Source organism: Mya arenaria, chromosome 17 (genome assembly GCF_026914265.1).
Source record: "Mya arenaria isolate MELC-2E11 chromosome 17, ASM2691426v1".
In the NCBI taxonomy this organism is placed as follows: Eukaryota; Metazoa; Mollusca; class Bivalvia; order Myida; family Myidae; genus Mya; species Mya arenaria.
This window is the reverse complement of record NC_069138.1, coordinates 47,653,321-47,872,029: the sequence shown is the minus strand read 5'-3', so window position 1 is coordinate 47,872,029 and position 218,709 is coordinate 47,653,321. Positions and strand designations below refer to the sequence as shown.

The 218,709-nt window shown below is 35.5% G+C and overlaps 12 protein-coding genes and 1 long non-coding RNA gene across 22 annotated transcripts; 8 read left to right on the top strand and 5 right to left on the bottom strand.

Moving 5' to 3' along the window:
• Positions 1–3,195: 3,195 nt before the first annotated feature.
• LOC128224473 (uncharacterized) lies at positions 3,196–37,644 on the top strand. 2 transcript variants are annotated; one of them, XM_052934318.1, is made up of 21 exons: positions 3,196–3,661; positions 23,573–23,695; positions 23,878–24,270; positions 24,470–24,602; positions 24,723–25,887; positions 25,991–26,219; positions 26,341–27,321; positions 27,519–28,870; positions 29,002–29,190; positions 29,304–29,814; positions 30,053–30,169; positions 30,432–30,739; positions 30,875–30,982; positions 31,205–31,361; positions 31,469–31,652; positions 31,779–33,415; positions 33,556–34,487; positions 34,815–35,157; positions 35,328–35,555; positions 35,685–35,873; positions 36,873–37,644. In XM_052934318.1, the coding sequence occupies exons 1-21, from the start codon at positions 3,280–3,282 to the stop codon at positions 37,154–37,156; spliced, it is 9,945 nt and encodes a 3,314-aa protein (XP_052790278.1). In that variant the 5' UTR covers positions 3,196–3,279; the 3' UTR covers positions 37,157–37,644. The 2 variants fall into 2 exon arrangements, with proteins under 2 accessions (XP_052790278.1, XP_052790277.1); XM_052934317.1 differs by having other exon boundaries at positions 35,328–35,873.
• LOC128224475 (uncharacterized) lies at positions 13,581–17,030 on the top strand. 2 transcript variants are annotated; one of them, XR_008259485.1, is made up of 4 exons: positions 13,581–13,763; positions 14,209–14,348; positions 14,612–14,743; positions 15,189–17,030. It is a non-coding gene; the product is annotated as an uncharacterized LOC128224475 (long non-coding RNA). The 2 variants fall into 2 exon arrangements; XR_008259484.1 differs by having other exon boundaries at positions 13,582–13,763; positions 14,209–14,367.
• Positions 37,645–51,348: 13,704 nt separating the features above from the next.
• Positions 51,349–74,150, top strand: LOC128223559 (uncharacterized). Its single transcript, XM_052932836.1, has 10 exons — positions 51,349–51,546; positions 61,188–61,272; positions 63,345–63,473; positions 70,805–70,927; positions 71,147–71,539; positions 71,842–71,965; positions 72,078–73,248; positions 73,352–73,574; positions 73,718–73,879; positions 74,122–74,150. The coding sequence occupies exons 1-10, from the start codon at positions 51,349–51,351 to the stop codon at positions 74,148–74,150; spliced, it is 2,637 nt and encodes an 878-aa protein (XP_052788796.1).
• A 1,588-nt stretch (positions 74,151–75,738) lies between these two features.
• Positions 75,739–84,487, top strand: LOC128223558 (uncharacterized). Its single transcript, XM_052932835.1, has 13 exons — positions 75,739–76,247; positions 76,379–76,567; positions 76,681–77,191; positions 77,431–77,547; positions 77,795–78,102; positions 78,237–78,344; positions 78,561–78,717; positions 78,825–79,008; positions 79,135–80,771; positions 80,905–81,836; positions 82,163–82,505; positions 82,680–83,225; positions 83,973–84,487. The coding sequence occupies exons 1-13, from the start codon at positions 75,834–75,836 to the stop codon at positions 84,254–84,256; spliced, it is 5,730 nt and encodes a 1,909-aa protein (XP_052788795.1). The 5' UTR covers positions 75,739–75,833; the 3' UTR covers positions 84,257–84,487.
• Positions 84,488–87,591: 3,104 nt separating this feature from the next.
• Positions 87,592–95,123, bottom strand: LOC128224075 (spliceosome RNA helicase DDX39B). The gene is made up of 10 exons (XM_052933720.1): positions 95,066–95,123; positions 94,497–94,724; positions 93,612–93,739; positions 93,120–93,396; positions 92,609–92,727; positions 91,085–91,216; positions 90,621–90,730; positions 89,242–89,386; positions 88,611–88,758; positions 87,592–88,202 (listed from the first exon to the last, which is right to left on the bottom strand). Exons 2-10 carry the CDS (start codon positions 94,702–94,704, stop codon positions 88,189–88,191), a joined length of 1,281 nt encoding a protein of 426 aa, XP_052789680.1. The 5' UTR covers positions 94,705–94,724; positions 95,066–95,123; the 3' UTR covers positions 87,592–88,188.
• A 6,577-nt stretch (positions 95,124–101,700) lies between these two features.
• LOC128224470 (uncharacterized) lies at positions 101,701–105,852 on the top strand. The gene is made up of 3 exons (XM_052934313.1): positions 101,701–101,849; positions 104,103–104,218; positions 104,703–105,852. Exons 1-3 carry the CDS (start codon positions 101,720–101,722, stop codon positions 104,967–104,969), a joined length of 513 nt encoding a protein of 170 aa, XP_052790273.1. The 5' UTR covers positions 101,701–101,719; the 3' UTR covers positions 104,970–105,852.
• Positions 105,853–108,767: 2,915 nt separating this feature from the next.
• LOC128223035 (uncharacterized) lies at positions 108,768–123,341 on the bottom strand. The gene is made up of 6 exons (XM_052932276.1): positions 122,210–123,341; positions 116,352–116,488; positions 115,606–115,749; positions 115,280–115,381; positions 113,381–113,479; positions 108,768–112,623 (listed from the first exon to the last, which is right to left on the bottom strand). The coding sequence occupies exons 1-6, from the start codon at positions 123,309–123,311 to the stop codon at positions 112,501–112,503; spliced, it is 1,707 nt and encodes a 568-aa protein (XP_052788236.1). The 5' UTR covers positions 123,312–123,341; the 3' UTR covers positions 108,768–112,500.
• Positions 123,342–126,299: 2,958 nt separating this feature from the next.
• Positions 126,300–153,653, top strand: LOC128224095 (zinc finger CCCH domain-containing protein 13-like). Of its 2 annotated transcripts, XM_052933753.1 has the most exons (18): positions 126,300–126,357; positions 127,299–127,474; positions 127,772–128,843; positions 129,215–129,746; positions 132,905–133,064; positions 135,423–135,524; positions 135,855–136,015; positions 137,414–137,662; positions 139,075–139,149; positions 147,476–147,627; positions 147,959–148,049; positions 148,400–148,504; positions 149,239–149,340; positions 150,169–150,258; positions 150,893–151,115; positions 151,680–151,801; positions 152,231–152,596; positions 152,836–153,653. In XM_052933753.1, the coding sequence occupies exons 2-18, from the start codon at positions 127,306–127,308 to the stop codon at positions 153,076–153,078; spliced, it is 4,014 nt and encodes a 1,337-aa protein (XP_052789713.1). In that variant the 5' UTR covers positions 126,300–126,357; positions 127,299–127,305; the 3' UTR covers positions 153,079–153,653. The 2 variants fall into 2 exon arrangements, with proteins under 2 accessions (XP_052789713.1, XP_052789714.1); XM_052933754.1 differs by lacking the exon at positions 149,239–149,340.
• A 1,622-nt stretch (positions 153,654–155,275) lies between these two features.
• LOC128223958 (uncharacterized) lies at positions 155,276–156,376 on the bottom strand. Its single transcript, XM_052933485.1, has 2 exons — positions 156,194–156,376; positions 155,276–155,976 (listed from the first exon to the last, which is right to left on the bottom strand). The coding sequence occupies exons 1-2, from the start codon at positions 156,374–156,376 to the stop codon at positions 155,506–155,508; spliced, it is 654 nt and encodes a 217-aa protein (XP_052789445.1). The 3' UTR covers positions 155,276–155,505.
• Positions 156,377–156,566: 190 nt separating this feature from the next.
• Positions 156,567–178,710, top strand: LOC128223956 (WD repeat-containing protein 47-like). Of its 5 annotated transcripts, none has more exons than XM_052933482.1 (14): positions 156,567–156,672; positions 158,568–159,966; positions 160,220–160,316; positions 165,686–165,807; positions 166,918–167,024; positions 167,753–167,935; positions 168,254–168,580; positions 172,221–172,315; positions 172,790–172,950; positions 173,366–173,535; positions 174,006–174,176; positions 174,477–174,599; positions 175,028–175,246; positions 176,040–178,710. In XM_052933482.1, the coding sequence occupies exons 2-14, from the start codon at positions 158,576–158,578 to the stop codon at positions 176,183–176,185; spliced, it is 3,312 nt and encodes a 1,103-aa protein (XP_052789442.1). In that variant the 5' UTR covers positions 156,567–156,672; positions 158,568–158,575; the 3' UTR covers positions 176,186–178,710. The 5 variants fall into 5 exon arrangements, with proteins under 5 accessions (XP_052789442.1, XP_052789441.1, XP_052789440.1 ...); XM_052933481.1 differs by having other exon boundaries at positions 167,750–167,935; XM_052933480.1 differs by having other exon boundaries at positions 167,564–167,935.
• Positions 178,711–180,018: 1,308 nt separating this feature from the next.
• On the top strand, positions 180,019–204,881 carry LOC128223027 (eukaryotic translation initiation factor 3 subunit G-like). Of its 2 annotated transcripts, none has more exons than XM_052932267.1 (10): positions 180,019–180,070; positions 180,166–180,212; positions 181,266–181,360; positions 183,605–183,664; positions 183,923–184,030; positions 184,429–184,563; positions 185,086–185,248; positions 185,470–185,603; positions 186,154–186,260; positions 186,946–187,118. In XM_052932267.1, exons 1-10 carry the CDS (start codon positions 180,054–180,056, stop codon positions 186,965–186,967), a joined length of 888 nt encoding a protein of 295 aa, XP_052788227.1. In that variant the 5' UTR covers positions 180,019–180,053; the 3' UTR covers positions 186,968–187,118. The 2 variants fall into 2 exon arrangements, with proteins under 2 accessions (XP_052788227.1, XP_052788228.1); XM_052932268.1 differs by lacking the exon at positions 186,946–187,118 and adding an exon at positions 204,791–204,881 and having other exon boundaries at positions 180,023–180,070.
• On the bottom strand, positions 187,115–205,465 carry LOC128223029 (uncharacterized oxidoreductase MexAM1_META1p0182-like). 2 transcript variants are annotated; one of them, XM_052932271.1, is made up of 9 exons: positions 205,345–205,465; positions 195,257–195,402; positions 193,595–193,687; positions 192,443–192,581; positions 191,519–191,559; positions 189,437–189,506; positions 189,228–189,264; positions 188,929–188,992; positions 187,115–187,748 (listed from the first exon to the last, which is right to left on the bottom strand). In XM_052932271.1, the coding sequence occupies exons 2-9, from the start codon at positions 195,356–195,358 to the stop codon at positions 187,590–187,592; spliced, it is 705 nt and encodes a 234-aa protein (XP_052788231.1). In that variant the 5' UTR covers positions 195,359–195,402; positions 205,345–205,465; the 3' UTR covers positions 187,115–187,589. The 2 variants fall into 2 exon arrangements, with proteins under 2 accessions (XP_052788231.1, XP_052788230.1); XM_052932270.1 differs by lacking the exon at positions 205,345–205,465 and adding an exon at positions 200,067–200,987.
• Positions 204,742–217,482, bottom strand: LOC128223028 (3-oxoacyl-[acyl-carrier-protein] reductase FabG-like). The gene is made up of 9 exons (XM_052932269.1): positions 217,357–217,482; positions 214,292–214,437; positions 213,696–213,788; positions 212,418–212,556; positions 211,711–211,751; positions 207,299–207,368; positions 207,135–207,171; positions 206,914–206,977; positions 204,742–205,571 (listed from the first exon to the last, which is right to left on the bottom strand). The coding sequence occupies exons 1-9, from the start codon at positions 217,391–217,393 to the stop codon at positions 205,413–205,415; spliced, it is 786 nt and encodes a 261-aa protein (XP_052788229.1). The 5' UTR covers positions 217,394–217,482; the 3' UTR covers positions 204,742–205,412.
• Positions 217,483–218,709: the final 1,227 nt, after the last annotated feature.

The following is a 218,709-nucleotide window of genomic DNA, read 5'->3' as shown; positions in this document are numbered from 1 at the left end:
AATGGTAAAGAAATAGTGAAGTTATCTTTGTATAAAGTCTTCATTGGAAGCAAAACATTGCAACACGTAGCATTTGTGACGCAATTTATCACGTGGTATACACACACTTATGTATATAAGATCAATACAAATATCTGAGAGCGCAGCTTTAAACACCAAATAACCTAAAGTAAAATCTAAATGACTGAGAAGGGCTCTCCGCCTATTTTTAATCATTAATGTTTTACTTCATGTCATTTTACTTAAACATAAATGGAATATTAACGCTCGAATATATAGTTTTGTTTTCAATTATTTCGGTACTACGTTTTAGCAATTCGTGTAGCGTGTCAAATTCTTGGCTTTGTCCAGCTAAATGAGAACAGACCTCCTGTGTCTACCTCTTGGCATTGTCTAGTCACACTTCTTTCCGTCCGTCTCTATCTTTACTTTACCAACCTTTCTCACTTCCACGTCCATAAAACTGTTTTAAATAATTTTCATTGCATTTTAGTTTTGTTTCCACAAACTACCATATATCAAAAGCAGCTTGGATTAATCATTCAATTTTAACAAATGATCGTCCTTGGTAAGGGTCAAAATAAACTGTTCAAATTAAACCCTGTACTGTTATATCAATTACATTACTCTATGTAAATACTGCATCAGCTGAATGCTCTGATGGTAAAGGTAGGTGTGAATGGACTTACTGGGATCCTTGGAGTGAATGTTCTAGGACGTGTGGGGGTGGATACAGAGAAAGGTCGAGACAACTTCGCTGCAAGTCTTCAGGGTCCTTTGATTAATACTTGTGGACTCGAAAATAACGCCTATGACTCGGAAACTTGTTATGGTATATGCTATAATGGGGGTGGGGGTGTTCAGCTCACATTGTTCTTGTACAGACACGTTCTATGGGTTTTGTTGCCAAACAGGTAAATGATATAGTCCACATAATATCTTAATACATATATATCTGTATTTGGACAATTGGCAGTTACATTAACCCATCAGAGATTAAAATGTATGTATTTAATGTCATAAATTGCTTTCTGATATCGTTAAGAACACTTTATTCAAGCAAGACAGTCGTAATCGTCTCTAAAACTACCGTAACCTTGCCACCACGGACACTTCCTTGAAAATACATGACGTTTAGTTCAGCCGCAGGTATTGATCAGAAGGCGATTATCTCTGGTTTGAAATTTGACATTCAGGTTTAACATATTGTAAGGAGTAGCTGTTGATAACAAACGCAATGGAGACTCTTTATCATAGGATAAATAATGTTGAATGGAATGTTCACGCGTTTACGCGATTATTTAAACGTTGCCTATGTAGAAACATTCTGTTTTTGTTTTTTTTTTCATTGTACTAAAACTGGGAACAAATAAAGAAAACATTATTAAAAATAAAAGCGACATGTATTAGCTAATCTTTCCTTCCAAATGATTTGAAAATGTAAAATATTTGAAAAAAATGAAGTCACATGCCAAAACAAAAGCAAATTTTAGCCCTAAAGGATGCATTTATAACTTGTTGCCGTAAATCTTCATCAGTGCATTGTTGGCAAAGCAAACTTTTTTTCAGCCTTTAGCTCATCAATTTGAAACTCGCTTTTACGCGTTGCTAATAATGTATATTAACATTTTAATGTTTTACAACTAAGCGGCAATTTGATGCGTTTAGTTTCTTAAAGATATACTACTATAGTATGACTTTATTAATATTTTGTTAAATTGTTTAAAACATTTTTTTCTCTGGTCTTGGTATTTTTTCTTCAATGTATTTCAATACTGTTTATTGAGAAGCATCTCTCTCGAAAACTTTATAAAAACTTTATAAAACGTTTAAATTTATGTTCATTATATTGGCAATGCTTAACCTTAAAATACAAAAAAGTAAACACTTCCTTATACATTTTACATTTGATCGCTTCTGCTTGTTCAATATGATATGTCCGATTCAAACTTTTGTATGGGGAACAACGGGAGATCAATGATTTGGATGATTTGTATATACAATTATGGCTTTGTTGAATGTTACCTATACACTATTAAATTATTTTTTTGTAAACTGATTGTCGTCTCCATTGTCGAACATGATTGATCTTGGCCAATATTTGAAGTTGTTGAATAGTATCACATTGAATACTAAAGAATGTTTAAGAATTAAATATGAGGAGATATATTAAATACTTTAAAAATTGTAAGATAATCAGTCTGTTATTGTACTTTATTTAAAATATTCAACATTATAATTCTTGTTTTTATCAAACCTGTTTACTTTCTTATTAAAAATAGAATTCATACTCACTAATTGATTGGAATAAAAGATCGTAATTGGTCAATTTATAATTAAGCATGACAAATAATTATAACTCTCTCAAAATATGGTATGAGGTAGTTAGTGCATCGTCAGCGTTTTAAATCACTAAGATATTGTGCTTGCTTGCTTTGTCTCAAAATGTTATCAAACTGAAAGCTGATGTACACTGTTAACCTCCGGGTTATAACTTTAAAGTTATAAAACTATGACAAACAGTGTAAATTAGACAAAAATTCACTTGACGAAAGTTTACAGAATAGTGCCCCGCCTTTTTGGTAAGCCAGATTGCCGCTTGACATTCTATTGATGGTTTTTCAGTTTGGACTGACAGTGTTTTTTCTGAATATTAATGATATCAATTTGCTTTCAATTGTCTGAATTAAATTTACCAACAAATAAAGTAATGTTTACCATGATGTGGAACTGTGAAATCTATTTCATAATTCTTAGATACAAATCATGCTCTTTTTTTGTCACTTTATATATTGGGAAAGTGGAAATCTGGATATTTTTTTCTTTTTTCCAACGTATATTTTTACGAATTGTTCAATGTTTACCGGAACTATAGTCCCTGAAACCCATATTAAGGTAAAGCTGATTACCCCTCAGCCATTGGTTCAAGCCCAACTCATCGTGTATATAAAACAAAGGAAATGTTAAATCCTTGACGACGTCAATAAATCCTTATTGAAGTTCGACACCTTTTTTCAAAATGTTATACGCCGTACATTGTTGTCTATCAACAAAACAAGCAAGTTGTTTTCAAGATCTTAAGTTTTATATTGGTTTGGGAATAGCCCAATAAAATAACCCTTTGTCATAGTTTACAATCACGTCCTACCAAAATCATTTTAAACGTGCATTGATTCTCAAAGGAAATACCTCTTATGTACCTTTGATGATAGTCTTGCGAACGACTTCAGTGTATTATGTTTAAGTATGCATTGAGTTGGTCATAATTTATTTGTTTAAATGTTTCTTATGCCAGTTAAAATGGCCCGTGGTTTTGTGAAAACAACTTTGGCGTTAGCTGGAATGGTACTACTTTCAAACCTTTCTTCTGTTAGCACGGGCTGCACAGGAGGTCTGAGCTTTTGTGAATTTGCCCCATGGAATTCATGGGATGCTTGCAGCCGATCATGCGGTGGTGGAACTAAAAGTCGCGATCGAAGTTTGTGCTGCAATGGAATGGACATATCATATTCAGACTGCGCATTAGATTATTGTGGTCATGACCGGAGCACTTGGGATGACTATGCCGATTGTAACACGCATTGTTATAATGGAGGGCATTATGCTTCAGGGGCCGGATGCGTTTGTCCAGACGTCTTTTACGATAAATGCTGCTTGTCCGGTAATCTTTACAGTTTATTTTTAAGAACACAAATAAGCAGCAAGATGGAATTTGCACGATTTAGATACACTTTTATACGTTTCATGTCAATGATGACGAATTCGTTATATTAAGGTCTAATACACAGATTGGCGGATCTCAAAATTCCAACGTGTACATTATCACATTTGGTGACGACGTTTGTCTATTTATATTTCCGTTATCTTTCCTTAGATCAATAAAATAACTACGTCGTTTTTAAACAGCATACCATTATACATTAAACAGTTCCCTTCTTAGATGCATTTTTTGGTACACAATAATATCATTTACCAATGGACTTCAGAGTCGAGATGAGATATAATTTTAAGCTCCAGCTAGAGTTAAGTCACACTCTCGGCATTGGTCAATTAATTAAAGGGTTAGTCGCTCTTGGTGGGAAAATAATTTTTCAGAAATAAATATGTCTCAAACTGAATTTTTGTTGGTTTCTGTTTGATATTATTGTTATATATTTGGTGTACATATATATTATTCATTTCTCAGTTAGCACTAAATATTTTGACATTGAAAAACATGCTGCAAATGAAAAGTTCTTAAGCAAACAGAGACAAATGAAATTTCATTGCTCTGTTTTCTGCCTTGTTGGTAACTCCAGAATTTTGACCAATCATAGCCACACCTTTGTCAATTGTTAAAGAATTCAATGAGTTTATTATAATCATTGAATATTTCGGTCAAGTAACCGTTCTTGTTTGCAAATTAGCGTTTATTTCGATGCAAAGCGTGGGTTAGGGCATGATTGCTTTTAAACATCCCTGTTAGATTTTTGTAACTAATTGATGTATTATATCAATTGGATTCATTGACACTATATATTGTATATATTGTATTATTTTCAAAGGTATTTATCAACCAATTATTCCATTTTACCATGTCATTGTTATAAACTATTGATAAAACCATGCCAAAAATGATTCTTTATCTAAAAGCCTGTTCCATTATATTGATAAATAGTGTGTCAATAATACAAACATATCTACATTCTATTCCATTATATACTGATATTTCTTTCGTCCTTATTACACGACTTTACCCGCTACAAAGTTCTCATTCACCATTGTTCAATAATGAGCGGTATCTATACCTGAATATAGTATTGGTTTATATAAAGTATGTGTTCAATAGCTGTTTTGCTGCTTTTGTCATCATCGCAATGTGTGCAGGTGTCCAACCATTTTAGTGTTTTAGTGCATAGAGGGTTCCAATATTTGTTTTGCGGAGTATTTTCATACCTGCATGATTCAACCTGCATTTGCAACAGCTGTCTGGTGCGCATTTTTGTGCGTGAAGGTTTCCAATCGCTGTTTTCCTGAGCTTCTTGAGCTTCTTCGTGCGTGCAGGATACCAATAATTGTCTTGCTGAGCATTTTCGTGCGTGCAGGACTCCAATAAGTGCTACTTTTCTGAGCATTTTTTATGCGTGCAAGGTTTCAATAGCTGTTTCGCTGAGCATTTTCGTGCATTCATTATTCCAATAGCTGTTTTGTTGAGCATTTTCTTGCATGCATGTTTACAATAGCTTCTTTGCTGAGCATTGTCATAAGCACAAGCTTCCAATAGCTGTTTTGCTGGGCATTTGCTTACATGCAAGATTCCAATAGCTGTTTTAATGAGCATGTCCATACGTGCCGAATTTCAATTGCTGCTTTGCTGAGCATTTTCGTGCTTGCATGATATCAAAAGCTGTATTGCGGAGCATTTTCGTTACATGATTCTAATAGCTGTTTTTCTGGGCAATTGCATACTTGCAGGTTTTCAATAGCTGTTTTGCTGAGCTTTAACGTGCGTGCATGATTCCACTAGGCTAAGCTGTTTTACTGGCATATTTCATTCGTGGAGGTTTCCAATAGATGTTTTCTTGTGCATTTTCATGAAAGCAGGATTCCAGTTGCTGTTTTGCTGACAATAAATCGTGTGCCTCGTTTAATGTTTTTCGTAATGCACTGAAACAAAACGCAATCATATAAAAGTATTTATGTTTATATATGAATTGGGATATTGGCAAACATAACGTATCTATTATATTGTAATAATGACCTTTCTATGTACGTTTTTATGTCTTTTTCATAAATGCTTTTGTAAGTTTTTTCTCGTAATTGCCTTTACGAATTACTCATTTAAGGCAGAGTATATCTCATTAATATATATAATTCATCTAATGAAAAGTGTCTTAGTCAATAACTTACTTTAATGGGTGATCTGGTATTATATTTAACTAACTATCGTTCCGGATATCTTACAATAAGTGTCTATTTCAAACGAGTAAACTTTTAAGAGTTTTGTACGTATATATATATAATAATGCTTTTATATTAAGATAACATACCTCTCGAGGACCTTGAGAGGGTATACTTCCTTTAACATACTTATAGGGAGAAGAAAGTTATACTTTCTGTGCATTTTCATGCTATATAATTCGTATTTTGTCAAATTCAGTCGAAGGAAAAATTAAACTTTTGAAACATTTAGGATTTTTATCTCGTTGTTGTTGCCACCACCGCGTCTGTGTTTCCAGCTCATATACCGTTCATACTCAATGTCGCTCTAACCATATGAGCTGCCTTTGTGTACAGCTCTAATGCATTGGTTACCACATCTTAATTTCGTTGTCACTAATGATGCCGTTGTTAACAGCTCCAATGCCGTTGGTATTCTCTTTTTTTGTTATCATCTCTTCTAATATCGTTCTGGTTTTTGTTATCATCTCTTAATTTGCCTTTGTAAATAGGTATGATACCATAGTTACTCACCCAGTGTCGTTATCACAATATCAGATGCAATACAAATGGCATACTAATATTTTATTGATATCAATTGATGGTCTTGTGGTTTTTGCTTCCTTTGCTATACTGTGTTTAAGTTGATGCTGGATACTACATGGCGTAATGTTTAATTATTCTCTTATACATAAATGGTAAGACAAATGTAAGGTTGAATATTAATATGCCATATCACCATCTCGTTTGTCTTTGTGTCCAGATCTTATGCCGTAGTTACTTAATGTCGCTATCACCATTTGAGTTACCTTTGTGTACAGCTCTAATGCACTGGTTACCACATCTTAATGCCGTTGTCATTTATGATGCCGTTGTTTACATCTCCGATGCCGTAGTAACCTTTGTGTTTTAGTATCATCTCTTGTGTTGCCTTTGTTAACAGATTTGATGCCGTAATTCCCCTCCCAGTGTCGCAACTGTTGCCGTTCTAACACCCCTTTCACAGTCTTGTCTAAACTTCTGTTACCGTTGTTAACCTGCTCATTGTAGTTTCTATGTCTTCTGTTTCCGTCTTTCAGTTATTGAATAAAACAACTTGGGAAATGCCTGGTAGCTAAATCTATAAGCTTTAACAATAATAATGACGAGCTCTTTTAATGTTCCCGTTTGATCCCGGATGTATGAAATCAGTTATAATTTGTTTTATTTGTAGCGAAATGAAGGTGCGTTTTTAAAACCTTGGAGAAACAGCGCAAATTATTATTCTCATATGTGTTGAACATATAAAATAAACAACACCGCCTGTACACGTGCTTACGGAAATGCGAAAAATGTTAAGACGTATTAGTTGAACTTTTTGTTATTGAATTTTAACTTTTTTTTAAAAAAATGATAATATTGTATACACTCATTTTGTGTTCCTTAATATAACAAGGTAATAAGTGTTTATCTTTGATTACCTCGAATATTGTGTAGGAGATATCAAAATACCTGTACCCCTGACCTAGTTGCCGACAAATTATTATTTTGTGAGCTTTTTGTTTCAAGTTTATTCTTATATTGTCTTACTCTTATTTTCACAATACAATACTTCCTAGTTGTATTGGTATTTCATGGCGGGTAATCATTGGAGCCATTACATTTTGTTGTGTGTTGAAAATGCTCCAACGCGTCTTCCGTTATAGTGCCAATGAGTGGAATATGGATGTAAACAGTGAGTATGGTTTCTTATTTTTCATTTTTAGAGGTTTATACGAGTAAATTTAAATAATGGAGAATGTAGTTCCACATAGGAATGGCCATGGGTTGTTCTAAATGTAAAAGTTCTGAATAAAATTTAATATCTGATCGTCTAGAACTTGCATAACTTGCTAGACGTTAGTGTTGACAACGTAAAAATATGGATTTTCGTGAGAATTGTTCTCGTACCTTAGGTTTAAGCATTTTTTTACAAATGCTTTTTGGTGGTTTATAGACATTAATCAGTGAAATAAGAAAGATAATTCACAATGATAGTTGACTGTTTTGATAGTCCGAAACCCACTCTCAATTTCAAATTAATCGTCAGCCCGCACGGGGCTGGAACACAAATTCAACAACGTCATTTCCGAAATGACAATACGTTAGCATAATCGGGTGTACATTTCTGAAAAAGATAACAAATAACTGGCATTTAAAATCCTTTTTAGGCTAATAATAAAAAGACAAAATGTTTGTTTCAGTGTAATGCAAGATCGCAAATGTCCACCTCATGAACATCAATAATAAATATTTCATTCGTGCCTATGCAAAATGTGGCCTTTGGTGCTCACTCGATGAAATATATAACTATTTTTAACCAAAACAAACTATTACCTGCTATATTTACTCCTTTTAAGATCGTCAATCAAAGTACACATTAAATAATAACCTTATAATTAAAAAATGTAATCGAGATGTTTCTGTGTTCCAAATCAATGAAATAACATAAAATAATGATATATGATATAACTATAAAATTAACATATCACAACAAAAGACAGTGTACAACTTTTTGAGCATGATAAGATGTGGTTTGCTTTTTTATTTTTAAAACAATGACGTTTAAATAAACTAGTGGTAACATGCAGGTGGACGTTAAAGCAACTGTGCACCAAATGATCAATTTGCAAGAAAAAAAAGAAAAGTGTTGAAAACTATTGACGTAAACTTGGTATTTATGTGTACAATACATTGAAACTTACTAACTGTAGTACCACATATTTTACAATTCATATAAGTTTAGCAGTTATTTCGTATTTTTCCATACAGAAAGATTGCTGGGTATGTCTACCTAGTAGAATTCCTTCCTAATGCGTGATTGGCTAGTCAATACCACCAAGCTCGGTATATAGCTTAAATATACAACTCATTTGGCGTAAGCCGTCGTAGCGCAGTGGTTACAACACTGTACTGCAATTTCGGCGACACGGGTTCGATCCCGGTCTCCGACACAATTTTTTTTTACATTTTGTTACTTTTTTTACAATTATAATATCAAAGCGTAACACATTCTATTTAATAATTGTCCTGAGATTCGTTACAGAAAAAAACTTTTTTGGTGCCAATCTGGTTTTAGTTGCTGGTTTATTTGACCGTGCGTGTTCTAAAGTAAGCATATAATAAGTAATACGATTATTAGATTATGAGCATAATCATACATTTAATTTGCAGACGGTCTTAGATGATTCCAATATGACAGGCCAATTTCCTGGAATATGTTTTTTATATGACCATTATTGCCCGAATTATCTCTATATTATATAATGTTTTAATAAGCTTTTTGCAGTGTTAAGTATCTGTTACCAAAACAAATTATAGATTAAAGCATACACATGTATGAACAAAAGTCGAAAAGGGTAACCTTTAAGGCTTTTATCATAATTTACAAGCACGTCGCCTTAATGGTATTTTTACCACTGATATATAATCATCTTTACCATTATCGCTTCCTGACATGAACATGATAAAAACCTTACTATAAAAGGCTTCGTTTTGTCCGTTGTAGTTAATATATCCGTGATATAATTGAGTTTAAATACACAATATCTTACTTTTGCTAAAATCATAATCCGTAAAAAAAAGTTTTGAGGAGGGCACATATGACTTATATTTTCGGTTCATTCGTTGCCCTATCTCGATATGTTACAATATTAGATCTTGAATCTCGCATTTGTTTTGCTATTTTGATTTCATTGAATTAATAAATGGTGTGTTTTTTCATTCAATAATAGTAACTCAAAGCCCTAAATACTGATATCATAATTTAGACCCGTCTCTCTCAAACTGCTTCTGTTGGGATCGAAAATAAGCACGAACCAGTCAAACTCTACATTTCAGGAATAGACCAAACCAAAATTACTTATTCCAACACATTCTGGGCTTGTATAATAATAATAAATAATAATTTGCTCTATAAGAATATACCTCATGTGTCTATCTCTAGGCATTGACTTGTCATACTTCTTTCCTTTCGTCTCTTTCTTCACTTTACCAACATTTCGTACGGGCACGTGCATCAAACCCTTTAAATTTATATTATATTTATATACTCAATAAAGCGCGAGATTTCGCATTCCTATTTTATCAATATATCAAAATCAGCTAAAAGAATGATTGAAGCGAGACCTTGAATAAGTTTATTAATTTCTTTGCATAACTTTCTTAATTCTAATTGCAAGTTAACTTCCTCTTCCTCATTCTCTTCCTCTTTCACTACCTGTATATATACAACTGCAGAAATTCCATTATGGTATAGTATAAAAGCCGTCCCCGGGTATGAATCAAAATAAAATGTTTAAATTAAAGTATACCTTTACTACTTTATCATTTACATTAATATGTGTAAACACTGTCTCAGCTGGGTGTCCTGGTGGTAAACATAGGTGTGAATGAATTAACTGGAAACCCTGGAGTGAATGTTCTAGGACATGTGGGGGTGGATACAGATATAGGTCGATAAACCTTTGCTGTAAATCGTCGTGGTCCTATAATAAGTGCTTAAATAATTGTGGACTCGAAAATTACGCCCATGACTCGGAAACCTGTAATGCCAGGGTTTCCGCCAGCCTTTATGGCTTGTCTGGCCCGACGTGCCTTCCGCTGGCAAGGCTTATTACCGACACGCGTTAATTATGCCGACATGCTTTAAACCTCGCAGCGACAGTCCTTATCAACACAATCATCAGTTTTGTATCAAGTCAAGTCAATATTTTATTGGCAAATACATTAAATACATTGTCACAACACTGAATAAACAAGCATGGTGGTGAAATTTACAATAAATCAGCATAATTTTAGTATAATATTATGGAGAAAAGTATACAAACTATATGGGTTGATAAGATCATCTTCATAATTAAGCATATCATTATTTAAGTCATGTATTAACATGAAAAGGTATTAACCTCGTCGTTTAAAAGCCTGATATAAATAAGTTGCGGTTTTGTTGATAATATTTACATTAGTTGTTGACAATAATGTTACAAATTTGGACAAACATGGCCAACGTGTATAATACTTAGGCAAGTGGGATGTTCTAAGATCACGATAAAATGGACATATAAGTAAGAAGTGGTATTCATTTTCAACACAGTTCATATTACATTTAGTACATATTCTATTTTCCCTTTCAATATTTCTATATCTGCATTCTTCTATCAATAAAGTATGTGCTGAACATCTTAACCTCGTCATCATCATTCTATTATTATCATTTTTAATACATAAAAGATACTGTTCTAATACAAATTCTGATTTGATAATTCTGTAGCTATCTAACTTTGGTGATGAATTAATACTATCACCCCAATCTTGTAAATATACATCATATACTCGTCTTACAACACTATCAACTTGGGCTTGTGATACAACATCAAGTGCAAATAAGAACGAGTACCCGAGTTCATTAAACAATTTTTGTACAGATAAAGACCATGTATTAATATACTGACCGCGGTCATTTTTCATATTATAAACTATGTATTCAAGTGAATCAGGTTTACTCTTTAATTTAAACCAGAATTTCACAATACGTATTTTTCGCAAAACATTCATTGGAAATCTTGCTAATTTGCCGTATACAGCGACATTACTAGTTTGTTGTCTTAAACATAGGATATGTTTTAAAAATTTAAGATGAACACGTTCTATATCGGACGATTTATGAAATCCCAAAATCTCCGAGCCATAATTAAGTATTGGACTAATTAATGCATCAAACAATTTCAGCTTATCTCTTATAGTTGATAGGCATAGTGAAGATAGTATTATAAATTCATCAGGTATAAAATTGCTTGATATATGTAAAAGTACAGACCTAAGAATTGCCAATGGCAGAATTGGTGATGATAAAAGTATTGGTCAATATACATTTATGTCAACGATTGGTAAAAGTGTAATTGACTATGCGGTTATATCTGCTGTGTTGTTTAACATTATAAGTAATTTTATAGTACATGATCTTTACACTTTTTCTAGCCATGTACCTATACAAATTAATATTCGTTGTGTATACGAAAATACAAAGAATGAAGACGCCCCTGTTACTGAAAAATTAGCATGGAATAATAGTAGTATCAATATGTACAAACACGCTGTTGCAAGTGAGTTAAATAATCTTAACAATATTGTTAATAATGTATTATGTTCTAATGATACTATTGACAATGGTATAATTACTTTTGGAAACACCCTGTATAAATGTGCACATGCAGTGTTTGGTTTACAAAAACAAACATATAGTCATGATAATCGGAGAAATTGTAAAAACCCGTGGTTTAACAATGATTGCGATACAGCTCGGCGTGAATTCAATAAAGCGAATAAAATGTATAGGTTAAATAGGTCACCTCATTTGTCAGCTGTTGTTATAAACAAAAGACGTTGTAATAGGCGAGTTAAACGAGTATCGAAACAGAAATTTAATTTAAGAAAAAAATCACAATTACATGATTTGTCTAAGCAAAATCCAAAGCAGTTTTGGAAGGAAATTAAGAAAATCAAAAAGAAAACTGTTAATAAGCATTCTGTGTCTGCTGAAGATTTTTATTTACATTTTAATCAACTTTTTTCGAGCGATGAAGTGTATAAAGACGAGTATATAGAAACTGTCTTAAACGATAATATCGTATATGACAACATTGTTAATACGTTGGATTGTGATTTAAGTGAAAGTGAAGTTATAAAAGCTATAAATAGATTGAAACGTCAAAAGAGTCCTGGAGAAGATATGCTCATTCCTGAATTATTTATAGATAGTAAAGATTCTTTAGCTCCATTGTTATGTAAACTGTTTAATTATATTTACACTAAAGGTGTTTACCCTATATCATGGACTAACGGAATTATTATTCCAGTGCCAAAAAAGGGGGACTTAAATAATGTTGATAACTACAGAGGAATTATGTTGACAAGTGTGTTTTCTAAAATATTTTCATTGTTGTTGGACTCGGTCTTTTGTGGAAAATAATAATTCTTTGTCCGATTTGCAATTCGGGTTTAGGAATAAACGTAGTACTGTAGATTGCATATTTGTATTACAAAATATAATTAACAAGATAATAGAACGTGACAAGGGTAAGCTTTATTGTGCATTTGTTGACTTTAAAAAAGCTTTTGATATGGTGTATAGAAATGGTATTTGGTTCAAGCTCTTATTTCAACAAAAAAATTCGTCAAAATATGTAAATATGTTATAATCTAAGTATGAGTCCGTTAAAATTTGTGTTAGAGTGAACGGAAAGTTGTCAGATTCGTTTGAAAGTTATATGGGTGTGAAACAAGGGGAAACAGTATCCCCATTGCTATTTATTATGTTCATTAATGATATGGAGTCACAGTTAAAAAGTGTTAGAGATGACTTTGTAAATTTAGAAGAATTACAGATATTTATGCTTCTTTTTGCTGATGATACTGTTTTGTTCTCTAAATCTGTGGAAGGCCTTCAATTGTTATTAAATAAATTACATGATTATTGGTGACGACCCCTGTAGAAAGGGGTACAAAGTCGGCAATTTCAATTTCGAGAAAAACGTGTTTAAAGTTTTGTTGATTTATTTCACTGACTTTAATTGGTATAAGTCACCATTTCTTTGTTAGATTTCTAAATTTTCACGTACAACAATTGTTAAAATTGCATCCATAAAATATACATATTCTCCGACAACGATGTTACCGATAGCGACGAGTATAATAACAACAAGGTTATCTCCCTTATGCATATACGTAATTTCCGGTTAGTAATTGACAAACAAGAAATTTTCAAACATTTACGTTTTTGTCTTCATTTGCTGCTTTTCGAGGATGCTTCTGTCGAGTTTTGACAGGTAAATATCATTGCAGTTGTATAAATTTAATATTAAATTTTATTATGTTAAAATGATATAGAAAAATGCGAAAATATTCGTCAATTGTCATACACCCGGAAGTAAACAAATGGCTTGAACTGGCGGTTTTATTTAATTTCCATACCACATTGTCCATAATAATGAATGAACTTGTATACTTATATAAATTTCTCATCATACCGATTCCTATGTTTTTGTAGTCATGGGAGTAAAGTGTTCCCGATGTACATGTCAATGACACTGATGACATTTTAATAAGGATTTGTGTAACTTATGAATGACCTTCATTTACTAGACAAACTCAATCTGTCCACGATAACATTGTAGATAATTGAAATCTGTTTATGAGTTTTGATAACAACAATAATGAATTGACAAGAGCTCACACTGCACTACATAACATCATATTGCTATCTTATTTCAGGACAGTTTCCATGTTACCTGCCCGGCCCCCTCCATTACAGTTGGGACATTGCCTGCCAGTCTTCTTCCCCAATCATGCCCAACCGATTGGTCCAATATTGTTCAAAACTTGATGGAAATGCAGTGTCATCGTAGTTTGGAGTATGTGCAGAGCACTCGGGTATATTTTAGTTATTTATAACTTAAGTTCACAAATTAATAAACGGTTGTTAATTGACAGCTTTTTCCAAGCAAGGAGAAGATTTTTGGTTGCACACATGACAACCTTGTTATACGTAATCAGAAGACATATTGTGTAATACCGAATAATTAACTGGTTTCCGTATTTTATTTTGAAATCATGCAATATTTTAGATAAACAAAAATAGCACGTATAAAATAAAGATGTGTTTCAAATGTTGCAGGACAACAAGCAGTTTATTTCTTCGATGAGACTGAATTAAAAGGGAGCAGGCACTGTTGTGAGCATGATGATCACTACTTCAAGTACCATGGCTTGGAGAAGAAAAGCCGAAATTGGCACTTTGTCTTAGCAGGTAGATAATAAATTTTTCACATTAAGCCCTAAAGTAAAATGCTTTAATTTTGAAAATACTAACCTAACAGAATTGAGCACTAGATTTTAAGAGTATTCATCTCAGCGTTAGCCTTTTAATTGTTGTCAATTACATGTAAACAAATTAACCTTGACCATAACTCAATAACTGTTGAAATTGATAAAATACATCTTTGCATACCTGTTGCCAGAGGAAGAATGTATATGTGAAATTTCATAAGTATGTTATTTTTATATTACATTTTAAATTTTCAACAATGTTAAACAAAAATAAACACTGTTTTAACTAGCCAAGTAACTCCTCCCATTGTCAAAACACTGGCATGATATCTTGATCTCTATATAAGCTTGTTTTTTGGTGTGTTTTTTTGTGATGTCAAAATATGACTGAACTAGACATAATTTCTATCAATCCATACTTTCAGCAAACATGCCTGGCTTTGTGCAGTGCAGGTTTGCTGCATCGGTGAGGGTGTAGTTTACCTTGATGAAAACCAGAGCAGTTGTGTACCCTGAACTCCTTTCCAAAATCTGCATCAAGGGGATGGATCTTGAATGGCAGTGGTATTAACATGACAAGATCAGAGAATACAGCAGATTTGACATTGATAAAGACAGTGCGCCCTAGACAGTCTCAACCAAAGCATTAAACTGTACAACCTGTTAATTAACTTTTTAGAGTTGTTTGTTTGGACTAGTGTTTGACATTCAGAAATAAGTAATAACATTATTTCTCAGTACAAGAAATCTGTAGGAATTAGAAGCTGACATTTACTGCTACTATATAAACAAACCTCTTAGAGGTTTAGCCAGGTTAAAGAAAGACAGGGAGCCACAGAAAAGATACAGGTTTCCATGTGTCAATAGGACACCCTTCATTTAGCTGTGAAGAATTTTAACATTTTGAATGTTACAGAAAATGTTAGGAATATTGTATAATGCTTAATTGAAGTACTAATAGGTTTCAAGTGCCAAATATTTAAAGCCTGTGTGTATTTATAATCTTATGAATATAAAGTTGTTATCAAAACAAAATCAATATTTGACTGTCTTAAGCTTTTAATTCTAAGGCAGGAGGTTGCCAATCTTACTCTTCATGACGGGTGCTTCCAAAAAAGAACAGGGGGCAGAAACCTTCCATAACTCTTGCTAGAACCCTAATATCCTTTTTTCATCAAATTACAGTAACATTGACAATTAACAAATGATGCAGTGATATTTTTTTATGCTAATATCATCAATTTTTATTGTCATTAAGTTTTCTTCTAGAATTGATTTGTACATGTAATGTATTGAAAATTGATACTTGTGGTTGCCATGGTTACAACTTGTTTCTTAGTGTAGTAATATGTTTTATACATATAAATACAATATTGCATTATGTAAACTTATAATATTTTAAGAAATAATGATTCAAACACATGTACAGACACAATAAATACACTACTTTGTATTTTTGTTGCCATGGCAATGATTCTGTGTATATTTGTTACATTTATTGTTTTTTATTACAGGATTGTCCATTAGTGAAATTATAATGTGTATAATAAGCATAGCTACAAAATGCATAGATACATGAAAATACCTATTTATGGATGTACATTTTCTTCATATTTCGATAATAGAATATGTTTTGTACACTGACCCCCCTTGGACTTAAATCACCGTAGCAACAAAGTCTTAAACATTTTGAATATTTTTTTTTAAATATATTTGTAAAGTGTCTGCCAATGCTTAGGTTATTTGAGTACTTTTTAAGAGCGGCGTGTGTGATCCCTTTTACCTTTAAAGTGACACTCTTATTCAAAATCAATACATACACATGTATAACAAACATAAATTTTGACTGATATACATTTAACTACTTACCAAATAATGCATTTATGGAAAATATTATTTACTGATAACAAGGTTGTAACCGTGTATTAAATAGCAGAAACCGCAAAAATATTAAATGATTGGTGAATGCTAAAAGATTTACCGTGGTCTTCTATAGTCTTATAAGGTAGGAATACCGTGTTTTATGCTCATTTCTTTCAAATTAAACTCAGTATCCTTCATAAGAACCATTGTTTTCGACACTTATATCTTTTTTTGGAATATAAAAAAACAATATTATTTATTGCTTTAAATCTTTTTTGGGAGTAAGAGTGCATCTTTAATATTCAATTGCATCGTATTGTGGTTGTCATGGTAACATTTTGATTGCCATTTAAAACTTCAATCATAATTTTACAAGAATTTTGTCACTAGTTCAATAATATGTTATTTTGTGTAAGATATATGACTACAAATTATATAAAGACATTAAAAAAACATGTGTTGTTTCATTTCTTTATCTAAAAAATATGCCACTTTTTGACACTTTCATCGATAAATTGATCGACTCCTGTGCTTCTTTCAATCGTCATAACAACAAAAGTACTTAAGATTTTGACCTCAAATTTTCGCCAAATTGTTTCTAATGATGTACTCTATAAATAACTACCAAAAAGAGCAAATGTCATTTTTGCACCTTTGTACCCCTTTTTACAGGCATTGACACATTGTTTAAAATGGAATATCACTGTAAATACTAACAAAACTGTTGCTATGATATGCAAGAAAGGGACACGGAAAGAAAATGTCAGTCTATTTTATAACAAAGTTAAACTGGATATTGTTAATAAATTTTGCTATTTGGGAGTAATGTTATCATCCAATGGAAAATTTTCAGTGGCCCAGAAAGCTTTATCTGAACAAGCACTACGTGCAATGTTTTCGTTAAATTCATTGTTTGAAAAGATACCCTTAAATGTACATGAAAAACTTAAATTATTTGATTTAATTGTTTTACCAATATTAACACATGGTTGTGAAATATGGGGATTTCATTCTGCTCCCGATATAGAAAGGGTTTATTTGAAATTTTTAAAACAATTACTAAATGTTAGATGTCAAACAATTAATGCTACTGTTTATGGTGAACTTGGCAAAGTGCCATTATATGTTATACGCCAAGAGAGGATATTGCAAATTGGTATAAGCTTGTAAATTCAAATGATAAACTGTTGTCTAGATGTTTTAAATATTGTAGTTCACTAAATATAAGCAGCTCATGGTATTCTGATGTTAAAAAATTGTTAAATGATTTAGGATTTAACTAACTATGGGATAATATGTCAGTCACTAAATTACAGTTGTCAAAAGTTATTGAAAGATTATATGATCAGCACATGCAGAAATGGTATGCGACTTTAAATGATTCGTCCAAACTTTGTACTTATAAAGATATAAAAACAAGATTTTGTTATGAAAAATATCTCGATAGTATCACTAATGTTAACCATAGAGTATCTCTAAGTAGAGTGCGATGTTCAGCACACAAGTTAGCTATAGAAGAAGGCAGATATCCCAAAAATATACCAAGACATGATAGAAAATGCATATTTTGCAATATGAATATGATTGAAGATGAATATCATTTTATTCTTGTATGTCCATTTTATAAAGATAGTAGACAAATGTGCTTACCACGATATTATTGTCATTGGCCAACCAAGAAAAAACTATGTAATTTGTTAAGTTCTGAAAATGCAGCATTATTAAGGAAACTTGCTAAATTTGTTTATATTGCCACTGAAAAGCGCAAAAGTGCTTTAATTTAATTTAATTATTGCTTATTAGTATTTGAATAGCTATATTTATATTTGTTCTTGAATTTATGCTCTTCTCATACAACATTAATGTCAATACTGTTTTATATTACCGCCGTGAATGTATATATATGCATTTGGCTACGAACATGTTAATGTTTATGCCTAATAAAAGTTCTGTTCTGTTCTTATATCAAGCACAACAAGCTCAAATAATTTAGAAAGAGAAAAAAGTGCTTTTAAGGCTTGTTGAGATAAATGCTTTTGAGCCTGCAAAAAAGTACCGTTGCGAGAAAGCGTTACTCCAAGATAAGCAAATTTATCAACGACATTTAATTTCTTGCCGTCGTAATATAAATCTACGTTTTCTAAATGGTTGCCTTTTTTACATACCATAACACAAGTTTTCTCAATATTGACAGATATACCCCATGTCTTACAATAATTATACAGATTATTTAACAATGTTTGCAGACTATCGGCAGAATATGAAAATAACACAGTATCATCTGCAAATAACAACATAAATATACGAATATCATCAATAGTAACAGCATCTACGTCATCGCTATCCAAATGATGTTGCATATCGTTAATGAAAAACAGAAATAAAAGTGGAGAGAGTGGTTCCCCTTGTTTTACACCCATATGACTTTCAAAGAAATTCGTATACTCTGAATTTACTCTGACACATGAAGCAACGACATCATATATTTTCCTAAGCATTGATACCATCCTTCTAGAAACCCCGTAGCGAATAAGCTTAAGCCAAATACCATTCCGATAAACAACATCAAACGCCTTACGGAAATCAACAAATGCACAATACAACTTTCGTTTATCATTGTTAATTACTTTGTTAATAATAGACCATAAAACAAATATGCAATCAGAAGTACTTCGTTTACTTCTAAAGCCATATTGATAGTCTGACAGTAAGTTATTATTGTCCGCCCACAGCCGCAGCCTATTATCTAGAATAATTGAATATAATTTCGAAAAAATACTTGTGAGGGTAATGCCTCTGTAGTTGTTTACATCGTTTAGATTACCTTTCTTAGGTACAGGGACAATAATACCTTTTGTCCAGCTAGTCGGATACAGAGAGTTGAAATACATATAATTAAATAATTTGCTTAACATCGGAGCAAATATGTCTTTACATTCGATAAACATTTCCGCAGTTAACTTGTCTGTACCACTACTTTTACCTCGCTTAAGAATTGCAATAACTTTACCTACTTCTTCAATATCAAACTCTTTGTCTAATTGCTCAACATTAACAACATCATTACTATCTAAAATAGATCTTTCAACTTCAACATTGCTGAACATCGTGCTATCACAAAACAAATTCTTAAAATGGTAAAAAAAATCGTCTTTTGACAACTTTGAAATGCCTGATTTGCTACTGCGAAGTTTTTTAATTTCTGACCAGAATTTCTGCGGCTGTGATTTAGCTAAATTATGTAAAACATCTTTCCTATTAGCATTATAAATGTTCTTTGATTTGCGTGTTACATATCTATAGTGTTTCCGCTTTAACAGTAAGATTCTACAGTTATCATCACATTTGAAATTTCAAAAATTTCTATTAGCCAAACGAAATTCCCGTCTAGACTTTTCACATTCCTGATTAAACCATGGATTTTTAAATTTACGCTTAGGTTCTTTATGTTCAACGTTTAAGGTTCTACCACAAGCTTTAAAAGCTTTATCATATAATAACTTAGCGAAATCATCGATTCCTGAATCAATATTGCAATTATTTTCAACAATATTGTCTATAATATTACAAAATTCAATGGAATTTGAAACTATTGCATTTTTATAACATTCTATATTGTCACGATTCCACGACAGTATATTTTACGTTTTATGTCAACTGAGAGTACAAGTTCAACAGCTACATGTCTTGAAAAACGTTTCCCTATTCGGCCATTTACAATTTTCACATCACAGCTTAAACATAAATCCAAAAGTTTATTTCCGTGTGTATTAATAGTTTTATCCATAGAACATCTAGCTGGTAAATTAGGCAATATATTAGTGTCATTTCTATCAATAGAATTAATAAATTTGTCAAACTCATGTGTATTCGATAAAACATCCGACCGTACGCCTGTTCTGCAGTTCAGATCCCCGATAATTGCAGTTAAGAGTATATTGTTAATGTACAATTTGTCTCTGACTAGCGTAGCTTTTTACCCCTCATCTCTAGCTTTCCGAAGTGCCGGGAACAGGTGGCGTCGACGCTCGTTTACTTCCGGCGGATATTGATCGCTGACATTAGGGCCCCTGTTTGTAAGTTTAACCCTCTTTAGTGCATCCTTAACTAACATCTTGGAGTTAGTGTCCGAAAACTTCGCTACAATTGGGCGAGTTTTGCCAAATGAAAAGTTACCGACACGGTAAGCTCTGTCAATATGGACGGACGTTTCCACTTGCTTCATGTGTAAAATAGATTTACAAAAGTCATACACCTTTGCCTCACAGTTTTCCCCGAATTTGTTGCTGCCCCCGATGAATTGCGATGGTTGACCTGATGCATTTCCGCCTGCGTTGTCCCCGGAAATTACGTCATGTTGGACAGGCTGCTGGTAGATTGAGTCTCCAGGACCCTCAGGTATCCCCCAGATTAAGCAATTATCTCGCATAGATCGGCATTTAAGATCAATCACAGTTTCATTGGTTAAATCCACATGCTCTCTCAGTTTCTGGTTTTCAAATATTACACTTTTTAACTCCGTTTTCAACACATCTATTTTATTTGAGTTTTCTAATGTTGTAGTGCATATTTCATCGTATTGATCGCTCACAAATTGATTGCTTTTCTCGATGTCCGCGATTTTGCACTCCATGTTGGTCAAACGGTCATTAATACCTTGAACACTAATCTTTAAATTGTGTAACTCGCCTACTATTTTTGTGTCCATGATCTTTTGTGTACAAGAGTCCGAGTTCAAATTCTGTGACAATACTGGCGATGCCCCCGTGGGTACATTCATATAATATGGGGGGGTGCTGAGAATACATCTGGGCAACAGGAGTCATTTGAGTCATTTGGTTATATGGAGTTGAATAAGTGAACGTTTGGTTTGACTGATTTGGTGACAAATGCAATACTGACGAATTTTGTTGATTTCCCTGACCTGTCGCCATTTTACGTTTCGCGTCGTAATCCTCCACAGGCGGGCTCCTGTTCTCCTGTTTCCTCTTTTTAGATGACTTGGTCATCCGTAATCACAAAGGGAGTACGTCCAATTTAAGACACAATATAACACCGTATATCCAGATCAAAATCAGGGGGATTATTGAAATATATCCAATAGAAAACTAAAAAAAAGCAATTTTTTAGCAGATTTTAAAATTTGCGACCACCATGTTTACGCATGCGCACTAACAGATGCCATTCAGGATCGACAATAGCATGAATGCGTGTCGGTGAGGATTTACAGTGCAATTAACCAAACTCCTATTCATTATCAAAATGGGAATGTGTGAAAAACACCACTGTCGTAATTGCGACCTTCATCCCTATAATCACCTATGAATGCAAAGTAAACAATAAGTGATAATTGATTTCGGTAACATAAATTTTGTGTCGTTTTATTTTGTTTATTGATCCCGAGTCCGTTTGTTAATTGTCCTTTTGTTTACCAATTATTAAATTGTAATTGAGAACCGTGTTACGATATCTGTGTTAACAAGGATTATGCTATGTCGTTGTATGTTATTGAGTCGCGTTCCCGTCTTTAGTTTTGTGTAAAGTTATATTTTGTGGTGCTTATTATTAAACTTTGATTATTTTATCGTTCTTTTAATTTATTTAGAAAAAATATAAATAATTTTCTGAAAATACACATAACATTCCTTTTAATTATTATTTAGCCTACCCGGCTTTAAAATTATTAGCTGTTGCAGCTTTAAATACACCCTGCTTTGCTCCGGGTACTTTTGACAGCGTGTTTTACACATTTTTCTGTGACGTCAAAGGTGTCAATATAAATAATACCCGCTCTAAACGAAACATGAGTCGATCAATACCGTCGATATTGTATTGTCGGAATACTTGAGAAATACCAATAATAAATGAAGAGAAACAATTAAACCTTTTCGCAAATATTTCTAATGTAAATCGGACTTGAGTTGGTAATTCTAAATCATAGGAACATAACTGTAAACTTGTTTATAATGCAGGAAATTGCACCATTTTGATTACGAGAATAAAAACAAATCGGCGTCGGGCGGGGACACCCCTCCCAAACCCTCCCCTCCCGACATGCCTTATGAATTTCCTGGCGGAAACCCTGAATGGAATATGCTATAATGGGGGTATATTCAGCTCACGTTGTTATTGTACAGACGCCTTCTATGGGTCTTGTTGTCAAACAGGTAAATGATATAGTTAACATTAAACAAGAGTATAAATATATTTTCTAGCGTACCGGATAAACATTTCCGGTGAATTCAGCCGTGCTGAAAAACTCTATCTTGCACAACCATTCTTCATGAGTCACGCGCTGTGACGCAATACTTTTAATCGTTTTATTAAACACTTAATGTAAGTATGATACTTCAATAGATGATCTCCATAAACATTATCTTTACAAAAATACAGCTTTAAAACAAAACAATAACCCATTAAAGACGCTATATTGAAGAACATCCTGACTTACGCAGTGAGTACAAATTACTTCTCGTTTATCTATGTCTTTTATTCACAATTAAATATAGTTTAATATATGCTAGAAAATATATCAATCATGTGTGTCTGATCCGGATAGAAAAGTCCGACCCTCGGACACGCTGCGTAGCCGGTAACCCGCCAAGCCTCTATGGGATTTTACATTTGGCAATCAATAGTGTTTAAAGTTTAATTAACGACAATGAACTATTAATCACCCTGATTTTTAAGAAAGTACATTTTGGTTAAACGTTGGGTAAAGAAAATAATCGATACTAATGTTTTATTGTGAACAATCTATTAGTGAACAAGAGCGTGTTCATCTACAATACTACTGTTCAAATGTGAAGATATTTGACTAAACAAAGAAAGAAAAATCCCTCTGAGTAATCCTTAATGCGACAAATGTAGTTGACCATTGTATTACTTAAATTCATTGAGATATGCTTATAATTTTATTTATATCATAAATGTGTCTATTGTTCAGATTGTCCTGCAATAAGCGAGTGTAAACGCCGAAGTTGCACATCATACTACACTGTCTACTGCAAAGAGTGTAACGATGACAATGTCTTCTTCAAGCGTTACAACAGTGATAAGGAGTGTCAGAGTAAGGAGATATACTTTAAAAACAATACATCATGATATTGAAATTTAAACAATGTTTGATAATAATATTTTCCTAACTACGAACATGATGTGTCTATCGCAACCATGTGTTATTGTACATAGTTTTTCTGCATAGATAATTATAACATATTTGCTTCAGTAAAATAAAAATCTATAATTTAGGAATGTGTTCCTGGAACAACCACTATTGTTGGCCTGGAAGCTGCAGCGGACATGGTCTTACAAAGGATTGCACATGCGCAACGGAGTTTAGGAAGACTTCAACAGCTGGAGAAACATCATGTCAACCAACTAAGGCACCATCGATTTCAACTTGCGACACCGTTGCTATCGGTCCAAACGGCGAAATGAAGAGAGCAATGTCATCGACCTCTTCTTCCGCGTGTCAGTTTCTACAAGATATGTATGGCAACTATCAACCGTCTGTAATGCAATTTGATTTGGACACGGACTATTCAATTAATATTTCCAGCTCTTCGCGTCCGTCCTTTATTGTTGAACAGAACTTTGGTATAACGGACACAACAATATATATCAAACACCAATCTGTGTCAGGTATGTTTTCAAAATTGTTTAGTTCCAGAATTAATTTCGATTACACAAATGTATTCACACCCTTACTTGATCACATTCGGGCTTCGCAAGGAATAAATCAAACACGTAATATTTACACGTATGTCGTTTATATCATTATTATTTGGTTATATTTCAACTACGGCTGTGTTATTACACATTTTTTATATAATTCACATAGGAGCATTCGTTAAGTTATCAACAGAAAAGAAACTTGCTGACATAGATTCGAGTCAGTCTGTTACTAGTACGCATCAAGATTCAGGCAATTTTACTGTTACTGCAAGCACCTACGCACTGAAAGATGGCGAGGCGTATGTAAACTATTCATTATAACTCACTTTCACTTTCAAATGATCTGTATTGAAAGAATTTCTAAGATAATAATAATAATAATAATAATAACAATTATTACTATTGTAAATTAAAAACAGCTTATGTTTGGAATTCGAAGCCAAAGGTGGCGGATATTTAAAAGCAAAGGATACTAGAACGACACCCCATACTGTTCTCAACGCTAAGCCTTACCACAAAACTACGGAACAACGAAATGTTTGCTATCGTTTTGACAATCAGCCACCTGAACACTGTTTAAAACATTCGACGTGCACTTATCAGCCTTTGCAACTTAATAAAAGGATAACACGTTCTTCCATTCACAATGTTAAGTTTAACGGCTGGGTGGACCCTGTCCCTCCAGGAGGAGCCTCACACACCGCTTCATCCATCGAGAGCTACGAAATACGAGTAAATGAAGTTTTGCCCTCTGAAGGGATGCTGAAGGTAGATTACACAACCAACGTTCTCAATACAAAGGTTAACCACACAGTCACAAGCATGGATCTCAATCTTACTTCAAACGCACCAAGGCTCTATTGTTTGACTCTCGAAGTAAAGGATGTTGCAGACAATGTACGACAGTGTCGCCGCTTTGTTCTCTATGATAACACGTCGTCCATTCAAATCTGGACTGAAAAACCGTTCGTATTTACATCATCCTCACCTGCTACAAATTACACATGGCAAACCCATCACAACGATGTATGCATTAGCTGGAAAGATTATTTTTACAACGATTTCTACATAAAAAATGTACTTCTAAATCCTATTGAGGCCGACCCGCATGGGCTCATAACAGGATCTTATGAGCAAACAACTGGAGAAATACCTGTCTCCGGGACATCAAATGTATACGGTATCATTGCATACGATGTTTCGTGGAGCATGAATCATGATCCATTCACTGTAGAGAAACCTGTCCCCTCCTTCTCGAATCAATCATTTTGCATGGATTTGAATGTTAAAGACGGAGAAACATACACACTGAACATAAAGGCCATTGATATAGCTGGAAATACACTTAGCGATAATCGAACTGTATTTATTGATCGCTCAGTACCACTCATCAACAACATTTGGCTTAAGAAAGATGGATATGAAATGCTTTATGTACATAACAGCACGGACCTCTCCAAGATGCAAATGACGTTTGATGCATTTGATCCACATAGTGGTTTATCTAAAATACATTGGACATTTGGAATAGCCGATACAATGACCGAGCTACTTAGTGAGCACCTTGCTGTTACGACCATAAATGTATGTATATGTCTCGCTATTATCAATACAAATAACAAATTATTTGTGTGATGATTTGCGAATAACAAAAATGTATTTGAACGCACTGTTTCTCTGATTTCAGGATTCATGCTCAAACGCATTGTGTTACTGCCCGGATGTTGGTAACTGTGCATTCTTTAACTACACAATACCACTTAACAAACTAAATGTCAAGCATATGCACATTGGCAATCATAACAGAAACTACTCTTTTACCATAAAAGTAACAAACATGGCTGGGCTTTCAACAAGGGAACACATTGACGTGCTTGTTGATGATTCGCCGCCTTCAGAAGGTGTTGTTTATGAAGGTAAGTAAATTACACACTTTTTATATTAAATACAGTGTTTGTATTCAAAAATCAAATCAAAACATGCAAAGTATGTCTATATAGTTTTTTCATGGTAATACTATTTGCTTATTCTCATCAGGTCCAGAAGATTCCCCTGACATTGACTACACAAGTGATGATTCCATTCTCGTGCACTGGCATGGTTTTATAGACCACGAAAGCAGCATCAAACTGTACAGGGTCGGTTTGTCCGACCGATGTCTCAGTACACAAGATTTGTACAACTTTACAGAAGTACCAAGTATATCGATTTTTAGGGAGCTTCCTTTCTCTGAAAAATCAATACGAATCCCAACGACTTTTACTGGAAAGCGATTTGTGACTGTTATTGCACTAAATAATGCCATGGAACCTTCGAAGCCTGCGTGTTCAGATGGCCTTACGCGTGATCTTTCACCGCCAGAATTTAGAAATATGACGGTACAGCATGGCCAATTATCAGAAAGCCTACTCTGTTTGCATGGCGAAGTATATTTAATGCAGACAAACATGCAAAGAGCAAAGCTTTATAATACTTCCGTTTGCCGTAGTATTTGTGCTCCTAATGTTGAATCGCACATAGTAACCGAAATATATCAGACACATGATATAAAAGGAAAGGATGAAGATATGTCGTCGTTTCTTTGCGAGCACTTACCATTGTACACAAACGATACAATTATCTATCTTCCCAATGATAACATCTTTATCACTTGGGATATTGAGGAAGACGGAAGTCAAATTCAAGATTTCTTTGTTGGATTAGGACTTAGTCCTACTGAAATAGAGAGTCCGTCCATTGTAGCGTATCAGTCTACACAAAAGAAAACCTATTTCAGACGAAAACATGAAGGCATAGGCTCTGACGAATTATTCTTCATTTTCGTGAAAGTAATCAATAAAGCTGGTTTGGAGAGAATCTCAACAATAGGCCCTGTACTCATTGATCAAACACCGCCTTTGAATAGAACCCTTCCCCAAGTTATTGTTGAATCTGAGCACATTGTATTTGGATGGGATAGCAACACATTCTATGACGACGAGCAAACTGCACAAATCGATCAAATATTTTTCCAGATTGGTAGGTAAACTTTTTTCCTTAATTCTTGTGAAAAACTACAGAAACAAGCTCAGTAGCAAAATTTTTAAATATAAACCCGATTTAATGGCACAAGGTAAACGCCAAAGACATAGAACATATAATTACCTGTGTGTAAATCAGCATCGTATTTGACCTCAATTGTATTTGATAATCGTAGTTATCTTGCTTCCTTTCAGCACAAAATGGTATTGCTGTAACACCGTATCTGGAATGGCGTCTAGATACATCGTCCCTGTGCCATTCGTACTCTGGTGGATGCTTTAGATATCCCCTACGCCGTTTACAGTTACAAGATACGGACAATTTCCTCGAGTTTTACATTAACATGCATGTGTACAACAATGCTGGTCATTATTTATCTCTAGAAAGTCAACCCTTTCAGCTCCCATTAAGATATCCTCCCGGACAAACTGTTATATCTGATATAGATCCCTCAGTGAATAATAGTATTGTGGACGTTGACGCTCATTTTACGAAAGAAGTGCTTTGTGCAAGTTGGAAAGTTTTCTTACACCATGAGAATTTAGCATTGGAAGTAGGAGTAGGACTCTCAAATGCTACTGATGACGTAGTAAATTACCAACTCATAAGCAACAGCAACTCGTATTGCATACACTCAGTTGATATCAGACCAAATATCAAATATGTTTTCTTGTTAAGATCATCCGACACCGGAGGAGTTTCGGTTTCTTTTTCTGATGGCATAATGGTTTTAGACAAAGACGAAATAACGCATTCACTGTCCGTCAGGATTGGGCATGACTGCTCGAATCAAGTATCAAATACTTACGATGTTAGCTTAACAAACAACTCAGCGCGTGTGACAATTAAAGAACAGCTACACGTTGGCCAACGTTATATCTTCAACACTCCGTTCAAAACTCTTGTAACATCAGACGACGGAATTGTTTCAACAGAGGGCAAGGACACCTTCATTAGACCATTTGTGAACAGACCGGTTTTGGTTATAAAAGTTGAAGATTCAACCATGCTTGGTGACGTTTTAGGATTTCAACTAATTGAATGCCCAGTTCAGAACGTTGTTCTTCAGTCTAAACGACTGATCGTTAGTTGGAAGTTTGTTGATAAACATCTTGTTTCTCTTTATAAAAACATGGAACTGGAATACAGGGTTGGGGTCAGCGAAAATAATTTAATCGTAGGACAGAACAAAACGTTAGTTGTACCTTTTCAACCGAGTACCGGTAACAACTTTACCATTATAGAAATTTTAAACTTTCTAGCCAACAAGAAATATGTTGCTGAAGTACAGGTCTGTTCAAAACAGGATTGCATAAATCCGGTACAATCGAATGAGTTCTCTTTTGAAAGGCTTGATCCAGTTTTGCAGATAACCAAAGCATCTATTTTGCTTGAAGATTCGTGTGTCCGTGTCAGATTACATTGGTCAATTGAGGACAAGGATATTGTTATGGTTTATTATCAATGGACTTTAGCTCGGGACGCAGATGGTCGGAAACCTCTTCTCACGTGGAAATCCATTACTAATGACTCCAGCGAAATAACGGTAAAATGGTTGAGTTATATTCATAAACAGTTGTATATCTTAGACACTAGTGTCAATGGTCAAACATTTCTAGCACAAACTACATAAACATGACCTTGATTACATATTATGCTTGTTTTTTTCTATCTAAGGTTGAAGACTGTGTTGTACTGCCCGTCCATGGACATATTTCCTCATATGCTTGTATAAATGCATACTCCGTCAGCGGACAATCAATTAGACGGTGCAAAAAGCTAACAAAATTAGACTTTGGAACATATGATGCAACTGTTGTTTACGACTTTGATACTGGATTGGATTCTTGGATGCAACTTCAATCGGTAAAGCCATTTTATCTGAAACACCTTTAAGAATTTAATGTCTTTTTAATTAATTACGGATAATTCAGTTATGTTCATACTTGTATTGGAATAATTTCCTTTATCTTCATTAGATAATTCATAGTTCGGATGCTGGCGACATGTATACGTTCTTGCATGACAACGAACTAGACTTTGGTACTAGTAAGTTAAGGCCAGCCGCAGCAGTTATGCACGCAAATGAGCGTTATGTATCTTGGTATTTGATGACATCACGGCATGTACCCCATGATTGCTACACAGATGTATCGTGTTTAAAAGAAAAAATCACAACGGATGGTTTTGTTGTTTTCGAAGAAGCCGATGTGTTCGTTGCCGCTACATTCTATGTGTGTGCTTTCTCGAATAAGACAGTAGTTGAAAGGGAATTGTTCACTGAATTACTGGACGAAATTCAGTCTTGCAGTGACGGATTTATTTTAGACGACACTGCTCCCATCCCTGGGAATATTCATATTCAAAACGTAAATGGGTATTTAACTGACATCGAACATGTTGTTATAACGTGGGATCCGTTTCTTAAAGAAAGAGGCGCTACTCTTCTTGGATATCCAGAAAACATACAACATTACGTAATCGGTGTTGGTGTGTACACTTCTCGCGTATATTGATACAAAAAAATAGATCGTTAAATGATCTATCTTACAAGAATATCAAAGGTTATATTCAATGTATGCATTAAATTTCCATTCACTTTATATTATTAGTACTTGATATAATTTAATTTCGAATCATTAATATTACGGTGACTTGGTGTTAAGTCTTCATGTCATTATGGATTAAAATCTTTTTTTAAAATATAAACCTTTAATGTTTTGTTCAGGCTCCAGTCCCACCAGAGACGATATTATATCGTTCCGTAACACGGGACAAGAAACGACTGCCGTGTTATCTTTAATTGGCATCGCTGATGGCACTTCTGTGTACTTTACTGTAAACGGTAAGATTTTAACATCAAATTCAAACTATATCATAATATAACAACGCAAACATAACCATGTTACTATGAACTAGGAAATATAACAACAAATACAATGACTATCATGATAGCTATTGCAACTATGTATTGAGCGAATACGACTTACCTAAGAAAGTAAGACATAAGGTAACAATTGAATAACGTCAAAACCGTTTTAATATTTCATAATCATTTGGGTAACATAAGGAATAAAAACAAATACAAGAATTTATCTGTATTGCAGGATCTGACCATTTCGGGCTTTCGTCAGTGGCTGTTTCAACGGAGTTTGTTACGGACACATCAGCACCAAAGGAAGGGAAAATACACTTTGATCAACAACATGCGTATTACAACGGTGACACAATAAGTATACGTCTTGTTGGTTTTCATGACGATCACAGCGGAATAAGTCATTTTAATGTCGGAATCGGATCAAGCGACAACACGGTGGATGCATTATCTATGACAAAGTATTATTCAGATACTTTCATCATTGATCTTCATGATTCAAATATCATAGAAGGCTATGAATACTTCGTTCGTGTGCAGGTAAGCTGCTGTCAGCTTTTGGAAAATAAAGAAATATAAAAGTCATAAGTAGATCAAACGTGTGAACGATATATGGGATATCTGTAACAATGTAATTTACAAAACAATATAATCGTTGTATTTGAATTATTACAGGCGATCAACAGGGCAGATATTCCGAGTACAATCGTGTCAAAACGATTTATTTTAGATAGAACACCACCTTGTGGAGGACACGTTTTGGATGGAAACTGGGAAAGCAAGGTTGGTTTAATGGGATGTTCTACTTACACAATGTATTGCCTTAAATGATGTTGCTTTATTTGATCATGTCATGATCTACATCAATACAGGTTGTCAAGAATGTCTAAGGACTACAAAACACTTTGGAAGCATGTACATATTTACACAATAACTTTATAATAGCCAGCGTATATGTATATGATAGTACATTTCAGCAGACATGGGTGATTTTTTTAATTTCAGATTGACCTTGACTATCAATCAGACATATACACGATCCATGCACACTGGAAAGATTTCTCAGACATAGAAAGCCACATAGACTATTTCAATGTAGGACTTGGAACAGACCACTACGCTACAGACGTTCAGTCATTTATAAACGTTGGACTGAAGCAAGGTATATGTGTGTTCATAGGTTCATATGTATTATGTTAATATTATTTATTTGTTATTAATGAGTACGCATGTTATTGACCTCTTTGTGTGCGTTTATTTGGTTTTCAGATATAATTTGGAATGGTCCGTTTATCCCAGGAGAGAAATATTACACAACAGTAGAAAGCTGTAATAAAGCTGGACTCTGTACACAAAGATCGTCAGATGGAATTATATTGGACAACTCACCACCAATCATTGGTCGTGTACAAGCCGGGTCTAGTGTACGACACAGCAGATATTTACCGTTAAAGTTAGTTTAAACCACACACAGTTTAAATAAGCGGTATCGATGCAATTCCAGATGCTATTACATTTAAACACTAATATTAAGAATACTTTTAAACGATCTCCTAATAATGTTTTATGTGTATTGCAGCACGTCACTGAGATTACAATGGGCTGGATTTGAGGACCCTCATTCAGATATCGATCATTTTGAAGTGTGTTTAGGACGTCAGAAAAACATGTGTGACATTGTTCCTTCATTCAATGCCCTTCTTCAGTCTTATATGATAAAGTCGAATATATCTCTGCCCATAAAAACGCCAATTTTTGCAACTGTTTGGGCCTTCAATGGAGTCGGGATGAACGTTTCAAGTGCATCCGATGCGATTCTCGTGGACATAACAGCACCTTACAACAAAATAAAGCCTTCAATAATGCTTGATTATAACACAATCAAGGACAAAACCTCTCAATGGGAAAAGTCGATTATTAGAGTGTTTTGGGATTTTTTAGACGACGAAAGCCCGATATATAGTCACGAGTTATCCCTCTTTACACATCACGAAGGACACACACCTGTTGAAAAAGTACATCTCGGATCCGAAAAACAGTACATCATTAACTTAGATGGAAACAATTGGCTGCATAGTGGTGACACATATTTTGTTGTTATTACTAGTTGTAACGCGGCAGGGCTATGCTCAACAGAGAGAACAAACGATATTCTCATCGACTCAACTCCCCCACACCAGGGTGGACTAAAACCACAAATGCTTTGGGAAAATTATAGAGATACCAGTGGACTCCACTCTACTCTTTCCTTGACTTGGTATGGTTTCTACGATCAGGAATCTAGTATAGATAGATATTATGTTACTGTTTCAAGGTATTTTACCAAGCAGGAACTGTCCGGTGGTGTCCTTATCCGAAACCATGATAACACATCAGACGAACAACATGGCAATTTCACACTTACAGAACCGTTAAACCCTAACGATGTTATAATTGTTTCTGTCTGGACTGCAAATAGTGTAGGGTTAAACAGCTCGGTTTCACGTGTATCTCTATTTTCATTGTCAAGTATGCCATCTTCCGTTATTATTGAAAATCAGCGGGGAATACTCGAACTCGAGAAGCACTCTTGTGACGTTCATTTTTGCAACAAGGACTGTACATGCGCTGTAGTTGGAAAACCATGCAATGCAGTTGAAACAAATATGTCCTGCGTCGAGATTGATGCATTTAACACGACTGATAGCGACTTAACAAAGTTTGCAGTTTTTGGAGGCCTTCAGTTCCAGCCTTTAACTTTAACGGCCTCATCAGCTTGTCTCGCCGGTCACTGGATGCAGATCGAACACTCGAGAAAGGATCCAGACATTCATAGATTTGAGTGGAGTATTGGAATTCATAATCAACCGTATGGAGAAGGGGTTTTCGATTTACAAAAAGAGTTCCCCTGGGTTGATATAGGTTTGCGACAAGAATTCGTTCACTGTCTGCCAATTAATAGATCGCTTGTCCATGGCGAGCTCTACGACATTTACGTAAAAACATGGTACGGACCAAGTGCATTCGCAATCTTTACGTCTAAGCCTATTAAGGTTGATCAAACATCACCAAGTTTGCGTAGAGGACGATATATCATTGAAGGAATTGACGATTGTGCAACAGATCTTGACTTCATAGACTGGACCGATGAGATTTCGGCTTGTTGGTCCGGAGTCTTTAGTGAGCAAAAGAGTTATATACAACATTACTTGGTTGCTTTAGGAACTTCACCGAACGGTACATACCTATAGAAACAAGTTAATATTTATAAGATTTAAATGCATTATTTACCATTTGAACAATTTAGTTAAAGGCAATGATTATGAATTTGAACAATCTATATATAATGAGATTTATATTGTAAAAATATGTTTCAGTCGATGACGTATTTGCATCAGAGAATATTGGATTGAACACTAATATTTCCATCGGAAATCTGACTTTGGAGCACGCCGTTAAATACTATTTTACTGTCACAGCCGTGAACACGGCAGGGCTTCACACTTCGTTATCGTCAGACGGTTTCATAGTTGATACGACCCCACCGACAAATGGCGTTGTTTTTAATACAATTACGCATAGGAACGTTGCATACCAATCATCCGTTACCTCTCTGGGACTTTCGTGGCATGGGTTTCAGGACCATTGTTCAGGAATAAAAAGTTACTATGTTGCTGTGGAAAATCAGGAGTCATCACATTTGTATAGGAATTTCACACTTATTGGTCTCAAAACGAGCGTTACATTCAAGGATGTAGACTTGATTCCAGGAAGCGTTTATTACGGAGTGGTCAAGGCCATTGATGCCGCGGAACATGAAAGTGATGTTATTGTTTCCCCAGGGGTTATTATCGATCCTACTCCACCCAAAGGCTACGACTGTATCCAATTTGAAAACATTGTTGCCATTGAATTATTAGAGAATTCGGAGGATACTTGGACAAAGACAATTGTTGCGCAATTAGACAAAGATGCAATATACAGAATAGAAGGATCTATTGAAAATGCTTTTGTAGATTCAGTTATTCTTCAAATCAATCGTTTCATGACCAGAATTCAAACTGTTCTGAATCATAAACAATTTTCTGAATTTTCATATACTTTCATGCCAATTGAAAATAGAACCCAAAACATTACCATTATTGTTGAAAATCATAATAATTTCAATAACAACTTAAAACAAATTCATTTACAAAAATGTATGTCTTTCATGGAAAACAAGTCAAAAGCTCTTCATGTTCGGCAAATAAGACATGATTCTGTAGCTGTTACTGCTATGATTCAGGATAAAGAAAGTGATCTGAAAAAGGTATGGAATAGAAATCATAATCAATGTAGTTAAAATAAGTTGATATTGTTTAATATGTTCATCATGATTGTAATAACGATGGATTATATTTATTAATTAGGATTAGTATAAGTACCTAGCATTTTATTTAAATAGTATGCATGTATTAGTTTACATATTTATGTAAACATGTTGTAACCCTTAGATTCATTTATTTATTTTCATTTTAAAATGTAGTATAACTGTGTAACTTTTCATTTACAGTGTTGTTGTTTTTGTGTGTTGTTTTTTTCATTTACAAAAATATTATTCTTTATGTTGTTGTTGTTTTTTTTAATTTTACTTTAGGTACAAATTGGTGCCGGTACAACCCCTGGAGGGTTTCAAATTCAGCTATTAACTGCTATTCATGCTGATATAATGAGTGTGATTATTAAAGGTCACCTCGTGCATGCGATGAAAGTATATACGACAGTTATTGCTGAGAATCATGCAGGCCTGACATCTGTTTTCCAATCAACAGAACCAATTATTATTGACCATACTTCTCCGCTTATCACCGATCTTGAAGCTTCAGCAACGGTAGTCTTTGTAAATAATTCGGGTGAGATCGCTTCGAGAGTGCAGGTTAATGCATCATGGAATGTGGTAGACGATGAGAGCGATATTAAACATTGTACTTGTTCTATTGGTAAGTCTTAATGAAACGTAACAATTGGTATACATAGTATTTTCAAGTTTGGTAGATGGTCTTGTGTTCATTTTTTACTTCTACAAGGAAATCACTTTAACAAATATTACCAATTGGATTGATACAACACGACGTGTGAAATTCATACTGACCCTTCGATTATATTGCAGGAATGCTTCCAAACAAAGACAATGTACAAGACAAGTGGTATACAGATACTCTGACATCGTGTGAGTCGAACCTTCTGCAGTTTAACCACAGCGATAAGGTCTACGTCAATATCAAGTGTGTCAATAATGTTGAGCTAGCAACGACAACAACTGTAGCCTCTAATACCGTGTCCATGGATTTCATTACTTCAAACCAAGTAACAGTCAACATTTTACCAGTTAACGAAGGTCAGTTCAGCTCACTACCGATTACTGTAGGCCAATCTGAAATACAATCAAACACATCCTTAGTGCAGATCAGTTGGTCAGAATTCGAAGATACCTCCGGTATTGATTTTTACGAATATTGCATATCAGACGACAAAAATGCAACCATCGTAGACTGGACAAATGTTCACTTGAAGACAGTGGCAAGTGCTCGCGGACTTACATTATACAATACAGAAACATTAAACGTACACGTCAGGGCTACAAACACTGGACAACATAGAAGTGAGGCCGTTCATGCCTCCTTATTTATCATCAGCCAACCTCCAGCTTTGTCAGGTAAAACCATATGGTACATCTTAAGCAAGACTCAGACTTAAGTTTAACATTGATAAAAAGGTATTTATCAGTTTTTTAAATACTAAAATTAAAAAGTGCACATATCGATAGCATTAAAATTAGCATGACTTTTTTACAGGATCATTTAATACTCAAATCGTTTGCAGAGAAAGTCAACTTTATCCTAAAACAAGTCAGATGATAGGTTTGAATTAGACTGACCGTTTTACACAGCGGTCAAAGCTGCACTCTCACAGAGTGAACGTTTTAACATTCTTTATTATTTTTTCTCTTGGAACGAGCGAATTCTTGCGAAAACCCATGAAAACCAGTTATATAAGACTGCTGACAAAAAATAAATTCGCAGATTTTTACATTTAAGTTCAAAAACTGATGTTTTATGCATTTTTTAAACCGTAGGTAACGGTTTAAGCCATAAAACATTAATTTTCGAACGGAATCTACTATCTGAGTTTTTGTCAGCAATCTTATATCATTGGTTTGCAGATATTTACGCAAAACTTTGCTCTTTCAAAGACAAAAAATAAAAATAAAAGTTGTAAAACTGGTAAATCTGTGAGAGTGCAGCTTTAATGCATACCAATCGTTTTGAATTTGAAATTAAAAGTACAAACTTTTTAAATGACTGCATTGCATTTGCATTGCATATTTGATTAATATACATCCTAATTGTCTACATTATGGCAATCTACTTTGATAAACTTGTTTAGAAAACAAATATACTGCTCGAACTTATTTATGGTTGTTACATTAAACTTTGAATTGCATTGCAAGTTTAACTGTGTCCATGTATAAATAGTGTTTCATTGCAGCTCAACATGTAAAAAAATCATACATAAGATCTTTAGGAAGAAGGGTCGGAGGTAATGCCAAACCAATCATAGGAAAACAAAGTAGGCTTAGTAAGTCTTCTCAAATAACTCTAGTACTTGTTCAGCTGAATTTATGATATCTTACATTATTTTTATATAATTTCAGGAATTCCAATGCTTGTAACTCGAAACGAACATATAATTCATATCGACTGGGGACAAGCATTCGATACACTTCCTGAAATTCCAGTTGTGTATAGCCTCGTCGTGGGATCGAAAGAAGAATTCACCGATGTTCTTGACATCAGCTATTACACCGGACATACGTATGATATTGTGGCTCCGTCGTCTACGCTGATTTCCCCAAATATAAAAGAGCTGTTCTTCACTATAACATGTGTTTATCCAACAGGGATTTCGAGCGTTTACAGGACAATATTCACAATGTAATAATTTACTTGGTAGTGGCACCGCGTAATTGTTTCCAGGCTTGTGTGTTTGTAATTTTCAATATTTAGCTTTCAATATATCCATATATTTGCCTTACTGTTGTATGATTTTTATGTTCCATCTTATTTTCATTTTTGAAATGTATTCTTAATTAATGTCATTTATTTCAAACGTCAACTGTCGAATGACAGCTAAAGAAAAATGAAAAATTCGGATTGCATTCGATATTTTATTAATGTTATTCCGTCCAATATAGTTGCTGTATGATTATCTAGTATATATTTACCTGGTAGCTTGTAGCTTATATTTCATTCATTGATTTACTTTATATATGTTCCAGTACTTTTATATCATTCCTTCCAATGTATTTCATATATGAGTATCTCTATGCTTCATTGTTTAGTTTATATTTCTTGTTGGCTGTTTTTACGTTGATACCAGTTTTATTGATACGCTTCCTTTCATTTTCTAATAAAAATCATTGTGTGGGATGTTTTCTGTTTTCTACAATACTCTATATATCTTATTGTATGACACCAAGGCTGTAAGTCCAAGAGACCTATAACTGATATCCCAACAAACCATTACAGTCACATCACATATCAAAATGTCCATTAATTTACTAAGTAATTACATGATTACTTAGTAAAAACGTTTACATTTTAAAAAAGAGTAAGACATTTTCAAAATGAAAATATTATTGAAATGGTATATTTTTATCCCCAATCAATTTTGTTACAATTAATTGTCATGGCAATGTAAATATCTCACGACATACAAAAACCTTTAACACTATAGATCAATACAAAGATAACAGATTATAATAACGGGTTTTAATGAATTACACGCAGTATTCTAAATAAGTAGCTGCATAAATTGGATAGAAAAGCACCGTATAAAAATGGCGTTGTACGTGAAGATATGTTGACTTAAAAGTGAAAGTAGTAATAAGTTGATTGGTTAATTTAAAACACTGACGTATGAGTTTTATATATGAGTACTATAACTCGATTTTTAACAAACTACACTACACTTTATGTAAAAGTTACCCAACCTGATAATTTACGGGGCGGAGTAATAAATGAGAATTAGGGTATTTTAACAAAATACGAATAGATATATTTGTAACACTTTTATTGAAATATAAAAGTCACACCCTCTTCTTGCATTCTTCAACATTTGATCATAGTTAAAAAAACGTATGAATACGAGTATCACATGTGCCTGAATGTACATGCTACCATGGCATCCAATGCACCTCTTGTTGAGCAAGTTAAACATTTATTTTACCAGCTAAATACTAAACACGTGCGCCTTTATCTGTCAATAATGTTTGTAAGATCACAATAAACAAACGAATACGTCAAAAACATGAAGCATATAAGGCACGTTGTCAATAAATGTATACCAGGGTTAATCATGAAGGAATTCATTGGAGGATATGAAATAGTTTTAGAGCACTTAATCTCAACATATTTCCGCATTTATCAACCATAGCAAAATGGAAAAATTATAAGCCTAATCGGGGTAAGTATCAGCTTGAATGCAATGAAGAAGGAATTTAGACACGCAATAAAACACCGTTCTGATAGATGAGAAGCTTATATATAACGAATCGTATAATAATGCAAAATATGTAATATCTATATTATTTCATCACTTTGTCTTCTTCATAAGATCTGCTATCTCGATTTATATTAAATTTATTCTTTAAACGTATATACATGTAGGTAATTAGCTCTTTGTACATGAACTAAGATACACAATCTAAAAGATTATGATCTTTGGAGTACAGTTTCTTTTTATTAGGTAAGTTCCACCTATTTTTGCTATTAAAGTGTTATTATCGGAGTAGAATTTATAGAAGGTAGAAATTCCATATGCCCTTGTACAATATTCCGAATTATTGTTCTAGACTTTTACAAAAAAGCCTTGTGTACATACTATTTTCTCATTAATAAATAAATTCAGAAATTATGAAAACAAAATTATGGACAACTCAAACACATAAACTTTCACAATTCCTGCACTATAAAATTTGCAAAATCGTTTAAATTGCAACAAAATTGCATCAAATTTCGGCATAAAACGTTCGCGCTCAGTTTGCCTTTTTAAAAATATCACACTCATTAAATGTATCGGTTCATGCTGGGAAATCCTAGAAAATATAAATAATGTCTAGTTAGATTGGTATTTGTTTAAGCGAGATTTCTTTTGTTATCCAATCTTGGCAATGTGAATTTACAAGTTTCGTTAAGTATAAATTAAGTATGGACAGAAATATCACTTAAACGAAAGTACATCCAATCTAAAAAAAATATTGCAAGACTCTTTAAAATGGGTACATCACATACTATACATCGTATATCTATAGTCTACTATAAAACATTTAAATCAGATTTAAAAGAAATTATCGTTTAATTATTAAAAGTTTGTAAAAAAATTATGTTGACAATGTTTAGATGGGCAACACATAATGTCTTAATATAAGGCAGATACAGAAATTTGAAAGGGAAAATAAAATATTTACAATATGCCATAGAAACTCTGTTGAAAATTAATTTTCCTACTTGTATATCCATTGTATCTTAACTTAAGAATAACGAATTGAGTTTGCCTGAAGTGTTATACACGTTGGCATTGTATTGCTTACATTACTTTCTAAAAGTCCAGAAAAAATTATAAACAGAATTACAATTTACTGATACTGTGCTCGGATCGGATATAAAAAATATGAGCTGCATCGAACGATTGTGGGCCTTTGAACACACCTCTTACCAATAATATTATCATTAATGAAAAATCCAAAACTATTTATTTTAATGTGTTTTAACTTCTTCCAAACTTTTAAAGAGGACTTTCATTAGCGCATCACAGTCTTGACGATTGACAATTACTTAAGTCATGTTTCCATGAAAGCTACCGCGTTCGTCCCGACTTAGTTCATAGCGTATGTTTCATACGGCCTGATTGTTTCACACACTTCAAAGAAATCCTTGCACTCACCTTTATTTGTGTTTCATAAAGAATTCATGCTAGGACAAAAATAAAATTGTAGATTTTTGAAATACGGATAAACAAGCATGTCTTTAAAATAATGTACTTCTGTTAGGACTTCATATGTCTGTCTACAAATTAAGTAATCAGGATAAGCAACGCATGTTCTTACTGGTAAAACTCACATCTTTGCAGTATTCCTTCCTGGTGTATTTAATATACCAAATAAAACATTAATTTCATGTGTACGACTGAAGGCTAAAAACCACGCGATGTGGTTTATATGTGGCTTAAACTGTGATAGAGTCATGCAAATTACATCGTTCATTATTGTTCTTGTTCTTTATGTATCTTCCGATAAGATATTGGCTTGACCCTTTGACTTTGATTGTGATTTAATAGGCGTTTGTTTGATCGTAGACCACAATAAATCTCCAATCGGTAAGCTGTCACATGACGCTTAGCAGTCAAGTACTTGAGCAGTATTGCAAAAAATAAATGAGGCCTACATAAATAACATTTATGAACTTCATTTACTATTGTATAGTTCATTTACAATTATCTTTATTGTATCTTATATGTTTTTTGAAACTAAAGAAAACTAAATAGTGATAAATGACACTGATGAAGTGTGATGTGTCTTATCAAGATTGGCCAAAAAAAAAAGCGAATATTTATAACATGAAACTGCTGATTTGACTATTTGCAAAAAACTTATGAGTTGTCAGCATTTTATGTTGATAATTGCGCCGTTACTAAAACACACAAAACAACAAACGAAACAGTATTTGTAAGTATTATAGTGGGCCATTTTTCGGAACAAAGCACAAGCGTATTCTGTCTTCCTGTCACTTTTTGGTCTCCAAATTATCTTAGTCACTGAGTAATAACAATAAGTACAATGAAATATAAACAGCTTTATTAAATCATGATCACCAAGCCGGACAATTGTGTTCCCTCCGGATATTCCGGTTTCCCCTACAACACAATATTTGTATGAAAAACTACACAAACAAGCACAGTTGTCAAAATTTGAAACATAAACCTCGTCTAATGGCACATAGTCAACGCCAAGAACCTAAAACAACAAACAATCACAAATCAGAACCATGAAACAACAACATAAAACTCCAATATTATAAATTATTAATATAATGTTGTTATAACTTGTTTCACAATCTTTGTAAATTAAAGAAGTTGTTTTTTTCTAAAAGTTGATTTCAAAATTAACTCATCCTCTCCTTCGTAAGCATGGTATTAAACAGAAACTAATGACCAATCGAAGGAAAGAAGGGACCAAAAAACTGGTCATAAACTGTTCTTAAAATCAATAAATGTCTTTTAAAGCCATAACTGATTACAATCAATAACGACTGACTGACGATTCACTGAAAAAATAAAATAGCAAATTTAAAGTATACTGCCTTCTTATTGGACAAAATATTATTTTGACCACCAACAGCTTCTTTATTGGTAAGTTAAAAATCGAAAACTGTCGGGTGTAGTTTAAAATATCCGCATGGCATAACTGTCGGATGTAAATTAATAACTCAACATAACACGGTTAAACTGCCGGGTGTAAGTCAATAACTAAACAAGACAGGGTTAAACTGTCGTGTGTAAGTTTTATAATTGAACATGACATGGTAAGTATGTCGGTTGTAAGTTTATAACTGAACATGACATGCTAAAACTGCCGGGTGTAAGTTAATCTCAACATGCCGTTGTCAAACTGTCGGTTGTAAGTTTATAACTGAATGAGGCGTGTATATAACTGAACATGACATTGTTAAACTGTCGGGCGTAAGTTAATAACTCGACATGTGATCGGTAGTTTTTGGTTTACATAATCTTAGCCATGTTGAAGACCTTTTTTATACAAAGGTTGTAGTAACCCCCAGTAAATTTACATTTTACTGACCGTTTCAAGGCGGTACCTAACAATTCTTGATAAACATACTAATTATTTATATATATATATATATATATATATATATATATATATACATATACATATAGTATTTATGCACTGTGCTGTTTGTAGAGTTTTGTGCTGTTCTATGTTTCTTGTTTGTGAATTTGTGTTCTATGTCTTTGGCGTTTGCCCATTGCCACTAAACCGGGTTTATGATTAAACTTTTTGCTACTGAGCATGTTTCTGTAGCTTTTTGCATATATAATGACATGGTTAAACTGTCGGGTGTAAGTTGAAAACTGAACATAACATGAAACAACTGTCGGATTAAAGTTTATACCTTAACACGACATAGTCCCACTGTCGGATGTAAGTTTTTAACTCAACATGACATGGTAAAACTGCCGGACTTAAGTTATTAACATAACATGATAGGGTAAAACTGTCAAATGTAAGTTTATTACTCAAAATGACAAGATATTGCAACCGGATAAATAACGGTCATCATAACATTTCTTTGCAGTTAATGGTCAAAACGAGAACGATAAATATCATCAACTGGAATTAAGGGTCGTAAGGGATAATTAAGTTGTTATATTATCAATTAATGTAATATGTGTGATTCATATTAATCCAAGTTTAAGAATTTTGCAAACCAAAAGTAAAGTCCACTTTTATTTTTTGTTCTAAACTCTAGCGTATGTGATGGCAAAAGTTTTTAAAATCATGTTACTTATGAACTTTTTAATTTCTTAAAACAAACACAGCAAAGGAACTATGAAGGTACTCAAATACTTCTTTAAACATAACTTTAAATTTAACTTGAAAATCATTTAGATTTCAATAGGTTTCATCAAAACGAATTTCTCAGTTATTGTCTGGTATCAAACTCTTGATGACGAAATGTCCTTGCTACCAGCATTTTGTTTACACTACACTAAATTAATTAAATTTTGAACCCTGTAAAAACACGAGGGATAATCTTTCATCGTGTCGGCAATTTTTACTTTTTATTTGTACATGGAATTTACCACTTATATCAGTAACGTGAATTTCAACTAGCATGTAGCCAATGTATGCATAGTATTTTATAGTGTAATGTTCAACAGTCGAAGCTGAAGTTAGGGGGTGGACTAAAATGCAAAGGGGTTGTGTATCGAAACCAGGAGGATATAATCGAACAGTGGGGAAACTACTTTAAATATCTTAACTTGCTTTCCGAACAAGATGATTTGATAGTGAATGGAAACAAACTGTAAAAATTAGTGTTGATCGTGCTTTAAAAAGACCTGTTCTTGACCCGGAAGTCATGGTTTCACATGAAGTGGTTGCCAATTGTATTAAAATGCTTCCGACGGGGAAGGCCTGTCGGCCCGATGAAAAAAAGTCATGAACACTTGTTAAACGACACAATAGCTTAATCCCTTTTGGTATTGAAAACCGCTATGTTGAAACATTAAGAATGAGTTTACATTTTGCCAGAAAATTCATCTTTCCAGTTCATCTTTGTTTTTTCTTGACGCCCGTTGTTGCCCGACAGCCTCTTTTTTAACTGCTGATAATGGACCAGTACAAAAAAGCTTCAGAACCGAGCATCGACAGTAAAATGATAATAGCGGAACATGTATACGGTCTTTTCAAGTCGTCTGAGGTACCGCGGTTTATACTTAGAGAAACTTACAGTACTACAGTGGACCCGCCAGGGGGATAAGAGTTCACCTCTACTGTACCTGATCTATATTGACGCTATGGTTGATAAAATGGAACGCAGTCGAAAAGGATTATGCATCTATGACATCAATATGAGCGCACTTAGAGTAGCAGATGATATGCTAGCAGTGCTTGTCTCATATTCGAAAAATTGGAACTGACAATATGCTAAAAATATTTTACGATTATTACAGAAAGTGGAGATTCCTGTACAACTAAAAATGTTCATGTGTTGTGTTTAATAAACAATGCTTACCAACAAATACTAAACTGCCTTCATTTTTTTAGAAAAAATCCAATTCCAAGTTGTGTAAATTATACGCACTTAGGCATATTTTTGGTCCTGGAATGTATAAAGATCGCATGCATCAAGTTACGTGGAGTGTATATGAATATTTGCAGTAGTAGCATAGACCCCGACACCATCAGTGCAAAGGTGAGAGGATGGAAACTACGCATCATTTGTGCATGAAGCGGTTGCATAGATTTCAAAGGACCATCTCCACCAAATATGTGTTGATGACGCTTAATATGATATCCATAGAATCTATTATATACTATAAAAAGCTTGTCAATATTTATCAAAGAACCGTGCTTAATAACAGGATTATTCAATTTATTCACTATGATTTTACCGATTTCTACAGAAATATGGTTTAGTTGAACATTTATAAAACTACATTGATACTGAAAAGTGTCCATCAAAATACTCCTGAAAAAAGACTTTGGATCACAACGTTAAACGCATAAGCTACTATGGAATAATTGTCGAAAACCAAGCCGTTATAAATGTTATATGTTATAAAAAATGTTCGTCACTATTGGACATTGCAAAAAACAAGACCGAAACTTCGTTCTATTTGTAAATTAATCTTGAATGAATAATGACTTCATATTTCACGTCAATATGACTGGATATGTAAATCATGTTAACTGTTGACTGATAATATGTGTGTTCACCTGCTTCTGTTTTATCATGAGAAAGAAAAAATATCATCAATTTCTTTGAGATACAATATATGGCACTGTAGTCTCGAAACAATTAAGTCGGTTATGACAATGACTTCTTCTGACCAATGTGCAGTCGTGTTTGCTATCAGTTCAGGAAATGACAACGGCTGCTCAGTTAATAATCCAATTTTAAATTTGATCGTTGTACTGTTGCGCAAAAACAAAATTCACTTGTTCCTTTTTGTTCTTTTTTGTAGATTATATATAGCTTTTCGCTATAATCTGTCCTTTTTTCTTTTTTTTTAAAAAACCGCAGTGAGTAGAAAGTTTATTGTAAATTCAGTTGGTTAACTGTATGATAATATACTGATAATGTCCTATGTTCGGTTTGTTACACTTGCTGAATGATATGATTTGAACGCATTAATTTTTATTTACTGCCTACAATGTGGTGTATGCATGCATATACGTTCATCTCTTCAGTTTTGGGGGAATAAAAGAATAATCCATATATATACTTTGTTTTGCATCAAAAATACATATAAGGTGTTTCATATGGGAAGCAACCCATACGCAGGAAAGTACTGTATTGTGAAAGTTATCCTCCTTGTATGTCTGTTATAATACAAAATCATATATATTACACGACCTGTTTCAAGTAATAACTCAGGCACAACAAATCGAGAAAAAGCAAATTCAAAATTCGGTATAACAAACCGAATCAAATTAAAACACAAAAATGCTTGTATCTGAAGCTAAATCATATTTTCTAAAACAATGTTAAATACATAAAAGCGTCAATCATCAATTTATGAATTTCTTCATTTTTAGAAAATTCTGTATAACATAATAAATTTAAATGAAAATGGAGCCTAGTGTAATACAAGTAAGATCAATTGTACAAAAAAGATAAACTGATAGCTATCTCTTTGCTAGAGAAACGTCGAGAATGAAGGACCCTTATCACTCCAACTATCAATATTTATTACCCCTTGTCCAACTCCTTGACATAAAGCTACAAGCTTCAAGAATCTTTATTTAAAGTCGAATATACGATACCACGAAACATTAGCTCAATGAGCTATTTCCCTACATGAATAGCAAACATTCATATCCTCAAAATCTTTTACAATGAACTGGTGACCTGAATATAAAAACATACAGTATTAAATAGCTATGGTATTGAAAAGAATATTTACAAAGGCCGTTTCTTATCATATTTATGCAAACAATTACAAAACATAGAAAAAAGAAAGATGGATTAGAGCTCTGTTTACAAAGATAACATTGACTAAATTTCCAAACGCACACGGTTCCGCTGCTTAACATTGCAAAATGCTTAATTCTTTCAAGAGCATAAAATAAGAATTATTTATTATTCATTTCAGTATACATTTTAAACAGTAAATATTGTAAGTAACCTTATGCGCACGTGAAATACAGCCTGATATAGAAGTGCAATTGGTAAAACTATGTTATAAAATTCATTTTTGTTTTACTTTAGTTTGCTAGAAAACAAATTCATGGAAAATATTATTTACACATTGATCATTTTCAAGAAGGACATGTCCAGGTGCGGATCAGCCTTCTAAATTTTGGGTATTTTAGAGCACCTTATTTCCACCACTCGTAACAGAATGTTTTTCTATGACACTCGTGAAATAAAATGCGATATTACACTGAATTCAACGCATCTACTCTCTCTCTCTCTCTCTCTCTCTCTCTCTCTCTCTCTCTCTCTCTCTCTCTCTCTCTCTCTCTCTCTCTCTCTCTCTCTCTCTCTCTCTCTCTCTCTCTCTCGATCGATCGATCGACCGAACATAAAACATTGAACTAAATTAACTCTGATAACATAATACCTATATCATTATTCAATATAGCTAATCAACTAACTCCAAAACAAATCTTCACCAATACCAAGAAAAGGCAGACCTTCTAAACTTGTACTTTACTTGTAACAAGCAATCAAACATAGAAACCAAGCAACATCCCCACCTTTTACTTAAGAAAGTTAAAAGGACGTCCGAGATGCAATTTCCTGTATCGATCCTAGTAAAGCCAGTGGTCATGTTTAGGTTAGTCTTAAACTTGTCAAAGAGGGCAAAGATGAACTTGCCCTTCCTCTCCCGAATTATTTTAACAAATTGCTGACAAACTCTAGTATTCCTTTTCCTTTGAAGCTGACGAACGCTGGACGAACTTCCAAAAAGTCTAATTTATCCAGTCCCTGAAATTATAGACCAATATCACTTCTTTATGCAGCGCTGCATCCACAAATACCTTTACAACTACGTCATCTCGAAAAGAATACTTACATTCCTCCAATCTGGTTTTATCAAAGGCGATTTCAGCGTCATTCAGTTAGCTTTCTTTTACAACGACTTCAGCAAAGCCTGAGATGAAGGGAAAGAAGTACGGGCTATCTTTTGCAATTCTTCAAAGGCGTTCTATAAAGTTTGGCATCAACGTCTCATTCATAAGCTATCATCCATCGGCATTAGTGGTTCCCTTCTTCATTGGTTCCCTTCTTATCTATATCATCGCAAACAACGGGTATTCTTATCAAACACTGCGTCAGGAACCGACACTATCAACGCTGGTGCACCTCCGGGATCTATCCTTATCTTACTTATCGTCTTTAATGACATTGTCAATGACATTAAGGGAAATTTTCACCTATTCGCAGATGACGCCAGTCTTAACATTTTCGTTGAAGATCCCGTAACTTCTGCCGCCGACCTTAACCATGATCTGACTCATATACATCTTAGTCGAAGAAATGGCTAGTAACCTTTAATCCATCTACGACATAATATGTTTGTTTTTCTCGCTAAAAAGTCACATTCAAAACCACCCTCTTCCTATACATCTAGACAACTTTCTCATATCTCGAGTCAGCACCCATAAGCATCTTGGGGTAACCTTCTCTTCAGATGGCAAATGGCAATTTCAAATATCTTCAAACATCAACAAGGCATGGCAGGTATTTGGTATTCTTAGGAAATTCATTTTTTTTTATTTCTCGTGCAGCCTTAGATAAAATGTATGTAACTTTGATTAGACCTCTACTCGAGTATGCCAATGTTGCTTGGGACAATTGTAGTAATCAACTGAAATATGAGATCAAAGCTGTCCAACACGAGGCAGCTAGAATGGTAACCGGTACTTTCAAACTTTGTAGTATTGACCTACTTATGTCTGACCTTAACTGGGATACACTGGCGGAAAGGAGACGCAAACATCACCTCATTGTGTTCTTTAAGATAAAATATGGTATTTTTCCTGAGTATCTTACTCATTTTATTCCTCGGACAAGAGCTAAGCCATATGCCCTACGTAACCACGCAGATGTTCCAGTCATCCCTTGTAACACTTAAGCATATGTTACTTCTTTTCTTCCCCCAACTATTCGAAATCCACTTCCTTAAGATATCCGACAAACACCAACTCTCAGCGAGTTCATATCCCAACTTAACAAGAAATCAAAGAAACCACAACTCCCGTATAATGTAGGAAGCAGACAACATCAAGTTAATCACGCTCATCTGCGATAAAGATGTTTCTCATTAAATTATGACCTTCACAGACGAAATAGTATCCCTCCCCACCACCGCCACCAAGTGTGTTTGCGGTGCCGTTGAAACTGTGTCGCATTATCTCACATTGTCCAAAATATCAATAATTATTGCATGGCCGTTATAGCCGTGATTAACCTTGTGCAGCTACTCTAGAAAATCTTATTTTCTGTAATGATCGCCTGACCCCTGATGCGAATTCAAGCGTGTTTTTAAAAGTCCAGAGATTCATTGCAGCATCAAAGCGTTTTGACGCCTAACATTCGACCCTCATTGGTGTAACGATCCCTTTTATCGGAACAGTGTGTCTGACAGAACACTTTGCAGTTTTCTGTTTAATGATTATGCTTATTTTAAAATAAAAATAAAATAAATTAAAAACGTTTAAACAGTTCTTGTAATACTATATCACTAGGCTTATTTATAATGACATTTTTTATCAAACTGTGCAGATCGTACACTGATTTTCTGTGCATTTCTAACTGTACCCTCTTACACGGAAAGGAATAAGTTTAAGCAATAGTATTGCTTGTTTTCCAGTCAATTTCAAATTACCTGACGTTGTACTGTTATTTTTGAAAATATTAACAGAATAAATATGTTCAAACTAAGGAGCTATTCTGTGTAACTATTTTAAAATCAGGCCAATGGTTTCTAAAGAGAAGATTTTCAAAGTTTTCCATATAGCCATATAATGGCAACTAGCCCCGCCACTGGCAACCATGTTCTTATGAATCAACATGGGCTGAATGGCTTAGACAGAGGGTCACCTTAGGAACATATTTTATTTTATTTCTGTGATGTCTGGAAGCTTTGGTAAAGCTGAAAGTATAGAAAGGGTTCATAGAAAATATCTAAAATGACTTCTTGGTGTAAAAATTGGTACTAGTAACTCTGCAATATATGGAAATCTAGACATGTACGCATGGTAAAATATTTCCATAAATTTTATCAGTTTCAAAGAGATAGTTGCATGATATATCATACATTGCCAAGCTTAAGATACGATGCAGGAAATAAACCAGATTCAGTTCACTTATGTTTTATAGAGAACAGAAATATGTATGTTAACAATTGTGTATGATCCCACCATAGTAATTCTAAAAACACTTAACGAATGAAGACGAATAATTACTGGCTTTTTCAAGTTTTATTCATATGTCATCTTATAAACAAATATTATACAGCTATAAACTTAGGAATATTATCGCTAGACTGAGATTGTCCCCTCATATGTTTAACATTGAAAACGAGATAGATATGTAAATTAATATTTATTAATGATCACTGTTATTTCCAATAACTCGTTTAACTGACATTCTTCAAAAATAAACAAATGATATGAAGGCGATGCGATATTTGTTAATTTGTATACCCTGATGCCGAAGGCAAGAAAATCATGACGTCACATGCATTAAATCTACATCGATTTTGCATTTGGATGTTTGTTTAACTTGGCAAGGCGGTTATTTAATATAAGGGCCACCATTAGCAAACACATTATATTTGTGTACGTTCCACTTAAAGTTGCACTCCAACAGATTGACCGATTTAACAATTTATTTTATCGTTTGTCTAGAAATGAGTCATTGTTTTCGTAAATGTTTGGAAACCAGTAATAAAAGACTGCTGACAAAAATATCAGATCGCAGTTTTTTTCATATTTACGTTAATAAAATATTTATTTATTTTTGGCTAAAATCCTTACTAACGCTTTAAGAAAATTTAAATTTCTTGTGAGTTATCTTATATGACTGAATTGAAGGTATTGATATCAAAATCAGTCGATTCTGAGACAGAAACTCAAACAAATGTCAAAAGTGTCAATCTGTGAGAGCGCAGCTTTAAGTTCTCGATTTATTTAATATGCGCCTTAAAATAGGCTACTCTCTTTCTCTCTAAACATTATTGAGTGATATCATTGAATCATAAAAAGTAGTTAATCAAAATAATCCGTTTATGAAAAAGGTGGTATAACAAACTTTATAAACAATGCAAGAATAAATAACAAGAAGTTTTTTTAATTTCCGGATAGATTATATATTAGCACAACAAGTGAGACACTGTCAATGCAAAAATACTTAAGGAATCAGATCTACAATGATATAAAATTTTGATGTCTGGTGGCCCATCCCATGTTATTTGGTATCATGTAAAGGCACTTATGTGTAAAGGAAGAATATGTTAATATTACACTGACCAAAATATTGCAAACACGTAGTTTGGACCTTAAATGATTGAACAATCGGTATGTTCACTTCCGTTGAAATAAAGAACGGAAAAAACGAACACAAACGAACTTTGTCTATAATGGTTATTTTCGGTCATTATTTTACATATTTGTTATCAGTAGTCAATACTCCTTCAAATGATATTAAAAGTATATGGAGCCACCATGCATCAAAATTTCTCATCACGGTGAAAGATATTTAAAAACGAAAAAGATATTTAAACATCGGAAAAAATAGAAAGAACATACGTATAACATGAAATCGTTGTTTGTTTAATTTTTTTGCTGATTAATCACTGATAACGAAATTGCAATGCTCATTGGTTCTGTTATAAGTACCACACCAGGAAGCAGCGTCTTAAGGCTGTAATAAATCGAAGGCTTAAGTGCAACGTAAATAAAACTCTTGTGTTCGAAAATGATGACCCTTATGATAAATAACGGCAATGCCAAGACAGTTTAGTTGTTGATACGAACATCTAATTGTAAAATCGATGTAGATTCATTGCGAGTATGTGACGTCATGGTTCTCTTGCATTCGGCTTCATGATATAAGAATTAACGAATATACTATCGCCTGTATATTATATTGTTTAAAACTTGGAAAATGTCACACGAAAGAGGATGTAGAATTATTAAAGAATTGGCAAAATTATTTGTTCTTTGTACGTTAATTGTTAAAACAGGTATGTTGTTGGAAAACAACATTGATCATCAATAAATGTTAATAATGAGTTATTTAAGATATTTCAAGAATAAAGACATTTATTTAGTAGTTGTTTTATCTTACCAGAGCAATGTACTTGGTACACCTATGGGGACTGTACAAGTTGGAGTTCGTGTTCCCCAAGTTGCGGAAAAGGAACACAGAAACGAACATGCTATTCTTGTGTCTGGAGAAAAGAAAAGGATGAAACGCAGGACTGCAATGCTGGTTGTTACTTTGGACATCCGTACAACAGTAACTATGAATGCATGTGCCCGCTATGGAGAAGTGGCTCGTGCTGTCAATGTAAGTCGGTCATTAACAACCCATCAGTTTAAAACGTTTCAACTGGTCGATAGAACCATTAATATAGATGTCGTTGTTCTATTTGTTTATTTTTATAAAGTATTTCTTTGACCTTAGCGATGTGCTATTAGAAAATATCACAGTTAGTGTTTCGCTCTTTGGCTTCGTAGTTTCTGTTGTATGATACACTTTTATTTTAAACAGATTGCTCCCATTACTACTATATTCAACATTGTAACGTAAGCAACAAGGAATGTGGTGGAAACCCAGATGGAATCCGGTGTACTCAGTGTAACGACCCCTATTACTCGGCGGGATACAATAAAGGATGCGTAGGTTTGTGCATCTTTTATACTTCTATACTCCATATATTGATAGTATTAACCATGTGCTATTGTATCAAAATGTGTACAATTTTGAGTTCTAGACTTGTTTGTTATTACAAGCTTGAATGTGCTCTTGCTTATGATTGTTAGGCTTGAGAAGTATTTCTTCAACCTAATCATGAAATGTCTAAATAGCTGCATAACAAAATCGATACAAACGTTGACCAATGAGATACTTTCAAGACACCTTTGCGTGAGATCCATGCGTCGTATGCCCCGCGTCTATCGATATTGCGGTAACCGATTGCTTGTTGAGCACGAGTTATTTGCTTTTAAATAATATTCAGATCCCGGGAACATGACATGGGGTGAGTAAAAACAAATAGTTTTGTATTGCATGCAATTGAGTATACCATTTTGATCAAGTGCTTAATTTTATAGTTTAACTGTTTTTTGTTTTCATTTTACAGACTAGGTGATTGAGCAAAATATCAAAGGTAAGTTACTTAGATAATGCAATTAAGACACAATTTGTGCTGACACAATACAAACAAAAACAAGATAAATAATTTAAATATGCATGCATTTTGTTATGAGATGACTCACGATCTGAACATATCCGAAGATATGAATATATAAAAGGAAGGGACACATTTATGTAAGGTATAATATTGTAGGATAAGTAGCGTTGACCTGTATTTATTTTTCGTGCTACGTGCTAGTTTCTGCACATTTGTATTTTCCTTTAGTTATTTAGTCGCCATAGCTAATATTGATACATGCAATCAATATTTGTCATCGCACAGGGGAATTGTTGAATTTAAAGATGAAATATGAACGCGCATTGTTTGTACTCGTACAGCGACCAAAAAAAACCTGACCTTGTAAGCAAATCAAGTCATTTAAAGATAATGTGTTATCGCGTTGTGATTTCACATCTTTAAAAAAACACTTCTGAGGTAAAGAGGGAACTTGAAACCCATTGCCAATGTTTATTTAATTGAATTGTAGATAAATCCTTCGTTTTAAGACAATAATTCACTGCTTTTAAAGGGTTGATTAAGACTATTGTGTAGCCAAATGGCATTTAATCCGCACCGGGCCATTCATAATCTTCGAATTCACAAAAATAGTCAGAACTGGTGCATTTTGGGCGTGTTGTTTACTCCGTGTCACTTATATTTAAATAGCAAATAAACTTAGACGATCCTGGGGGGGGGGGGGGGTTGCATTGGATGAGCCAACTGGATTAATGTGACATCATATATGCCTCAACTGACTGCATACCATCCTGCTTTATATGGATATAAGTATTTGCATTAGCAATGTAGTTATTAGTGTACGGAATTTTAATAAAAGTTATGATGCAGTTTCCAATCTATCTACCATGATTCCAACTGCTTGTTAACATCTATTAATGTTCCTTATTAACGTAGCATGACATATGTTTAGCGTGGATATTCCCGCAATGCATTAGGCGAACTTCCATTTGTTGTATAATCTCTAGTTGTCAGCACTGATTTTTTTGTTGAGCACTGTCGTTGATAAAGTTAATACCTATCTATCTGACGTTCCATCACCTTACAGAATAATGTGTTTATTGTTATTGAATACATCCTTGTTATATTATTTTTTTTAAATACACCTGTTTTCTCAAATGTCAAGAGGTTCAATATAAAAAGATGACAAGATCGTACTTCACTGTTTGGCTTCGCAAAGTCTAATCATTTGCCTTAATTATTTAGTCTTCATTTAAGATACAAAACTGCAACACATTAAAAGAAAACATGACGGACAAAACAATTAGACATTATCTGACCAGCGATATGAAATGCTGATGTTCGCCTGACATTTTAGACTTGTTCCTTTTAATCCCGACACTAACTTACAGGAGGCTGACGACCTCGTCACTGTAGTCCCTATAGTTTCCATCGTACCATTGCACCGTTGTGCCGGACAACTTGGTATAATCTTCACTTCAGTGTTTTATTCGGTCTTGATTTATAATGTGATAAATACAGACGACGTTTTATGGACACATTATATTTGGTACATGTAATGTTGACGTTAAAGTTTTCGAATTATGTAATACTATATATTGGACATTGTATACTTCATATATAGCAATGTCATTAAATCAAAAATATAATGGTTGCAGGTTCAACAGAAACCTTAACCTAACACTGCTGCTGCTGCACTACAGTGTAAGTTTCTGTCAATGAGTGCGTTTGGTTTGATTTGTATGTTTATATGTGTATTTTGTTATTAATCAGCAAAGGAACGCGCAAAATAACATACGAAATGTTGATAATTTGAAATTGTGTAATTACATTAATAAATATGTTTCCGTCTGTAAACTTTAGACATCTAGGTTGTTAACGATATCGATACGTGTAATCGATAACAAATTGAGTGCTTATCTGCTGATAGAGTGGTATCATATTGATAAAGTTAAAGTGGACATCAAACAGTGTGGGATATCAACGAAAAAAACACACACTTTTTTAACAAATAAAATGTTACGCCTATTACTTTTGTTATCGTTAACTAACTTTACGAGTAAGTTAATAAATGATTTTTGATTATCATAATCACTTATTATTTTAATATTAATGTTACGTTTCTTGGAGTTATTTGACCGACCTTACCTGTTCTATACGCTCATTTCAAAAGAGTAAGACTGTAATATGTTAATTCAGGAGAACTTTTTCAGGTCAGTGCGAACTAGGAGATTACAGTGACTGTCAATCATGGAGTGATTGTACAGCATCGTGCGGAGGAGGAACGCGACAAAGAATTTGTGAATCGTGTTTCTGGGGAATAGACAAAACTGTAAAGGAAAATTGTAACGAGTTTTGTCATAATGATGGGTCTTTTACCGGAGGTAGTTGTTCCTGCCGGCCCTGGAGAAGCGGGATATGTTGTGACAGTGAGTACAATAAGCCAATTCTTTAGAAAAAAATAATGAGAATAGACAGGTAATATTAACACAATACTTTTCATTATTACATTGCTACATTTGTTTTGTTTAATGGCTAAACCACTCGTTAAACAAACTCTGAAAAATGGTGTTCAATTGGTGAAATTAATTGCCTTTTGACACTGCAATAATTCATGCTCTATTTCTTAGATAAAAAAACATCACTTTTTAACGCCGATGCCACTCATAAGTTATGATATGGATTCATTTTCAAATAGGGAAATTAATATTTCTAATTCTTACATAGATTGTAATACCCGGTATTACATCCGTTACTGTGGTGATGGCCGTACGCAGTGTGGTGGATCTCCGGATAAAGTGAAGTGTACACTGTGCGATGACCCCTACTATTCTGGAGGGTATGGCAGAGGATGTTTAGGTACAGTTTTTGCCAAACATTTACGATTAATCACTACATTGAGTCACACAAATATTAGTGGAAAAATTATGTTTGGCCGTGTTTGAAAAGTTTTGTCGCATTATTATTGAGATTTTCTTTCAATAATGGACAAATGGATCAATCTCCTTTTTTGAAAAGTATTTATACGAGTAGTTTAAAGATTCACAATAAGTTTTGATTTACAGTAGAATATGTCAAATATTTCTGAAACATGTATACCTAATATGTTAGGTTTAGCCTTAGTAAACATCGCACCAGTTGAGCAGGGCTCATTTTTTACAACTTAAACATGGTTTATTTTGCAAACTCATAGCCTACTCTTCGATTTGTTTTATTGTAAGGCTGTTGGATGTATCTCAGTCACAGTCAAATAGGGTTAGTAGGTGCAAAATGTACAGTAACACTATGCATACTTGTTTAATGTCTTCGATCGCACTTAGATTGAGATCGGAAGGCAATATTTTGATTTGAAAAAATACTTAAAACAAAGATAACTTCACTATTTCTTCACCATTTTAAATGAAACAAAGCGCAGTCTACGTCGCTTACGGGGCCCTGCCTTCGGCCTATACCAGAGTTTGATTGCGAGTTTAATTTATTTAAAGACTTAGACAAACCTTTTCACAATACGGCCGTCTGACGGAGCACTGTCATAACATGATTTTGGAAACAGGTTTGTCCAAGTGTTTGATGAAACTAATGACTTTATCAAACTTCGGTAATAAAACAAATGCGGGGCTCTTTAAGCGGCATAGACTGCCCTTTGTTTCATTTAAAATGGTGGTGTAAAAGAAAAGTTATCTTTGATTTAAGTGTTCATTTTAAGCTAAATGCTGCCTTCCGACATAACATATATGACGTAATTTATCACGTGGTATACACACACTGTTAATACTTGCTATACATAATATAATGAACTCAAAGGCCTCACCTTGTTCTATTATTGCTCATGATGTGGATTTTCACCAATACTCTGTCTTCTTGTTATGCATGATTACCGGTTGCGTGCAAGGAGACGTTGTTCCTTGTAAAATAAGTGTAAAAGGATTTGTTCGTAATAATTCTTTTGACAATCATTTGCTACTATTTTTGTTACTATAAAATATCTCAATTAGTTAAAAAAAACATATATAAACCGCCAAGCAAGTATTAAATAATGGAAATGATCATGGACTATCATAGTCTACTTCATTGATGTATATCGTATGTGTGATGTTATGTGTGGAAATAAACTTTAATTCTGTTTTGTTCTGTTCTGTTCTGTTCTGTTCTGTTTTTGGATATATTTCTTGTTGAAAGTCCTCGTCGATTTTGTTAAAAGGGTAAACATTTGACATTGTTTTCGTTGCAATATTTGTAAGTCTACAAACTTAAATGTTTTATTTGATATGTTTTATTTTTAATGTATTGTAGTAGATAAACCATTGTAATGGGAAGTCCAAACTGTATCATAATTTACAAGCACGTGCCTTATCTGGTAGACGGTGCTTACAAAGATTAACTTAATCATGCATGGCGACTCGGTATCAACCAACTTTCATATCATATCATGACGTAAATGTTTGCGGTTTTATATTTTTATGTTTTAAGATGTATATGGGAAGCATGGTCTGAGTTTTATAGAACTTGTGAATGAGGTATACGGACAAAAAGTCGCACAAAAATTTAGAAACGGTCGCGACACCCCTGACTGTCTGAAGGATTGTTGAAAAGATCCGAATGACCGGTTGGGGGTTCATGATTTCCGCCAATGCAACATCTGGTGCTATAATAGCGGAGCGGTTTCAACGTATGGGTGTTATTGTTCCGATGTGTATTATGATTGATTAATGCTGCCACTCAGGTAGATTGTATTTATTATGATAGTTTTAACAGGATGATTTCATTTCATTATTCCGTTTATTCCGTTTTGATTAAGTAAGGGCATTCTGGCTAAGATCCAGGGTTTGACATTAGAGGGTTGGACAACCAGAGACGGGCAACCCTCTCAACGAAACTAAGAATATTTGCTTAAACATGGTACTGCGGAACGAAATCAGAGCATTTGGCTCATTATCGTATTCAATGATGCATTCAGTGTATCTGCATATTTAAAAATATTGCCATTTCAAGACAAATTTCCTTTCTCTTAGTTGCTATTCACATTTTGATGAGATTTTAACATGCTTTGTGTAATATATTCTTTTTTGTTTTGATGAACTGATTACTAGCTTATCAAATGTGTACGGCATGTTTGCAAATTATAAATCAAAACCTTTCAATGAATTACAGTCAGTTTGTTGTCCAATGGAACATTTTGTCACCTACAGTACATGTGTTTTGGAATTTAGAAAGAAATATCTCAATGTCGATATTCATACTCCGCAAATGGGAAGTTTGGAGTCACTGTTTGAGTCCGTATGTGTTTTAATTAGAATCAAACTCTGGAATTTTCAGGGATTTTTTCAAGAATTATGTACGCATGTACTGCCAACATTGTTACGATTTATTGCCGTTGTTATCCATGTTGTTGCCGTTGTTTATAGCTCTATCGGCGTAGCTACCCTCCTCATTTTCTTCTCAACCCAATGTGTTGCCGATGTTTACATAGCTTATTCCGTTGTTGCCCATATCATTGTGTTACAATGGAAACTAATTGGGACATGGCCAGTAGTCTCATCTATAACGATGAATTAAACGTCGTTCAAAGAGTTGTTCAAGTAGAACAATAAGAAAAAGAGCTTAATGTCCCAGTATTAACCCGGAAGTAAATTTCAGTCATATTTTGCTTAATTTGTAGCGATATGAAGGCGTTTCTTGAAACACTTGGATAAACAAGCTGGACTTATAAAATGAACTAGACCGCTTGTGCGCGGACTGAAAAATGCGAAAAATGTAAGTTCAACTTTTTTGTAATTTCATTACATTTTTTTTGGAAAATATGAGCATATTGTATCCAATCATTTATTGTTCCAAAGACATAACAAGATAGTTTGCGTTTATCCTTGATTACCCCGGGTATTTAGTAGGCGATATCTCAATTACTGCACCCCTTATCTATTAGCCAGCAAATGTTTGTTATGGTGTATATTTTGTTAGATCAAGTTTACTCCTATCTCGTCTTTATGAAGTACTCATAAATTTACAATTTATTACTTCCTAGTTATATTGATATTTGAAATACATCTTTTATCTTCAAATGAACAATGATTGACTACACTGAATTAAGGTAATATAAACGTCGAATGTTACTGATACCTTATTCTTGACCCGCATTAAATAAAGCAGATAGGAATTCAACAAAGAAAATTTCACAATTCCTAACATATGGTAACAGATGCTGCTAAATAATTGCAGTATTATTGAAATTAATATACCCAATCAGATGCAAAACAAATGGCAGATTGTTGTTTGAGCTTGATGATAGTTCGTCCTTAGGTTGAGATCCAATATGGTGTAATGTTGAATTGTTCTCTTATACATATATGTTGAGACATATATTACGTTGAGTATTCATAAACCTATTTAATTCATGACCGCTTCAAGGCGGTAACCCCAACTCATTTTGAAAACGATATGTAAATGTGTATCAATCTGCGTTTGCTATATTGTGACGTGAAGCCCCATGGGCCTTGCACCTTGTTCCCCATAACAGGGTTATAGTTAAAGATGTGGTTTCTGGGGTTTTCTCTGTACTCTTTATTATGTTATGTTTTGTTGTTGATTTCTTCACGTCAAAACGTCCTTCTTTTGATTTTTATATTTATTACTTGTAACATTTGCCGTACATGACGTACTCAACATAAACATCGAAAGACTGGCTTTTCCCATTTGCTTTCAGTATTGTTTCATTCATGTTTGCCGGGTTCTTTCATTCTACCTCAATTCTCTCTGTTTATTACATTACTCATGTTTTTTGTGTTTATTTCTTGAACTTAATGATTTGATTTGATTTAACGGACGAATGTGTGGAATCCGACCGGCATGATTTTTGAATGAGCTCTTTTGGTTGAAGTTACCGCAGATATATGGTAAGTTTTGGCTTATCGTTTTATGCAATGATATTTTATTTGACATTTAAAAGTTAATAAGGAATATAATATAATCCAAAATATTCCTGTTACAGATTCTATAGAACTGCAAAACGCGGAGGAATGCTGCAATACATGGTAATTCGGTTTTTCTGTCAATGAGTACGAGTACTTCGTTAGTTTTGATGTTCGGTGGTTTAACTTGCGTCCATTCGACCGCAGTGCTTTCTCGACACTGAGGTTGTCATTACACAGGACATCATTCACTCGTCCTTTCCTTATAGTTTAGTTTATTCAAAAATACATCGAGGTAGAAATGCCCATGAGTATACAACGTTTTACAATGGTACACACATAACATAGTTATCAAGGTACAAGTATACATATACATATATACAAATTTACATACATACATACATACATACATACATACATACATACATACATACATGTATATGTATATGAAATTTCATTACTTGCATATGAACATCACAATCATATAAACAAAAAACGGGCACATAACATAGCGTGACGATTGTTTTAATAATGACAGTTTACCCATAATACAGTTTATATGTTTCCCTTATTTGCATAGCATTATACGCGTAAACTGCAAGATTTCTATTAATATTAACATTTTGTGACTGCATTAATTCAATAAATTTGGGTACATTTGGTCGTGTATAATAGTATTTCTTAAGATATTGCTTTCTTAAATCTTTATACATTGGACATTCTAGAATAAAATGAAATTCATCCTCTAAGATATCACACGCAATACATTTTCCATAATATGGAATTGCAACTGTCCTATATTCATCTGTTATGCTGTTGTTTCGTGGCGTTTAATGTCTCACATTGAATGACTGTTAGGCGTTTTGAACCTTGCGCCTGTAAACAGGGAAACCGTTACATGTTCGGCATGAGGTTATGTTTTTATTCGCTCGATTTGATGCTCAGACGTATGTAATACGAGTAAATAACAATTTTAACTTAATTTAATGCAATGAAAATGGGCAATCTAAGCTTGTACAATTAAAACATACACGGATAACTTAGTTCACAGAAGGTAGCCCACAAAACATGTTGCCGTGCAAGAAACGTGTCGAACCAAATGTCCACCTACGCCAATTTGATGCATAACGGCCTTATCATAAAGTCTTCCAGCAGGACATAATTTATCATTCCAGTTTAATCTGCCTCGTTAATAACGTTTTATTACAGTACTTCATAATACCCCGTTATGTAGGAGAGGAGATAACATAATTCGTTGTTCGTTGAGTTTAACATGTAACACTTTTTGGATACTAATTATTATGGAACCACGAATTGGTTTAATTCTAGTATTTTTTGCATTAGCAGGTGAGATTATGTTTTCTTAATTGGATAATTTGACCAGTTTAATTGATGATCTTAAGCATTTTTCCATTTTGAATGTATTATATTTAGATATATTGCTCCATCGACTCTTTCGTCATGTTATGCGTCTCAAAATGTACGTAAAGAGAAAGCAAAGAACAACAAAGTTTTAAAGCCACATTTGCTTTGGCATGGTCATAATTGTTTTTATTGTTGCTATTGCATGTTATTTCAGCGAAGACATATCAGAACAAAATATACATATGTCTTATACTTGTTGCCATGACAACTATTGATGCTATATATCTATAAAGGTTCTTTTTGCACAAAAATATAAACTAAACATGTATAGTTCCTGACAAATGTCATTATAGCTATCAAATATTCAGTATTCGAAATAGTGTGGCAAAAGCACTCTTGTTAAAGTTTGTTCATTTATTAAAAATAAAATCACGTTTGACCACACATAAAATGACGTCTTTTTTGTTGTTGTTGTTTTTTCGATTAATATTTGGCGTGAGAAATCATTTTTATTACTTAATCAAACAAATAATGTGCATTTATAGAAAGCTGCACTTGGGGGGAATATGACGACTGTCCTGCTTGGAACAGCTGCACAGCTAGTTGTGGAGGTGGAACAAAGTCAAGGACGTGTGAGTCTTGTTACTGGGGAATAGACAAAGATTTCACTGAACCATGTAATCAGTTCTGTTACAATGGAAACACATTCTCGGGTGGACAATGTCACTGTTCAAGCTGGAGATCTGGAACTTGTTGTGAAGGTAAATTATCAATCATTATTTTATGAGTGGTAAGAAAGACAGAATCTGATTTGGAATAACGTTTAATATTTTATAAACGTTTTTTATCAATGTTAATTTTTCTTCGTACTTGCTTGATATTACCTAAACCCTGTTTGGTTGGTAAAATAAGAAGCATTATGTTCACAAAACATAGCTCCGAAACACTGGCACGGGATTTTCAAACTCAAACATTTTTTAAAAAATCAAAAAAAATCTTATAATTCCTCACTAAAAATTATAATACCGAATATGCGAAAAAATATTGAAAAATATTTTTTTTAAATATGCACTCTGTACTGTATATTATACTAACAGTTAGTATATATATATTTTTCAATATTTTTTCGCATATTCGGTATTATAATTTTTAGTGAGGAATTATAAGATTTTTTTTGATTTTTTAAAAAAATGTTTGAGTTTGAAAATCCGGTGCCAGTGCTCCGAAAGTACCATTTGTTTTGAACGGAAGGGGTATAAATTATTCAGATTGGTTATGGAGAACTGTCAAGAGATAATCGGTTTAAAATTTAAACCGAAAGTAAACCATTTTAAAAGGACTGAGTTGAACTTCCCGGTATTCATTGAATCGGTGTAGTGCCGAGTTGTGCTACATAAGCCAATATCTACTTGGATAAACAGGTTTGATCACTCACTTTCCTGAAAAGTGGTGTTGACTCAAATGACGCACAAACTGTCATTATATCACACAGAGTATTTGATGAAGACTTCAAATGTTAGATAAAATACTATGCAGAGTACTTTATGAGGATATATTTATTGAACTTATACTTAGATGTTATACTAGTTGAGCACACTCATTCCAAATATGTGTTATATATCGTACGCTTCTGTTTTAATACGATATAATTCGCTGCTTTGGTCAAAGGAAAATATTTTGTGTATTTTAAAGTTATTCATATGAGCGTATTAAGAAATTGTAATTAAATATAAAAGTATAATCTGAGAGTATTGGAATGTCAAAAACAACTCTAAATAAGATTAACTTTTGAAGAAAACATAATATTTCAAACAGCGTAAACTCATCTTAAGCAAACCATTGGAATTCTACCCGGTCTACAACTGATATTGCCTCTATTTCGCGCCCTTTAGTGGTCCTATAATTGTATGTACCCTTGTTGGGTAGGGAAGTTCACGTTGTTTTTAGAAACATCTTGGCTGAGTCTGAAGTGCATAAATGCCACAAAAATGCGCACAACACAAAAACTGCATAAAACTTCGTCGCCCAACATAAAAGGTGTTTAAACATAAAATAATCGGCCGTATAGTGCCCATGTAAGTGCATTAGCAGTCAAAAGATAAATAATGCAAACATTCAATAACATGTAGCAAAAAGGTACACAAATTGTAAATTTCGCAAGTCACGCAATTTTGTATTTTCACTTTGTAAACAATCAATCGCTCATCTCATACATTCCATAACTTTTTTTGTTAAGGCCTCTAGAAACAAAAGTTTAAATAACGAGAGACGCTTACACATGTGGTCTCCGGGTAGGCGTATTTATATTGCGAGAATGGTGATGTAACTTACTTACAAGGTGAAAATACATACCTGAAACACCGAAATTCCTTCAAACACCGCCATTTGATTCGGCTTCACACAATTTCCCTCACTTAAAATTTGGCAAACACAAATCACGTTGGACCCCCTGAATTAGGAAGTGTTCCGGATCCAATGTGGGTTGGGAGAGGTTGGAGTGAGTGTGACACCTTACTTGTCAATTTTAAACGAGACAGCGTAGTGGGTCATGCAATACTTGAAAAAAAGACAGAGAAACAACTTGTAGTCCAAAGCCGACCTGTTAATTACCATTGTCGGGTGTAGGAACATATTGTTCGACGATAATTAGGGTTTAACTGTTAAAGAATATTTTCAATTAATAATTATGTGTCTGTTTCTAGGTTGCAGGACGAACTATATCGCGTACTGCCCTAGCAATCAACACCAATGCAGAGGATCCCCAGATGGTATCCGATGTCTGCGGTGTAGCGACCCGTATTATAGTGGTGGTTATAACGGAGGTTGTCTTGGTGAGATTATGGATGCACTATCTATTTATGTCGTTTCAAATTATCAGATTAAGGAGACTTTATCTATTTTCTGGCCGCTCGGGTAGATTAAATGCTATTCGGAAATAAAATGTTAGATGATTTTTCCAGTACCGCATAAACCAATGTTATAAATAAACGATCTTAATTAAACCGACTGATGGAGTTGTTATTTTTAAATTTACTACAGTGGGTCCTTTCACATTGACTGTTTTAGAGTAGCGGCATTTCTATGATACTAGCATGGCGTTGATTTAATTTGAAAAGAACATGTAATCGTCTAATACAAAACTGCAAATGATCATTATCCGTTCTTGCCATAAACGAGGAGCGCTCATATAAAACCATATGACTTCTTAATTGTGATCAGAAAAGCGCAAAAAAGATAGTTGCAGATGCTTGTACGTATAACCCCGATCTCAATTTTAAGGCCTCGTTGCAAAATAAACAAAGATGCTATGCTAACAATAACACATATAAAGAGGCATGGATGCCGTATTTATAACATTTAAATCAGTTATTTGTTGTTTTGGGATACCTAGGTTTTCGTAAGGAAAGAACAAGATGTTCATAAGTTTTAATGTTTACATAAGATAAGAACTGAGTGCTAGGTTTCAGTTTGTTGAAGAACATTTATGTATCGTATCTTCTTCATAATTTCGTAGCTAATTTTTATTGCATCTTTCGCTCCTATGTTTTTTTTGTGATTTCGTACAGGGTGTTTTTGTTTGTTTCCAGATTTAATGGAATATTTATTTTTATAATTATTGTGGTAATTTAACATGTTGTAGGGTTGTTATTTATGAGTTTGCTTCATTGTATCAAATAAAATATTTTCCGACATACACAAGATCCAAGATAAGATTGATATAAAAAACACCTTCTTGAGGACCAGCCTTTCGATATAGAAACGGGGTTTCCATCCGTGTAGGAAAAATTTCCTAAATGCGCCTGTTGTTCGGACGAACTGCAAAGGATACATCAGGCTGCTGTGCATTCTAAATACTGCATGGGATATTTATTATTCTTTTGAATCAGTAATATTTATCAGTCAAAACTATATCACAACAAACTAGTCTTAAGATATGGACTCCCTTCTGATGAAGAGAGACTAAGTACAACAGAAGAGAGACTTAATAAAACAAAAATGAGACTTAGTAAAACCATTTTTTCTTATTTCTCAGTTCTGCAATTAATTTACTGTTTATGCATTTCACGACCCTCTATTTTGTATAAATGTATATGCATTTCTGTAGCTCAAATGTTTATTTACATCGTTCAATTTTCATTGTTTTTATTGTGCCATTATATCAAACATTGCTTGCGCATGGTGGTCTAGTAATGGGTGCGATGGTTTCGACCAATGTGAATGGTTTTCATGGGAATCATCGAGTTCATGTTCTCAATCATGTGGTGGGGGTCGCAAATACCGTTCACAAAGTTTGTGCTGTGATACCGACTGGGACTATCATACCTGTGTAGACAAAATATGATCCATGACACATTAATTGCACTAAGAGAGATACGCTGTTACACAAATCATCTGCGCCACCACATAATGTTTACGAATGAAGCCTATTAGTTTAAATGTGTTTAAGTAGCAATGGTTTTATTACACTAGAAAAGACAAGTAAAAGTTAATAAACGTATACAAAATGAAATTTTATAATAACTTTTTCAATTTGTTCACCATGGGAAGCCGGCGTTTCCCATGCAAACCCCATATGTATATAGGTCAACGGTCAACTTCACACTCATTGGTCAAATCTTTCGAATTTCGGCTTGTCCAGGCTGCAACTGGTCCATGTATTGGGGGCATTGAAAATACTTGGAAAAATGTTAACCATGAGAAGCCAGCGTGCAAAGTGCAAAACCTATGTGAGCAGGTCAAATGTGAAGGTCACAATTATGGATATTTGGTTAATTTGTTATATGTGTTATGTGTTATGATTTGGCTGGTTCAGACTTTAACTTTTCATTATTTGCTGGACTTAACTTGGTAAAATTTTCAGAAGTAGCCTCAACAACGCCATTAAAAGCATGAGTACAATATCTATAAAAAAAAACAGATCGATAATTTAATTAAACAACCTTTCACATACCTGTTACGTTTCGCCGACAACGCTTGATTCTTAATAGACAAACGTACAGATCAACAGTGTGCCTCTCCATCACTCTTTCAATTTGCCTTAACCTTGTTATTGCGCAAATTGAAAAGCTGGTTATCGGCGCATCGGGCGTGTCTTATTTTAAGTAAAAACAATCAATTTGTAATTCCTAAGCACAGCAAAATACAACATAAACGGATGTTATAAAGGATTTAGATATCGGTGCCACGATGAGTATTAACCGAGACCTCGAGAATGTGGATAAATCTTAAATATCACGAAAAGGGAACATTTCGATCAACAAAGCTAATTTAAGCACCATTCAGCCCACTTGATAGATTTGAAAATAACGTTTAAACCAACATGCAAATTAGAAATATGTATTTTAGTAAATATCTTATTGTACGTCGGAAAAGTTTTTAATTCATTTTTAACGTTTTACCATAATAGACAAATGATAAACTCTTCCTTATTTTACTTTTAATCATTTCTTCCTGTTCGATAACTAACTCCCTCCCCTATGAAATACTATCGTACTTGTATAAAAGGAAATATGGCTTGATTGATTTTCATAGACAATTTACTGCTGACAATTTTATTGACCAATTTATGAACCACCCCGCGTGTTATATTGTAATATGAGTTTGCAATACAAATTTGAGCTTCTTTTTCGGTTTTGTTTTGTGGTAGACCAACTTTGTTACTTTGCTATTTTTGCAAAGTACCTTTTATAATATAGTGTAGGCTTAATTTCAGAAGAGTAAAGTAAAGTGTAGATGAACGAGTGAATAGATTTTATGCTTTCCTTCATCCTTGTGGCCTTTCTTATGTTCATTTGTTTTTGCTTGTTCTTGACTGTGTTATGAGCTCACATTGTCTGAAGGAGAGCTTTTGGGATTACCCTCAATCTGGTGTCCGTAGTTCGCAATGCATCGTAAACTTGTTTGGCTTTAAATCGTTCCTTAGGAATGATTTTTCCTCAGTTGTTTTAATTAACGCAGTGAATTAGAGCATGGTTATTTAATTTTGGTTATACAATCTCGGTCCATTGGCTATCTTCCATATTTATAGGTTTTGGAGCTAAATGGTAAATGATTTTAAAAAATTCAGGCTGAACATGCTGGATTTACTTGATCTATTTTTTATTGTTTAGATTTTCATCGCATTGTCCGCCTCGTGTATCGGATATGATCATTTTACCGAATAAACAGTGGTTATGATTAACCACTGTTATTTTACTCGGAGAAACGTAACTTTTTTATAATGCTATTTTATGCTTGTAACACAAGGGGGGCTTTCTCCCCATATATGGTGCTGGGGGTCGTGAAGCACTAGAAATCAGTGTTATATTGCACGATAATTGGTCAATGGACCAAATAATAAATAGGAAATTTATTGAGTGGTGACTGACCTCTTACACTTTTGATATCATAAGCCTTCCACCTTCTCTCCCCACCTGGAATACTACTACCTATTAAGCATTTCGATTATCGATAGGATTAGGTAGGTCAAAGGTCTTTGTCTTCAAAAGCGAATGATACCTGAGTACTGCAAATATTTTAAAGGTTAATTTCACAATTAGCATTGTTCGAAGATACCGTTTTGACTGGTTGGTTTTATTGTATAAAGACAATTCATTATTTGATCTTTATTGTGTCAACCGTTGTTTAAACTTTTAATGAACAGTATTTCAGATCAATTCAAAATGCGTGATAAAAGCTTCAGTTGGAGGCATGATTCAATGACTTAATACAAGCAACCCTGACACCGGCATTTTATTCTATGCGCATGCGCACCGGAAGGCGATAGTACGCTGATGAAAACACGACAGTACGATGATGAAAACGCGATACTGCTATGATGAAAACGCGATAGTACGATGGTGAAAACGCGATAGTACGATGATAAAAACACGACAGTACGATGATGAAAACGCGATAGTACGATGATAAAAACACGACAGTACGATGATGAAAACGCGATAGTACGATGGTGAAAACGCGATAGTACGATGATGAAAACACAACACAGGACGATGATGAAAACGCGATAGAACGATGATGAAAACGCGACAGTACGATAGTACGATAATGAAAACGCGCAAGTACGATGGTGAAAACACGATAGTTTATCGCATTATCATCATCGTTCTGTCGTTTTATCGCGTTTTCGTTATCATACTGTCGCGTTTTCATCATCGTATTGTCGCGTTTTCACCATCGTAGTTTCGTGATTTCGCGTTTTCATCGACGTACTATCGAGTATCGCGTTTCAGATCAACACATTGATAGGCGATGGCCCTAACGGCATTCTGTAATTATGGCATAATTGCCTGACGAAGAGCGTGCACACTAACGTCATTTTCACGAAAATAAAAATGGCTGCCGTAAACTTGGTAGGCAAACATTTCAACATTAAAAGCTTTAAAGGGATTAAAATGGAACTATCGGTGCAAAAATAGTGAAATTAGTTTTACCAATAATGACACCTTCCGTGTTTCAGTGACGAGTACTACCGAAACCGTACCGGATGTTTACATTCGGTAAAGGCCATAAAGCAGTGAGACAATGAAATGTTTTGTTGAAACGGGTTTTTTTCTACTTGATTCGTTGAGAAATGTTAATTATTCCAGCGAAATGGCTAGGTTCATTCAAGCCGAGATTCTTATTAAACTGCTCCTAGGCTTGATCGACCCTAGCTGTGCTCACCTATTGAAATGAACATTACAATCAGCCTATGTAAAACAGAAAATATTTGAAAAATGGAAAAATTGCAGGCTTATTCTGAAAACACGTACGAAAAGGTTTTTCTATTTTGATTTCCAGTCACTCGTTATTTTTCGCAGCTAATGCCATTCAAAACCATTTTGTTATATCTCATTTGTACGTCTACTTTCAGATTACATGTTACATGTTAATTATATGCCATATCCTTCATTATTCCACAAAATCATGTTTTTAAATCCATTTGAAATCATTGACAAATGACAAAGCGTATGTGTTACACAGGCTAATGCCCTCAAGCAATTATACCTTACACTGGGGCAATTATCAACCAAAAGCCATGACCAACCATGTATTATTTCATAAATATTTCATAAATACTAGGGATGGCAACGAGTACCCGAGTACTCGATCGAACGTCCGAGTGCTCGAGTACCAAATCACTACTCGAGTACTCGGAAAAAAATCAAAAACATCTATAAAAATCACCAAATACACGATTTACAGACAAAATATCAGATCTGGTTAGTTGCCAAGAGGACAATTTACGGTCCCTCTAATCCCCGCTGTGTACACAATTGCCCTCAATCAATTAGTTGACAGTAGTTGTGATAGTTGCAAACTGTCAACAGGGGACCCTTATTTCAAATTAGCACTGATGTCAAGTAGCGAAGTTTTGATAGCGGTACTTTCACCTACACAATTCTATTGTATACCAATTAGAGACCTTCCACCAAACAATGGACGCTTACGAGCGAAAGAATATCGACTGTTTACGAGAATTGATTTCTTAATGGGCGTATTTTAACTATTTTTGCGATGATTATCACAATTGATTGGTTGATATTTTAAATCAAGAATTATGAATATTAATGAGGTAAACAACAATTACACAGTACGAAAAACTATCATTTAAAAAAATAAAATTGTAGAGTAAACAACTCAACAACTGAACTTCGTATTGAATTTCGTTCACTATTTTATGTATGCTATTAATTTTCGTTCATTGTAATTCTGATTGTTGTTCATTTCTGCAGTGCATACTTGTATAAAATGAAACGAATAAGACAAATTAAAAGCCTGAAACAACATTTGTTTTCTTTTTATATCATTTTTTGTTAAAATAGTAAAAATACGTAATGAAAGTTTACTTTAAAGGTGAAAATGACCAATAATACGACCAACGCACAATATACGTCATTAACGATACATGTATACACAATCTTGTCTTTGCGAACACATATTCAACTTTTCCGAGTAATCGAGTACCCGAGTACTCGATCGAACGATCGTCCGAGTACTCAAGTATTAATTTTACTACTCGTTGCCATCCCTAATAAATACACTACCATTACTTTATTGGGTTGAATCTAGTCCATATAAACAGCTGCTTCAGAGTCTTAGACGATTTTTGTCTTTTGGCGACTCTACGCGTACATATCCCACTTGTTTTCTTAGTCAAGAATGACAGATCCGTGCGCTAAGTATATTGAGCGGGAAGATAACGGGCTAGAAAGTTCCAAAATGGCGATGCTTTTATGACAGAAGTCGACCTGAATTAGTGTTTCATGAAACACTTAAGTGTAATAAGAGAATGTGTCGGCTAAAAATAAGTTATGTGTAACTTTTGTGTTTTTATTTAACAATGCAGTGTTAAATATTGGGCAGTTACAGTTGAAGAATATATTTTACATTGGTTTGAAAGAGTCGACTTGTGGCGTTTTTGGGAACAAAATGGATATCCACATGTTAAAAAAGTTCCCTAAATTCGCATTATTTATGGCTAGGTTGAATCAAACGCAGCGGTGTTAAAGGTCGGCAATGATAATTATTGAAAAAAATTAATTGTTTATAATAATAATAAGATATTGAACAATTTACATCAGTCATTGACTAAGTTAACGCATTTATCAAGGCACAGACAAATTGTTATGGTGACACTTTAAAATACATTTTTTAATAAAACGTTACTTTTAACATTGTAGCAGTAGTTAAGATTAGTGACGTTTATAAATATCGCTGACGCTTGTTGTGTTTGTATCAGCAAACTTAAACATAACACTGGTGACTTTTCTTTAAAAAAAAATGCACTAAAGTCTGAAGCAATGTAATGTAAAGAAATCTGTCCGACATGATTTACCCGATTAAATGTCAATGAGTCAGCTGCAAAAATATTGTATCTTCTTTGGTGACATACCTTAAGGTATTTGCAATACAAGTATTGCCACACTATGTTGGCAGTCTTTGCCATATTTCCTGTTATTCACGCCGACACGCCAACAAACCAGCACGAAAGAACGCCAAAAATGTTTTTCACTATAGCGGTTAAGTGGGGGATCAGCATGATGAAACGATAAATTTTAGTCGTCAGCAAGGAATTTATGTCACACCAGATCAACAATGACATATTCAATTGTCGTGTTGTCGTTGTTGTGAGTGTAACAATTGTTACTAATGCAGAAAATACGGATTTCTATTTAAGTATGTCCAACAATCGCCGAGTGTAAACACAGAAGTTGCACTACAGTCTCCAACGTCAACTGCAAGGAATGTAACGACGACAATATATTCTTCAAGCGATACAACGGCGACAAGGAATGTCAGCGTAAGGATCGATACTTTGAAAACCAACATACGATGACAAAATGATTACTTCTGTTTGGATATATTGTTGTTGTTTTTATTTAGTAATTTAGGACAGAAGGTCATCATGGCCATAATCGATCATTCGAAAACACGTGTTTACAGGAACTTAATATAATGACTTGGGCAAAGAATCGCGTGTGTAATATTTGTATTAGTAAAATTCTCACATGTCATTTAGGGATGTGTTCCTGGAACAACCATTACTGTTGGCCCGGGAGCTGCAACAAAGATGGTCTTACCAAGGACTGCACGTGCGCAGCGGGGTTTAACAGTGTTGTAAAGTCTGGGGAAACGTCTTGTCAACCAACTAAGAAACCATCCATCTTAAAATGTGATACTGTGGCTTTTGGACCAAATGGTGAAAAAAAGAGAGCAATGTCATCGAGCAGTTTAACTGCGTGCCAGTATTTACAAGATATGTATGGAAATTATCAGCCGACGACAATGCAGTTTGATTTTAATACTGAATACACAATTGAAATTTCCAGCGATTTGGCTTCTTTATTTATTGTCGAACAGAATTTCGGAATAACGGACACAACAGTATATATACAACGCCAATCCGTATCAGGTATATTATGCTATTTCCAAATATGGATTCTCATTTGTAAACTCACATCAATATGATATAATCATACTGGATTCCGGTAACAATTATATCTATTTATGAGTTAAGTAAATATTCCGACGATCTTTTTAAACTTACTGGGATGTACGTGGTTTATTTGAAATGTGTGCGTATATGTACTTTAAGTTCATTACTTGATTAACTAATTTTCTGCAATCTTGTTAATAGAATTGTGTACTCTCGGTCATAGTGATGATGTATGTAACGAAATAATCTATAATCAAAATGTGACTGTACTTGTACAGATTCGCTCACTACTTTATCAACAAACAGACGACTTACTGATGTACATTCGAGCCAGTCTGCTACGAGAACGCATCATGATTCACATAATCTTACAATAACATACACACTCGCAAATGGTCAGGCGTAAGTAAATTCTTCTATAAACGTAATTTATTAGTGCACATTGAAAACAGTTCTTTTGAACATGTCAAAAGTACGAAACAACTTTAAACTTTTATTTCATATTTGTTAACAGATTGTGTTTGGAATACGAAGCTAAAGGTGGTGGCTACTTAAAAGCCAAAGATATGAGAACACAAACTGTTCTAAGCGCTAAGCCATACGACAAAACTGTGAAACAACGAACAGTCTGTTTTCGGTATGACAACCAACCACCCGAACACTGTTCAAAAATATCGACATGTAGATCTGAGCCTCTCCAAATAGAAAAACGGATAACGCGATCAAATTTCCATCACATTGAGTTTGGCGGTTGGTCGGATCCGGTTCTTCAAGGGGGAGCCTCGCGCACCGCTTCATCCATTGAGAGCTACGAAATTCGGGTAAATGAGGTGTTGCCATCAAAGGGGACATTAAAGGTAGATTACACAACCAACGTTGTAAGTACAAAGGTTAACCACACAATAACAAACATGGATCTAAATCTTTCTTCAGACACACCAAGGCTCTATTGTTTGACACTTGAGGTTAAGGATGTTGCAGACAATGTTCGACAGTGTCGGCGTTTTGTTCTCTACGATAACACTTCGCTAGTTCAAATCTGGAATGAAAAGCCTTTCAGGTTTACATCAGCGTCACCTGCTACAGATTACGCATGGCAAACCCATCACAACGAAGTCTGTATAAACTGGAAAGATTATTTTTACAACGATTTCTACATACATAATGAACTTCTGAATCCTATTGAGCCCGACCCGCACGGTTTCATTATCGGCTCATACGAGCAATCAACTGGAGAAATACCTGTCTCGGGGACAAAAAATGTACACGGTATTATTGCATATGATGTATCTTGGAGCCGTAACCATAGCTCATTCTCAGGAGAAATACCTGTTGCCTCCTTCACGAACCAATCATTTTGCACGGATCTGAATGTCACTGACGGAGATACATACACACTGAAAGTAAAGGCTATTGATATTGCCGGAAATACCCTCAGCGATAAACGAACAGTGTTTATTGATCGCTCAGCGCCACACCTCAACGACATTTGGCTAAAGAAAGATGGGTACGAAATGTTGTATGTACATAATAGTACGGACCTGTCCAAAATGAAAATGACGTTTGATGCATTCGATCCACACAGTGGCCTATCTAAAATACATTGGGTGTTTGGAATAGCCGACACAATGACAGAACTACTGAGTGAGCACCTTGCTGTTAGGACTATAAATGTAAGTATGTGTGTAAGGATTCATAAACTAAGTATTATCAATCAGTTATCTGTCACTTGTGTCTTAATAAGAGTTTTATAAAAAAAAGTTTTACGCACGGTTTCTCTCAATTCAGGAATCCTGCTCATCCGCACAGTGTTACTGTCCAGATATAGGTGAATGTGCATTCTTCAACTACACAATACCACTCAACAAACTAAACGCTACGCACATTGGCAATCATAACAGAAATTATTACTTTACCATAAAAGTAACAAACATGGCTGGGCTTTCAACAATGGGACATATTGACGTGCTTGTAGATGACTCGCCTCCTTCAGAAGGTGTTGTTTTCGAAGGTAAATAAAACACACTGCATATAACATAACGACATAAACATAATACATATGGCATTTGTCTGTTTCAAAAAAAATGTAATTCATGCCAATTTTGTCTTGATCACATTATTATTATGATATAACTATTTTATTTTTTTCTTCAGGTCCAGAAGATAACTATGATATTGACTATACAAGTGATGTTTCGATTCTGGTGCACTGGCATGGTTTTATTGACCACGAGAGCGGCATCAAACTGTTCAGGGTTGGATTGTCCGACAGGTGTCTGAGTACACAAGATCTGTACAACTTTACAGAAGTACCAAGTATATCAATTTTTAGGGAGCTTCCTTTCTCTGAAAAATCAGTACGAATCCCAACGATTTTTACTGGAAAGCGATTTGTGACTGTTATTGCACTAAATAATGCCATGGAACCTTCGAAGCCTGCGTGTTCAGATGGCCTTACGCGTGATCTTTCACCGCCAGAATTTAGAAATATATCTTTACAGCATGGCCAATTATCAGAAAGCCTACTCTGTTTGCATGGCGAAGTATATTTAATGCAGACAAACATGCAAAGAGCAAAGCTGTATAATACTTCCGTTTGCCGTAGTATCTGTGCTACTAATGTTGAATCGCACATTGTAACCGAAATATATCAGACACATGATATAAAAGGAAAGGATGGAGATATGTCGTCGTTTCTTTGCGAGCACTTGCCTTTGTACACAAACGATACAATTATCTATCTTCCCAATGATAACATCTTTATCACTTGGGATATTGAGGAAGACGGAAGTCAAATTCAAGATTTCTTTGTTGGATTAGGACTTAGTCCTACTGAAATAGAGAGTCCGTCCATTGTAGCGTATCAGTCTACACAAAAGAAAACCTATTTCAGACGAAAACATGAAGGCATAGGCTCTGACGAATTATTCTTCATTTTCGTGAAAGTAATCAATAAAGCTGGTTTGGAGAGAATCTCAACAATAGGCCCTGTACTCATTGATCAAACACCGCCTTTGAATAGAACTCTTCCCCAAGTTATTGTTGAATCTGAGCACATTGTATTTGGATGGGATAGCAACACATTCTATGACGACGAGCAAACTGCACAAATCGATCAAATATTTTTCCAGATTGGTAGGTAAACGTTTTTCCTTAATTCTTGTGAAAAACTACAGAAACAAGCTCAGTAGCAAAAAATTTAAATATAAACTCGATTTAATGGCACAAGGTAAACGCCAAAGACATAGAACATATAATTACCTGTGTGTAAATCAGCATCGTATTTGACCTCAATTGTATTTGATAATCGTAGTTATCTTGCTTCCTTTCAGCACAAAATGGTATTGCTGTAACACCGTATCTGGAATGGCGTCTAGATACATCGTCCCCGTGCCATTCGTACTCTGGTGGATGCTTTAGATATCCCCTACGCCGTTTACAGTTACAAGATACGGACAATTTCCTCGAGTTTTACATTAACATGCATGTGTACAACAATGCTGGTCATTATTTATCTCTAGAAAGTCAACCCTTTCAGCTCCCATTAACATATCCTCCCGGACAAACTGTTATATCTGATATAGATCCCTCAGTGAATAATAGTATTGTGGACGTTGACGCTCATTTTACGAAGGAAGTGCTTTGTGCAAGTTGGAAAGTTTTCTTACACCATGAGAATTTAGCATTGGAAGTAGGAGTAGGACTCTCAAATGCTACTGATGACGTTTTGAATTTCCAACTCATAAGCAACAGCAACTCGTATTGCATACACTCAGTTGATATCAGACCAAATATCAAATATGTTTTCTTGTTAAGGTCATCCGACACCGGAGGAGTTTCGGTTTCTTTTTCTGATGGCATAATGGTTTTAGACAAAGACGAAATAACGCATTCACTGTCCGTCAGTATTGGGCATGACTGCTCGAATCAAGTATCAAATACTTACGATGTTAGCTTAACAAACAACTCAGCGCGTGTGACAATTAAAGAACCGCTACACGTTGGCCAACGTTATATCTTCCACACTCCGTTCAAAACTCTTGTAACATCAGACGACGGAATTGTTTCAAAAGAGGGCAAGGACACCTTCATTAGACCATTTGTGAACAGACCGGTTTTGGTTATAAAAGTTGAACATTCAACCATGCTTGGTGACGTTTTAGAATTTCAACTAATTGAATGCCCAGTTCAGAACGTTGTTCTTCAGTCTAAACGACTGATCGTTAGTTGGAAGTTTGTTGATAAACATCTTGTTTCTCTTTATAAAAACATGGAACTGGAATACAGGGTTGGGGTCAGCGAAAATAATTTAATCGTAGGACAGAACAAAACGTTAGTTGTACCTTTCCAACCGGGTACCGGTAACAACTTTACCATTTTAGAAATTTTAAACTTTCTAGCCAACAAAAAATATGTTGCTGAAGTACAGGTCTGTTCAAAACAGGATTGCATAAATCCGGTACAATCGAATGAGTTCTCTTTTGAAAGGCTTGATCCAGTTTTGCAGATAACCAAAGCATCTATTTTGCTTGAAGATTCGTGTGTCCGTGTCAGATTACATTGGTCAATTGAGGACAAAGATATTGTTATGGTTTATTATCAATGGACTTTAGCTCGGGACGCAGATGGTCGGAAACCTCTTCTCACGTGGAAATCCATTACTAATGATTCCAGCGAAATAACGGTAAAATGGTTGAGTTATATTCATAAACAGTTGTATATCTTAGACACTAGTGTGAATGGTCAAACATTTCTAGCACAATCTACATAAACATGACCTTGATTACATAGTATGCTTGTTTTTTTCTATCTAAGGTTGAAGACTGTGTTGTACTGCCCGTCCATGGACATATTTCCTCATATGCTTGTATAAATGCATACTCCGTCAGCGGACAATCAATTAGACGCTGCAAAAAGCTAACAGAATTAGACTTTGGAACATATGATGCAACTGTTGTTTACGACTTTGATACTGGATTGGATTCTTGGATGCAAATTCAATCGGTAAAGCCATTTTATCTCAAACACCTTTAAGAATTTAATGTCTTTTTAATTAATTACGGATAATTCAGTTATGTTCATACTTGTATTGGAATTATTTCCTTTATCTTCATTAGATAATTCATAGTTCGGATGCTGGCGACATGTATACGTTCTTGCATGACAACGAACTAGACTTTGGTACTAGTAAGTTAAGGCCAGCCGCAGCAGTTATGCACGCAAATGAGCGTTATGTATCTTGGTATTTGATGACATCACGGCATGTACCCCATGATTGCTACACAGATGTATCGTGTTTAAAAGAAAAAGTCACAACGGATGGTTTTGCTGTTTTCGAAGAAGCCGATGTGTTCGTTGACGCTACATTCTATGTGTGTGCTTTCTCAAATAAGACAGTAGTTGAAAGGGAATTGTTCACTGAATTACTGGACGAAATTCAGTCTTGCAGTGACGGATTTATTTTAGACGACACTGCTCCCATCCCTGGGAATATTCATATCCAAAACGTAAATGGGTATTTAACTGACATCGAACATGTTGTTATAACATGGGATCCGTTTTTTAAAGAAAGAGGCGCTACTCTTCTTGGATATCCAGAAAACATACAACATTACGCAATCGGTGTTGGTGCGTACACTTCTCGCGTAAATTGATACAAAAAATAGATCGTTAAATGATCTATCTTACAAGAATATCAATGGTTATATTCAATGTTTGCATTAAATTTCCATTCACTTTATATTCTTAGTACTTGATATAATTTAATTTCGAATTATTAATATTACGGTGACTTGGTGTTAAGTCTTCATGTCCTCATGGATTAAAATCTTTTTTAAAATATAAACCTTTAATACTGGTTTATTCAGGCTCCAGTCCCAACAGAGACGATATTATATCGTTCCGTAACACGGGACAAGAAACGACTGCCGTGTTATCTTTAATTGGCATCGCTGATGGCACTTCTGTGTACTTTACTGTAAACGGTAAGATTTTAACATCAAATTCAAACTATATCATAATATAACAACGCAAACATAAACATGTTACTATGAACTAGGAATATGACTATCATGATAGCTATTCCAACTATGTATTGAGCGAATACGACTTACCTAAGAAAGTAAGACATAAGGTAACAATCGGATAACGTCAAAACCGTGTTAATATTTCAAAATCATTTGGGTAACATAAGGAATAAAAACAAAATACAAGAATATATATGTATTGCAGGATCTGACCATTTCGGGCTTTCGTCAGTGGCTGTTTCAACGGAGTTTGTTACGGACACATCAGCACCAAAGGAAGGGAAAATACACTTTGATCAACAACATGCGTATTACAACGGTGACACAATAAGTATACGTCTTGTTGGTTTTCATGACGATCACAGCGGAATAAGTCATTTTAATGTCGGAATCGGATCAAGCGACAGCACGGTGGATGCATTACCTATGACAAAGTATTATTCAGATACTTTCAACATTGATCTTCATGATTCAAATATCCTAGAAGGCTATGAATACTTCGTTCTTCTGCAGGTAAGCTGCTGTCAGCTTTTGGAAAATAAAGAAATATAAAAGTCATAAGTAGATCAAACGTGTGAAAGATATATGGAATATCTGTAACAATGTAATTTACAAAACAATATAATCGTTGTATTTGAATTATACAGGCGATCAACAGGGCAGATATTCCGAGTACAATCGTGTCAAAACGATTTATTTTAGATAGAACACCACCTTGTGGAGGACACGTTTTGGATGGAAACTGGGAAAGCAAGGTTGGTTTAATGGGATGTTCTACTTACACAATATATTGCCTTAAATGATGTTGCTTTATTTGATCATGTCATGATCTACATCCATACAGGTTGTCAAGAATGTCTAAGGACTACAAAACACTGGGGAAGCATGTACATATTTACACAATAACTTTATAATAGCCAGCGTATATGATAGTACATTTCAGCAGCCATGAGTGATTTTTTTAATTTCAGATTGACCTTGACTATCAATCAGACATATACACGATCCATGCACACTGGAAAGATTTCTCAGACATAGAAAGCCACATAGACTATTTCAATGTAGGACTTGGAACAGACCACTACGCTACAGACGTTCAGTCATTTATAAACGTTGGACTGAAGCAAGGTATATGTGTGTTCATAGGTTCATATGTATTATGTTAATACTATTTATTTGTTATTAATGAGTACGCATGTTATTGACCTCTTTGTGTGCGTTTATTTGGTTTTCAGATATAATTTGGAATGGTCCGTTTATCCCAGGAGAGAAATATTACGCAACAGTAGAAAGCTGTAATAAAGCTGGACTCTGTACACAAAGATCGTCAGATGGAATTATATTGGACAACTCACCACCAATCATTGGTCGTGTACAAGCCGGGTCTAGTGTACGACACAGCAGATATTTACCGTTAAAGTTAGTATAAACCACACACAGTTTAAATAAGCGGTATCGATGCAATTCCAGATGCTATTACATTTAAACACTAATATTAAGAATACTTTTAAACGATCTCCTAATAATGTTTTATGTGTATTGCAGCACGTCACTGAGATTACAATGGGCTGGATTTGAGGACCCTCATTCAGATATCGATCATTTTGAAGTGTGTTTAGGACGTCAGAAAAACATGTGTGACATTGTTCCTTCATTCAATGCCCTTCTTCAGTCTTATATGATAAAGTCGAATATATCTCTGCCCATAAAAACGCCAATTTTTGCAACTGTTTGGGCCTTCAATGGAGTCGGGATGAACGTTTCAAGTGCATCCGATGCGATTCTCGTGGACATAACAGCACCTTACAACAAAATAAAGCCTTCAATAATGCTTGATTATAACACAATCAAGGACAAAACCTCTCAATGGGAAAAGTCGATTATTAGAGTGTTTTGGGATTTTTTAGACGACGAAAGCTCGATATATAGTCACGAGTTATCCCTCTTTACACATCATGAAGGACACACACCAGTTGAAAAAGTACATCTCGGATCCGAAAAACAGTACACCATTAACTTAGATGGAAACAATTGGCTGCATAATGGTGACACATATTTCGTTGTTATTACTAGTTGTAACGCGGCAGGGCTATGCTCAACAGAGAGAACAAACGATATTCTCATCGACTCAACTCCCCCACACCAGGGTGGACTAAAACCACAAATGCTTTGGGAAAATTATAGAGATACCAGTGGACTCCACTCCACTGTTTCCTTGACTTGGTATGGTTTCTACGATCAGGAATCTAGTATAGATAGATATTATGTTACTGTTTCAAGGTATTTTAGCAAGCAGGAACTGTCCGGTGGTGTCCTCATCCGAAACCATGATAACACATCAGACGAACAACATGGCAATTTCACACTTACAGAAGCGTTAAACCCTAACGATCTTATAATTGTTTCTGTCTGGACTGTAAATAGTGTAGGATTAAACAGCTCGGTTGCACGTGTATCTCTATTTTCATTGTCAAGTATGCCATCTTCCGTTATTATTGAAAATCAGCGGGGAATACTCGAACTCGAGAAGCACTCTTGTGACGTTCATTTTTGCAACAAGGACTGCACATGCGCTGTAGTTGGAAAACCATGCAATGCAGTTGAAACAAATATGTCCTGCGTCGAGATTGATGCATTTAACACGACTGATAGCGACTTGACAAAGTTTGCAGTTTTTGGAGGCCTTCAGTTCCAGCCTTTAACTTTAACGGCCTCATCAGCTTGTCTCGCCGGTCACTGGATGCAGATAGAACACTCGAGAAAGGATCCAGACATTCATAGATTTGAGTGGAGTATTGGAATTCATAATCAACCGTATGGAGAAGGGGTTTTCGATTTACAAAAAGAGTTCCCCTGGGTTGATATAGGTTTGCGACAAGAATTCGTTCACTGTCTGCCAATTAATAGATCGCTTGTCCATGGCGAGCTCTACGACATTTACGTAAAAACATGGTACGGACCAAGTGCATTCGCAATCTTTACGTCTAAGCCTATTAAGGTTGATCAAACATCACCAAGTTTGCGTAGAGGACGATATATCATTGAAGGAATTGACGATTGTGCAACAGATCATGACTTCATAGACTGGACCGATGAGATTTCGGCTTGTTGGTCCGGAGTCTTTAGTGAGCAACAGAGTTATATACAACATTACTTGGTTGCTTTAGGAACTTCACCGAACGGTACATATCTATAGAAAAAAGTTAATATTTATAAGGTTTAAATGCATTATTTACCATTTGAACAATTTAGTTAAAGGCAATGATTATGAATTTCTATATATAATGAGATTTATATTGTAAAAATTTGTTTCAGTCGATGACGTATTTGCATCAGAGATTATTGGATTGAACACTAATATTTCCATTGGAAATCTGACTTTGGAGCACGCCGTTAAATACTATTTTACTGTCACAGCTGTGAACACGGCAGGGCTTCACACTTCGTTATCGTCAGACGGTTTCATAGTTGATACGACCCCACCGACAAATGGCGTTGTTTTTAATACAATTACGCATAGGAACGTTGCATACCAATCATCCGTTACCTCTCTGGGACTTTCGTGGCATGGGTTTCAGGACCATTGTTCAGGAATAAAAAGTTACTATGTTGCTGTGGAAAATCAGGAGTCATCACATTTGTATAGGAATTTCACACTTATTGGTCTCAAAACGAGCGTTACATTCAAGGATGTAGACTTGATTCCTGGAAGCGTTTATTACGGAGTGGTCAAGGCCATTGATGCCGCGGGACATGAAAGTGATGTTATTGTTTCCCCAGGGGTTATTATCGATCCTACTCCACCCAAAGGCTACGACTGTATCCAATTTGAAAACATTGTTGCCATTGAATTATTAGAGAACTCGGAGGATACTTGGACAAAGACAATTGTTGCGCAATTAGACAAAGATGCAATATACAGAATAGAAGGATCTATTGAAAATGCTTTTGTAGATTCAGTTATTCTTCAAATCAATCGTTTCATGACCAGAATTCCAACTGTTCTGAATCATAAACAATTTTCTGAATTTTCATATACTTTCATGCCAATTGAAAATAGAACCCAAAACATTACCATCATTGTTGAAAATCATAATAATTTCAATAACATCTTAAAACAAATTCATTTACAAAACTGTACGTCTTTCATGGAAAACAAGTCAAAAGCTCTTCATGTTCGGCAAATAAGACATGATTCTGTAGCTGTTACTGCTATGATTAAGGATAAAGAAAGTGATCTGAAAAAGGTATGGAATAGAAATCATAATCAATGTAGTTAAAATAAGTTGATATTGTTTAATATGTTCATCATGATTGTAATAACGATGGATTATATTTATTAATTAGGATTAGTATAAGTATCTAGCATTTTATTTAAATAGTATGCATGTATTAGTTTACACATTTATGTAAACATGTTGTAACCCTTAGATTCATTTATTTATTTTCATTTTAAAATGTAGTATAACTGTGTAACTTTTCATTTACAGTGTTGTTGTTTTTGTGTGTTGTTTTTTCATTTACAAAAATATTATTCTTTATGTTGTTGTTGTTTTTTTTAATTTTACTTTAGGTACAAATTGGTGCCGGTACAACGCCTGGAGGGTTTCAAATTCAGCCATTAACTGCTATTCATGCTGATATAATGAGTGTGGTTATCAAAGGCCACCTTGTGCATGCGATGAAAGTATATACGACAGTTATTGCTGAGAATCATGCAGGCCTGAGATCAGTTTTCCAGTCAACAGAACCAATTATTATTGACCATACTTCTCCGCTTATCACCGATCTTGAAGCTTCAGCAACGGTAGTCTTTGTAAATAATTCGGGTGAGATCGCTTCGAGAGTGAAGGTTAATGCAACCTGGAATGTGCTAGACGACGAGAGCGATATTAATCAATGTACTTGTTCTATTGGTAAGTCATAATAAAACGTAACAGTTGGTAAACATAGTATTTTCAAGTTTGCTAGAGGGTCTAGTGTTCAGTTTTTACTTCTACAAGAAAATCACTTTTACAAATATTACCACTTGGATTGATACAACACGACACACGTGTGTAATTAATACTCAAGCTTCGATTATGTTGCAGGAATGCTTCCAAACAAAGACAATGTACAAGATCAGTGGTATGCAGATACTCTGTCATCGTGTGAGTCGAACCTCCTGCAGCTTAAACACGGCGATAAGGTGTACGTCAATATCAAATGTGTCAATAATGTTGAGCTAGCAACGACAACAACTGTAGCCTCCAATACCGTATCCATGGATTTCATTACTTCAAACCAAGTAACAGTTAACATTCTACCAGTTAACGAAGGTGTGTTCAGCACAATACCGATTACAGAAGGTCCAACTAAAATACAATCAAACACAACATTGGTGCAGATCAGTTGGTCAGAATTCGAAGATACATCAGGTATTGACTTTTACGAATATTGCATATCAGACGACAGAAATACTACCATCGTAGACTGGACAAATGTTCAACTGAAGACAGTGGCAAGTGCTCGCGGGCTAACACTACACAATTCAGAAACATTGAGTGTAAGCGTCAGGGCAACAAACACTGGGCAACATAGAAGTGAGGCCGTCCACGCTTCCTTATTCACCATAAGTGAACCTCCGGCTTTGTCAGGTAATGCTACATACGAAGCTATGTATTGTGTGCTAAACGATCTTGAGTTTTTAGCAGATAACTGGCTTTTAATCAATATTAAACTTTAGTTGGAATCAAAATTTTGCTTTAAACAGATGGGTAACAAGAGTAAAATATTTCAAGTCGATGTATGGTAATATGAGTGTTAATCATAAAAGTTTTAAATTGCGAAATCAGACAAAAATATAAGTTCGTCGATTTGGAAATATCAATCGGTTAAAATGTTTAATGGAAAGTACGACGTTTATAAATTACATCGTTGCATTTTCATTGTATACTAGTAGTTATTCAATATAAATCCCGATTGACTACATTATGCCAGTATTTACTTGGATAAACATTTTAAAAACAAAACAGTTATATTGCTCAAACATATTAATTCTTACATTGAACTTTCAATAGGATTATAGTTTAATTATTATGTTGTGCTTGCAGCTAAACATGTAAAATACGTATACATAAGATTTTGTGGAATTAGATTCAGACGTAAAGACAACTTAATCATTGGAAAACAGAGAGTGTTTAGTTAGCATTTATCTATGATTTATCCGTCCTATTGAAAGAGAAGATTATCAACAAATTATAAATAGGATTCATTCATACTAAAATACAGGTGACCAAGTTTAAGTTGCCCCCTGACAGGCGTTTGCTCAAATTAAATAACTGTAGAACGTGTCAGGTTAAACATCTATGATATGTTTCAATCAATTCTTAATATGCCTTCAGGAAGCCCAATGCTTGTATCTAGAAATGAGCATCATATTCACATCAACTGGGAACAAGCATTCGATACACTTCCGGAAATTCCAGTTGTTTATAGCCTCGTTGTGGGATCAAAAGAAGGATTCACCGACATTCTGGATATCAGCTGTTACACCGGACATACGTATGACTTTGTGGCTCCGTCGTCAACGATCATTTCTCCGAAGATAGCAGAGTTGTTTATTACTGTAACATGTGCTTATCCAACAGGGATTTGGAGCGTATACAGGACAATATTCACCATGTAATCATGTAAACTTGCTAGTGACAACGCTTTGTTGTCATAGTGGCAAAGCTCGTGTGTGTATGGGTGTGTGTGCGTGTGTGCGCGCGTGCGTGCGTAGGTGCGTGCGTGTTATTTTTTCATATTACTTTCAATATATTTATATCAATGCTTTATTGAAGTGTGATTTTGTTATTCTGTCTTATTTCTACAATCGAAATATGTCCCTTAAGCATATAATTTAATGCAGGCGGGAATCCGGAGACTGGTAACTTTTATAGTTTTCCGTCCGATGTTTTTTAATCCCATTTTGCATATGTTTGGTGTGTTGCAGATTTTTCCATCCACTGATTTCCTTTTATCGTTTCATGTTGTTGTGTAGATGCATATTACTTTTAATCATGCTTTTAAATGTCGCTTCCGTTTGTTTCATTATAAATAGCATAAGCCCTGTACGTGTGTGAGGTATTTTTCTTTCCTACCAGCTCAAACTCATGTTAAATTTATTCGTAATATGAGGCCACCGGTTCAAAACAAATTCAAACATTATATATTTGATCAAATTGACGAAACAAAGAGAAGTACGTGGCAAAACTATAAGTAGACAAACATATGCACGCATATGTTTAAATAGATAGTACTTTATGCTGCATACGGACATAAAAGGATATTATTTATAAATTTACTAATACTTAAAATAACCGCTTTTACAAGAAAATTTAAAATAAAACGATTGTGGGGTTAAGTTATTATGAATCAAATACCCAAGGTAAAACTTTTTTGATTCTTCATACTTTTTTTTACAAAATAAACATGAAATGAGTTCTCTTAAAGATTATTAAATAGTATTATTCAAACTTTCACACGTAGGAACACCTATATGCCGACCCTTTTCTATTGACAATTTGTGACTTGAACATCTACATTTAGCTTAACTCTTTCTTATGTAAACTGAAGTCCATTTTCGAGGAATTTTCAACATCTGTAAGAACAATAATGTCAGCTAATCTTGCCTTAAGCAGTCGTATACCCTATTTTAAAGACATATATAAACCTGGCAATATATCACACTTCCTGTGAATACGAGACCAACAAAAATCATATTTAAATAAAGATTCTCAAACATCTGTTACCCAAGTGCGATTCCCAGAACTCCCAACATGGGTTTACATTAAATAACTATATATCAAATGGTATGGCTCCAAGACATAAAGTTTTCAAGAAAAAAAACATGACAACCATAGATATAATATACATACAATTGGAATCAGTGTTACATATATTTTTGGGAAAAAAACATGACAGTATATAAAAGGGTATATGTATGTCATGGTCGCGACCGTAACCCTCATTTACTCCCTTTCAGGTTTTATTCGCCGTCTTCGCACATTTAAATAGGTGTTACACTGAGAAGAGATAATAAACGTTCTTCTTAATAATCAATGATCGTCTTGTTATGTAGAAAAAATGAAAAAAACGACTCTACTTGATCATATTGAAGTCCTCCTATTTAGTTACAGTATATCAACCATTTATATAAACACAAACAGTTCAAGCTAGTGATGGGCCGATGATCGATTATAATCGAAAATTGATCGGAAAGCTTCAAAATCGGCGATAATCGATTGTAAATTATCATAATCGATTATCGCGGAACATCATACAAATTTATCAAGGGAGGTTACTCAGTATTCATTTACGATTTTTTTTATCTTGCCGACATTTCCGCTCATTTTTCTTTGGGTACAATTCGTAAGAATGGCAGACGACAATGACGATATGCTGTACAATTATCCGGGTGGGAAAGCAAAATCTAAAGTCTGGCTCATTTTTGCATTTAGAAAAATCAAACCAGGACCTCCAACCAAAGAAAACCTTGACACAAGCAAGGCGTATTGTTGCCTTTGCAAAAAGGCTTACGCAAAATAGGTATACAGTAACTAGATCACAGGTGATGAGCAAGAAGAGATGTAGAATGAACCCATATCTCATTGACCAGACAATATTTCTAAACAAACATTTACTGGTAGATTCATACTGGTGACTTTGAAATTTCTGATGTATACATTTCAGTTTAATGTTTTTTTTCTTTTTAACTTAAAAATATAAAAAAAATATGTTTTATGTTTGTTAGTTTCCTGAAAAATGAATACGTAAGTTCTATTGTTTGGTTTATATATTCAATTCAGCTTACATAGACGAAGTGATACCCATTACCTTCAAGTATATCACTAGCAACCACTGCTCTATAATATCCGATTATAGCCGATGTCTAATCGGTTGATGGTCTCCGATTGTAACCGATTATCGATTGTAAAACTCAACCGATTGCCCTTCACTAGTTCAAGCACACAAACGTCGATAATAAAGTTAATTAAGGAGAGCTATGGAGTAAATATGTATACCGAACAGAGCAAGGAAAAACTTACTAAACACATAGCATCAACTGCGTATCTTACATCTTTCCAACTGATCATCTAATCGTGTCCATCCTCAAAGGCGGTACCCTTCACTTTCTTAAGCTTGATGACTGACTTTCGGGAGAGGAAAGCAGAAGTTACAACGACAATCCACTTTGATGGACGTGACCCATCGTCTTTGTAGATGGCTAGTTTAAACAATGCTGTTACACACAAGAGCTAACAATTATGACGACCAGCACGTAATAACTGAGTACGGTCAGTGGGTGAGAAGTCTTAGGCAGGTTGTCAACACAAATGATTGCAATGTAATGATTTCAGCTTTTTATTGAAAGGTCCCTAACACTTAGCGATCAAGTTCCTCGCACTGGGCATTGTTCCATTTTTTCACCCATAGTACGAAAGATTAGACTACGAGAGCAACTTCCAACCGATAATTTTGGCGTCTCGAGTCAGTCCAGAAATAAACAAGAGCGTCGTAGGGTGAAGGCAGTCGCTCGTCTTGTTTTCAGTCGCTAACGGGGCACAGCTCAACTATCGATTTACCCAGAGGTGTACTAGGTTTCGGGTTTTTTACTCTCGAGGCAACTTCGTGCATCGGGTCGATTACATTGAACATTTCTTAATGGTCCCAGTTTAATACTACATGATGACCACAAGGCTGTGACAATAGGTTTTAATGGAAACGGACTCAGACCGTGAATCGATCAAACTTTCGTCACACCGATACAATTAGAATAGTCCCTATTTTCGAGTAAAACTATGTATTACGATGTGCATATAGCCGATATTTATCAGAAACGAGTGCCACGCCGATGGACAAATTAATCCCCTCGTCTGCCATGCCTCGAAAGCGACGACACAAAAACACATACAGACCTAAAAACTTAATCTTAACTCGTTTGAACAAGGGACTATGTGAACACAAGCGTAACTAACGTTATTGATATTTAAAGTCGTTTATTCTTTCAAGTCAAACACAATATTATTACAAAATGACAGAATATGAAACAGCATACATATGCTAGCATGTTTAAAACCAATGATAATGGATTCATAAAATAAATTGACGGAGTGTGACAATATACTTGGTACTACTATAACAGAATTTGCATTTAATCTTTAAAAATGACAATCAATGGAAACATCTATAAATTAACTCGATATGTACAAAAATTTAGTTAACCAATTTCAGTTGAACTAGTTTGTTACATTTATAATTCTAAATTACAAAATTAACACCAAACACTGGATGCATTCATTTAAATTTAAAGTTCTTCGTTTCGTATCATGATTATGTGACATCAATTTAAATGACTATGATTTTCATCCAACAGTTAGGATAGTCCGATCTCCCCTGGATCATATTTAAGACTTAAAAAAATCCGAGACAAATAACATGATGACAGTCCCAGAGATCTATCACAATGTAGTTTTATGGGAATATTTACACAAGAGTTTAACACATGATATCTAAATGGTCTCAATGCCAATGATACGAGTTAGTTGCCCTCCAATGATTCCTGAACAGGACTTCTCAACGTCCCTCGACTGAAAAATCAAAGCAAAAATTGAATGAATATGTTGTGGCAATATTATATTTCAATATAATATATTCAAGGGAGAACTATCATTGTTTTCACATCGTTAGATGTAATCGTTTCTAAATTATATTAAAACCGGTCGAGTTTATAACCATGTTCATGTCAATCGTAAGCCCTGAATTTCACAATGCTGAGGCTCCTGTTGTTCTTTCATTACTGAAGATTAAAAAATATAAAGGCATTGCTGTACCCACGTGTATTGTCTTCAAAGTCACATTTGAATACCTTTAAATCTCGACTTAGCTATGACCAAAGTTAAAGCCTTTGAAATTCAACATCTAATCAAGGTTATGTCAATATCCCTACACAGACCAGCAAACACATTTCATGTCCGTAGACCGGTTATATCACTTACTGTAAGAGGAGATGTCGATTTCATCGGGCAGTTCCGAGATGTTGACCTCAAATCGCTCTTGTACATCATTCAGGACCTTGGCATCAGTCTCATCTGACACAAACGTGATCGCAAGACCCTTTGTTCCAAATCTGCCAGCTCTTGCAACCTGAAAAATCACTGAACACAGTAAGCTTTCTTGTTTTGTTTCATTTCTCATTTGAACTAGTGCATGTATAATTATTAAATAATTGAAGAAATCCTATTTTGAACCGATTCATTTAATTAACTTGATTCTACTTTTCTTAGTAAAACAAAACTTACTAGTCATTGCTTCAAACGATTGTTCTTGGAAAAGAACAATATAAGATTTATTTATCTTTCGTTCTCATCCGTTTCATAACATTTGTACTTGTATTTGATTTACATTGTATTTGACATGTATTGATGAATAAAATATGTTTAAACTAAACGATTGTCGCAAAATGAGATTACTAAATATTTGATTATCCTATATGGTGTACAGTTTAATAACTAGATGATGCGCTTTAATTTTGCTTTTAAATCTGTTATTACCAATAACTAACTACAAACTGGTTACTGGTTTAGTATGACTTCAAAGTCGACCAAATGTAAATCCAGGAATAGTTACCCTGTGAAGGTAGGTATCAGAGTCGTCTGGCATGTCATAATTAAAGACGATGTTGACCCGCTCAATGTCCATGCCACGCCCAAACAGGTTCGTGGCTACCAAGATTCGCTTCTGGAAATCCTTGAACTGCTGGTATCTCGACAATCTGCAATGTCCAACATAGCAGTAAAATTAACATTGAATATTCATTCAAACAGGTATTCTACGAGAAACTACAAAAATTCTTTAGGAATATTACAATTTGAACCAACAACAGCCAAACACCAAACTTCTATCTGTATGCCTTGTAGTTATAAGAACCTTTCCAGTCAAACACTTCAATAGGCATGACCCAAGTTGTTTGATGTTTTACTTGACATGATAAAACCTACAGCCACTGTTATCCTCTTTTTATAGTTATAAAGACAAACTCAAGTGAATGTTGTTGGTGATTTAGTACACAGCACCTATTCTAGATACAGAGTGTGGAGTCCAACACTGCTATATGCCACCATTTGACACCCAAGTATAAGTGAGACCCCATACCGGCAACACATAGGGCAATGCTTTATGGTCTGATGAGACAATCCTGTTCAGGGCTCTAACCTTATTGTTTTCAAATAGTTTATAAATGTTGTTGGTGATTTAGTACACAGCACCTATTCAAGATACCAAGTGTGGAGTCCAACACTGCTATATGCCACCATTTGACACCCAAGTATAAGTGAGACCCCATACTGGCAACACATAGGGCAATGCTTTATGGTCTGATAAGACAATCCCATTCAGGGCTCTTACCTTATTGTTTTAAAATAGTTGTATAAATGTTGTTGGTGATTTAGTACACAGCACCTATTCAAGATACAGAGTGTGGAGTCCAACACTGCTATATGCCACCATTTGACACCCAAGTATAAGTGAGACCCCATACTGGCAACACATAGGGCAATGCTTTATGGTCTGATGAGACAATGTTGTTCAGAGCTTACCTTTAATATTGTTTTCAAATAGTTTTATAAATGTTGTTGGTGATTTAGTACACAGCATCTATTCAAGATACGGAGTGTGGAGTCCAACACTGATATATGCCACCATTTGACACCTAGTATGAGTGAGACTCCATACCGGCAACACATAGGGCAATGCTTTATGGTCTGATTAGACAAGGTTGTTCAGAGCTTACCTTTAATATTGTTTTCAAATTGTTTGGTAACTAACACTTAATTCCAAAACATACAGTGGACATGGGATGTTGACGTCCGGTGGATTTCATGAATACAAACTGTATCCCAATATTGTTAGTGTACAGCATTCTTGTAATTAACTCCATTAACAAAACATGCTCATTATCACATTTTTTTATTGAATCATTGTCGCCTATCACAAGTACAGTGCCGTACCTTTCCTCCTGTGTCATGGCCCGATGGATGGCGATGGCAGGGAAGTTCTGTTCATGGAGAAGCTGGGCCAAGGCCATACACCGCTGCACACTCTTCACAAAGATTATCACCTGCAAAAACAACCATAGTTTATCAATAGGACTATGGATAGTTTAGTTTGTCTATGATTTAAAATAATTCATTGAAGACCTTGCAAATTATTGTCTTGCCACACTGAGGTATGCATCAGTAGCTTCTTTCTTTCAAAATATTTAACTAATTTTCTTTACCACAACCAAGTTGAAAACTATTTAAATAAATATGCAATTGTTAAATGTGCCTTCCGTCCCTTACGGCAATGAACTTGGTTCACACCAGACCATCATCGGATTAGGCTGATTTGAAATGTTGAAATTATAAAGGGGCCCAAGTATTAACCAGTGTTTCTTCCACTGCACTGAGTTGTAAATTTAACATGGCCTCACCTGGTTGAATTCCAGCACATCAAGCAGTTCAAACAGTTTCCTGTTCTTCTCGTTGTCCTTCAGCTTGACGTAATGTTGCTGGAGACCGTGCAGGGTAAGCTTAGAGTCGTCATCCACGAACACCTCCATGGGCTGTAAACAAAGCATAGCTCAACACACATTCCCCTACCCCCTTCACATCACAGGTGGACAACTGGAAATGTATTAACTTCACACATTTAAACTAAAAAATATTTGAAAGACTGATTTTTTAATCTACAACATTAATTTCAAATACTCGGTGTGCTATCTAACAAATGATAATGTCTTCCTTATACTAAAGGCTTTTACAAAAAAAAACATTACCATTCATTACAAAGAGCACAGAATTATAATTCTACCAGTACCAGTTATGCCCTTATATTTTACTTCATGAATCGACGATGCAGATATTATAAACAACAAAAAACGCTAGAAAACTGAACCCATATTCTAAACAAGAATTCAACACATCAAGTAAAGGTGACTGACTTTAAAAATAAAAAGAAACAGACAATTTTTATGTAGGTTCAGTTTCCTATCAACATATAACCAGGTCACCAAAACCGTGCAGTGGCAAAGTCCAACACACATCCGCCGAGATGGCAGGGACTGCTCACTGACCGAGAGAGACAACTGGCAACTTCCAACTCCACGCAAACTGCACCTCCATCCTTACAGCCGTTAAGTTATCCCGTGTAGGCAAGAACTCCGGACGATTTAATGGCCTTTCGCTTAACTGATGATTTTTCTGCTACACAAATTTTAATTCAGTCCTATGCGAACAGATATTGAAATGAACAGTTTGTAATATATTCCACTAACATCTTCCTGCTGGCATGACATTTTGATCCCCACTTTGAGAGTAGGGATACTATGCCACACCATTTCCCTCTTTGAATGCATTTCTTTTCCCCCAACCATTTAGCATTTTTAAATTTCCCATCCTGATTTCCCCTTACATACAACTATACCCCTGTGACACTATAATTTCCCATTTCCTATTTCCCACCCATTTAAGTAGGATCACACCCTCACCGACACTTTGAGAGTGTCTGCTTAATGTGATCTCAATTAAACAAAGCCTCTTTTAGAGTGGCTCATTTCTTCCAATTTCCTAAAAACTATCAGGCCCAAATTTTCATCAACCCAAATATTATGATGCTTTACATATGACCCATTTTAATTGTTCATGGCAAACTTAACTTTTCAATAACTAAAATTTACAAATTCTGGCCCATTAATTAGCATTTGCATTTCTAAAATTGATCCTTTGCCTTTCCAGAAACTTATATACCCTTAAATACTTGATCTGACATCGCATTGACAAACGCAGCAGTGTTGAGCACAGCTTATTGACCGGAATAAGCACAGCGACTAAACCAGGAGCATTGATCATTGAGAACGATCCCAAGTCGACATGGGAGACAATTAACCTCAGGCAGCAGCAGAAGTGCAACGGGAGTTGGCAAGGTAGGAAAATGAAGACACATGTATGGAAATTACATCTTGCATGAACTTCTTGCAGATTGGTCGGATGTCTTTACTGAGAGTGGCGCTGAACATCATGACCTGCTTCTCATGAGGCGTCATCCTGAAGATCTCTTGCACATCCTTGCGCATGTCTAAAAATATGGAATCTAATTAAATATTTATCAGTTTAGAACATCAATATTTTAACACAGACTAAAAGTTACTTAAATCTGTGCTAAAGAATAGGTTAAAACAAAAAGTTACTTAAATCTGTGCTAAAGAATAGGTTTAAACAAAAATCTTAAAAAAAGGGTTTAATGACAAAACAAAAATAATTCATATAATCAATATTAACCGAAAAGACAATCAATTAATCAAATGTAAAATTGGACCAAGATGGACCTCTTTAATTAACAACTTCATTTAAACAAAAGCAGTTGTTCAGGGTTATTTACAAGTACATCTCTGTATTGGTTGGACAGTTATGAATATTTATATTAGGTCAGTGCAGTGTCATGTCAATTAAGATATAAACATTCCTTACCCAGCTCACAGAGCATTTTATCGCATTCATCCAGGATGAAGTGCTTCACATTTTTCAGATTCAGCGCCTTAGATTTTATAAGGGCCAGAAGTCTGCCAGGGGTACCAACAACAATATGGGGGCAGTTCTTGCTAAGGACCTCTTCATCTTTCTTAACTGGCATACCGCCGAAGAAGACAGCAATCTTGACACTGCCCATGTACTTGCTGAACCTCTCATAGTCCTGACTGATCTGGAAGGCCAGCTCTCTGGTGTGGGCAAGCACCAATACAGACACCTGAAACACATAATTATACTTTAAACAAATAGATGTACAAAATGAAAATCATGACTTATACCAGAACACATCCAAGTAATATCTTTAAATTTCAAAATTTAATCGTCAATGTAGAAAGACCACAGAGAAAGATAATCCTGAAACTGCAATAATGAGACTGTGCTTACAATTAAACATGCGTAATTTAAACACATGTCAGACAGAAAAGAACAAACCTGTCCATCAACTGGCTCCAGCTGTTGCAGAGTGGCGAGAACAAACACGGCAGTTTTACCCATACCAGATTTGGCCTGACAAAGCACATCCATTGACAGAATGGCCTGTGGTATGCATTCGTGCTGAACTGAAATAAAAATCAATCAATCGTTTAATTGATAATGAAAGCCATGAAGGGCTTAGCCAAAGCATTGTATTTTTTTAAGTTATAACCATCATGCACCAAGCCCAGTCAATGTGAAAGTTCGTCGGACAGTCGGTCATGTCCAGTAATTTTCGGTGATGACCGGCTGAAATTTCTGTTTTTGTCGGACACAATGTCCCGACGAAAATATTTCCAGTGAAAAGAAATCAAAATCGGACATTTATTGTCCGGAAATTTTATAAGTCCTGACGAAAAAAAGCCACTTTTATTACAATGAGATTTGCATTTTACCTATTTTTAGCACTCTGACACATGTTTACGTTTGCGATAAAGCTAGCTCTGTTTAAATTACGCTCACATTGCGTTTAAATTACGCTTACAATACTGAATGCATTGCTTATAGCAGTTACAGTGACAAAGACTAATAGACTATTCTAATTATTTCATTTATTTCATTATTATTTATTTTTTAACCTGTCGCGACATTTTTTACCCAGTCAGTAGAAGTTGTCAGACCGGGTAAAAAATGTTGCGATAGGTTAAAAATGTTGCAATAGGTTAAAAATGTTGCGACAGGTAAAAAGTTGTTGCGACAGGTAAAAATTTCGTCCTTGTCTGTCGCAATGTCCTATGAGCTAGAAAAAGTTTTCGCATTGACTGCAAGCCTGCAACTAATGTCAAAAGGCTAATTGAAAATTAACCTTTTTTTTAGAAATGTTAAATCTATATAATTGAATACCTTCTGAAGGATGCTCAAATCCCCTGTCCACAATAGCTCTCAGCAATTCTGGCTTGAGTAGGAAATCTCTGAATCCTGAACTATGGATGGACACATACGTTCCCTTCACATCTTTCTTGACCACAGCATCACCAGCTGCATCCCCAGCCTGTTCAGTCTCCTCCTCGTCGTAGTCCAGAAGTTCATCAGCGTTCTCTGTATCGGCCATTGTGTTTGACTTTTTGGATACTGGAAATGGTAGGGATTGCACAACAAATTGAAAACGAAGTATTTTTTTCTGAATTTCAGAAATTTCATCACATGATAGCAGATCTTACGATTGAAAGATGATAGGGAATGTTTACGTAAGACCCATTTTGCTGTTGTACGTGAGTCAAGACATTAATGTTTTGCCAAGTTGATGGATGTTGTGAGACTTGAGACTTTTCTACAAAGATTATGACTAAGTAGCTAAGAATTTGATAAATTTCTGCGTCGAAACATTAATGAATGCTAGATGTACAAAATGTTTATATTTTCATTAAAATTTCTTCTTTAATTACAAAGATGATTAAGGATTTAAAGCTTACTTGAAAAGTAACAAGATGGAGGTAAGCGTCACCGGAAATGTTCTGCCGAATCGGAAATCTTATTGATTGGAAGATCGATTTCGCAAACAACCAATGGATGGTGGGTGCGGGGTGATACAGGAATCCAGTGGATTTCACGTGAAATCCACTCAAAACGTGAAATCCACTCAGAACTCAGTTATTTTAATTAATAATTTATTTTTTTTGTATACATATTAGAAAGTGCCTCATGAAGGGTTTATATTTCAAATTTTATTGAAATTGGTCAAAAAATAAAGAAGTTAGAGCAATTTTTCATTTTTTTCCAAAAATAGATCGGAAATCGAGGTGAAATCCAGATTCCGATAGGTGAAATCCACTCATAACTCATTGATTTTAATAAATAATTTTCTGTTTTTGTATAATTATTAGAAAGTGCCTCATAAAGGGTTTATATTTCAAATTTTATTGAAATTGGTCAAAAAATGAAGAAGTTAGAGCAATTTTTCATTTTTTTCCAAAAATAGATCGGAAATCGAGGTGAAATCCAGATTCCGATAAGTGAAATCCACTCATTACTCATTAATTTTAATAAATAATTTTCTGTTTTTGTATAATTATTAGAAAGTGCCTCATAAAGGGTTTATATTTCAAATTTTATTGAAATTGGTCAAAAAATGAAGAAGTTAGAGTAATTTTTCGAAAATAGATCGGAAATCGAGGTGAAATCCAGTTTTCGAGAAGTGAAATCCACTCCTTACTCAGTTTTATCAATTAGTAATTTTTATTTTTTGAATACATTTTGGAAAGTGCCTAATAAAGAGCTTACATTTCAAATTTTATTGAAATATATCAATAAATGAAGAAGTTAGAGCAATTTTTCGAAAATCGAAATGAAATCCACATTTTGACAAGTGAAATCCACTTTTTCAGACGTGAAATCCACTCATAACTCATTGATTTTTAACAAATTAATTTTTTTGTTGAACAAATAATTGATAAGGCTTTATCATGTGTTTATATTTCAAAAATTATTCAAATTGATCCAAAAATAAGAAAGTTGTAGACCTATTTTGAAAAAAAGATCGGAAATCGAAGTGAAATCCACATTTTGACAAGTGAAATCCACTTTTTCAGACGTGAAATCCACTCATAACTCATTTATTTTTAACAAATTAATTTTTGTGTTGAGCAAATAATTGAAAGGGCTTCATAATGGGTTTATATTTCAAATTTTATTCAAATTGATCCAAAAACAAGAAAGTTGAAGTTATATTGTGAGGGCGTTTTGTTGTGTATGTATAATTGTTTATTTTTTTTCATGATAAACACAATATCCATACACATCCAGGCCATACCACGTGGAGGCGCCCTCAATCATGGCCCTTTTTTACTTTCGAATTTTGAAAATCTTAAAAATTTAATAAATAATCCGAATATTGTTTTGTATTATTTGTTTATGCCAGACATTTATTTATGGTTATTTATACATGTACATTGGTTGATATACGTAATCATAAAAATAAATAAATAAAGAAACAAACAAATACAACAGAACAAAGTTACACCAAGTGAAATCATATGTCTAACTTGGTTTACAATAATGAGAGATAATGAAAAGGTATGTTCACAACATTACACAAAATAAACAATAGCAAAATATGAAAAAATATACACAGGTAAACTTTGAACATAGCCCCATGTGAACAATTTAAAATGATAATTCGTGAGGGTGTGCACTGCCACCCGTGCTGGGCTTCAATAGTGATTCTCGGCGTGTGCACACCCATCACCGGACACCCTAAGAGAAATATATGCACAAAATGAAAAATGTACAGATAAACTTTGAACATAGCCCCATGTGAACAATTTAAAATGTGATACTAGTAATTCGTGAGGGTGTGCACTGCCACCCGTGCTGGGCTTCAATAGTGATTCTCGGCGTGTGCACACCCAACACCGGACACCCTAAGAGAAATTTATACAGACAGGCTATTTTCAGGGTTTGGGCCGTTTTGTCTTTGGCAACGTTGTCGTCTTTACATTTACTTTGCGCTTCCTTGAACCTGGTTTTTTACCATTTGTTCGTGGTTCAACCACGGTCGATTGTCCGTCGCTGGAGGTAACCAAATTGGGGCGTTTAAGTCTGTGCTGTCGAAACCGCTTATAATGGTTTGACCGCTGGACCAATGTCATATTAAGCCATTCTTGTTTTGAGACCAAGAATTGGGAATGGCTGTCAGACAACCGGAACTCACCAGACCCAATGAGTGCAGCTCTGAGGTCTGACGACTGTCCTTTGACTAGGTCTTCGGCTAATTTAGCAAAGACAGTTAGGCCTTTTGCTTTCCATTCAACCGTTTGCTTGAGAACATGGTTCATGGATTCACAATTGTCGTTCGTCCAATTAGAACTAATGAGACCTTGTCGCGATGGGACATTGACCTTCTCTTTAATAAGGGGCTTTAATCTACTTTGGAAATATCTGAGAAATTTTTGAGAAATATCAGAGCACTTGTTCTCAATGTCTGTACATTTGGCCTCAAATGCAATGGTATCATCAGCTGATGAAATACCTTCATTGCCAAAGATCTGTTCCATTAGATCTTGTCTACACTTCCTATCAACAGCGTCGTCAGTTAGCTGATGTTTTGTGTTTTCCTAAAGATGCCTAGTGCACAAAACATGAGTAGCTTCAGGGAAATTTGACTGAATGGCTTTGACCATGGCTTTCTCATCGTCGGTGCCTATCACAAGCTGTGAAACCTTGACGTCAGACAACTTCAGTTTCAAATGATGAAAGAAGTGACTGTATGTTTCGTAGTCACTATTGTCATGAATGAACATGGGACCGACAAAGACAGGAGGTGCCTGAGTTCTATGGCGAACAACAGACATGTTCTTATAACAGGTGACTGTGACATGCATTTTACAGAGCATAAATGTTTTGTCCATCCCCAAAACAGTTTGACCAGTACAGCACATACTTTTTATGTCAGCTATTTGCTCATCAGTATACATAATGATACAAGGGGGTTTGCCGCTATTCCTTATCATTGAACGTACAAATGGATGACCTTCAGCAACCATATTGTCAAGCTGAACAATTTGATCTGCTATATTGGAAGACGGACCCTGACCTTCAGTTACTTTGACCTTTTGTCGTTGGGCTATTTTACGCACCGCTGCAATAGATGCTGGGCGTTCAAGTTCGTCATACTTTGTTTTAAGCACATTCATTATCGCCATGGGTTTGACCTTAGAAGACAAATCTTTTATCTCGTCTAATACATAGCCAGGGACTCGAACATATTCCTTAACATGTAATCCATCTCCGTATGGACCAATACCAGGAAAGCTTCCGACATATTCTACAAGGGCAATAGAGTCTGACGCATTATTTAACCATGAGACACGCTTTTTGTATTCTTTATTGACTTTGAGGGTTTTGTAGTAACGTTGAACCTCTATTATCTTATCAGACTCAGGCTGGGGGTCTAAAATTACAAATACTCTCTTGCCCTTGACCGTTTTCCTTTTCCCGTACTGACCATCTTTGTAAAAAATATTAGTCATTGTCCCCCCTTCCAAAATAAAGAATTGCTTTGGGGAACCACCAGAGGTTGAATTCCACACCCCACAGTCATCCGAAAAATCTTTGCGTAATTTTGTGTCCCTGTTTCTTGTGTTATCCACAACGAAATAAACATTTTCTTTCTTCCCCCTAGGTATGTTTTTCAACCCTGTTTTGTTATCTTTTAACAAAGAGACAGTCGTTTTGATATCATGAAACCCTTCTGGTAATGATCCACACAGATCGCCATCAATGTCAAATTGTTCAGCCGGCGAAAGACTAGCAGTACCATTAGAAACATCATCACACGACGTGTTTTGATGTTCTGTTGGTTCTGTTGGCCTGTCATCGACGTTTGTCACGCTATTTACATCAAGAGTATTCATGTCATGTGATTCTGTTAATACAGTTGAGCTCAATGGGGAATCATCCTGCTCTGCTGTCTCAACAACGTCACATACACTTATGTCCACAGTTTGTGTACAATCAGCATCATTCTCACCACATAACACACATCCTTCATTTTTCATAAGTTCATCATCATCATCATCATCATCAACAACACCACCATCACCAACAACATCACCAACACCACCATCATCATCACCATTTTCATCATCATTTACATCATTATCATCGTCATCATCATCATCATCATCATCATCACCAACAACATCACCATCACCACCATCATCATCACCATTTTCATTATCATTTACATCATTACCATCATCATCATCACCACCACCTTCAACATCACCATTTTCATCATCATTTATATCATTACCATCATCATCATCACCACCACCTCCAACATCACATTCATCATCATCAACATCAACAACAGCATCATCATCACCACCAACATCGTATGCATCATCACAAACACCATCATCAACAACACCATCAACATTTTTCAAATCACGTTCATCAACACTCTCATCCTGTAGCGTGACAAGTAATTTGATGGAAACAAGTGGTACAATATGATTGAATAGTGGTATCTTAGATAAACTGGGGGTTTTCATTGATGACCACATCAGCTCACATACCGCTTTTTTCTTTGCCGATACAGACCGACCTACCACATTTCCAGTCAATGCGTTTGTCATTTGCATATCCCGCAAAGGTGGGTAGAGAGACCTGATCGGCGATTTTAACACAGTACTGAGTGCCTGAATGTGGACAATCTCTGAAAACCCACCAATTTGAGATGACGTTGGTCCCAAGACTTAAGCTCAAGCTTGCCCATTTGACAACATGTACGATGGCACCACAACTTACAATTATCACAATAAATTGAGTCAAGTGCACATGCCTCAAGGCAGACACTACACGGAAAGGTTCCCATTTTATGAACAAATACAGCAGAAATATACAGAAACAATTAATTATCCTTTTAAATATCCAAATATAATAACACAAAATACACAGAAACAATTAATTATCCGTTTAAATATCAAATAATACGTATATCCAACACTACATGTTCATAGCATAAAAAATAAAAACATAGCAATGACAATTGCCATTTCTGATACATTTTATACTTACCATATCTTCTCAAATTCTTTTTCGGCATAAAATAATTACTGCCATTGTACTAAACTTCTTTAATATTACCGCCGAGTATGTTATGTCAACTTTCTCGGATATTTGATGTATCACCTTAACCGCTAAGTGCGAAAGGCGCGAAAGTAACGGCACGTGAGAGTCGTGATCCTCGTCTTTGACAGATATAGATCAAAGACAAGAGTAATTATTAAACGATATTATAGAACTAATATATTGGGTAGTGGTTACTTACAGAAAAAAACAAGCCAAAATATTGCATCTCAACTGATTCAGATATTAGATCTAATGTTATATAAGATATCACGACTAAAACGGATTAAATGATACTAATGTAAGTAAATAAAACAAAAAAACAACATTAAAATATAATCATCGGACACAAACTACTACTGTATAAATATTAAGATACTTGAAAGAATTTATTTCTTTACACTTAGTAGATTTCTTTACCAAATATTGGATTTCACTTGTCAAAATGTGGATTTCACTTAGCTTTCAGATCTATTTTCAACATATTTATCTAACTTTTTCATTTTTGGGCCAATTCCATTTAAATTTTAAATATAAACCGATGATAATGCCTTTTCAATTATTTGTTCAACAAAAAAAATAATTTGTTAAAAATAAATGAGTTATGAGTGGATTTCACGTCTGAAAAAGTGGATTTCACTTGTCAAAATGTGGATTTCACTTCGATTTCCGATCTTTTTTTCAAAATAGGTCTACAACTTTCTTATTTTTGGATCAATTTGAATAATTTTTGAAATATAAACACATGATAAAGCCTTATCAATTATTTGTTCAACAAAAAAATTAATTTGTTAAAAATCAATGAGTTATGAGTGGATTTCACGTCTGAAAAAGTGGATTTCACGTCTGAAAAAGTGGATTTCACGTCTGAAAAAGTGGATTTCACTTGTCAAAATGTGGATTTCATTTCGATTTCCGAAAAATTGCTCTAACTTCTTCATTTATTGATATATTTCAATAAAATTTGAAATGTAAGCTCTTCATTAGGCACTTTCCAAAATGTATACAAAAAATAAAAATTACTAATTAATAAAACTGAGTTAGGAGTGGATTTCACTTCTCGAAAACTGGATTTCACCTCGATTTCCGATCTATTTTCGAAAAATTACTCTAACTTCTTCATTTTTTGACCAATTTCAATAAAATTTGAAATATAAACCCTTTATGAGGCACTTTCTAATAATTATACAAAAACAGAAAATTATTTATTAAAATTAATGAGTTATGAGTGGATTTCACCTATCGGAATCTGGATTTCACCTCGATTTCCGATCTATTTTTGGAAAAAAATGAAAAATTGCTCTAACTTCTTTATTTTTTGACCAATTTCAATAAAATTTGAAATATAAACCCTTCATGAGGCACTTTCTAATATGTATACAAAAAAAAATAAATTATTAATTAAAATAACTGAGTTCTGAGTGGATTTCACGTTTTCTGTATCACCTCGCACCGATGGATGGTGAGCTTTCTTATACCGGTCACATGATAACAAAATGGCAGAAGGACAAGGACAAGATAGTGATGACAATTCGGACAATTTTAACGACCAAAGTCAAGATTTTCTGTTAAATTTAAATAACGGTCAAGTTAATCTGGAGACAATTGTTCATGCATATACCAACGGTAGATACATCTAACATAATTAAATTTTCTGGGTGTAATTATGTGTAATCACTTATAAGATAAAGGAAAACAAGTCTGACAGATTAATAGAAATATTATTCAAGATTTAGGCATACAGGATCACAAAACATTTAGCAAGCAAACAGTAAATATCACACAAATTGATATCAAGCAACATTGATAAACATAACTGAAGCAAGCAAAACTAAATGTGAAACAAAAATAATATCATGCGACAAACATATTACATACAAACTTAAACATGCTAAGTCACATAAATCGCGCAAACACAATCTAAATCAAACATGTAATGATTTTATAATATTAATCATAACACAATTGATGTATAAATCACATAGTAAAAAAATAAAATAAAATTCAAACCTGCATTTATGAAGAAAAAAGAAAAAAGGGATGGGAGGGAGGGAAAATTTTATAATTCTTCTCAAATTAACGATGTGATCCACCTTTAAACCAAATACAGAATGAAGATATGTAAAGAAAAAACCATGAAGAAAATTTGAGTTCGCGCGAAAAATAAAAACAACAATATTAACCAATCAAAACTTGTTACTCTACAAAGAAAGTAGTTCAAAAATAAAAATAAAGAAAAACTAGACAAATCGGCAAAGAAAAAATGGTAAAGCTCATCCAAATAATTAAGATATTTTAGAGCCCAAATAAGCTAATTCATGTAGCTTGTCTCGGAAGAGAACACAGGACTGTACTGTAGAAGTAGTCATTGGACGGTCCCAGTGGACATGGATAGTTTTTATGCTCCCCAAAGGGAGAACATAGAGTTGCCGCTTTGTCCTTCTGTCACGCTCTTGTCCAGAGAATAACTTCAAAACTATTGATGTGATTGAAATAAAACTTGGAATATATATAAATGGCATTGAGAGGCTTAGAGACTTAGTGCAGTCCACAAGAACCATTTATAATTCTATAATGCATATTTATTAAATTATCAACCCTTCACTATTTTTTCATAATTGGTGCTTGTCCGGGCCATAACTTCAAAACAGCTGATGTGATTGAAATAAAACTTGGTATATAGAAAGATGGCATTGAGAGGAAGTGCAGTGCACAAGGTCCGTAATCCTGTCATGCATATATATTAAGTTATCTGTCCCCTTAACTATTTTTTTTTATTTTGCTTGATCATCAATTTACTGCTAAATTAGCTTTACCTTAAAGGGACTACACACCAGATTGGCACCAAAAAAAGTGTTTTCTGTAACGAACCTCAGGACAATTACTTAATAATGTTTTATTCTTTGATATCATATTTGTAAAAAAATATCAAAATGTAAAAAAAAAATCGAGTCAGAGACCAGGGGTTCCAACAGGTGTCGCCAAAATTGCAGTTCAGTGTTGTATCCACTGTAGCACCAGTGTTGTATCCACTGTGCTACATGGCTAATAGTTGTACCTAACTAAGTAATATCATGTGATAACATTGACTAGCCAATCATGCATAAGACTGAATTCTACTAGGTATACATACCTAGTAATCTTTTTTGATGGAAAAATATGAAAAAACTGCGAAAAATAATTAAATTGTAAACTATGTGGTACTTCATTTAGTTAGTTTCGATGCATTGTACTCATCAATACCAGGTTTAGGTCAATTTTCAACAATTTTCTTTTCTTTTTTTCGCTATTTCATCATATACGATAAGGAGACTACATCGTACGGAACAGTTGGTACGGAAGATATCCAACCTCAAGTGAGAGTTAGTGCCCCTTGAATTAAATATGCCATTTGTAACGAATCATTGTACAAGCCAGCAGCTAAATTAAACGGGGCTTCAAACATTAAATCATAGACGTTGTTCATAAATAAGAACTTGTTCTATTTGTAGTATTTAATCATCACAATGAACAACGTCTGAAATACAAAATACAGAAAATCAGTCAACACATTGAAAGCCTTGAATTGTTTACATTGCAGAATTGACTAGATCGGATATTGCATAGTATACACATAATATATCAATATCTAAAGATGTAGCAAGAAGTACAATTCTAGGCCCTTACATATACCTATGATTTAATGTTTGAAGCCCCGTTTAATTTAGCTGCTGGCTTGTACAATGATTCGTTACAAATGGCATATTTAATTCAAGGGGCACTAACTCTCACTTGAGGTTGGATATCTTCCGTACCAACTGTTCCGTACGATGTAGTCTCATTATCGTATACATCATACGGTGTATAGCCCCTTTAACATTTGATCCATCTGACTTACAGAGTATGAGAACCTGGACACAACCCTCAATGAAATTGACAGCTGGATGGACAAGTTGGAGGCACAAAATGACAGCCTCAGTTCCCAACTGGATGAACTTCTTGCTTCCAGCAAACAAGTGAGTATAGTACTGTAGTGATTGTTAAAAACCTGAAATAAAATAAAATTGTTAGAGATGTACCCTATGTGTCAATGAAGCTATGCTTGGCAGAATTACCACTAATTACCACTTAACCTTTTCCATGATAAATAACTGTCATTTGTTCATAATTTTTTTTATTAAGATCACTCATCTGAACTCATTTTTCAGGAACAAAGGTCTTGTGTCACTAACATTACATTTGTGTGGGAGTCCCTTAAATCTCAAAATTATATAATAATATGTCAGCTAAATATCTGATATTTTTGTGTGTTTTTTCGATCTGCCAGGCAATTATATGTTCTAAGTTTTATACATGTTCATGAAATACAGTAAAAATTCTGTTTATAAATGTAAACATTTATCTTGAAACTATAATTTGGAAAAAAATCTAATAAAATAATCAACTAAATAGCAAAACCTTACATTTTGTAAATTGTAATAAATATATTTCATTCAAAAGGCAAGGAGAGAAATTCATGAAGAATTGAGTGTTTCTCAGGCAGCAGCAAGATTGGATATAGACCCACAAGAAACAACCTATGAGCAAGCAGATGCTTCAGTGGAATCTGATAAAGTGGATGGAGTAGAAGTGCCATGTGCTAAAGACAATGTAAAAGTAAACAGCGTCACCAACTCAGGGGCTGGTGATAAAGGATCAGAAATTACTACAACTACTGATGATTGTGTTCAAGATGCACAATGTGATTCTGACGCTAAGTCAAATTGAGAAAAAAAAGTACTTGTAGTTAGATTGTGTTCAGTAATAATGTTCAGTAATAATTGTTCTGTATTCAAGATGACAGTGGCAACAAATTCAGAGTGGGACCAATGCATATAACTGGGCCGGTAAACTGATTGTACAAAGGCAGTTTTGCAAGAAATGCTGACTATTGCCAGAGATCGGAAGAGCTGATGAAGCCCAATGCTGACTATTGCCAGAGATTGGAAGAGCTGATGAAGCCCAATCAGATAGTTTTTCTATTTTTGTCAATATCCATTAACCTTCAGCCAATTAGTATTGTACGTAGATATATAATAACCAGGCATTCTGGTTTATTTTGATATTAAAATTAATGTGTTTCTGTTATATATACTGTTTAGTGCATTCTGCTGGTTGAGACTTAACATTAAAGGTCAGAGCAGTGTTTAAACATTATTATTATTTAATTTTCTTAGAACAAACAAAACATTCTCCTATCCTGGAAATTTAGAGTGCCAAAGTCTAAAAGATTAATTAAGATTTTTTTTTAATTCTTGTTTTATTGACAGTGTGAAAGTTCAGCCTAAGTAATTATGTCAATATTCAAGCTGATTTTCAAGACCGAGTATATTTTCTAATTATATGTATTACTTTTATTTTGTAATATTCTCATATTTATCTGATTAGAACTTTATCTAATATTGTCTCAAAATTTACACAAAATATTCATGGCTGTATGTTGAAATTTGTAGAAGTTCTAATTAAATTACAAATAGTAATTAATTTGTATCTATCCAGTAGTCATTACAATTATTATTTTGTTGCCATTTTTACAAAATGTACACTGGTATTTAACCCAGAGAAATTATTGTCTTTCGCTTATATCAGGAAATTAAAGTAGAAGAAAACATATGCATGCTGTTGTTTTTGCTCCAGCTTATTCTTTGGAAGAATACTGAACAAGGCCTACTGGTTTTGGATCGGACAAAATAACATTTTTGTAGGCAACTAACAAGGCAGTCAGAATGACAACCATATTTCTCCGACACAAAAGGGTTGGATCCAAGAATCAAAATTATCCTTTAAATGTGTAAAAAATATTGAATGGTCAAGAAATGGGAGACTGAAACCCAGGTTCTAATATTGTGATGTCAAGCTAGAGTAGAAGCAATTCCAAATAGTATAGATACGGTTTTGTACAATATCTTGATTAGTAATTAGTAATGTGTGATTCAAGTTTCATTGATAAGGTGTAAGGCATTAGAGAAGTCAACAATGCAAAATGCAAGGCACAAACCCTGGCTTTGTGCCAGGTTGGCTCCAACAGGGATTTAACAAGAGCAAATTCTAAGTGTGTTAGCGTGCTATCATGCGTTCATACAGCGTGAACCCACACAAAATGTGATCATTACTTTAAACTACGTTTAAAATAATTATTCATTACAAGTTCTTCTAAATCTGAGTATTCATTGCTAACATGTATGAAAGCTTTCAACAATATATGTGTATAAAAGATTAGCTGATAAATGTTAATTTATTTACCCATGGTATACATCTGCGCTAATTCAATCAGAGCGCAATATTGAAACTACCGGTAGATTGCTTTTTTGAAAAAGCGCTAGTCTCCCCTATTGTGTGGTCGTAGCTGAGAAAAAATAAATGATGGACATGAAATTTGTAATTTTGGACTGGAGACAAACCAACAGTGAAATTTGGTTTATTCACCCATATTAAATAGTGAGCATCTATTGCATCAGATCAGTGATCTATGAATATTAAGACTTAATGTGACAGATGGATGTAAGAAGTACCATTTTGTTTAATTTAATCTGGAGTATGCAATCATCACTGATGGTTTTGTGGAAAGCTGACGACTGCATATGTGATGTCATGGAAGCTGTAATGTATTGGAATTACACCAGATTCTTTGCAGTTCACATTTTAAATATATTATATGATCTAGAAGGGTCCTCTGCAGTTGTAGGCTGTTGGATGATCTGTGAGTAATTGCACAAGCATGTGTTCAAGTCAGAATTAGATGTTTTATGGAGGTCAATATTAAAATCACCAACAATAATAGCTCTTTCACTGTGAGTCTTATGTAGGAGTTTGGCAAGCTGATTTGCGAAGTGTTGTAGTGGACGTTTTGCTGCCCATGCAAGCATTAAAGGAAACTGATGTGTTGTAATCTGGAAGGGTTTCCTCTGAATTACTTTAGTTTGAGGCACTATAACAGTTGATGAGCTACGTGCATGTTGTGGAAGTTTTAGACACTTCCGTGAATTAAGTCCAACTCTTTCTTTTTGAAAAGACACAAATTGCCTCAGGTAGTCCTAGAGGTGTATTTTGCGTGATAGCAGATGTTATAGTCCCCATTGCACCATAAGTAAGTCCATCAGCTACATCAATATTCATCGTAAGCATAACTCTAGCCCCACAAGAAATAGTCAGGCTTGCAGCTTAACAAATAAAATGATGATGGATGAAAGGGATGTGAAATTTGACATGTGGACAAATTTTGAAACTAGTGAATGTACAGATATTGTGATGCCCGGCACCACCACTAGGAGGCAAACCATGGAAGGAATAAAGTTGGAAAACTGTAACAATTGGTTATTCCTTCCTATTTCAAACCATGTACCAACAATATGTTATATTAAAAGCAGTATCAAAGTGTGCTTATATTCAAACTGGTACTTGGTCTGGTACCAAATGTGAAGTCATTAATGAGTATTACAGATTTTGCGCCCAACTTTAACAAGTCAATAGTTTGAATGGTGCCATATACTTTAGTTTATATACATGTTTAAATTATATATATAAAATTATATACTTTATGAGGAAGAGAAGAAAGTGTTGATTAATCATGGAAAATGTAAACAAAGTTTGTATTGTATGAAGTTCCTGGGCTCAAGCGTTATTCAAATATTGATCGGAAACCATTTTTCAGCTCAAGGTCATCGTGACCTTGACCTTTGACCTGCTGATCACAAAATCAATAGGGGTCATTTACATGACCAACTTGCATACGGTATGCAAGTTGGTCATGTAAATGACCCCTATTGATTTTGTATGATACCAAGTATGAAATTCCTGGGTGCAAGCGTTCTTTAGTAACAGTTTCTTCACATTTCGTGGTGACCTTGACCTTTGACCTACTGATCTCAAAATCAATAGGGGTCATCTACTAGTCATGACCAACTAGCATACCAAGTATGAAGTTCCTGGGTGCAAGCGTTCTTTATTTATTGAGTGGAAGCAAATTTTGACGTACAAAATGACGGACTGACTGACTGACTGAAGGACTGATCACAAAATCAATAGGGGTCATCTACATGTCATGACCAACTTGCATACCAAGTATGAAGTTCCTGCGTGCAAGACTGACGGACAGGGCAAAAACAATAGGTCTCCCCATGAATGGGGGAGACATAATAAACAATGATATTCTTAGCCCTTGGTCATGCAATAGGGAAGTCATGATTTCTCTAAACATAAAAAAAAATATACTGGGAAAGTGTAAAATTTACTTTTTAGGCTGACTTTGTTACATATTATTCAGTTAAACAGAATCATTATTTAGTTTAATTAGTTAGCATTCTTATTCATGCCTATGCTCGGCCATTTTTCCCAGTCGGCCATGGGCATTACACAAGATATGTGAATAAATTATGTTTACATACCAAGCCTCACGTAAATATCTTTGATGTTTTAAGCAATGGTGAACATAAAAGGATTTGCACATAGCCAATTGCTATGACAACGATGATGCTACATCATGAACATGCTGTAAATCTCTCTGTACAGTGAAGAAAAGATCGACACTAAAATTTCAAACATTTATTTAGATCCAGCTTTTAACTGTATATCCAATATTTTATGTAAAACGCCAAACATATGTGACGTTATGATAACGTGATGTATGTATAAATACTAATGATAATGACATCGTTACAGTTTACACAATTTTAAACATTTACAAATTTCAGTAATATCAATATAATAATAATGATTATAATCATTTGAGATTTCATTCATTTTGTTAAAATTTGTTCAAACTGGCAAGAAAATATCTATATTCAGAACACAACAACAAACAGTACGACTGTTTACAAACTCTAAACTATTTTCTTTAAAAAAATAGAGATAATTGAAAAAATATATTACATCAGGGGTTCTAACAGTTGATAATTGTCAATCCTGAAAAATAGCTGGGGGTCTGTTTGAGTATGAGCAAAAAAACAATCTTGACAACAGTACAAAAGCCTGAAGTTTAAACCTCTCAATCCTGGTTTCAGGATTTATCCTGAACTTTAAAACACTTGTAAAATATATGTACAAGATAAAAATATATAATTATATTTTATGCAACAATTATGTTGTAATTAACATGATAGACATCTGAATAAGGTACATACTATAACAGCAGTATTTTTTTACAAAAAAAAATATGTGGAAATGTTTGTATAATAATGTAAAGAAGAATAACATGGTCAATACAAATGCATAGATGGTTAAGAAAATAAAGACACTTAAGCCTTGATATAACCTGCAGATTTTAAGTCTAAAAAGGGGAATCACTCAACGACTTTTACAGTAAGAGTTATAGTCCTTGTTGTACATGTGTATACTATCTCTGGCAACATGTGTATCAATTTTATTTTTGAACAATTTTTTGAGAGTTAAGACCAAGGTTAAAGCTTTTGCACCATGATGACAATGGCACCTAGGGTATGAAAATATCTCAGTTTTTTTTCTTCATAAACCAGTATAGCTAATAAAAAAATATCAGAGATCAATGTGTTTTCTCCTAATGCAAGATTCTGCTAGAGACAAAAGCAGCATTGCTAATACAGCCATCAAAAAGACGTGTGTCAATATTTAACAGGATTACAACATGTCACATTCTATCAATAGCACACGTAACATCTGTCACAAACTACACACAGGGTAACTTGAAACAGATCTAAGTTATTCTTTTGTGAGATCAATAAGGCTGGCACATATACATTACCCCAATATCTCTAACAGTCTGAAGTGCCCTATAACAGGACCAAGCTCAGAACACTTTTTTTGTTTTGGTATAATTCATGTGTCATTCTCAATTTAAAAAAGTTTTGAGACATTCAAATACATTATCTTTACAATAAACATGATCAACTATTTTGAAATTTGCAAAATCAAGTTAAATTTGGCTCTGACAATGAAATGAGATACTTAAGCTTGTTTTTGAGAAACTAGAGCATGGCTGTTTTATAGCAGCTAATATGCATACAGTAGTTATCGAATACACAGTGGTACAATCCACCTGAATGTTCTGACAGTCAAAACTCACTATGTCAAAGTCTTTGGCACCTCGGGAAATACTTTGAGATAACAAACATTTGATTTAAACGAAATACAAAAACTGTATGACTATACAAAAAATGAAAGTTTGACGTGACCAAAACAAAGACATAAGAGAGTTTGACATAGCCAGTTTTGACTGTACATGTTAACCCACTGACCAATAAAACAATGCATCCAGATCAATTTCAAAATATTCAACTAGCCTACTATTTATATCAAGAAACTTACGGTAAATTAGTAGATAAGATTAAGGCAAAACTGTTGCACCAAATTTTTATCCAACATGTAATTACATGAACAAAACATCTACAATATATCATGAACATGTACCTTGACTTCGTTGAACAGAACAAAAACAAATACCTCCAATCAAAAATATCCTAAGCTTGTCCAGAAAGAGCAATGGTTAATCAAGTACACTGCACTTCCCCAAGGTTCGATTACAGGCCTGGTATCATGTGAGTTTGGTTGGTGGTCACACAACCTGACAAAAGGGTTTTCTACGGGTTCACCAGAACACAAAACCACACTCGCATGCAACATATTGCTAACGAGAATCACTCAGCATATTATTAAGTTAATATGACACCTTTCACAACCATAAAATAAATGAAGATTTACTGAAACTATACAATATTTTTTCAACATAATATTTTCATCATGAGATCAATAATCAACAGTGACAGCCAGCATTGTTAACCTTTTCGTTGCAGTTTATGTCATATAATAGATATGTAAAGCCAGCAAAAGGATTTATGTTGTATCCATATGCTCAAAATAAGTCCTAAACAAGCATTGAAATTTAGGCAAAAAATACAGTTTTTTGTGAGTTTATCGATACGTACAATATACAAAATATGCGTTATTTCTGTTTTATCATTTGGACAGAAGCAATTTATAATACAATTAATTATCAACATATTAAAGCCTTTTGTTTTATTCACATTTATATTGATACTCATAATGGCCATTTCATGCATATTTCTTATAACTCTTACTTCTTTTATTGCATATAATTACGGCTTTTAAGAGTTAAGACTCTTTCTGCAAATATTAACACAAATGTTATACATTTGAATAAAAACATGTATATATTATGTACAAATATAAAAGTCAGATCACTGCAAACAATAAAACTATTATCACAAAGTAATTGACATAAAACAAACAAGCAAAATAAAATTAAATCTTCTCATAAACAATCAAATTGTAAACGTCAAACTTTAAGTTACCACAAAAGTTCCTTTAAAATTCATTTTTTGAATTTTGAAAAATTATCAACAGACGATTCTTGCATGTTTACGGTAACATATTTTAAAGAAAGAAAAATTGCATTTAATTTTTATGCATTCAGAAGAAAAAATTGTGTCTTACACAAAAGTTTACAATAAGTATTTGCGCCAACTTATAATAAAAGCCTTAAGTCACCAATACACAAACATTATAAAGCCAATACATGTATAAAATACAAAGACGATATTAAAAATATTTTTTTTTTTTTATAAGCAACATGTTTGTACATAAATGCAAGACCATTTTTACACAATATTCTCCCGCCAATACTGCTGTTGTTTAAATACTGTTGTTTTTCCCATGAATACTTCTTTAACAGCTGATGGTGTTCTCATGTAGGAAGATTCAACACACAGCTAAGTGATCCCTCTGATTTGAGAACTTCATTGTCTATATTATGCTGTTGAATCTATGTTTCACTCGAAGGTTATATCCACTGTTGGATAATTGGACAAATTCCAAAATCCAAAATTGATACCAATTGGACAACCATAATCTACCATCTAATTCATTAATCCAAATGGCATTTTCATACTGAATTAAATAGCATTTATGTTTATTTTTGTTGGATAATCAGAAAAATGTCAAAAATTTAAATCTAAATGGACAACCATAATCGATCATCAACTCAGAAATAGTCCAAAGGGATCTTCATACTAAATTTAAATAACATTTATGTTCATTGATAATATTTGTGTGTGATTCGAAATAAGCCCTACCTATTGAATGATAGAAGAATAAATTCAAAATATGAAAGACTCCAAAACCAGACATGATGCACATGTATATCTACAACCACCCTGCCTCAATGTTTCACATGACGCAGGAATCAAAATGTCATAGCTGGTCGTGTGTTTTATGTGCACCTTTTAATTTCATTTCTTTTCAAAGCTTCAGCTAAAGTTGTCTCCATATTTCACATGAAGGTGGTATCATCATAATTCGTCTTGTGTTTAACACGTGCCTCAAACAGGTCCCGTATTAGACTGGCCTTCTCTTGCTCTAGCTGTGTTATCTTTTCACTCTTGTGTCCGACCTCCTGTGGAATAAAGATCGAAGATAAAGTTTTCAATAACACCATTAACTTTTGTGACAATCAAGTGTTCTTTGTGATAAGAAGTCTATCATTGGGGGCAAACACATGATATCATGCGGTGCCTGCAAAAAGTATTTAAGCATAGGTAAGCTTTATTTTTTGTCACAACAATCATAGATGAACATGTATCATAAACTCTGTAGAGCTTTTTAGCAACAAATATATGTACAGTATTAAATCTGTGAATAAGAACCATTGACCTTTCCTTGGTGACAAGGCTCCGAGTGGAGATCAAACCTGTGACCCTCTCACCCAGAATCTGCTACAATAACTACTCAGCGATTGTCATTGATGCAAGACTTTTTAGGTAGTAAAACATTTTATTTATTCATATAGTTACTAGAGTCTGCCCTCAACAAAAACATTTCTTAGCAAACTTCTTACTTTCCATGTGTAAACATGTATATTTAGTTATAATTGCAAACATGTATGTTTTTCGTTCAAGATTCATATACACTTTTAGATTTATATGAATACCAACAATAACATCCAAAGCACCATATGAAAGCAGACAACAATTATACGTCACCTTTGATCAAGAACTCAATAAGTGCATATATAAATAGATAAATAGATGCAGATATTGAGTTCCTGCATTTAGGTGACAAATTATAGTATCAATGGTATAAGTGTTTTCTTTGAAAAGAACATGTACTAAATGTCAGTGCAGCTCACAAAATAAGCATTGATATGTTCATACATGTGTTAGCTGTTTGTTCTGGTCTTTCAGCCACCTCAGGGAGTTGTCGTCATAGAAACCAGGACTGCTGATAGCGAGATTCATGTGAGCTGGAAAACCCTGTAACAAGAATGATAACATATCAGATTGAGACTTATATAAGACAATAAAGAACATAAAAAGGGCTCTAAGCCACCCTCAGTACAAAACCTGCCTTGCCTCTTTTTAACTGGGGCTTGGCTGTGTTTCTTTTTTCAATTGAGTTATGTTTTAAATGTCATTCATCGTAATAAGAAAATATGCTTTAAACAAATCCTCAGCTTTACACTTCATCCACTCATGTCAGCCTGAATTTGATCAGAGGAGATGAAATCGATAATTTTCAACATACATGTATAGCTCATCCAAAACATTTACAACTACGAATCTTATATTTGCTTCAGCGGTTTTGATTACAGGCACGTTATGTTACGGTTCTTTGACAGCTTTCTCCAAATTATGTCTTTTCTACCTTATTGAAAGACAGACTGATTATCCTTTCATTGTTTAGAACAAGAGCTGTCACAGTAAGTGATGAATGCCCCCGAATGTGACATTGACCTATGAACAAGGTCAGTACATAAAAAGTTGATCTTGCCTTTACATGTCAAATACACATATATGTCAAGTTATTTTAAATTGCCTCTGAACACAAAAAAATACCACCCATACTTGACAACCTACACTCTTATGACCTCATATTCAGCATTCCATTGTGATATGGATCTTGCAGGCGACACGTCGTCTTGATATGTCGAACACATGTGGCAAGTTATTTTAAACTATGTCCATACAAGAAAAAGTTACCGCCCAGACACGACATTCGATACTCTATGTCCTTATATGCAGCATTCCATTGTGAATAAACACCTAAGTGTGACCTTGACCTTAGATGTAGGGACACAGGTCTTGCACGCGACATGTCGTCATGGTATGTCGAACACATGTGGTAAGTTATTTTAAAATCTGTCCATACAAGAGAAAGTTACAGCCCGGACACGACAACCTATACTCTATGTCCTTATATATGCAGCGTTCCATTGTAAATAAACTCCCAAGTGTGGTCTTGACTTTAGAGGTAGGGACACGGGTCTTGCATGCGACACGTCATCTTGGTAGGTCAAACACATGTGGCAAGTTATTTTAAAATATGTCCATACAAGAGAAAGTTACAGCCCGGACACAATAACCTATACTCTATGTCCTTATATGCAGCATTCCATTGTGAATAAACACCTAAGTTTGACCTTGACCTTAGAGGTAGGGACACGGGTCTTGCACGCGACATGTTGTCTCAGTATGTCGAACACATGTGGCAAGTTATTTTAAAATATGACCATACAAGGGAAAGTTACAGCCCAGACACAAACCTATACTCTATGTCCTTATATGCAGCATTCCATTGTGAATAAACACTAAGTGTGACCTTGACCTTAGAGGTAGGGACACGGATCTTGCACGCGACACGTTGTCCTGGTATGTCAAACACATGTGGCAAGTTATTTTAAAATATGTCGACACAAGGGAAAGTTACAGCCTGGACACGACAACCTATACTCTATGTCCTTATATGCAGCATTTCATTGTCAATCGACACCTAAGTGTGACCTTGACCTTAGAGGTAGAAACACAGGTCTTGCACACGACATGTCATCTTGGTATGTCAAACACATGTTGCAAGTTATTTTAAAATCTGTCCATACAAGAGAAAGTTACAGCCCGGACACGAGTTATTGAGCCGGACTCACAGACGGACGGACGGACAGCAGACGGTGCAATTTTAATATGCCAACCTTCGGGGGGCATAAAAATGCAATTTCAAAGAGTAAACTTTATGGCAGATAAAACATGAGATGCATGGTTGTAATAACAATCACTTACTGATTCTGTGGTTTCCATGAGGGATTTGAGATTCAGATTTACATCATTGATCCGACTGCGAACAAAGTCCATCCGCTCCTGGTGACTTTGTAGACTCCCGTCCTGCAAAGAGAAAATTATGATAATCATTAAATAACATTCCTAGTTGTGGAACTGTTCAGTAAGTCATCCATTAACTAAAACATTAGACAATGATTTTTTTCATAAAAATCAAGTTCAGTTGTTAATGTAGTTTAAGAAAATACTAGGTACAATTGCCATACTGGGGTATAAGAGATGGATACCGGTAAACAGAATTTTTCAGTCAGTTGCTGAAATTTACATACACTGCATGAAGTTTTCTCTGCAAATGCCTGGCGCTCTGCAACTGTGGAAATCTGTGAAAGGTACCAGTCACGCGCTCGTTCTACAACATCCAAACCCTGTATCAGAACATCCCGCTCCTGCTCTAGCTGCTTCATACGCCGGATCTGCATTTAGAATATGCAATAATTATAAAATAACTATTACAATTTTTATGCTTTCACTCACTCACTCACTGTCCAGAAAGTGATATGAAATTCAACAAAATACACATTTACAGGTTTGATTGTGTCAAATACCCTGTAGCCATGCTTTTTTATACATGTAAGTCTAAAAGTTTGAAAAGAATGAAGTAAAATTTACATAAAGTAATAAGATAATCATGTTGCAAATCTGTATCTGATAATAACGCAAATATGGTACTGATTTATTTTCAATATATTTAAAAACGTAACACCTGAATGACGCCTTTAATTAATACTTAAGAATAATTATATTTTAGCCTTTATAAAAGTAATTCCCTCTGTTCCCGTCGAGGATTTACAATACCACGTGTTTATGAAATGTAGTTAATAAGTTTATGTATGTCTCAGCAGTGCGTGTTTGTTTTGGACCCTCACATGATTATTTAAATTGTAGCAATCATTTGCTGTTGCGATATTTTGATCGTCTATGCAATAAAGGTAATTGTTGTTGTCGTTGCTGTTGTTTTCTTTAAATTGTTCAAATAAATCACTGATAGAAAACTGGTAATCAATCTTCCACCTACCACATTATAGTCGATACCACTGGACAGTGTGTGTCTGCGGGAGTTTTGTCGCCGTGGTTTTTTCCCTCCGCCGGTCTCCCTGGCAACCAAAGGCTGCTTCTGGCTTGCTGCCTGGCGACGAATCTCTTCTATGTTCACTGGAAAGCAAAATCACTGAAAACTGTAATAAATACACTTTCTGACCTAAGCATTCTTAACACAATTCAGAAACATAGTGTTTAGGTCAAGTCACAGTGAGCTGCATGTGCTTTCAATGATAAATTAGAAAAATATACAGAAAATGAATTAATACTTTTTATTTTGGGTTGTACTATCCAAACTATTTGTGTATGGCAAATGATAAATGTATAGGTTTATGTTTAACAAACTTTGTTAATATGCATTAATCAAATTATAAGTGGTCAGGCCTGACAAAATCTCAAGTGACCACCTTACCACAAACCTGAACAGGCCCAGTGTTCAAAATTATTGTTTGTCTACTGACCCAGCCTCTGTTTAAATCTACTGATTCACCTGATTAAAATTCAAGAATGACTTTCTGATGATTTAACAAATGTAGAAGACCAGATTTGAAGAATACTACCGTCATATGACACTGGACAAAATATAACTCTGAAACAATTTAAGTGGTGTTTATATTAACCCAACGCACATGCTTTATCATCCTTACCAGGGATTTAATAAGCTTCAGTAGAAAAAACATTCAACTCACTAATTTTATTACTGTAGGTAAAATGCTACCTTCAATGTCCTAATTTTTTTAAGCAAGATGCTAATTTTTCAATTCAGCAAAATGCTAACTCACTTATTTAGCAAAAAGAAATATGTTTACTTATTAATTAAACAAGATGCTACCTCATTTATTAAGCAAAAGCTACCTCTGGCTCATATATCTACAAACAAACTTTCAAATTTAAGTTTAATGACCAATTAAAATTATTACACAGAAAAAAAATGAACAGGTTATCAACTAGGCCTAAAAAAAAAATACATTTGGTTCCGGTTACCCGACCCTACCTACGGAATAGGCGCCGACCCTAACGTTTTTATAGTCAGTTTGAAAAAAAATATGAAAAACTAAAAAAAAAAAAATCTTTTTTTTTTTGCTTTTCAATATGTAGTTTAAAACCTTAATTGCTTATATAGAAGATAACTTTAACACCATTCTCCAATGATGAAAATGACATTCTTATATAAAGCCTAATAAAAAAAATAAATAAAAAAAAATAAAAAGCCTACTTACCCTACCTATTTTTGAAAAGGATGTAACCCTAACCAAACAATTATTTTTTTTAGGCCCTACTGACAGATGCTGACTAATGGTGAATATAACTCATTTTTAAAATATTTCACTCAAAGATCAAACACAAGGACAGACAGAATGACTCTTAAGTTTAACTATAGAAGCAATTATGATTTACTGATACGCTGATACCATAAAAATGGTGTCAACCAGCGCTATTTCGCTATCTAATGTTTTCAATTTTACACCTCATGAGTACATAAAGATTTTGGTCATGGATAAACTGCCGTCTGAAATCAAACACTGAAAGCAGAGAAAAACTCCTTAAAGCGGTAAATTATGGCTTTATTGCCCCAGCGTAGCGGATAACCAGCTATTATGTAATAGTAGGCAGCATAATAACGTGAATATTTAACAGCATAATAACGTGAATATTTAAATATAACACCTGTAATTCAATATCTGTGAAGTTTTGTAACTAAATTTAAGCTTCTATATTGCATTTCAAAAATATAGATTTAAAAATGTTATTTCTCAAAAGTACTGCGTTTCTGCTCGATTTGAAAATTGTTTTCAATGCCAAAGAAACTCAAGTATTGACATAATTATTGGTGTAAGTCAATAAATGTATTTTTTGTAGTAAAGCTAAAAAATCATACAATTTATATAAAGATTTCAAAAATGTTTAATTTCATAATATGCAAGGAAAGTTATATCAACAGATAAAATACAACTTTAAATGCAGCCAATGAAAAAATAAAACTTGTTTTATTTATATTCGTCTATACAAATTTGCATTAATTTCATTACTTAAACCAAATTTTGAAAAGAAGTATTCCAAGGATTTCATAATTACGCTGATATTTAGTTACCAAAACATTTTAATAGTCTTTTTTATCATCCAGTAATTTCATTTCTTATTCAAACAATCTAATGAACTATAAAAAGGTTGCATTCATCACGAGTAACAGTTTTACCACAGGGGTGGAAGACATCATCTTTACCATTTAAACACAGAAACTGCCTGAATGTTATCAAATGAAGTCAAAAAAGCGAAGACTTTGATGCCTTTTGCATTATAATTTCAGTAAAGATGTTTATCAAGCATGCATGTCACACAGATCATTAATTTAAAGCTTCCGTACCTTTCAGATCAAGGGAACCGCTATATCTAGTTTGAATTTAAACATTTGAAATTTGACCTCATTTAACTTATTTCTTCCCATTTTTTTTACTGTTTATTCCCAAATAAGATCTAAGACATTCTAATTTGTTGTCTATGTATTTATATCTGTGTGTATATATATATATATATATATATATATATATATATATATATATCTTTGTTCTTTAACTTTGTTCATATTACCAAACAACCATTGCTTTTTTAGTGTAAGTGCTAATCAAAACCTTGTTTCTTTAATCGTATGATCTGTATGAATTAATGAAGTAATATTCAAACAATATGATAATAATATTACAAGTAATTTGCATTGTAACAGGAAATGTTCCGAGTTAACATTAAAAAAGAAACACTCAAATATTGAACTCTGGCAATTTGTTGATGACTATCAATAGATTTAAAGATTTAAAAGACAAAGATCTTTACACACTGCCAATCCTAACTGAACAAAGAAGATTGGCTGAAGATTGATCAACAATGGTACAAAACAATTAAAAGGGTCTTTATAATGAGGCATTGGGGTTAATTAAACTATATGTTATAGCTAATCATCGGAGTATGTCACAGCAGGCTAATTAGAATAAAATAACAAAACCTCAAAATGCAAACATAAAACAGCCTGAGTCTTAAAAGCATTTTTATGTTCTTAAAGAATTGTTGAATGGTTAAGAACCTGCTGAATAATTAAAATCTTGGGTCTGTTAGCTCTAAAGGTCTGTACATAAATTGTTTCCAACAGTGCAGTTTAATGTATTAACTCACACATTGAAAGAAAGCTAGGTAGCCATAAACAGCTGTTTAATAGCATTTTCATTGCTTTTTCGTAGCCACAGAAAGAAACATGTGCTAAATCAATATTTTTCTTTGGTATTTCACAGTTTTATCCAATCAAACCTGAACACAACCTGCTATATGAATCAAATGGGCATGTGTGCAAATCTGCATAAAACGCTCAATACTGTTGTTGTTTTTCCAATAAAAAACTTTTTAAAATAGGTTTCTTCAAAATCATGTAATTTTCTTATATATTCAATTAAAATAAAAAGCGTATGCACAAGAAGAATGTAATACCATCTTTCACTTTGTGGAAACTGATTAGCATGATAATCCGAATATTTATCATTATGTAACTTTCTAAAGTCATATTAGAACTTGAGTCTATGTTGAAATTAGCTGATAAGAGAACAAAATAGATTGGTCTAAAACAACTATTACCTGTTGTTTTTTTAGGATCAAGTCAATCAATGTCCTTGATTATATTTTAAGTTTAATCTAAACAGTTTAAATAATGAGTTACAATAATAAGGAAAATTCAGGTCTTTTGAAATTCATGGGTCCCTTTGTACATTATGTATATAAAGTTTATATTTAATTAGATTTTAACCTTGACTTTTAGTCAATGAAAGTGTGTAAACCAGCCTTCAAGTACAGTGCTTATTCCTTAACAAGTGCACTTTTGCCATGCTTCCAAGCCTCATGAACACACGCTATAATATATGACAGCTCGGCCCTTCTTAATAACAATTAAGATTTCACGCAACATGTTTTAACTAGAATTATGAATGTGGTAAAGTAAATTGTAAATAAGTTATCTATGAAAATACCAGATTATCACATTTGTGATGTATATCATCTTCGGATACCCTCGATACTCTTCTATGCTACTATGATTTGTTGTGTAACGTAGGCGATTTGGCTAAGAAAATCTCATAATCATGAATAATTAATGAGGCGGTTTCATTGGCTCCCAAATGTACCAGATGCTTTCCCATAGAAAAATATTCTAACGAAAGACAGAATTGAGCCTTTTCAATACAATATTTTTTGACATCAGTAATGACCACTCGGCCATTGAGACTACTGACACTACAGAGTTATTGAAGAATATTTAATTGTAACATGTGAATTCATTGGAAAAAGACTTGTCACCCCTGCCTCATGCATATTTATCAAAATAAGAATTTGTCAGTCAATTGTCCCACGGTATTTATGAAATATAATGGAATTAAGAACCATGGTTGCTGATGATGGATGTATATGTAACCGGGTATACGATGTATATAGCGGCACTTATACTGTCTCGCTATAGAGCTAGCTTTTATAGCGACGCGGTAGAGTATCCGCCTGCAGAGCGAGAGGTCATGGGTTCGAACCCCGACAGGTGCACATAGCAATTTGTGCAGTCGGTTACATTTGGCGCCCAACAAGGGACCCGTGTTATACGATATGCCTCAAGGTTATTGCGAATTGACCTTAGTGTCCGAAATTCAAGGACGAATTTCAAAATGGAGGGGGAAAGTGTAACCGGGTATACGATGTATATAGCGGCACTTATACTGTCTCGCTATAGAGCTAGCTTTTATAGAGACGTGGTCGAGTATCCGCCTGCAGAGCGAGAGGTCGTGGGTTCAAACCCCGACAGGTGCACATAGCAATTTGTGCAGTCTGTTACTTATATATACATTGAGTTCATATGTTAGTTTATTCGTATTCTTGCATTATTGTATAATTTCATATATATTTTAAATTTATCTATGAAAAACTATATATATATATAAGGCCCTTAAAAGATTATAAATACATGTCCTGGTCGGATCATACACTCTAGTGCAGGGTGAGTGAATCTGATTTACTCGCCCTGCACAAAAACTACTTGCCCAACATTTTCAACAAAGTTTTTAAACAAAGTTTCGCAGCCACTTGAATTTACTATCAAAGACGATCAACTTTGATCTGCTTGATTCTTGTAACAGTGTTCTCTTACAAAGTCCTGGCCACTTACTTCTGCGAGATTCCTTAATGAAGAAGTCTGAAACCAGACCGTCTATAACTGGTTTAAAATTATTTATGATTATTTAAAACATTTTAATAATTAGTTTCATAGTAATTAATTAATTTAACAATAAATAATTAATCATTTGTTTTCTTCCAACCCTGCAGAATTATCTACAACATACAATCAATTAAACAGTCTCCGCTTTTGACCATTTACATTTAATAAACAAAATATGCTTAATTACTTGCCCATCATCAGGTTGCATTTCCGGTTTTGATTTGACTGCCTACATGAATTTTATTTTTAATTATAATGTTTATCGCAATCATTTTATTTTAGAAAATATGTAGCATTACTATAAGAATCAGGAGAATGTAAATCGCACGAGCGGATGAGTGTGATTAAGATTTCTACAGGCACAACCTGGATATTCACTCTAAAATGTGAGTGTTTTTGTCAAGGCCTGTCACACACATGTATATACATGATGATGTGCACTTACTTCCTCATTGTTGTGCATCTCAACAGATGTAAAAAGCCTTGCATGACTGAAGCCTGAGAGTAAAAAGCCTTGCATGACTGAAGCCTGAGAGCTAAAAGCCTTGCATGACTGAAGCCTGAGAGTTAATTTAAGCAAAGAGAAAGTTCACACCCACCATAGATATCATTTCCCACTGTCCGGCTCTTTTGCATCAAATTGGAATCACTCTGCGCAGTATGCATATGGCCATTAGTCATTACATTAGGCACAACTTTATTGTCCTGATGCCAGTTTTGTAGCTCTCTCATTGTTTTCCCCTTCATGGTTTTTGGAGGTAACGCAGGAGGGGAGTTATTTTCAGACTCTTTCGCCCATCGATATGGAGGTGGCCTGTCTGGTCGCCCAGCTGGGAAATCTGTGGGACTTCTTTGAAAATGAACTTCCCTTGGACGCTGATTTTCAGGATGAGCACTATGGGGCCTTTGGCTAATTTTTGATACTTCTCTTTTGTGATAACTGCTCATATCATCACTATGTCTTTTATTTGAATGATGCATGTCAAGATCATGTGGATAGGCATAATCATTTCTATTCCGCATATTTACAACTGATGCATGTTGCATTTGTTCACGATTATAAATTTTATTTCTTAACTCTATATTCTGTGACTGCAAAACATTATTTGGCCTGACCGTAGCAGTATTTGCAGCGGTAATCTGAGAATTTGTTCCCATTTTAGGCTGACTCCTCTGAACAACATGTGCGTTACTTTTTAATGTCACAGGTGCACTAGTTGCTGCTGGCCTTTCAATATTCATGTAGTTTGCCATATTTGCATAGTTCTTTGAGGCATAGTCTTCTTTTTCTACCTTCCTGTATTGGGGCTGCTTGCTTGTACTGCTAGGTGCATTAACATGTTTATTTTTAACACTACTAGAATTCTGTTGCGAATCTCTCGAATCTCTCTGTTTTGCTGCCAATGATGCGGACGACAGTACAGCACCATTGTTCCTCAACAAGGACTGTTTAAGACCAACAACAAAGTTTTCAAATGTAAGCTTGCCATTTTTCGGTGCCACTCTTCTTAATGCGTCTATAACGCCACAAGGTAAACCTTTCACCCCTTCTTCGTGCCAACGAGTTTCAATGTCTCGCAGACGCACATAGCCCGTCTGTTCTTCATCCAAAATGTCAAATAATATTCTTAGGGACGTTACAAACTGTTTTGGCAAACCATCCACCGCTCTAGCGGCTTCTTGCACATGTGCGGTTGACATTTTCGACGTTGCACAATGTAAACAAACTGATCACTTCATCGTCCACTTTGTGAATGAACTAACTTCCGGTTTCACTTCATTAAAATGAAACAAGCTAGTCAATTGGTCGATTTGACAAAAGACTGTCTCTGATTGGTGCACCATTAGTGGGTGAACCTAGACAGGTACCCTTCGTTACTTTTTGGTAAAAATCTTTTTGAAGAAAAGAGAATGAGGGTACCAGTCTAGGTGAACGGCATTCGGAACTCCTCGGCCATTTTGTTTTCGATAAAATGGCCGAGGAGCTCCGAATGCCTAAAAAGGATAAGACGAAAATATTACTAGATATGCAGGTTAAAAATTACTAGATGTGTTTGTACCAATCTCATACACAGTCACATCCCCCTAATAACACATTATGTTAGTGTTCTTCCATATAAATAATATCAGCTGTTTGATGAAGTCAAATATAACAATAATTAGAAAAGAATAATTACATTGTTAACTGTTGGTACCACTATTTGTCTATCTGTAACACCATATATTAATGCAGAGGTTGTCATTCAATAGTTGTCTCTTGTTGCAATATCTTCTTCATCGTGATATCATTGGTTTATAGCATGTGAGTACACAGTGTTATCAAATGAAATGATAATTTAAAAAATCACAGAAGTTGCCCCTACCAATTTCTCCAATTATCACACTGCATAATTATATAATAAAGCGATATAAGTATAATATGATGTATTTGTTCATATAGTTTTAAACGAACAGAATATCATTCACAGCCTTAAACATATTTTGGAGATGTCATCTTATAATTCAAAGTACCTATATCATTTTGTCTATGTCGCCTTTACCATCAGTTCATCGTAACGGGGTATTTAATTATATCCTCGATATTTTTTTGGCTCTTTCATCAAAGTTTCTCAACGCTGTTGTTTGGTGTTGCAAGACAAGGTTAAGCTCTCAGCTGTAGTTAAACATGTTTTTTTTCTAAAAATAACTCAACGTATGTGTGAAGACCCCATCGGTTTCTTTGATTTCAAAGAAGGCCTTTCTGGGTCGGGCCTTTTTAGACCGGGTACGTTTATTCAACGACGCCACCGGGAAATTCATCCATCGGATTTGAACCCAGCGAGAGCATTAGTCCCGTTAGGCTGACGGCAAAAGTGCACAGACAGGATGTACATCTGGTAAGAGCTTCTCTGATTTTCTAACGTGTACATCAGTATTCAAGAATCGTCAAACAAACAGTTTAGCATCCCTCCGAGCTATTTTTCTTAGGTGAATGATGAATGGGGGCGAGAGGGGAAATAGAAACAGTCCTCCCACACATAGAATGCTGAGTTAAGTAGAATATTGATCTTAAAGGCCTAGTTTAAGGAATTTTTGGCATGATAATCCCCTGCTGTGCATCTCCTGTTAATCACACTGGTGTCACAGTAGGGACCAATTTCCGATGTATTCGTTTATTGGCTCAGGGCCAGTTAGGGTCCATTTTTATAATAAAATATCGAAAATTGCACAGCAGGATACTCAGATTGGAGATCTGACAAGACAATTAGGCAATAAGATTAAGATCAATTAACAGAGGTTGTGTACAAATACACGTTGTTTTTTAGTTAGTTTTTTTTTTTTTTTTGGGGGGGGCAAGGGTCACTTATAGAAGGCTTAGACTAGGCCTTTTATTTAACTTCATCTTGATCGTAATTGGGGACAATATAGATTTAAACTTGATATATGAACAGTGTTATATTACGTACGTTAATCTCATTTAGCTTTAACTAATGTCCACAACAACAAAAATGGTTTGTGTAAAGATATAAAATTATAAATGTTTTGCGGCGCTGTTTTTAACTTGGGAATATGTTGCCACGTAGCTATTAATTGAAAAGTCCTTGTTTTAAGGATACTATTTTCTTATCTGTACACCAACAACAACTATTATTTCCGTTTTAATGTTACTAGTAATAATAATTCAACTGTTAATGCGTCTCTGCTATTACTCTTACTAATACAAATGCACAATACCCTTATCTTCTTAGAAGTAGGTCAATGTTTTAAAAAAAATGTGTTTCTACATTTCTGAGGACAGTAATTATATATATAAGGAACACAATTAAATGGCGATATTCAGATTTACTTAGATGCATGTTATAATTTATAAGCACATGCACAGTGCACATTGAAGTTTATACCCTTTTGAAATGACTGTCCCAGATGCATCAAAGATATTTTTCGGCATAACAAAATCCTAAACAACGAGTTTTCAACCCTTTTGGTTCCAAAATATTGACTTCACAATGACCAGTTTTTAAATATCCACCATATTTTCATGTGATGCTATTTTTCTCTTTATATGTTGATTTCAACATCAATAAATGCAGAAAAGGGGCTTGAAATCCCTTTCAGGTTTAATCTGTTTCTGAAAATGACACGAGCCATGCTACCGTAAGTATCTATAAACGAATACATAAACATGCAAACCGCAGGAAAATATTTTGTTTATGTTTCGAAATTGTGGCAATTACAAACTTGTGGTTGATTTTGAGCCTTTTATTGCCGATTTTTGCACAAAAAAACACTGCCGCCCAGGAGGGAATACCTTACCTAGACCTAACCCATTAATGGCGCATTTTTTGGAATATTTAACGTACATGTATGTGTGTGTGTTACCTCATAGTTATTTTTCTTCATACCTTATTTTGGTTTGTTCCAAAGACGATAGTCAATAAGCCAATAGGAAGAACATACAATTAACGCTATAACAGGTAACACGCAGTAACTTTAGTCCAGTTTCTACTAATTTCCCTCCAAAAAAGGTTATATTTAAGCTGATATTATATATATTTAAAGTTCATGTACGGCGAATATCAAACGAGACGACTGGCAAATTGGGTTACGGAGCACCAACGATTGAACCGATACAACGTGCGTGGATGCAGTATATGATGAAATAGTATGAAGATACTGTGGAACCAGTTTAATAGTTGGTTGTAACCGGTAAAAATATTTTCGTTCTAAGACCGGTTAATCAAAATTAAGATATACCACGAGCGTAAAAGTAAGTTTTGCATTTTGTTCCTCACTTTTTATTCACAATCAATGTTCAGTTTAAACAAAAATAACTGATGTTTATGTATGCCGACGCCAAAGTTTGTTTTTCTGAAAGCATTAGTAGACGAAAAATGAACATGAACTTGGATTCTGTATTTTTGTTTCGACCCCCAATTTCTTTCGGATACAGTACTCATAGTCATATATATGAATTCAGCTGTCAGATGCTGACCTCTTTGCGTATTGGGAATTATTCATACCAAAGAGTAGACAGTAACCATTTCATATATATCTTGCTTCTGTTGTCATGCCCTCATTAGTTTTGTTTGACTAAATTTATGTTGCAAACACAGATGAACTAGTGAAGGTAAAGGTGATTACAAATCAAATTCTAATTCAGATTCCCCGAAGTGCAAACGGCCAAAAACAGCTGATTAAAATAATGTTTCATCTAAAATAATTACCCTGCATCTAAAACATCTTAATTAGTTAAATCAATTACTGATTGGCATAAGTCCTAAAGAGAGTGATAAATCTCATACCAGTAAGCTTCTAAAACAACACCCTGTCATTGAAAATTACTTAAACCCATGTTTGGCACGGGCGAATTGGTCAAGAAAATGCAAGCGCCCTGGAATCTGATCCTAGCAGACATTTCGCTCCATTAGAAAATTTTCACATTCACATATACAAGCACCCAGGGTTTTGATCTTAGTGCAACACGGTTTTCAAGCGCCCTAATGATACAGATATTTAAAATCAGATGCTTTAGTACTTGGGTGCTAAAATGGCCTAGATAAGACCCTAGACATAAACTTGCAAACTCCAGCTCGCAGACAATACTTAGGCTTTGTCCTTATTTTGCTGCATTTATCAGTTTAAATAAATATATACATTCAACCTTTCTGGTTTCTAAACTATTTGCTTTTTAAACAATTTTTCCTTCAGCACACATATGATTCATAATCGACCAATGAACAATGCTCAAGGGCTGTTAGGGCAGCGTCCACAGCTAGGGCCCACACAAGGCTATGGTCAGCCACACCCCCAAGGGAGGGGACAGACAGGGCCACGTGGTCCACACTTTGGTCAGGCAAACCAAGCCATTGGCAGGAGACCAGGAGGTCAGTATTATATTGTATAGCTTGTTTATTTTGGTTCTGAAAAGAAATAAAGAAAAGAGTTGCATTTATTGTGGAAATGATTCTAGGTTTATATGCTAGAGCTTTCACAGAAGTGATGCTGACTGATACATGATGTTTTTATTGGCTTGGGCAAATATTGAAATAAAAGTGTTTTAATATCATATCAAGTAAATACTTAAATATATTATATGTTAAATTTGAAGTATATTAATATGTAAACTATTTAGTTTTAAGTAACATATGTTATTTTAGACGAATACTCTTTTTTGTCTTTAGGTAATGAGGGTCTACTAGGTAGAGCTCCAGCTGAAAATCAACGGCGGGTGTCAATCAGCCAGTCATCACAAAGTCTTCTTGAGACACCAGCCTCCAGTTTGGCGGGGAATATTCCACATAGCCGACCTTATGAGCCACAGAGCATCCACCAAGCCTTGAGTTCCCAGTCCCATAACAAGCCTACAGCACAGATGGGTTATAACCAGGCAGGACACTACCAGCAACAGCAGCAGCATCAACATCATGCCAGTGCTGGATTGCCTGCAGATTCAAACTATTATGAGGCAGATATGCCTGAAGAGCAGTATGGTGAAACCCCTTATGATCAGGACCCTTATGCTGAACAGGCCTATGCTGAGCAACAGTATGAAGCACCGGCTTATGCTGAGCCAGAAGAAACTTACCCAGAGCTGTATGCTGAGCCAGAGACTGGTTACTATGAGGAGGACATGAGAGCAGGATTGATGGAATACGCTGCTGAGCAGGTCCAAGAACCAACTGTTGAAGATTATGCTGCACATACTCCCTATGCTGAGGAACAGTATGTAGCCCCTGGGCCAAGACCTGGCCCCTCTCAGAGGAACCAGGGAAGGATGAGGCCTGAAACTGTTGAAGAATCAGCAGACTACGTGCCATACAATCGGCAAGACCAACAGTTCGGAAATAGTAGATCTGGTCCACAAAATCAGTTAGGTGGCAAACAGCTGCAGCAACAATATGGTGGCCATCAGCAGCAGCAGCAACAACATCAGCCAAAAAGCTTGCTTGGTGCGCCACCGCACATGAGATCACAGACGCAGAAAACTCCAATTCAGCATAGAATGAAACTTGAAGCCCCAGGCACCTTTGGTCACCCACAACAGCAACATCCTAGTGGAGCAGGTATGATGGAAGCACATGACCACAGGAATCAAGGCCGTGGCCTTCTGGACACCCCAGATGTTCATGGTCACAGGGATGGGTTACTGCAGAGTCCTGAGCCCAGAAGAGGCGGGCGGGGCTTACTGGAACATCTGCCAATGCAGCCACCTGTAAAGCCAGAAATACTACAACCAGGCAGTGGTGATAGAGGGTAAGTTATTTATGATGGACATGGGTGTGTTTTCATTTTCATGGTTCATACTTTTAATGGCCTGGTTCCAGAATAGCCCTCAGTTGCATAGCAGACTAAGCTAGAAAGCTTTGGATTGGCTATTTCATTGGATTATTATAAAAACTGTTTATGGGATGATGGGATTTTTCTACATTAGATTTTTACGACACAAGTCCAAAATGAATAAGGGAGGCATTGCACACATATTGATATTAAGTTGCAATTTGGTAATAAGTTGCAATCTATAGTGGCTGTTTGGCAAATTTGTTTAGAAAAAAATCTTGTTATTGTTGACTGTCATTAATTTTTGATAATGAAATGTTTCATGTTTGTCTGGATAATTATTGCAGGCCTAGGTCGAATGAGAGAGAGAGGAGGGGTGGATCGAGAAACAGTCGATGGCAACCAAATGAGGAAGAGGGTTCAAACATCACAGAGCAGATGGAGCGGGCTAGCAGACTGATGGACAGGGGGCGGGGGCGGGACAGGGGTGTTGGACAGGAGATTGGGCGTGGTCAGGAAAGGGGGAGGGGTAGCAAGCAGAATGAACAGATAGATCTACTGAGCAAGGCCAGCATACAAATGCAGCTTTTGGAGGAAGAAAAGGCAAGAATGGTTGACATAGAGCAACAAGAGAGGATAATGATGATGCAACAGCAGCAGGCACTGATTGTGCAACAACAGCAGGCACAGTTGCTACAGCAACAGCAGCTGTTCCAGCAGCAGCAACAGGCGCAGTCATTGCTGGGAATGCCAGGCTCCGGAAGTGGGAACATTCCCAGTCTGTTAGATATGTCTACCTCTCGTGGTGTACAATCCCAGTTGGGCAAGAGGCCGGGGATGCCTGCAATGGCTGTTGATAATAAGAGACCCAAGGTAAAGGTAAGTAATGGTGTGGTTTGGGGCTCAAAATTGAAGTTTTTCACTCTGTCACTTCTTCACTCTCTTTCCCAGGCTTAAAAGAATGTTCATAAAAATATGTAAAAATGCTTGTTTACCCATTTTAAACCCATTTCATCCTTTTTTAAAGGCTTAAATGTAATTGATCTTTACTTCAAAGGTCCAGTTACACATACTGGAAGCTGTTAAGACTTCTTATAAACACAAATGTGAGTGTCCAAGAAAGTAAATGGACCTTTTGATTGAATTTCACCAATTAAAGGTAATGAAAAGCCCTATAACATTCAACCAATTTTATTAAAAATAAATAAACCTCCATAACTGAAATTTAAGCATCTAATTCAAAGCAAGATTAGTCTTACAAAGAAGATTGAAATATTCCATGGGCTATTTATGTTGATGTAATTCTGTTTTGAGCGGTTCTTCAAACGGCAGTACCTTTGAGTCCTAGAGATCTGTATTCAACATCCAGTGGAACATTCCAAGTACCTTTGAGCCATGGAGATCTGTATTTAACATCCCATGGAACATTCCAAGTACCTTTGAGCCATGGAGATCTGTATTTAACATCCCATGGAACGTTCCAAGTACCTTTGAGCCATGGAGATCTGTATTTAACATCCCATGGAACGTTCCAAGTACCTTTGAGCCATGGAGGTCTTAATTCAACATCCCACGCGTGGTTTGAGTACCTTTGAGCCATGGAGGTTTGTATTCAACTTCCCGTGGAACATTCCAAGTACCTTTGAGCCATGGAGATCTGTATTCAACATCCCATGGAACGTTCCAAGTACCTTTGAACCATGGAGATCTGAATTCAACATCCCACGAGTGGTCTGAGTACCTTTGAGCCATGGAGATTTGTATTCAACTTCCCCAGGAACATTCCAAGTACCTTTGAGCCATGGAGATTTGTATTCAACTTCCCGTGGAACATTCCAAGTACCTTTGAGCCATGGAGATCTGTATTCAACATCCCATGGAACGTTCCAAGTACCTTTGAACCATGGAGATCTGTATTCAACTTCCCGTGGAACATTCCAAGTACCTTTGAGCCATGGAGATCTGTATTCAACTTCCCCAGGAACATTCCAAGTACCTTTGAGCCATGGAGATTTGTATTCAACTTCCCCAGGAACATTCCAAGTACCTTTGAGCCATGGAGATTTGTATTCAACTTCCCGTGGAACATTCCAAGTACCTTTGAGCCATGGAGATCTGTATTCAACTTCCCGTGGAACATTCCAAGTACCTTTGAGCCATGGAGATCTGTATTCAACTTCCCGTGGAACATTCCAAGTACCTTTGAGCCATGGAGATCTGTATTCAACATCCCACGAGTGGTCTGAGTACCTTTGAGCCATGGAGATCTGTATTCAACTTCCCACGAGTGGTCCGAGTATTTTTGATCCATGATAATCTGTATTCAGCATCCCGTGGAACATTTCCAGTATAGTTTGAGCAATGGAAATCTGTATTCAACATCACATTGAAGGGTCCAAACATTGTTCTAAGCCTTTGATAGAATCCAACTGCAAGTGGCCTAATATTCACCCAATTCAGATACTCTAGACATTATGAGATGTCAGAAAACTATTGGAGAGGTTGTCTTACAGGTTTGTACAGTGATGTTGGAATATATTTTTAAATTCAACACAGTTTATTCCATTCTTTATCGATGAAAGGACAATTTTACTTTTGGACATAAGCCCCAAGATGAAATACTGCATCTTTGGATTAGGAAATGGAAATACAACAGGAACTCGTCTCGATGTTCTGATCTGATTACATCAAAGCTGTTATGAACAACATTCTTTTATTGGCATTGCATGTCTAGAGGCCTCCTATGGTATGTTTTGTATTGTACACAGACAGTTACCAAAATGTGCTTTATTATATGCTAAGCTCCGGTATGTGCTAAGATCCAATGTTGTTGTCATTTATAACTATCACAGAAATGAGCACATGATTTCCCAACGGCATTGTCACACTTAATTAGGATATAAAGACATGAGTTTCCTGACATAACGAAATGTTAGATGCAATACCTATACACACCTGATGCCATTTTTTGTCATGTTTTGTCAGTTTGGCTGAACAGAATATACAGCACCTAATGAAATTGCCGGACCAGACGTTAAACAGTCAAATTGTGGTGTTATCTTTGTTCAGCTGATACAGATGACAAAAAGTCAATAAAGTGGGGACTGGTGAAAACTTGAGGACTGACTGAAAGCTGAAAGAGAACTGTTAATTGGTGATGTTCCTCCCGCCTCTGCAGACACATTGTGGGCAAAGATTTTGTACAGGCTGCAGCTGGAAGAAATGGTGGATCCTTGCCCTTTAGTCAGGAGGGAGCAGCCCTTATAGATCTGCATGAGAGCAAAATATGTCATATTAAGAAACATCTGCCTTTCAAGTTTAATAAACTCAATTAACATAACATGTTTAATGGTTTGCAAATGTGCAGCACCATTTAAACAATGTTTCTTTGTATGAATATACTTGCCTTTATTATCCATTTTTCTACTTTTTAGTTCCACAATTCCATTGTGTTTTTTAAACATTCCTTGTTATTTATCAATGCCTTGAAAAGAGTGTTTGCTCTCTTTTCCAATATTTCTCTGCTGATGAGAAATGTCATCCTGCCTTCGTTGTCACGTGATGCACTGTATACAGAAACCAAGAAACCAGTCTAACCCATCAGCTTAGTCTGGTGAAATTTGAGTTGATTTATAAAAAAGAAATTTACTGTGAACAAATACCAAAAAATTTGGAAAATGTGTTTAAGGCTTGTACAATGTATTTGTCTGGCTTTGATTTATATCAACCAATTGTGAGACACTTAAAAAAAGGATATACCCCGGTACAGCCCAGTTTGATTTTACAATCATTGCTTACACTTTCTATAAGGAAGAACAAATCTAGCTTCAGGAATCTCAAAACTTTAATTTTAACATTCTCTTGCTGCAGGATAATCATGTTACCATCAAATAATTGACCAACTGGTATTGAGAGTATTCAGCAATGATGGTTGGTAGTTTCCTGATGGACAGACTATTTGGCAGAGCTGCAAGTTCCCTACATGTAAAACTTAACACTTATGTAACAGCAGCACGCTCGTGTCTGGCAATTTTCAGCATGATGTACGCTCTAGGGATCGCCAAACCAGTAGCAGAGATAAAGATCGTAGCAATGACATTCGCAGGAGATCGCCTGATAGGTCCCGAGACAGAAGGAGTCGACCCAGACACTCGCCTGTTTCTGCTACAAATAAGCCCAGAGATCGCAAGGACTCAGGTATTTTTCTTCAAACCTTTTCAGCTTATCCCTCCACAGTTGACATTGCTAGTCAGCAGTCTTTGGCAAGGACTTGAGCCTGCAAATTCCCTCGGTTAACTGTTTCCAATGTTCTCTGCTCTTAACTCTGCTCACTGACAGAGGTTTGTCAACTGAGCCTGTTATTTGCAGAATGGTCAATTTTTAAATGAACTGGATAAAGAACAAAATATTGGCCTTGGCCCTTAAGTTGCGCCTCAAGTCTACATTGAAACTGTGACATTGATGTAGTTATATTTACCAAAAGCATGGTTCATTGATATTATACCTCATTCTTGGATGCTTCCCTTGGTTGCTTGGATATCTCTCGGATGGCCAAGTACTAGTTATTTTCTTGGATACGATCTTCAGTTGGTTTTCTAAGAACATGTATTTAACCATGTTTTTTGGCAAATCAAATCTCTGAGTCTGGTTACTTGGAATAAACTTAAAGATTGCATTTACTGATATATATTTCAAAAATTGTATCCTCGGTTTGGTTTTCAAAAATGTTATTCTTCTCTTGAGAAGCAACCTGTAACTTGAAATTTGGTTGAAATAAATGGTTTTGATCTCCCCCAGTTTATGTTTTGTATAGAGGTACTGTGAAGTTGTCCTGCCAAATTTGTAACTATTGTGTCATATATCATGTTTAAAACACTTAGCAGAAGAGTTGGTGAAAAGTATAGAGTAAACATAATGAAGTTACATGTGTTAATTTTCTTACATTCTTGGAAAGTACATGGACAGAAGTACATCTTCCATGGAGGATTAACAATGGTTATTGAATGGGCATAAGTGTAAACTTGTTGTTGAGTTGGTTTCAGAAGTTTCTCCCTTCATTTAAAAAAATATCGTGCTCATATTTGTTGTGTTTTGGGTTTGTGATTTTCATGCCTGGAAATTGAGGGTAATTCAGCAGGGATTTTGATGGCATTTTGAAACACTACATTGCAACGTCCAAATATAAATACTGATTTAACATCTTCTCATTCTTCATGAAATCACTACCACTTCCTTAAACCTATCTTGATCTCTGATTGGGGTCCAGGGGTACGGGACGTATTCAGTATCATTCTTATACTTGTACTTAGACATGCAACAGTTATTCAATTAAGTCCATTGGCCAGTTATTTTAACAGTCCAATCAAAACACTTGAAATTAAGTGAAATCTATGGTGGTTATTGAATACATGGAAGATTGACACAACGCCAAACAAACCTCATCATTCATGTATAAATTTACAACTGTTAAACCATTGGAGAGATTAAATGGTAGCGTGATAACTCTGGACAGACAAATGCATATTAATTTGGAGTCAATAAACCTGTTACAAAATATGTAAAATTTTATCAAGGGCAATCATCTGAAAGTTCATGAGATGGTGGCCAAAGTTTCTTGTCAATCTTGGCCCTTTTTGGGTACTGGCAGTGGCTACATTGGTGTATCTGCTCATTGATACAAACAGATTCTGACAGAAATCATTTATTCATGAACATTTGTATTTTCCCTACCACACTGTTCAGTTTTCAAGTTCATTTTCAAAAATTCAGTTCTGCATGGTCAGCTTCAAGGTTGGAGTTGAGCCTGAACTTGTGTCATATGTGCATCATATTTTTGCATTTTCTGTTGTCTAATTGTTCTGACACACTTTGAACGAGTAGCAGATAGGAGTTATATCCCTTTGTTGTTATGTTGCCATTGTATTGGCATAGTAGACTCATCCTTTATGAAGGTAAATTCCACCCTATCCAACTTACTTTCACTGTCAGTTAACCCTGTACATGTGTCACCGACACTTGAGGGTAAACTACGAAATTCCATCTTTAGCTATGGTAAATCACCTGCTTTATGACATGAAAATGGTTTTCAAAACATCAAAAGCAGTTTTCAGACACCTTCAGGAGAGTTGCAGTATCTACAAGTATGTCTGAAAGGGTTTGTAAACAATCCATACATACATCAACTGAAACTGTTCTATATAACAAAAAAACTTCTTAGAGTTATGATACACTTTATTGAAGAATACTTTATTATTAATCTGGGGGCCTTCGAAAATCTTAGGAGCAGATTCCAACAGTAGCGCTACACTGTTACTACAGGTACAAAATGGCTTCTCATATACTCGATTAACAGCCCCGTGGCGCAGAGTTATACATAATACATGTTTCAGGTACAGATCTGGCATGATATGTAATAAAATTAAAGTTTGTATGGGATCAGATTTTAGTAGCATGTTGAATTGACAATGTTTTAAAGAATGATTTTTTTTTTGCAATGTACATTTATCTAAACCTGTGTATACCATGTACGCCAGCATGTTTCCCTTAATGTTGCAGGGCGTGACAGCAGGAGAGGTAGTCACCAGGGTAGCAACAGGGATCGTGGAAGGAATGATAAAAAATCAGCTGATGATAAGAAAAAGAGTGATAAGAATACTGGTATGTTTAAAATCTGGGAGCAGTTTAATCAAGAATCAAGGAGTGATTTTACCTTTGAGATATTTTATAAAGTAGCACTGACTGATGTAAATCTCTGTCACATGTAGCTAGGAAATTGCTTCTAGGTTTTTTGGTTACAGGGAGGTTATAAATAAAAAAAATATTAAATAAATTTAAGGAGATGGTATACCTCTAAGAGTCTTTATTTATGAGCAGACACTTTACATCTATATGAACTGCATTATTTACGAAGTAGTCCATGAAATGTGATTTAATTGCATGCTTTTTTTCAAATATTTACTCAACTGTAGAAAATAACCTTTGATACAGGTAAACCCTCCGACAAGAAAGAAGATAGGAAGTCAGCTGGTTCAGGTAAAACTGGTTCTACTGTTGACAACAAGATGAGGGTTACCATGGAGATAACTGAGGAGTATGACCCCGCCAACCCCACTGAAGGGGTCATCCCCATGCAGACCGGGGATGCTGAGGTTGGTGAAGTCCCTTTACCTGTTTTAGTTTTACTTGTCGTTTTCTTATCAAGTTTTAGTCAGTGATTTTGTTCAGCTTTTTTGTTGGCAAAATGTTTAGTGGTCAACAATCTTTTGAAATGTTTATATGAAACATAGTGTACACATGTTCTGCACTTGACAACATGCACATTTAGTTTCAACATATTTTACTCAACTCAACTCATCTATCAGACAATGCAACATTTTACATCATACTATTAAAATATTATATATGCATGATATATTGAAACAGATTGAAATAAAATCAGAGCTAATAATGTTTCTCTCTGGTTTGCAAATTCATACCGCTAGCTAGTGCAATATATCCTGCTTCAATATTTGTTGAATAATGTTCTTCTATTTATACTGGCTGAGCATTTGCATCAACAGGCAGTGCTTCTAATCTTTTACATGTTCATGATTGGCATTTCACATTTAGATCTTATTAATTGCACTGGGACAGTGAATAATGAAATGAACTCCTGTTGATCAAATTGCCAATTAACTTCAGTTGATTTCGAAAGAAACGTTAAGAAGGGCCCCACAATTTTTTTGGCTGCCTTGTTTTTGGTTTTCCTTACACTTCAAAAAGTTGAGGATATCATTAAAGCGTAATAAGTCTGCTCACAGTAACAATACTCTCGTTTTAGACAAGTTCTATTTCTCAAACTTAAATATTATCAGATTTATGGCCCTTTGTTTAAACTTGAAAAGTTTGTAAATCAATTTATTTTTTACAAAACTTGTTTTCAAATGTATTGTATGAATCTGTTGCATCATTATAATTACTGCAATGTGTAGGACCAGAATGCAATGACCCGTTGTTCCCTAATTTTTTCCCTTCATTAGAAAAAATATGCTTAAAAAACATCAATGGAAATTAAATAATGATTAAACAGAATAACATGTTTGACTGATGAATGTTTTCAAGAACCTTAACTCTGTGACTCACTGTTCCCTTATTGTCTCCCCGGAAATGATTGGTTGTAGCAAGTGGACTTCCTTTTAATTTGAACTGATACAATTTTGTAAATATTTGATATTATAACTCTCAGAATATGTTATGACAGTTATAAAATGTAAAAGCATTACCAAAAAAGAATTTAAGGGGAGCAATAATTGAATATAGGTTGATGCCAAAAATTAATACATTTTATATTATCGATCATTAAAAGCAAATAAGTTTCAAAAAAATGTATTAAAAAAAGAAATCGGCATCAATTTTTACTGTGCCCCTTTAATGATTGTAGTAAATCATTCATATCATTATAATTTTACAAAATGGGGGAAGGTGAGATTGTTTATTTTATGATTCCACCAGTAATACCATGATTTAATGTGCAAAGCATCATAATTTTATGATATGCTTTTGAACAGGTTAAGCAAGAACCTTCAACAGTTAAGGAAAAAGATTCGGGTATTAAAGCTGAAGCTGTTGCTGCTAAAACACCGGCTGAGAATAAAGAGAACCCTGCCAAGGAAGGTGTTAAAGATGACAAGGGAGACAACTCTGATAAGGATGAGAAGAAGGGAGACAAGTCAGACACAGGCAAGGAAGATAAACAGGATATCAGCCTCACTGTGACGGTCAACAAGAAGGGGCGTTCTGTCAACGATTCTGACAAGGTAGGAATGTCTGTTAAGTTATAGATGTACATATACTACAAAATCATGGACCTTAAAATTTGGGTTTATCTAATTTGCTTGTTACATTTGAATCATTCATGATTGTAAGTTCACCAAAAGTAGCATCTGTATAAAAGGAACAGGACTGGTATATGTTTGATTGTACAACTGTTAGGCAATACATGCAAGTATAATGCATGTATATAGTGTGATAGGCAATACATGCAAGTATAATGCATGTATATAGTGTGGTTGTTGTTGATTAGGTGGATAGTAATAAAGTTTCATCGCAAATTTGTATCTATGATAATGTGACTTGAAAAATGTGTTTCAATTTTTGATTTCCCATGTGTTTTCTTCACACAGAATTGTGATTTTTTTCCTGATTTTTAGCTCGACTATTCGAAGAATAAGGAGAGCTATACTACTCTCCCAAGCGTCGGCATCAGCGTCGGCGTCACCCCTTGGTTAAGGTTTTGCGTGCTAGCACACATAGGTTAATATCTCAGCAACTACTTGAGGTATTGCATTGAGACTTTATACAATGGTACTCAACCATCCAACCTACTTAATTAACCAAACTCTACTTTGCATTTAATGCCAATAATAGGCCTTTCTTATTTGACTTAGAAATTCTGGTTAAGGTTTTACGTGCAAGCACACAGGTTAATATCTCAGCAACTACTTGAGGTATTGCATTGAGACTTGATACAATGGTACTCAACCAGCCAACCTACTCAATTAACCAAGTTAGATAACTCTGGTTTGCATTTTATGCAAAAAATAGGCCTTTATTATTTGACTTAGAAATTCTGGTTAAGGTTTTGCGTGCAAGCACACGTAGGTTAATATCTCAGCAACTGCTTGAGGTATTGTATTGGGACTTGATACAATGGTACTCAACCATCCAACCTACTTAAATAACCAAGTAAGATAACTCTAGTTTGCATTGATTTTAATGGCCCCTTTTTTATTCAACATAGAAATTCTGGTAAAGGTTTTGCATGTTACCACTTTTAAGTCAATGCTTCAGCAAATACATCATGTATTGCATTGAAACTTTACACACAGGCTCCCAACCATTTAACCTTCTTATTTAATCAAGTAAGATAACTCTATCTTTCATATTATATAATGTTTGCCCCTTTATTATGTGACTTAGAAATTCTGGTTAAGGTCTTGCATGTTAGCACACATAGGTTAATATCTCAGCAAATACTGGATGAATTGCATTGAGACTGTATAAAATGGTACTCAACCATCCAATCTACTTAAATAACCAAGTAAGATAACTATGGAATAGTCAAGTACGCTGTCTCTGTGACAGCTCTTGTTCTTTCATATTTTCCACTGTGAATTATCTGCTCAAGCATACTGTCTACAGTAAGATTTGGAACACATCTTTATTTCAGGACTCGGACAGCAAGTCTAAGAAGAAGCGGATGTATACGTGCCAGGTGTGCACTATTGACTGCTTTGATATGGAGGTAAGAACTAGTTGTAGTTTGTGTGCAGTATTGACTGCTAGGATGAGGAGGTAGGGGCTAGTTGTAGTTGGTGTGCAGTATTGACTGTTAGGATGAGGAGGTAGGGGCTAGTTGTAGTTTGTGTGCAGTATTGACTGCTAGGATGAGGAGGTAGGGACTAGTTGTAGTTTGTGTGCAGTATTGACTGCTAGGATGAGGAGGTAGGGGCTAGTTGTAGTTGGTGTGCAGTATTGACTGCTAGGATGAGGAGGTAGGGGCTAGTTGTAGTTGGTGTGCAGTATTGACTGCTAGGATGAGGAGGTAGGGGCTAGTTGTAGTTTGTGTGCAGTATTGACTGCTAGGATGAGGAGGTAGGGGCTAGTTGTAGTTGGTGTGCAGTATTGACTGTTAGGATGAGGAGGTAGGGACTAGTTGTAGTTTGTGTGCAGTATTGACTGCTAGGATGAGGAGGTAGGGACTAGTTGTAGTTTGTGTGCAGTATTGACTGCTAGGATGAGGAGGTAGGGGCTAGTTGTAGTTTGTGTGCAGTATTGACTGCTAGGATGAGGAGGTAGGGACTAGTTGTAGTTTGTGTGCAGTATTGACTGCTAGGATGAGGAGGTAGGGACTAGTTGTAGTTTGTGTGCAGTATTGACTGCTAGGATGAGGAGGTAGGGACTAGTTGTAGTTGGTGTGCAGTATTGACTGCTAGGATGAGGAGGTAGGGACTAGTTGTAGTTTGTGTGCAGTATTGACTGCTAGGATGAGGAGGTAGGGACTAGTTGTAGTTGGTGTGCAGTATTGACTGCTTTGATATGGAGGTAAGAACTAGTTGTAGTTTGTGTGCCGTATTGACTGCTAGGATGAGGAGGTAGGGGCTAGTTGTAGTTGGTGTGCAGTATTGACTGCTTTGATATGGAGGTAGGGACTAGTTGTAGTTTGTGTGCAGTATTGACTGCTAGGATGAGGAGGTAGGGCCTAGCTGTAGTTTGTGTGCAGTATTGACTGCTAGGATGAGGAGGTAGGGCTAGTTGTAGTTTGTGTGCACTATTGACTGCTTTGATATGGAGGTAGGGACTAGTTGTAGTTGGTGTGCAGTATTGACTGCTAGGATGAGGAGGTAGGGGCTAGTTGTAGTTGGTGTGCAGTATTGACTGCTTTGATATGGAGGTAAGAACTAGTTGTAGTTTGTGTGCAGTATTGACTGCTAGGATGAGGAGGTAGGGGCTAGATGTAGTTTGTGTGCAGTATTGACTGCTAGGATGAGGAGGTAGGGCCTAGCTGTGGTTTGTGTGCAGTATTGACTGCTAGGATGAGGAGGTAGGGCCTAGCTGTAGTTGGTGTGCAGTATTGACTGCTAGGACGAGGAGGTAAGAACTAGTTGTAGTTTGTGTGCAGTATTGACTGCTAGGATGAGAAGGTAGGGACTACAGTCAAACCTGTATTAAGTGGCCACCCGTGGGAAATGATCAAAGTGGCTGCTTAAGACAGGTGGCCACTTAATCCAGGTTTGACATTTCTGCCACTTTAGCTATATTCAGAGATGGAGTATGTATCTTAACCACCACCTCACACCACAATCAGTAACATCTGTATCAATATTATTGAAGAAGGTTGAATACAAAAACATTTGTATAGATAAAATTACTTTATTTCCAATTTATTAATAAAATATATTAGATAAATGTCGATACAAGGCATAAACAAAACACAACACATATCAGTCTACAGCTAGGATGAGGAGGTAGGAACTAGTTATAGTTGGTGTGCAGTATAGACTGTTAGGATGAGGAAGTAGGGACTAGTTGTAGTTGGTGTGCAGTATAGACTGTTAGGATGAGGAGGTAGGGACTAGTTGTAGTTGGTGTGCAGTATTGACTGCTAGGATGAGGAGGTAGGCCCTAGATGTAGTTGGTGTGCAGTATTGACTGTTAGGATGAGGAGGTAGGGACTAGTTGGTAGTTGGTGTGCAGTATTGACTGTTAGGATGAGGAGGTAGGGACTAGTTGTAGTTGGTGTGCAGTATAGACTGCTTTGATATGGAGGTAAGGACTAGTTGTAGTTTGTGTGCAGTATAGACTGTTAGGATGAGGAGGTAGGCCCTAGATGTAGTTGGTGTGCAGTATTGACTGCTAGGATGAGGAAGTAGGGACTAGTTGTAGTTGGTGTGCAGTATTGACTGCTAGGATGAGGAGGTAGGCCCTAGATGTAGTTGGTGTGCAGTATTGACTGTTAGGATGAGGAGGTAGGGACTAGTTGGTAGTTGGTGTGCAGTATTGACTGTTAGGATGAGGAGGTAGGGACTAGTTGTAGTTGGTGTGCAGTATAGACTGCTTTGATATGGAGGTAAGGACTAGTTGTAGTTTGTGTGCAGTATAGACTGTTAGGATGAGGAGGTAGGCCCTAGATGTAGTTGGTGTGCAGTATTGACTGTTAGGATGAGGAGGTAGGGACTAGTTGTAGTTGGTGTGCAGTATAGACTGCTTTGATATGGAGGTAAGGACTAGTTGTAGTTGGTGTGCAGTATAGACTGTTAGGATGAGGAGGTAGGGAGTAGTTGTAGTTGGTGTGCAGTATAGACTGTTAGGATGAGGAGGTAGGGACTTTTTGTAGTTGGTGTGCAGTATAGACTGTTAGGATGAGGAGGTAGGGACTAGTTGTAGTTGGTGTGCAGTATTGACTGCTGGGATGAGGAGGTAGGGACTAGTTGTAGTTTGCGTGCAGTATTGACTGTTAGGATGAGGAGGTAAGGACTAGTTGTAGTTGGTGTGTAGTATTGACTGTTAGGATGAGGAGGTAGGGACTAGTTGGTAGTTGGTGTGCAGTATTGACTGTTAGGATGAGGAGGTAGGGACTAGTTGTAGTTGGTGTGCAGTATAGACTGCTTTGATATGGAGGTAAGGACTAGTTGTAGTTTGTGTGCAGTATAGACTGTTAGGATGAGGAGGTAGGCCCTAGATGTAGTTGGTGTGCAGTATTGACTGCTACGATGAGGAAGTAGGGACTAGTTGTAGTTGGTGTGCAGTATAGACTGTTAGGATGAGGAGGTAGGGACTAGTTGTAGTTGGTGTGCAGTATTGACTGCTAGGATGAGGAGGTAGGCCCTAGATGTAGTTGGTGTGCAGTATTGACTGTTAGGATGAGGAGGTAGGGACTAGTTGGTAGTTGGTGTGCAGTATTGACTGTTAGGATGAGGAGGTAGGGACTAGTTGTAGTTGGTGTGCAGTATAGACTGCTTTGATATGGAGGTAAGGACTAGTTGTAGTTTGTGTGCAGTATAGACTGTTAGGATGAGGAGGTAGGCCCTAGATGTAGTTGGTGTGCAGTATAGACTGTTAGGATGAGGAGGTAAGGACTAGTTGTAGTTGGTGTGTAGTATAGACTGCTAGGATGAAGAGGTAGGGAGTAGTTGTAGTTGGTGTGCAGTATAGACTGTTAGGATGAGGAGGTAAGGACTAGTTGTAGTTTGCGTGCAGTATTGACTGTTAGGATGAGGAGGTAGGGACTAGTTGTAGTTTGTGTGCAGTATTGACTGCTAGGATGAGGAGGTAAGGACTAGTTGTAGTTGGTGTGTAGTATAGACTGTTAGGATGAGGAGGTAAGGACTAGTTGTAGTTGGTGTGTAGTATAGACTGTTAGGATGAGGAGGTAGGGAGTAGTTGTAGTTGGTGTGCAGTATAGACTGTTAGGATGAGGAGGTAAGGACTAGTTGTAGTTTGCGTGCAGTATTGACTGTTAGGATGAGGAGGTAGGGACTAGTTGTAGTTGGTGTGCAGTATTGACTGTTAGGATGAGGAGGTAGGGACTAGTTGTAGTTGGTGTGCAGTATAGACTGTTAGGATGAGGAGGTAAGGACTAGTTGTAGTTGGTGTGTAGTATAGACTGTTAGGATGAGGAGGTAGGGAGTAGTTGTAGTTGGTGTGCAGTATAGACTGTTAGGATGAGGAGGTAGGGATTTTTTGTAGTTGGTGTGCAGTATAGACTGTTAGGATGAGGAGGTAGGGACTAGTTGTAGTTGGTGTGCAGTATTGACTGCTGGGATGAGGAGGTAGGGACTAGTTGTAGTTTGCGTGCAGTATTGACTGTTAGGATGAGGAGGTAGGGACTAGTTGTAGTTGGTGTGCAGTATAGACTGCTAGGATGAGGAGGTAGGGACTAGTTGTAGTTGGTGTGCAGTATAGACTGTTAGGATGAGGAGGTAGGGGCTAGTTGTAGTTTCCGTGCAGTATTGACTGCTAGGATGAGGAGGTAGGGACTAGTTGTAGTTGGTGTGCAGTATGGACTGCTAGGATGAGGAGGTAGGGACTAGTTGTAGTTTGTGTGCAGTATAGACTGCTAGGATGAGGTGGTAGGGGCTAGTTGTAGTTTGTGTGCCGTATTGACTGCTAGGATATGGAGGTAGGGCCTAGTTTTAGTTTGTGTGCAGTATTGACTGCTAGGATGAAGAGGTAGGGACTAGCTGTAGTTTGTGTGCAGTATTGACTGCTAGGATGAGGAGGTAGGGACTAGTTGTAGTTTGCATGCAGTATTGACTGCTAGGATGAGGAGGTAGGGACTAGTTGTAGTTTGCATGCAGTATTGACTGCTAGGATGAGGAGGTAGGGACTAGTTGTAGTTTGCATGCAGTATTGACTGCTAGGATGAGGAGGTAGGGACTAGCTGTAGTTTGTGTGCAGTATTGACTGCTAGGATGAAGAGGTAGGGACTAGTTGTAGTTTGCGTGCAGTATTGACTGCTGGGATGAGGAGGTAGGGACTAGTTGTAGTTTGCGTGCAGTATTGACTGCTAGGATGAGGAGGTAGGGACTAGTTGTAGTTTGTGTGCAGTATTGACTGCTAGGATGAAGAGGTAGGGACTAGTTGTAGTTTGTGTGCCGTATTGACTGCTAGGATATGGAGGTAGGGCCTAGTTTTAGTTTGTGTGCAGTATTGACTGCTAGGATGAAGAGGTAGGGACTAGTTGTAGTTTGTGTGCAGTATTGACTGCTAGGATGAGGAGGTAGGGACTAGTTGTAGTTTGCATGCAGTATTGACTGCTAGGATGAGGAGGTAGGGACTAGTTGTAGTTTGCATGCAGTATTGACTGCTAGGATGAGGAGGTAGGGACTAGTTGTAGTTTGCATGCAGTATTGACTGCTAGGATGAGGAGGTAGGGACTAGCTGTAGTTTGTGTGCAGTATTGACTGCTAGGATGAAGAGGTAGGGACTAGTTGTAGTTTGCGTGCAGTATTGACTGCTAGGATGAAGAGGTAGGGACTAGTTGTAGTTTGCGTGCAGTATTGACTGCTAGGATGAGGAGGTAGGGACTAGTTGTAGTTTGTGTGCAGTATTGACTGTTAGGATGAGGAGGTAGGGACTAGTTGTAGTTTGTGTGCAGTATTGACTGCTAGGATGAGGAGGTAGGGACTAGTTGTAGTTGGTGTGCAGTATAGACTGCTAGGATGAGGAGGTAGGGACTAGTTGTAGTTTGTGTGCAGTATTGACTGCTAGGATGAGGAGGTAGGGACTAGTTGTAGTTTGCGTGCAGTATTGACTGCTAGGATGAGGAGGTAGGGACTAGTTGTAGTTGGTGTGCAGTATAGACTGCTAGGATGAGGAGGTAGGGACTAGTTGTAGTTTGCGTGCAGTATAGACTGCTAGGATGAGGAGGTAGGGACTAGTTGTAGTTGGTGTGCAGTATTGACTGCTAGGATGAGGAGGTAGGGACTAGTTGTAGTTTGTGTGCAGTATTGACTGCTAGGATGAGGAGGTAGGGGCTAGTTGTAGTTTGTGTGCAGTATTGACTGCTAGGATGAGGAGGTAGGGGCTAGTTGTAGTTTGTGTGCAGTATTGACTGCTAGGATGAAGAGGTAGGGACTAGTTGTAGTTTGCGTGCAGTATAGACTGCTAGGATGAGGAGGTAGGGACTAGTTGTAGTTTGCGTGCAGTATAGACTGCTAGGATGAGGAGGTAGGGACTAGTTGTAGTTTGCGTGCAGTATAGACTGCTAGGATGAGGAGGTAGGGACTAGTTGTAGTTTGCGTGCAGTATTGACTGCTAGGATGAAGAGGTAGGGACTAGTTGTAGTTTGTGTGCAGTATTGACTGCTAGGATGAAGAGGTAGGGGCTAGTTGTAGTTTGTGTGCAGTATAGACTGCTAGGATGAAGAGGTAGGGACTAGTTGTAGTTTGTGTGCAGTATAGACTGCTAGGATGAGGAGGTAGGGACTAGTTGTAGTTTGTGTGCAGTATTGACTGTTAGGATGAGGAGGTAGGGACTAGTTGTAGTTTGTGTGCAGTATTGACTGTTAGGATGAGGAGGTAGGGACTAGTTGTAGTTTGTGTGCAGTATTGACTGTTAGGATGAGGAGGTAGGGACTAGTTGTAGTTTGTGTGCAGTATTGACTGTTAGGATGAGGAGGTAGGGACTAGTTGTAGTTTGTGTGCAGTATTGACTGCTAGGATGAAGAGGTAGGGGCTAGTTGTAGTTTGTGTGCAGTATAGACTGCTAGGATGAAGAGGTAGGGACTAGTTGTAGTTTGTGTGCAGTATAGACTGTTAGGATGAGGAGGTAGGGACTAGTTGTAGTTTGTGTGCAGTATTGACTGCTAGGATGAAGAGGTAGGGACTAGTTGTAGTTTGTGTGCAGTATTGACTGCTAGGATGAGGAGGTAGGGACTAGTTGTAGTTTGTGTGCAGTATTGACTGCTAGGATGAGGAGGTAGGGACTAGTTGTAGTTTGTGTGCAGTATTGACTGCTAGGATGAGGAGGTAGGGGCTAGTTGTAGTTTGTGTGCAGTATTGACTGCTAGGATGAGGAGGTAGGGGCTAGTTGTAGTTGGTGTGCAGTATTGACTGCTAGGATGAGGAGGTAGGGACTAGTTGTAGTTGGTGTGCAGTATTGACTGCTAGGATGAGGAGGTAGGGACTAGTTGTAGTTTGTGTGCAGTATTGACTGCTAGGATGAAGAGGTAGGGACTAGTTGTAGTTTGCGTGCAGTATAGACTGCTAGGATGAGGAGGTAGGGGCTAGTTGTAGTTGGTGTGCAGTATTGACTGCTGGGATGAGGAGGTAGGGGCTAGTTGTAGTTTGTGTGCAGTATTGACTGCTGGGATGAGGAGGTAGGGGCTAGTTGTAGTTTGTGTGCAGTATAGACTGCTAGGATGAGGAGGTAGGGACTAGTTGTAGTTTGTGTGCAGTATTGACTGCTAGGATGAGGAGGTAGGGACTAGTTGTAGTTTGTGTGCAGTATTGACTGCTAGGATGAGGAGGTAGGGACTAGTTGTAGTTTGTGTGCAGTATTGACTGCTAGGATGAGGAGGTAGGGACTAGTTGTAGTTTGTGTGCAGTATAGACTGCTAGGATGAGGAGGTAGGGACTAGTTGTAGTTTGTGTGCAGTATTGACTGCTAGGATGAGGAGGTAGGGACTAGTTGTAGTTGGTGTGCAGTATAGACTGCTGGGATGAGGAGGTAGGGACTAGTTGTAGTTTGTGTGCAGTATTGACTGCTAGGATGAGGAGGTAGGGACTAGTTGTAGTTTGTGTGCAGTATTGACTGCTAGGATGAGGAGGTAGGGACTAGTTGTAGTTGGTGTGCAGTATTGACTGCTAGGATGAGGAGGTAGGGACTAGTTGTAGTTTGTGTGCAGTATTGACTGCTAGGATGAGGAGGTAGGGACTAGTTGTAGTTTGTGTGCAGTATTGACTGCTAGGATGAGGAGGTAGGGACTAGTTGTAGTTTGTGTGCAGTATTGACTGCTAGGATGAGGAGGTAGGGACTAGTTGTAGTTTGTGTGCAGTATTGACTGCTAGGATGAGGAGGTAGGGACTAGTTGTAGTTTGCGTGCAGTATTGACTGCTAGGATGAGGAGGTAGGGACTAGTTGTAGTTTGCGTGCAGTATAGACTGCTAGGATGAGGAGGTAGGGACTAGTTGTAGTTTGCGTGCAGTATTGACTGCTAGGATGAGGAGGTAGGGACTAGTTTTATTTTGTTGCTGTTCACTTGAGTGATTATGTAAACAGCTAAACAGCTAAATTATGGCGTAAGAGTTACCTTTATTCACAGGATCTCTTTTATCTCTATAACTATTAGATTTACTGAGTGAAGTTTTTGTACGTATGAAATACTATTATAGTGTTTTTTCCTAAAACTGGTATTCATATTTATCACATCTTTTGCTAATTTATATAGAACTTCTCTGTCAAACAAGTGTTTTGTATTAAACATTCCTGTAAACAAATAACAGGAGTTTTCCAACATCAAAAGATATGCTTTGCGACAGGATCTGATATGTAGAATTTGATATGTATATATAACTCTGTTCTAAAAGCATGAATTTTATTCAGCTGTACTTTTTGCGTATTTCTAGAGTTTTTCCCGACACATGAGTGGCCAGAAACATCGAACGAATATGAGCGTGGTTACCATGGCGCAGGCGTCCACCCTGGACCTTGCCAAATCTCGTTCCCTGGCAGAGGAGCACCTTCGACAGATAGAGGGCAGCAAAACCACTAGGAAAGAGTGAGTACACTTGGAATTAGTGCACTTGATGTACAGAATTAAATCGGGTGTTTTGGCTGGAAAATAAAAATAGTTGACCAATATGCTGAGTTTAATCACTGAACCATGCCGAAGGATATAGATAATTATTATATGATATACAGCCCCTTGGTTGACTTAAACATGATGTGAGATTTTAGTTGTCTTCCTAAACAAGCTAAATTACTGTATATAAATACCACCCACTTGTTCTCCAGGCTACGGTGAAGGATTAACATGATAGTCATGTGAGCTTTTAAGATGTCTTCTGAATCAAGCTGAAGTTTATAAATATCATGTACTTGTTCTCCAGGCCATCTAAGGTGAAGGACAACCATTGTAGGACTTGTGACAAGAAATACATTGGGGCTTTCAAGGAACACAAGATGACTCCCGAACACAAGGTATAATTGTTGTGTATGATGAAAAGGATTATGGTTCTTTATGGTTTAAGTGTTGTTTTGGCAGCAACATCTTAGACTCTGTGATTGTAAAAATCTATTTACCGGTACATGTTCTGTCCTTTTCACTAATCTGTGGCTTCTTTGATGTCTGACTTAGATGACTAACTCTAAAAGTGATGTTTAAATTTGTGAAATCTTACATTATTTTAAACCATTTTTTGATATGTTTAGATGAAAGTAATGATGTTTAATCCATGGGGAATTTCATCATTAAAAAAAATCCAATGAAATTGATTTATAAATGTTTATTCCCTTTTTCATGAATTTAAAGTCACCTTGTCAATTTTTAGGCCCGAGACGACCGTGCAAAGGCTGGCTGTAAAATCTGCAAGGTGACCTCGTTCAGCGGCTTTCCTGATCTCCGTAAACATCTAGAGAGTGCCTGGCATAGAAAGGTAACTTCTTCCTTCCATACTCCTTCTGTTTCTTTTAGAACAGATCACCTATGAATTGGTATTTAAATGATTTAACAAATGACTGTATTTATTTGTCTATCAATATTAGATGAAATACATTTTGGTCAATGGTGTGCAAAAAAACTTTAACCTTGACCATAACTCATTCATAACTCATGAATTAAAGGTATCCAAATGAAACTTGTTACATGTGTTGATAGAGACAATGTACATTGTTGGGTGGCAGCTTTCCCATCGCAAGGTTTTCGTTTAATAGATTTTGAACTATTCAGCGTAGAACCTTCAATCTTGGTATGTAAGTTGGTAATGGTCATAAGATGACCACTATTGACTTGGGTATCATTGGTGCTGACCGTTATTTGAAAGATATGAGAGTTTCTGATCAATTATTTGGTATAGAGTCATTAAACTGTTGTTGTTATTATGATCAATAGATAACCCTTATTAATTTTTGGGGTCAAAGGTCAAGATCATGGTGAAGAAATACAGTAGTTTAAAATATAATCCTATGTTTGTTAACTGTTTGTTTGATTGTACTCTGGCAACTGGTCATTTGGCTTGCTATGGCTCTTCAAGATACAACATTTATGTTAGACAGAAATCACAGAATATGAGATTCCTCAGTATTGTTACTAGAGAAGGAATAAAGACATACTATCAAAAATTATGAATCTCTATCTCTCTGTCTAACAGTGGGTGTTGTATTTTGGCAGAAAGTCAGGCGATCTGATTGGCCAGAGTGCAGGCTGTGTAACCAGAAGTTCAAATCCCCACGCAAGTTTGTACAGCACTGTAAAACAAACAGACATAGAGAGGTACTTAGTAACAACTGAAATGCTTAGTTGGGATGACAAAGTAGGGATAAAACAAAACAAAAACTTAACATTGATCATGGGAGAAAGTAAAAATAAAATACTTGGAACTCGTTTGATTTCACCCATCACTTCCATACTAAGTTCATGTTTTAAATAACATCATAAAAATTAACGCTGGTTCCATCCAGTGTCATTATAGCCGAGCGTTCGAAATGTCAATGCTGAGTTGTTTTCCATTACCGATAAGTTGAATGCCCGCGACTGGGCAATCTGCAATCAGTATCCACTGCAGTGTAGCTTAACACCCCCAATTGTGTATAATAAAAGTAATGTCCCAATGAACATGTGGCTTCAATGTATATCAATACACAACTTAAATTATGTGTCACATTGAGAGGGTATGGGTTTAAATGCTTGCCACTAGCAGTCTTCAGTAGGTGCTCTATAAATAAATGGTGACAATGAAATGATTGTCATTTGAACAAATTGCATGTCTGTTTTTCAAAATTTATATCAATTAAAATTATTGGAGGATATTGATTACTTCGGAACTTTTTGCAAAGGTTTTCATTCTAAAGTCTTAGGACTATAAGAAAGTTTAACTCATGCAGCTATATTTATAGAGGACCAATGTTGTTGTTTTTCAGTGGAACATCACTATTTTTTCTAAATTAATTCCCCATATATATGTCTCTAAGTCACACAATATTACTACACTTTAGAACTTGTGCATACATTATGGATTTCTTTATTGATTCCTATTAATATCACTTGAAACCAACCATTAACCTCTACGTAAATAAATTTATTTTGTTTCCATGACAACAGAACAAGCGAGCTCTGAAGTCAGAGGACCAAGAGAAGGATGAGTTAGCAGATCTTGTTACCTTGGATACCGTCGGCTTTGATGATGATGCTGTGAGTTTTTAATACATTTTGGACTAGGAATTGTTTTATGGAAACAAAAGAACTGCCATTTGTAGTTTTCATAACCTTTGGTTAGCATTAAACAATAACACAGAAAGGGAATTGATACGCAAATTTAGTTAAGGGGAATGAAGAATTATTCAACAGAAATAATTTTAATACATTCAATAGTTTCAGTCTTTCCTCTGTCATTCTTCAATTCTTACATTACCGGTATCTTTTGACTTTTGCAACTGTTTCAAGTCAAATTATATGAATAATATATGTAATTATATATAGTTATATATAATTTAAATTTTAAACAAATCGCCCTTAATTTGAAGCAATGACATTTTACCAATACACATGTCATATATTTCTCTGAACAACATTAGCTACCTTTGTACCAAAGTACATATACTACTTAAAATGAGCTAAAAAATCACTTTCAGCACCTTTTATTGGAAATATGTCCGCAAATGAAATAGTGAGGAGAGGATTATCATTCTCTTTATGAGAGTTGTGATGTAGGTTGAAACAATGAAGGTTAACATATGTAATCAACAAACATTCCTAGACAAATTTCTTTTCATGCATAGTAACTTTTTCTGCTAGTAAATTTACTCCCAAGTCCCAATTGACACAGGCTGGGGATGGTAAGAAGACCAAGTCAGCCAACAAGGATTCCATGAATGAGGCTGTAAAATCCCCATCTGCTCCATCGACTCCTACAACTTCATCCACTTCATCTGTTCCTTCTGCTCCATCCGTTCCTTCCACTCCATCTGCTCCATCTGTGTCATCCACACCACAGAAGACGGAGGAAGAGCTTGAGATGCCGGGGGATTATGAGGCCACCGTCTGCTATGGTAAATATACTGTTGAATCTGTTTTCCTTTGGTTTGTAGAGGTGAACCAGCAATGACTAAAGTTTCAATGCACACATAGCCGGGACTATAGACATTCCCAAAAGAACACAACAGTAAGATGGTAGATATAGAAAGGATGTTGGCTCGACAGAAAAATAATCTTTATGTTTACATTCAAATATTTACAATCCTTCTGCAGTTTCTTAGATTAGCTCATAACCTTTAAATTGGATTCATTTTGAATAAGGATTGAATCTGTGTATGCCGTTGGTTCATGATGGTATACATCATATTTTAAAGTATTTTGACTTCACTAACTGCATTGAATAAATGTTTTCATACATAGATGAACCGCATTACCTCAACATTCAATATTTATATTTACACTGATTATATGCAAAACAAAATCCTGGATAAATTTTTTATAACACTGAAACATCACACTTCCAAGGCAATTGAACTTATAAATTCAGCTTTTTTCAACAGACTTTACATGTGACAATAAATGTAAGGTACATTGTATACGTATCTTAAGATATAACCTGGATTGATAATCAATTTCAGGTCAGTCGTTCATAGTGCCTGTGTATGGGTTCTTCTGCAAGGTGTGTAGCAAGTTCTACAACAATGAGCAGGCAGCAAAGGTCACACACTGTCAGTCCAAACCACATTATGAGAAGGTCAAGGTAAGAATGAGGCTCAAATATGCTAACTTTGATAACATAGCACTAATTTACTGCCGTACTCCATAGCACAGGAAAAGTGTTTAGTGTTCATTGGTGTTAATGTTCATTTGATGAACATTTTAAATGGTGCAACATATACATCATTATTATACCGGTACATAATAAAAAAAAGTTAATTAAGAGCTCTATTGTTAAAATGCTCTATTCAGCTAAAAAGCATAAGTTGTGCTATGTTAAGGCTTTGATTTACCAAACTGTTCATATGAGTATCTTTGAGTCCTTGTTTGTTCATAAAAGTAAGTAAAAAGTAAAAATTGTTGTCAACATAAATCAGTGAACAAAATTATATAAGGTGTGAATGTTTTAAATTTATATAAAACTTAAGACATAATAATGAAAAATGACAGTGACATTATTTTACGTTTCCAGACTGCCATTGCAAAGAAACTGAATGCCAAAAAAGCGAAGGCAACACCAGCCAAAACTAGCACCTCTGATAACTCAGCCAACCAATCAGAAACCAATAGTCGAAGGGAATCAAGAGCTGAATCCAGTAATGAGGACCAGGCAGGGAAATCCAATGAAGAGGCACAAGACGGGGAATCCAACACAAAAAATGAGACCAGTGGAAACAGTAAAGAGGCACTGAATGGGGAAGACAAAGAGGCAGCAGAAGGGGAGAAAACTCCTACAGAAGGAATTGAAACCAATGAGGAAGGTAGCAAGGACGGTAGTACAGGCACCGAAGGAGAAAAGTCAGACAATCCTGATAACACAGATACTCCTGAACAAAAGGTATTTGCAATTGTATTGTTTATTTTGATCATGGGTGAAGATTCCTCAAATGGATTAAATAGGCCATGTAAAACTATACCATTGGGATGCAAATATAATTTAGCAACCATGCATCTTTCTAAATAAAACTTATTTTTTCTTGTTATTTCTTCAATAATTTTATGAAACACTAAGTGACATTGACTGATAATTGTATTGATAGCTTCTTTATTGCAAATTTTGTTTTTGCCTTTTAATAGGAGGACAACAAACCTGATGAGGAGTCCAATCCAGGGGAGACAACTATGGACAAAGGTGGAGATGAAGAAACAGCAGGGGAGGATATGGAGAAAAATGAAGAGGAGTCAGGGGAGACAATGGAGGATGGAGAAAGCCAGGAAATGTTTGTGAATGTCAGTGAGAAGTCTTCAACCCCTAAGGCCAAACGGGGTGGGGCTTCTGGAAGGGGCCCAAGGGCTAGAAGGGGGCGCAAAAATAACTGAATTAAATTTGTGTTTTAAATTGCCAAAAAACAAATTGTGAAAAATATGATACTTTAACATGACACATGTACATGTGATCTTCTTAATCCTGTTTTGTGCTCAAAGGACAAGTTTAAAACATGTCGGCTATATTCAGGGCTCATGTTAACCACAAATCACACTGATAAGAGTAGGTTATAAAGATAGTGAAGTGTTTATTTGTGAGTTGTCAATAAACCTTAATGTAACAAAGAGATATTCACAAATGATTAATGTCGAACTGATACTTAAACTTGAACTGGTAGCTTCAAGTACCAATAAAAGTAGAGATGTATATACACAATCACTCTGTTCATGTCATTTTGTAGGTAATTGAAGAAATCATTTTGTTTTCTGTCATGTTTCAAAGAAAGTAAGGCTAAATGTTATAAAAGCAATTTAAGCATTGCAGTGAACAGAACAATCATGTTGCAACTTAAGTATGAGGCTCAAAATACAGGATGTTGAATTTTTCAATCTTACTAGATTGTTGTTGAACTATAGTTTATTGGTATTTGTATGCAATTTTCATAAAAATAAAATGACTTTTAATCACACTTGATAGTTTTGTTGTACAATAGTTCAGTAGTACTTGTATATATTTGTCATAAATAAAATTACTGCACAGAATATTACTGTATGTTGCTTTGTGACAATAGGTACAATGCACACAGTTCTTGAGGATTTTTGTAGTGCCTTCTGGAGCATTCTTATCTGGTATATGAGGGCAAACATCAGGGATCTGCAGCATTTGGGTAAACTTTGAGTCTCAATAGTGCTAGAATATTTCTTAAATCTTTCATTTACAGTAAATGTCCATGTATAGGCACACCCATAGATAGGACACAGGTTAAAAATTAAGTGAAAATTTGAGCAAAATTTGCTTTTTAGACCTCAAATATTATAGATAGGAGGCTTGACCTTTTTGTCCTTTAAATTAACTTTTGCACTGTGAAAGGCCCTTAAGAAAAAAAATTGAGGTTTTGCCGTAGCCTTAGTGCCATTGATTTCTTCAGCTCTAACAAACTATCCTTGGCCATATGGTTATAAATCTTGTAAACACATTTACAGCAGTTGTAGAGTTATGGAACAGACATGAAAATAGCTGTATGACGGTTATAATCTATAAATGATAAATGTGGCATTTACTTTGGAACGGCAAGTGGTGAACATCAGTGCCAAGTAATTACGAATCCTCATAGGGGGGTAACAATATTGGGAACAGACTTGAAATATAGCTATCTGACCAGCGGTATTTATCTTAAACATATTTAGCTGGAACCTGTGCTTGGGCCTAAAAAACAATAGATATGGTTTGGGTAAAAAAAAAATGAAAAAATACTAACTTTTTTTTTTCCTTATTTTTGTGCTTTTCAATATGTAGTTTACAACCATGAATGCTTTATACAGAAGAATACTTCAACACCATTACATTCTCCAATGATGAATATAACACTCTTATATAAAGCCTAATAAAAAATAAAAATAAAAAAGTCTACCTACATGTACCCTACCTATCTTTGAAAAGAATGCAACCCAAACCAAACCAATTTTTTTTAGGCCTTTGCATGTCATCTCAATGTGGTAAATGTTTGTGTCTGGGATATTTTTGAAATCCCTTAAAAGTGATGTGTCTTGATGATGTGAACTTTACTGTCAAATTATTTCAAGTTATTCTTACAGAATACTTCGGTGCAACACAAAATGGGGATTGATGAACTAAGTTGCATATTATATTCCTTCCCAGATTGGTAGTCAGCCTGACAAGATATTACTAGTCTAGTTACATTGTGACCATAGTCTCTTTTTTTTGAGGCAGGGCTTTTTCTTCCCATTTTGGGGAAAGACCCTAGACATTTTGGGAAATTTTGCGACATGAAAATGCGGAAATTGGGAAATTTTACAGTGAAAAGAAAAGGCTGTCTAGTCTCCTGTGAATTAGGAAATGATTTAATATTAGTTTATTTTCCCTTTAAAAGACCCACAATGGCTGAAATATCAATCCTTGGGGTGTAAATATCCATTGCAATAAATCATGACAGATAATATTTCATATCTCTGAATGTGATGAAAAGCAATGATTTCTGAGTTCAATTACCAAAAAAACTTCACATCACATAATCTATTAGGATGTTGAAAATGAATCAGTACAGGTAAAAAGAATTTCTTAAAAAAAAAATTATTTTTTTTTGGATTGGGATTTTTTTCTGAAGATTGGGAAAAAATATCTTGTATTTTGCTTTGGGAATGGGTCCGATAGTCGGACCGGTGGGTACTATAGAAAAAGCCCTGTGAGGGGGGCATCAAGTATTGCAATAAAAGAGGAAACTTTCAATAAAACATTAATAACAATAACATAACAAAAAGGCATAAGTTTAAGCAAAAACAGTAAAAATTATGGATTTGAAATTATTTTCCTCCTGATCTGGCAGAAGGTCGACTACGCGTTGATCGTGATGGTGTGTCCGCCTGTATGCGTGCCTGAATTCTTGCTGAAGGTGCACGTGTTCTGGTCAAGGGTGTTCCATAGACAGATGACTTCCTTCGCTTTGATCCTCGTCGTTGTCCAGCATTTCCCCTGTGGCACATGTACAACATCAATGCCAGCAGAAGCATAGAAAGTCCTGGGTTGGTCCAAGATGATATCCAGCTGTATTGGTTGTTTGTTCCAAGAAGGTGTGCGTGAAAAAAGAATACTGCTTTCACTACTTGTGCCTGGGCATATGTCCAGAGTGTTGGGAAGAAGGTGATGTGCTGTATAATTTCAGATGCCTGCATAATTGATGGAACTTTCAAGAAGGACATGTAACTTGAAGCTGCATGCACCAAATCTAGGTAAGCAGATGTTAATAGGAACAGGAAGCATGTCATCTCTGTTGCCTGAAATATTGAAAAATAGAACAGTTGAATAGTGAAAGAGATGCATTTAAATTTACGTCATTTTAAAAATATTATTATTAAAAATGATTATAAATACATTGACAGATTTATAGTATCCACAGACCCAGTATGTGTATATGTTCATACGTCGTCAATGACTTGAATATGTACAGTATTAACTTCCAATTTTTTTTCGATTCTTTAAAAAATTATTTACCTGCCATTCAAGTTCTTGTTGCCAAACATCTTCCAAGAACATGCATGCAATCCATGTTTTGAACAGGTGTAAGTAGATTCCTCCAAGATTACTAAGTTTGTTGAAGTAAAACGCTTTGATTTCTTTGCCTATAGTCGAGAATGCAGTGTTCACTACACTGAAACGAAACAAAATGTCGATCATAATTGCTTGTCAACAATTCAAATAATCCCGCATGTAACTGTTTACAAAATGACGTCAGAAAGTCGAATACGCCCACTTTCCCGCACAAATGTCAATTGGTAGACTGGTTTCGGTTTGCTTACAGGGAATAGACTTTTGAAACATTTTTTGGTAGAATCAGTCTTGTTCACAACGCCACCTATGCGCATAATAATGGCCGACGTTCAACATGTTTTCGCTATGATGATGAGTAAAAATCGGTTTTCTTTATAATCCGTCATAAAATATTGGTTAGCACCAGTGCCATTTATTCAAATGTAAGTTTGTCTTTACGCGTTTTCCATACAGTATTAAAAGTATTTATGATGACTGCAGTTTTCTTGGTGTCACCTAAATTTGTTGACTCACAGTCACAACATGCCGACTGCAGAATGTGTACAAATGTATGATGCCACACGTTTGGGCTTTAAATCACATCATTGGATATAATATAAAAACTTATCATGACTCCTCGACAATATTTCCAAACACTTGCAAATAATCCTCAAGGGTTATATGAAAAGAAAGATGGGAATCAGCATGTAAGCCCAGTTCAAACATAAATACACTCGATATAATTACAAATACAAAATTCATACCCATGATTCATACACAATGAGTTTCTGTCATGATTCGTTCTTGGGTATTTCACCCATATGAGTGGTACACTTTGCAAAAAAAACTCGCCACCATCCACAAGGTGCAGCAATAAGAGGACACCTGTCCAGATTCAAGGTTCCATACAGCAGGACAGACACACACAGAACAACATTCATTCCTTTTGGTATTCGTCTGTGGAATCAGCTTCCAGAGAGCATAGTCAATGGCCCCTCCCTTGATGTCTTCAAGACTGGGGCTGCTCTTTCCATATAGAGTTAGACTGTTGATAGAAATGTTTTTACCTGTTTTTAAACTGTTAATATTGACCCTCCCGCGCATGTGATGCACTTTATTGGAGGAAGAAGAAGCATTTTGTTTTCCTTAATACTTTGAATAGGTTTGGACCCTTTGCATCATTTTTCATGGAAGATTCATAATCCGCAAAATAAACCCCATACTAAGGAATAAGTTTCAATTTTACTTGATTTGATTTACATTATTCTGTGAAATCATTCACGGGCATGAAATTTCATGCAAATTCAAAATCTCTTGCTATTTCAAACTTTGAATCTACATCACCGAGTTTATGACACTTGCCCAGCACAGATACCCATGTCAATTATCACTTGATTGGTAAATTAATGGTCATAAATAAAGATGCTACCACATCAACTTCAAGAATATAAAATAGTGAAGACATTGAATGTCAATTAAGCATTTTTGCAAACTGAAAACACAGTCAGGGTGTGTGATTTTGAACAAAGAAATTATTAATTTATGTTCACTTGCTATCTGTGAATTATTAATGCACCTACGAACTAATCAAGTAAATATTTGATCAAAGAAACAAAGTCACATGCTGACTCTTAAACGCAGGAGGTTAATAACCAGCACATTTTACATGTTCCTGCTTAGAAGTTCATACAAAAACAACAAAAACCTTGAATGCAAGTAATTGTCTTTACTTAATTATATTGAAGTTAAATAGCATATCACATATTAATAGTGATATGAACTATGATTCAGGTACTAACACAGTGTACCATGACCATGTATATTTCATGTATACCCTTTAACATAGACAGGCCTTGTCCTTAACGTTAGCCTCACCCAACTACTCAATTTTTAAAAAAGGTTGTCGTTTCACTAATAGGGAAGTGAAGCTTATAATAAACCTCAAAACATATTGTAACAAAACACCACACAGTGATTTGTTCCCTTGCTTAAGATTGTTAAATGAAGTAACAACTGCATGAGTTTGTGTACAGTACTGTTAGGGTGTAAATCTCAGGATAGACCTTTGCAATATTAAAGCTTCCTGATTTATAATTTGTTGACATTCAGGACTGTCACCTTTAGTGTGGTAAATCTAACAAACGAAAGAGATCCATATAAGTGTAGTCTTAAACATGAGTGTCAAAATAAGCAAGTTGACTTAATTTCCTGCGTACAGGGTTGTAACTTTAAGTCAATCCATTCACCAACAAAAGAACATAATTTAACCCTTAATTTCGCCCCTTAGTACCTCCATGCTCAATTAATAATATATTATTTTTTAAATATATATTTTCAGACTTCAAAATGCCTCCAGCCACAATTACCATGATAGAGGCCGATGTTGTGAAGCTCATTTCGGAGTTTCTTCAGAACCGAGAACTGAACATATCCATGCTGGCCTTGGAGAGGGAGACAGGAGTGATCAATGGAAAATTCTCAGATGACATGCTTTTTTTGAGACAGCTAATTCTTGATGGACAGTGGGATGATGTTATTGACTTTATACAGCCTCTTGAAACAATTGGCGGTTTTGATGCTAAGAAGGTGAAGTATCTTGTGACGAAGCATAAATACCTTGAACTTCTTTGTATAAAGTCTGAGCCTAATGTGATGCAGAATTATGAATTCACTGTGGAGGAAGTTGTTAAAACTTTAAACAGCCTTGAAAACCTTTGTCCGACTAAGGAGGATTATAGTAATCTGTGTTTGTTACTCACCCTGCCTAAACTGTCGGACCACAGTGATTACCATGACTGGAATCCAAGCAATGCCAGAGTGGAGTGTTTTAGAAGTGCTTACATCCTTGTCGAAAAGTTCATGCCAATCGATAAAAATGACAGTAAAATGTCCATGTCACAAAATGATCGGCTTTTACAGCTGCTGTTAAAGGGACTGTTGTTTGAATCTTGTATAGAATTTTGTCAGCAACAAGCATCTAAGGAAGGGTCAGGGGAGATTGAAGTGAAGGACGCTTCCTTGTTAGTGGACAGTGGATTTAGCGATGCCGATCTAAGCCTGCTTTCTTGGCTACAAGGGGTTCCTGCTGATGTGTATGGGATTCCTTTTGAACAAAAATCGCTTAGTTTGGATATTCGTCCTTTAATGAAACCGTCATTAGAGGCTTCGTGGAGTGAGCAAATTCTTGTCACCCCAATCAAACCAAAGATGTTCCCTCACTCGGCAGTGCCCTCATCTAGGCCACGGTCAGCTGATATAATGTCAAGATCACTGAATCCTCAGTTTGATGGCTTAACTAGTGGTCTCTGGCATGGAAGGATGAACGCTTCATATTCTGGTAGACACCTTCTCTCTCAATCTGTGATCCCAGGAGTTATGACACAAAGTCTCAAATCTCGGAATCCAATGGAAATGTCAATGCATAAGCTGTTTGTAGAGGCTGAAAAACTTGACACAGTCACAGCTGTCAGAGAAAATCTCGAACAAAAACGTCCACAACCAGATAAAGTTCCTGTGCAACAACAGCCAGCACATGTACCTCAGAAACCCACACAGTTACAGAGTATTCAAGAGCTGAAAAGTCCGCCCTCAGATCCACAGCAGAGTGCCATACCACCTCGAATGTCTACAAGCTTCCACAACAAGACTCCACAGTCGTCCATAAGGCTACAGCAGTCTCAACCATTTGCTCCTCAAAGGTCACAGTCTCCTACACGGAGCGTCACCTTGGACAATAGGTAAGGAATAACTAGTCTAGGATATTAAATCACATGCTGATGCTGAAAACTAAACATGGCCCAATGCAGCATTTGAAATAGTTTACATCACTTGTTCAGCCTTCATTTTTTTAAATCAACAGAATTCTTACGTGGCCACCATGACTTGGTTTAAGAATTTGTAACAGTTAAAAATTAAACAAACCGTAACTAGTGCAAGATTTGTGGGCTGGTGCTAAGCCATCATAATGTTCACTGTACCCCTTTTCTGCAGGTCAAGTGATGATGGTAGGTCAGAGAGCCAGGGATCCATGAGAGACTCAAGCTCTGAGCTTTACAAGGAGTACCAGAAACAACGACAGCTGCTGGAGGTAAGGGCATACTGATCAACAGGTATGTAGATCAAATGCAAGATTTACTTCCTTGACAATGGGTTAATACATGGATGAGAGCTAGAGACCCTAGAACGACTTAAGCACCGAGCTGTACAAATACCAGAGACAGCTGATGGAGGTAAGGGCATACTGCATGGATGAGAGCTAGAGACCCTAGAACGACTTAAGCACCGAGCTGTACAAATACCAGAGACAGCTGATGGAGGTAAAGGCATACTGCATGGATGAGAGCTAGAGACCCTAGAACGACTTAAGCACCGAGCTGTACAAATACCAGAGACAGCTGATGGAGGTAAAGGCATACTGCATGGATGAGAGCTAGAGACCCTAGAACGACTTAAGCACCGAGCTGTACAAATACCAGAGACAGCTGATGGAGGTAAAGGCATACTGCATGGATGAGAGCTAGAGACCCTAGAACGACTTAAGCACCGAGCTGTACAAATACCAGAGACAGCTGATGGAGGTAAAGGCATACTGCATGGATGAGAGCTAGAGACCCTAGAACGACTTAAGCACCGAGCTGTACAAATACCAGAGACAGCTGATGGAGGTAAGGGCATACTGCATGGATGAGAGCTGGAGACCCAAGAGAGACTCAAGCTCCGAGCTGTACACATACTAGAGACAGCTGCTGGAGGTAAGTGCATACTGCATGGATGAGAGCTGGAGACACAAGAGAGACTCAAGCTCCGAGCTGTACACATACTAGAGACAGCTGCTGGAGGTAAGTGCATACTGCATGGATGAGAGCTGGAGACACAAGAGAGACTCAAGCTCCGAGCTGTACACATACTAGAGACAGCTGCTGGAGGTAAGGGCATACTGCATGGATGAGAGCTGGAGACCCAAGAGAGACTCAAGCTCCGAGCTGTACACATACTAGAGACAGCTGCTGGATGTAAGTGCATACTGCATGGATGAGAGCTGGAGACACAAGAGAGACTCAAGCTCTGAGCTGTACACATACTAGAGACAGCTGCTGGAGGTAAGTGCATACTGCATGGATGAGAGCTGGAGACACAAGAGAGACTCAAGCTCCGAGCTGTACACATACTAGAGACAGCTGCTGGAGGTAAGTGCAAACTGCATGGATGGGAGCTGGAGATCCACGAGAGACTCTAGCTATGAGCTGTACACATACTAGAGACAGCTGCTTGAGGTAAGGGCATAGCCCAAGGATGAGAGCCAGTGATCCATGAGAGAAGAGAGACTCCAGCTATGAGCTGTACACATACTAGAGACAGCTGCTGGAGGTTAGTGCATACTGCATGGATGAGAGCTGGAGACACAAGAGAGACTCAAGCTCTGCGCTGAACACATACTAGAGACAGCTGCTGGAGGTAAGGGCAACTGCATGTATGAGAGCTGGAGATCAGAGAGAGACTCCCAACGCCAAGCTGTACACATACTAGAGACAGCTGCTGGAGGTAAGGGCATAGCCCAAGGATGAGAGCCAGTGATCCATGAGAGAAGAGAGACTCCAGCTATGAGCTGTACACATACCAGAGACAGCTGCTGGAGGTAAGGGCATACTGCAAGGATGAGAGCCAGGGATCCACGAGAGACTCCAGCTATGAGCTGTTCACATACTAGAGACAGCTGCTGATGTAAGGGCATACTGCAAGGATGACAGCCAGGGATCCACAAGAGACTCCAGCTATGAGCTGTTCACATACTAGAGACAGCTGCTGATGTAAGGGCATACTGCAAGGATGACAGCCAGGGATCCACAAGAGATTCCAGCTCTGAGCTGTACAAAATATACCAGGGAGAGCTGCTGTAGGAAAGAGCATACTGCTTGGATGAGAGTCAGGTAGCCAGGAGACTCCAGCTCCAAGCTGTACACATACTAGAGACAGCTGCTGGAAGTAAGGGCATACTGCATAGATGAGTAGTGTTGGGAATCAGTTCCAGTTTGACTGTTGATAATCGTTTTCACTCAAGTAACCCATTATCGATAGTACAATGGTTTATGACAATACCTGAATTGTGGTTTTATCCTTGTACAATAACCTTAATGCTTAACTATGCTTATGTCATGTGTACTTTTAAAGTTATTTAATGTTGTTTTTGCTTTTGGCCATACTGTTAATGATAACAACTGAACACTTCCGAAAGCATAAACATACTCAAAGGAGAAAGTGGCGGAAATTAACTAAACGTAACTAATGAGAGGAAAAAAACAACAACAAATCGCCGGTTAAATCGATGATTGAATATGACCAAATACAATCGATTGTCACCAATTTCAGGCCAACCAATCATTTTTCGATTACCTTAAATTATATCATGTATAGGACGCTAGCATAGATAGGACGCAGGTAAAAAAAATCGTTGAGAAAACGGGTAAAACCCCTTAATATATAAGATAGGACGCAGCGGAAAAATGTCAAAATCGGAGCCGAAAAATTGAGGTTGGTAAAGTATTTATAACATATATTGAAGTAAAAAAACAAACAAACAAAAACTGTATAAAAGGCATATTTCGATAAGTGTCTTGTGTATTTTGATAATTATCGTCGTATTTCGGTAATTAAACGTACACAACAATGATATATGTCTTGACATTTTGAGAACATTTACGCATAATATAAGACTTATACAAATGCTGTAATAGTTGCCGTTGCATCTCCCGACATGCCTTCTGCAGCCAATTGTATAAACAATGGTAAATAATTACCTCGGTAAGTAAAACCACCGGTAAATTCCGTGGTAATATTACCATGGCGATAAATGCGTTGTATAAAAGAAATTACCAAGGCGGTAAATTTACCAGGGTAAATTTTACCAAAATGTCCCATAATGCAATAGAGTGACGTCATTTTCCCGCACAGCTGTCAGATTGGAGGTATCTTTTTTATAAAAAAATGAATGTCCACATTCCATTTTTATAAAAAAATATATCTAAAAGGCAGGTTAATGACAAAATTCATCAAATTGGCCCAACAAGTTACCTGGTAAATATTCAACAAAACAGTACAAAGTATTATAAGCTACTCCCGTGGCTGATAAATAAAACACATGTATGCAACACTGCAAGGGGTAGGTTTATTCTGAATTCAGGGGTGTTACTCTTTACTTCATACAAAACGGTCAACGAATACCGCAGAAAAATGCGAACATTATTGCAATGATTTGCAAGTCATAATGACACAATATATCTGAATAATTTAAAAACAGAAATTAACTGACAAGAAGTTACACTTGCTAACACAAAATTCAAAAAATATCTTTGAATGGCATCTTCCGTTTTTCTCACGCTGACACCTTTTTATAGTCAGTTTCAACTTGTCATAGAAATGATGCACTGAGTTTCATAGAATTGATTCTCATTAAAGTGATCAATAATTCATATCTTTAATCTAATATGTACCATTGTTTCAGTATTCCATGTATTTGTTAATTAAAGCTGGGGGTCCATTGTTATATTTTAAACTGAATTATTGCTGAAATTAAGAATATATGTAAGAAAACACCACTGATTCTTTTTTGTGTCAATACAGACACATATTATAAATGTACTTGATATTTTCTATATCTTCTATGTGAAATGTCATTTCTTGAAGAATTCCATTTATTAAATGCTGCATCCAACCACTTTGCAAATTCATAAGATTGTTAAACTACATGCGACATTTGTATAATATATCAGTTATGTTTATTATTAATGACCAAATGATCTTGAATCTTTTTCTTTGATCTTGTTTGTAGCATATATATATGTCGATTCTTATGTAGATACCAATAACCAGAATCAGCAATGTTAAACAGCATATAATTCACTAGCGGCTCCATGAAGTTCATGTTGTGATGTTTTCTTGACGGCACATTTGTCATATAACCTTGGTCTTCCACTGGTAGCAATCTAAAGATAAGTAAAATTAGTTTGTAATCATTAAAATTATATGTTGTCTGTGAAAATCAGCTTCATATCTTAAATGGCTGATTAATGAATATTGGATGCGGATATGGAAATATGCATATGAGGGGGTGGGGGGGGGGGGGGGGTGACGGCGTTCCGGAGAGGCCAATGTTTCTTTAAATTTGAAAGATAAGTTAACAAGAGCGTCGGTAAGAAATGATGGCTTTAACAATAAACAAACCAGTTATTAATATGTTGCTTTCACTCAAATGACAGTACTGATAATTTACAGAAGAAGAAAAAAACATCTTATTATTACCTCACTGCTTTTGGTGTCTTTAATCATGTTTCTGTTATATGTTCTAACATCACACTGGCTCTGCTGGCTTCCGCTGATGAAAAGCTTAAAATGATTATTCATATTCATTATCACAAAATTTTATGAAATAGTTGTGTACAATTGTATTGAACATAAATATGTTAATCACAGAACTGTACAGTATATGTAACAGTATAATTTATATACATTTTAACAAACTCAAAAAAATCATACTTCGGTATGTTGTCATACCACAGCTGTTGTTTTTATCAAATATACAGTTAACTTTTATATTATCAATGCACTCTATACAGTATTTCGTTTTGTGCCTCTATATAAAAGAAAACTGTAGAAATAGACTATAGACTGAGGGTATTCTTCATAGAAAATGACGTCATAGCTGTCATTTATTCAATGTTTACAGGCGGTTCAATTTGATTGTAAATATTTATTTGCAATATACTCAAAATATGTGCAAAGTGGGATACATTTCAACAAAGTAAGGTCGAGACCTGCAATCAAGTGTTGGTCTCGAACCATTGCATTGAAGATTTTGGAATTATTTAAACGCGAAACAAGGTAAATACATTCTTAAGCTTCCGATTTCTTGTGTCACTGTTTTTGTACATGAACTGTTTTCGTTGGAATATTTTTAATGCAGTAATTTGTTCACACGGTGATTATTGGCGATTTCTTACCTCTGTATTCCTGTCTTCTATTGATATGGATGTAATGGAACAGTTTTCTATTCACGAAGTTTCAATTTGTCTTTAAAATCGACAAAATGAGTTGTGAATCGAGCGTTTGTTTATGTCTGGTCGGCCATCTTGAATCTGGTAACTGAGACGGTAAATCAATTTACCCACCTCTAGGAGGAGGGTAAATATTACCACGGTAAATAGCTTGGTAAAATCTTAATTTTGTTTTATACAATTGCTTACCGCCAATTTACCAGAAAAATTACCGCCGGTAAAATATTACCCTGGGTAAATCTGTTTATACAATTGGCTGCTGAATGACAGTCAACCGTTGCAAAATCGATAATCAGAACATCACTAAGATGAGAGCAATGGATCCACGAGAGATTACAGCTCCGAGCTGTACAAAGGTTCTCCTTCATGTATAAAAAACAACTTCAAATGTTGCTTTCTTTTCCACCAGGCTAAGCTTGCGGAGCAGGAACGTCAGCGGGAGAAGTATGCACGAGAGCTTGAGGATCTAGAAAGGAAGAGTCTCCCAGATACCAAACTTCGGGAATCTGATAACAGGATGCTAGATAACAGGTAAATATTAGATGTATTGTAGTTGTCATGGCTTCTTATGTGATAGTCTCATTCTTCATAACTTGACAATGTGTTGAGGGAAACTTTTAAAGTGGTAAAGATGTTGCCAAATGTTGTCCTAAATTCTACCCCTATTACAATATATATATATACATCTTGCATATTTTGTTTGGATCTGCATATACAAGTATGTTAAACAATTTAGAAATGAGAATGTTATTTAGAGCAGTAAGAGATCTTCCAATAAGGCCAATTTTACCGTATGTTACGGGTAATTTAATTTTTTGTTGTACGGTATTATTTATTTTAAATGTTTCTTGAATGGCATAGCTGAATTTCATAGTTGCATCTGAGCACTTTTAAAAAATATTCTTTACCGTACGATTATTAAAGATGTAAATAAAAAAAAATCGATATGGTTTTCGAATGGATTGTTTTATTATATGTGTTCCGATGGTTTACAGAGAATTCTAGAGATTGAATGGTGAAATATAAATGATATTTCACTGTTGCTCTTACATTCAAGCTTAAACAGGACTGGGACATAATTTCTGAAATATAATTACATTCACATACAATTTGGCACGCAAAATCCGTTCAGTTCCTTGGATTTTTTTCACTGAGTTAGCACCAAAAGGTATATTTCACAAGTTGCATTCAGCTTATGGTGTTCTCAAGGTGAAATAATATGTTTTAAAATGTGTTTTTGGTTTCTCTTTGAACACATACTTTAACCCCATTGACAACTGTCGTACAAATAGTGCTCTGTAAACTTTGACGTCCATGAGCAATATTTAAATTCATTGGTACATGTATATATTTTGACAAATATTTAGATTTTTCAATTCAGTTACCTTGCATTATAAAGAAAAAGCATTGATTGAAATAAGAACTAGTCTGCAAGCCAGAATAAAGCAACATTTGGCTTATAAAAGATATTGGTTGTATGCATTCTTGCTTGTGGGTTGTAACCTTTTTATACAAATACAAACTGTGTTAGTATTCTGGCTTGTTCTGGAAAACACTTTAATTTTGATGATTGTCAAAGAAGAAAACATTATTTAATTGGTTGTAAAAGAAGAAAACATTTTGTTTGTCTATTTTGTACAGACTTCAAGAGGCAGACAACCGTACAGTAGAGTCAAGCTTTCCGGCCTCGATACAGGGGGACGTTCTCAGAAAACCTGAAAACAAAAACCTCCAGAAGGTCATGCAGGGTAGGCTCACTTTGTTCTTGTTGGTATATGATTATATTTTGCATGTTTGGTGATATTTAGATATTTTTAAAAGTATTACATCTATGTATTTATAGATGTACATGATTTGTACTCTTGATTCATTAGTTTTTTGAGAATGTTTATTTTAACTAGGAAAAGGGCAAGGTACATAACTTTTTTCCATCTTAATTGTTCATGTTTTGGTTATTGTAAGCACTCTGTTCAATTGATCTTTAAATATATGTTCAGTATTAATGTGAATAGTAAAAAATATGTTTTCGTTAGAATACCAATTTTAATATGTCCTATAGTTTCCTTACTATAATTATTATGAATATATGCCACTATTGAGTATAGTTATGTCTTCCTTTAATGTTTCTAATGTTATGTTATATTGTGTCTCTTCTTTCAAAGTTGTTCTATGATGTCGCTGAAACTTCAGCATTTTATCCATATTTCATTTACTCTATTCACTCTATATTGTTTTGTCTTCATTATGTATGTTGTAAACTTTCACAACTCTCTACACTTACATATAGTTACGAGCACACCAAACCAACGAAGACAACCCATGAATGATCCAGATTTTACTCCGATAGAAACTCCTTTTCATGCAAATTTGGGACAAACACCAAGTTTTCTCAATGATTGTGAAAACAGCTCAGACTTAGGGGAACAACCCCCACCAGTATTGAGACTTAGTGATGACTCCTCTCTCAATGTAGCAGATTTCTCACCCAGTGGAAGTCCAGCAGGTCCCAGTGCTGTGACAGAGCTCCTATCAAGTGAAAGGAAGGCCAGATCACTCTCACCACCTGTATGTGAAAGATTATCTCCTTTTGATAATGAGTGCACACCCCCCATCCCTGAACGTGTTGACATGAAAAACAAGGTCTCAGGCAATGGAATAGGTATTGTACAGATGGTTTCTAACTTATTAATACTAATACCACTTCAATTAGCCAGCAGTGTTCTACTTACATAACCTTTCTTCTTCCACCTTACACATCAATTAAAGGTATAAAACATGGAATTTTCCAGCTTTGCTCATTTATTTAAAATATTTAAACACTACCTTTGCTAAGTTATCTTTTTATGAGTTAGATTTCTGTCTGATTAGACCTGAAGGTATTATATTTAAATCTTCTTTAAAAAGACTTACGGAATGGTTGATGAAATTAGGTAGACATGGAATTAAGTAGCAAATGTGTAACTCACTATCTTAAAAGCAAAATCAGACAAGGCAACAAAGAAACTACCAGTAACAAACAACAGGAAACAAGGAACAAAGGCCCCCGCTGCAGCAGGCCAGACTGGTTTACGAAGATCACAGTCCACTAAAACTCCAACTGTGAATAGAAAACCAGTCACAGATGGCAGCAAGACTCTTCCTAGACCAAGCACTGGAAAACAACCAGCTGCAAGGCGTGGTTCCCAGGAAGTCCGAAGCCAGACACTGCCCAGGCCTAGTACCAAGGCAGCTGCCAGCCGCCCTAGCAACATCAACCTGCGGGCAGCACCTGGGATCAGAAAAACACGGGCACAGGGGGCCACAGGTGATGTTGAATGGCTTGTTGCAACGAGTTAAAGGGAATGCATCCATGTTTGTGAAAAAAGCCTGTTTGCAATAATGCGTGGAATGTTAAAGAATGATGATATAAGAGCAGCAACATGCATGGAATAGATCAACTAATATACATTAAATGGAATAGATAAAAAACAAATAGACATCAAATGGAAAAGATCAACTAATAGACATTAAATGGAATATTTCAACTATTAGACATTACATTGAATATATCAACTAATAGACATGACATTGAATAGACTAACTTATAATTATGACATGGAGTTTATTAATTAATATTTACACCTCAACTTCCGTTCCTTAAATGAACTGCCTTTCGGCAATTGCGTTCATCTTCGGATATGTTCGGATCGTATTTCATTGCATAACAATATACATGAAAGCTATTGATCTTGTTATTGGTTGTATTGTGTCTGCAGGTCCCGTAAAATATAGATCAACATTTTTAAAAGTGTAAGTTTATTATATTTTAAATATATTCGTACCAGAATTGTTTTAATTTTACGTTTTAAAGTGATTTCAAGTGGTTGATCTTTTCCCGCGTTATTGTGACGTCATTTGAAAAAAATGTTTCCAGTTATAGTCGGGTCGTTCTATTTACAGAATGGGTAAGAACGGATTACTGAAAGGTTTTCTTAAATGAAATGAAGTATTTTTTTAACAACTCTTGAATGAAATAATGAACTATTGGTGTAAATATAAGCAATGAATTGCGGGGTTGATGTCATTATCGGGGATATGAACGCAATTGGGTTGGTCAAAGTACGCGTGGAGTCCTTCGGACTCCACACACATTGACCAACCCAACTGCGTTCATACCCCGATAATGACATCAACCCCGCAATTCATTCCTTAAATAGACATGACATTGAATAGACCAACTAATACACATGCCATTGAATAGTTAAAGTAATAAACAGATCATGGAATAATCCACTAAAAGCTATGACAAGGAAAAGATCAACTATTAAAATAACATTGAATAGATCAGCTTATAAACATGACATTGAATAGATCAACTTATAGACATGACATTGAATAGATCAACTTATAGACATGAGATTGAATAGATCAACTATAGACATGAGATTGAAATGATCAACTTATAGACATGACATTGAATAGATCAACTTATAGACATGACATTGAATATATCAACTTATAGACATGACATTGAATAGATCAACTTATAGACATGACATTGAATAGATCAACTTATAGACATGACATTGAATAGATCAACTTATAGACATGACATTGAATAGATCAACTTAAAGACATGACATTGAATAGATCAACTATAGACATGACATTGAATAGATCAACTTATAGACATGACATTGAATAGATCAACTTATAGACATGAGATTGAATAGATCAACTTATAGACATGGCATTGAATAGATCAACTTATAGACATGACATTGAATAGATCAACTTATAAACATGACATTGAATAGATCAACTTAAAGACATGACATTGAATAGATCAACTTAAAGACATGACATTGAATAGATCAACTATAGACATGACATTGAATAGATCAACTTATAGACATGAGATTGAATAGATCAACTTATAGACATGACATTGAATAGATCAACTTATAGACATGACATTGAATAGATCAACTATAGACATGACATTGAATAGATCAACTTAAAGACATGACATTGAATAGATCAACTTATCGACATGACATTGAATAGATCAACTTATAGACATGACATTGAATAGATCAACTTATAGACATGACATTGAATAGATCAACTGGAGACATGACATTATTAAATATATCAACTTATAGACATGACATTGAAAAGATCGACTTATAGACATGACATGGAACACTATGAGCATTTATTACTGTTTGTTGCATCGCACTTTGGATTAAAATAAATGAACCCATACATGGAGCTTGGAAAGTTTGAGACAAATATCAGCATTAACATACATGGAATGGATGTTTTCAATGGACTGGATTGGGAATGAAAATTGAACATTAAAAGTTAACATGCATGGAATGGATAAACTAATGGACATGACACAGAGTTGAAAAAGGCATGTCAGAGTACTGTTTGTGCATGCAGAGTGAGAAATGATTGATTGGTAAAAGTACAGTGATGATCGCATAAAAGAACTGTTTCGACCAATTACTAGATTCCCTTGAATGTTGAAATTTAAATTATCCTCCAGTTTGAAAACCTGAGCATTTGAATGAAGGATTAAATGTATTAAAAAGTATTGCAGTTCAGAACACTTGGTCAGTTCAGATTAATTAAGTCCAATGGACAATTATTATTCGTGCATCGACAAAATGTTTTCATAAATAGCTGAACCACAACTCTAAATTATTCAATGTTTCTATTGGCATTCATTATTTATATTAGTTTCTCTGCAATAATCTTACTACATCGATAAATATAACAACTCCAAGAAGATAGAAGGTTGTATTTCAAAGATGTTGCATTCGTCAGAATATGAACGCTATTGAAAGCATATGAATTCCTCTTAAGGAAGTGCAAAAGGAGTGTAAATATTGGTATCTGAAGTGCTGCAGAATATGGTCAACTAGCACTGGTTCCTGATACATGAACAACATATATTGATTGACAATAACATAGTATTATGTTTAATGCATCGGCATCTCCAAGAATGAGCAAGATTTTATTCTTCTTTTGGTATTGCTGTACCAATTAACTAAGCTTCAGGTATCTTGGAATGATGTGCATTATATAGCTCACACATTAACCTTGCAACTTTTCAGGGCATTTCTTGTGATGGGAAGAGCTATAAATGATTGAAAAGCTTAGTTACTAACAACATAACAAAAAAACACCCTTATAACTAAAATATATCAAACAAGTGTTGCTCATTTTCAAGTTTGTTGTTGATTTTTTGCTGTTGTGTTTGTTGTTGTTTTCTTACTTTTCTGTGCATGATGTGTTTGTAGACTGGTGTTCTTCCTAGCGAAACTAACAAAAATACATGTGTGTTTCACCATTTTAAAGTATGTTTTTAGAAAGACAAAAAGGTGTTACTTAACATGATTTCATTAAGTACTCTTTTGAAGTAAGGCAAGACATTTTTATTTTTTTATTTCAATTTCACTGTCTCTCAAAATGGGGTTGGAAGGTTAGGGTTAATGTGTAACTGAACATTCTCACTTATTGACATTTTGTCTGCATCAACATTTACTAGAGAACTATATAATTACAATTCTTTTATGCATCTTTCTGTTGCAGTAACCTACGGAAAAGATATAACAAAAAACAACTAAAGAATACTAAGATTTATTTTGGTCTGGTGCCAATAAAAAATTATGGTCAGGTGCAAAGAAATAGGGTTGGACGAAAACCAGAAAGAACCTAACAAATGGTTTATTAATTATCAGAATTCATGCAATACATGTATCAAGGTGTAAGCAAAACTGTGCAAAAATGTTACCTTAATGCCATGCTCATTACTTGTTTGGATAGAGTACATATGGGTTTAAATGGATGAATGTTTATATCAACACAATTCAATGAAGCAAATACCTGCTACATATGTACATGAAAGATGAAATTTAGTACTTTCCATAACTATTATATTGTGGTTATTACAGAGAGCCCCAGTCGAGTCCAGCCCCGGGCCCCACCCAAGCAGGAGAAGAGTCTACATATGTCCGACCTGGACTCACCTCTTCACACCAGGAAAAAGGTGGGTTTAAAGATCAATATTGAATTATCTGTGCTTTAATACTTTATATAGTGTTGTTTTTTTCTCAAAAGTCTGAAAAAAACAAGGTGTCATTTCATCCAAGGTATTGTAGACGCAAAAACATTAAACACTGGCCTGAACGCAAAAAAATGTTCAAGATATACAACTGAAATTGAACATGTACAATTCACAATTGTACAGAAAGGCCCATAACTCCTTCTTTAATAATTGTTAAATTTTACCTCTTTTTGACTAAAAAAACAACAGAATGCATTGGCGTTCGCTCAGCAGCACTCTTGTTTAAAAACAGGTATAGCATTAGGGGTTGAATCACACTTAAAATTGGTGTAGATTAAATAATTTTCCATTAAGATATTTTCAACTTTCTAGGAAAGCATGGAAGACAGCATTTAAAGGTTATAAATCCATAGGAGAAAGTCAAAACTGCTATATGTAAATTACAATACATTTCAGCCAGCACAGTCCAACAAGTCTCGGTTCATCCCCGTGACAACGCTGGAAGACATGCAGGCAATACGAACCATTGCGTTCCATCCCAGTGGGGACCTATACCTAGTTGGGTCCAACACAAAAACTCTCCGTATCTGCCAGTTTCCCGACCTCTCAAACTTGCAGTACGGCTCGATTTTGTTTTTTTAAGAATATATGCACGTATTTCATCAGTAGTCAACTTTAATGAAATTTATTTAATGCAAGCTACATTCTCAATGCTTATGTAATGATTTTGTAAATGCATCTTTTTGAATTCTTCAATTCTCTTATAGGATTTTACATTTTGCTCTTTTAATAACATGTACTTAGATACTTAAAATTCAAAACAGCGAAATGCTATTTCATGGAATAGCCAAACATTTATTTGTCCTATTTTATTGTTTTTCTGTCCAATTTCATGAATTTAAAAACCATATAATCAACATAACAACAAACATGTACTTATCATCTCTTGATTCAAGCTTTTGCAACATTCTCTGTAGTTGCAGGCCAGATCACATGATTCTTATCACACTAAATATTCTGCTGTAATTGCAGACCGGATCACATGACCTACCCTACCCGGGTTCTACACCAGAAACACAAGCACCACAGAGGCAGTATCTACTGCTCTGCCTGGAGCCCAATGGGGGACCTCATCGCAACAGGCTCTAACGACAAGGCCATCAAGATCAACAGATTCGACATTGACACTTGCACTGTTGATGGTAGGGAATCATTTATGTCATTACTAAGTGTAAATTGTCACTTATTTCTGGTGTTTTATAACTTAACCTGATTTTTGAGGCGCCTGAAAGGGCACATAGATGTTGCTTCTGGAGTAGGTAGCTGTGTCAGTGTCAGCAACACCTTGTGCAGAAAATAACTTAAGAATTTATTATCCAATTATGATGAAACTTGGTGACAGGGTTTGTTAGCATAACGTCTTAGTTAAGTTTGATCATGTGTTGAATAACCCAACTCACTCAAGAGTTGTGCCCCTTTTACATTAAAAAGTAGTTTATATCTTGTGTAAACATGAACTAAGATTTCAAACTGACCTTCACTTAGATTTCAGATTGAATTTCAGTTAGATTTCAAATTGAACTTCACTTAGATTTCAGATTTGATTTTCACTTAGAATTTCAACATATTTAAAGCAATCACATCACCATTAAACATAAAATGTGTTTTTTAGAGGATGACATGGAGTTGACGTTCCATGATGGGACAGTTCGGGACCTTGTGTTTATGCAGGACATCAGTAACAGGGCCTCCCTACTCATCAGTGGTGGGTCGGGGGACAGCAAAATCTATGTCACAGACTGTGAGACCGCCATGCCGGTCAGGGCCATGGCCGGACATTCAGGTAGGGTTAGAGGTTAGGTGACGGGTGTTTTGTTTCTGGATAATGGAGGGGATGGTGAAAATTAACCTTAAGGAGTCATTATTGTAACATGTTTGATGATAATATGCAAATATGGACATATTAAATACGCCAAATATATGTTTTATTTACTTAGCTTATGAGACCATTTCCTCTCAACTCCGTTTCTCTTATTGGTAAGTTTAGATAACACTTGATCTCAAAGGTTCATTATTAATGTAAATTTGCACGAAAATGTTTTTAATACACTCGGGCCAGATATGGATTGTTCATTCATTCAAGGTGTGGTGTATTCCTTGCACACGTGGGGTCGGTGCATGTTTGTAAGTGGTGGCCAGGATAAGACAGCCAGGTTCTGGGATTTGAGGGCCTCCACCCCCATCACAGTTGTTCCCAGTCATACAGGTAAGTTCATGATGATTGTAATGATATGTTGAGATTGTGACAAAAGCAAGGTAATCCTTTGATGTCCTCCACATCTTCATGCATCACAGTCATATTTAGTTCTGCAGAGCAGAGCCTGTATGTATTTGTTAAATAAGATTTACATCATTTTAGGTGTAATACTGGTATTTGATAAAAGGTGTTGTTATACTGTGCAAATTATAAAACTTGCAAAAATTGATATTCCTAGGCTTCATTTGAGGGCCCCTCCACCGATCATAATTCTAAATAAAAAATTTAAGGCTTGACATTTTTGCTTGTATAACTGATAGAGACCTTTTTTAATTGTGGCACAGATTTTGTGTGAAAAGAAACCATAGTTTTTTGCCATACTAACAGAAATGAAGAAACATTCAGTGACAGTAATTATTTGTATTACCCTATTTCAGGCAGTCCATTTGCCTCTGTATGTGTCGACCCATCTGAGCGACTCCTGTGTTCTGGCCATGAAGATGGCTCTGTGATGATGTATGACATCCGTAACTCGCGCGGGATCCAGAGTTTCCGACCTCACACTGACGAGTGTCGTTCAGCACGGTTCTCCATGAATGCTCTTTATCTTCTCTCCAGCTCCTATGATAAAACGATTGTGCTGACAGATCTGCATGGTTAGTATTTATGGTTTCATTCTTTCTCTTAAAAAATCACCTGTTAAGGTTCTCTTTTTGTACACCTGTTTTAAAAAACACTGGACATATTACAGATTTACCTGAGGTGGATGGTTTGGCTGGTGGCATTCAAATATGTTGTCCATTCAAATTATCGGAACCTTTGTCCAATCATCACTGAATTGGTCAGAATGTGTATTGGCATAACATCTTGGACAAAATTGATAACTTGCCATATTGCTTGGGTCACCCGAGAGTTAACACCCAATGATAGATATTTACTAAAACTGGTCTTGTTTGCTGAATAACTTTAGAAGCCATTGTCCATTCACCACCGACTTTGGTAAGAAAGTGTTTTGGCATATTGGCCATTATATCTTGGTTAAATATTCAGCCATATCGCTCTAGTCACTCAAGAGTTATCACTCTTCAATTATAGAAATTAATTAAAATTGATCTCAATATCTTAAGAAGCCTTTGTCCAATCAACACTAAATTTGGACAGAATGTGTAGGGGCAGAATATCTGTTATCACAACTTACGGGGTATGTTTGATAAACAGTCATGTCGAATCAGTCACTCCGAGTATGACTCTTGAAATTTACAGTGTCAACTTCCTAAATTTGGCTCAATGTACATGTACAACCACTTATCACCAATCTTGGTGTCCTAAGATTAAGATGGGCATATTTTGTGACAGTTGGCAGTCTTGTTATGTATACATTTCAGGTGACCTGTTAAAAACCGGTGTTCATGTTTATATTTCAGCCCTGTGTTCTTGTATACATTTCAGGTGACCTGTTAAAGCCACTACCAAGTGTTGCAGCAGCAGAACATCATGACAAAGTGATCCAATGTCGCTGGCATCCACAACATCTCTCATTCTTGTCAGCTAGTGCTGATAAAACAGTCACTGTTTGGGGATTACCTGTCGTTTAAAGTTGCTGACTTCCGGGATGTGTTTTCTCAATCAAACTGGGGATAAGACTGTCACCTGTGGTATTATACTGGTCTCCATGCCAGTTGTCTTCCCAATATTTCCAGTCACTTAGTTTCTTCATGTACTAAGGCATAGTACACAAGTAGAGACTGCGAGTGAAACAATGGTCAATTAACTAATTAAGCCCACAAGCCCTACACTGGTAAAATGTCTTCTGGGCTTGCTCAAATCTGAATTTTATATAGGAGGGCTTGTTAAAAAAATTGATGCTAAGCAGTAGTATAAGAACTCTGGTCAAATGCAGAGTACAGAATTTTACCGTCGATAGTTGCAATTATTCTCCACAGAATATGATTTAAATCATTGCCTGTGTATTATTGTAGGGATTGTATTAAGTTTTTGACATTTTTCCCAGTCCATTTTAGGCTGATTTCAGAAAGATCTTTAATTTATATTTTGAATGTGGAATCAGATTTTACCTGATTTTCTCTCAATATTTTCTCTGCATTATGGTATTATTGTCAAATTTGGTAGGCACCAATTTGGTGATCTTAGTGGTAGTCCCATATTATTTATTGAAACACTTTATTGTTGTTTCACATGTTATTAATTGCTTAACTGACTATCTTGGTAGAAATATACCATACTTGAATCAATAATTGTGTTTAATTTATTCAACTGCTGTTTATAAATACATAAATGTGTGCTATCAAGTTTTAGTTCATTGAAAATATCAACAAATACCATGACCGTAATGTTCAAGCTAGGCTGGTCAGTTGCCTTTCACAGGGTTTTGAAACATCATGTCCTCTCATACCACACATTTATTACATAGTGTACTTTCTAGTCAATAATTTTAGTGCTTACCATATCGTTCAAACTGTATACACATTGGCAAGCACAAGTGATTGTACATTTACTGTGGCTGATATAGTGACTAGCATCATCATGTTGTTGATATACAAAGGATTTGTAATGCATAGCTTTTAACAGTGGCCTACTTTTGTATATTGGGAACAAGTGCATTCTTAATCTAATCCTAATCTGTATTCTTGTTTTGTCATTGGGTCGTTATAAGACTTTATTCACAATTAATGATGTATGTTACCGTTTTGCTGCTGTATTAGTTTGAGCTTTGATCAGCGAATATCAATGTTCTTATATTTCACTGTTATGTGTCATACAATAATATTTAACTTGTCTGTTTTTCAATGAAAAATATTCAAGGTATCGTTAAAGCCTTGGTGTTGGCATGCAAAAACTTGAACCGTAGACATAACTCAAAATCAGTTCAAGATATTCACATAAACTTGATACACATATTTCACATGTGTAGCAAGGCCAATGACTCTGGCTTTATTAAGTGTTAATTTATGCCCCTTTTATAATGAAAACATAAATAGGCCTTGGCTGTCACCCACACACTCCTGCTTATACTGTTATAATGTTATATAAATATTTAACAATTTACTCGTATATCAGGATGCTTTGTAATTATGCTTTTATTTATTTAGCGTATTGTTTGTAGGTTTTATTTTACTTGGTGACAATGTTATATTAAATAATATCTGACAGTATTCTAAAAGCATGACTCATGAAAGATTTCTAAGAGTTCCTTCAGTTGCATTCTTATGTTTCAGAAATCCAATTGACAGTTTTACTTTACTAAACTCTTTAACTGAACAATTTGTGGTATTCTTTAAAGCACTAAACTATATATGTACTATTTTGACAATCATTCTACAAGGATGTAAAAGAACACCCTGTTTATGTTACATGAAACTATATATACACATATTACTGTTTCAAGTTTTACATCTGTATTTGTTGTGATACCTTTATTAAGTGTGATATTATGTTTGCCATAAGTTCATTATTTTGCTTGATTTGTACATGTAAGTATTGATCACACAGTAGGTGTTTTCTGTTATGCTCAATCACCCAGAAGATGTCTGTTTACATGTTAATGTTTTAAGACCTATTAAATTTTCACTAGCAGATATGTATATGACATTGTCAATTGTGATAGCCACCAGTATCCAGTTCCTTTACTTAAAATATTTTCACCCCAGAATACTTAAAAACATAGTTTGTTTTCCCTTTTGCTCATTTTTTCCATCCATTCCTCCAAAAGAGTTGTTTTTCTCCTTGTTCTATCATTGAGTTTTGAATATTATTTTTCCGTCCATTTGATAGGAATATCTCTCTATTATATATTATTATTTTTTACACACAAACTGTTTTATTTCTCAGTTCATGTTTCTGTTTCATGTCATGTGCTTGAGTCTTTATATAAATGAAGAAGATGGCATTGTGTTTTGATAGTCCTTGTTATTTTAAGACCTTTGACTCGGACTTTGTTTTGTTCTCCTGCTAATGTAGTTTATTTATATTACATTGCAAATGCAGTAAAAGATGATAATTTTTGGACTAAATTTTACCTTCACATTGTTTGTGTACTAATAGTTAGTGCTCTTTATGTATCATGTGTAATGCATTCCTGCTTAATAAAGTTTGCAAACTCAAATAACTTCCTCTTCTTAGCTCACGAAGTGCCCTTTTTCCGTCTGTTGCACATCATCTGTCGTCAATATTTTAAACAACTAAACCACTTTGACAATTTCAACCAAACTTCACAGGAATTTTCCTTGGGTGGTCCTCTTCCAGATTCCTTCAATAAAAGGTGTTCCATGTTGAACTCTGATTGCAATGGTATTAAATCAAAAGGGAAACGAAACTTTGAATATCTCAGTAACTGCTGGTCCAATTTCCAAAATTTCCTGATTTTAAAATAGAAATATTCGGTGACCCTCAACAAAATACCTTCACCCCATGTTGATTTATAAAAAACATGGTTTCCAGGGGAAGGGCTACTTTTTACTGTCTACGGATATGGAAAATATTGAAAATCTCGTTAGAAACCATTGACACAATTTCAAAATATAAACACAGAAATGTTCCTTATGTGATCCTCTTATCAAAATTATTTTTGTTTTTTTAGTAATTTATAATTATTTTAATGTTTTACAATCATTGAAGATAACAACTTCAAACTCCATGAACTTCTTCACAGTAACAATGTGCTCTTTTGTGACAAATTACATAACTCCAAGTTAGATTTTGTAAAGGTTTTTGCCCTTTGTAAATCTTTAAACAAAAGCTGTTTTCATGTTTTAAAACGCCCGTTATTAAACAGGAACTATTATAATTTAGGCGGGCGCTGCCCTGTGTTGTCCAAGCAAAACTATAAAATCCTTTGTCCAGGCAGGAGAGACATAGAGTCATTTTGGTCCTCTTGTTTAAATTTCTATCCAGTCTGGTATGACAATAAGGTTTAATGGAAGAACTTTGCTCAAATTAAAACCCTAGAGGGTTATTGTGCAAGAGTCCCGAGTGCTGTAGAAGGACATCGACTCATCGTCATACTGTGTAATTGTGAAAATAACTTATTCAATATTTTAGGACTACCGTAAATGGCACACTGCTTTGGAATTTTTAAAAAAACATAACTTGTTAAACAATACATAAATTAAAGTGTGTCTTACGCACAAGACTGGAGTCCAAAATTACAGTGCAAGAATGATTTCGAGCTAAATGTGTTTTGATATCAAAAGCATATAGATGTTATAAATTATAACTAGCACTTTAAAATGCCTTTTTTCATAAGCGTTATATTTCTTTGTCATTATTTATTTTATGGCATTCACAATTTCTAATAGTTTGTACAAGCTCAAGCATATCATATACAAAGATAAATCCGAAATTAAAATTTGGGTCCCGGAGCCCGGCTAATAATAACTGCTCTGCATTGCTTTAGGGTGGTGGTTTTTAGAATTCTGTGAAACCGGAAATAACATTTCGGCCAACATGCCTTCTGTGGACGAGTAAGTTAAACGTAATGACTTCTGAATGGTGTGATTCAGAATGTTTTATTCACGAAATCCAAATAAATATTCATTAATTACTTTCCTTATTTCAGTTCAAAGCCGATCAGCTGGGCAGAACAGGTTGAAGCGGGTGAAGATGGTGAGAACATTTTGTTAACCGGGCCGCTCATTTTATCGACATATTTTGCCAAATCAAATACAATTTCAAGGCTGTATTAGACTCCATTTAGTTCTTTTTGTACTGAAATTAAACGCATGTTCATTGACCTTATCGTTTTAAACATTTTTGTATGAACTTTAACAATATTTCCGATCATAATTACACCAAGTTTTCGGATGTCAATTATTCGGATACAGTGCCCTGTTTACACAACTCTATCTGTTAGTATAAATAAAGTCGTCTGTTTTACTCCTTTTTTATTTTATAGATCTATGAACTGGATAACCTTAACTGTCAATGCCATTAAAACAAATTGAGCAGGATACCATTTAGTCCATATCCTACCGGTTTGTGACCACCGTCATCATGTTGACCAAAAGTGACAGAATAGTCAACATGATGATGGTGGTCACTAACCGGTAGAAGTAGAAGTAGAAATAATTGTACGTTGAGTGATTTTTTTTTACAAATTGTTTTGTACCAAAAGTGGGTAGTAATTCTGATCAGGATTTCGGGTTATAAAATATATAAAAACAAGAAATATTACTTTGATTGGATGGAAGAATCCCATATAACAGGTCTATTATTTCAGACTAGTCATCATTGTACGTGTAATGTGGTATTTGATAATGAGAAAAATCAGATAAAGTGGCACTGTTATTGTGAATGAATATAGACTAAATAAATGAATACAGAGAAAGCGATACCAAACAGGTCAAATCTACATCCTGTCCCTACATTGGTATAAACTTCTAAACAGTATTCACATTGTTTTGTCATATTCTATTTGAAATTATGTAAGGATTTTGTTCATAGTAACTGACTGTAAATACATGTTGAATTTTATAAAATGAAATTATAATTGTTAATGTAAATACTCTAAATAAATGAATATAGAGGAAGCGTTTCCAAACAGATCATATCTACGGCCTGCCTCTACAAATATATATATATATATATATATATATATATATATGTACAGTGTTGGCATTGTTTTGTTATATTCAATTTGAAATAATGACTGTATTCAAGGTTCACTGCCGCCAGCCACAGAGGATTTTGATGAACACAACAACCTGAAGACTATCACTGAGTACAAATACAATGAAGGTGGGAAAATGGTCAAAGTAAGTATATAAATTCAGGGTTCCCGCTGGCGATGGCCATTTGTGACAAAATCGCAAAAGTGGCGACAGCTTTTCAAATTTGGAAAATTATGGCGACAACGATTTTTTTGGAAAATATTTTCTTAAATGACGTAAGCGGTGCCCATGCGGTCAGCATGATAATCGATTCTGTCACTGTCATAAATCAAGCTCATCTGATGCGACAACCAATCCTATAATTAAAGCAAGCAGTCACGGCCCAGTCAACACCTCGCTAATTATTGTGGAATTTTATTGCTTTTAAGGATTAACAATGACATCCTTTAACTATTTTGTCTGTTATTAGCAAACAATTTTAATATATAGCTGAAAAGCTTTGTTGTTGCGTAATTAATGTGATGGTTTTAAAAATGCAAATCATAGAAATTTACGTTGTCGGAAAGTCACGTGATATGCAAATATCGGAATGACGTTTACGCACTAAAAATAGATTTGCTTTTGGTGTGCAATTTGTAATTGCTATAAATGCAGCATTCTAGGGGGTTTAAAAGTGTCAAACATATTAACAGAAATCATTGGGTATGCTTACAAATAAATAGAATTACATCCCATTTGATAAGGCTTCCAATAAGTTTGCTGGAATAAAGAGTAGACAAGTTTTTATTACGATAGAATGTAATGGCCTTAGTTTGACAATGTATATTTCTTTGAGTTTCCATTTATTTTAAATTTATCTCAAAATTTCATAATTCAATTAATAATAAATTCTTTAATTCTAGGACACTATTGTATGCAGGCATTAGACTGAAATTAACATAATAATTTATGTCGCTTGTTTAGCAATATTTTCAATTTTTTTTATTTACAGTGTTTTTTTTCACTTTTAGGGGAATGGGGCCAGGGCCCGTCAGGAGGGGAAAATCGCGTCGTAAAAGGGCAAAAAGGGGAAAATGTATAAATGCAAAAATCATTAAAGCTTTGCCCTCCTCTTTAATAAATTGATCATATGCATATACATAACAAGATCAAAGTGAAAGCAATCTACAAAGCAATATCTCTTTGTTTCATATTGTAAAGGTTGATTATGTTGTCAATGTCCCCTGCTGACAGTTCTTTTGGCACTCTCATACATATTCTTATAAGACTGTCAAGTGTGTTGCCCCGTAGTTTATTCCTAGAAGGCGTACAGAGGGAATTCATAAGATCATTCAATCTTTTTGGTGTAAAATTTCGCGTTGTGCGACATTTTGATTTTGAAGATTGACGGGACGCTTGTTTTTTCGTATAATCGTAATATAATTAATTTTCCGAGCGCTTGAACGATACCGATCAATCAAGGGAGACTAGCACGTATGATCATTACGTGTAAAATGCGGCGCCAAACTGCGTTTACCGTATTGAAAAGTGCCGTAATTACGATCGGCAAAGTTATTTTAGAGGACGATTTTGACATCGTCGGGAGGGGATTTTTTTTACTGAAATAGGGGAAAAATATATACTTTTTGGAGAGGGGAATGGGGCCGAATTTCGGCCCCAAATCAGGCCTAAAAAAAACACTGATTTATATACTTGTCCATATATTTTGTCAATAGAATAACAATTTGCTAATATCTTGTGCTTCATGTACAACAAAATATTATGTTACAAAGTGCTAATTAAATGCAATTTAAGGCTCTTAAGATGCTTAAACCCCAAGAGCTTCAGGGGACCTCGCCCCCTCTGAACCCCCACAAGGGCTCTGCCATGGACCTGTAAGGGGGCCTTTCGCGGCCCCCTTAACCCCCCGCAAATCCTGAAATTTCCTAAAAAACACACAGAAACTACTCAAAGTGCCATTATTGCAAGATTTAGTTCATTTATGTGCTGCTTAAATTAAATACTTGAAACACTAAAGGAAATAACATCAACAGTTTGACTGCAATGCTATTGTCTTCTGAAGTGTTTAGTTACTCATGGAATACTGCACATAATGTAAAGTTGGCTATGTGTGGGCTGATACTTTGTCATGCACAGAGGAATTTAAAAACTTCTTGGCACATGTTTGCTATATATAGATTACTTGTTGTGTGCAAGACCTATGTTCTTACCTCTTACTTCATCAATTCTCCACACTTAAGGTTAACCATCATGGGATCTGGAATTTGCTTATAGTTATGTTCTTCCTTAAAGTAGACCTGTTAGTAATTGCGTAATCCATTGAACTGGCTGGAATTAGGGGGGCAATTGTTAATTACTTTGACAGCTCTTTTTAATGTTGAATTGCAGACAGTCAAGACATACAAGGTTGAAAGAAGGAAAGCTGCAAAAACTATTGCTAGAAGAAAGGTAATGAGTTAAATGCTAAATAGTTCTATTTTCATGTGTTAGTCTGTCTTATATCTGAGAATATTATGATTCTGTTAAAAAACACACTTAATACTTTCATAAAATTATGGAAGGTTGTGTGTGCATTTAAACTAAACTATTTAATTTCGAATCATTGTGACATACTGTTTTATTGATAAATGTTATCCTTATTTCAATAAAACTAATGTTGCTTACAGAATGGATGATTTTTTAATCTTATCTGCCCTGATATTGTAGGCTTTGCGTAAGTTTGGAGCTGCTGAGCAGGATCCCCCGGGCCCAAACCCTGCCAACACTATTGTTCAGGTGGAGGAGATCAACATGCAGATCATCCTTAATAAGGAGGTAAGGACCTTAATGAATTTATTTGTGAAGAATTTATCATACTCTTCGACCACATGTCGATTATTGTGTCATTTAGGTCATACATTCATCAAAGACTTCTTGGAAAATAGCGAAGACGCCGCGGGCAGGGTGACTTAATCGCCTAAGTCGCCTGGTAGGATGAGCCCTGTGTATTTTGTATTCTTCTGAAAATTCTTATCTTTCAAATAAGTATTTAAACGGACCGTGGTATTGACAGATTAACCCATTGAACAATTTCTTATTAAATTTAGTTTACACAAAAAAGAAAACGTCTATCATGTTCTGCGTTCATTTTATGGCAATAGATGTGATTTCGGTTTTAGCTAATTTTTGTGGTGACAGATCATTATTTTATATCAATGGTTACCATTTCTCAGAACAAGAACCAGGACCAGGAGACAGAGGATCCACTCGCCAAGTTGAAGAGCCAGAAGCTGGTGTCGTGTCGGATCTGTAAGGGTGACCATTGGACCACAAAGTGTCCATACAAGGACACACTCGCTCCAATACAGGTATGGGGTAAAGGGTAATGGCCGGAAATGTCTTTAGATAAGAATCCATCATGTAGGATCTGTACAGGCGAACCTGAAAACACCAAGTATCCATACAAGGATTTACTCACTCTAATATAGGTACAGGACAAAGATCCAAGGACATAAGTGGTATTTAGTTATAATTATAGACACATACTACAAGGTATGTCAAGTTGTGTATGGTGTGTTTGGGTAAACATTAGAACACAATTGTCCTTACAGGGTCACTTTTACTCCCATACAGGTAAGGTATATAGGGTAGTGGCTGGGAATATTATCAGTTATGAAAACAAGACAGACTTTGATACTGAAAGCCTATAAACTTGCTTGAAAATAGTAAGAAAATATTTTTTTAAATAACGAAAAACTTATTATCTCTGATGAATTAAAAACTGGTCCTTGCTTGCAAAGGATTCAAAACTGTTAAATATATGCTGATAGGTAATTGTTATTAATATTTGTGGCCACCAAAAAGTTGAAAACAATTTTCATTTCTTGTAGGAGTCTCTGGAAGGTGACAAGAAGAATGAAGAGGCTGGAGCTGCCCCTGGAGCTGCCCCAGCCCCTGGAGCCGCATCGAAACAGCCCGGGGGCAAGTATGTGCCCCCCAGCATGAGAGATGGAGCCGGCAAGGGCCGTGGAGAGACTATGAAGTCTACTAGAGGTATTGATTCATAAAGGAATGCATTACTTTGTTTCAGGCTTTACATAAAATTGTGTTTTGTGGTGTGAAACGACTTGTATGTTATAGAAGTACCAGGTATTGATAAATTTAATTCAGCGTTACAATTTGTATCATTTCAAAGAAGTGACATAAGAGTGCCATTGTATAAGACAATAATTAAAGCCCGTGTTGACTCCTATGGCTCTATATTCCTATTCCAGATGAATCTGCAACTATACGAGTGACCAACCTGTCAGAGGATACGAGGGAGTCTGATCTACAGGAACTGTTCAGACCATTTGGTCCCATACAGAGAATATACCTGGCCAAGGATAAAAACACTGGCCAGTCTAAGGTACAAAGCTGCTCTAAATCTACAAGGTGTACCTTCAGTTGGATAGAAATTTTGCATTCGAGGATAATTAATAAAGTAGTTAGTTTCAAAGACAAATGAAAAAAATATTATGTATGAAATACTCATTGTCCAGATCTGGAAATTGATGCTTGAAAAAAAGCAGCCATATTTGCATGTTTCTTAATTGAAGACAAAAAAAAAAAGTTTAGAATCGGCATCTAACCCTGTTATTTACATGTATACTTGGCATCCCTAGCTAAAATCCTGGGTCCTAAATTCATTCCTACTCAATAACCATCATAGGTTTAACTCAATTTAAATGGTAGACTCTTGAGTGTTTTGATGGGACTGTAAAAGTAATTCTCCAATATAGGAAACGGGATTACTGACAATAATAACTACAATGTATATTGAATACGGGCTACCGACTATGAAAAATAGACAAGAACTACCAACCTGTTTCAGACCAATTTTAGATACAGAAAGTCATATCATCCATTTTTCACAGAACAACATTACTGTATTGATATGTCTTGCTATTCATTTACAGGGTTTTGCCTTTATCAACTTTCACCGGCGTGAGGATGCTGCCAGGGCTATAGCAGGGGTGTCGGGCTTCGGATACGACCATCTTATCTTGAATGTTGAATGGGCAAAGTAAATTTACTAAATCGTTATGATAATGTTATTGTACATGTATCTAAAAAGATCACTGAATGCTGTTGTATATGAAATTATACCAACTTTCAACTCCAGTTTAAACGTACCTTATGACATTGTTTCATCATTCTACTGAGAAATGTGGTTAGTGTTTTTCCAAATGATATGGACTGGATTTGATATGTTTTCATTGCTGTTCGTGTTGAGATGGTATTGGCCACATTTCAGCTGTACATACACTCGAGAATTGTGAAAGACAATTTCATTTCATGCCAGGCAGAATTCATATGCCCCATACAATTTGATGTGCACACTAGGCCAGTTGTTCAGTACTTTGTCAAAGTAAACAACTTTGTTAACATAATTGTTGTTACCTTTCAAATCTTTACTGCTCTGGAAGTTTCTTGGATACACTTGTGATCTGCAGTATTTGTCACAACTTTGAGCCATCTGTCTCAGCTGTACTTGCTTTATTTAAATATATGGGCACATCATGAAATACTTTAGTTAACATGTTAACAACGATGTCGTTAACCATCTTGTTAGCTTAAACAAAGTGCAGAATTCAATATTTGAATATTTTTTATTTATTTTTTTTTATTATGTTTAAAGCTGATCAAATTGTCATGTGATTTTTACAGTTCATTATATATTTTTAACATATTTGAACCTTACTTTTCAGACCATCCGGCACGGGATCTTAGACTCCAGCCTCAGCAAGACTTCAGCTTTCTATTTATAATATTGTGACATTCGGACAATTTAATAATCATAAGTGGACTTTAATCTGTTAGAAAAGTGCTTAATGCCATGTATCTTGTAAAATCAAAACCAAATAAAAATTGGAAAAGGAAATTTTGTTCTGTTTAATACCATTTACAAAATTGAAAGCAAAACATTGACAAACACATACATTTTCATGTTCTCAACTTCATTTGAGAAGGGGAAACCAGAGGTTAAGTTCTTTTAGGGAATTCATTCTAACGATTCTCCTCAAATTCAAATGTAAATGTACAAGATCAAAATCTAGGGTTGCAATCCAATTCTTGACCACATGGTAGATGTAAATGATTGTATGCATGTAGTTAATATAACCAATTTCAATGAACAATGAACTTAGCAAACAGTTTTTGTTCAAACTTACATATACTTAAATTTAGTGAATCAAAGAAGCAACTTCTGTCTGAATATTTTCTATGATTATTGCATTTATCCAAAGATGATTTCACTTCTGATGGAAACTAATTTTCAAGAGTTCCACATATTCGCCTGCTGGTAATGGACCTGTAAATATCAGCCGCTTGTCAATCATTATCCAGTCATATGTTATATTGCTGGTTTCTTGTGGCGACCGCCGTCTACGTACAATATTTGACCAGAAGTGAATGACGCCTGGTCGGAAGCGAGGAACGTAATTGCCTTGGCAACCTCGTCTGGTTCCCCGACACGCCCCAAGGCCTGTTTCTGCTTCTGGTCCTCTAAAAACTGGAAAATAAAAATGAAGTAGTCCAGTTTAAAATACGAAGTTCGGTTTAGTATTATTACCTCACAAGTTTGCGGAATGTAGGAATGAGCTGGTCAGTTGGCTTATGTTTTACGATGTAAATAAAATTGATGCATATGGAAGTTAGGTTAAAGTTTGAGCGCACATTGGGATTTGCACTAATAGCACCAATACCCTTCATTCCATTTACTTCAAACTTCACACCATTCTTGACACTCATAATCCAATAAGCTTTCATAACTCCATGTTAAACAAAATACAAATTATGGCCCTTGATTTAGGACAAAACATCCCATGGACAAAACTCCCCATGTCATTTTTAGCTCGACTTATTGTATAATAAGGAGGCTTACTTCTCGCACTACTACTCGCGTCTGCGTTGGCATCAGGTCAACCCTAAAGGGCCAGTTAGAAGTTCCACTTACTCCAATTAATATGAAGGGGTTATTGAAAATTTTCATGGGATTGCATTCGGGGCCCCTGGGTTAAGGTCAAGGTCATTGTTACTAAAAATAGGAAAATGGTTGAAACCGAATAGCTTTAGTTAGGATTGACATATCTTTACCAAACTTTATATACGAAGAGTTTTGGGATATATTTTACGGCGTTGAACTCACCAATGGTATTGAATAAATTTAGTTTAATAGGTCTGACATATTGGACGTGTCTAGGGAGACTTTCACGGGATTGCGTTTGGTGCCCCTAGGACCAAGGTCAATGTCACTGTCACGTAAATAGAAAACATGGTTGGTACTGAATAACCTTTGCAAAAGCCATATTACGACCTAACTACGTATATAGGAAGAGATTTTAGAGACCTTTCATGGGATTGTGTTTGGGGCCCCGAGAGTTGTCAAGGTAACAGTCACTAGTACTAAAATAGATTACCATTTGGAAATTAATAACTTTAGTTAGGGTTGACATATTGTTACCAAACTTGGTATATGGGAAAAAATTATGGAAACCTTTCTTGTATTGGGTTTACGGCCCCTAGAGTCAAGGTCATGGTTACTGTTGCACAAAACTCCACAAAGAACACAGTGCATATATATATTATATACAAACTAGGTGAGTGTATCAAGGATTGTTAGATACCGCCTTTTTAAAGCTCAGGAAAATAAATTTAGAAGTTGAAATCGAAAATTGCTAGAAGTGTCCTACCTGGAGGTATGTCTCCTGGTTCATACCACTTTTCAAATAAATCCCCGTCCGGATCAACCCAGGACTTAAAGATATAAAATTATAGTCAACAAAAGTATATCATGTATATTTATTAGATATATTAGAGTTTAGCAGTTATATACACAACTTTTCCAGGGAGTGAATCTACATGTATATTGACAAGCTAGGGCGAAATGATGTAATTTAATTAACCGATTAGAAAATATTTTCGGTTAAAACATATACAAACTGGGGGTGGGTATGTGTGAAAAATAAAGTCTATGAATAATATAACTTACTTGACGGAGTTTACCCTGACGCCATGTTCACCAAGCTCTGAAAATATAACAACAAGTGGGAGAGGTGGTGCCAGTGTACGCATCGACGTGGTAACAACTGCACGTCATGCCATGTGCATCAAATGTGTTAAGATTCTTCATTACAAAATAATGATTGATTATCTGATTTGAAAACTCCAATGTTCAATTTCAATATGAAATTGACCAACCATTAGCTAAGATGCCCGTGAACTGGTCCAGTGCTGCTTTGCTGATGTTGTAACTGGCCTGTTGTGGGAACTGAAAATGGGACAAACAATCTGGTACACATGCCTTTGCAGAGTTAAAACAATGCCTTTTAATCCCCAAACAAGAGCGGCAAATGTCACGAAATACCCCCGTCCTAGTTTTAGGACATCTACGTTTAGTGATAAGTTGAGCCAAATTTAGAGAGCGGACACTGTAAATAGTGTGTGTGTTTTTTTCAATTCAAGGGTCAAAACTATGTTTTGACTGAGGCGACATGGCTCGTTATCAAACTTGACCAAAATATTCTGCCCATTCACATTCTAACACAATTTTGTTATGCTAGAATGCCCGTGAATTGGTCCAGTGCTGCTTTGCTGATACTGTAGGCGGCCTGTTGTTTGAACTGAAAGTCAGACAAATATACTGGTACCCATGCCTTTGCAGAGCTTTTACAATACTTTCTATACCATGAAACAAGAGGGCCAACTGTCACAATTATTCCCGTCCTAGTTTTAGGACACCCAAGTTTAGCGGTAGGTGGTTAAACGTTTAGCCAAATTGAATGAGCTGAATCTGTAAATAGTCTTTATTTTTGAATTCAGGGGCCATAACTCTGTAGCGACGGAGGCGGCAGCGCTCGTTATCAAACTTGACAAAAATAGTCTGTCCATACATATACAATGTATGGATATATGATATAACTGTTTTATGATGCACCATTCAGAGCCAAACAAACACATGTTTTTTTGTTTTATTTTGCATAACCACTACCAAACAACACAGTTTGCAACCATGTTAAGCCCATTCAGAGCCCAACAAACCTGTATGCAGCCCTTTTTAGTTTAATAAATGCCAAGTAGACCATATCTTTTCAAAGACCGTAACGCTTTTTCAGAGCCAAAGAATCATGTATGCAGCTCTTATTAAGATCATTTTTGGCCCCATTCAGTGTCAAACCAAACAAGCCTATAATGTGTTTATCTTATTATAAGTCTTTTCAGTGCTAAAAGTTGTCAACATTTTGGCATAAAGCCTATTCGAAGCCCAACTATCTCATGCTTAACTGTCATTAAGCATTTTCGGGACTATCACACCACATTCATGGTGGCATTTAGCCCACTGAGAGCCAGCTATAATATTGGATATATTCTGAGGGAGTCCGCTCCCTAAACATAACACTAGTAGTTTCCTCGTAAAAGGTAAGTCGATGTTATTCATTTTCAAGAATATTATTACTGCCAGGGTAACACAAAATCTTATTGCGAGAAGTATCTGTTTGAATTTTTGAATAGTTCACTCCCAATCATTAAATATCATTAAACAAAGCATTTATTCTGGTCACAGGAAGCACCGTGCACTAACATACATTAATATAATTATGGTAATGGCGACCATCTCGGATTTTTGCAGGCAAATTGGATGAATCCATGGTGCTTATTGTACTTTTTTCAATCACATGCATATTTTCTGCAAGTGTACAAACATCCAAACAAAAACTTTGAATGTGCACAAATTGTTCATAATATCAACCTACTTTTTATGAACGAGCGTATAAGAACAGGTTTCGGGTGGTGTGAAATATACGAGGTTTATTGTTGGTAAGTCGGTTGGTTTTGTCCGGATAATTACTCATGAAAAGGTGGACGGATTGAAATAAATTTTGGAAAACATTTTATAATATAAGGTGAAGATCGACTTTCGTTACAATCCACTAGTTTTATCGGAGTTACCATTTTCAACATAGAATCTGCAAAATATACTTTTCATTTTTTTCCAAAATGAGTATGACAGATACACTGGTTTTTAGTAATTTTAAAATATACAATATTCAACTTCGACTTTGGTTAAATATCGCTTCTTTTTGAGTTATGGCCCCTATTCACAAATAAGTTTACCATTCTTGTGTCCATGCGCCGAGATACTGTACTCGTTACGCCTACGATAACTTGTGTTAAAGATTTAAATCATGGTAATACGTATGATAAGCTTGACCTAAAAGGAACATTTTACAAATGAAGATCCGATGGTCAAAATGAATGTTAAGACGAATACATGTACTTTACCGTAAGTTGACCAGATATACTCGACACGTTGATAACGCAACCTAAAAAGAAAGGGTGAATTAGACCAACAATCACCTGGGTCGCATGCATTAACAGTGTGTGTATACCACGTGATAAATTGCGTCATAAATGCTACGTCGGAAGGCAATATTTTGATTTGATAAAAGACAATACACAAAGATTGTTTCAATATTTCTTTACCATTTTAAATGAAACAAAGCACAGTCTACGTCGCTTACGGAGCCCTGTCTTAGGCCTTTAACCAGAGTTTGATTGCAAGTTTAATTTCTTTAAACACGGCAACAAACCTTTTCATAATACGACCGTCTGATAAAACATGATTTTGTAAACAGGTTTGTCGAAGTGTTTGATGAAACTAATGACTTTATTAAACTTCGTTAATAAAACAAATGCAGGGCTCTTTAAGCGACATAGACTGCCCTTTGATTCATTTAAAATGGCGGTGTAAAAGAAAAGTTATCTTTGATTTAAGTGCTCATTTTAAGCTACAGACGTAGCATATATGACGTAATTTATCACGTGGTATACACAGACTGATTAATGGGATACCAAACTCGGTATAATCATTGACCATGACACATGAACCCTTTTGGGTTTGGGCTAAATAATTAAAACACCATAGTCATTTTTTCCTAACTCAGTGGTGCCTTAAATGCTTCCGACATGCGACAAATTTGATTCGCGGATTTCTAGTTTTTTTTCTGATATTACTACCTCTGAGGCCAGGGACAATCACGATGTACTTTGGGAGCATTCAGATATATAAAATCAGAAAGAGGGGGTATAAAAATCCTATCTTATTTATATTCAGGATGGTAGTCTCACAGAGGTCTGTCAAAATCCCAGCTGTCAGAAATCAACCGGAATATATTCGAGTCCCCCCAGCCTTGTGCATTTCTTTACCTTTTGTCTGTATAAGGTGAGGTATACACAGCTTGGTGAGAAGGAAGGGCGACCGGATGTTCGTGTTCATTATCCTATCAAACTGAGTCATATTGGTTTCCATGACGGTAAGGAAATCCACTACCGCTGCGTTGTTCACCTGCAGATAATCATCTCTAGAAATATTACCGAGTCCGATATTTTTACTTAGCCACCAAGCTATCCATAATGAAGACGGCCTAGTGAGAAATTCAGTCATGTACGGCTGTGAGGGATAGAAACACTGGTAAGAGCTACCAGGCTCTCGAAAAAGTATGCATGTGTAGCGTCTCTAATTTGCCTTCGACCATTTTCACTATTTCTGGTGTATTTTTGATACTTTTTTCCTTCGATATTGACATAAAAGTAAAGTTTGACGAATTCAGATTTGAGAGTGGTAATCTATATTGAATTCTTTCTTTGGTTGATTCTGCGGTAAACTGACCATATAAACATACTATTGTATGCGATTTCACTCAGAAGACAAACCACTAGTTCATTGGACTTGTATTCTGTTAGCGGTTACCCTCATGTCTCTGCCAATCGGATCGCCGGACGATTATGAATTAATAATGAAGTAACCTTCTGACGAAAACAACCGCAGAACTTTGAGCGTTTCCCGCATGCGCGCTGGCTACTATAACAAATTGGCGCAAACAATAAACACTATATATATATATATGTATCGCTTTAGTCCCTTGATAAACAAGGAAAGCAAGTAAATAGTGTGAAGTATGGAAACAATTGACAAACGGAAAAAACTAAATGACGTTTGAAGCAAATATTGAAGACGGACGGACACGGGATATTTCACCCACTTGTGCACATTAAAGAACCAGAGTAGATATTACCATGTAACAATCTGTCTGCACACGTTGTATGCGTATGTATGTCCTACAACCGAACAAGACTGATACTCACACACGCGCACACGCTAGCTCACACATGAACAACCATCCACATACATCGACATAATTGTTAAGTAACACAAAAAGTATGTTACATGTACATATATACGTACATTTTTAACACTATTTTGCTGTTTACTATAGTTGGTGTTTGCCTTCCCTTAGCCGATACTTCCTTTTCTTTTATTTCGTGATGACGACGTAATGTAAGAAAAAATGCACTTGCCAGGACGTCTATCTTCCCGAATGTCTCCAGCGTTCTCTGCACAAGATTATGGAGCTGAGCATCGTCAGTGACGTCACACACAGCGACAAGGAGCTTAAACAAAAGTATTATGCTTATTTTTATTTTAAATTTACTATGAATGGTTCGATTCTTTTTCTGAAGCCTACATATTTTTATTGGTAGCGCTAAAATTAATAAGTCTAAACTTTAAAACCGCTAACTACTGTAAACAATGAAAGCTTCGTGAAACCATAATTCCGTTCGTTGATAAAATGACGAAAACGTTCCGAGAAGAATCTAGTACATAGTTTGCATTTGTAACAAGCGAGGCCTTGCAACAGATCCCTTCAGAAAAAAGGATGCCCAACCGTGAAGGGGTCGACTGGTCTTTATATATTATATTCTCTATCCACACGGAAACCTTGACATGCCAATTTGCATATTACCAACAACTGTCAACGTGCTATGAACGCACTTTCGCCTACAACGGACCGTTACATTATGAGCACACTTCCGCCTACAGTGGAATGTTACATTACTTTCCCCTCCGATTTGGCAGTTGACAACATCTCACTGCTGCCACCATTTTTAACGTGCTAGCCGAACAAAGCCAACAGACCCCTTCAGAGAAAAGCATGCTGAACCCTGAAGGGTTCGACTGGTCGTTTTCATACATATATTATCGTCCACACGGAGACCTGGATATGCCAATTTGAATATTACCAACTAAGTCCATCAACGTACTATGAACGCACTTCCGTCTACAACGGAACGTTACACTATGAACGCACTTCCGCCTACAGCGGAACGTAACATTACCTTCCCCACTTGAAGATTCGTCCCGAGTCATGGCCTGGGAAACTCGTGGAAAAGGCAAATCCGATTTGGCAGTTGTCAACATTTCACCTCTGCCACCAGTTGTAACCTGCTAGCCGAACAAGGCCAACCTATCCCTTCAGAGAAAAGCATGCTCAACCCTAAAGTGGTCGACTGGTCTTTATATATAGTATATTCTACATCCATACGGAGACCTGGATATGTCAATTTGCATATTGCTAGCCATGTTCATCAACGTACATTTTCCTACAATTTATTAAAGCGATTTATCAACTTTGTAAACGAGTTTTGAAAAATCGTATTGAATAAACACAAATGTGAGATGCTATCGTCCTAGGAAATTCCGAAAATGTGCGGATAATTTAATAATAAGTATTAAAGAATATCCGTGGTCTTAACTGATGGTACCGTACACAAATGAACCGCAATCCTTAAATATGAAACGTTATATTTGAACGCAATATTAATAGTTGAATTTCTCTGGAAAGTTCCAACTACAAAGTTGAAAAAATAATCACGATAATACTCCCAAGACGAATGAGCGTAGTATAAGTTCAGCCTTATGAACAGCGACTGCGTCAATGGCGACACTTGTTCCATCGACGTTAAATACATTTAATTCACACTAAAACTTCATTTTACTAATTATATGAGTCCTTTGTGTAAGATCATAGGCGGTCCGAAAATGTTGCTTTCGTCGGAATATGAATGCAACTGAAAGAGAATGCGTCCATCTTAGAGAGCATTAAGTGTGTAAACGTATCAATATGAATGAAGTTAGTAAGGTTTACTGCTAACGCTTATAGAAACTTCTTCAACACTCACCCGGTCCTGTTTGAGACCCGCAGTCAGAAGGCTGTCCTCAACTGCATCCAGTTTGCTTTTGACCCGTCCTGTGATGACCAGTCGGGGTTGAAACTGGATCATGTGTAGCGCCGTGGCCGCACCAATACCGGTCACATCGCCGGAACCTAGAGGGCAGTGGAATGAGTGTTTGCTGAACCGAGCATATATGCCATTAAAATAAACGCCGTATAGAATAAAGGCATGGCGTTATATGTTGCCGTATTTTTTGTATTTTGAATGTGTTTTTTTCATACTAGTGCTTCCTTAAAAAAGCAAAAATAGACGTGTAAGTAATTAGTAATAAGGCCATAACATGCCGGATATACAACGTCTTCATTGATAAAACTATTTCGAAAAGACGCATTTGATGCTCCCATTTACGGATAAAAATGTTTAATTGTGCAATCGTGAAATATACTTTATTAAAATGCCACATATAAAAATAATAAGACTGGCCAAAGATATATCTTTATATAAAAAGATTCATCCTCCTTATGGCTTTCTTCATGACTTTATCATTTGTTCATAAAATGGAGTTTTTTTACCACAGATTCCATATATTATTTTTCAAACTAAGCCCTGGCCCCTTATGCGGACCAGACACGTATGTCGGCACATACCACAGACAAATTTGGACAACAAGTGTATTCAAATCCGGCCTTATTAATGTTATGGGTGTATTAACTTTTAGACAATGCAAACCATTAGTAATATCAAGCTATAGTCCATTTCACATTACTACATCCTTCCCCCCTAAATTAAGAGTTCATTCATGAATCCATCGAGAAGTTTTCCCTGAATTCCCACGAAATAAAACTGTCTTGTTTTGATAACCTTTGATAACATTTGTAAGTTGAATCCTGGGTTTGTCAATTATACTCCAATAACAGAACGTTATCAAGTTATTGTGGTTGTTGACTGATTAAAATGTCAAACACTCTGGAAATGTACATCAAAATAATAACCCAATGTCCTAGATTAGCTTTTTGTGAAAAATAGTGTTCTAACATTCCAACGTTAATTTAAGTAGATATACAAAGAAATGTTGATTCTTTCAAACAATCATTCACATAACGAAATAAACATATACAAATGCATATATATGGTTATTAATTGTAATAGCATATACTAGTATATAAATATTGATATACACTAATTTTCTATCAATTTATGAAAGAAAATATCAGCTTAGTGATACTTGACACTTATGGATGGTTAGGGATTATTATGCCCTTTTAACACACAACCATATTGTAAGAATGTTTAAACGCACGTTATCCTTGTAACGAATTGGCGGTTTGCGCTCGCGTTGTGGTCGTTGATACTGCCGTTGTTGTAGCTGTAGATTTAGTGGTTGCTGTGGTTGTTCCGCTTCTATCGAAGTATCGGCGGTGGTTGGCCAATCCTGCGTTGTTGGCGAATCCTGCACTTCTGGCATACTCTCGATTGTATCCTTCTGTTGCATGCGCGTAGCTGGATTTTGAATTGGAGGTATAAAGTCCTCCAATTCAGGCTCTTCTGTGATATCAACACAGTGTCGGTCATGCAAATGATCCACATGTTTTTTTTTAACAAACGACCATTATTTACTTCAATGTCATATGAAACCGGTCCTGTTTGATTAATAACTGTCACCTGTGTACGTGATTTTCACACACTTTCCCATACAAAAACCTTTTCTCCAGTTTGAAATTGTCTGTCTTTTGCATATGCATCGTGGTAGGTTTTCATATTTGCCTGTTTATTTTGAACTTTTTCAGTGAATTTTGGCATTACCAAATCTAACCTTGACCTTAATTTTCTTCCATATAGAAATTCACTCGGGCTCACGTCAAGTGTCGTCTGCGGTGTAAGTCGATATGTGAGTAACACCTTTACCAACTTTTGCCGAATAGTTCCATGACGTTGCTTCTTTAACCCACTTTTGATTATCCCTACAGCTCGCTCTCCTGGACCATTGCTTGCTGCGTGGTAACTCGCAACTCGAATGTGCTTTATGCCATTCTTTTTCATGAACTCGTCAAATTCTGAACTAGTGAATGCACTTCCATTGTCTGTGACCAGTTGCTGACATAGTCCATATGTAGCAAATGTCCTTTGTAATAGTTCAATTGTCACTGCTGAAGTAGCTTTGTTCGTATCGAATGCTTCGATCCACACCGAATGAGCATCGATTATGACCAAAAACATTTTTCCCATGAATGGACCTGCATAGTCGACATGCAGTCTCACACAAGGTCGTTGCGGCCATTCCCACGGATGCAATTTCGCTTCTGCGGGCATGTTTCTGTTTGTCTGACATAGTTGACAGTGTTTCACATGATTTTCAATTACAGTGTCCATTAAAGGCCACCATACATACATTCTGGCTAAGGATTTCATCCTGTTTGCGCCTGGATGTCCTTCGTGCAACGTGTCCAACATCGTTTCACATCCACGTGGAGGTATAATTACACGATTTCCTCGAAGAATGCATCCATCATGCATGATCAAATTATCTCTAACAGCAAAATAAGGTCTTAATTCCTTATTTGGACATTTCTCCGGCCATCCCTTTTGCAGAAACACAGCAACTTCTGCAACTCCATACGGCGATGCGTCACAGGCCAACATAGCTGTTTTTCAGGGTCAAAATGAACTAACACATCTGAAGATGCTAAAAGAGCTTCTTTGATTGCAGAAATGCCTGATTTTCGTTCTCGCCCCAATGCCATGTTGCCCCTTTCACTAGTAATGCATGTAACGGCGTCAAAATCTGTGATACGTTCTTGAGAAACATATGATAAAAGTTAATCATTCCCAGATAACTTTGTAGCTGTTTCTTGTTGCTGGGTGCTGGCATTTCTTGTATAGCCTTTACCCGTTCTGGTAGTGGTGCAACTCCCCTTTCTGTGAGTTTGTGTCCCAGATATATAACCTCGTTTGCTAAGAAGACACACTTGTTTCGGTTCAGCCTGACACCATGCCTCTGTAACCGATCTAACACATATTCCAGATTTTTCAAATGTTCTTTGCGTGTGCGTCCTGGGACTAAAATATCATCAATAACATGCGGCAACCCCTGTAGCATATTTTCCATGGTACGCTAAAAATTCTTGGACAAGACTTTACACCATAAGGCATTCGATTGTACACAAATAAGTCTTTGTGCGTATTTATGGTGACATACTTCTTCGATTCTTCTTCAAGTTCCAATTGCAAGTACGCTTGTGACATGTTCAATTTCAAAAACTGTTTACCGCCATTTAGCGTAGCATATATATCTGTAATTTTAGGAATCGGATAATTGTCCAAGTTTGAACACTGATTTATTGTTACTTTATAATCACCACATATCCTGATTGATTTATCACTTTTGACAATCGGTACAATTGGCGCTGCCCATTCAGAAAACTTCGTTTTGTAGACGCTCAAGCTCTTTTTCAATATATTCTTTCATTGCATACGGTACTGGTCTTGCTTTAAAGTACTTTGGTTTGGCATCTACGTCACCGTAGATTTTTGCCTTCACGCCAGTTATTTTTCCTAATCCTTCATTGAATGCAGTCCCGTATTTGTTCAAAATCGCATTCAAATCATTGTCATCAGTTGCCCCACTGACTTTTACAGAACAAATTTCTACCCAGTCAAGCTTTATTTTTTTTTCAAGCCAGTTTCTTCCCAGGAGATTTGGCCCGTCATTATTCACCACATTGATTGGCAATACAACGTTCTTGTCCTCGTATTTCACGTTGACGTTGCATTTCCCAAGAATTGTTAAATACTCTCCAGAGTACTTTTTCAACTTTGCCTTAGTTTTCTCAAGAGATGAAAATGTTTTCAACCTTTCCCAGGTCTCCCGATTAACTGTCGTTGCTGAAGCACCAGTGTCCGGCTCAAATGAAACAGTTGTGGAGTTAAGGTTCATTTCAAACCTTATATGGCTTTGTATGATCACCAATGTTATACATGGTGTACACTTCATCGTCGTCATCGTCCTCCACAAAGTTCTGTTTTCCTAGTCTCTTTTTTAACTGTTTTGGCGGAAGCTGTTTTTGCTTTTTCTCCGCTCTACAAGCTTTTTGCACATGTCCTGTTTTTGTCCTGAAATTGTAGCAAACACAATCCTTATATGGACAGTTATTTTGTCCATGAGTTGTAACTGTGCACCTATAACACGGCTTACCACCTGCTTTTCCAGATTGCCTGTTGGGAGCAGTCCTTGCTGGTTTGTGCCTATTTTGACCAACTTTATACACAGTAGTCCCATTTATCGACTGATTATGTAAAGTGGCAGCACTTTTTGCCGCAAGTTCCAAGCTTGTCGCAATATCCAACGCTTCTTTAAAACTTTGGTTCTGACCTTCATCTCCGCTGCATCCTGTCCTCATTAATACCACAAACGAGTAGATCACGAAGCATTACTTCTAATGTCTCTCCAAAATTGCGATCCTCCGACAATTTACATTATTCCGCCACATAGTTTGATACAGTTTCTCCACTTTTTCGAGCACGGCTGTTAAACTTAAATCTCTGTACTATTTCTGATGGTTTATGATGATGATGATTCTGAACAAGTTCTTTTAATTCAGCAAAAGATTTTTCACTTGGTTTGACTGGTGAAATTAAATTGCACATCAGTTTGTATGTTTTTGCACCAACCACTGATAATAAAATCGCGTTCTTTTTGGCTACACAACTGATGAGTTAGATTCCTTAACAGTGTGTGTAATATTTAAACACTAAACGATCAGATTATATATACATGGATGCGCTGTGACTAGAATAAAAAATAAACGAACGGTCTTACCTGTAATTATCACAACTTTATCCTTCAACGATGTCATACTTCTGCAGGTATATTACTACTGTAATACTCGATTGTAACAATACAAGGGTGCATGCAGTGTGCTAGTTTTAAATATACACACGTCAGCTCTACATTAAACATGCGATCTAGTTTAATACTCCAGACGTATCGTCTCAAACCTACATCTAAGTGTGCATTTTGGGTTAAAATCATATACTTTTTGTCTAAGGAACTTCAGCAATGTAATAATCGTCCAAGATGGACGCCGGAATCCAAGCCATCACACTTACCATAATAAAGAGCAACTGTCATAAATGCCAGAAAAAAACATTGTCAAAGTTGAATTTACTTTTTGTTAAAATTTTACAAAGAAATCCTATAACGTTCTAAAAAAATCTATTTAATAAGCTTTTTTGTTGCCATATCAACCATTTTCGCACTAAAATGATTTTTCGCTACTGTAATGAACTCAATAACTTTTTTACCTAAACGTGCTGTCAATATTAATTTTAAGTGTCTGCTGTTGGAAAGAATTGCAAAAAATCCCCTAGCAACAAAAATCTTCGTTCATCTCATGATTATACATGCCTATTAAACGCTAGCTTCACAATTTATCGGTAGTGCAAAGAAAATGAGCTATTGACACTACCGTGGTGCAGCTGTGCCTTTTCTGAAATAACTAGTATAATTTATAGTTCATCTTTCAGCGCAAATCACACTCGACAGCGCCACCACTACTTTACAGTGCCACTACTTATATAAATATATGCATATTTCCTTTTTTGGAAGAGTTTGTTTTTATTTTTACTATACATAACAGTTCTATTTGTATGCATCAGAATGTTCTATGCAGCGAAGTGTATTTAACATGCGGGCAAATCTAAAAATATACAAGAGTCCAAATCGGGAGAACATGTATTCACATGTGTTCAAATAATCAAAAGGCACGCCTTTACCTCGGAAGTGTGGACAGCTCATTTTATTTGCACCACCGATTAGTAGTGGTGCGAGCGTTTAGAAGTCGTGTTATAAACATCACTTGAAACCTCTAGAAATAATAACAGAGTGACGCTCATTATGATATATATCAAAATGTTTTACAATGTCTCTAGAAGATACAAGTGATGCCATGCATGCGTTGTGGACCGAGAAATCAAAGATGTCTATTCAGAAAATCATGTTGTTTTTATTTAGATAAGGATTGATATGGATATTAATGTTTTCATATCGTACTTCAAATTAAAATTTAAAATGACTTTTTCATGGTCAAGGTAATGATCATTTCAAGGTCAGAGTATGGAAATTACCCAAACATTTTTTTTAATTTTTCTTTAATAAAGTTTATTTATGTTTAGTTTGTGTTTAACAGTGGTATAGAATCGTTAAAAAAGTGTTATTTCGAACAGGTTTTAAAAACAATACTAAATACAAGTACAGTGATGCGTTTATATAACGAGATTTTCCCCCAGGAACAAACTAACCACCGGACGCAAATACGTGCATGTAAACGTCTTGTCTGGACATGGAGTAAATTTACTCACCTGGGTATTTCTTGTCATATACACGCAATATTTGTTTTGCGACCGGGTGTATTTTGAATGAGGCAGGTTTTTACAGTAAATAATTGCCAAATTAAACAAAATAAAGGAAGGCATTTTTTATTAATTCAAATTATTTATTCTATTTAACGATAATGCAATTTGCGGCTCACTGTTTTTACAAAAGACTGAAACGTTTAAAATACCATGTTTATGACTGATTTAACTAAATATATGCTATCAAAATGGATTGCTAAACTTTCAAAAACATTTAATGAAATTCTATCGCACTACTATTTCAGCTGATACATTGAAGTTATAAACTGAAAACACACTCTTCACTGTTTTTACGTGCAGTATGACATTTCTGTTTAGCGGAGACTGGTATCTAATGTTTTCAAACATTTTTGAAAGACGACACAGGTTACTTAGTTATTCAATCAAAATTTACTGCAACATAATATCGCCAAGAGAATAAGAGTCGTATCATAAACAGAAATAAATTTCAAACGCTAGTAATATCACCCTTATCATTATTTTTATTTAACATAGACTATTGTCATTTTATAAAAACTAATTCTAGTTCATAATAACCATATAAACGTGTCCAAAATACCCCCATTTGCAAGTTCGCCCACTAGGACGCCGACTGCCCGCACCCAAATAAACGCAACAGGTGCATGTATCTTAATGATTAGATGATAACTGTGTCACTAAACTGGATGCCTAAAACTCCATTAGGGCACAATTTCAAATTGTAGACACAACACCTCCCTGTGTATAACCCTTATGGTTACTTTTCATTTCGATACAAGCCACATACGGGCTTTACGGACGTCAAGCCAGATCTCATTCAACAACATTTTTGCTACAATTAACCAAAATCTAAAATACAGTCACCGCAGTGTACCTGTTCTCAGTTCCTTCGTCTTTCAAAACAATCTTTTGTCAGTCTATATTGTCCCAAACATGCAATAAAGAGGCTATTTCAAGCTCTATCACTTGGCCAAAAAACAAAAACTTTTCTATAATTGAGACCTTTTAGTGTAAAGATATAGGTTATCTTGACAGTTTAGAGCCCAGATAATCCAAATCCTGCTGCAAAGAAGTTTATCTAGTGCTAAACTTATTACAGAAGAGTTCTTCTATATCCAACAAAGTTGTTACTACTGTGACTGTCGGGCTTATTCATAGATGTATCTATACTCAAGTCAGTCAAATTCTCTATCATTTTTATTGTGGCAACAATGAACCGCATACAAACGCCTGTATAGCTGTGAGCCTCCTATGTTCCAAATTGACAACGGTTTGCCATGTAGCTCAATCAGAGCAAAACAAATTCATATGCATTTTCAATATAGTCTTTTCAGTGCCATATAGACTTCGTTTTGGCAACCATCAGTCCAATTTGGAGCAAAATAAAAGCATGTATAGGTTAAACTTATTAAGCCTAATCATCACCAAATAGGCTATATTTTGGCAACCATATACCCCATTCACAGTGCTGATCTAATTTACCATACTCATTGCAAAATAAATCACACCATGACTAGCCATAGCATAATCAATGCCAAAATAAGCACTTTTGAAGCCAATTCAGAGCCAAAGAACGATATGTGCATTTTTAATTAAGCCTATTTAGTGCCAAAAACTAAATATTGGCCAACATAAACCTCATTCAGAGCAAAGCAAACACATGCGCTGCTTTTATTAAACATTATGAGTGCCAGGTAACATAGTTGCATTCAGAGCCAAACAAACCAATATGCAGTCCTAATTAACAATAATGTATGCCAATGGACCATATATTGGCAACCATAAAGTCAATTAAGAGTAAAACAACCACATGCGCAGTTATGTGTCAAAGAAACCTAAGTGAAGCTCTCATCCGGCCTACCCAGTGCTAAAATAACCACATTTGGCAACCTGAAAGCCCGTTTGATGCTGAACAAGCTCATATGCAGCTGTATTTATGTCTAATAGTCAGCGACTATAGGTCACATGTCGCAACAAATAAACCCATTCGGAACCAAATTTACCCATGTGCGTATTACAAAAAAGACACAAATAAATTGCATTAGCATTAAATAGCATAAAATACTACAACAATCTCAATGTTTTGGAAGTTTGTACATTGACCTTGAAATGGTCTTGACCTTGACCTGAAGGTAATCAGTTGAGCAAAACTCAATTATAAATACATCCATATCTCATTTGCCATATTAAGAGATACAAATACTCTCGGCCATCTTGAAAGCCATCTTGGATTTCTTGCTCCTTATTTACATTTTTAGGTAACACAGCTATATTTCCATATCTCTTAACTGAATTCAAAAACAAATGATTTGTTAAGTTAGAATCGGCATCTACCCTTGTTATTTACAAAATACTTGGTATCCCAAGGTAGAATCCTGGGTTATATATATCATTCCTATTCAATAATCACCTTAGGTTTAACTTAATCTCATTGGTAAAATCTCAGTGTTTTGATGTAACGGCCAGGGCTATAGCATGGGTGTCGGGCTTTGGATACGACCATCATATCTCGAATGTTGCATGGGCTAAGTAAGCTTACTTAATCGTTATGATCATGTATTTAAAAAGATCACTGAATGCTGTTATGAAATTAAATCTACATCCAAGTCCAGTCTAAACTCATTTCATAACATCATAACAGCGTTCTACTGAGAAATGTGGTTGGTGTTTCTCAAAATGATATGGACTGATTTTGACATGTTTTCATTGCTGTTCTTGTTGAGATGGTGTTGACCACATTGAGTTGTACATACACTCAAAAATGTGTCAGACAATTTCATTTTATGCAAGGCTATTAATATACCCCATACAATTTGTTGTGCACATTGGGCCAGTTGTTCAGTAATTTGTCAAAGTTAACAATTTTGCTAACATAATTATTGGTAACGTTCAAATCGTTACTGCTCTGGAAGTTTCATGGATAAACTTGCAATATTTTTCACAACCTTTATTTAAATATATGGGCACGTCATCTGAGTTAAAAAGTTAACAGCGATTACCTTGTTAGCTTAAACAAAGTGCTGAACAATCAGTCTATTGACTGTAGGTACAATAAAATTCAATATTTGAACATGTTTAAAGATGATCAGATTGTAATATGATTTTTACAGTTTATTATATTTTTAAACATATTTGAACCTTACTTTTCAGACCATCTGGCACGGGATCATAGACTCCAGTCCCAGCAACACTTCAGCTTTCTGTTTATAATATTGTGACATTCGGACAATTTAATGATCATAAGTGGACGTTAATCTGTTAGAAAAATGCTTAATGCCATGTATCTTGTAAAATCAAAACCACATAAAAATTGGAAAAGGAACTTTGGTTCTGTTTAATACCATTTACAAAACGCCATTGAAAGCAAAACATTGACATACACATACATTTTCATGTTCTCATATTCTTTTAATCAGAGCTTAAGTTCTTTTAGCAAACCATATTGACAATTATCCTAAAATTCAAATTCAAATGTACAAGATCAGAACCTCGGTTTGCAATCCAATTATTGACCACAAGGTTGACTAATCTGCATCTTATGATATACATTATAATACATGTAGTTATATAACCTGTTACCATGCACTAACCAAACATTTTTTTTTCATTTAAACTTGCGTACTTTTAACTTTATTTTATCAAATAAGTAACAACTGTCTGAATTTTTTTTTGTGATTTATGAATTTAACCAAAGTGGAACTCACTTCAGTTGGAAAACGAAATTTTCAAAAGGTATTTTCTTGCTTCTCTTGTCAATCACTCGATTATCCAGTTATATGATTGGTCTCTTGTGGTGACCGCCGTCCACGTACAATATTTGACCAGAAGTGAATGACGCCTGGTCGGATGCGAGGAACGTTATTGCCTTGGCAACCTCGTCTGGTTCCCCGACACGCCCAAGTGCATGTGTCCTCTTCTGATCCTCTGAAAACTGGAAAATTGTGAAATAATAATAAAGTAGTCCAGCTTTTTCTACAAAGTTCAGTGTCATTATAACCGGGGTTATAGAAGTGAGCAGGTCATTTGCTGTTGTTTTTGGTTTAAAGACAATATTTATACATTTGGACGGATTAAAAAAAATATACACATGTTTAAAATACAGGTCAAGTTCGACTTTGCGTACATACTACAATGTTTTGACAGAGTTATTGCCCATTTTCAACTAGGAATATACCAGAAATACGGTAGGAAAAATACTCATGAAAGAGTTGACAGGTTTGAATGTATTTTGGTTCATATGTCTACAACAATAAAATTAAGGTTTAGTTCGACTTTTGTTACAAAAATACTAATTTTCAGCTCTCCTCGAAGAATAAGTAGGGCTATACTACTTGCCACAGCGTCAGCGATAGCGTCCGGTCGAAGAGGGTAAGTTGGCATTTTCACTCATAACTCCAATACTGTTCATTAAATTAACTTGATACTTCACAGTTATTCAGGACAGTCACACAATGTGATTCCATAGCTCCATATCATCCTGATTGACATGGGTTGAAGTTTTAGGAAACATTTGGACTTTTACTTATAACTCCCATACCCTTCATTCAATTTACTTCATACTTCAAATAATTGTTGACAGCCATTATACACTTAGGTTTCATAACTCCATGTTATCCTTAATACAAATAATGGCCCTTGACTTAAAAGTTCGATAAAGTTTTAGGGCAGTTTTAACTCTAAGTTGAGATCCCAAACAATGTAAATTCAATTCGCTTTACACTTAATACAGTAACTGTTGTTCACAGCCAACACACAGTTAGGTTAAGTAACTCCACAAAATACAAATAAAGGCCCATCTTGTTTTTTTTTTATTTTTTTGTACAGGCATATAAAACTTTATTAATGCATCCATTTATATGACAAAACGGCATATAGTCGAGCGCGCTGTCCCACAAAAAGAATTTGTAGTAAACGGTGTCCGACAAATATTTCTGACAGGTACAATATTATTTGAATAATTTTGATGCACAGATTTAACATTTACAATTCAGGTCAAGTTTAACTTTGGTTAAAATCCATGTTTAATGGTTTTACCATATCTGTGCCAGGGTGTCGGGGTATTCATCCATTTTGACTGACCAAGAATGGAGACTGTTATGACTTGAAAGTGTTGACTGCATTATAAAGATTTTTTGTCAGAAGTGAATATAGCTCTTGAAAATCACCTGGACTCAAATCAAGGAGGATGCAACAAAGTCGACACAATGGCCGCTCAAATCATTTAATTGTAAATCTTAAGAAGTTATAATCGGAAATTGCAAGAAGTGGCCTACCTTGGGAAATTCCTCCTCGCTCATACCAAATTTCAGATAAATCCCCGTCCGGATCACCCCTGGACTTTAAAAGAAAAATATGTTGATCACCAAATTGTAAAATGTATACTTATTATAAATAAGCAAGCACAAACTCGTTTAGAAAACATTTTCGGTTAAAACACGAATAAACGGGGTGGGCGGGGCATGACGAAAAATTAAGTTAGTAAAAAAGAGCATACTTAACGGAGTTGACTCTTACGCCATGTTCACCCATCTCTGAAAATAGAAAAAAAGCTTGGCAACAGCAGCACGCCATTCCATGTGCGCATTTGTGCACCAAATTTGTTTAGAATCTCCACAACAAAATAATGATGGATAATTCAATACTATAATGTTGACCAACCATTAGCTAGAATGCCCGTGAACTGGTCCAGTGCTGCTTTACTGATGCTGTAGCTGGCATGTCCTTGGAACTAAAATTAGACAGACATACTGGTAAACATGCTTTTGCGGAGCTTTAACAATACTTTTATACCACAAACAAGAGCGCAAACTGTCAAAAATACGCCCGTCTTAGTTCTAGGACACCAAGTTGTAAGTGGTGGTACTTTAAGAAATATTTAGTGAGCGGACACTGTAAATAAAGTGGGTTTTTTCTGAATTTAAGGGTAATAACTCTGTAATAATTGAGGCGAAAGACTCGTTATCAAACCTGATCAAACAATTCTGCCCAAACACATTCTGACCAAATTTGTTGAAGGTTGGACAAAGGCTTCTAAAGAAATTGGTCATACAAGACCAATTTTTGTGGATTTCTCTTACTAAAGACCGATTATAACTCTCGAAAGACATAAGCAATGCGGCTGGCTATCAAGCATGTCTGAAATGTTATGATCATACACTTTCTGACTCAATTTGGTGATGCTTGGACAAAGGATTCTAAAATTATTGATCAGACAAAACCAATTTAGGTAATTATTGGACAAAGGCTTTTAAAGTTATTGATCGGACAAACCAATTTAAGGCAATTTATATTATTCTGACTGGTTCTCGGACTTGTGCATGATATTATGCCCAAACATATTCTTGCCAAATTTGGTGATTATTGGAGAAAGATTTAAAGTTATTGAGCGGATAACACACAGGACGACGCCCGCTCGCCACAGTTAAAACTGAAACACAATAAGGTCGATTAGTCTAGTCTCATATCGTGACAAAATTTTACCTGATGCCACATTGGCATGTTTAGATAAGCGCAGGACACACCTAAATTGCGTCCAAGATGGCATCCAGGTTTAAAATAAACGTGAATACGTGCAGTTCAAATCTGCACTCTCACAGATTTACCATTTTTACAACTTTTTATTTTCTTGTCTTGGAAAGAGCAAATATTTGCGTAAATGTCTGCAAAACAATCGCACATTTTCATATTTCTGTTCGAAAATTAATATTTTATGGCTTAAACCGTTTAAGAACAATGCATAAAAAGGCATGTTTTGAAAAAAATAAAAAAGTTGTCAAAGCGTTCAATCTGTGAGAGTGCAGCTTTAAATGTTTTATGACAGTGTGACATATTTCTTTGTGTTAAATCACTGCAACATAATACCGCTCAATTAATAATAGTTATACTAAATACAGATAATAATATCTTACGTAATATAAGCTTAATCATTGCCTGATATTCTTTTCAACACAACCTATTTGCATTTTATTAAATATATCCTTTGTCCTGAATTACCATATGAATGCGTCCTTAGAATACCTCAGTTGCAAATTTGCCAATGTGGCATTAAAACATATATATATTTATCATTTGAATGTTAACCTGCATATATGACCGATATAGCCTATTTCTTCATCTTATTTGAAGAAATATCACTTTTCAAGTTTATCCAGTGCTTTTCCAACCTGAAGTGATATTATTACACACCCAAACAACCCCAAAACAACATATTTCCGAGATCTATTAAGTATTTGATAACGTGCTTCCAAATCTAAACTCAGTGCCTCAACCCCCATTAGGGCGCTATTTAAAATTGTCTCTAGTAGACACAGTAGGTCCACAGCAGCCCTCTGAATTCATATTGTGGTTACAGTCAAGCCGATTCATTATTAAACAAGCATCAACCCATGCTAATATAAGTCAAGTCAGAGATCATTCAACTACATTTTGGCTACCTTCTACCCAAATATGTCATTTAATACAGCCACCGTAGACTGACTGTTCTCACAGTGTGACCGAAAACATTTTGCCAGTCTATTTGGTGCCAAATTTAAAATAAATAGGCAATGAAGTTCTATCAAATGCCAAATAAACACTATTTTTGCTATACTTGAGACCATTAAGTGTTTAGAAATCCTTTATAGGTTCTCAAGACAATTCAGTGTCCAGTGAATACAAAGTCTGCAGCAAAAAAGATTATACATTGTCAAACATACCAAAGGAGGGCTTTTTACATCAATATCAAGTTCCAATAAACACAAATGGATCTACAGTTAAGTCCACCATGTGTCAAGCAAACACCATGTAGCATTACAATCGACATTTTTAAACACAGAAGGCCTACCAGCGTCTGACAATTCCTTAAATGAGTACAGTGAGTTAAGCTTTTTCACATATAAACAAACCTCAGAGGGGCTTCGATAAAGTCAAATTCTCTATCGTTATAATTTTGACTACAGTGAAACACATTCAGAGCAAAACAAACGCACGTGGAGCTCAACAGTGCCAAATTGACTATATTGATATGTATTTTGCAACTATGATTCAAATTCAGAGCAAAACAAACTATGTATTTCTAATGAAGCCTTTCAGTGCCAAAACGATTCCATTTTAAAACCATGAGCATAATTTGGAGCAAACAACCACATGTGCTGCTCTAATTAAGCATGCTAAGTACCAAATATATCCTATGATTTAAGCCTACTCAGTGCCAAGCAGACCCTAATTTGGCAACAATGAAGTTCATTCAATTAGAACCAAACGAATTTAAGAATAGCTCTAATTAAGCCTTATCAGTGCTAAAACACCGTTTCGGAACCACCAGCCTATTCCGAGCTAAATAATATTATGTGCATTTCTACTTCAGCCTACTCAGTTCTAAAAAGCGCCACATTTTGACAACCATCAACCCCATTCAGATCCAAACAAACACATGCGGAACGTTTATTAACCATTGTCGGTGCTAAATAACACAGTTGTGCAACCATAAAGCTCAACAAACCCCTATGCAGCTCTTATTAGGTCTAATGAATGCCAAAATAGACCATATCTCGGTAAAGACGATAACGCTTTATCAGAGCGAATGGAACATGCAGCTCTAATTTAGACGTAAAGATCATTTGATCCCCATTCAGTGTCAATCAAGCTTATGTGCAGCTCTCATTAGCCTACTCAGTGCTGAGAGTTGTCATCACTTCTTCGGCAACCATTCAGCCTATCCAAAGACAAACAAGCTCATGTGCAGTTTTTCTAAGCATTTAAGTGCCTATAACACCACATGTTTGCATTAATTTAGCCCAATCAGAGCCAAATAAACCCAAATGCTTTTCACTTAAGGCCTTTTCAATGCCAAACACGACTCATTTTAGCTACCATAAAGCCAATTCTTAGACAACCTTACCCTTGTCGAGCTCTATAATGAAGTCAAGTAGTCAATGCCACGTGGTGGCCATATTGGATTTGGTAAACATATTGGATATATCCTGAGAGGGTCCTTACCCTAACCATAACATGAACAATATCCGATTTACAATTATGTCATCACAAATTGGATTACTTTGAGGTAGAAGCAGCTTGTAAATTTAAGGTACATTATGAACAAGAGCAATATACATTGAAATAAAAAGTATTTTCTAAATAAATGTGTGTCGTATTAAGAAATATAAAATAATCAAATAGATATTTATGGTGTACATTTTGAACGCCGTCTTGTTTTTCATGGTCCGCATTATATAAAGGTTATATGAAATTTAGTTCAAAAACGTCTGCAACACATTCGATGGATATTATTTTTCAACCATTTCGTAAAAAAAGCATAAACTTATGAACATAAAATTATTTCTTTGCCGTTAAAATCGGTAAATTAATCATTTTCAAAGATATTATGAGTGCAAGGGCATCACAAAAACTTGTTTAGAGCAGTATATGTATGAAATTTTTGTTTACTTTCATTTATCTTTAAATATCACTTAACAATGCAATCATTCAGGTCACAGGAAGCACCATAACTATATATCAACAGAAGTATGGTAATGGCGGCCATTTTTATTTTTGGCAGCCATATTGGATGAATCCACAGTGGGCCCTGAGCTTTTATTCAATTATACACATATTTTCTGCAAGTGTAAAAAGTTTAAAACAATACTCAATGTGCACTTTTTTCATATTATCAACTTACTTGATGAACGCGCGTATAAAACAGGTTTGGGGGATGAGAAAGAAGTGAACTTGTTAGGAGTTAAATTGGTTTTGTCCGTACAATTTCTCATGAAAAAGTGGACGGATGGTTTTAAATAACTTTTGGAAAACATAATAATATAAAGGCTAAATTCAACTTTGGTGTTAATAATCAACTAATTTTGACGGAATCATGTCCATTTTTCAACAAATATTTGAGTTATGTTCCCAAACCAAAAATAGTGTACCATTCCTGTGTCCAAGCAACGTGATTAGGCTTCTGTCACTCAAGTGCTAGCTAAGTTAAGGATATAAATCATGGTAATACGTATGCTTAGTTAGAACTAAAAAGTGGTATTATACAAATAAAGATCCGATGGTCAAATTGTATGTAAAAACGGCTACATGTACTTTACCGTAAGTTGACCTGCAATACTCGACACGTTAACCACACAACCTGAAAAAAGGCCAACGATTATCTGGGACGCATTCATTTAAGGGACACCACACCTGGTATATTCATTTTCCATGGCCCATGACCCCTTTTGGCTTTGAGGTCAATAGTTCAAAGATCATAGTCATAATTACCTCAAGTGCTTCCGACAGTCGACATTCGATTTACGGAATTCTAGTTTGTCCAATATAATCCAGATGAAAAAGAAGGAGTCAGAGAACATGGAAAATTACACATGAAAAGGTGGACAGATTGGCATTACTTTTGGAAAACATGTTTAACATAATAAAATACTAGTAATGGTCAAGTTCGTTCGGCTTTGGTTATCATTAACTAAACTTGGGGTGCTCATTTGCCATGGCCCATGACTCCTTTTGGCTTTAAGATCAAAAGTTCAAAGATTATAGTCATTGCTTCCGACAGGCCTCAAATTCGATTCGCGGAATTCTAGTTTGGCTAATTTTCCCACCTCAATGGACAGGGACAATCAAGAAGAAATCCTCGTAGCGTTAAGACATATAACATCAGAAAAGGGGGTGTAATCCTACCTAGTCTAGTCTTTAATCATGATTGTAGAATCGCACAGATCTGTCAAAATCCCACCTTTCGGGAACCTACAACTATTTATTCCAGTCCCATCCTTGGGTAAAACATTGTGGATTACTTTACCTTTGGTCTTGATAAGGTGAGGCAGGCACAGCTTCGTGAGAAGGAAGGGCGACCGGATGTTCGTGTTCATCACGTGATCAAAATCAGTCATATTGGTTTCCATGACGGAAAAGGAAACGACTACCGCTGCGTTGTTCACCTGAAGGAAACCAGCTATGTAACCGAGATAAAACAACTCCGGTATCTTTACCTTTTTAAAACAATATATGTTGAATGGTTTGGTGTGTACCTTGTTTTTACTTAGCCACAAGGCTATCCATATGGGAGTCGGTCCAATTGAGAATTTCAGTCGTGAAAGGATGTGAGGCCAAGATCACAGGCAAATACAGCTACCTGGTTATCCCATATTTTTGCATTTGTAGCGTCCACTAACTTGCTTTTTACCATTTTAACAACTTCTTGTCCGAAATGGTGCATAGTGAGCGTTATTTATTACTTTTACCTTCGATATCGACATACAAAGTAAACTTGGACGATTTAAGACGTGGGGGGGGACCCGCCTGTGCCTTTCTGGATCTGTGACTGCGACTTGTAATTTACATTAAAATGATTCTGCGGTAAATTGAAGTAATGGAACAATGTTAATAGAACATTCTATGCGATTTACTTTTCGGTCTGAAGACAAATCACTAGTACGTTGGACATGTATTCTGTTAGCGGTTATGCTCATGTCTTTGAAAATCATCATGAATAAGTTTTTGACGAAAACGACCACCAAACTTTTAGCGTTTCTCGCATGCGCGTTGGCTTGTATAATAGTTTTGCGCAAACAATAAACACTAGCTGAAGAGGGTCCATATGGCCCTGTATCGCTTAAGATCTTCAGTAAACTAGGAATGCAAGCAAATCTTGTGAAGTATGGTGAAATTTGTCAAAACGGATTAGAAGGAGAAGACGTTTGAAGCAATATCGACGACTGACGGACACGGGATATCCCACTTACACAATAGTTCACACACTTGTGCATATTATATAACCAAAGTAGCTCTTACCGTGTTACAATCTGTCTGTACAGTATGTATGCGTCCCACAAACGAATAAGACTGATACTCACACTGGGTCCGACGCCCATATATAGTCCGGTGGCTTCGTACATTTAACACACACACGCACACGCACACGCACACACACACACACGCAAACATCGACATAATTGTTTAGTAACGTAAAAAATATTATGAACTCTTGTTCGCTGTTTATAAGAGTTGGTGTCTGTCACCCATGAGCCGATGCTCCCTTTTCTTTTATTTCGTTCAGATATCATAAATAGGCACTTGCCAGTACGTCTATCTGCCCGAATATCTCGAGCGTTCTCTGCACAAGATTCTGAAGCTGAGCATCATCAGTGACGTCACACACAACGACGAGGAGCTTGAACAAAAGCATTCATTAATTGTTTTATTTAATTTGACAAGTTAGCATCTTATAGATTATCTAACTTAGGACTAAACTTATCGTTCCATACACAAATGCACCGCAACCCTTGAATATAAAATGTTACATTTACAATCATTATTGCTTAATTTTCTCTGGGATGTTTCAACTGCAAAGTTGAAAAATAACCATGATAACACTTCCAAGACAAGTGAACGTAATAAAAGTTCAGCTTCATGAACAGCGACTGTGTCAATGATGTTACTTGTTCCATCGACGTGAAATACATTAAATCCACACTTAAACTTCATTTGACCAATTATAAGAGTCCTTTGTGTAAGATCATAGGCATTTAGAAGATTTTGCGTTCTCGGAATACGAATGCAACTGAAAGAGTATGCGTTCATCTTAGAGAGAGCATTGGGTGTGTAAACGTATCAATATGAATACAACTGGTAAAGATTACTGCTAACGGTTATAGAAACTTTTTACACACTCACCCGGTCCTGTTTGAGACCCGCAGCCAGTAAGCTTTCCTCAACTGCGTCAAGTCTGCTTTTGACCCGTCCTGTGATGACCAGTCGGGGTTGAAATTTGATCATGTGTAGCGCTGTGGCCGCACCTATGCCGGTCACATCGCCGGAACCTAGAGATCAGTGGAATGAGTGTTTGCTGCACCGAGCATATATGCCATAAAAAATAACGCCATATAAATAATATTTACACCTCAACTTCCATTCCTTAAATGAACGGCCTTTCGGCAATCGCTTTTATAATCCGATGAAAGTAAAATCTTCGGACATGTTGGGATCTCGAATCAATATACAATTTACATTTAAATTGAAAATTGTTCAGATAGTTTTTATTCATATTGTGTCAGCAGGCTACAAAAAACATGCAACAACGTTTTGAAAAGTGCTCATTTATGATTTTTTTTATTGTTGTCAAAGGCGTTTTCAATTTATATATTATCATCTGTGAATGATTATTATTCCCATGTCCAATGATAAACTGTTTCCGGTAACGGTCGGGTCGTTCTTATTATAGATTGGGTAAGAAAGAAATACTGTAAGGTTTTCTGAAATGAAATTAGGTATCTTTTAACAATTTTGTAAAGAAATAATGAATATCTTGTGTAAATATATTTCGATACAAGTAATTATTATGTGATTGATTACATTATTGGGAATATACACGCAGTTGGGCTGGTTAACGTACGCAAGGAGTCCCTCGCACTCCACACACTGCAACCAGCGCATTACCTCATAATGACATCAATTACGCAATTTATTCCTTAAATAAAGACGTCGCGTCATATGTTAGCGTAAAGTTTTTAAATGGGCTTTTTCATACTAATGATTCTCTAAAAAGGTACAGACAGACGTACAATTTTTCAATTGTTTTTTCCACTGCCTCTATATATGTGAATATGCCTGTACAATGGGGTAATATATGTTTTCGCTTCAAACAGTCTTTCATACAAACAGATACAAATAAAATACACGTATAAGGATTTATATAATATGCAAGTCTTGTTATTAAGTTTGATTTTTTGTTGCATTTGTTTGTGTTTCTCAGGTCATCAGTCACTGCTTTTTTATGACAATAGCAAAACATTCTGTGAACAAATACATCCTTATTTCTTTATATATTCGTATGATCAAGTGAAATAGTCTTATTCCACAGTTTCTTGTCAAACGTCATACTTGATCAAAAGCGTTTAAACATTTATTTTGTTGGGATTTAATATTTATGATGAGAGTAATTTAAACTGTGAAAGGTGCAATCCAGCATGCTTCTGCAGTTGCAATGCAGTTGACTGTTTTATTATCCTATTTTAAGGTTATAATTAATCTCAAATTTAACATAATCGCAAAACTGTATCTTAATGGGTTTGAAAAAAAAACGTAATGTAAAACCTTATCTTTATTGAAGATACTACAGTAAAGCTTTATCGCTAATATGTCTTGTTTAATACCCGAGTTAAAATGTAAATGTTACTGCATTTGATATTTGGTATGTTTAGGAAGTTGAAAGATAATACAACTTTTATTCAACACATCTTAAACACAAAACTAAAACATAAAATCGCATACAATACTGGGTGAGTACCTAAATTGGAACAGTACCTAAATATGGAACACCCATTATAAAAGTGTTTTTTAATCGAGATCAGTTTATTTATGATTTTAATCAATAAAGACGTTTGTCTTAGATACAAATTCTAAAGAACACGATAATCCAGTAAGTATTTCATATACTGCTATCATTTAAGGTTTTTCATGTTCAAATGTCAATACTTGGCACGCTGGGGGGAAATACTTCATGCTTCCCACAATCACAGCATACTGGTACAGTCTGTATTTTACTGAAATCATCAAATTTTACTGACAAAAATGACAAAAAAACAAGCTGGAAATAACATAAATTATTAATTTACTTAAGCAAATCATGGAGCAATAATTTTAAAAGAATACATAAAAGTAAATAACGAATTAAAACTGTTCCATATTTAGGTACTCCAAGGACAAAAATGGCAGTCCTAGACTGTGGGGTTAATAAAGCACTTTTCATACAGATTGGTAGTATCTTGAAAAATGCCATTTATATCAACCATTTGGTCTTGAATCCTAGTATGCTGATGGAAAATTTTGTTGTTGTGATGCAAGTTTAACTTAAAATATTTCAAAAAAAGTGCCGAAAGTGTTCCGATTTAGGTACTCACCCAGTATGCGATACAATGAAATATTTTCTAAATGAAAGAAGAAGAGGAACAAGTACTTAAAGTCCCAGTACGTTTTAATGATGTAAAATTGTGTTGATTCTTTTTGCATGTATATAGCTAAATGACTTACCTTAATCTTTTTGATATTTCTCAACACCCAGGATAATAAAAAAGTGCATATTGCATGCTCGAATATTCAACTGGCGAATGTAGAAAAAAAGTCAGAGAAACATATGTGTACATGCATTTGACCTGTGATTGCTTCACATTTGTACTTTTCAACCATAAAACAAGACAAAATATTATATGAATTCTCAATTAGTTAGATACTAGCAAATAACCGAATGGAAATGGTCAGGTAGCTTAATATCAACACCAACACCTTGTAACAACCTTGTAGTTGATTATTTGAATCCCAAACTGACAATAAGCAGTAAGTTTAATATTCGAATCACCAACTACCAGCTAGTAGGCAGTTGGATACTTGAATCCCCAACTACCAACTACCTCCCAACTTTACCGTCATAATAAATCAAAGTTAATAACTGCATTAGGGTGAATATCTGATATATTGTAAATTTTGGATGCCTTCAAAGATTATTCACGTACACCAGAACGGTGATGCTATGCGCACAACAGATAAGATTAATTATTATCATACCTGTGATGAATGAGAATGTCAAGATTGAAATATCTGTTATTTCCTAGTTCAATTGATGTAATAAGCACATAAGCTAGTTTTCCGACCAAGCTGTTTATTGTATTGTAAACACAAGATGATAAAATTACATATACATGGATGCACTGTGATTAGAATTTAAAACTAACGAACGATCTTACCTGTAATGATGACAACTTTATCCTTTAACGATGCCATACTTCTGAACGTATTTTAAAACTCTATTGCCACAATACTGTGATATATGCAGTGTGCATGTTCTATATATGCACACGTCAGCTTTACATTAAACATGCGATAAGTCATACCTTACCTTATTGTGGACGGTGGTTTAAAAATGTAATGCATTGTCGTGTTTAACATATTTGAGTTAAATTTTCAATATATATGCAAAAAGCTACAGAAACATGCTCAGTAGCAAAACGTTTAAACATAAACCCGGTTTAGTGGCAATGGGCAACGCCAAAGACATAGAACACAAATTCACAAACAAGAAACATAGAGCAGCACACAACTCTACAAATAGCACAGTGCATATATACTATATATCATATATATAATTGGTATGTTTATCAAGAATTGTTAGGAACCGCCTTGGAACGGTCAGTAAAATGTAAATTTACAAAACAAAAAACAACTGTTTTTGATTTAGGATCAGATAACAACATACATTAGCGATCATCATTCAGTATATCATTGAAGTCAATCGAGTTTAACATGATCATGCATTAAACAAAAATATTTTTACATCAACCCATATTGTGCACATTTTATAAAAAAAAAAATGGCATTAATTATGAACTAAACTATGAGTGTACTATTTTTTTTATTTAACTTCTTTCTTTTAAAGAATTGTATCATTTTCTCAAATATTTTTGACCTTAAGTTTACTGATGTTACCAAAGCAACCACAAATTTTGTCCCGATGATGCATTAAGTGTATGTGTTTAAAAGGCGACCCAATGGATTAAAAATACAAAAGCTCATTGTTGGATTGTAAACACTAGATGATAAAATTATATTTATATGGATGCACTGAGATCAGAATTAAACTTAATGAACGATCTTACCTGTAATGATTACAACTTTATCCTTCAACGATGCCATACTTCAGAACGTATTAAATTACTATCATACTCGATTGCAACAATCATGTGATATATGCAGTGTGCTTGTTCTATATATGTACACGCCAGCTAAAAGTTATTGTCCAGTAGAGGGAATGGAAGGACTGACAATAATAACTATATTCAATTCGGAATTAGGACTACGAAAAATGGACGAGAACTACCAAATTGTTTCCGACCATTTTGTGATACAAAAACTCTTTGTATCATCCATTTAACACAAAACAACATTAACGTATTGATATGTCTTTTTATTCATTTATAGTGTTTTGCCTTTAACAACCGGCATGAGAATGCTGCCAGGGCTGTCGCAGGAATGTCGGGCTTCGGATACGACCAACTTATCTTGAATGTTGAATGGGCAAAGAAGGCTTATGAAATCATTTC

Coding starts and splice junctions, on each gene's coding strand:
- LOC128223558 (XM_052932835.1), top strand. CDS start 75,834: ATGGAACTGGAATACAGGGTTGGGGTCAGCGAAAATAATTTAATCGTA. Junction 77,192..77,430: donor ACATTACGCAATCGGTGTTG/GTGCGTACACTT, acceptor TGGTTTATTCAG/GCTCCAGTCCCAACAGAGAC. Junction 82,506..82,679: donor TCAATGTACTTGTTCTATTG/GTAAGTCATAAT, acceptor ATTATGTTGCAG/GAATGCTTCCAAACAAAGAC.
- LOC128223029 (XM_052932270.1), bottom strand. CDS start 200,103: ATGACATCGTTGAAGGATAAAGTTGTGATAATTACAG. Junction 193,688..195,256: donor CGGGTCTCAAACAGGACCGG/GTGAGTGTTGAA, acceptor CTTTTGTTTAAG/CTCCTTGTCGCTGTGTGTGA. Junction 191,560..192,442: donor TCACCTTATACAGACAAAAG/GTAAAGAAATGC, acceptor CTTTCTTTTTAG/GTTGCGTTATCAACGTGTCG.
- LOC128223028 (XM_052932269.1), bottom strand. CDS start 217,393: ATGGCATCGTTAAAGGATAAAGTTGTCATCATTACAG. Junction 213,789..214,291: donor CGGGTCTCAAACAGGACCGG/GTGAGTGTGTAA, acceptor CTTTTGTTCAAG/CTCCTCGTCGTTGTGTGTGA. Junction 206,978..207,134: donor GTAAGAGTCAACTCCGTTAA/GTATGCTCTTTT, acceptor TTTCTTTTAAAG/TCCAGGGGTGATCCGGACGG.
- LOC128223958 (XM_052933485.1), bottom strand. CDS start 156,376: ATGATCGACATTTTGTTTCGTTTCAGTGTAGTGAACACTGCATTCTCG. Junction 155,977..156,193: donor AACAAGAACTTGAATGGCAG/GTAAATAATTTT, acceptor TCAATATTTCAG/GCAACAGAGATGACATGCTT.
- LOC128224075 (XM_052933720.1), bottom strand. CDS start 94,704: ATGGCCGATACAGAGAACGCTGATGAACTTCTGGACTACGACGAGGAG. Junction 93,740..94,496: donor ATTTGAGCATCCTTCAGAAG/GTATTCAATTAT, acceptor TTTTTATTTCAG/TTCAGCACGAATGCATACCA. Junction 93,397..93,611: donor TGGAGCCAGTTGATGGACAG/GTTTGTTCTTTT, acceptor TATGTGTTTCAG/GTGTCTGTATTGGTGCTTGC.
- LOC128224095 (XM_052933753.1), top strand. CDS start 127,306: ATGATTCATAATCGACCAATGAACAATGCTCAAGGGCTGTTAGGGCAG. Junction 129,747..132,904: donor ATAAGAGACCCAAGGTAAAG/GTAAGTAATGGT, acceptor GGCAATTTTCAG/CATGATGTACGCTCTAGGGA. Junction 136,016..137,413: donor TGCAGACCGGGGATGCTGAG/GTTGGTGAAGTC, acceptor GCTTTTGAACAG/GTTAAGCAAGAACCTTCAAC.
- LOC128223559 (XM_052932836.1), top strand. CDS start 51,349: ATGGGGACTGTACAAGTTGGAGTTCGTGTTCCCCAAGTTGCGGAAAAG. Junction 73,249..73,351: donor CTATAAATGTAAGTATGTGT/GTAAGGATTCAT, acceptor CTCTCAATTCAG/GAATCCTGCTCATCCGCACA. Junction 73,575..73,717: donor AGAAGGTGTTGTTTTCGAAG/GTAAATAAAACA, acceptor TTTTTTCTTCAG/GTCCAGAAGATAACTATGAT.
- LOC128223035 (XM_052932276.1), bottom strand. CDS start 123,311: ATGTCAACCGCACATGTGCAAGAAGCCGCTAGAGCGGTGGATGGTTTG. Junction 116,489..122,209: donor AGTGGGAAATGATATCTATG/GTGGGTGTGAAC, acceptor TTTGCTTTCCAG/TGAACATAGAAGAGATTCGT. Junction 115,750..116,351: donor GTGGTATCGACTATAATGTG/GTAGGTGGAAGA, acceptor TTCTAAATGCAG/ATCCGGCGTATGAAGCAGCT.
- LOC128224470 (XM_052934313.1), top strand. CDS start 101,720: ATGGCAGAAGGACAAGGACAAGATAGTGATGACAATTCGGACAATTTT. Junction 101,850..104,102: donor TGTTCATGCATATACCAACG/GTAGATACATCT, acceptor TCTGACTTACAG/AGTATGAGAACCTGGACACA. Junction 104,219..104,702: donor TTCTTGCTTCCAGCAAACAA/GTGAGTATAGTA, acceptor TTCATTCAAAAG/GCAAGGAGAGAAATTCATGA.
- LOC128223027 (XM_052932268.1), top strand. Junction 181,361..183,604: donor AAGGTGGGAAAATGGTCAAA/GTAAGTATATAA, acceptor GTTGAATTGCAG/ACAGTCAAGACATACAAGGT. Junction 186,261..204,790: donor TTGAATGTTGAATGGGCAAA/GTAAATTTACTA, acceptor CTTACTTTTCAG/ACCATCTGGCACGGGATCAT.
- LOC128224473 (XM_052934317.1), top strand. CDS start 3,280: ATGTTTCTTATGCCAGTTAAAATGGCCCGTGGTTTTGTGAAAACAACT. Junction 34,488..34,814: donor AAGAAAGTGATCTGAAAAAG/GTATGGAATAGA, acceptor ATTTTACTTTAG/GTACAAATTGGTGCCGGTAC. Junction 35,158..35,327: donor ACATTGTACTTGTTCTATTG/GTAAGTCTTAAT, acceptor ATTATATTGCAG/GAATGCTTCCAAACAAAGAC.
- LOC128223956 (XM_052933480.1), top strand. CDS start 158,576: ATGCCTCCAGCCACAATTACCATGATAGAGGCCGATGTTGTGAAGCTC. Junction 168,581..172,220: donor ACGGGCACAGGGGGCCACAG/GTGATGTTGAAT, acceptor TGGTTATTACAG/AGAGCCCCAGTCGAGTCCAG. Junction 174,177..174,476: donor GGCCATGGCCGGACATTCAG/GTAGGGTTAGAG, acceptor CATTCATTCAAG/GTGTGGTGTATTCCTTGCAC.